Source organism: Paramisgurnus dabryanus, chromosome 23 (genome assembly GCF_030506205.2).
Source record: "Paramisgurnus dabryanus chromosome 23, PD_genome_1.1, whole genome shotgun sequence".
In the NCBI taxonomy this organism is placed as follows: Eukaryota; Metazoa; Chordata; class Actinopteri; order Cypriniformes; family Cobitidae; genus Paramisgurnus; species Paramisgurnus dabryanus.
The window spans coordinates 5,221,756-5,510,113 of NC_133359.1; the positions used below are offsets into that span (position 1 = coordinate 5,221,756).

The 288,358-nt window shown below is 36.7% G+C and overlaps 5 protein-coding genes and 1 long non-coding RNA gene across 18 annotated transcripts; 2 read left to right on the top strand and 4 right to left on the bottom strand.

The window, feature by feature from the left end:
• Positions 1 to 19,508: 19,508 nt before the first annotated feature.
• On the bottom strand, positions 19,509 to 36,841 carry LOC135780845 (uncharacterized). Of its 2 annotated transcripts, none has more exons than XR_012335802.1 (3): positions 36,646 to 36,841; positions 22,434 to 22,455; positions 19,509 to 19,677 (listed from the first exon to the last, which is right to left on the bottom strand). It is a non-coding gene; the product is annotated as an uncharacterized lncRNA (long non-coding RNA). The 2 variants fall into 2 exon arrangements; XR_012335801.1 differs by lacking the exon at positions 19,509 to 19,677 and adding an exon at positions 22,185 to 22,238.
• Positions 36,842 to 39,993: 3,152 nt separating this feature from the next.
• dusp8a (dual specificity phosphatase 8a) lies at positions 39,994 to 86,778 on the top strand. Of its 5 annotated transcripts, none has more exons than XM_065292222.1 (7): positions 39,994 to 40,279; positions 51,249 to 51,602; positions 58,200 to 58,338; positions 81,085 to 81,251; positions 81,448 to 81,607; positions 83,635 to 83,758; positions 84,006 to 86,778. In XM_065292222.1, the coding sequence occupies exons 2-7, from the start codon at positions 51,372 to 51,374 to the stop codon at positions 85,000 to 85,002; spliced, it is 1,818 nt and encodes a 605-aa protein (XP_065148294.1). In that variant the 5' UTR covers positions 39,994 to 40,279; positions 51,249 to 51,371; the 3' UTR covers positions 85,003 to 86,778. The 5 variants fall into 5 exon arrangements, with proteins under 5 accessions (XP_065148294.1, XP_065148297.1, XP_065148295.1 ...); XM_065292225.2 differs by having other exon boundaries at positions 51,249 to 51,596; XM_065292223.2 differs by lacking the exon at positions 39,994 to 40,279 and adding an exon at positions 44,849 to 45,041.
• A 7,753-nt stretch (positions 86,779 to 94,531) lies between these two features.
• Positions 94,532 to 145,463, top strand: mob2a (MOB kinase activator 2a). Of its 4 annotated transcripts, none has more exons than XM_065292221.2 (5): positions 94,532 to 94,775; positions 136,940 to 137,103; positions 139,248 to 139,341; positions 143,201 to 143,325; positions 144,010 to 145,463. In XM_065292221.2, exons 1-5 carry the CDS (start codon positions 94,759 to 94,761, stop codon positions 144,279 to 144,281), a joined length of 672 nt encoding a protein of 223 aa, XP_065148293.1. In that variant the 5' UTR covers positions 94,532 to 94,758; the 3' UTR covers positions 144,282 to 145,463. The 4 variants fall into 4 exon arrangements, with proteins under 4 accessions (XP_065148293.1, XP_065148289.1, XP_065148291.1 ...); XM_065292217.1 differs by lacking the exon at positions 94,532 to 94,775 and adding an exon at positions 112,189 to 112,373; XM_065292219.2 differs by lacking the exon at positions 94,532 to 94,775 and adding an exon at positions 115,049 to 115,473.
• A 2,291-nt stretch (positions 145,464 to 147,754) lies between these two features.
• On the bottom strand, positions 147,755 to 149,382 carry kcnj11 (potassium inwardly rectifying channel subfamily J member 11). Its single transcript, XM_065292216.2, has one exon. It carries the CDS (start codon positions 149,125 to 149,127, stop codon positions 147,985 to 147,987), a length of 1,143 nt encoding a protein of 380 aa, XP_065148288.1. The 5' UTR covers positions 149,128 to 149,382; the 3' UTR covers positions 147,755 to 147,984.
• A 5,519-nt stretch (positions 149,383 to 154,901) lies between these two features.
• Positions 154,902 to 228,654, bottom strand: abcc8 (ATP-binding cassette, sub-family C (CFTR/MRP), member 8). 4 transcript variants are annotated; one of them, XM_065292212.2, is made up of 40 exons: positions 228,202 to 228,654; positions 222,852 to 223,014; positions 221,958 to 222,099; positions 221,106 to 221,227; positions 219,021 to 219,187; positions 218,425 to 218,667; positions 216,740 to 216,928; positions 212,664 to 212,828; positions 210,541 to 210,696; positions 207,193 to 207,327; positions 206,477 to 206,639; positions 201,334 to 201,374; positions 201,057 to 201,202; positions 198,583 to 198,700; positions 197,484 to 197,600; positions 197,334 to 197,406; positions 194,459 to 194,564; positions 186,693 to 186,725; positions 182,133 to 182,165; positions 181,728 to 181,826; positions 180,568 to 180,652; positions 177,318 to 177,398; positions 176,544 to 176,681; positions 173,639 to 173,764; positions 172,325 to 172,418; positions 169,049 to 169,296; positions 166,118 to 166,284; positions 164,987 to 165,056; positions 164,707 to 164,864; positions 164,442 to 164,534; positions 164,239 to 164,341; positions 162,162 to 162,275; positions 161,768 to 161,888; positions 161,221 to 161,351; positions 160,498 to 160,576; positions 160,285 to 160,393; positions 158,977 to 159,080; positions 158,691 to 158,824; positions 155,313 to 155,375; positions 154,902 to 155,138 (listed from the first exon to the last, which is right to left on the bottom strand). In XM_065292212.2, the coding sequence occupies exons 1-40, from the start codon at positions 228,226 to 228,228 to the stop codon at positions 155,001 to 155,003; spliced, it is 4,794 nt and encodes a 1,597-aa protein (XP_065148284.1). In that variant the 5' UTR covers positions 228,229 to 228,654; the 3' UTR covers positions 154,902 to 155,000. The 4 variants fall into 4 exon arrangements, with proteins under 4 accessions (XP_065148284.1, XP_065148285.1, XP_065148283.1 ...); XM_065292213.2 differs by having other exon boundaries at positions 161,777 to 161,888; positions 172,325 to 172,421; XM_065292211.2 differs by having other exon boundaries at positions 154,903 to 155,138; positions 172,325 to 172,421.
• A 1,977-nt stretch (positions 228,655 to 230,631) lies between these two features.
• ush1c (Usher syndrome 1C) lies at positions 230,632 to 255,808 on the bottom strand. 2 transcript variants are annotated; one of them, XM_065292215.2, is made up of 28 exons: positions 255,684 to 255,808; positions 253,959 to 254,026; positions 250,802 to 250,945; positions 249,488 to 249,626; positions 247,741 to 247,849; positions 247,450 to 247,474; positions 247,295 to 247,352; positions 247,118 to 247,221; positions 246,377 to 246,461; positions 246,205 to 246,264; positions 246,053 to 246,109; positions 245,780 to 245,922; positions 244,610 to 244,675; positions 244,292 to 244,443; positions 243,769 to 243,818; positions 242,631 to 242,795; positions 242,313 to 242,429; positions 241,589 to 242,209; positions 240,042 to 240,095; positions 238,946 to 239,059; positions 236,589 to 236,651; positions 235,225 to 235,266; positions 235,083 to 235,136; positions 234,637 to 234,736; positions 234,381 to 234,490; positions 232,921 to 232,976; positions 232,448 to 232,601; positions 230,632 to 230,707 (listed from the first exon to the last, which is right to left on the bottom strand). In XM_065292215.2, exons 1-27 carry the CDS (start codon positions 255,717 to 255,719, stop codon positions 232,493 to 232,495), a joined length of 2,901 nt encoding a protein of 966 aa, XP_065148287.1. In that variant the 5' UTR covers positions 255,720 to 255,808; the 3' UTR covers positions 230,632 to 230,707; positions 232,448 to 232,492. The 2 variants fall into 2 exon arrangements, with proteins under 2 accessions (XP_065148287.1, XP_065148286.1); XM_065292214.2 differs by lacking the exons at positions 236,589 to 236,651; positions 238,946 to 239,059; positions 240,042 to 240,095; ... (2 more) ...; positions 242,631 to 242,795; positions 243,769 to 243,818 and adding an exon at positions 244,005 to 244,039.
• Between the last annotated feature and the right edge of the window lie 32,550 nt (positions 255,809 to 288,358).

A 288,358-nucleotide genomic window follows, 5' to 3' on the forward strand; every position in this document is an offset into this window, starting at 1 on the left:
ATATGAGAACATGAATGAAACAACAATCTTTTAAATATGTCTTTATTAAACATTATCATTTCATTAATGTTTTTTACTAAACAAACAGTAGAGATATCTTAAGGTTTGTATTTTATTCCTCGTCTAGTGGTTCATTCAATACAAATATAAGCCAAACATTCTGAATCATGTAAAAGAATTCGTGTTTTAAAATGCAAAGTTTCCATACTTTACTTACAGAGTGTCAGATAAATATATACATTGTTTTGCTTGGATTGATCAAAGAGATGCGTCACAGGCTTGCCTGCTCGGACAGAATCGCCTCGAGTTCGGTCATTTTCGGATGCGGAGCCGCGCGGAAAGTTACAAAAAATGCCGTGCACACCGCCACGCGAAATGGGGTCTCGCGCACCCAACGCGCGCGACCGCCCACTCCGCGTTGACAGCATTTTTGCCGCGCGCACCAACGCGCCCGTGCGGACGCGTCGAGTATAAACATAGCTTAAGAGCCGTCTGCTCTCGGTGTTGCATGTTTTGTTTTTAATGTTTGTATTGTTTTTATTGTCTCCCTTGTCCTGCCACTCTCTTATTGTTTCCGAACGTCAACAACTGATTGATATTCTCCAACTTATGCCCAAGTCGTGCAGGACTAATAAAACGCTCTCCGAACTTGATTGTGTTCGTTTCAACCTACCACCGGAATCCTCAGGAATCCCTGAGCGTCCGCGCTGGCAAGCATTTGGTGTCGTGAGTAGACGACGCAGAAGAAGACGCGGTAGACGAGCAGGTATTGCCATGAGGATAAAACTGGCGTTGGCAGCGGGTTGTTCCGCCCAAACTGTGCTGGCTAACTGCGCGACCGACGCGAAACGGGGTCTACGGGTGGTGCATCGATCAAGAGTATCCGCTGTGTGCATCTTGACTGGCTCAATGGTTTCATCTGTCTGCTCTTCACAACCAAATTCCCCTCGGATTCGGCGAAGGAAGGTCAACCAAAATTATTTACGATCGCTGAGTAGATCGTCTAAAGTTCAACGTGAATCTCTACAGCTCAAGATGGCATTAGTCAATGCTCGCTCCCTGGTAAACAAAACTTTTATCTGCAACGATTTTATCACGTCAAATGAATTAGAATTTTTCTTTGTGACTGAATCATGGGTGAAATCCGGGGACTTAAGTCCTTTTTAGGAACTTGTGCCTCCTAACTTTGAATTTTTTAATACTCCTCGCCCTGCAGGACGAGGAGGAGGTCTTGTGACTATTTTTAAAAATGACTGGCAATGTAAACAATTGAATACGACTAGTCCAACCAGTTTTGAGGTTCAGCTGATTCATTTGAATTCTTCAAACCCTGTACTGTTCATGCTAATATATCGACCACCTGGACCAAACAACAATTTTATTGAAGATTTTGCAGAATTTTTGGGAGAATTTCTGACTAAATATGATTGTATTTTGGTTTTGGGTGATTTTAATATTCATGTAGGTTGTGTAACTAATGCCTTAGCAAATGACTTCTCAAATCTTATATCTTCACTTAATTTTGTACAATGGGTAAATGGTCCTACTCACTATCTTGGACATACTTTAGATCTGATACTGACTTTTGGTTTCTCTGTTTCTGATGTTGTCATCAGTGACTTTTCCTTTTCCGATCATAAACCGGTGCTATTCTCTACTATTCTCCCTTCTATATCAGTTAGTAAACCACCTCAAGCATGTTGGTCTCGTATTCTGACTACACAATCCCATAATGCATTTTTTAATATGTATCTAGAAGAATATCAGCCCCTTATATCGGACTCTGTTTTATCCCATTTGAGTGTTGATGATCAAGTGCAAATGTTTAATAACAGATGTCATAATATTCTAGAAGTAATTGCACCTCAAAAGCTAGTTAATCGGAAAAGTAAACCACAACCATGGATAAATAATGATACTCGGGAACTTAGACAGAAATGTCGTCAGTGTGAATGAAAGTGTAAGAAAGATGGGCTACAGATATCATATGAAATGCTGAAGACCTTATTACATAACTTTCAGAAGGCGGCCAAGATTGCAAGGACGAAATATTTATCAGACATCATAGCTCAAAACTCCTATTGTTCTAGAATTTTATTTGCAACGATAGATTCCGTCTTAAATCCTATGACCCAGACTTTCCCAGAAGTTTCTTTCTCACTATGTGAAAACTTTCTTAAATATTTTTTAAATAAAGTGGAAAACTCACCAGTCCAACTATCTGCAACATTAAATTCTATTCCAGACCCGGTATTGTTCACTACTCATTGGAGCGAATTTGAACCAGTCTCGTTCCAGACGTGTAAAGAAATCACTCTAAAATTGAAATCCACTTTTTCCCCTTACGATGTCTTGCCTTCAGAATTCGTAAAACAAATCTTTGACACCATTGGATCGGATCTAGTAACGATAATTAATAACTGTCTTACGAAAGGGACAGTTCCAGACTGCCTTAAATTAGCGTCCGTCTCACCGATCCCAAAGAAACCCTCGCCGGATCCTTCAGTTTATTCTGATTTTCGACCAATTTCCAATCTGCCGTTTCTTTCAAAAATTTTAGAAAAAATTGTATACATGCAGCTACAAAACTATCTGAATACAAATGGTATCTCAGATATTTTTCAGTCTGGTTTTAAAACCTTACATAGCACAGAGACTGCACTTTTAAAAGTTTTTTATGATATTTTAATGTCTACGGACGCTGGAAACACCACGGTTTTAATAATGCTAGATCTGAGCTCAGCATTTGATTTTGTTGATGGTATCCTCCTGTCGCGCTTAGAGAAACACGTTGGTTTACGAGGCACCGTACTTGACTGGTTTCGATCCTTCTTATCCAACCGAAGTTTCTCAGTAAATATCGGAAAGTACTCCTCTACCGTAGCACAGGTGATATGTGGTGTTCCTCAGGGGTCAACTTTAGCGCCGCTGTTGTTTTCTATATATATGTTACCTATGGGCTCTATATTTAGAAGATTTGGAGTGTCTTATCACTGTTATGCTGACGACACGCAGCTTTATTTACCTTTTAAGCACAATGATAAGTCCGCCTTAAATCAATTGATTGACTGCCTTCAAGAACTTAAGGCATGGCTCAATAATAACTTTTTACAATTGAATGAGACCAAAACTCAATTAGTTCTTTTTGGCCCTATGGAGAAAAGTGATCTGAGCAATGTGGATTTGGGTTCTCTTACTTCATATCGTTCAGCGGCTACAAAGAATTTGGGTTTTATATTGGAAAATGACCTAAAACTGAATAAGCAAATCAATGCAGTTGTTAGCGCTAGTTTTTATCATCTACGAAAATTAGCGAAAGTTAAACCATTCTTAAACAGGAATAGTTTTGAGATAGTAATCCATGCATTTATTTCATCACGGCTGGACTATTGTAATGCGCTATATCAAGGGCTACCAGCTTCATCGATCCATCGGCTCCAACTGGTGCAAAACGCAGCGGCCCGTATGCTTACAGGCACTCGCAAACGGGATCACATCACGCCTGTAGTACATTTATTGCACTGGGTACCTATCCAGTTTCGTATTGATTTTAAAGTCTTGTTGTTTGTGTACAAAGCACTACACAATCTTGCCCCTCAATACCTCACTGATTTGATTATTGAACATAAACCAATCCGACTGCTCAGATCACAGAATAACCACATGTTACGAGTACCCAAATCCAGACTGAGATGCAGAGGTGACAGAGCCTTTGCGGTAGCTGGCCCCAGGCTATGGAACAGATTGCCTTTAGATATTAAAACAGCAACCACAGAGACAGAGTTTAGAAGCCTGTTAAAAACGTATTTATACTCTTGTGCATTTAATGTTTTGTAAATGTTGATTTTTGTTCTTGGAGATATGTTGTACAGCACTTTGGTCAACCAAGGTTGTTTTAAATGTGCTTTATAAATAAAGTAAACTTGAAACTAAAAAAACATTGCAAAACGTACTGGTACAGTTTGAGAAAACAACTGGATCTCCTTTTGTCAGGTTACATTCTGCAACAGCTGTGATGATAAACTTGTAGTTGAATCCAGGAGTTAGTCCAATGACGTTATAGGATGTGTTATTGGTTTCATCTTCCCCTGTTTTATCACCAATCCATTGAACTTTAAAGAAAGATCTGTATCCAAAAGGTTTATTCCATTCCAGAAACACAGATGATGTTGTGATTTCAGATACTGTGAGATCCTTGATCACATCTGGCTCTGTTTATCGGAAAAAAAGAAATGATAAATGTGAACCTAAAATCTAACATTTCTGAAATGTGTTAATTTTAATGGCAGACAACTACGTTTTTTGAAACTACAACAAAATGACATGAATCAGTATTTAGTTTAAAATGTATTCTATATCAGAAAAACGTCTCGGTTACATATGTAACTCTCGTTCCCTGAAGGAAGGGAAAGGAGACGTCACGTCGTGACCGACGAATTGGGAACCGCTTCGCGGGGACCTATCTACTTAGAGAAACCTTTAAAACGCCAATGAACTTGGCATGCAGATAATTGCATCTGCCGTCGCCGCCCCGCTGCACAGGTATTTAATGAGAGGCAAATGGAGTTATCAAATCAGCTATTTTTTTGCTGAGAAAGCTGGACAAAAGGAAAAGGTCCGGCCTCTATCAGGAGTGGAACAGCAAACTGTGGCGACAGGACGTGACGTCTCTGTTCCCTTCCTTCAGGGAACGAGGGTTACATATGTAACCGAGACGTTCCCTTTCGTGACCGACGAATTGGGAATCTCTACCAAAGCGCCACTGAAGCTGACCCTTCCAGTGCCTGCGTAAACCCTCTGACTCTCCTCTTTAGGGAGACAGAAATGCGGTTGGAGCAGAGGTCGGTCACTACTTGTTCCTTAACCCACGATAGTGAACTAGGCGAACTGGGAAGGGAACTCATCAGGCGGAACTAAGATCGCTGCAGAAAGAGTGCCCTCTAGGGGTCTACCACTAAGGTGATAGTTTAAAGACTCGAGGTCTATCACATAAACTCTCTTAGTAATACTAGAGAGGCGTGGAGTGAGCTCCACTAAGGGAAACGTAGTAGTCCAAAAACTTTCCATGGAAATACTCACAAAGGAACCCACTAGGGGGCGCAATGTGGGCGCTATCCTCACCTAGGTTCTTAAGGATACATCTAGTGAGAGCTCTGCAACATCGGCCACCAAGCAGTGGAGGAGACAAAAAACTGTTTTTTGTAACGTTTTTGCCTTAAAGGCCTTCCATAATGGTGCGGTTGTGCAGCACCAGAAATAAAGGCTCCAAGCCGACACATGAGCCGTTCCTAGATGTTCTCAGTGATCTGAAGAGAGAACTCGAGAGGATACCGGCTCAATACGAACACTGTAAAATCTAGTGAATGTATTAGGTGTCGCCCAGCCAGCAGCTCTACAAATGTCTGAGAGCGAGGAACCACGGGCCAAAGCCCAAGATGAAGCCACGCTTCTGGTTGAATGGGTTCTCAAACCAGAAGGGCAAGCAATGCCTGGTTTCTAATAAGCCAGGGTGATTGTGTCTACAATCCAATGAGATATCCTCTGCTTAGTGACAGCTTTCCCTTTCTGCTGACCACCGTAACAGACAAAGAGCTGTTCTGGGTTGCGAAAGCTTTGAGTCTGATCCACATACACACGTAATGCACATACAGGACATAACAAAGCCATGGCTGGGTCTGCCTCCTCCGAAGGCAGCGCTTGCAAGTTCACCACCTGATCTGTGAAAGGAGTGGTGGGAACTTTAGACACGTAGCCCGGCCGGGGTCTCAGTGTAACACTGGATTCACTGAAGCTAAGCAGGGCTGAGCCTGGTCAGTACTTGGATGGGAGACCACCTGGGAAAACCAGGTTGCTGCTGGTAGAGGTGTTAGTGAGACCAGCAGGGGGTGCTCACTCTGTGGTCTGTGTGGGTCCTTACACCCCAGTATAGTGATGGGGACACTATACTGTCAACAAGCACCGTCTTTCGGATGAGACGTTAAACCGGGGTCCTGACTCTCTGTGGTCATTAAAAATCCCAGGATGTCCTTCGAAAAAAGAGTAGGGGTGTGCCCCGGCATCCTGGCCAAACTTGCCCATTGGCCTACTAATCATCCCTTCATACTAATTGGCTATATCACTTGGTCTCCTCTCCACTAATAAGCTGGTGTGTGGTGGGCGTTCTGGTGCAATGTGGCTGCCGTCGCATCATCCAGGTGGATGCTGCACATTGGTGGTGGTTGAGGAGATTCCCCCATTCATATGTAAAGCGCTTTGAGTACTGAGAAAAGCGCTATATAAATGTAAGGAATTATTATAATTATTATTAACTCTTTCGCCGCCAGCGTTTTTTAAAAAAGTTGCCAGCCAGCGCCAGCGTTTTTCATGATTCAAGTTTAATGTCTTCCAGAAAATCTTCTTCTTTAAATATATAAACATACAATATATCAAATGAAAGAACAGACACTCTTCTTTCAAACAAAAAAAACTTTCATCCTACCTTCAGTAGTTCTTTTGTAATCAGCTTATGAATATGGGTAGGTTTCTGCAAAAACACTGCTGGAGACCCAGACACGCGAGACAGCGATCGTGTCCATCACGAGGACCCATATATTTGCCGCATCCAAAAGTGGAGCAAGGAAGATAAGACATCTTTAAAAAGACACTTAACGCCCATGAGCAGAGAACGGCTGTCTTTAAAAAGACACAAGTTAAACTGCAGCTCTTTTAGGGAAATCACTCTTTCAGATGTGCAAGTTGATGAAGCACACAGGGAGGAGAACGCACACACTCAACTAAGAGTGAAAGCGATCAAATAGATCAAAAGGTGAAAACACTTGCGAGCCCCGCTGTGGTGCCTTCGCCCAACCAACTGACATGCAGAGATCTATTTAGTTTAAGAGAAAAAGAGCAGCTTCTCGTGAGCAGTAGATCTGCCAGCTTTCGAAGCTAAAAAGCTGATTTGATAACTGCACCTGCCTCTCATTAAATACCTGTGCGGCGGGGCGGCGCCGGCAGATGCAATTATCTGCATGCCAAGTTCATTGGCATTTTAAACGTGACGTCGTAGTGACCGACTGAAAGGGAACATTAAAAAACGTACTGGTACAGTTTGAGATAACAACTGGATCTCCTTTTGTCAGGTTACATTCTGCAACAGCTGTGATGATAAACGTGTAGTTGACACCAGGAGTTAGTCCAATGACGTTATAGGATGTGTTATTGGTTTCATCTTCCCCTGTTGTATCACCAATCCATTGAACTTTAAAGAAAGATCTGTATCCAACAGGTTTATTCCATTCCAGTAACACAGATGATGTTGTGATTTCAGATACTGTGAGATCCATGATCACATCTGGCTCTGTTTATTGAAAAAATAGAAATTATATAACCTTTTTTTTAACATTTAAAAATTTTTAAACATTTGATGTATCTAAAAAAAACATTGCAAAACGTACTGGTACAGTTTGAGATAACAACTGGATCTCCTTTTGTCAGGTTACATTCTGCAACAGCTGTGATGATAAACGTGTAGTTGACTCCAGGAGTTAGTCCAATGACATTATAGGATGTGTTATTGGTTTCATCTTCCCCTGTTTTATCACCAATCCATTGAACTTTAAAGAAAGATCTGTATCCAAAAGGTTTATTCCATTCCAGTAACACAGATGATGTTGTGATTTCAGATACTGTGAGATCATTGATCACATCTGGCTCTGTATATCGTAAAAAGAGAAATTATAAATTTGAACCTCAAATCTAACATTTCTGAAATGTGTTGATTTTAATGGCAGACAACCATGCTTTATGAAACTACAACAAAATGACATGAATCAGTATTTAGTTTAAAATTTGATCTACATCAGAAAAACATTAGAAAACGTACTGGTACAGTTTGAGATAACAACTGGATCTCCTTTTGTCAGGTTACATTCTGCAACAGCTGTGATGATAAAAGTGTAGTTGACTCCTGGAGTTAGTCCAATGACGTTATAGGATGTGTTATTGGTTTCATCTTCCCCTGTTTTATCACCAATCCATTGAACTTTAAAGAAAGATCTGTATCCAAAAGGTTTATTCCATTCCAGTAACACAGACGATGTTGTGATTTCAGATACTGTGAGATCCTTGATCACATCTGGCTCTGTATATCGGAAAAAGAGAAATTATAAATGTGAACCTTAAATCTAAGATTTCTGAAATGTGTTAATTTTAATGGCAGACAACTACGCTTTATAAAACTACAACAAAAGGACATGAATCAGTATTTAGTTTAAAATTTGATCTACATCAGAAAAACATTAGAAAACGTACTGGTACAGTTTGAGATAACAACTGGATCTCCTTTTGTCAGGTTACATTCTGCAACAGCTGTGATGATAAACGTGTAGTTGACACCAGGAGTTAGTCCAGTGACGTTATAGGATGTGTTATTGGTTTCATCTTCCCCTGTTGTATCACCAATCCATTGAACTTTAAAGAAAGATCTGTATCCAAAAGGTTTATTCCATTCCAGTAACACAGACGATGTTGTGATTTCAGATACTGTGAGATCCTTGATCACATCTGGCTCTGTTTATTGAAAAAGAGAAATTATTAAAAAAAATTAACATTTAAACATTTTTACACTTTTGATGTATATAAAAAAAATTAGAAAACGTACTGGTACAGTTTGAGATAACAACTGGATCTCCTTTTGTCAGGTTACATTCTGCAACAGCTGTGATGATAAACGTGTAGTTGACACCAGGAGTTAGTCCAATGACGTTATAGGATGTGTTATTGGTTTCATCTTCCCCTGTTTTATCACCAATCCATTGAACTTTAAAGAAAGATCTGTATCCAAAAGGTTTATTCCATTCCAGTAATGCAGATGATGTTGTGATTTCAGATACTGTGAGATCCTTGATCACATCTGGCTCTGTTTATTGGAAAAAGAGAAATTATAAAAAAATTTACATTTAAACATTTTTAAACATTTGATGTGTATATATATATATATATATAAATAGAAAACGTACTGGTACAGTTTGAGATAACAACTGGATCTCCTTTTGTCAGGTTACATTCTGCAACAGCTGTGATGATAAAAGTGTAGTTGACTCCAGGAGTTAGTCCAATGACATTATAGGATGTGTTATTGGTTTCATCTTCCCCTGTTTTATCACCAATCCATTGAACTTTAAAGAAAGATCTGTATCCTAAAGGTTTAATCCATTCCAGTAACACAGATGATGTTGTGATTTCAGATACTGTGAGATCCTTGATCACATCTGGCTCTGTATATCGGAAAAAGAGAAATTATAAATGTGAACCTTAAATCTAAGATTTCTGAAATGTGTTAATTTTAATGGCAGACAACCATGCTTTATGAAACTACAACAAAAGGACATGAATCAGTATTAAGTTTAAAATTTAATCTATATCAGAAAAACATTAGAAAACGTACTGGTACAGTTTGAGATAACAACTGGATCTCCTTTTGTCAGGTTACATTCTGCAACAGCTGTGATGATAAACGTGTAGTTGACACCAGGAGTTAGTCCAATGACGTTATAGGATGTGTTATTGGTTTCATCTTCCACTGTTGTATCACCAATCCATTGAACTTTAAAGAAAGATCTGTATCCAAAAGGTTTATTCCATTCCAGGAACACAGATGATGATGTGATTTCAGATACTGTGAGATCCATGATCACATCTGGCTCTGTTTATTGAAAAAGAGAAATTATAAAACATTTTTTTAACATTTAAACATTTTTAAACATTTGATGTTTATAAAAAAAAAACATTACAAAACGTACTGGTACAGTTTGAGATAAAAACTGGATCTCCTTTAGTCAGGTTACATTCTGCAACAGCTGTGATGATAAACATGTAGTTGACACCAGGAGTTAGTCCAATGACGTAATAGGATGTGTTAGTGGTTTCATCTTCCCCTGTTTCATCACCAATCCATTGAACTTTAAAGAAAGATCTGTATCCAAAAGGTTTATTCCATTCCAGTAACACAGATGATGTTGTGATTTCAGATACTGTGAGATCCTTGATCACATCTGGCTCTGTATATCGGAAAAAGAGAAATTATAAATGTGAACCTTAAATCTAAGATTTCTGAAATGTGTTAATTTTAATGGCAGACAACTATGCTTTATAAAACTACAACAAAAGGACATGAATCAGTATTTAGTTTAAAATTTGATCTACATCAGAAAAACATTAGAAAACGTACTGGTACAGTTTGAGATAACAACTGGATCTCCTTTTGTCAGGTTACATTCTGCAACAGCTGTGATGATAAACGTGTAGTTGACACCAGGAGTTAGTCCAATGACGTTATAGGATGTGTTATTGGTTTCATCTTCCCCTGTTGTATCACCAATCCATTGAACTTTAAAGAAAGATCTGTATCCAAAAGGTTTATTCCATTCCAGTAACACAGACGATGTTGTGATTTCAGATACTGTGAGATCCTTGATCACATCTGGCTCTGTTTATTGAAAAAGAGAAATTATAAAAAAAATTAACATTTAAACATTTTTACACTTTTGATGTATATAAAAAAAATTAGAAAACGTACTGGTACAGTTTGAGATAACAACTGGTTCTCCTTTTGTCAGGTTACATTCTGCAACAGCTGTGATGATAAACGTGTAGTTGACTCCAGGAGTGAGTCCAATGACGTTATAGGATGTGTTATTGGTTTCATCTTCCCCTGTTTCATCACCAATCCATTGAACTTTAAAGAAAGATCTGTATCCAAAAGGTTTATTCCATTCCAGTAACACAGATGATGTTGTGATTTCAGATACTGTGAGATCCTTGATCACATCTGGCTCTGTATATCGGAAAAAGAGAAATTATAAATGTGAACCTTAAATCTAAGATTTCTGAAATGTGTTAATTTTAATGGCAGACAACTACGCTTTATAAAACTACAACAAAAGGACATGAATCAGTATTTAGTTTAAAATTTGATCTACATCAGAAAAACATTAGAAAACGTACTGGTACAGTTTGAGATAACAACTGGATCTCCTTTTGTCAGGTTACATTCTGCAACAGCTGTGATGATAAACGTGTAGTTGACACCAGGAGTTAGTCCAATGACGTTATAGGATGTGTTATTGGTTTCATCTTCCCCTGTTGTATCACTAATCCATTGAACTTTAAAGAAAGATCTGTATCCAAAAGGTTTATTCCATTCCAGTAACACAGACGATGTTGTGATTTCAGATACTGTGAGATCCTTGATCACATCTGGCTCTGTTTATTGAAAAAGAGAAATTATAAAAAAAATTAACATTTAAACATTTTTACACTTTTGATGTATATAAAAAAAATTAGAAAACGTACTGGTACAGTTTGAGATAACAACTGGTTCTCCTTTTGTCAGGTTACATTCTGCAACAGCTGTGATGATAAACGTGTAGTTGACTCCAGGAGTTAGTCCAATGACGTAATAGGATGTGTTATTGGTTTCATCTTCCCCTGTTTCATCACCAATCCATTGAACTTTAAAGAAAGATCTGTATCCAAAAGGTTTATTCCATTCCAGTAACACAGATGATGTTGTGATTTCAGATACTGTGAGATCCTTGATCACATCTGGCTCTGTATATCGGAAAAAGAGAAATTATAAATGTGAACCTTAAATCTAAGATTTCTGAAATGTGTTAATTTTAATGGCAGACAACTATGCTTTATAAAACTACAACAAAAGGACATGAATCAGTATTTAGTTTAAAATTTGATCTACATCAGAAAAACATTAGAAAACGTACTGGTACAGTTTGAGATAACAACTGGATCTCCTTTTGTCAGGTTACATTCTGCAACAGCTGTGATGATAAACGTGTAGTTGACACCAGGAGTTAGTCCAATGACGTTATAGGATGTGTTATTGGTTTCATCTTCCCCTGTTTTATCACCAATCCATTGAACTTTAAAGAAAGATCTGTATCCAAAAGGTTTATTCCATTCCAGTAACACAGACGATGTTGTGATTTCAGATACTGTGAGATCCTTGATCACATCTGGCTCTGTTTATTGAAAAAGAGAAATTATAAAAAAAATTAACATTTAAACATTTTTACACTTTTGATGTATATAAAAAAAATTAGAAAACGTACTGGTACAGTTTGAGATAACAACTGGTTCTCCTTTTGTCAGGTTACATTCTGCAACAGCTGTGATGATAAACGTGTAGTTGACTCCAGGAGTGAGTCCAATGACGTTATAGGATGTGTTATTGGTTTCATCTTCCCCTGTTGTATCACCATTCCATTGAACTTTAAAGAAAGATCTGTATCCAAAAGGTTTATTCCATTCCAGTAACGCAGATGATGATGTGATTTCAGATACTGTGAGATCCATGATCACATCTGGCTCTGTTTATTGAAAAAGTAAAATTATAAAACATTTTTTTCTTTTAACATTCTGTAATGTCCATACATCCGCGCCACCAGAGGCGCCCTGTGCTTCTCTGATAATTTCCTGTTTTGCCTTACTTAAGCTCCAAGCTGGCCTAGGCCTAGCGTGAAGTATTGCCAGCTCCCTGCATACCAAGCGTTTACTCTGAGTATTATTCTGATTGCCTGTATATGACCTTCTGCCTGTTTCTCTGTTTACTGCCTTTGGATTACCCCTTGTTATTGTTTGCCTGGATTGGACTGCCTATTGTTATTGACATGCCTGCCTGTCTCAGTTTACCCATTTGCCTAACGTCTTGGATTTGTTTGCTAGATTGGTTTGTTTTAATAAACATCCGCAAAATGGATCCCGCTGTTTCTGCGTCCTCCTTACAGAATACTTCGCCTACCATCGATACAATGGATGTCGCCAATCTACGGGCTGCTTACGAACATCAAAGCAGCCTCCTGCAGGGCTATCAAGAACAACTCACACGTCTCACCTGTTACATTCAAGCCTTGCCTTCCACGTCTGCCAAACGGGTGAGTGTATCCGAACCGGATAAGTTTGACAGTACTGCGTAACATCTGAGAGGTTTTCTTCATCAACTGGACATCTATTTCAAGGATCATGAGGGTGAGAATCTGTTTGATGATGAAAAGTGCTCTTAAGTTTTTTCGTTGCTATCTGGTAAAGCGGTCGAGTGGGCAGCCGCTGTTTGGGACACGGATCATCGTATCCGCACTCCTTATGCACATTTGGTTCAATAACTTAAGGAAGTGTTTGAAAATCCAGCTGGGGGAAGAAGTGGTTCATCACGAATCATCAGGATGTCTCAAAATCACTGACCAGTAGCAGAATACGCCATTGAGTTTCGCACACTTGCTGCACAGAGCGGACGGAACGATAAGTCACTGAAGGATGTGTTTCAGAACAGTCTCGATACTGAACCCCAAACGGAGCTCGCGTGTAAAGGTGAGGATCTCCCTTTTTCTGATTATATAACTCTGGCAGTCCATATTGATAACCAGATGAGAAACGTACCCGCTAAAGCGAGGACTTCTTCGAGCACTACGAGTTCAGTGAGTACAACCCGCAAAGTATTGCATTCCTCTGTTTATTCTTCAAATATCGTAGAACCTATGCAAATGGGATTTTTCCCACTCACCATGGAAGAACGTCAGCGCAGACGAAATCTGAATCTCTGTTTCTATTGTGGAAAACCAGGCCATCGCATTGATTCCTGTCCTGCTAAAGTACCACGCTACAATAACCTGGTAAAGCAGTTTTAAAACCTCCCTCCATGCCACGAAATGGGTTCACAAGCCGTCACAATTACCCACAATGATGAAACCCTGTCATTTACAGCATTGATTGACTCTGGCTCAGCATTAAATCTTATCAATAAAGCTGTTGTTGCTAAATATCTAATCCCTGTTGTCCCATGTCAACCACCTCTGCAAATCTCTGCTATAAATGATGTTCCCATTGGTAATGGTATCACTCATCGCACCATTCCTCTCACACTTCAAGTAGGATCGCTTCATCAAGAAACTGAATCTGTATGTGATTTCTTCTCCTCGTTATGATATCATACTTGGTCATCCCTGGCTCGTGGCCCATAATCCCAAGATTAACTGGAGGTCTGGAGAAATTTTACAGTGGTCGGCTTGTTGCATGGATGTTTGCATCAACCACCCCAAACACTGTCTTTCTACCAGTGTTGAGAGCCCCTCTGGTAAGAACATTAAAATTCCTGATCTGTACAATGAATATTCTGAAGTTTTCAGTAAATCCAAGGCTAGTGAGTTACCTCCCCACAGGGCATGGGATTGCGCGATCGAACTGCTCCCAAATGCTATGCCCCCTAAGAGTAAAGTCTATCCTTTGTCTCAGCCTAAAACCCGCGCTATGGAGGACTACATTTCTGAAGCCTTAAAAAATGAATTTATCCGGTCATCCACCTCTCCTGCTGCAGCCGGTTTCTTTTTCGTTGAAAAGAAAGACGGAGGCCTGAGACCCTGCATAGATTATAGAGGTTTGAACAATATTACTGTCAAGTTCCCTTATCCATTACCTCTTGTCCCTTCTGCCCTTGAACAGCTCAAGCTTGACTTACACAGCGCCTACAACCTCATCCGAATCCGTGAAGGCGACGAATGGAAAACTGCATTCCACACCACCAGGGGGCACTATGAATACCTTGTGATGCTGTATGGGCTATCTAACTCACCAGCAGTGTTCCAGTCCTTCATGAACGAAGTATTTAGAGATCTTTTGAACCAGTATGTAATTGCCTATATTGACGATATCCTCATTTACTCTAATAGTATGGAGGACCACATTTGCCATGTGAAAGAAGTTCTGTTGCGTCTCCTCAAGAACCAGTTGTACGTAAAAGCTGAGAAATGTGAGTTCCATGTTACCAAGACTAATTTTCTGATGTATAATATCAGTTCACAGGGAGTCGAAACGGACGACTCTAAGGTCAAGGCAGTCACAGCATGGCCCACACCACGCACAGTCAATGAACTACAGAGATTCCTAGGGTTCGCAAACTTCTACAGAAGGTTTATTCGTAACTACAGCATGGTAGCAGCACCCCTCATGTCACTTCTGAAAGGCAAACCGAAAAATTGTCATGGAACCCCCAAGCAGAAAAGGCATTCCAGAAACTGAAAATATGTTTTACCTCAGCCCCTATCCTGAAACACCCTGATCCAGAGAGACAGTTTATCGTGGAGGTCGACGCGTCAGACACGGGTATCGGAGCTGTTCTCTCCCAGCGCCAGGACCCGTCTAACAAAGTATACCCATGTGCCTACTTTTCCAGGAAACTTACATCTGCAGAACGTAACTACGACGTCAGAAACAAGGAACTATTATCTATTAAGGCAGCCTTAGAAGAATGGAGACACTGGCTTGAAGGAGCAAAACATAATTTTGTCATCCTGACTGACCATAAAAACCTGGAGTATGTCAAAGGGGCTAAACGACTCAACGCACGTCAGGTAAGATTGTCTCTATTCTTTACCAGATTTAACTTTTCTATTACCTACAGGCCCGGAAATAAGAATGGCAAGGCAGACGCTTTATCTCGCTACCACGACCCTACACCTTCCGAACATACCCATTGTACCACCATCTCACATCATAGCCGCCATCTCATGGGATATCATGCAGGAAATCCTGCAAGAGTATCAAAAGGATCCTATACCACCAGTAGGGCTGGGAAGGTTGTAATTATCACTGCGGTGGTGGAGTGCGACCGGCGGTCGGAAAGTGCGCCCCGCGGTGGTGTGCACCTCACAAATTATGAAAAATATAAAGTACAATCTCGCCCAGTGAGATGTCTTCAGGTTCGTGTTAACACACACACAATCAATCTATAACCACCGCGCCACCGCAGTGAATTTGTGCATTACCACCGCAGTGGTAAAAAACTGCCACCGTCACAGCCCTAACCACCAGAATGTCCCCCTAAAAAAACCTACGTTCCTCTGTCTCTCCATCCCCGCATCCTGCAATGGGTCCACAGTTCCCTCAGTTCCGGTCATCCAGGTATTACACGCACTACGGCGCTCATGAGAACCTCCTTTTGGTGGCCCACTTTGAATAACGATGTCATGAATTTTGTCAAGTCCTGTCATGTCTGTGCACATCTAAAACTCCCAAAGAACTACCATCTGGCCTGCTGAAACCTCTGCCCATTCCTCAATGCCCCTGGTCACACCTGAGCATGGACTTTGTTACTGATCTTCCCAATTCTCACAATTACACTGCTATTCTGGTTATCATTGATCGATTCTCGAAATCATGTCGTCTAGTTCCCCTCGGTGTCACGGTTAGTCCGTGTCATGTTTTGTTTTTTTTCTGATCGTCGTCACCTGGACATTCATTGATTAATCACCTGATTCATTCCACCTGTTTGTCATTTAGTCTGTGTGTATTTATACCTGTGTTTGTGCAATACTCACTGCCGGTTCATTGTCGCTGATTCCATGTCTGTACCTGTTCCATGTATTGAGTGTTCCTGTTTTTACTCACCTGCCCGTTGTTTTACCCCTCGTGTTTTTGTTTCTTGTTTGTTATTAAATGTTATTTATTTATCGTGAACTTGCACTTGTGTCCTTACTCCTGTTCCCACTCGTGACACTCAGAGGATTACCTAAGGCCATGGAAACTGCAGACGATATGTTTTACCATGTGTTCAGGAACTTTGGTATCCCGGAGGACATCGTATCAGACCGTGGAACCCAGTTCACCTCTTAGGTTTGGAAGGCCTTTTGTAACCAGCTTGATATCAATGTCAGTTTAACTTCTGGTTATCATCCCCAGTCTAATGGTCAAGTCGAACGCTTAAACCAAGATGGGAAGATTCAATTCAATTCAATTTTAATGACCACACAGCCAGGCTGGTGGAATTTGTTTTTCAGTACAGATCTTTCCTTTGGTACAGGTTCCAGCATTACGTTAAACAATAAACATGAAACATATAAAGTAACATACATAACGAAAAACACATTAATACATTCATATACAACACAGAGTATTTAAGATGTCGTACTTAATCCACTCCTCAGCGTACAGAGTTAAGAATGTTTATTGCTGTTGGGATGAAAAATCTAGTTATTCTGGATGCTGTGACCCTATAGCGCCTTCCTGAGGGCAATAGCTGAAAAGCATTGTGTGCAGAGTGAGTGTTATCTGAGATTATTTTATGGGCCCTGCGTAATGTCCGTTTGTGGTAGAGTGATTCAAGGGATGGTAGAGATGAGCCAATGACTTTAGATGCTCTGTTAATGATGCGCTGCAATTTCTTCCGGGAAAAAGTGTCAAGACTGCCAAACCAGACTGTAATGGATGTAGTGAGAATACTTTCAACGATGGCTGTGTAGAAGCGGAGCAGGAGATGTGACCTTACTTTGAATTTCTTGAGCTGTCGGAGATGAAAAAGTACCTCAGATCATATTGTACCCGTGAACAACATCGCTGGTCTGAGTTCCTGCCCTGGGCCGAGTACGCACAAAACTCACTGAGGCACTCATCCACCAACCTCACCCCCTTTCAGTGCATACTGGGCTATCAACCCCCCATGTTCCCCTGGTCTGGTGAACCTTCTGCTGTCCCCGCTGTGGATGACTGCATGAGAAGGAGTGGAGAAGTCTGGGAAAGCGCCCATATGAGACTCCAAAGAGCTATCCGGAACCAAGAACTCCACGCCAACCGTCATAGATGTCCTCACTCCCCGTATCAACCTGGCCAAAGGCTCTGGCTCTCCACGAGGAATCTCAAGCTCCAGCTCCCATCAAAGAAACTAAGTCCGAGGTACGTAGGGCCTTTCCGATTAGTCAGACAAATAAATGATGTTACTTACCAATTGGAACTCCCTGTTAATAAATAAATAAGAATTTCTCTTTCTTTCCATGTTTCCTTGCTTAAACCTTATCATTTGGAGTACGACTCCAACGCAGAGCCTCAAGAGCCACCTCCTCCTCTCGACGATGCCGGGGAGCCAGCATACGCCGTGAGAAAGGTGCTAGACTCGAGGCGACGCGGGGGTCCACTCCAGTACCTGGTTGATTGGGAGGGCTATGGCCCTGAGGAAAGGTCCTGGGTAGCCTCGGATGACATTCTGGACCCCAACCTCATCGAGGAGTTCCACAGAGCCAGACCCGACCGACCTGCACCATGTCCTCGAGGAAGGCCCCGTAAAGCGTCAGGAGGCGCTCCTAGGGGGGATTCTGTAACATCCATACCACCGCGCCACCAGAGGGAGCCCTTTCCAGAGTACTGACATGGCGCCGCCCTGTGCTTCTCTGATCATTTCCTGTTTTGCCTTACTTAAGCTCCAAGCTGGCCTAGGCCTAGCGCGAAGTATTGCCAGCTAACCCTGCATACCAAGCGTTTACTCTGAGTATTCTGATTGCCTGTATATGACCTTCTGCCTGTTTCTCTGTTTACTGCCTTTGGATTATCCCTTGTTATTGTTTGCCTGGATTGGACTGCCTATTGTTATTGACCTGCCTGCCTGTCTCAGTTTACCCATTTGCCTAACGTCTTGGATTTGTTTGCTAGATTGGTTTGTTTTAATAAACATCCGCAAAATGGATCCCGCTGTTTCTGCGTCCTTACACATTTAAGCATTTTTAAACATTTGATGTATATTAAAAAAACATTACAAAACCTACTTGTACAGTTTGAGATAACAACTGGTTCTCCTTTTGTCAGGTTACATTCTGCAACAGCTGTGATGATAAACGTGTAGTTGACTCCTGGAGTTAGTCCAATGACGTTATAGGATGTGTTATTGGTTTCATCTTCCCCTGTTTTATCACCAATCCATTGAACTTTAAAGAAAGATCTGTATCCAAAAGGTTTATTCCATTCCAGAAACACAGATGAGGTTGTGATTTCAGATACTGTGAGATCCTTGATCACATCTGGCTCTGTATATCGGTAAAAAAAAAAAAAAATTAGAAATGTGAACCTTAAATCTAACATTTCTGAAATGTGTTAATTTTAATGGCAGACAACTACGTTTTATGAAACTACAAGAAAAGGACATGAATCAGTATTTAGTTTAAAATTTGATTTATATCAGAAAAACATTAGTGAGATTCTTGATCACATCTGGCTCTGTATTTTGAAAAGAGAAATAATAGAATAATTAATTTTTCATAACATTGGTCATTGAGTCTGAGAATATTAATTAACTGTAACATAACTTATTACCCACTTGTTACTGAGAAAAATATGAAAAAACCTCAAAACTACACAAAAACATTCTGGGTTATTTTCATCCCAGTGTTGGGTCAAAAAAGGGATAAACCCAACTCAATGGGTTGCAATTTAACCTATGCTGGGTTGTTTCAACTAAAAAAACTTGGTTGTTTTAACCTATTTTGGGTCAAATATAAAAATTTCTTGGGATAATTAAAACCAATTTAAGTGGTGGACGACTATTTTTTATGAAGGTTATTAAACAAAAAGACATCAAATCAATAATTTGTTTACAGTCAGATCTATGTCATGTAACAAAAGTAGAAAACGTACTGGTACATTTTGAGATAACAACTGGATCTTCTTCTGTTGAGTTATCTCCTGCAACAGCTGTGATGATAAACTTATATTTGACACCAGGAGTTAGTTCAGTGATGTTATAGAATGTGTTTTGGGTTTCAACTTCGCCTGTTTTATCACCAATCCATTGAACTTTAAAGAAAGATCCGCTTCCAGAAGGTTCTTGCCATTGCAGAAACACAGATGATGTTGTGATTTCAGATACTGTATTGGAAAGAGAGAAGCGATGATTAATGGTTGGCTGTGAGATGGGATATAGGTGAGAAAATTATGTTTAAATAATGTATTAATGAATTGTTCAATTAATAGATCACTAAATTTAGGTTATCAGCAAGCTGTAGCTGCATGCAATTGACCTAGTTGTAAACCCCTGCCCTCGAAAGCAGATGAGCCAATGAGAGTTGAGTATAAGTTGCATACGGACCAGAAATAAAAGCTTTAGTGCAAGATGGACTTGGTATGTCATTCATTGCATTTTGATCTATCATCACTTGACTCTTAGAGTATGTGTTCTGGTCAATCTCTTTTGCGCGTGCAGATACTGACGTGCCTGGGGTACTTGACACTGATCCCAGTTATCCTGAGAGGATGGGCAATGGAATTCTTTTATTCCCTTTCCTAAACCCAAACAAGACAAGCAAAAATGTCCATCCCTTTATGACCACCATGTACCCATCCTCTGATGGCTACTTCCAGCAGGATAATGCACAATGTCACAAAGCTCGAATCATTTCAAATTGGTTTCTTGAACATGACAATGAGTTCACTGTACTAAAATGGCCCCCACAGTCCCCAGATCTCAACCCAATAGAGCATCTTTGGGATGTGGTGGAACGGGAGCTTCGTGCCCTGGATGTGCATCCCACAAATCTCCGCAAGATGCTATCCGGGCCAACATTTCTAAAGAATGCTTTCAGCACCTTGTTGAATCAATGCCATGTAGAATTAAGGCAGTTCTGAAGATGAAAGGGGGTCAAACACAGTATTAGTATGGTGTTCCTAATAATCCTTTAGGTGAGTGTATTTAAGCCCTACTTGAAAGCTCCCTAACCAGAGGTGGTTCTTCTGTGTCCAAACTGTATCAATATATCTTTGATAGGTCAATTCCATCAATAAATCTGAGATAGTGTATGCTCAGGATAAGATCAGTTACAATAGCATAAACTTTTTTCTATTATTGTCAAGCCTTTGCAAGCTATAATTTGATACATTTAAAATATTCCTATTTTAGCAATGCAAATTTCATACAAATTTCATATTAAATATTTTTAAAAATCTTTCTTTGTTTATTATTTTAAACAAAGAGTTAGTCAAGTGCATTGTACACATTTACATTTAATGGTAAGGTTGCACAACACTCAACACTGCACAACAACACTCACTTATAGAAGTTGATTTTTTTGGGGTCAGTTGAAGAAATTGTTGTTTTGTCACACGAGTGTCTCTTTTATCATAAACCCTTTAGACGCGTCTGCAGCAGGCCCTTATTTTGACAAAACACGTGATGCAAACAGGATCTCTCCTCACGCAGAACACATATTTTGAAATTATGAACCACACAAAAATTATGAACCTCGAAAAAAGAAGTCACTGGCCGCCACTGCTAACTAGTGGATGTGGTTTTAAGTAAGAAAATTTAAGTAAGTTCAACAATTACCTTAATACAACACAATTAAGGGAAAGTTATTTGTAAATCATTTACTCACCCTCGTGTTGTTCTTTACCTGTATGGGTTTTTGCTGAACACAAAAGATGATATTGTGATGATATGGTAAGCACTCCCATTAAATTGACAGTACCCTATTGAATTCCATAGTATTTGTTTTTCCCCAGTATGGATGTCAGTGGGTACATGTCAACTGTGTGGTTACCATCATTTATCAAAATATCTTCTATTGTGTTGAACAAAAATAAGAAACCCATACAGGTGATTTGGGCGAACTATCCCTTTGACAAACTGTGGCTCATCTATTGGATAAGGTATAATGTATAGGCAAGCAGGTTATGACAGAAATTGTTATCACAGAGAGTATTATCAGGTATCAAACTGAGGGGGGTTATTTCGCGATAACAACTGACTGCCTGTTCATTATCTAATTTATTACACAGCTATTTACCTCATAAGTAAGGTAAGGAGCAAAAAATATAGATTTTAAATCTTTAATTTGCCCATTTTTAACAAAATACAGAGCTTCCGTGAGAAAAACACGTTGACTTTTGATTTTGTAGACGTTCAAATGTCACAAACACAATATAATGCCGGATATGTTATTAATTACATTTTTAAATGCCTTCAACTTTCAAGGCCGATGTGTGGAAGCACTTTGGCTTTAAAAAAAGTTTTTGCATTTTACATTCAAATTTAAATTTTTTGTTAAAAAAGAAAAAGTATTGCAATGTTTCGCGGCATGCAACATATCGTTTAGCAGCGCATTGTATCATGGTCATTTATCGTGATGTGTATCGTTTCGTGAGGCCCTTGCCAAAACCCAGCCCTAATTTAAAAGACATATTTATATTTAATTTTGTGTAATATTAAACTGTACCTGTCATAATGATTTACAGCATCTGGGTTACTGTGTTATTAGTTTTGAGCGGTAGTTATCTGAAAAGAGCGAACCTTGGAATGTTGCGACTGGCCAATCAGAATCAAGCATTTTAGAGAGCCGTATAATAAGTTTTTATAATTGTTCTTAAATAACAACATTCACTTGTAGAAGTTGATGTTTGACGGTCATTTGAAGATGTGGCTGTTTCATTGGTTGCTGTGATAAAACAAAAAATACTCAATTCTCAGAATATGATTTGTTTTACTGTGAAATCTTTATATTATATTTTGTATTAAAATGCTAACATAATTGACTGTATTTAACAATTCTTAGTGATAGTTTTTTTTGTAATGATTGTAGTAGTTGTTTTATTATAGTTATAGAGATTGTGTTTGAAAAGATAGTACTCACCTGAGTTCTCTGCATTCAGTCCCTGTAAGAGAAATGATAGATGTTGTAATTAGTTAACGCATAGAAACACAAAGATAAGGAAATGCACATAAATGTAAAGCTATTTCACTCTTGAAACAAAAAAACTTTAAAAATGTTTTAAAAAGTTAACTTTTATGTGTGTTCAATGATTTGAACATTGTGAGTTCCAGAAACTTAACTGAAATAAGTTGAGAACTACGTCAAAATACGTTGAATGATCACTTTCAAATGACATAAGTTCAATAACAAAGTCTCATTTTAACAAACACTGGCAATAATTGTCTGTAACTCATTCGCTGCCAGCCATTTTTTGAAAAGTTGCCCGCCAACATTTTTTTGTGATTTTCACAAGTTTCACAAAATGCCTTCCAGGAAATTTTCTTCTAAAAAAAATAAAAACTTACAAATATATCAAATTAAAAAACAGACCCTCTGCTTTCAAACAAACAATAAACAAACAAACAAAACGGGAAAACAAGTTTCATCCTATCTTTACTTTTTTATCTGCTTATAAACTCTTAAATATGGGTATTTTTCTTCAAAAAATTTTTTTTTAGCAAAAAGCTGAAATAATTGCTGTTTTGCATTTGCGTTTTGGTGCAAATTGCTGCCACCTGTATTGACATTTTTACACTTGCTAAGTGTGTCCCATTGGGTGAATAATTGCACGCTTGGGATCTCCACACCCACTAGTACGTGGGCCAAATGATTGGGAAACAGTATGTATTGTAAATTATTGTTATTTTGTTACTCTGACTGACCAGCTATTCTGAAAAGTGTAGAAATGTTTTACGTGCTCTGGCTGTATTCAACATGGTCACCACCAGGGGGAGACATCGAATAAGTCGAGATGCTGTATTGAAACTGATACAACCAACCATTATCTATACCAGTGGTTCTCAAACTTTTTACACCAAGTTCCACCTCTGAAAATATTTGGCTCTCCGGTACCATCATAATGACAAACGTTATCGACTATAAGCTTTTGATTTTTGTTTTTAAATCCCTGAATACGTCAGCCCCATCTTACCTGTCTGAGCTTTTAGTAAGGCATAAACCGACTAGAAATCTAAGGTCTTCGGATCAATCGCTTTTAGCTGTCCAGAAACAAGGTGCAAACGAAAGGGTGATCGGGCGTTTGCAGTGGCAGCCCCAAAGAGGTGGAACAGTCTGGCTTCTCAACAATCAAAGTCGATTGAAGGCTCTTTTTTACGTCTTGCTTTTCAACCTGTAGTGTGTTGAGTTGTTTGTTTTGTGATATGTTTTATGTGTCTGTATGGTGACGTCTGTTTTTTTAGCTTTTTATTTATTTATTACATCTCTTTGTGCTGTTTTTCTTATACTGTACAGCACTTTGGTCAACGCTCTGTTGTTTTAGTAGTGCTTTATAAATGAATAAATGAAATGAAATGTTAAAATCCAAAAGTGTAGTAGGCCTTACTATTCAGAGTTATTTAGTTTTTTTCCTAATAAGAATATTTATCATTTTTATTCCTTATACGATTATTTATTTTTATCAATCAACTATTACAGAGTTTGAACATTAACAATGCACTGTGCTTACAAGTAAATAAAAACTTAAGATTAATGATTAGATTAAAATGTGCCCAAAAGTTAAATAAAAACTATATTGTACCTCAATGTTAAAAAGCTGCATTTAAATTTGTTTTAGATTAAACACACCCTACTTGTTAATTTGCAAAATTAAGAATATACTAATATTTTTTTTGTAAAACCTATAAACACAAGACCTTCAGGGTAGACTTTTACAGATTTTAAACAATCAAGTGTACAGACTAGGCCTACAGCAAAAGATCATGACCTTGTAGATCAGAATACATCACAGAACATGAATTACTTCTACTGTATGTTTGAATGTCTTTATGTTGGAGTAGTGGTAAATTTGCTAAATGCACTTTTATGATCAAACATAAGGGGGAAGTTTTTGCACCTGCAGCATAAACATTTTGAATACAAACACAGACTCTCCGCTCCAAAAAAAGCTAGGTGAAACATTAATATCAATGAGAGAAAAAGTCCACAACTTCCTCATAATGAACAGAGAAACATTCAAACTCTACAAGGAAAAGTTAAATCAAACATTTACTGTACTGTTAAATATAAAACCTGGTTACTCTGATTCTAATCAAACAGCCTCTCCTAAATATTCTCACAAAGCCCCCTTATGATGATGCCAAACATGCGCTTTATATCTCAGTATTTTTTGATATTGGAGTAGCCATTGTGACAGCAATGTGACAAGATGTTACAAGCACCATGTGTCATTCCCATGAATGCAACCTGCTTATAAAATATTGTAACTTTTAGTAGGCTTCTGATAAATATCGTATTTATTTCATGTTAGAGTACACAATTTAAGAAACTGATTGTGCAAAATACATGCACACATGAAGGAGAGATCCCTCTGTTGGTTTCCCTCTTCTGCTAAGATTAAAAATAAAACAATGCCATTTAATATTATTTTATTAATATATTATTACAATTAAACATTCATTTAAAGCCAAATATATTATAAAACATTTTGTCAGGCAAGGCTTGAGCACTTAAGTGTCAGAAAGAGCTGCACCCAAGGCCTAGATTTCCTGTCATGTCTCGCTCCAGGGACGTGACTATACTCTCTAACACTTTACAATGAAGTTTCCATATCCAACCTGCCCTGCGGTCAGCAAAGGTCACAGTTTACCAGTTTTATTTTTATTTTTAAGTCCAGTTGCTCATCCTTTAAGAAAATGACATTATTGAATGCTGCTTATTGTCAGCTTTAGCAGCATTATGCTTTTCAGGAAGTGTATGCATTTAACATGACTGAAAATGCAAATATTGGTTATCTAAATGATAAACTTCCTGTTCTGCGTAGGTTATACTATTGAAACATCTTTATCTGAAATGTAAATGTTTTATAGCATTAAACCGAAATATTTTTTTTATCGTATGTATATGGCTGCCAATACATTTGAATGTTTCAACATTAAAAAGGAACACTATAAAAACATAATTATAATGTATTACATTTCAGCTTTACAAATATAGAATCACTTTTAGGCCTTATGGATTATGTGGAGGGAGACCAGCTCAATATTTTTTCATGAACATTTCATGAACAATTTCAATTAAGTAAATTCCCCTAGATAAAAAGTCACAATGGTCCCGTACACACTGCATATTAGTTTGGTTGTCAGTTCACATTTTAATGCTTAATCCTGTTCTGCACACACACAATTCAGTAATTTACGGGACTGACAACTGCATTCTACAACCGAATTAACTCCCACAAAATGACAACTGCATTTACAGAAACTCTGTATAGTGTGTACATTACCGAACTGAACAACTAGTAGTTAATAAAGCATTTGAACATGCATCATGGACATGACAGGTCTCTCTTCTGAAAAAATAAATGCCTAGAAGGGGAAAAAGTCTTCTGTATGCGCGGTGCAGAAAATGACAGAGGCACGAGCGTTTGCTGACTAGTGTTGCCAGATCTTGCACGAGAAAAACAGCGAACAAGAAAAAGTCCAATAATAAACCGAAATAAATTCAAATGCTTTACCTCAAAGATCAAAATATTGGGACAGGCACCTTCACACTTTATTAACCAGGGCTCCAGACTGCCACCAAAATTTGAGATTGTGCCACTGAATTTTACATCCAGTCGCACATGTGCGACCAGTAAATTTTACCTTTTTTGTGATGTGACACTGAATTTGAAACAGCACATTGTACTTTCTGCATCTATCATCAAAGTATTTATTAGTTATACAGTGGAAATTTGTAGAAATGTGAATATTTGGTTAGCATGTTGATTTACGGTGTGTGCCCCTAAAATTTTCAGTTGGGAGCCACTGTGCTCCTAGTAAAAAAAGTTAGCCTGGAGCCCTGTTAACCAAAGATCAAAATCTTGATCGCTTCATGAGCCAAAAGCCCTAATGGTTATGCGGCAAAACAATATGTACGTACAAAAAAGACGAGGACCTGGCAACACTGCAAGACAACGCGCTATGAAACGGCCTCATAAAAGTGTACAATACAAAATGCCAAGACGGAGGTTTATTGCAAACGCTGTTAAATTATTTTGGTCAAAGCTGTGAGTGATAAGTGCGAGAAGGCAGAACGTTGCTATGGTTATTTCTGTGTCAATCATCACATTTTCGGGAGTGAGTCTTGTTCCGTACAAACATGTAGCGAACATTTAGGGGATTCACTCCCGCATATAAAATGCAGTTGTCACTTCCAAAAGTTTGTAGTGTGTACGAGGCCATTGTTACCTCGGAAAAATTTGCATTCTTAATAATTTTGTAATTGTTTTACAAAGGGTTAAAGTAATACTCAATACAAATATTAAAATCATCCCATGATTTACTCACCCTTAAACAATCTAAGATACACATGTCTATCATCTTTCAGGCGAACACATTTGGACTTATTTTAGTAAATGTTTTTGCTCTTCCGAGCTTTATAATGAGGAAACGAATCGTATTTGACTTTAAACTCCCAAAAAGTGCAACAATCCTTCACATAGGTAATCCACACGACTCCAAGGGGTTAATAAAGGTCCTCTGCGGTAATCAATTTGATTTAATAAGAAAAATCCATATTTTAAACTTTATAAACTATAATAACTACGTAATAATAACGTTCCCACGGCAACCAGTGCTCACTATCCTACAACTCTCTCGTGGATCGCATGAGTCCCAAATGGCCTTGTTACCGGAAGCTAGTTATTATAGTTTATAAAGTTTGAAATATGGATATTTTTATTGAGCGTGAGTAAATCATGGGTTAATTTTGATATTTGGCTGGAGTATCGCTTTAAGATAATCCAATTAAATGACACAAAAGACAATGGATTTTTATCAGTACTTCTGCCAACAATGACTAATTATTATTCAAGTGTCCACAAATGTAACAGGTGACCAAACATTAACCACAGGCTGCATTCTATTTAAACTAGGCCACTTTGAAGGTTAGGACAAAAATGCATCATCAGCAACTGAATAGCAACAATCGCAAAGAGATATTTCCTTAAAAAATGCTTAAAAAAAACAATTTTACCTTTTTGACAAAATCCGATACAAACGTCTTCTATCTTTATAACCTTAACCTCTATAACCTATACTCACAAAACTTGTTGACAAAAGCCTAACATGTGAACTTCCCTCCATCCTTCCCTTAATTGTTTAATACATGTTCACAGTAATTCTGGTTCATGAATCTGATTGGACGAGGCAGTTCAAAAGCCTAAGCCATCAGTGATCTAGGCAATGGAGGCTTGAATGCATCTTCTGAATCCATAACATAACAAAAGTACTGTAGCTCCACACACAAAACATATAATGTAAATCAGTATATTGCTCTATACCAGAGGTCTCCAACGTGGTGCCCCCGGGCACCAGGTAGCCCGCACAGAGTCTGTGAGGTGCCCGCCAAAGCACATTCTATTAATAGTCTCAATTGTAATATTTACGTAGGTTAACATTTTAAACAATACTAAAACATATCAACAAGTAAAATCAAATCAAAAGTAAAACAAAAAAAAAGTTTTGAGTAGCCCTCCAGATTGTTTTATCCATTGTGGTAGTCCTTGCTCACAAAAAGGTTGGAGACCCCCACTTCTGAACTTTTTCATTGCTACAGTACAGATTAGGTTGTCTTGAACAATAGCCATGTCTGCCATACAGGTACTGTACATTAAGATTAATGTATTCATTAAATATGGGTACTGCTAGTGTTCAAATATAGTACAAGATACATGGACTTGAGTGCACTGATGGAAACTGGTTGATCAGATATAATTGTATGCATAATATGTATACGTGTGCTGACATATGATAAGGTTTATTGGAAAAATGTTTAAAGCACGCACACAGACACAAATTTGCATGTTATCTGAAAGCTGTTAATGTTTTTGCACAGCAAGCATGCAAAGCAAGCATGCAAATAAGTCTTTCTTATAAAACAAAACTTACAGTAGTGGCCAAAATTCTTAATGGTTGTTCTGAGCACAACAAATATCAGATGTTGTACAGTTTGTACCCACTTTTAAGTTTCACACGCCTTTAAGATGTTAAATACTTTGGTGTGCCCAGAGAATGTATGTGAAGTTTTAGCTCAAATACTATATAGATAATTTATTATTTGTTAAAATTGTCACTTTGTACTGTAAGTGTGAGCAAAATGTGCCTTTTATTTTGGGTGTGTCCTTTTAAATGCTGATCGCCATTAATGGTGGTTTGTTTAAAATTGAAACTCAATTCTGCTGTCTATTATTTTCTGTCTTTATCTCTCTGCACTAAATGGCAATACCATACTACAGATTGGGGGGGGGGTGTTATTATATTATGATCCCCTTCTGACATCACAAAGGGGAGCCACATTTCAATTACCTATTTTTTCACATGCTTACAGAGAATGGTTTACCAAAACTAAGTTACTGGGTTGATCTTTTTCATGTTTTCTAGGTTGATATAACCACTTGTGACCCAATAATAGCACTTAAACATGAAAAAAATCAGATTTTTATTATATGTCCCCTTTAATATTTGGTATGTCCACATTTTGTAGCAATTACAGCAGCACACCTCTCTGGCGTAGTGTCAGTATATTTCCAGCAGTAATGTTATCCCAGGCCAAATGCTTTCCTTTGATTGTACAAGTGCATTTTTCAACACGCCCCAAATTTGACTGATGGGGTTGAGGTCTGGACTTTAAGGTGGCCAGTACGGAAATTGACCTAAATCTCATATTCAATGGCTTATAAAGCATAATAACGACTTTGTAGATACAGTTGTGGCCATGTTGAGTATTGGTCAGTCTTGTTATATCCAATATCAACTGGCATTAAAATAACTTTTTGACAACCATAAGAGATCTATAACATGAGGCAAATTCAATGCTGTTATTGTCCCAGAGTTTCTTCTTAAATTTGGAATGCTCAGTAATTAAATTCATGAACTTCTAGATTGACAATCTTACAACCGTTCTGAACTTAACCCCAATGACCAGCACTTGAAGCCTGAAAGCAAGACGACTTCCTGTGGCTGACTGAAAGGGGTGGCTGAAGTGTTTGACTTGTGAGAATAACAGGAAAAGGGCGATGTAGACTTCTTATATCTGGACTTTCCAGCATAATGCATATTACAACAATTCAACTGACCTGAGTCTCAGCCTAACCCTTGTGCATTGTTCAAATTCACTAGCCGTTCGTGTCGTTCGTGGATGAAAACATCCACTAAATTAAACGGCTGTATCAGATGAATATATATAAATATATTATTATTATTATTATTTTGCATAAATCTGTTAATCAACCTCAGTACTAGGGGTGGGAGATAAATCGCCTGCGGTTCTTATGTGTATCTCATCAGTAAAGCCAGTTTCGTGATTAGCGGTAAATCGCCATCACCTGCTTTCACATGGAGCAGCATTTACTACACAAGAGCCGTATTTCACAGAGAAGCTCTGCAAAATGGCATACATTATTGGAGGTGATTTGTCCATGATTATGAATGCAATTTTGCCTAGCTTCTTGATAAAATACGTCTCTGTGTAGTAAATGCGGCTCCATGTGAAAGCAGGTGATGGCGATTTACTACTAATCACGAAACTGGCTTTACTGATGAGATACGCATGAGAATCGCAGGCGTTTAATCACCCACACCTACTCAGTGTTCGATCCAAACTACCAAATGTTTACAAAAATTTCAGGATTTTAACTCTTTAATTACAAGTTCATAAGTGAGGTCACTGAAAAATACACAAAATTACTGATTTTCAATATAAAGAGTGATTGTAGACTAAACCAAAAAAATAAATAAAAATAAATATATGAAATAAACATGAAAATAAGACCCAAATGTCAAACTTATTGTCTTCTTCCATTACTAGCGTGCACTTTAGCAAAAGAAATTAATATAAACAATATATCGTAAGTATTAAGGGTCAAATAAACTTAATAAATACACAGCATCATTTTAAATAAAGCAAATTCATGCCAACACAAAACACTCTACAAAATAAAACAATTATCAAAGAAAAACAAAAATAAATTTAATAGTGTGGCCTTAGCCATCACAGGCATGTCAAACAATTGTAAAACCATTTTTGTGCAGCATCAGATTTAATTTTTTCTTCCTCATTTAATGTTTTTGCCACAATGACTTCCATTAGTCATGGCCAAGCCATGACATCATAATCATGCATTCTTGATTGTTGGTGCTTTTTCCTTTTGCAGAGAGGTAAAATGTATAATTTTTACTGTTGATCACCATGTGGCACCATTAACCCTTTACTAGGCCTGTGCAAAAACAGAGCTTAATTTCTGGCTTGTACAGAAATTTATCTTTATGCTGATATTAGGACAGGGGCCGTTTTTCAAACAGAAAGCTGCATCCTCCAGAGTTCGCATATGCAGGCTGCATACGTCATCAAGCCTGGTTTATTTAAGTTAATTGAGCATTACATTCGCAAGTCATAAGAATATTACAACAAATAAGATTAATTAAGTATAATAGTGAACTTTATTATTGATAATATTCTGTAATAAGACAGTCTTTATTACGTATGCAGTCTACAAATGCGACCTATAAATAATGCAGCCATTTCACAAACGCACAAGATGTTGTCACACCCCTGGTACTGAGGTTGATTAACAAATTTATTTATCTGATACATTTTAACAGGCATTTAATTTAGTAGATGTTTTCATCCACGAACAACACTAATAGGTAGAGTTTTAAAAAAAATTCAAAGCATTTGTCAATATAAGATTTGTCCCCAAAAATAATTCCAATTGCTGAAACACAGAGAAAGTTGTGTCCAAATTAAAACTCCCCTAGTGGATGAAAACATACCCAACAACACATAAGGGTTAAACTGAGGTGAATCATGTTTTGAGGTTCATAGCAGAACCAGGTAAAGAACATCTGAATGTGCACCTTTAGATTCTTGAAACTCCAAAATTTTAATTCAGAATGCCTGACAGACTTTACTAGACGTCATTGCAGGAACTGTTGAATTCAAAAATGATTGAACTTTGTTCCTTCAATAGAAACTGGTTTCATTGTTAATGATACACTGCCAATGGTCTGAATCATATTTCAGCAGTCATAATAAACAATTCATGCCTTACAATAAAAAATGCACAAAACTGAGTTTCCAGACAAAATGTGTAGCTTTAATGTACTGTTAAGTTGTCTGCCAAATATTGTGTAGACCCCCCCCCCCACTACACCTTTCTATCAGAACCAGCATTCACTTTTTTTATCAATTTCAGCTACAGTAGCTCATCTGTTGGATCAGACCACACGGGCCAGCCTTTGTTCCTAACGGGCATCAATAACGCTTGGCCGCCCGTGACCCTGTCGCCGGTTTACCGCTTTTCCTTCCTTAAACCAGTTTTGATAACCACTGCAGACTGGGAACACCCCACAAGAGCTGCAGTTTTGGAGATGCTCAAGCCATCACAATTGGCCCTTGTCAAAGTCACTCAGATACTTACGCTTGCACATTTTTCCTCCTTCTAACACATCAACTACACTTGTCCTCAAAGTTGATGTGTTGGAAGCAGGAAAAAATGGGTATATGTAAAGAATATTGAGTAATATTGAAAACCGGCAAGATAGAGTTTACGTGATTATTTGCGGGTAACTTTGTTGTCCAAAGCCATTATCTTTTTCAAATGGTTTTATTAAAAAAATTATTTAAATAATTTGGTACATTGTCATGTAAAAGTGTTTTTCATAGCTGAAATTTATGATTTCCTGTTGTCTGAATTAGTCAGTGTCAATACTGTTTGAGAGTAACAGAATTCACACTGACCAATTGGGAGGCACTGTGCCTCAATGGGTAGCACTGTTGCCTCACAGCAAGAAGGTCCCGGTTTGAGCACCGGCTAGATCAGGTGGCCTTTCTGTTTGCACGTTTTCTCTTTGTGTCAATGTGGGTTTTCTCCCACAGGCCAAAAACATGCAGGTTAAGCCTGGTACATACCGAAAAGATAATCTGACTGATTTTGGGCCAATTTTCCTGCTTACGACAATCCTATAAAGTCCTGATTGTCTTCGTGGGTGGATTGATTATCTTATCAGATTTTCCTGGGGTGCGCAGAGTGTTAAGTGTGTCAATGTACATGAAAGCACATCTGAGGTGCTCTTATCCAAAATCAGAAAACTCGAGGACAAACCATAGACTGCAAAAAAAAAGATGGACGACGCGACATCGCTTCCTTACATTGTAATGAATTGAATGAAAACGTTCGTTTGGGGCCAAGGTATGCGGAGAAGTAATCGCCCCTGAAGCCCAGAGGTGGAGCCGGGTATTAAATTTCCGCCCAAATGCTCGCGTGCCCAATTCAACCACGCCCCTTGAACATCTTATACGACTGGCTTGCTAAAACAAGGTAAGTTAAATAAAACTAATTTTGTTGATGTGTTGAATAACACAGAAATCGAAAAGTAATGGTTAGTTATACACTCACCTAAAGGATTATTAGGAACACCTGTTCAGTTTCTCATTAATGCAATTATCTAATCAACCAATCACATGGCATTGCTTCAATGCATTAAGGGGTGTGGTCCTGGTCAAGACAATCTCCTGAACTCCAAACTGAATGTCAGAATGGGAAAGAAAGGTGATTTAAGCAATTTTGAGCGTGGCATGAGTGTTGGTGCCAGACGGGCCGGTCTGAGTATTTCACAATTTGCTCAGTTACTGGGATTTTCACGCACAACCATTTCTAGGGTTTACAAAGAATGATGTGAAAAGGGGAAAACATTCAGTATGCGGAAGTCCTGTGTGGAAGGTCAGAGGAGAATGGGTTCAAGCTGATAGAGCAACTTTGACTGGAATAACCACTCGCTACAACCGAGGTGTGCAGCAAAGCATTGGTGAAGCCACAACACGCACAACCTTGAGGCGGATGGGCTACAACAGTAGAATACCCCACTGTTTACCACTTACCATCTTTAGGCCCCTTAGTGCCAATTGGGCATCATTTAAATGCCACAGCATACCTGGGCATTGTTTCCAAACGTTTACAAAACCGGATAGCAGATTTACACAATTCATACGCACAATGCTTCGGCATGTTTCCCTCGCTTTTAAGCTTTACAGACACCTGCTCCTAGTTATGGTTGCTAAACCATCATTGGCCTGAGGTGGTTTTCGGCATGGCTTAGCGAAGGGACAACTGGGACAACAGGGAATCATGATTTTCTGCTAAAACTTTTCACAAAAATATTATATTGTTATAATATCTTGTGATCCATGACAGTGAGTATCAAAAAATTAAATATATAACCATTTGAAAAAAGCAGAAAGAAATGATTTTGGACACAAGATGTACCTGCAATTATATAATCACCCGCATGCATTAGTTACTTGACCTGTCCTAAGTCCTTACTTCCAACTTCAATGTTATTGTATGTATTGGGAACACTGAGAGCGATGCAACTGGTTTATCTGTAGTTTGTAGCCAACATGTGATGGCATATACTGAACAGTACAGTACGTGACAGAAAGACATCATAACACATTTTGCATAAGCCAGATCAACCAAGGCTCAGTAGATAAATGCAGTGCCTCATAATATTGTATGCAAAGGGAGACAGTTTATTATAAACCAGTGGCGGCTCGTGACTGCTCATCCGATGGGCGCTGATACAAAATAAGTGTTTGGAGTTTCGTGTGTGGTTCCTTTTTCCAAAATATGTGTTCTGCGCATTGAGAGATCCTGTGTGCATCGCGTGTTTTGTCAACATAAGTGCCTGCTGCACACGCGTCAAAACCGTTTATGATTAAAGAGACGCTCACGTTAACAAAATACATGCAAAACACTCCCTTAACAGTAAACTCTGATTACGCATGAGATTATGTGAGTATCTGGCAAACGCCAGCTTCTTTTTTATTATAAACCCTTTAGACGCATCTGCAGCAGGCACTTATTTTGACAAGACACGTGATGCACACAAGATCTCTAAAAGCACAGAACACATATTCTGAAAAAAGGAACCGCACGGGCGCCCTCGAAAATAGAAGCTGCTGCTATAAACATAGACATTTTCTATGTTAATTGAACCTAACATTTGTATCCATATAGAAGAGTTTCGTTTTTGCCCTGTCCACTGAGTTTGTTTCAGTTCATTTAATTTGTATTTACAATCTTATTAAATTCAGTCATACAGGTAGTTTACAGAAAATCCCAAATCACCCCCTATACAAAAGCTGCATCCGAAAGCTAAGGCAGCTGCGAGACACACTTAATAGGCAGCATAATGAAATTTACTTTGAAATATAAACAGAGAGCACCTTTGTGTTAACTAATCCCATATCTGAAAACTACACTATGCAATTAAAAGGTGAAAAAGTGAAAATAAAACTTTCACACCAGCCGCTTTTTCTTAATACAGCCAATAAGTATGAGGGGGTGATTAGTAGGCCAACGGGCAAGTTTGGCCAGGATGCCGGGGCACACCCCTACTCTTTTTTATGAATGACATCCTGGGATTTTTTTATGATCACAGAGAGTTAGGACCTCGGTTTAACGTCTCATCCGAAAGACAATCACATTCCCCAAGCACACGCATGCATAGAATTGTGTGACAGGATGATGAAGGAATCCCAGGAGTCAGGAAGTAAAACTAACATTACCTTGATGCCTTCCTGCCTTGGAATGTTGCCTCAAAAGGCAGCAATTTAGAGCTTTCGGACGCAGCCTCATTAAGACCCTATGGGGTGGTTTCCTGGACAGGGATTAGACTAGTCCTAGACTAAAATGAGCCGTCTAAACTGAAAACAGTAGTGCATGTTTGTTAAAACTAGTTATATTTCTTCATTAAACAAAGGCCTAGTCCCGGTTTAAGCTAATCCCTGACCAGATTACAGTATTTGAAAAGTTTGGTCAAAAATCTTGTTTTTTGATTGTGCATTCCAATTAATATCAAACTGCAGATGGTTTGTTTTGATTTAAGCGTTTATAACAAAAAAATACAGCAAAGTAGCACAATAAAACATGATCATCTCGTTTTGAAACCAAAGTCTTTATTTGGACCCAAAAGCCTTGATTGCCATTGAATTAGAAAACAAACAAAAAAAACTGTTTCTGAGCATTTTTGCATTTCATACAGCTGGTGTCAAAGTAATTTAGAGAATTACATTTATACAAAATTATTTGCTGCCTTAAATTAATTACAATCAAACTGGTTCACATTGTTTTTACATTAATTTTACTCTGCATTTCCTGAATGAGCACTGTGCTGCCTCACACTGACTGCACTTTTTACTCAAGTCACTTTTACTCCTGATTTTTTTTTTACAGTTTAAACAGTTTTTATTAAAATCACATTTATTTTCTTTTAAATATTACTTTTTTCTGTATCTTTGTTTTTATTGTGATTTTATTGTGTATCTCTTATTTTTACACACACACACACACACACATGTATATATATGTTGTCTTCTCATTTTCCTGTAAAGCACTTTGAATGACATTTGTGTATAAAAATGTGTTTTAAACTTGCCTTGCCTTGCCTTCTCTAATTCAACTCATAAAAATAAGTTAAGCAATTTTATAGTTTACAGCAACTTAAATCGTAAGTTGAAATGCCCTGTAATTTTAAGGCTACAAAATATTTAGTAAAAGTTGGATCTACTTAGAAAATCACTTTAACTGGTAACATCTAAAATGTTAAGCTTTTTCCACCTAAAAAATTACATATTTAGTATTCTGAATTGAAGTATTTTTAAGTTAATCCAACTTTAACTTTTGAGTACATTAACTTCTTTAACATTTGACAAGTATTTAATTTAAGAGAGTGTATCTATTTAGTTTGTGTTTATTTAAAGAAATTTATATTAATATTAATTCAGTATTAAGTGTGGGTCCAAATGCTTTCAATTATAAAACCAATAGGCTAATTAAAACGCTTTCAGAGAGCGTTTTCAAACATGCAAAAGAAAATTTTGCCACTCCACCTCTTTAACCGGTGTTGTCTTGCCTTGGGAATAAACCAAGGTAGACAACATAAAAAGGATGCTGAAAGCAACAGGACGCTGTGGGTATCATCATCATCAAGTGCGCTTGTCAGTGCGCATCAGTTTGTGTAAAATAATTAAATGACTACATAATCAAATATATCAACTACCTGTATATAACCTGCATAAAAACTGTACTTACCTGAAGAATGACACAAAACAGAAGCGCCGTGCCTTTACATGCCGTTATATACGAAAGAAATCCCATTTTAGATGTCCAGATCAGCGATGTTCAAATCGTGTCCTCATAACGATAATTGTCACTTTGAACTCCTTAAACTTCACGGTTTCAGTGATGTGAGAGGTCCGAGTTGTTGTCCAGTGCTGTTACATGTAGCGCCGTTAATGTGAACATTGTTAAAAGTTCCGCCTTTGGTTCCATCAGCTGCGTTACCAAACTCATCGCTTTACGCATCGCGTCACGCATCACTAATGACCGCTATTTCGCCCCCCTTTATCTAAACAGGAAGTTAATGTCTGTCTATTTTAAATATGTCACTAGATAAGCTTCATCACACTTTGTTTTACATGTGGTCATCTCCATATAAATATCCCTATATGTTTTCCATGTGTATGACTTTGTGTAACTTTGAGTGAAGTGAATATTAGTTTGTCTGATAGATTAATAACCACAAATGCCTTGCATTACAAACTCTTAAAATTGACAAATATTTTAAACATCTCAATATAGCTGGTCGTGCATCACGTCAGTCTGCTCTACATGGATATGTCATGGACTGGAAACTTCCTCCTTATTGTCACTGTTCCTGAGAATTTACACTTAAAACTTCCGTCTTTGGTGTTGGTCAAGTGACCCGTTCTGATGAAGATTTACATAACTCCCACACAAAGTGCATAAAAGCACCAATGCCCCCAAAATATCCTGTTTTAAATATTTCAAGACTTTGAAAATAAAACATGAATATATTGAAGCTCACTGAGCACACAAAAGCATCTAAGGTTTTTACCATATGTCCCGTCAAGGAACCCTTGATTGATCATTTCATACTGATACACTGTTTTCCTTTTGAAATTACAGTATTAATGGCAGCTGTTTGCTGGCTACAGCAAGATGTTATTTACTGGCAACAGAACATTAAACATTACAAAGTCTTTATCTTAAAATAAAACTAATAGAACAGCCTCATGCAAAGCATTCTGGGAACCAAAATCTGAAGGAAAAACAAAACAGAAAAAAGGTTAATTTTAAACTGTTGCTAGTAAATAACATAAATTTAGATCTACAGTAAGTTACGGGCAAACAGCTGCACAACTACAGCAATTATTTTATTTTAATTGTGCAATAACACAACCATTTGTAATAAGATATGCACTCACATAGAGAGAAAGAGAGAGAGAGATGGTCCCAAGCTGTCACTGGGGCAGTAATCTTTAAAAAAGGTACAAATATGTACCTTTAGGTACAGATATGTATACATTTGGTACCAATATGTACCCATTAGGTCCTGACAGTGAAGTCATATTATTGTTACTGTATGCTACTGTAACATCACTATGATAATAACTTCACATTCTGTTTACTTGGTTTAGGACAAAAATAGTACAAATTACACTTGCACAATAATGCCCATGGGAGGGAAGACCATGGTTGTGCATAAATATTTAGAAATTTTGAATTTCTTGGAGATTCTGTTTCCTTTAATGATTACAGGATATCTCTTTATCTATGTAAAGAGCCTTAAAGTTCACTAAGGGATTTCATTATCCTGCTTGAATAAAAAGCCAGTTCATCTCCGGTCATTATGAGTGGGATTTAAAATATGTAAACAAAGGAAACCTAGACAAAAACTTACAGATCTTATCATTATATACTCAGAACTATACTTTATTATTTTTCTCTTTCTTGCTATAACAAGTGTTTTTGTTCCAGTGTGTCTCTCACTTTGCAATTGTTGTGTCATATATCAATGTCCTGAACAATCCATTAACCACAAGAATGGATTAAGTGGGGTAAAGCATAACTTTTAGGTGAATTTTGGAGAGAAAGTTATTGAACTTTGTATATGTAGACCAGGGGTAGGCAACGCCATTCCTATAGCTCTGGCAACTCGGCAAGGTTTTATCAGGGTTGGAGCTAAAATCTGCAGAACACAGGCCCTCCAGGACCAACGTTGCCTACCCCTGATATAGACAAATGGAAATTCCTCCAATTTTTTTTTTCTTTTTAGTTTCACTTATTTCTATATTATAATTTAAATCATCTGATTATTAGTCCATCTGTGGTAAAAATGGCTAGGCAGCATAATTTTGCAGAAACATTGCCCTTAGTGGTTAGGAATGCAGCAATGAACAACGTCTGTGTCATGTCATCTGAAGGCCACTAAACATTTGCCTTTCTTTAGATCATTAACTCATTAACTGTGAATATTAACTTAGTTTTCGGTGCCCAAATATCACCATCTGTGACCTTATGGGAATTAGCCTACAGTGCATTCACAAACGCAGTGCTTTGACCAACTAATATTTATCTACATATCTTACTATAGGCCATTTTAGCACATTTATCTAAAAATGGATGTGTTAAAAACAACACGATCGGAAATATTTCTGTGTCATTATAGGAACACATTTTGTGTTCCTATAAACCCAACTCGTGTTATCACTTTCATTCATTTGAACACAAAATGACACATGATGTGTTAAATAGAAAAAAAGTGTAAAAAATTTACACCCACCAAATTTCCACCCATTTTTTTCCAACTACACAGTCATATTGTATCATGCAACACTGTGCAACCATAGTTAACTAAAAGTGAATTAAACCCATATTTCACTCCAAGTACCTACATTTTACTGCAAGTTGTACACTGTAACTGTGTATGTGACAAAACTTGAATTAAAATGTGCAGTGCAGTGTAATAAAAATCATTACCACTAGATGGCAGACCTTCATTGTACAAAATTAACACTAGTAGTGCTCTTTCATTACCAATAGAGGGCGCTATAAGGTAGGAACTTAAATTGTACACACTATTGTACTTTATGTACATTGTAAACAAAATTTTAACTATACTAGTAATATTAGATCTAAAATACAAATTTAAAATTTAAATTATTTAAAAACTGTTAATCGTTTGTTTATTTATTTATTAATAATTAATTATTTACATAATTTTGGGAGACGGCTACAGTTACAGTGCATTCACAATACATACATTTTTATTAGCATGCATGTGTGTGGAAATCGAACCCACGATCTTTATGTGGCTAACGCAGTGCTCGACCAACTAAATCACATTAACACTATTATTCGTTAAACTATTCAGTAAACATATAAATGCTTTACCAGTGTCCAACGTGTGACCTACAAAGTGCTCGCTAACCCTAACAGGCAGCTCTCTTTTAAGCCTCCGTGTCCCTTTAATCTGCGGATCAGCGCGCTGACGTCAGCGAACCCCTTGGGCCGCGGGCTCCCATTGGCTGGCGGTGACGTCAACCGCATTTTTTTCCTCCTGAACCATGACCTCATCGTTAGTTCATTTATAGTGCCTAAGTGCACCTACTGTTTTCCCGACTGCTTAATATCTACTATTGCTTATCTATTTAATCGTCCGTGGCGTCTGTAGACGTCTTGGATGCGATACGCGCGGTTTAATTGATTTCAGATGATTTTATTCGCATATGTCAGTAGGACAGTCTCATTCACTCTCATTAGTGTACACTAGTGGTGACGTCTATTGGCGAACGGCTTCGCATCGGAGCACAGTGCCCTACATGGAGACGAGCTGAAATACTCGGGATCGGGGCAAAATGAGGTAAGTGCGGGGTACGAAAGGGGCGTATCGATATTTGAGACCTTAGATTTGGGAGCGTGCATGTTGGTTTATTTCATGATAAGGAAATAGCGATGATATTTTTAGGGATGGACGCGTTTCCGCGTGACCACCACTAGTCGCGCGCTTATGTGAGGGCAACAATGTGGCTCAATGACATTTATATAAGTAAACTGAGAGTAATGCGTGCGTTTCATTTTGTTGCATCGATTAAGAATCGGTTTTTGGTGATAATGTATTGCATGGTCATCATCATGTCATGCATTGGATTTCATGCCGATGAAAGGAGTAAGAAGCGCAATATTAAAACGTCCAAATTGTGTGTTGTTGTCAAAATGTTTACATTGCAGCATGCGCACGGTTGTAGCTTTGTTTGGCTGTTATCACAGGCGTCTGGATTATAATATAATGATCAATAATTACCATGTTATACATTGGTATCTGTACATGCTTATTTGTCTCTTTTTGTTTTATTAAATTATGGTATCTTAATATTGACATTAACATACATCAATGGGTGTGTATAAGCAGAAAAACAAAGGATAATGCTGTTTTAAATATCATGTAAACTTCAGTGTCCAGAGAGTGAACATTAAAGTGAGATGTCGGATTGGTTGTTCGTTGAGGGCTTAAATTTGGTTAAACGAGAGAGGAACACACTCCTTTACCATCTAGATATATATGTAGATAGATAGACAGATGGCTAGATGGATGAAAAAATTGGACAGACAGACAGATAGATGGAAAGATTAAAGGACATGCAGACAAACAGACAGATAAATAGATATGTAGATGGATAGATGGATGAAAGAATGGACAGACAGACACATAGATAGATAGTCAGACAGATAGATATGTCAATTAATAGACAAACAGATAGATGAACAGAAGAACGGGCAGACAGGTAGACCACTACATAGATAGATAGATAGACAGATGGATAGATAGATGGATAATGGAAGAACGGGCAGATAAATAGACAGACAGACAGATAGGTAGACCACTACATGGATAGATAGACAGACAGACAAACCAAAAGACGGAGGCGGATAGACAGAAAGATAGATAGATATGAAGATAGACAGATGGATGAAAGAATTGGCAGACAGACAGAAACATAGATAGACAGATAGATAGATAATGGAAGAACGGACAGATAAATAGACAGACAGACAGACAAACCGAAAGACAGAGGCGGATAGACAGAAAGATAGATAGATATGGAGATAAACAGATGGATGAAAGAATGGGCAGACAGACAGATACATAGATAGATAGACAGATAGATAGATATGTCGATTGATAGACAGACAGATAGATAGATGGATGGAAGAACGGGCAGATAGATAGACAGACAGACAGACAGACAGACAGATAGGTAGACCACTAGATAGATAGATAGATAGATAGATATATAGATAGATAGATAGATAGATAGACAGACAGACAGACAGACAGACAGATAGGTAGACCACTACATGGATGGATGGATGGATAGATAGATGGATGAAAGAATGGGCAGACAGACAGATATATACATAGATAGACAGACAGACAGATAGATAGATAGATAGATAGATAGATAGATAGATAGATATGTTGATTGATAGACAGATAGATAGATGGATGGAAGAACGGGCAGATAGATAGATAGATAGACAGACAGACAGATAGATAGGTGGATGAAAGAATGTGCAAGACAGACAAATTGATACATAGATAGACAGACAAGATATATGTTTATTGATAGATAGACAGACAGACAGACAGATAAATAGACATGTTGATTGATTGATAGACATACAGATAGATAGGTGGATTGATGGATGGACAGGCAGATAGATAGATAGATAGATAGATAGATAGATAGATAGATGGAGAAAGAATGGGCAGACAGATCGATATGTCAATTGATGATAGACAGACAGACAGATAGAAGATAGATAGATAGATAGATAGATAGATAGATAGATAGATAGACAGACAGACAGACAGACAGACAGACAGACAGACAGATAGATAGATATGTTGATTCATAAACTGACAGATAGATAGATGGATGGAAGAACAGGCAGGCAGACAGCTAGATAGACAGACAGGTAGACGGATAGATGGATAAATAGATTAACAGATAGACTGACAGAAAAATCAGACTGATGGATAAATAGACAGACAAACAGGCACAGAAACAGATCGATGGGCAGACAGATAGACCAACAGACTGACTGACAGATCAATAGACAGACAGACGGATGGATGGACAAACAGGCAGACAGATGGATGGGTAGACTGATAAGTAATTCTTTGTGCTTCTTGCTTGTGCGTTCCCAATATATCCAGATATTCCTTATATGCAGCAGTAGGGCTGGGCGATATGACTCAAAAAATTATCGAGAAAATGTTTTCCATATCAGTCGATATCGATAATTATCATGATAAATAACAAATCTTTACTCCTGTCAAATTTAAAGGCAGATTTTTGCTCCTGAATGAAAATTGTAAAAACCAGACAGTTAATAATGGTTTTAAACTACTTTTTATTCAGAACATGACAAATACAAAAACTAAAATCTTGTTTTAATGCATCTGTATTAAATGTAAATCTATTTGTTATGAAATCAACACTTTCTGACACAAAAGCAGCAGACTACTGTCCCTTTAAGAACCAAGACAGACTGCTTTAAGTTTCAATATACTGAGTAACAGCTGTTTATGTTCACTTAAACAAGAAAGAAAACTTAGTTCAGTGATCACGCGTGTGTTATACACATACGAGCTATACACACTGATAAATGGATGTCAAGGGTGTCACTTTGCTGTGGGAGCGCACATACCCAAACACTATATTCACTGCAGTGGTGGATCTGCTGCTTTTCCTCAGTTTCCTGAATTTGTGAATGTCCTGTAAATATACTTTTAAAGCTGGGCGGACGTGTGCGTGCGCAAGGCGGACCCTGAATGAAAGTAAAGTATACTGCACGCACCTGTGTCTGCTGTGTTTGACGAACCCTGTTTGCGCGTCCAACATTACACACAAGAAAATGTTTCCGCGCATTTGGATTCCGTGATTCCGTCCGCGTTATCCGCATCGCGAAAATCATAGGTCTCTACTAATAAATAAATAACTTGCCTCATCTTCCACTCCTTCAAGTCTGACTGTCACTGTGATTGTAAACCAAGAGCGCGTGCCGCATCCGGAAGTGCTCGCGCAACATTACGCACAGTGCTTAAACATTATCGATCACTTATCGAACTGTCCTTATCGTTTTATCGAAAAAGTTTATATCGGTAAAATTATTGTTATCGAATTATTGCCCAGCCCTATGCAGCAGTGGTAAACACAATACATCGTGGCTTACTGCATCATCACTATAAAGAAGATTTATGTGGCACCTCAGAAAGGTAGTATCATTACCCTGACCCTGTACAGAGCGTTAATCTCAGGCTGCCAGGGTTTAGGCCCCTGGAGAGCCGCCCATCACTTTAGTTACCAGGATTATGGTAAGCAGTTATTGTACAGGAATGAAGAACAGAGATTCCAAGCAGACAGTTATGTGGCTTTTCACCTGATAGTTAGGATTTAAATAAATACATTTTGACTTGCTTTGTATTACGCATGCACAATTGGTGCATTGATTGATAATGGGATATATTTTCATTATCTGGCATGAAGTTCTTGCAGGATCATGTAAAGAACAGATTGGCTCATGTCAAACAAACCTAGCTTATCACAACAGATGATATCATCGCGCCAATCATTAACAAATGTGTTCAGGGAACAATGGTCTGTATAAACACACGTATTGCACAAATGAGTGATGTCACCCATAGAGTTAATAAATAACCCGGAATAAACTATTATCCATTCAGTAATGTTTTTCACAGGTGCAGTGTGTTATTATAAAGCGATCATCACTGTCACTTGCTTTTAAACACAAGCATGCTTTTAAAGGTGTTCGTCGAGTTCTTTCTTTGTTTTGCTTTCATAGCCTCTTTGACAAAAACAACAAAAAAAATCCCTGGGCCTTTCAAGCAGATTTGTAGCGTCGCTTCTCACCATGCCACTTTCGGAAGCAGTATCAAATCCTTCGAAATCAATAGCACAGCTGTTCCTAATGTTTCCGTACTGTGTAAGGATGCGAGGAATAGCCTCTGCAACTTCTCTGCGTGCCCAGTCATCTTTTCTCCTTTTTAAAAAATCTGTTGCCATGGCAACTGTGCAATCTCACCCCGTCACCACATCAGCATTTTGCACCACTGTTTACGTCTGTGTTCTGGGGGAAGCAAGTCGAATATGCATTGGTGGCACGAGCTCACGACTTGCAACTATAAGTGTGCCACACCTTGTCACCCTGGTAACCTCAATGCATGTGCACTTTAGACAGGTGTCTGCATAATAAATAATAGCGCATGGTAGGGCTCAGTTAGCATTGGAGAGAGAGGATATGCACCTTCTTAATTCCCAATGCATGGTGACAAACTGCAACGCAACCCCCCCCCCCCCACACCGCATCTCACAGCCTGAGTTGTCAAGCAGAAGGAACGCCATTAGACACATGCAGCATCAGCCCTTGTTATGCTCTGACGTGCCTTCACTTCATTTCCGAGTTCTTCCCGCATCTCTTCCCGCAGGCCACGGGAGGCTGTTGTCGTCGTATCGATCAGCCGCGCATGAGAGGTTACGGTGGGGTTTCCTTTTCTTGAAGCTGTGCACCCTGTTCCACGGAGAGATCATGTAAGGGTGGTAAGGAGGTTTTGGTCTCTGGTGATGAATTACTGAGCAGCTGGAATACTGCATGTGTCCGTGTTTGGCTGAGATGCTGCCTTTGGTTACTTACGGTGACTGGAAACTCGGATCAAAACAAAGGCGTCCATATTGGGATGCTGACTGCGTGAGGCTGGTCCTCCGCACTATGCTGGGTTTGTTTATGTGGACGTGACTTGAAAATAAGTCTTTTGATTATTCGGCTGTACTGTTTAGACATGCACTGAAATGCATGGTGAAATACAGATTGCATGTGAATGTTTGTTTATGTTTGGCCTGAATGCTTATTTTGAATCATTTATGCGATCTGTTTTTCACTATATATACATATAGCCAGTATGTATATAGATAAATGTGTTTGCGTTTGCATCAGTCTCTCCCTGCAGATTTCTGCATGGCGCTGCAGATATCTTAACGTTGCAGCATCACCCTCCCTAATGCAGCAACAGAGAGAGAGAGAGAGAGAGAGAGTATGAGAAAGAATCAGAAATAGTCTAAAAGTTTGAAGCAGGAAAATCGAGGTTATTATTGTAATGAAAAATAATAAAAAGTTATTATTTTACTGAGTATGACAAAGAACAAATATTTCTCATAGCTAATAAAACAAATACAAACAAAATAACTTTCAATCAATGTTGGAGCACAATAAAATCTAAAAGGAATTTTTTTGTGTTCACTTTTAAATCATCTGGTCCTATGATCCTTTGTAAACTCATTTTTCAGCGGGTAGGGGAGAGTGGGGCACAAACTAACGCTTTTTGACTTTGTATCTATCATTCAAAAAATAATTAAGTTAGATTAATCATTATGTTTACACAATCAAATTTCTGTTAAAAATGAGCACTTAAAGTTTGTTTGTGTGTTTGTAAAGTTTTTGTTTGTTTGCTGCTGCTCTGTGCCCCCACCCTACGAATTTGTCATACGTCACTAAGAAAAGTGCGTACACTATGCTAATACTCTCTCCTGAATAGAGAGGAATATCATTTTTGTCCGTACTATCCCTTTAAGTAACAAGACCGTGAGAAAAATAATATGTGGTTGGATTTGGTGACTAATGCTACGTTTACACCAGCCACAGTAGAGGCTGGACGCTTGAACATTTCTGTTACAAATGAGCACTTAAAGTTTGTTTGTGTGACCTACTGTTATACGTACAGTTACACTGAAAGTAACAGGAGTGCAAACGTTACAACTTACCCCATAGGTGGGGTTCATTGTAACAAACAGAGGGTTTGTTGTAACACCTGCTAGAAAGTCTGGAGGTCTCACGGCGCAAATGAGGCGTTAAGGGCGGCGTGGTAGTCGTGATCCGCCTAATTCGAGTGTTGCCGCGGGAAATGCGCGAGTTGAACATTTTTAACTTTGGCAGAAAAACGCTCGCGTTAACCAATCAGGAGCTTGCTCAAACGTGGCTGGTGTCAACCCATGGTAAGGCTTAATTGTAAAACTGTGTGACAACTAACCCCGTTGTGTAAAAATGTTTTCAATCCCAGCTATCAGTTACTAGAAATTGTTGACATGTTTCAAAATGGTGTTATGTTTTAAAGGGATAGTTCGGCCAAAAATGATATTAAACCCATGATTTACTCACCCCGAAGCTGTCCGAGTTGCATATGTCCATCGTTTTTCAGACAAACACATTTTCGGATATTTTATAAAATGTTTGAGATCTTTCAGTTGATTAAATGTAATGTTACGGGGTCCACCCATAGTCCACGACCTTCAAGTCCAAAAAAAGTGCATCCATCATTCACAAATTAAATCCAAACGGCTCCAGGATGATAAACAAAGGTCTTCTGAGGGTAATCCGCGCGGCGTTGTTGTAGAAATATCCATATTTAAAACTTTATTAACGAAAATAAATACCTTCTGGTAGGGCCGCCATCTTAGTCGCGTCCGCATTCAGGATGAGAGCTTACACAGCCTACGGAGGCTACTCTGCTGCTGCTCTGTGCCCCCGCCCTCCGAATCTGTCATACGTCACTAAGAAAAGTGCGTACACTACGCTAATACTCTCTCCTGAATACAGAGGAATATTATTTTTGTCCGTACTATCCCTTTAAGTAACAAGACCGTGAGAAAAATAATATGTGGTTGGATTTGGTGACTAATGCTGCGTTTACACCAGCCGCGGTAGAGGCTTGACGCTTGAACATTTGAGTTCACTTTGTGCCTGAAATTCTAGTCATTCGAGAAATTCACACGGAAATTCGCTTCCGGTAATCACGTCACTACTACAGCAAGGTCCTGATTGGTTAACGCGGCGCGTAAATCCGCCGAAGTTCAGATTTTTCAACTCTCACGTTTCCCGCGGCAACGCACAATTCGCGCGTTCCGCGCCGCAGGATGCGTAATCGTGTCTTTGCATTGACTTAACATGTAAATCACCCACGCTTGCTGCCTCTACTGCGTTTGGTGTAAACACAACATTACACACCCAACTCAGAAATAAAAAAACCATAAGATGAAGAAATTTACTTTCATGCCTCTTTGTTCAATATAAAAATATTCAATCTGTATAAAAATGTAAAGTAGCCGTGTTACAATTAACCTCACCCCTATATGCATTTAGATGTCTATCTGTTCTGGCAATACAGACCAAAAACATTGATGACTCATAGTGCACTTTGTCATTGTGGCCAATAAAATTATTTCTGGAATGAGAAAGTCCCTCCCCCAGTGCCACCCACTTCTGACTAGCAAAAGCAGGCAGCAAATGATATTCAGGGATGCGATGCAAACCAAAGGGCTTTTTAATTAACTATCCCTGTGCAAATGTCTTGTTAAATAAGAAATACATCAACACAGGACATAAAACTACTCCCATAAAGTGATTTCATTGACCTTTAGTTCATTTTTATGGCGTTGTATTCTGTCTATCGACTGTCCAACCAGTTTGTATTTATTGATGCACTTTAAACTATTTATTATGAACTATTTGTCATGCAAAAAAAATAAACGATAATGAAACCGTTTTAAAGAAGAAATTGTTAATAAAATTAACAAAAACCTTTTTCGAAATGCTAACAACCCTGCTTACAGTCTGGTAGTTAGCAGACTGTTAGAAAACCATCTTATCCTGATCATCTGCTTGACCAGCAGTTACAGCTCAGTACCAAAATCCCGACTTGTTTTCGTCTGGCACAACATTTCCGCATAGCCGATTGCTAAAGCACAGCTATGCACAAAGCTGCAGTCGACAGGAAAGCGTTTTTAACCTTTCAAAGAAACCCATTATGTGAGAGTATAAGTTGCCGAGATTGTCGTATCTGTCAGTGCTATACAAGCATTTGTCATTCAGTGGCACGTCTATCCGGTCGGAGGAGAAAGCTTATCTCCTTCCACTTTCACTTTTGGTGTGGTTAACCTTCCATTAGTAAGACTGAGCAGAAGCCAGCCAGCCAAAGCCATGTATTTTTTATGACTGGTGTGGAGTAGAGTTGACTAGAGGAGTGTGGTTCACTCAAACTAAGTATAGCTCAAACTAAATTGCGTAATGTGTGTAATTTCTCAATGTTGAAATACTGTTCCTTATTCCAGTTTAATACGCAATGACAATTATTGAGGAAGACATTTGTAGGCCGAAAAGTGTAAACATTGTGGCAGATTCAATATATGTTTCTAGCAATAGTGCCTCTTTCAGTGGTGAGCTTAAAGGGACACTTCACTTTTTTTTTTAAATAGTCTCATTTTCAAGCTCCGCTAGAGTTAAACATTTGATTTTTACCGTTTTGAAATCCATTCAGCTGATCTCCGTGTCTGGCGATACCACTTTTAGCATAGCTTAGCATAGTCCATTGAATCTGATTAGACCATTAGCATCGCGCTAAAAAATAAGTAAAGAGTTTTGATATTTTTCCTATTTAAAACTTGACTCCGCTGTAGTTACTTCGTGTACTAAGACAGACAGAAAATTAAAAGTTGTGATTTTCTAGGCAGATATGGCTAAGAACTGTACTCTCATTCTGGCGTAATAATCAAGGACTTTGCTGCTGTAACATGGCTGATATTACGCACTGCCCGAAAATAGTCCCCTTGGTTACTTTCAATAGCAGGGAACTATTTTCAGGCGCTGTGTGCGTAATATCATTGCACCTGCTGCAGCCATTTTACAGCAGCAAAAGTGGAGTGGAATGTTCGTAAACCTGTTTGTGTGTAGTCAGTATTTTTGCATTATCTTTTTATTATAAAGTTGATGTCCAAAGATTTTTACACACAATTGTTCCTCACAATAATCACATTTATATGGTACATAATTTACCCATTTCCTCGCTACCATGTCCATATATCATAGTAATCCCATTGTACCTCTTGGTCCTTTTATGCACACATATACTACATTAATAATCGTTTTCTGAATTAGCTACTTAAAATAGCTTTAAATGATGTTTGCCGAATGCACAAAGTAAAAATGTGAAATATGTAGTAATGATGCCTGGAATTTTGATAAAAAAAACTTTATGGTTTTACCTTTAGCTGTCCTTCCTTGTTACTCTCTAATAAATGCTGGGTTATTTCCAACCCAACATTGGGTCAATAAAGGACGAATCCAGACATTGGGTTAAATAAAGACCCAAATTTTTTTTATATTTGACACAACAATGGGTTAAAATAACCCAGCATTTTGGTTTGAAACAAAACAGCATAAGTTAAATCAATAGTTCTCAAACTTTTTTGGCATGTGGCCCCATTTTATGAAATAAAACATTCCAAAACTTAAAATTTGAATTAAGCAAATCATTAAATGATACAATGTATCTGAGGTTTAATTACACATAATTTCTGATAAATGTATATATTTAATAAAATGTCATTAAACTGGGGTCCCCCCTGGCACCATCTCAGCCCCCCCTCTAGTTTGAAAACCACGGAGTTAAATTACAACCTAAAGGGTTGGGTTTGTCCTTTTGTGACCTAATGTTGGGTTGAAAATAACTTTGTAGCAAAACTTTAACATGTCTGCAGACAGATTTTTATATTATTATAAAGTTTATGAATATTTACATCGACCACAGTTGCAAAGCAATATTTTCTCATGCTCGAAGAAGCTTATTCTGTGGTCGTTTTCTCTGCGTGATGGAAATCAGTGACCTGGTGATTGAATCTGTTGAATGTCATCTGAACTAAAACAGTTCTTGACCTTTTAAGACTGAGCAATACATTAATTCACTCATACTGTCAATTTCTTTCTCATTGTCTACTTCACAGATCTGTCCTCTAACACAAAACAAAAGGCACATATACCGAACGTCTCCCAAGTTTAATATTTAGGCTAAATGTGCATCTTTAGCAGGATTAATAAAAAGACTTGTATATGAAATCAAGGCTATAAATTGCACATTTTCTCCAATCTGTTACATAATATTTATCGGTCACATCCTCTCTGGCTCTAATATAAACAGGATCAGTATGTATCACATGTTTTTCCGATTACCGATTTTGTATCATGTTTGCCCTTCACTTTTAGCATAAAACAAATCTTGGAATTAAACAACATTTTAATGTAAAAAAATATGGGCATACGTAGTCCACAATGACGTTGAGAGCTAATTGGTTACCTTTACATAAATTAACCATAGTAAAAATAAAATAACAGAGTTATTCCAGTCATTATTACTGCCGTAAACTATGGTTTATTTGTATTAGCCCATAGGGGTGGTATTTTAAATAAATGTGCCAGTTTTAAACCTCAGAGATGTTTCTCATCTATGATAGTAGTTAAGATTTGAACTTTTCTTTTACTTTTATGTGCTTTAGCACCCCCTGTGGCAGCACTGTATTGCATTGCTTTATGGATTGCAGTCATTGCATTGCACATTTCGAAATGCAGCAACACATGAAATTAAGATTGTTTGCTAGAAAAAATTGCATTTATTTGATTTACTTAGCGTTTGCTTCGTCAGGCAGTGGTTTTACATTTAAGCATTTAAAGGATGCTTTTATGCAAAGTTAAAGCTATGCATTTCATTATCAGTATGTGTGTCTTGACCTTTACATTGCTAACGCAGCGCTCTATTCTAATTGAGCTACAGGATTTTACATATGTTGAAATGCAACCAGGAGCTGTGTAATTTTTATTATTAACTAGTTTGTACAACACAAGCAAGAAGCACAAAAGTTCAACAAGATGTGCCTTATGTCATAAATGATCAATAATGTACCCTTTCCTTTGTTTTATTTCTGCAGACAGCATGTGCACCTTTATGTGTTTCTGAGAGTCACTTCAGTGATTTGATTATCACTGATTCACCACCTCTCTGGTCGTCGTTGTGAGCATCCCTCATCCAGAGAGGGCTTCTGGGTACTTCCATGGCTGGGGAGAAGAGTCGTCGCAGCGCCATGGATATCAAGCGCCTTGCGGGCCTGCTTCAGCGCGGGGCCGGACGCTTGCTGGTCATCGACAGTCGGACGTTCTCGGAGTACAACGCCTCTCACGTGCACGGTGCCGTCAACGTCTGCTGTTCCAAACTGGTCAAGAGGAGACTTCAGCAAGACAAGGTGTCGGTTACCGAGCTCCTGCAACCCAACGGAAAGGTCAAGGTATCAAATGTGTGATTCAGTTTGTGTGTGAGTAGTATATGTAGTCTAGGTTTAAATGAGAAATAAACATCAAGGGCATCAAAAAGAAGCGCTGATGTCAGTAATTGGACATTGGCAACCTTTGAAGAGTTCAGTTCTGAGATCTGTTAGTTTTGTGTGGATTTCACAACCATGTCACTTCACAGAATCGTAATGAATTAATATTTACTCGTGAACACGCATTAAAGAGTTCCCGTTTTGGCACCTGCTTGCAACAACTGCAGTCAAATTCATGGGCATGTATAGTATTTGACACTTCCTTATGTGAAATGATTTTGTAATTAGGTGTAGTAGTCAACAACCGGTTTGAAGATGAAGAGAATGTTTGAGCAAGTCAGCCTTTGGCTTGATCGTTGACATATTCTGGCTAACAGCTACCCTTGATCTTCCCAGCTCGTACACGTCTAAATTTGGCCAACCGCTGTAGGTTTATTGGTTATCAGAGGCTCTGAAATTTGAGACTTGAGCTTTCCATGAGTTCTACATCGAATATGACATCATTTTTTCCCGCCCGGCTGGCATGCCAAGTCTTTATATTTTTAGGCGCTCTGTGATACTGACCTAACTCTTAGGGGGAAATCCAAGCACCAACAGATGTCACATAAAACTCCATGTCATAGCTGATGAGGTCAGTGTCGAAAAACAATCTGCATGTATCGCGCACATTTTTTGTTTCTTCGAAATCTGCATTCACACCAATGAGGCACTGTATCGAGGCCCTGCAAAGTGACAGGTACATTTAAGGTTGTAGTTGTGTCTCTTTTGATTGCTGGTTTGTGGAACAAATTGTGTAAGTTCCTCATAATAAAGTTTCCGAATGAGTGCCTGACCCGTCACGCATAGAGTCTATTTTACGCAAATCTGGTTCCTTCTTTTTAGTTGCAGCTGTAAGTTGACACAACTAGTTGCAGGTGTTCCCCTACATGTTTTAGATAACTTTTGTCTTGCGGTTATCGCATAACTTTTAACCAGTAGCTTGTTTGTGGGGGTTGAATTACCTGTTCTTCTATATAGGTTTGTTTCAAATTTGTGTAACTGTTTTTGGTTACACTATTGTCAGAGTAAATAAACCCTTACGCTTGGTGCTTACAGTATCTTCTTCTAAAAGCTGCATGTTTGTCTAAGTAGTATTATGTTGCCCATAAGCATTTTAGCTCTGGGACTTTGTTTGCTATGTGATGCTATTTGAAGTGGAGGCCTTAAATGTGACCTGCCGGTCAAAACCAGTACCATCCGAACATAACAGAATGGCACTGTTTTCCTGGGCCGCTCTTTCATGACTTTCCCCATTTCTTTCCACAGCTGAGCCTAGAGGCTGTGTAGCTTTTATTATCTCCCTCAGTAAAGAGGATAACGCTTGTGATTAATGCAAGTCCTGGATAAAGCTGGAGCTATCTGGGTATAAAGGAGGGAGGGGGCGAATTCTGGAAACCCTTTGTTATTGGATAAGCATGACATCATAATCTTTAGTGTGGCCACTGGCAGAGCGCTGTCTGAGCACGTGCAAATCTTCTACACGAGCGGCACAGGATTCCAACAAAACCCCCAACTGCTTTGGACACCTGCCATTGCCAGAAGTTGTGGCATCAATGTGTAAGCTGTATGTAACAACAGCACCACAACCAAAGGCCACTAGTGTGGTCCATTGTGAGAAGGAATAAAGGAAGGAAGTGAAAGAGGGCATTAATTGATAGGCAGCATACATCCACACTGAGATAATGCCTGAGGTCCCCCACAGCTCTGTGTTGGGCCCATTTCAGATGACATCAGCGGAAGGCAACATATGCACCCGATTGCCTTGCCTGGGTTGTAAATGGGTCAGTGTTAAGTGCAGTAGATAGAGCGCTATGGTACAAGAGCAGGACTTCCTCTGCAGTGACGAACGACCTTGGCTTATTGTAATCTGTGCCTCTGAATGTTCTATTGAGCTGGGACAGACAGATGGCTCTGTGGTCGCCCCAGAGCGAAGACAGCCACATAAGCAGTTCCGAAGGGCAACAGTGATATAAGAAAAGAAGATAATTCTTGACTACATGGTTTTATCTTTACTCTTTGTAGAAAAAAATAAATACAATTTACAGAAAAGGTTGTCAAAAATCGAACCTCCCATTAATATTCATAGGTTGCTTCATCCACAACATCAATAATATAGAAAGTGAAATTATAGGGGAAAAAACACCAAGTAGAACTAAAAATACATTGCAAACCATCTGAAACCACATTAACAACACACCAAAAGCCACGGAAAGTACCTAACTATATGGATTTTTTTGTAAAAATTACTCATATAATACGTTGTGGTCTATGTAACGTTTATCTTTCTACTGAACATGGTGCATGGGCAAATACTTGTCAAGTTAAATTGTGACAAATGCACTGCATGACAATTGAATGACACTGGTCAAATGTTCCTTACGCAAAGATATATGTGACCACAGAGGCACACAGCAAGGTAATAAGAATAGAAATTCAATCTGTCATTTTTAAATCCTGCCAATGTCACGGCATTTAAAGCATCTAAATATATTACAGATCTCTTCGGTGACCTTGAGACCATACTGTGGCTCTTGGAAAATGTAGCCCTTTGACACGTTCGTATTTCTGGGTGACACCTAGCTATTACTGAACCTCTGTATAGCTTGGTTTAGTAATAAGTGGGTACCTAATTACAACCCAATCGCTTGTACTGATGGGATTCTTTGGGTGTCTGGGCTATATTCAGAATGCAGTATCCCACAATGCAGCGGGTTAGATTTCACATCAATATCCGCTGTGGCAAATAGACTGGAAGTAACATGAGCTGCACTGAATTTAAACCCTAAAAATGAACTAGTAAAACGTATTGCTCCAATAATTAACCCATTGTGGTATGAAATCACAAGTGTATTTGGCACTGGCCCTGTAGGTAACCATGTTTCACCAGACCTTCTGAGAAACCATAATCCTTAGGTGATGATGATGTCATCATCTGGATTTAACTCTTATCCAATTAAGGTGTAACACCTTGTTCTGAGGGGGAGGCTAAACCTAGTTTCACACTATCCCCTGTCAATCAATTTCCTCGCTTTAATACCTTATCTAATAGCTAAGCTTCACTTGCATAACCGCTCAAAGTAAATGAGAAGCAGGAAGTGCAAATGGGAGTTTTCAGGCGGTTTAAACGTTCACAGTTGATCGAGTTTGTGAGGCAGGCAGGGAATGCTCTGTAAACTTCCACCTTTGGTGACATCATCTTTTAGGCAACGTGCCAGTCTGGAACACACACACACACACTCTCGCTTTCTCACGCGTACAGTACACCTTCTCACTTTATTTACTTTTAGATACGCCCTGTTTCAAGATTCGCTGATTGTTTTTAACAGTTAGGCTGTGGACCGGGTGTAAATTTTAAAAAATATATTTTTTGTGCATTTGTTGTGATCTGTGTATTGTGTCATCTAAGCTCTGAAATTTGTTGATGATGTAACCATTGAGAATTAGTTTGGAAAGATTTTGCTTTCTATTTAAAGATACACATTTGTTTAGTCTATTTAAAGATTAGGATTTAAAGGGATATTTCACCCAAAAATAAAATTATGTCATTATGTACTCACCCTCAAGTTGTTACAAACCCGTATAAATGTCTTTGTTCTGCTGCAGACAAAGGAAGATGTTGGAATCATGCAGGAAACAGGAGCTCCAATGGATTGACTATAGAAGTGAATGGTGGTTACAAATATTCCTCAAAATATCTTCCTTTGTGTTCATCAGAACAAAGAAATGTATACAGGTTTCTAAGAACATGAGGGTGAGTAAATAATGACAAAATTTTGGGGTAAACTATCCCTTTAAATTACATGGGTTTATTTAGCTGGTTCTTATTATGCAACAAATTAACAAATTAATGTATAAAAATACTATTTATGTGATATACCAAGAAGTCTGTGAATGGTTAAAGGTTCTTTATGGAACCATACAGACTGACAAAGAACATTTTGGGAACCTTAAAGAGTATATAGGTGATATAATGCTATTCTGTAATAGCCAATGATACGATCAATTATGGAATTGGAACAAGGGGGAGCTGATCTGTTTAGTTTTTGTAAAATGGGTGGTCAAACTATGCAAAAAATGACTTTCATACTTATTTTTGTCTTGTTTTCAGTACAAATAAAAAAAATCTTAAATCAATATGCATTTTTTTGATAAGCAAAATTACCCCCAAAAATAGGATATAAATAAACAAAATACAATTTAAGTGAATTTGTGCTTAAAACAGGCAAAAAAATCTGCCAATGGGGTAAAAAAATTCTTACAATATTCTTAAGTTAAAGGGATAATTCACCCAAAAATGAAAATTATGTCATTAATGACTCACCTTCATGTCGTTCCAAACTCGTAAGACCTTCTTTTATCTCCGTAACACAGTTTAAGATGTTTTATATTTAGTCCGAGAGCTTGTTGACCCTACATTGAAAATCTAAGTATGGTATACTGTCCATGTCTAGAAAGGTAATAAAAACATCATCAAAGTAGTCCATGTGACATCAGTGGGTCAGTTAGAATGTGTTGAAGCATCGAAAATACATTTTGGTCCAAAAATTACGACTTTATTCAGCATTGACTTCTCTTCCACGTCTGTTGTGAAGCATTATCCTCAGACATGTTTGCAAGTTTTTTTTCAAACTTACAGCGTGCGTCTCCCTCAGGCTGTAAACGAAGCCCGGGCACACAAAAAACAAAAAAAACAGCTGGGGCGCACCAGATAACATGTCAGCCTCGTCACTGCAGTCACGTGACTTTAGTCTCGCGCATGCGCTTCATAACAGACACGGAAGAGAAGACAATGCTGGATAAAGTCTTAATTTGTATTATTTTTGGACCAAAATGTATTTTTGATGCTTCAACACATTCTAACTGACCCACTGATGTCACATGGACTACTTTGATGATGTTTTATTACCTTTCTGGACATGGAAACTGTACATAGACTTTCAATGAAGGGTCAACAAGCTCTCGGACTAAATATAAAACACCTTAAACTGTGTTCCGAAGATGAACGGAGGTCTTATGAGTTTGGAACAACATGAGGGTGAGTCATTAATGACATTATTTTCATTTTGGGGTGAACTATCCCTTTAAGCGTATAAGAAAAAAATTCAGGATTTTTTCTTACCCCATTGGCAATTTGTTTTTGCTTGTTTTAAGACAAATCCACTTAATTTTATGTTTTCTGTCTAAAAACTAGACTTATTTTTTTAGGTCATTTTGCTCATCAAGAAAATGCATCTTTATGTAAGAATTTTTAGATATTTGTACTGAAAATAAGACAAAAATACTAAGTAAGAAAGTCATTTTTTGCTAAGCTGATTATTCAACCAGAAACTTCTCAGTCATGTGACCTACACTCTTAAAAATAAGGGCGATACAAATGTTTTTCACAGAGATGCCATAGAAAAACAATTTTTGGTTCCTTATAGAAGCATTCAGTCTCTTTTATTGTAAGAAAAATGGTCTCTGGTGCAGAGAGCACAACTATTTCTATATACAGAACAATATACAATCAGAGCCTCGAATTTCAACCTATAGACCTACAGATCCCAACATGCAATTTCATCTTTCTCCATAACGCACACAATCCCATTTATATGTCTTTTCATTTTCTGCATTTCATTTTCCTCCTCTCATCCCTTTCTCTGTCTCTCCATCTCTCCCCATCGTTCTCTTCGGTCACTGCCCTCGTCCCCTCCCCTTTCTCTGTATTCTCCAGTAGTGCTTCAGCATCATAGTGAGTCATTCTGCAGCGGCTCCGGCTGATGGTCATGTGATTAAAAACTGCCTGACAACATTGAGACAGCCAGACTCACGTGCAGCCACACACAGCTTCACGCTTCTGCAGCATCGCTGGCACACACGTACACACAAAACAGCCGCATCACGTAATGCATGCGGTCCAGAACACATCTGACTGTCTATGTGCTTTATTTTTACATTTAGAGGAGTGCTAAGGATGCATCTAGAGCCGCATCTTTGTCTTTTGATGGATGTGAGCCCTCTGTTCGTCACTTATAACTAAAACATGACAATGCATTAATAAAAAGATGCTTTTGTGGCATTTAGCAATGCTGGTCAGCATCACTATGTATTCATCGCCATGCATTGTTGTCAGGGAACAAAATAATGATATTTTTGGTGATAATCACTGTGCCTGCTAAAACAAATGTTAGCTGGTTTCAACTTCGGTGAATATGAATATTAAATATAATGTACCGATTAGGAATGTAAGATATTGTGAAATAAGTGCAATGCCAGAAGGCTGTGCATACCACAATATGCAAATGTGAATATTGCAATAGCAAGTCCTCAAAATCATGCAGCCCTAGTACTGAAAGTACTGACAGTTCCCACTGTGGAATCTATTTAGTCGAGATTTTATAAACTCAAAGGCCTGCGTGGGACGTAAATATAGTCACATGGCCTTTCGAACTGCATCTTGTTTATCCAGCTGCTGCGTCTATTACATCATACTGGTGGGATGATTGACATTGTACTGATATGTACTTTATTTGTGCGCTACAGGTGGACCTGGGTCGCAGACAGGAGGTGGTGGTGTACGACCAGAGCACGAAGGACGCCGGTCAGCTTTCCAAAGACAGCTTCATCCATATTCTCCTGAGCAAGCTGGACTGCACCTTTCACAGGGTGTCTCTTCTTACAGGTACGGAGCGTTAATATATCCTGGCTATAAAACTCATCATCACAAATCATACTGGGACCCAGCAGAGGATGAAAATGTGACCGTTTTCGTTTACACCAGCAGGTGGCGTTTCTTATGTCACTGATTCTGATATCGCACAACGTCTTATCTCTCTCTTCTGTCTTGGTTGTTTCTTTCCTGTGCAAACAATTCCCGGCCTTCGTGATTAATGTTATTCTTTGACAGAAATCTTTGTCATGTCATCTCCATTTATGGGGAATGCATTAAGGAAGTAATGCTAACCGTTTACACGGTTGCACTGGTCCGACTGGAATCTCCTGCTGTCAATCAAATGATGTCATATTGGACAAAAGAGCTGCCCGAGGCATGTTCTGACATATAGCTCGCATGATGATTTTGTGGAAAACAGATGTTCATAGACAACTCGAAGACATTCGATCACAGCATTTTTCGCACATTCCATATGCTAATTGTTAGCGTATTAGCATCTTTCATAGCAAAGATAAGTACGTAAACCCTTACAGTAAGCAGTTTTCTCTGACAAGCGTATGTTTTAACCATTCGCTTCTTGCTAAGCTGCTTGATCCAGATATGTCACCGACTGAAAAGCAGTTTAAATTGGTTGCACCGTTCCTTTAAATCTTAAATTATGCTGCCGTCTTTGCTGAAGTGCCTCTCGCATCAAAGCTTCTTTTGACCTCTTTTGGCTTTTGCTAAGCCTCTGAAGGCTAAATTAGAAATTTGTCACACGACAGAAATTTGACACTGTTAGCTCAAACGGTACTTTCTCATTTTTCGGAAATTAGGCAAAGAAAGATTTCCTAGATATGCATTGAAGGAGCATCTAGCGGTGGTAGCGATTACCCTAGCGACACCTTAGCAATGTGTTAACAACCACTGATAACTCCGTAGCAACTTTTGTTGGCACATTGATCTGTTCTGATGCATCATGCAAGCAATGCAGGTTCGAGTCCAACCTGCATTGTTGTCCCTGATAGTTTGCCTGTAGTATACGTCTTCAAAAAAAATAGCCAAAAAGTACAAAAATAGAGTAAACCACAAATAAGGCATTGAATAGGACTGCACTATATTAAAAGAAAAATGCGATATATACAGACGGTTTCAACAGTAACAACATAAACAAGCGGCTTTCGTGGAAAACACGTAACTTCCGGTAAACTCCGCTAAGAATAAATAACAACAAAATCTGTTTAAACATAGTTTATTTATATAACAAGCAAAATAAACAACACCGTATCACGCATGGCGTCACCGCACGTGCATCCGATGAAACCGTCTATACGATAACATGCAAAATTGTAAGATTTGCTATAAGCAGTACGATAGGGGTTTATGATTGTAAAATCTATTTCAATTTTTTACATTTTTCTACAACTTTTACAGGGATCTCTTGACAGAAATGTAATATAATTACATAACTAATATGTTTAGTGGTGCATAAAGACCTTACAAAATGAACTGTATTGTTTTTATTACCTTAGAATGAGTCAATTTTTATCAACATAAAACGCGTTTTTATTTAGATACAACGGGCTTTTATCTACATACAACGCGTTATTTTATCGTCATACAACGCGGTTTTATTAATCGACATACAACACATTTTATCGACATACAACGCTTTTTTTATCTAAATACACAGGGGACCCCCTTTGATGGAAGTCGCATTTTTGTGCCGTCATGTTTCTACAGTAGCCAAACTGAATGGACAAACTGATCTAAAGAACGCGTTTTGTCACTGTTGTCTCAGACGATGAAGTGTTTGTCCTGTGGCGGCTACCGTAGCTTCACTATGCGTTTCGAAAAGGACTAATGAGCTGTGGAGTGATCCGTTGGTTGCAATTCACAATCTTACCATTAGATGCCGCTAAAAATCTACATGCTGGTCCTTTAAAAATATATTTAAAAACTGTAGAGAAAGCATCGTTCTGTGTGTCTCGCCAGGTTTTCTGCTGTTAGCACTGACATAAAAATTTGAATGTACATCACTTTTTGAAGTAATAAAATCATTTGGTTACGGTATGCACGTCACGGTATAACGATAAGTTTGGTTTATTTTGTTGCACTAAACTGTAAGAGTCCAGTTGAAGGAAATAATAAAATCTACCTATTAGCTTTTTTGGTGGTTTGCCTGGTTTCTGTCCTCTAAACATACTTTATTTTAACCCTGTTAAATATTCCAGGAATACTGCTGTTAGGTAGATAAAATATGAACTTTTATTTGGGATTCATGCCTGTTTTTATCATCTTCAGACTGACTAAATATGGTCAGGAAGAAAGTCGTCATGCCTTTATTAGGACCGTATTAAGAGACAAAATGCATGACAAATGGCTCTTGGCATCCTTTGATGTCAGAATAAGAGGACAGCTCTAGAGATGATGCAATGTTACTGGATGTATTCAGTCACTCACAGGCACTAACGCCTTTTTATCTGTGATAACCTTGTTTTAAGGGTGTAAACAAGATTATGCAACAATATTTCCATTAAAATAGGACTGCTTGTGTCCAATTGATGTCATAGTCACACGGTTGCCCTTTTCCACCAATCGTGTCTTTCTTATCTCTCGTTCTCTTTTGCTGTGCTGTGACCTCTGGTTGCTTTCTCATGAAGCACTTTGATTCTGTCTTGACTACTGACAACCGTGTTACAGCATATAGAGATGAACTCACATGTAATATATGTCTAGATTCTACTCTGTCTCCCACTTTGGTCAATTATTGTATTATCTTAACCTCATTATCCTTTGAGTCATCAATAACTGGGTTAGGACGGCTGAAAACACACATTCGTTTAAACCGTTTGTCGGACTACGCACCAACATCTAATTTTTACACATTTGTCTTTGCGCAAAGAAATAACAATCCCAGAATGCATTTTATCCGATAAAAATGACTTAAAGGTGCAGTGTGTAATTTTTAGAAGGATCTCTTGACAGAAATGCAAAATAATATACAAAACTATATTATCAGGGGTGTATAAAGTCCTTTTAATAATGAACCATTATGTTTTTATTACCTTAGAATGAGATGTTTTGATCTACATACACCAAGGGTCCCCTTACGTGGAAGTCGCCATTTTGTGCCGCCATGTTTCTACAGAATCCTTAATGGACAAACTTTTTTTACTAAGTTGTCCCCGTCGATGACATGTTTTTCCAGTGGCGGCTACCGTAGCTTCTCTATGCGTTTCAAAAGCAAGGTGTGAGCATTGGACTGAATTTAGCAGTCTCGCAGAAGCCGCAAAAATGTACCAACTGCACCTTTAAGGTAAATGTGTGTTTTATTGTTATTTTTAGATTTGATACTTATTAAGTAGAGAGATGTATCAATAAAAGCTTAAAGGTACACTACTGGTTTTAGGGGCATCTAGTGGTGAGATTTCGTATTGCAACCAACCTCAATTTCGAAATGCAATGAGAAGCTAAAGTAGCCGAGACAGAGGTGTTTGTTCGTTTTGGGCTACTATAGAAACATGACAGACTTTTCCCAAAAAGTGTACAATATTTTGGTGTTTTAAAGTCCAGGTTTATTGTACTAATAAACCCACCTCATTGTACGTCTGAACAAAACTGCTCGATGCTTTCACTGTCTCGACTGTTTGTATTTGGGTCAATGACGTGGCGTTAATTATTTTGTGTCTGTATGGTTCAATTAAATGTAAAAGGGTTCAAATCTCAAAATAAATTAGCAGATTACTTTAGTGCTGCCTCACGATTAGTCGCGACTAATTGTTTGCAGAATAAAAGTTTTTGTTTACATAATATATATGTGTGTGTGTACTGTGTATAATAATTATGTATATATAAATACAGACACATACATGTATAATTTTAAGAAAAACATATATTTATATAATAAATATTTATGTTTATTATTAATATAAATTATATATAAATATAAACATGTATATACACATCAAATGTTTCTTAATTATATACATGCATGTGTGTGTGTGTGTGTGTGTGTGTGTGTGTGTGTGTGTGTGTGTGTGTGTGTGTGTGTGTGTGTGTGTGTGTGTGTGTGTGTGTGTATTTATACATAATTATTATACAGAGTACACCCACATATATTATGTAAACAAAAACTTTTATTTTGCAAACGATTAGTTGTGACTAATCGTGAGGCAGCACTAGATTACTTGCATACATCTTTTTTTTTAAGGACCATGTCTAAAATTTTTATTTCATTTCACAAGTTTTATTTCATTTTTAAAGAACATTTGAGGGATAATTGCAAAAATGTCAATGTGGTGTAACCGGTCTGTGTCAATTGGTGTAACTAGTATTTTTTTAAATTAAAAAATAAATATATCAATAAAAAAGTGGAATAAAATATAATCACCTAGTTTAGTGTAATAAGATTTTTTTTACATACTTCTTTACATCATTTGTCAAAGATTATTTAGAAAACAGAGCATAAGTCAGGACAAATATTACAAAAACACATTACAATTTACATTTAGAAATAACATAAAAATATATTTCAAAATTATAATTTTTTTGATGATTACGTTTACATGCCATCAAGGTGGATAAAATATTTAATATTTCTCATTTTTCGGCGCAAACGCCGGTTACACCATTTGACAGTTTCAGGTCCATTCAGTGTTAACTTTCATAAAAATGGTGCAAATGTAATTTCTGATTGCATAAAATTAACATAAATACACTATGTGCATTGAAATAAACCTGATGCGTGCTTTTAAAACAAGTTTTTTAAAGAGATTTACCGTAAAAGATTTTTGAATTTTTCATCTTCCCAAACTATTTTTGTCACTGAGCCATTTATCACTCAAAAACAATGTGTTTGTGCGCAGGTGTGTAGCGTTTCTTTACAAGGTAATATCGCCATCTACTGGCTTGGCACCATAATACAGCAAATTTAATACTTATAAACTCTGATCGGTTTGACAGCGTTGTCATGTGTATGTGAAATAAAATTGCTGTTGTTGTGTTACTGGCTTTGACTTTCGATGTTCGATGCCTTGTGTGTGTTACTTGTAATTTAGTGGCCATGAAAGTGTTTTAAATGAGTTATTTAAAAAGTTCAAGTATGCCTGCTTAGAAGACATCTGCCTAGGTAGACAGTAAACCGCTGACTAGCTTTTGACTAAAAGTCTAAGTTTGTTAATATGCTATTACTTACTTATCACAAATGAAAACAGGCAAGGCAAAAATGTACGATATGATGTTATGAAACACGCAGTGATGATTGTAATTGATAAACTCGAAGAACAGGAAGTTTATTACCACTTCCTGTCCAAGGCAGTCATTTTTACCATGTACACTTTTACTAGTTGTACTAAGAAATTTACTTAGAAACCGATGTAATCTGGCTGGGGAAAGTTGTTGTGCAAGTCTAAATACAACTGAGCATCTTCCCTGTTGACTGACATTAAGTTTGTTCTTGTCGCCTTGCGAGCTGGCATGCCGCTTCATGCTCATGCACAGGAACTTGGACTGAAATGTTGCGCTGTTGTTGAATTTGATCTTGCTTCACAGGCATCTCGTCCATGCTCACTGGAATTGGACAGGCGCACATACAAAGCTTTAAACAGCCTGAAGCTTTCAAACCCTACCCACAGTGATGTGCCATTGTGTGTGTGTGTCTTACAGATGTGCAGTCACTGTTGTTAATCTCTGCCAAGCTGCTGTCATCGGCCTTGTTTTCCTTTAAATAGCAGAACATGAAGTACACTGGGCCACCTATATGTCAGTTTTAGCCAGTTTAGCACATCAGCTCTGCTCCAACACTGTCTGACTTAAGGCTGAAGTCATTTTATGTGCATACGCGAGGGTCTATGTACTGTACGCGCACTGCTGGAAACCCTCCGTACATTGTACGTGTATGTCGCACATGCATTTGTAACCCAGTAGATGCATTGCATTTTGTTGCACCAAAAGAGCTAAACCTAGATATACCTGCTCCTAAAAATATGTAAAAACAAAATGAACTGTGCTTGACTGCTTTTTTTCATTCTTGGTCAGAAAGCTGACCATCAATGTTGACTAAACCGTATGCAGTTTAGTCAAAGGTCTGGCCACATGATACCCGCTATATTTGTGTGTGTGCATTCTCACACATCACCCCAACACGCTCTCACAAACCCATTTCCGACCCATGTGGCAACTGTTTTAAAATGTCTGCAGCAAAACGTGGTCGTATTACACCCGAAAAGGATGATCTAATTTTCCTGCCCACCGTCTATAGTTAACGCAACAAAGGAGAGGCAGAAAATAGCGAATTATACTCGATTAAAAGATGAAAGTTTAAGCTTGGCAAGGACCAGAGCGAGTAAGCAGAGCTTTGTATTTAGCTGAATTCAGCTTTGTCTCGCTCCCCGGCTCCTATTATGCAACTGGGCGTTTCTAGATGAAGTGTTTGTGTGTGTCGGCCAAAATGAGGTAATGAACAGGTGGTGACGTATTCATTCTAAAACAATATCAATATATCCTTTCAGCGTAAGCCTGCCCCGACATGACGCTCAACCCCGTCGGCCAAAGCTCCAATTTTACCGCCGTTTCTACACCCAGTCGGGGTGACGGACAGGAGAGCATTCATGATTGAAACCAGCACAGGAAAAGTCTGACAGAGTTCTTTGGGAAAATGTTTCCTATTATATTCGCCTGACTTTGACTCATGTAAGCTTTGACTAAATGTCAAAGTCTTTTAAAGTTTGTCAAAAGCGTTTAGGAGAAAAGTGTACTTTTTGGCAGCTCAAGATTGGAAACTATCTGGTGATCGAGACGCAAAAAAAATGACAGCCAGTAAATAGCTTTTATAAAACGGTTAGTTCCAATCCTTGATTCTGATTGGTCAATAGGTGTGCTTTATTCACAATAAAACACGGCTATGACCGCTTCACCCAACGGTTCTGTTTATCACTGCACCCTTAGAAACAGCAACCACACATATCGGTTTGTTGTTTTTATTTGAGCTTTCATGCATATTATACATTGGAACACATTTTTGTTCATGGTCAGGGACTATTTTTTCTAGCGGAAGGAATGCTTTTTATTGATTTAAGTTCATGAAAGTTGCACTGATATTTTTTTTACTTTAATATTGTGTGGTAACACACAATTTTCGCTTCGCGTCGTGTTCGCTTCGTGTCGTGCCTAACAATGCCCTTCAGCCGTTACTTATTCACGATACAGCACAGCCTCTCGTACCTTATTGCTAACATAAATCTCATTCAGTGATGCACAGAATGTTCGGCAACCAAAACTATTCAGCTGACAATCTCAAAAAAGCATCCTCCTTGAACACCAAAATGCTTTCATGATACCAACATGTTTGCTGTTTGTATAAACCGCGCACACATCTCACGCTACGCTAGTTACTACACTGCAAAAAAAAAATTCAAGAAAAAAAATTATTTGTATTTTTGTCTTGTTTACAGTAAAAATATCTAAAAATTCTTAAATTAAGATGCTTTTTCTTGTTGAGCAAAACAACCCAAGAAAATTAGTCTAGTTTTTAGACCAAAAATATCAAATTTAAGTGATTTTGTGCATAAAACAAGCAAAAAAAAAAAAAAAAAAAATCTGCCATTGGGGTAAGCAAAAAAATATTTAAAATTAAAAATTTGCTTAACCCATTGACATTTTTTTTTGCTTGTTTTATGCATAAAATCACTTAAATGTGATATTTTTGGTCTAAAAACTAGACTTATTTTCTTGGGTCGTTTTGCTAATCAAGAAAAAGCATTTTAATTTAAGAATTTTTAGATATTTTTACTTAAAACAAGACAAAAATACTAAGAATTTTTTTCTTGAAAATAATTTTTTGCAGTGTATTTGATAAAAAAAATGTCATCAAAAACGTTATTGTGTGTCTGGTCTTTTTAGCCGAACATCGAAAATGCATTTATTTTGTTTAAAATAGGGCTGTCAAATGATTGATCGCGATTAATCACATACAAAAGAAAAGTTTGTGTTTTGCATAAAGTGTGTGTGTGTGTATTAGGGCTGTCAAAATGAACGCCTTATTAACGCATTGACGTAAATTCATTTTAACGACACTAATTTTATAAACGTGCAATTAACACAACGTGCAATTTCTGTTTGACCCTTGGCCTAGGCTGTTGTTGGATAAATTGAGACGCAGCCTTAAGCAGTAAATAGTCATCAAACATCTAAAATGATCTTTATTTGGAGGTTTTCTGAGAGGTGTAACATCCCAACCTAATACAAATGATGCTTTTCCATCCACTTGCCGTCCGAGGTTTGGTTTTAAAACATGCAGGAATGAGAAAATAAAGTGCAATGTTAAAATCGTTATTAAGAGAGGTAAAGTTCGGGACCCGATTGATGTTTAAAGAGTTATTAAGAGCGACAAGACCCAGTTTGCATAAAGCATCCATATTTTGTCCACGTACGGGTTGATTAGAGCATTAAAAACTTTAAAAGTGTTAAATTACGGTAAATCTAGAACAAATAAAATGTGTGATTAAGTTGCGATTAATCACGAGTTAACCTGTGACAATCATGCGATTAATCTAGATTAAATATTTTAATCGATTGAAAGCCCTAATATTATATATTTTTATTATTATATATTATATATATTTAAAAATTGAGATATAAATACAATTTGTCTTAAATGTACGTGTATGTATATTGTATATATACTTTTGTATGAGATTAATTGCGATTAATCGTTTGACAGCACTAGTGTACAATGACTTGTATAAGTCACGTGATTGTATAACAAAGAGGCCAAAGTGCTCGCTGACTGATATGTTCTGATATGTCACATTTAAAGAAAACATAACATGATCTCAAATCAGTTTAGAAAGTGATCATCTAGAAGTTAATCTTGACTTCCTGTGTCTAAACGACCCTTGTCCATTATTGTCCCAGGGCAGCATGAGGATCAATGTTTTTATTGGGAAAAAACTGTTGCCATTAGGATGAAGTAAGCTCTCGAGGGACGATCTCGGCGCTCTGTTATTTTCAACACACACACACACACAACTCCGTCTCTCGTTGTATGTCTTTCTGATTAGAGCATGTCTCTATTTTTAGTTAAGGCTCCTGTGGTCATCACATCTGGCGCCAGTCGCCTACTGCAACACACAGAGAGAAACAAACACGCTTCGCCGATTCGCAAAGGTCGAAATGTTGACCTCTCGGTCTCCACCCTAAAACCCTCGACATACACGCGCGCCGCTTTGCGGTATCGAGAAACGACTGGGATTTGTCCTACATAGGCCCGTTGCAAACTTGGCTATAGTTTCTCTATGCTCTCACAGACCTCAAATTATATGTGTTATGTCAATTCTGAGAAACAAGCTCAAGAAATGAAGAAATGTCAGCGGAGCGGCCAGTGCCAAATACTTTCAGCATGACATGGATTACTTCACTCGCTTCCCTGCTACCGTCTCATTTTTCCGGCCTCGTCTGCACACACCTACTTTTCTTCTATCTGTCTGCCTTCCATATATTCTTCTCTCTATTTCTCCATGTTCTCCTCTCTCCTTTTATCCACTTTTCTTTTTTTTGTTTTTGTTTCTTTCTCCTGCTGTCCAGTTTACAGATTCAGATACAGATTATATTTTTCCAATTATAATATCCACTTATTTTGCATGCATGAGCTCAAGTTCAAGGTCTGCTCCAGATGCAAGACTGGCCATGATCAACTATCTTTTAATGTATTAATATGTAATTTATATGTAATTTTTAATGACTTTTGATCATTAAGCAATCAATACATCGCCGCCACATGTAATGGGGTCTTGCGTACTCGGCGCACACAACCGTCCAGTCTGCGATTACATAATTTTTGCCACACGCACCAACGGCAGGTGCGGCAAGTAAACCAGGCTTTAGACTCACAGCCGAGTACAGCGCCTGAAACCTGGGTATACGTCACCTTTTGCACGAGGGATGCTGTACGGTGCGTGTGACACAATTTTCATACTCAGAAACTGCAAAAAATTATTTTTTTTAAAAAAAAAATTCTTAAATTAAAGGAACAGTATGTAAGAAATTTATATCAATTAATCATAAAATGTGCCTGATGTGTCACTAGACATTAAAAAATAATTTTCATTTCAAATACTTATATCACTGACAACAGTGGTCTGGCCAGGATATTGTCATTTAAAAAGTGGAGTTGCAGCCCTCAACTGATGTTTATGTTGTCATTTTGTGTATTGGCCACCACCTGTGTGATTGCAGTACCAGTTTTAGCCACAAGTTTTGTGATTGCAGTACCAGTTTTAGCCACAAGTTTTGTGATTGCAGTACCAGTTTTGGCCACAATCCTACATACTGTTCCTTTAAGTTGCTTTTTTTTTGATGAGCAAAACAACCCAAGAAAATAAGTCTAGTTTTTAGACCAACAATATAAAATTTGACATTTTATCATTGGCAAATTTTTATTTTCTTGGGTCGTTTTGCTCATCAGCACTCTGCAGTTCGGGCGGCCCGCCTAAGTTGGGAAACCCTACCACCTTAATTAGGGCGTCCAAAAAAAAAAGATTCGCTGCACAAAAGGCCTACAACATCTGCTTCAGTTTGTGTTTATTAACCCGTTCACTTCCGTTTCACTTCATGACTGTTAGCACACCACTGGACTTTTTTGTAATTGCAAGTATTTTTGTAATTGCTCGTTTTTTTTGTAATTGCTCGTATTTTTGTAATTGCACATATTTTTGTAATTGCTCGTTTTTTGTAATTGCGTGTATTTTGTAAATTCATGTATTTTTGTAATTGTGCGTATTTTTGTAATTGTGCATTTTTTTTTTATTGTGCGTATACCAGGGAGAGGTATTGCAATAGGTCGCCTATGTACTTTCCAAGTCTGCGCGTTCAACTGTCATGTATGCTTGTGTACGTGTAAAATAACAATGTATTCTTGGGCCTTGATGCCACTGGTGTGTATATACACTGCAACTTTCTTAGAAAATAAGTCTAGTTTTTAAACAAAAAATATCAAATTTATTTGAATTTGTGCATAAAACAAGGAAAAATGTCAATGGGGTAAATTTTAAACACTTAATTCAAGAAAAAATCAAGAAAAAATTGCTTACCCCATTGGCAGATTTATTTATTTATTTTTGCTTCTTTTAAGCACAAATTCACTCAAATTTGATATTTTTTTGTCTAAAAACTGAATGCACCATGATCAACTATCTTTTAATGTATTCATATGTAATTTATGTGTAATTTTTAATGACTTTTGATCATTAAGCAATCAAAACATCGCCGCCACATGCAATGGGGTCTTGCATACTCAACCGTCCAGTCTGCGATGACATCTTGATTTAAGAATTTTTTAATATTTGTACTAAAAACAAGACAAAAATACTAAGTAAGAAAGTAATTTTTCGCAATATAGGACAAGTTATATGTATATAAGAGCATGTGAAAAACATGCTGTGCAAAAATCAATATTTGGCGGTCTTGATTTTGTGGCAAGCCGCCACATATAAATGAATGTACAGTATGGGAAACACTGGGATTGTATATGTAAATAACCTTTTATTGTAATTGTGTCTAAGGGGGTTGCGCCATGTACGCCATGTTCTTTTCTGGCATTCTTGTGCTTGTAATGAAATTTATCAGCTTTACATCATGATAATAAAGCTGACATATGACAAATGCATGTTTTGCTTGCGGACGAAATCCAATCTTTACGCTACAATTACATTAATGAATTTAGCAGTGCATAATAAGGGATACATTTGTTCAGTATGTATGTTAACCTGGATTGAACCCACAACTTTTCTAACGCAATTCCCAGAGCCACGTGAATGATCTGAATGTTTCTAATAAATAAATAAATAGACTATGTGATGGATTGGTCTGGAGTTCAGGTGTGAAGTATAATATCTGTTCATTTCCAAGTTAAAACTAAAAATATTGATGACTAATACTTAAAATGTTTCATTGTTGCAGCACTTTGGAATCTTTATCATATTCATCTTCTTTAACGTCACCTTAGAGGCTTTGGGTTTTAGTTTTCCTTTGTTGCCGAAGTTTTGGTGGCTTTTCAAGAATGTTCTGAATTCCAGGAAGAGTTTGCAGAACACAGGACATGCACACTTTCACACAAACCAATGACGCAACTCTCCACTCATTTCCTGATAAAGGCCGGAGATCCTTCGGTTCCAACTTCAGCTAAATTTGGATTTACAGCAGAGCCTCAAGCTCCCGTGTGAAGAATGTTGGCTTTGTCGTAATCGAACTGTCTTGTTGGTAGCATTAGGTACTGTCTCCCATTTCTTTCCCTCTCCATGTTTGTCTCCGTCTTCCTACCCTCTCAAGCCACATCCTCGAAGTTGTGTAACCCTCTCTGGAGACATCTATCCCCGGTTTACATGTGGCCCGATGACATCATGGTTTTAGATCGGTGGGGGTCTAGATTGCTTTCTCTGATGTTGAGGGGGAAGGGTGGGGAACAGAGACCTTTGCTCATATTAATAGATCGACCTTGGTTTCTCAATCAACCCTGCTTTTTAACCAAAGAAAACCAGCATGGAAATAGCGGATACTGTTTGAAAGTACAAAAATTTTAGTGTGTGGTCAGTTCACCTGATGTGAAACCATATAAACATCAAAATGTAATACTCAGACAAAAAAATTGTCCTTCTCTGTCACTGGGGTAGTACCATTTAAAAAGGTCCTAATATGTATCATTTAGGTATGGATATGTATACATTTGGTACCTTTGAGGTACTAATATTAACTTTTTACATGCAAAGGGTACCACCCCGTGACAGCTAGGGATAATTTTTAGACTTTTTTTCTGAATGTGTAGCTAAATAGTTGATGTAAGAACTAAAGGAGCATTTTGAATATAATTCGTAGCTATACACTGCAAAAAATGATTTTCAAGAAAAAAAATCTTAGTATTTTAATAAAAGTATGTTTTCAATAAAAGTATCTAAAAATTCTTAAATTAAGAGATTCTTTTTCTTGATGAGCAAAACGACCCTAGAAAAAAAGTCTAAGAAAAAAACAAAAATATCAATTTTAAGTGATTTTGTGCATAAAACAAGCAAAAAAAATGTGCCAATGGGCTAAGCAAAAATCTTGGAAATTTTTCATAAGCACTACATTCAAGAAAAATTCAAGAAAAAATTTGCTTACCCCATTGGCAGATTTTTTGCTTGTTTTATGCACAAAATCACTTAAATTTGATCATTTGGATGGATCATTTTGCTCATCAAGAAAAAGCATCTTAATTTAAGAATTTTTAGATATTTTTACTGAAAACAAGACAAAAACAATAAGCAATTTTTTTCTTGAAAATAATTTTTTGCAGTGTAGAGGTATGAATTGTGTACTTACAGTAATCTCATAAATGATCTCATCCAATTGTATGTACAGAATCAGTCAACACTCTTCTTTTTTTATTTTTTGCGAAACATCTAGAAATTTAAATCTGCCTGTCCCCCAAAAGAGCATTCAAAGTAGTTTAAACCGAGTCCTTCAACTGTTGTTACATGGGTGATACATGGCAGACCTTGATTAATGGACTTGAACCTCTGACCTTAAGATTTCAACCCAGTACTGAGTGACTGCATCCTGTTGAACGCCCCACTTATAGACCTTGAATCTTTCCTGAAATCGAGTTGTTGCTATAACATGAAAACTGAATTGAGTTTTTAACCAATGCTTTTCTTATCAGCTCCGCTTCTTTTAGAGCTTTGGACAAATATATTGAACCATTAACTCTTTTCCCCGCCAGTGTTTCTTAAAAAAAGTTGCCAGTCAGTGCCAGCATTGTTTATGATTTTCACAAAAGTTTAATGTCTTCCATAAAATTTTATTTTTTAAATATATAAACATACAATGAAAGAACCAACTGTCTGCTTTAAAAAAAAAGTTTGTTCTCTTTTTATCACCTCTCAAATATGGGTAGGTTTCTTAAAAAATGTAAAATCTTGAGCAAAAAGCTGAGATAATTGCGTTTTTGTGAAAATCTTTTCATAGAGATCAGATTCAGAGCGATCCTCCAAACATAAACTGAGTTGAACTATTTGACTTAAAGCGTTGCTTCCGGATTTGAGCACCATCTTGTGGATAATAGCGGAAACATGGCTTGCCGGAAAAACGTGTTATTGGCAGGGAAGCGTTTTCTCTTAATTGACGAGTTAACAAGTTAACTCGTCAATGGCGGGGTAAAATATCCCCAGCCATGTTCATAAAAACGGATCTTTATAATTGACTTCGCAAGCGTCTCATGAAACTAAAGTGAAACAAGCAAATAGTGAAACTTTACACAGCCCAATTCCAATTTGTTAACTATATCCGATTTTTATAATGACCCGCTTGCATCATCTTTCAAAAGTGACTTGTATCCGATATCTGCATTTACACTAAACACTTGGCAAACAAGGAACAAAGGAAGTAAAACGTTGTGATATGCAATGGACACAGATTAAATAATTATACAATGTTTAAAAATAGAAGAAAATACGGCATTATTTTTGTAAGACATAAAAGTTAGAGCCGTCGTCCTCTTTTGCGCTGCTAATAAGAGTCGTGTGATCGTGGGTGGCGTCCACCTAATGTTTTTATCATGTATGACACAGGAATATCCTGATCTGTCTGCTTACATTGCAAACGCAAATGCATGTATGTGCTTCATTTCCGATTTATTTATCTATAAAATGACCACCATGTGCCCATCCTCTGATGGCTTCTTCCAGCAGGATAATGTGCCATGTCACAAAGCTCGAATCATTTCAAATTGGTTTCTTACAAAGGTGGGGGCAACAAAAGAAGATTTAACAACTTAGCTAGCAATAGCGACAAATACTTGTATTATATTGACGCATGCCATCTATATGTTCTGTAAGAGATATGAACGTACCAAATCCTCATGTGTTCATTAAGTTATATTGGTTGTAAAATGATATAGTAACAAGTGCATAACATGTATCATCTGCAGTGCGTCCTGTAGTGTTACATTTCCCTTTTTTCCATGACTTCACTCGTGGTTTTATATACATAAGAGGCTCAATCACGCAGGGATGCTCTTATGTGATGTGCATGTCAAACTACAGCTCATTTTCGTGCTGTGGTTTTAATGTTTTTTATCACAGACGTGGGGGGCGTTTAGACACACTGGGACTGATACGCGCTTGTGAGTGTTGAGCGATTGCTCTCGACTGGAGGCTACCTCACATCTCAGGCATGACAGCTGGACCCCGTAAGCATTACATCATGGACTGATGTATGCGCGGATCGCATGTCACTGATTCACCGACAACAAGAGCTATCAGCGTTGACCCCGTCCTAAGGGTCACGCACACAAATCTTCACACACAGAATATGCAAAACAAATGTAGGAAAGGGTTTTTCCATCTGGCTTCTGTAGCTTGAACAGTAAAGCGTGGAGCTTGCAACATAAAGATCATAGGTTTGATCCAAGAGTACGGTATGTATGAAATGTTAAAATGTATACTTGATATAAAGTAGAGCATTACATTTACACTTTTGTCCAATGCTACTTACAGTGCATGGAGATCGAACCTATGATGTTTATGTTGCTAACATGATGCTCTGTTAGTTGAGCAACAGGAACAGAGAGAGAGCATGGTGAAGGAAATGTCATGGATGTCATGGAAGTCACTGGATAAAAGCATTTGTTAAATGTGAATGAAACGATTGGAGTCACAGTCGAATTGCATGAATGACGTGGTTCCCCTGCTCACCTGTCAGACGATCCTGCGGTGTAGTGTGTCGAAGTCTGACTAGCTTCCTACTGAGCTTTTACAAGACCAACAAACCCACCCATAGAGATGTTTACTGATAACACACACACACATGCAGGGACATATTGGCCTACAAGTCCAGATTCATACTTGTTTGCTATTGTGCCCCCTTCTATGAAAACCAAGCTAAAGTAATTTACTTTTGCATTTGGTGAAAAATCCCCTTGATATCTTTAATATCGACTGAATAAGCGCATGGCAAAGATTTAATTAATTTCATTCTCCCGTTTTAAGTAGAATATGACACATTTTTAAAGTCTTATTTATATGATAATATGTCCGAAAAGCAGATAAACATTGAAATCGTTGTAGGCTTCAGGTGCTGCGTTTCATATTCAGATGTGGAATTCATTTCGCACCAGCATCCAAAAACTGAATTTGTTTTGACACGTAGCAGCTTTAAAATTTATTTTAAATAGGGAGCTTATCTTGTCAGACGTTGAGCTTCAAAACAGATAAGCTGTTCTTGGAATTTTGGAGATGACACAAAAAATGTCTGCACAGATATAAGAACCGGGCTTAAGTCGCAATATTTATGCCTTGCCCTGCATTGACCCGATTGTTGCTTGTGCGATTTAATATTATAGTCTGTTTTAACTTTCTAATGATAGAAAAGAGGTTCCTGAAACAAATAATTTATAGGAATCTTCATGAGTTTCGGTGCCTAAAGTTGAGTTAGTGAACACAGAGTCAAAGTCAATGTTCAGGTATTTTTGCACAGAATAATAAATCGTAGTGACAATAAAATAATTAATTTCTGTATTTTTCAGGTTTTAAATAAAAGCCGAAGTATTGCATATTAAAGGCTTAGTTTTAAATCTGTCATTTACACAATAATCACTAATAACAAATGTTTGTCATTTTTATGGTAATGACTACTTTGAACCATAACTCTTTCTCTGTCATCGTTTTTTTTTAAGTGCCAGCACCAGCATTTTTATACCTTCATTTGTTCTCTTTTAATCACCTCTCAATTATGAGTAGGTTTCTTCAAAAATACAAAGTTTTGAGCAAAAAGCTAAGATAATTGCATTTTTTGTGAAAGACTCCTGATAGAAATCCGATTCAGAGCGATGATCGAAATATACCCGGAGTTTGAACTGTTTGACGCGAGGTGTTGCTTCTATAAGTTGGGTAAGAGCGCCATCTGGTGGATAATAGCGGAAATATGGATTGCCTGAAAAACTCGTCATTGACAGGGAAGTGTTTTCTCTTATCTCATTCCCTGTTAGCCTTTCTTTTAAGTTGCCAGCCAGCATTTTTTTGTGATTTTCAAAATACAAATATATCAAATGAAAGAACAGACCCCCTTTCAAACAAACAAAAACATATAAAATGGGGAATAAAGTTTCATCCAATCATCATTTGTTCTCTTTTTATCACCTCTCAAATAGGGATAGGTTTCTTAAAAAATACCAAAATTTGAGCAAAAACCTGAAATAATTGCATTTTTGAAAAGGAATTTTGTTAGAGATCAGATTCAGAGCGATCTTAAATTTTTAAAATTGATTAAATTTTTGCACCAGTTTTTATAAATTGGTAACATCTAGTGGATAATAGCGGAATTACATATTACCATAAAAACCTGTCAGGAAAGCATCATTTTCAGGGAAATGTTTTCTCTTAAAGGTGCAGTGTGTACATTTTAGCAGCATCTAGTGGTGAGGTTGCGAATTGCAACCAACGGCTCAGTCCCCTGCTCACCCCTTGATTTTGAAACGCATAGAGAAGCTATGGTAGCCACCACCGGAAATACATCATCGTCGGAGACAACTTTGTAAAAAAGTTTGTCCATTAAGTGCTTCTGTAGAAACATGGCGTCACAAAATGGCGACTTCCACGTAAGGGGACCCTCTGTGTATGTAGATAAAAACGTCTTATTCTAAGGTAATAAAAACATAACGGTTCATTATAAAAAGGTCTTTATACACCCCTGATAATATAGTTTTGTATAATATTTTGCATTTCTATCAAGAGATCGTTCTAAATATTACACACTGCACCTTTAATTGACAAGATAACTTGTCAATGGTGGGGAAAGAGTTAATATTAGATTATGCGACTTTGAGCTGGGGTTCACAGGCGGGGTCGCATTTTTATGGAAAATTTTTATTTATTTGAATAGGAAAAAGATTTAAAAGTACTCCATATTAAAAAATACTAGAAAGTAATACAAAGTAAATTGTGCTTACATACACTGTAAAAAGTAAAAGTTGTGTCAACTTCAATTGGTAATGCATAAAAGTGTGAAGTTTTCTTTTGAACTTAAATTTTCTCACTTTAATTGAAATTTTTAAGTTTAAAATGTTGAAATATTTTAGGTGTTACCAATTAAAGCAAGTTTTTTTTTAGTAGAGCAGCTGCAATATACAACAATGCATATTGCATTTGCTTGATCTTTGCAGACAAACATTTATTGACATCTTTATATGGAAGTCTATGGCAAAAATTCTGTCATCATTTACTTACCCATAATTGTTTCAATCCTCTATACATTTATTTGTTCTGCTAAACACAAATGAAGAGAAAAAAAAACATATTTGGGGCACTATTCACTTCCATAATATTATTTTACCCACTATAGAAGTCAATGGTGCCCCAGATCTGCTTGGTTACAAACATTCTTCAAACTATCCTCCTTCATGTTTAGCAAAATGCAAGTTTGAGAATGACATTTGGCTTGATGAATTGTCAAGTCTGGTTCTTATATATCACGTATATACTGTCACAACATGAAGTATGTACTTGCAGTCTGGTTCTTGTCTAAAACAGCCGAGAGGGTGTTTTATTTTTTCATTTTTTAGAAAAAAACATCAAGTGGGCCCCTAAGGTGGCTGCATATTTGCTCGGTGAGTAAGGAATGTGGTTGCATGCCTTACCCGTGAGCCAGAATTCAGCTCAGAGACAGAAAAAGAGAGACCCGGGGAAGCAGAGAGAGAGAGAGAGAGACAGTAAGACAGGGCAGTCCATGCTCACGGCAAATGAGCTCATTCACTCTAAGGTCACAGCGAGAGAGAGAGAGAGAGAGAGAGAGAGAGAGAAGGCGGGGGAAGACTTGAACGGAGGCAGTACAACAATAGCAAGCTCCACTTTCAGTTGTTGCTACACAGAATGAGATCGAGAAAGGATCCGTGCTGCTCCTGAGGAAAGACCACACACTTCTTCTTCTGCGAGTCTTTTTTTCGGAGTGTGTTGGCGCACAGTGCTTACTTTCCGTTCAGGATCCTACCTATTAGGAAACGTATAGTTTTTGGATCACAAAGTGCATTTCGGAGTAGTGCGGATGCCCGTAGACGTGGTCATATCCCCTCTGGAGAACTGCTTCTGGCCGGGGATCCAGCCGACAGACATGAGGCTCAAAATCAGAGTCCGCAAGATGAGGAACGAACGCAAGCTTAGAGGTTCGTAGTGTTTGTTATCACCTGGACGGATAGGTGCTTTCCCGTTCTCAAAGCGTATGCCTATGTTTATAAATGTATACATTTATTGGATTAACTAGAGGATGCTTTTTATATTTAGTAATTGTTTTGTGTGTAAAACCTATGCAACCTTGTGCACATACTCTACACGCGGATACTAGTCACAGCACATTTACGTTGCACTGATGTCATCGAGTAAAAGTTAAACAGTTGGACTTTGTCGCGCTATTTACTTTTATTGCATTCACGTCGAAGCAGAAATGCAATAATTGTAACAACGCCAACAGCTAATGATTCAATGATACGGGGTCCTGGGGTTTAACACTTCTAATCTGTCAAGCAGTACACAAAGCGCCCGGAGTGATGAGGTAGCCACCAACCCCCTGCTGTTTTTTGTGTTCCTCATTGTGTGGCGTGCATGTGTGCAATGATGTCATTGAGCCCTTATTGAGATGCTAATAAGTGTGTTTGTGTGTGTGTGTGTGTGTGTGTGTGTGTGTGTGTGTGTGTGTGTGGGACAGATGGGGGCTGCTCCTCAATGCCGTCATGTCTTCTGCATCTGGAGACTGTGTGTGCAAGTGTGTGTTAATGTGCATTAGTTTCATTCATTGCTGCTGGATGTAGAGCCGTGAATGGAGGCTATAGAGCTCAGCTGAAAGGATGCAAAACTCGAGGGCTCCAAAAGATGGAGGTCAGGTGCAACGGGACAATGAACCGATATCAAAGGCCGGAGTTAATGAACTGTGTGCCTCTGCATTATAAATCACAAATTAGCATGGTGAGGAAACACATTGCATGATTGCATGAGAAATGCTTTCGTACAGGCGCTGTACTAAAACACTGAGGTCTGAAGATTGCAATTGGAGGTTATGTAAGCTTCGGAGACGGTGGAGAGAAAGTGAGTGGCACGTTGCCTTCGGGTCCGGCGTGAGACTGACCCTGGCACACTTCTCTAGCTGAAAACATTCGCACGCCCGGTGGTTTTGAGAAATGTCAGCGCTGCCCCGTTACGCAAGCGGAGAGTAAATAAAAGGAATATGTTTCCGAAACCAAATTAAATTAAATGTTACCATGTGTATGTGCTTTCTAGCACGGTCCGTTTTGGGGTTTTTACATTTAAAACACTTCCTTAACCGCTGTGCATCTTCTTCTTAACCTTGCAAGAACAATAAAAACTAGTTGTCAGTTTAGTAAGACAGAGACGGAAGCGAAATGTTTCCTTGTAACCCTAACTGTCACCACCACCGCCCAGTTAGAAATCATAGCTGATGACCTCACTCAAGTATTTCCTCTCTTGGCTTTTCAACAGTGTGGCGCTGTACTTGTTCCTGTTTGTCTTCGGTGGTCCAGAAACACGGTGCACAAAGCACCCCCACAGACCCATGATTTTTTTTTTTTTAAGCATAAAAGTGCGGATCTTTGATGAGCTTTGAGTTCAAGGAATAGGTTTGCTTCCCTGTTTTGGGATAGGGCAGTGACTGTCCTGACATGTTAACAATAACCCTATATTACAGTCAGGGGTGGGGGTAACATACATCCCCGATTTGATGTTTGTATCAACGCATTCGTTTGGTTAGGGTGGGGGCGCATCTGAACCAGCATGGGGGTTGTTGAACATTTGGTAGGCAGTCATTCATCTGATGCTGATTCGGAGGAGGCACCAGGGGACGGTTGGTTCTGCTTGAGTGACATGCAAATCCCCCCGTCTTCTGTGCGGAGAGATGATGTCATTGGCCATTAATAGCAGGAAACAGACAGGTTGTCGCTCAAGCCCTTAAAGGGCCAGGCACCCTGAAAAACAATAGCGGCTTAGATAGCGATTATTCGTTGATAAGAGGGACAGGTGTTCCTCTGTGTCTGTTAGTCTTGAGCAGGTGGCCTTTAATGTTCAGTCAATTGAATCGTGATTTGTCAGTCCTGTATGGACTCTTGTATGGATGATGTCATGCAATAACGCTCAGTGTGGTTTAGGTTTCTCTTTGTTATAATCTCACTCTTTATTTGCCATGACTCATTTTATTATTTAAACACTCAGGATTGTTGCACTTTTTCCTGTCATGGATCCCAGGTTGACTGCTGTGTGTGCCTGTTGACTACCTGGGTTACCAAATCTCATGGACCTCATCTGGTTTCATGAAGTTGGAAACTTAAAGGATTATTCAATTTTCTAAAAATAAAATCCAGATAATTTACTCACCACCATGTCATCCAAAATGTTGATGTCTTTTTTTGTTCAGTCGAGAAAATAATGTTTTTTCCAGGATTTTTCTCATTTTAATGGACCCCAACACTTAACAGTTTTAATGCAGTTTAAAAAAGCAGTTTTAAAGGACTCTAAACGATCCCAAAAAGGCATAAGGGTCTTATCTAGCAAAACGATTGTCATTTTTGGCAAGAAAAATAAAAAATATGCACTTTTAAACCACAACTTCTCGGGTTCTGTGACGCGCCAGCGCCACCTCACGCAAACGTCATCACGTCAAGAGGTGACGGATGACGTATCGAAACTACGCCCCAGGGTTTACAAGTGTGGAGAAAGAGGACCGTTTCGACGTTGTTGTATGTGGAATGATACTAATTCATGTCTTTGTGTCAGTTTATTGTTTAAAATGGTCCGCAAATGTGCGTTTCATATATGTAACACTTGACGGCATTACGCAATTACGTGAGGTCCGGAGATAGACGAGAAGTTGTGGTTTAAAAGTGATTATTTTTATTTTTATTGTCAAAAATGACAATCGTTTCGCTAGATAAGACCCTTATGTCTCGTTTGGGATTGTTTAGAGTCCTTTGAAACTGCAATTTTAAACTGCATTAAAACTGTTAAGTGTTGGGGTCCATTAAAATGTGGAGTGTTTTCCTCAAAAAACATAATTTCTTCTCGACTGAACAAAAAAAGACATCAACATTTTGGATGAACTGGTGGTGAGTAAATTATCTAGATTTTTTTTTTTTTTTTTTAAGAAAATTGACTGATCCTTTAATTTTTATGTCCTCTGTGACTTGCATATAGATGCACTTTAATGCATGTGTGCACGTATGAATGCATACAGTATATCTTGTATTTGTGTGGTCGTCGTCCAGGCACCCAACGCCCCAGAGTTATGAATCATGGGCTTGGTCTGCACCTGTGACCACCCTCATTCTCCAAGCCTGATGTAATTGTTCAGTTGAGGATATTAGATCATTCAGGAAAAGGAGCTCGAGTACACAAATACCAGAACTGGAGCCACCCTCCTTTTAAAGAGACAGGTTTTTTTAGGCCGACTGGCCTTTGCTCGCTTGCCTGCTCTCTTGTTTGTACATGCACTGACCTATATTGACTCAAAACATCTGAGTCATCACCTTCGTGGTTTGATTTGGTTATTGACAAGTGACAAGTCCTTTGTTAGTACATATACATGTTTTTCAAATATGCCTCGTGTAATTATTGTTAGATTATAGGTCTTTAGTGCTTTGTCTAGCAATCGCTTACAATCTGACTTCTGTTATGACAATGACATTTCTTCTAATACATAAATAAGAGATCATCTGTTCTTAACATGTTTCTTTTTCTTTATGTGTTTCTTCAGGTGGTTTTGCAGCATTCTCATCTTGTTTCCCAGGCTTGTGTGAAGGAAAGCCGGTGGCCACTCTGCCCATGAGCTTGTCTCAACCGTGCCTACCTGTGGCAAATGTGGGTCCCACACGAATTTTGCCCCATCTCTATTTGGGATCACAAAAAGATGTACTCAACAAGGTGAGGCTGACTAAGAACTTGGATACTAAGAGATTTGTCAGTCCAAAAAGTTGGTAGCACTTGATTACTATGTACTGCCCTGACCCTAACCCTCCTAGCCTATATTACGTACATGTAGTATTTTGTTGGTTTAGTAGACTGTAAATACTGCATGTCTTTTCATGGTAATTCATACCTTGGTTCTTTGCACTCTTAGGATCTAATGGCTCAGAACGGCATCACTTATGTGTTAAATGCAAGTAACACCTGCCCGAAGCCTGAGTTCATCTCTGAGAGCCATTTCATGCGCATTCCCGTCAATGACAACTACTGTGAAAAACTCCTGCCGTGGTTAGACAAAACCAACGAGTTTATTGGTAAGGACCTGGTTTTCTTAAAGGGATAGTTCACCCAAAAATGAAAATGATGTCTTAATTTACTCACCCTTAAGTTGTCTCAAACTTATAAGAGTTTCTTTGTTCTGCTGAACACAAATGAAGATATTTATTCCTACTTTGAAAATAATGGTGCCCCAGATCTGATTGGTTACAAATATCATAATTTCTTTCATAAATTCTGAGATGTGGCACCATTGACTTCCGTCATATTATTTTTTACTATTATACAAGTAAATGGTGCCCCAGATCTGATAAGTGACATATCACCACTTCTGTTGTTATGCTAAACAGAAATAAAGATATTTTGAAAAATTTTCAGATATGCGACACCATTGACTTCCATAGTATTCTTTTGTTCCTATAATGGAAGTAAATGGTGCCTCAGATCTGATTGGTTACAAATATCATCATTTCTGTTGTTCTGCTGAACACAAATGAAGATATTTAAAAAAATGTTCAATATGTGGCACCATTAACTTCCATAGTATTATTTTTTACTACTATGGAAGCAAAAGGTGCCCCAGATCTGATTGGTGACATATTATCCTTTCTGTTTTTCTGCTAAACACAAATGAAGGTATTTAAAAAAAAATGCTAAGATATGTGGCACCATTGACTTTTATAGTATCATTTTCTACTATGGAAGTAAATGGTTCCCCAGATCTGATTGGTTACAAAAATCATCATTTCTGTTGTTCTGTTGAACACAAATGCAGATATTTTGAAAAAATGTTCAGATATGTGGCACCATTGACTTCCATGGTATTATTTTTTCCTATAATGGAAGTAAATGGTGCCTCAGATCTAATTGGTTACAAATATTTGACCTTTATAGTATTTTTTTCCTAAAATGGAAGTAAATAGTGCCTCAGATCTGATTGGTTACAAATATCATCATGCCTGTTGTTCTGCTGAACACAAATAAAGATATTTTGAAAAAAAAAGTTCAGATATGTGGCACCATTGACTTCCATTATTTTACTTTTTACTACTATGGAAGTAAATGGTGCCCCAGATCTGATTGGTGACATATAATTCTGTTGTTCTGCTAAATACAAATAAAGATATTTAAAACAAATCAGATATGTGGCTCTACTGACTTCTATAGTTTTACGTTTTCCTACTATGAAATTAAATAGTTCCCCAGATTTGATTGGTTAAAAATATTATCATTTCTGTTGTTCTGTTGAACACAAATAAAGATATTTTGAAAGAAATTTGTAACCAATCAGATATGCAGCACCATTGTCTTCCATAGTATTATTTTTTTCCCACTATAAAAGTAAATGGTGCCCCAGATCTGATTAGTTACAAATATCATAATTTCTGTGGTTCTGCTGAACACAAATTAAGATATTTTAAAAAACAAAAGCTACGATATGCAGCATAATTTTTTACTATTGATATGAAATAGTGCCCCAGATCTTATTGGTGACATATCATCATTTTTGTTGTTCTGCTGAACACAAAGATATTTTGAAAGAAATTTGTAACCAATCAGAATTGCTGCACCATTATCTTTCGTAGTAATATTTTTTCCTACTATGGACGTAAATAGTGCCCCAGATCTAATTGGTGACAAATATCAATATTTCTTTTGTTCTGCTGAACACAAATGAAAATATTTTCTAACCAATCATATATGCTGCATTATTTTTTCCTACTATGGACGTAAATAGTGCCCCAGATCTGATACAAGTATCATAATTTCTATTAAGCAGGACAAATAAATGTATACAGGTTGGAATAACTTGAGGGTGATTAAAAGATGAACTATCCCTTTAACAGATTCGTATTCAGGTCAAGAAGACCTGACTGAATGTGACTTCAAGTGTTAGTTTGAAAAAAGAGTAGCCTGCCATGTGATGATATCAGGAAGAACAAATTTGATCCTCTAAGCACATGCACAGAAATGATATAGGCTTTTTTTTGGCTTTTGGCCGAGGAAGTATTTGATTGTCCTGTTCGTTTTGTGTTCACTTACACGTTTCCGTTGTCCCTTTCAGACAAAGCCAAGGTGTCCAACTGCAGAGTCATTGTCCATTGTTTGGCTGGCATCTCCAGGTCCGCCACCATCGCCATTGCTTATATCATGAAGACAATGGGCTTGTCATCAGATGACGCGTACAGGTAAACTCACTCAGACACCCCGCGGCTTAAATTGCACACTTTCAGAAAGCCGTTTTCTGCTTGTTGTAATTTTAGATCCGTTTCCTGCAATAAGTAAAACAGATCACATAGAAACTTGTAAACGATACCGGTTTTATTCATGGCTTGCATAAGCTCACACGATGCCTCTTTTGTTAAAGACGCCTTCCTTTCCATGTTTGTGCATTTGTCCTTAGGGTAATCTTTGTTACCCTTCTTGTATTTCTAGGTTTGTGAAGGACCGCCGACCTTCAATATCACCCAACTTCAACTTCCTAGGACAGCTTCTGGAGTTCGAGAAAGGTCTGAGGTTGCTCAAGGCCCTCTCCTCAGGTCAGGAGAAGTCGGAGCAGAATGAATCGTCGGACACTAGAGGAGAACCTTCAGGCGATCCCGAGAATGGTGAGAAGGACGGCACGGATGCCAAGATTCCCTCTCCGACCTCTCTCCAGCAGGGTTTCAATGGCTTGAATCTGTCTGCCGAACGTATCCTCGATACAAACCGTCTAAAACGCTCTTTCTCACTCGACATCAAATCCGTCTACGAGCCCAACCACTGTCCTCGCCTCGCACCCGCTCATACGGAAGACGTTCCCAAACTTTGCAAGCTGGATAGCCCGGAGGCCGGAGAAGCCAACGGTGTCTACCAATACTCGCCTGAATCCCCAAGCCCCTTTTCCGAGAGCAGCTCCCGACCTCGTTCGCGGAGAAAAAGCAAGCACAACGGTGGAAACGGTAGCGCCGGAAGTTCTCCCGTGCACCTGCACGCCCCGACTTTCGCACGCTCGCTCCCTGCACATAAGAGTCCTAGTCTTGATGACAATCTGAAGCCCTCCCTGCTCCTCAGCCTTCCCACCGTGGGCACCGGACCCATGTGGACCAAGCATAGAGACACCGTACAGGCCACCACACCCGTCACGCCAACAGGAGAAGCCCCTTGGTTTTACAGCTCAGAGGCCGGGGCGGTGCACTTTCCGGCGCTAGGGTGCAGCGGTCTCCCAGGTCCGTGCGAGGCGGTGCGCCTGCGCGAGAAGTCGGGGGAGCCGCGGGACTCGAGGGGCAGCTGGCACGAGGATGCGCCCACTTCCGACAAACAGTTCAAGCGTCGCAGCTGTCAGATGGAGTTTGAAGAGGGCATATCCGAGACGCGTTCGAGGGAAGAGCTGGGAAAGATAAGCAAACAGTCCAGCTTTTCGGGAAGCATGGAAATCATTGAAGTATCCTGACATCGCCTGCACAGCCCATTGAGACTTTTGGCATATTAGGTATAAAACGTTTTTGAGCCGGTGGAACCGGATGACTTTGCTTTTTTTGTCTTTCTACTGTACTGTTTTTAAGCCATAGCCAGATGACAAAGAGACGATGCCCCCCTCATTCCTCGCTGTTAAAAAGCTTTACCAGCCCCTTGGTGTATTAAGAATCGAGCATGGCCGATACGCTCACGCTTGTTTCTTTTTTATTATGCCGCCCCGGACTGCCAAGTTACACCAACAAGGAGTCAGCACAAACATGGTACACGCTTTAACCGGCTGAATGAAGGCCTCTTTGTGCGGTGCTTTTGTCCACCCTGCTCCTGCATCCCGGCATTCGTGGAATTCTGTAGGAGGAACAGGCATGTCACGAAGGAAAGGCATTGTGGGTGTTTTCACATAATGCTCTCTGTCACTCTCAGCCAGATTTCAGGATTTGTCGTTCCCCTCCTGTGGTGGTGGTGGTGATGCTCGAACTGTCGCGCAGCCCACGTTCCTCTCACCGAGCATGCTTCAAGGCTGCTGTTTTCCTTACGAATAGTATATATGAACTATATACAGTGATTTTCATTGGACCTGTAAAGTTTTTTTGTCATTTTCTTAGTTTTAATTTATTCTACTGGTTCATTCTGGTAATGAGAAATAATATAAAGAAGATTGTGGAGTTTTTATTTTTTTCTTCTTCTTCTTCTCTTTTTTCAGTGTTGATCTCTTATTTACACTCGCCAGACCGATGCGCAATTACAAGCAATATGTGTTTTGTTTTCGTTCCTAAAGGAGGGGGTGTGGTTATTACCGGAAATGATCTTGTTTAAATGCACTTTTTGTTGCTTTAAAATGGAAGTTTTCGGACGTTTGGTCCTTCGTTTAAAGGGTACCACAATGCTTTACAAAAAAACGTGCGTAACCGTTGATGTCATGCGGTGTGTGTGTGTGTGTGTCACAAACTAAAGCGTTTGGTATGGCTTTGTTTGTCTGCTGGTATGAATTATTAAGAAGAAGAAGACTTTAATAATCCAGCATGAATAATCTAAAAAATATATATATGTATGATACCCCGGCATTGTAAAATGAGTGGCCACTTATTTTAAGATTTTTGTATTAACAAGCACACGAGACAAAATGAAGGGAACGTGAGGGGTTTGTCTATGTCCCCCTGCATATTTATGAATTTATTTATTGTTTGTTTGATTGGGTCTGATGTGTGGATCGATGATGTGAATGACTGACAGATGGACCCTTGGAGAGCAAAGCCCTTAAACTTTTCCTACGAAACCTGGTTGATGAAGATAAACTTTATCTGCGCTAAGGTGACAATAGGTTCGGTTGCTTTCATCACACAGGAATCTTTCCTTTCTGTTATTCCCTTAATCCGAACGCTCCAAAGTGTAAATGCAAGACAGAATGGGTATGCGTGTGTGTAAATGTGAATGGGATTACCCTCTTGCTGGGAAAAAGTTCAGCAATTTATTTATGTCTATGTTTCAGCTTTTTCCATACGGCTAAAACTTTTGATCTTGTATCTGTGCTGCTGTATTTCCTTTATTTCCTTGTGCGAGACATTGTCTTTCTTTTATCTTTCCTGTATTATATTTTTATTGTTATCATTATTTAAAACATGTAATAAAATGATGCAGGTTGTCCTTTTTTGCTGAAATTGTTAAATAGTTGGCAACTTATTATTATTGTTATTATTATTATGTTGTGTGAATAGCATCCTATCAACAACACTAACTGATATAGGGATTTTTTTTTAAAGAGGAAATCTTGATACCTTAGGCTGCTTGACGCAAAATACCTCAGGTTCTTTTGAAAGGCTTGTTCCTCCCCATGTACCCATTTTGTGACGATGAAACGAAATACAAACATTACAAAATATGAAAAAGCTTCCAGCGATTTCTTTTCTTTTGACTTGTGTCCTATTTGGCCCGATTGTGCAAGATCAGCGATTCAAAGTAGTTTTGTGAATTAAAAACAATATGTTACCCAAGACAACAAAACTAGTCATAAGGGTCATTTTTATTAAGATCTATCATTAAGCTTTCCGTTTGTTAGGATAGGACAATATTTGGCTGAGATACAACTATTTGAAAATCTGGAATCTAAGGGTGCAAAAAATCCAAATATTGAGAAAACCGCTTTTAAATTTGTTCAAATGAAGTCCATACACTGCAAAAAATGATTTTCAAGAAAAAAATTGTTTAATATTTTTGTCTTGTTTTCAATAAAAATATCAAAAAATTCTTAAATTAAGATGCTTTTTCTTGATGAGCAATACGATCCAAGAAAATACGTCTAGTTTTTTGCAAATAAAACAAGCAAATTAGTTTTTAAGAAAAATGTTTGTTGTTTTTTTTGCTTGTTTTATGCACAAAATCACTTACATTTGATATTTTGGTCTAAAAACTGGACTTATTTTTTGGGTCGTGTTGCTCATCAAGAAAAATCTTAATTTAAGAATTGTTTATATTTTTACTGAAAACAAGACAAAAATACTAAGAATTTTTTTTCTTGAAAATCATTTTTTGCAGTGTATATTATTAATAATAAATATATTGATATAGTTACACAAAAAAATTACAAAATATCTTCATGGAAGATGATCTTGTTTATTTAATATCCTAATGATTTTTGGCATAAAAATGACCCATACAATATATTGTTGGCTATTGCTACAAATATACCCATGCAACTTATGACTTATTTTGTGCTCCAAGGTCAATTTTTTTAAAGCATATAGAGTTAACATTTTAATAGCATTAAGGTGGAGGAGTTTTGTGAATTCATACAATGGTTTTTAAAAAAGGTAATCAAAGGGGACATATCATGAAAATCCGACTTTTTCCATGTTTAAGTGCTATAATTGGGTCCCCAGTGCTTCTATCAACCTAGAAAATGTGAAAAAGATCAACCCAGTAACTTTGTTTTGGTTAACCATTCTCTGCAAGCATGCAAATAGCATGAAATTTGGCTCCCCTTGTGATGTCAGAAGGGGATAATACCGCCCCTTAATCTGCACTATCCAACCACGACACTGCCATTTAGTGCAGAGATCAGTTTATTTGCATTTTAAAGGACACACGCAAAAACGGCACATTTTTCTCACACCTACAAAGTGGCAATTTTAACATATTATAATAAATTATTTATATGATATTATGAGCTAAAACTTTACATACGTACTCTGGGGACACCAAAGATTTATTTGACATCTTAAAAAAGTCTTGTGAAATGTTCTCTTTAACGACAACTTTACCTACATATTAATAATGAGTCAAACAATTAAAGCATTTTAAAATGACAGTAACATAAGATTTTTCTTAAAGGAACAGTTCACCCAAATATGAAAATTATCTATATTTTAATCACCCTCATGCCGTAGATCAGTGTTTCCCAATCCTACCCATTACTCAACTATTTTAGTATAAAATTATTGTGTTCAACATTCAAAAAACAAAAAAATTGTTGATTTACCTACAATATCTGGCCCAAATCAGGATGAAATTAGCAAATTTTGGGGCCTTTGCTGTCATTAAAAGGTACAAAACTACACCTGGGGTGGTACCAGTTTTGTTTTGTACCTTTACAGGTATACAAACATAATACAATGTTGTACCATTTTGGCTACAGTACTGTACATTGTTAAAATGTCTTTGTCGAAATTACAGTATTATTGGCAGCTGTTTGCCTGTAACTTATTGTAGATTTAAATTTATGTTATTTACTGGCAACACTTTGTTTAATGTTAAATGAACATTTACCATTAAACATAGCAAGTCTTTGTCTTTACAGAATAAAACTAAAATAACAGCCTCATGCAAAGCATTCTGGAAACCAAAATCTGAATGAAAAACAAAACAGAAAAAGGCTGATGAGGATTTCTGGTTTCCAGAATGCTTTGCATGAGGCTGTTATTTTAGTTTTGTTCTGTAAAGACAAAGACTTGTTAATGTTCATTTAACTTTAAACAAACTGTTGCCAGTAAATAACACAAATTTAAAGGAACACTGCAACTTTTTGGCACTTTAGCCTATTCACCGTATCCCCCAGAGTTAGTTAAGTCCATATATAAATTTTTTCATCTCTGTGCGTGCCGGAACTCTGTCTGACGCACCCACCGTTAGCCTAGCTTAGCACAAAGACTGAAAGTAAATGGCTCCAGCTAGCATACTGGGAACTATATTTTTAGAAGGTGAAGCACTGCTCATTGGGCGGAGTGATTTGATCACATCACCTGAGAAGCCCAAGTAGCAGTGCTTCGCCTTCTGAGAATATAGTTCCCAGTATGTATGCGGTTTAAAGATGGTTGTCTCTCATATGACCTTGTTATTTGTACACGCTGTGACTATACAAACATATAAATAGGAAAACGTTGGCATTATTTTGTCACTTACTGGGAGCAGTATGCTAGCTGGAGCCATTTACTTCCAGTCTTTGTGCTAAGCTAGGCTAGCGGTAGGTGCGTCAGACAGAGTTACGGCACGCACGGAGATGTTAAAGGTATGTGTGGACTTAACTAACTCTGGGGGAAACGGTGAATAAGCTAAAGTCCCAAAAAGTTGGTGTGTTCCTTTAAATCTACAGTAAGTTACTGGCAAACAGCCGCATAACAGCAAATTTTTCCAGTGCACCTATTAAAGGTACACACAGTATTAACAGGTGACAAATTGGTCCTTAGGGTAAAATCTATGCCAAAAAGTATAACATTTCAATGTGTTGTATACCCATAAAGGTACAAAAATGAAGAAAGGCCTTCCGTATGGCCACGAACAAAAGATCCTGTGGGAAAAGGATGACAAATTCCCCTCTCCCCACTCAAGAATACCATTCTGTTCCCGCTTGGCTTGGGAATTTTTTTCCCTTTCCTACTTGTCTCTGCAGCGTCAATGAATGACAATGTGGGTAACTCCAGATCTATGTAATATATTAATAAAATCAGTTTCACTTTGTGTAACACTGCTGGTAGATAAGACGCAACAAGCGGGTGATGCATACCCACACACCCCATATGAGTTAAGGAGATGTTTGTTCGTTTTGTTAAGTGAGTCAGTGGACTATGTGTTCTGGACAGATAATGATACGAAGGCCAGCCGACGATGACCGCATGATGACATGCAGTCGACACTAAAGCCTCCTGTCTGTGTTCCTCCCTCAAATCAACATCAAAGGTCAACTAGACACCTTGCACATCATTGCTGTCGCTAGGAGATTTGATCCTTGTTGCTTTAAAATACAATGACACACATACAATACAATCTTGAGCACATATTAGGAGTAAATTTATATTTTGTCATTCGCATTATTATTAAATGAAAATGCAAACAATGAAACAAACACAATGCTTTTAAGATCCTAAAAATGTGTTTTTATGGTGTATGATTACTAATAGAAATTTTGTGGTATCCATAGTTTTACTACAGTAACCATGTTTTTTTTTTGGTTAATTTTCATAAGAGGATGTACATTCAATATAGATTTACAACCTGAGTAATATATTTTCTGAGTAATTTCCATAAATGCAACAGACAGAATCATATTGTACAGTTATTGAACGGCCCTTTAAAAACATCATATAAAACCCAGCTCAAATGTTGAAAATAATGAATTAGGTTAAGAATGTAATAAATGATATTTTACTTTTAAAGTGTCTTTAAATGAAATTGGAATTGGAGAAAATGTGTGTTATTGTAGGTAACAAGAGCGAAAAGACGAATGGATATGATTGTTTCCAGATGTAACCAAGCTGGGTGCCAGAGCTTTCTCAAATCCCAGAGTTTATATATGGCAACTGTTACATCATAACTTTAATTTTTAGCTCTGTTTGTTGGTAGGTTACTTTCCGTCTGATTTCTTGCCCTGTTGCCCATGTCCTCGAATGACTGTAAATCGAAAGCATCTGAATGTTTTTCCCTAACAGAAAAGCCACAACGACTCAGCGTAACAAAAATAAAAACTTTCGGTACCACAAAATTGTTTTGTGCCTGTATTTAAACATTTAACTTTAGCATAGAAGCTACTTTGTCTGTCTTCAGATTTAGTGTCAATAAAAAATGTTTTGACATAATATATATTTTTATTGCAGAACATGACCACTAAGGTGTCCAACTGGCATTGGGTCCCATGCATCTGTTCGCACAAATTTGTGCATGAAAGGTGCATACGGATGTTTTAATGATTTAGCAAAAAAATGTAAGAGGGTCAGTGACAAAAACGGTTTGCCAAGATGAGAGTTTTAAAAATCTTTAAAAAAAACTTGCTTAAAAAGCATGCATCAGGTTTATTTAAATGCACATAGTGTATTTATGTTGATTTTATGCAATAAAAAATTACAATGCACCATTTTTATGAAAGTTAAGACTGAATGGACCTGAAAATGTCAAATGGTGTAACCACCAATTGCTCCATAGAATATGAAATATTAAATATTTATCCACCTTGATGGCATGTAAGCGAAATCATAAAAAAATTAAATATAATTTTATTAGTTATTTCTAAATGTACATTTTAATGTGTTTTTGTAATAATCGTCCTGACATATGATGACAACAGCCCTGTTTTCTAAATAATCTTTGACAAATGATGTAAAAATTTATAAAAAAATCATAATACATTAAACTAGATTATTATATTTTATTCCACATTTTTTATGAATATATTTATTTTTCATTTAAAAAAATACTAGTTACACCAATTGACACAGACCGGTTACACCACATTGAAATTTTTGCAATTATCCCCCAAATATTCTTTCAAAATGAAATAAAAGCAGAAATTTTAGACTTAGTCCTCAAAAAAGAGAATGTATGCAAGAAATCTGCAAAAAAAATTTGAACCATACGGACACAAAATAATTAATTTAACGTCATTGACCCAACAGACCACACATACACAATAATCATGAAGAAGGAAAAATATATATAAAATATATAACACAGATATCTATTATAGGGTTCTTTTTTCGTACGTGAAAAAAGTACGAAAGTAAAAAGTTGTTTTTGTTGAACCATGAATTTGTTCATTAAAGCATCCATACGCACATTTCACATACAAATTTGTGCGTATACGCATGCTTAGTGAATTAGACCCAATGAGTGTAATTATTTTAATGCCTGTTTATCCTCATGTGTGTAGCATTTAGTAACTATTCCAGGTCAACCATGGGAGACATTAGACAAATGTTTACACCAAAGTCACCAGAGTTACCTAGCATTACCAAAGCTGCAAAAATAATGTAATTTAGACAATTTGGCAAAACACTTCCCTGTCTTCCATTGGTTGGACAAACAGATAGTTATCATGTAACTGGTTAAAGGCATCTCAGATGTATTTTTCAGCTGAACACAAATAAATGTATTTTAATATTTAAAATGCTGTTATGTTATCTTTCTGCATGAGGTCAACATGGCGAAGCTCCAAAAAGCACAAACATCCATCATTAAGATAATGCAAATGACTCCAGTGGGGTTTATACTGTAAATGTTTTATGAGGCAAAACTATACATTTGTTAGAGAAAACTATTCATATTTTGAGCTGATTTGGCAAACTATTTCGTATACATGGAAACACACATCTCAAATGGATGCTTCGTCACGAGACAGGCAAGAATGAATGAGATTATTGTAAATTTGTCATTAAGATGGCCAAATTAAGCTAGTGTATTATACAACACACCCTGTCTCTTTCTTGATGCATCATCTGCTTTTCTTTGATTTCTGTTATGTTAATGTAAGGACACATCCTTTGTACTTGTCAGGTGGGCCAGCTGTGTAGTTGAATCACAGGTAGGGATGACTCCTCAGGCGCCGACTTCATTGCTCAGAGGAAGACAGGAGACGGCTTGTCTGCAATCAAAAAAGTCTGTATTGATTTGTATAGAGGTTGCATAAAGTAAATGGCCAAAGGGAATCTACTGTCTGCTGCAAGCTGAGCCATGTGAAAAGACATGCAATTTAAAGTACAGTAAGCAGTTTCATTGTCAACATAGGCCAAAATATTTTAAAATACACATGCACTCTTAGAAATAAGAGTTTTTTGTTAGACTGTATGGTAGTGTTGTAGTCAAGACCACTTAAACCAAGTCAAGAGCAAGTCAAAACCATATACCAAAGTCTGTAGCATCCCTAGAACCCTTTCTAGCACCTACATTTTTATGGGGGTCCATCCCAAATGTAAAAAAATACTTGAGAATAAGTTGTGACTATATATATAAAATTATTCATATGGCTGCTGGTTGTATAATTTTCCACTAAATTCACTTTGCACCTCGTGCAGTTTTTACATGCAAACTCCTTTAAAGAGGCTACATGATTTTCACTTTATTCCTGTTTTCAGCTATCTTTTTCTTGAGTCTCATAAAATTATGGGTAAACGTTTGTTCCAATGTCTTTCTAATATCGTTGTTTCACAGTTGACTTGCTTCTTCACATAATAGAATATATGACGAATCCGATAAACACAGTAGCAATTGCTTATATACACATCTGCGACGGAAGGGAGCCTCTAGTGGTTGATGTTGTAACTGCACGAGCTCATGATTGTTATAGTAATGTAAATAATGTGTTTTTCAGGGAAAATTAATATTTTAAAACAAAATGTGTACAATTTAAAACAATAAAATATAATTAATTTCTCATATCATAAACTCGTATAGAAAATGAGCCAATAATGATATTTCCTATCCGCAGTGTTTCAATGTACATCTACAGTGACCTCTGCTGGTTGAAAATGAGATTTCCCTCTAAAAAAATAGCCACAATTTACCACAATTTAACATGTTTTAACTACAGTAACTTTAGTTTAACTATGTTTTTTGTAGTAAAACCGTGTTTTAAAAATGGTAAGCAATACGTCAATAAATAAACAAATATACACACACACCTTTCTACACCTTCGTTATAGTTTTTTTTTTTTAAGTTCCTATTGTTTGACATGCACGTATAATATAATATATACATAACTATATAATTTAGCGATAACAACTATAATAACATATAATAATATTATTTACACAAACTATAAAAACGATACTTTTACTACTAATATTAATAACAATAATAAATATATAAAGGTGTATTAAATTAATTTTAGATATCAATGTAGTAAATAAAATAGATTAAATCAAAGAAATAAAAATTAAATCAATATTTTATTACATGTGAAAACTAAGCAAGGTTTAAAGACACAATGTGTGTGTCCATGTAAAAATAAAACTGCTGTTTTGCAGGATATCTTGTTTTATTTCTGACTGCAGCAGATGTGAACAATGACAGGCACGGAAGCAAGGGTGGGGGTGTCGAGTCTGTGTCTGTGTTTTAAAACCTAGTCAGCTGCCTATCTAGACCGCATTCATGAATATTTCTGACGCGTTCCTTCCCTGACATCACGCCGGTTGATGTTCAGTCAGTCACGATCGCGCTCGCCGCGATTTGAGACACCGTCCGCGTTTACTTCCGGATTCCCAAAATCAAGCAGTAGCGGGGCTGAATCCTCACTGCACTGAGTGCATGAGTGCCGGTGCACAGTCCTGACATTAGCCAACTGAGGCGATATTATCAGCTGTCGTGGCTATTTTGGAAACATCATAGAAAGTCAATACAGAAGAGAAGATTTGTACCCAGAAATTTTGTACATTGATACACCGTGCAGATTTACATGCATACAGAGACAACAGAGTTTGAGACAGCCGGTGAAAGTCACAGCAGAGCTGGCGTGGGTCGGTCCTTAACATCAGCATGGATTGGTTGATGGGGTGAGTTTAATAGTTATTATTCATATATAAGCACTAGCCTATATATTCATTTGGATACATAGAAATAAAGAGTTAAAATGTTTGTGAATCAAACATAAACCTAACTCAAAGAGTGTAGTGGAAAGTGCGTTATTGTACAGTTTTACCTCATCATCAATGCACGCGTGAGTTTGCTGAGAACGCGCACTGATCTCATGTGACGCAGAGAGTGAAACAGCTTTGTGCATCTGTTACCTACAGAAGTTTGGATTTTGTTGCGTTTGTTCTTCCAAGTTGTCAATGCTGAACTTTGCTATTGACTTATTTGAACTAAGTTGGCCCAACTAAACCTGCAACATGACTGACAGACTGTTTGATGGTATTTTGCATAGTAAAAGATTAGTAAATAATGCCTTTACAGTGCTGGTTTCCCCTATATGGTATACTTTTGGGCTGGGGTAGGGTTTCTTAAAGGGGACATATCATGAAAATCTGACTTTTTCCATGTTTAAGCTATAATTGGGTCCTCAGTGCTTGTATAAACTTAGAAAATGTGAAAAAGATCTTAGTTTTGGTTAACCATTCTCTGCAAGCTTGTGCAAAAATAGGTCATTGAAATCTGGCCCCCCTTGTGATGTCAGAAGGGGATAATACCATCTCTTAATATGCACTACTATCTAATCACGGTACAGCCATTAAGTGCAGAGATCAGCTCATTTGCATAAAGGACACACCCAAAACGGCACATTTTTGCTCACACCTACAAAGTGGCAATTTTAACATCCTATAATAAATTATCTATATGGTATTTTAAGCTAGAACTTCACATATGTACTCTGGGGACACCAAAGATTTATTTTACATCTTTAAAAAGTCTTGTGAAACGTCCCCTTTGAGTTTCCCCAGAAGGTCCACCAGGTAGAGAAGCAATATTGAGCATTAAGTGTGGGCCAACATGATAATTTATACTGTATAGGACGGTGCTGATGTAGACTTCAATGTGGGCAGGTGGCATTTTGTGACATCCTGCTACATGTGTCATGATTTTTGGGTCAGGAACCTTAATATCAAAGATGTAAAAATGTAATCTTTGTACTGAAAAAGTGATTGGTCCTCCTCATTTGCATTGTATGGACCTATATACAGTATTTTTAAAGGGGCCATGGCACAAGACTTTTTTAAAATGTCAAATAAATCTTTGGTGTCCCCAGAGCACATATGTGAAGTTTTAGCTAAAAATACCATATAAATAATTTATTATAACATGTTAAAATTGCCACTTTGTAGGTGTGTGCAAAAATGTGCCGTTTTGGGTGTGTCCTTTAAAATGCAAATGAGCTGATGAAATTCAAACACTGATCACAATGATGGTGGTTTGTTGCAATTAAAACTCAATTGTGCTTTTCTCTGCACTAAATGGCAGTGCTGTGGTTGGATAGTGCAGATTAAGGGGCGGTATTATTATAATAAGATCTCCTTATGACATCATAAAGAGAGACAACTAATTTACTGGTTTGATCTTTTTCACATTTTCTAGGTTGATAGAAGCACTTGGGAGTTGGGACCCAATCATAGCACTTAAACATGGAAAAGTCAGATTTTCATGCCATGGCCCCTTTAAACATGGTTGCATTGTGTTTGTGAGAACTCGGAGGACATTTTTTGCACCTGGGATGGCATGAAAATGAGTAACTGATGTGAACGTTCAATTTTTGTTGAATACATCCAAAAAGCAATGCATTTAACAAAACACATATTTACAAAGCAGAAATGCAGGTTGCTTATAGATACATACAAGTTATTGTGTTTATATAGGAAGACTGCAAGGGTACAATACATATTGCATATGTGCACGCTATTGCTGTGATCGTAGATGCATCTTAGTTATGACTTTACATAAATGTGCTGAGCATACAGTAATATGATATTGCTTTCTGATGTCATTACCGTACCGAGGTACCTATAGTGCATGTTTGTAAAGGTTATAAGAGAGACATTTTTAGGCCACTATAGGGGAAATCATGTGTTTATTATTATACAGATTTTGGAATTATAGTTAGAAAACTTTACTGTAAAATTTACTGCACATTGTTTTATATACATTGTTTTATAAATAAGACAACATAAAATGTATGTTATTGAAGATGTATGTGACTCTTAACTTCAAAACGTCTTCACTATACTGCACTTTTAGACACTATATAAAGTTTTGATGGCTTTGTTTGTGCAATAAAATTAACCAAACAGACATGTTTTGGCTGATGTAAGCAGTTTAGTTTACTTTAGACCTATATGCGTTTAATAAGCACACGCAAGCCGAAATGTTATTTTAAGTGCGTCAATTTGCCGTCTGTCAGTGAGGGGTTACGTGTGGCTTCTGGTTATGGACCGATTTAGAAATAGGGGTTTATGCAAGTTTAACAGATCCACAAACACTATACATTCACATTCCCGACTCATTACGTGAGACCCTTGGACTGCTTTTGCTGTTTTGGACGCCACATTAGTCCCAGTGGGATGGTAGGTCAAATTGTTTTCTGTATTGCATAAGCATCATTTTGGCTTTATCCCTGCGATTCACCTTTATTATTAGCAGAAAACCGTTTAAATGTGATAAAGATAAGCTTTATAAAAACAATGGCATCTCGTAGACGCCAAGCCTGGTGCAGCGTGTTTTGACGTGCCTATGTAAACTAACCTTGCAGAGTTTTTAGCTGGAAATAGTGTGGGGTGGGACTTAATATTGGTTCATATTTTCCTCCACCCACATGATCTTGATGACATCAGCAGCAGACACAAAAGTCATTTTAGAAGACAACAATTGTTGAAGAAGAAGAAATACAAGATGCCATGAGGCTACTGGCATCAAACGGGGCACTTGACACACATAGGATTGAATATAGAGCATTTATTTGAGTGGAGATTTCCACTTTGTAGAAACAATACAGAAAGGCCGGAGGGAAGGAAACGCTCTCCGCTGGGTGGAGGGAACCATTGTTTTTTGGGGCAGTACTTTATGGGAACTGTATCAGATTGATGACGCTATTATATCAGGCCGCCGGTCAACTTTAGTCTCAGATTTAAGTTTGAATAAGTGACGCACAGACAGTTACGTACAATTGGTTTCCTGTAGATAATTTGTAGGTAGGTAGATATTTATTGGTAATCTTCCTGGTATGAAATGTTTTACTTTCTAAAAGGTCTTGCTCTGTCAGTACATGTTGTGTTTGACACAGCTGTGTTCTTGCTTGTTTGCTTGTGAATTCTGTGCAGAACAGTGCCAGGAGATTGAAGAGCACAAAATTAGGAAATATTAAGCTAAAGGTGCTGTGGAATGTAAAACTGTATTTTCCTTGGCATAGATGAATAATATGAGTTCTGTACATGGTAATGACATACTGTATAGTGACCCTTAAACATGATTGTTTCCTCCTTCTTATGTAAACTTTGTGCATGCAAAAACAAACCAGGCCCCAACATTAAATTACATATTGAATTAATTACAGTGTTGTTACAATGCTATAAACAAAGTTGTGACTGCTGAGTTAGCGCTATATCCTAGTGGTTAATGCTATATGCTAGCATTTAGACTGAAGTACTACTATTGACTTTACAGTTACGTTTTGCAGGTCCATACAAAAAAAACTTACCACTCAGAAACATGTATTAACTTTTTCTTCGCCATTAACTTTTTCAACGCTTCCCTGCCAATGACAAGTATTTCCGGCTTTCTGCAATACCGCTATTATCCACCAGGTGGCTTATAAAACACGGAAATATCGCCCTAGGGCAAACAGCTGTATGTCCGTGTCAGTTTTGAGGATCGCTTTGCATCTAATCGCTATCAAAAGTCCTTTACAAAAATTGAATTATCTCAGCTTTTTGCTAAAAAATTTTCGTTTTTGATGAAACCTACCCAGATTTGAGAGGTGACAAAAAGAGAACAAATGAAGGTAGGATGAAACAGGTTTTTTTTTTCGTTTGAAAGCAAAGCGTCTGTTTTTTCATTTGATATATTTGGTATGTTTATATATTTAAAGAAAAACTTTTTCTGGAAGGCATTAAACTTTTGTGAAAATCATGAAAAATGCTGGCACTGTGGCTGGTACCTTAAAAAAAAAAAAAAAAAAAACGCTGGTGGGGAAAGAGTTAACAATCTCCAAACAATTAATTATTCCTCAAATTTTCTATCTTCATCTGAGACTTAAATATAAAATCTGTTTAGACACACACAGAGCTACTAAAGGATCTGCTCTGTGGAACAGCCAATCAGAGCAGAGCTCAACATTATTATTCATGACCCTGCCAAATAAGGTAAACATAGCTAATTTCATTCTAAAGGCAAATCTTAGGGTTGTAAATGGACATGTAAAACATTTTCTGGATATTTTTGCACTTAATAAAGCCACTATATATCAAAAAACAACTTAACATATTATTTCAATGCATTCTTTGGCACCTTTAAATGAATGTTTTTGTGCCTTGGTAAGCATTTCTGAATTCGTATACAATAGCATATAAAAAATGTCAAAAGACCTCTTCAAATAAATAAACAAATCTAAAGCATATGACTCATAAATGCTTGTATCTATAATTATTTAAAAAAATAAATTCAGTCAAATCTCATTTATTTGCATAGCGCTTTTTTACAATGTTTCACTGATTCAAAGCAGTTTCACAAGAACGCGGAAAAATAGCATATATAATATTATTGCAAATGTTATTGTTAGGCATGGGCCGGTATAAGATTCTGGCGGTATGATAACCTTTAGCAAAAATACCACGGTTTCACGGTGTTACGGTTTTGCCATTGCAACACAAAAATGTGTTATTTTTTAAATGCCAGGTAAAAATAAAGCCTTTAAATTATAATATGCTTTCAAAAAATATATAATATTTTTGTAATGTATATTAAATGTAAACATCAAATCAATCACATGACTTAATGATTTAATGAATTTTGTATAAACACAGCTCATACCTTGGAGACGGTATCACAGAATATTTCAGTGGTTTTGAAACCTTGACTGTTTAAAACCTCGGTATACCTTGAAGCCGGTAATCGGCCCATGCCTAGTTATTGTAGGCCTACTAATAAATAGATTATAATGTAATGAAATGGTATATACTTTTCATTGACTATCAAACGTAGTTAATTATTATGATAAATATCAATGTTTAGGTTATTGTTTATTATTTAATGGTTTAAAGAACTTTGCTAACATGTTTCTGCATCTATTATGCATGTCTATTAATGTTTTTTTTTTTTAGATTTGAATAAGCGATATTCTTTTGATAGTTATTATTTTGATAGTTATTGTCAAACTGTGAAAAAAGTTTGCATGCTTCTAGCTATTTCAAAACAACTTATATTTTTTGATCAGTATGTAGTTTTACTTTGTGTTAGCAATGAAATGTTCATTTTTCTGTTTAACATCGAAATAACGTAATTGTAATGCTTTCGTTGGATTAAAGGAAATTGTTTTTTAGCTCGTAGTACAAAATTGACAGTCTAGTGATAACTCGTAACCTCTTTAATCTGTATTGATTCATGAAGAATCCGTATTTAGGTTTAATAGAGTCATTAGCCCTGGAAAGTGCCCATAAAACTTCCTTTCATTAAAGTGTTATGAGTCCAAGTTATGTTGGGTCAAATAGGCTTTTTAAAGCCTGCAAAGTCTATTAAAACCAAAAACAAACCCGTATGCCCTGTAGTTTTGACCTTTATGCATTGTCTGTATTGTGATTGGAGTGTCTGCTTTAAGCCAATGAACTTTGATTAGGTCATGTGATCTTTTTTTTACTTAATTTGATTTGGCCCTGAGGTACAGAATGGCTTTTTTTCTTTCTCATTCATGCTATTATTCTGTTGTCAAGGTGAAACAAACCCTCATCATGAAAACATCATCTTGTCCTTCAGCTTACGTGTCATGACAGGCTCTTCATAAACGCTTACCCCGGTAACCACCATCTTTTTAATATCACTAAAAAGGATTTAAAAGCCTTTGTAATGTTCACAAAAGCAAACGCTATCTCTTTGACAGACACAGTGACGTCTCCAAAGCTTTGTTGTATTTGGCTAGCAAGTTTCCACATTGGTCCTTTATGTTAATGCTATAATGCATGTATACCCTCTTCAGGCTGGACGCTGGGCGTCCTCGTTCATTGCATGCTTGTAAACATCACGGCCTGGGAAGTGAAACATACTCGGTTAAAGAACATGGAATATATTGTGCCTTATATGTCTTCTGCACTTTAGTGGATGACCAAGCAAGTTTTGTTCAACAGGAAGTTGTGCATAAAGAAAAAAATGACTTAAAGTGATTATTAATATTGTTAGTCAGGTACTATAGCAATACTACAGAAATGTCATGGTGTGGTACAATATGGGACTTTTCTGTCACCATACTCTTATCTATAAGTATCAAAAGAAATGAACAATAAATATTAAGTATTTATGTGATCGTATCTGTAATTTACTTTACAAAAATTACACGTTTTTTTTTTCTTTTTTGTAGTAAACATTCTTTCTCCCGTATTGTCATTGACAAACCATGTTTTTTGTTGCAAAATCATGGTTATTTTGGGTTAACCATGGTCTTACCATAGTAACCATGGTTGTGTGGTTTAAAACATGGTGAAAACCATAGTGAATTTTTGTAAGGGTTGGCCATATGGAAAATAACATTGTTATCTATATTCGATTCGGTACTGGGACACCATTGCAATGCATTTAGCCGTAGCACAGCAAGTCAAGGTCAAACCAGTTTACATTTCTGTCCCATTGGCATTGAGTCAAACCTTAACCCTATCTACAGCGCTGCAGTCAGCATGCTTACCCGGGCTATATAGAAGTTGCTGCATAGGTGCTGATGTCGATAATCTACCTGCAAAATAATGTCAGCAAAAAGCAAAATGAGTCTAAGATAAGCAGCAATACAAATCCAAAGTCTTACAAGGTCTTCACAACTAATGAATTACATATCTGTATTATTTAAAGATATTTATTTAGTGATTTGTCCATATTGTAGTTTATATTCATTATACATTTTAACTACAGCTTATGCAAAGATGAATTACTATGTTTTAAAAGCTTTGGTGAAGTTTGCGTGACCCATATCCTCCCATATCCGTTCCCACTTATTGTGAAAGTGAAACTATTTATTGGTACTGAACTGAAAGTAATTTGCAGATTTCAGAGCGTGATAGGAAACGCTGAGAACGTATCGTTTTTCACATCTCGCTGTGGTTAAAGTCACTGGCTTATAAAAATAACTTTTTATAGAAACTAGAAATAATGCATGTATGGTACCATTAGATATGAAGACATAGTATGTCAAATAAAGGGTTTGATATAGGTCTGTATATCTCTATAACTAATTTCTTAGGTATATTATTGTTATGAAGTCTGTCAAAATTGTGCAGATCATTAAAAAAAACCTATTTTACATTTTATTTGCATGAATAAAATGTGGTTTAGAAACAAACTATTGTAGGTCTATTAAATGTTTTGCATTATAACATCATTAATTTAAATTTGGTGCTTAATTGTTTATAGTGTAATTAAATTAATATGCTATATAATTTTTATTTATTATAATTAAAAATAATAATAAAAAAAATAACAAATACGATCATGTTGGACCACTTGAATGACTTTTTTCTGTCTTTGCATGTCAGTAATAACAATTTAATTTACCTTTTATATCAGAAACGATGAATGCAGTGTTTTTGGACCACAGATGTGGCTGCCGGATCCACAGAAAAGTTTTTGGATAGGTCAAAAGATGCATCAATGATGCGTTTTTTGTGAAGTGCTGACAGACACTTAAGTTGCAACTTGCCGCAAAATTGCCTTAGACAGTTAAAACTCTTCAGTCTTGCATGCATGTGGTGTTTTATTATCATTTATTAGTGTGCATCAAAAATTAACAATTTTGACACATCCAAAATCTTATCTCACAGTTTTTCTCTCTGCGTTTTTAATGCTTGAAGATTGCTTGTCAGAATTGTGTGAAACTGCTTGGCCTACACTTAAACATAAATGAAACCACCGGTGTTCATTGATGTCAAGGATGTTAATCCAGATGATTCACAGGATATTGTCACCAGACAAAACGGTTACACATACCCACAAAAAACCCACAGTTCTGACTTGAATCAAGCCATATGAAGTATGAAGTTTCAGTCATATGAAGTTTCATAATCATTCATGCATGGTAGGAATTAAATCTCAGACCATTTTATAGGTTTAGTATTTAAAGAGACACTACACTTTTTTCGAAAATAGGCTAATTTTCTAGCTCCATTTGATTTTTATCATTTTGGAATCCATTCAGCTGATCTCCGAGTCTAGCTCTAGCACTTTTAGCATAGCTTAGCATAATCCATTGAATCTGATTAGACCATTAGCATTGCGCTAAAAAATAACATAAAGAGTTTCGATATTTTTCTTATTTAAAACTTGACTCTTCTGGAGTTACTGTACATTGTGTACTGTGATTTTCTAGGCAGATATGACGAGGAACTATACTCTTATTCTGCTGTAATTATCTAGAACTTTGCTGCCATTACATGGCTGCAGCAGGTGCAATGATATTATGCAGCTCCCGAAAATAGTCCCCAGCTATTGAAAGTTACAAAGGGGATTATTTTACTACAGAACAGTCAAGTTTTAAATAGGAAAAATATCGAAACTCTTTGGTTATTTTTTAGTGTGATGCTAATGGTCTAATCAGATTCAATGGATTATGCTAAGCTATGCTAAAAGTGGTACCGCCAGACCCAGAGATCGGCTGAATGGATTCCAAAGCGGTAAAAATCAAATGTTTAACTCTAGGGGAGCTGGAAAATTTTCAAAAAGTGGAGTGTCCCTTTAATGTTATATTTTTGTCCGAGCTTTGACCTACTAGTCAGCACATCATATAAGTCACCTTCCAATGTTTCTTTATTGTCCTTTCTCTATACCTTTAAAAAATGTGGCACAACAGATTCATTTTGTAAGTGTTTGCTAAGGAAAGGATCACTTTTGTAATTGCTCATTTTGAGTTATAAACTTTTTGTCAACTAATCCCAGCATTTCTGGGGATTTAGTTTGCACCATTAAGCAACCAAACCACTCAGAACAATGCATAGAAACGTAACCAATCAGCATTTTTCTGGTGAATTTTGTATGGCCAGCCAAGCATCACTTCATATTGTTTTTTTGTCAGAAAATCTGGATGCTGTGTCCTAATTTCTACGCTAGATGGCACCACCGCGTCTCCACAGATCATAACCTCTCGCTGCACTATTGAAAAAGTAGTAATGAATGAATGAAACCTTTATTTTATTTGAATATAGTGAAATCAGGAGCACTGCTTCGCTTCGACTCAAAAACAAACATGTAACAATACAAAAATGAAAGTCAATCTAAAAAATAAAAAATATCAGTTTTGTTAAAGGATATTTATTCACTAACCCCCATACCTATTCCAGTATATTCGTATAATAATGTTAATCTGACTGGCAGTCTACTTATAATTTCATATCGTGTAATAGCACACAAACAAGTTTTTCATTCTTTGAAGCTTATTTTGAGGCGATTCATGTGGTTTCTGATTCTGTGTGTCAATGGGTCATCAGACTCTGTTGTGAAGTACACAGACACGAGTGGAATGTTGTAGAGAGGAGTGAGATGAACACAACTGCTGTCATTACTCCCTCTGATCTTTAACTAGTATCACTAATATCACATTCTTCAGTTATTTATAGGGTACTTTAGAGCTTATGGCCGCCCAATGGAAAATATGATGACCCCAAAGTATATGACGATATAGCATATCTTCCCCAAACATATGTAACATATCTCGTGTGTTATGCAGTTCAGTAAACAAAAGCTTTAGATTGCAAACAGTATAGGAATAAGAGAAGGATATGAAGACATTAAAATTAAATCCCATTTAAACTGTTTGAGTAAATGCTGATTAAAATGTATTAGGTAGGGTGTTTCATCTCAACCGCAACCTTTAAACTTATTTAAAGATTAAAATCATACACTATCAAGGTAAAAAATCGTCCCTACCTTTTCACCAACAGCTTTCACTATTTAGGTATAGATATTGGTACCCATGTGTACATTTGAGATAATAATATGCACTCTTTGGTATTAGTATGTATGTACCTCTGAGGAACTAATATAAATATGTACTTTTTGAAAGGGTACCACCCCAGTGACTATTTTACTTTTTCATTTAGCTGACTATTTTTTGACAATTATTTCTGACATTGAACGGACAAACTGATGTGGTTTTTGTTGCCATTTGCTTTTGGAGAAAAACAAAATCAAATGGACTTTTTGCCCCAATGGCCTTGGGCCCCATTTACCATACAAACATAAATTAGGCAAGTTACACAAGTACCTTAATTTTCGGCAACAAATAGTTTATGGTTGAAACAGGGTTTGGCTCATATTGTTATTCGGTAGCTTTGACTAGCTTAGCTTAAATCTTGTTAAGTTAATTAGGTTAGCAAGCCAACAAACAGAATAATATTGAATGCTTTATATGTAATAATAAGATCCATAATAGACAGAGATGACTGTTTAGGCATGTGTTGATTGATTAGATTGTGAAATAATCTAAACAAGGCCTTCCAAACAAACGCTCTGACATTTTTCAGCTAACACTTGCGTCACTCCGGCCACATGGCTTGTGTTAGGTCTGTGAATGTAATTTGAAGCAGAAGATCATAAAAGCACATTTCTTACCCGTTAGTTGGTTTAGTTTGTTTGGAAGTTATTTTTGATTGTTAACATTTTGACATACTATAATAAAAAGTAAAGTGTATTCTAAAATATATGTATTATAATCTATAAGTATCAACATTTTTAAGTAAAAAAATTTAAGTTATTATTCTTAGTTTATTTTAACTCATTTCATGAGATTTCTCATCAATTAAAACAAAACATTTAAAATGTGTTTCTGATTTTTGTGGTTCTTATGGTAATCTGTAATACCGCCATTATCCACTAGATGGCGATTTATAAAAAATAAAGCAAAAAATTATTAAATAATTTTACAGTCCATGAATGTTTTGACAAATCGTTCTGAATCTAAATTCTAACAAACTTTCTTCACAAAAACGCAACTTTTTGCAAAAAAAATTTTTTGGAAGAAAAATACCCATATTTAAGAGTTTATAAACAAAGAAAAAAATAAAGATAGGACAAACCTTTTTTTTCCTTTTTCATTTGTTTATTGTTTGTTTAAAAGCAGAGGGTCTGTTCTTTTATTTGATATATTTGTATGTTTATATATTTTTAGAAGAAAAGTTTCCTGGAAGGCATTTTGTTAAACTTTTTGTGAAAATCACCAAAATGCTAAAATTTTTAGTTAATTCAACTCAAATTCAAATATTAGGTTTTTACATCTTTTTTTGAGTCAACACTAATATTTTTAAGTTGAATAAACTCAAAATTTTAAGGCAACCAGATTACTTAATTTTTTTAAGTTGAACCAACAAGTCTTTTTTACAGTGTTCAAATATATACATTTATAACTTTTTTATGTGTTTATAAAATTTTATAAAGTTGAACATGCAACTGTGACCGCATTACATCAGTATTACTCTGTCTGTATTACACCTCATAGCTGGTAAAACTTTGACTTTATTAATATTTTATCAACCCATGATCCTGTGGAAGACAATTGGGCTTGGAGAATTGGTGGATGACCCCTTAAATGTATTTTATTTCAGAACAAATGTAAATCTTTTTATACTTTAAGTGCAGTTGAATTTTAAGTAAGGACTCTTACTGTTATTTTACTTCATCTCCCTTCAGCAGTGATCCTAAACCTCCATCTTGTTCTAGAACATGACATTTATCTCATACCCAAGTGATGGATGGTGCATGTGGGAGACTCGCTCCTGAGTTTTGCAACTCCTTGGCAGCTAAAGATGCCAAATCTGTCTCTGAAATAATTTTGAGCATAAGCTTTGCCAAAAACAGTGGGCTATTGCCCTGTAACCGAGACTCAGTCTCTGTAACAGCAGTTGTGGATTTCTGAACATTTTGTAAAGTTTGGAAGGAGAATAAATGATGTCACATAAATGAGGTCCAGTCACATTTACCACTTCACTGCAAATTGTATGTAAATGTGACCATGCCTTATATTTAAATGAATTTTAAGCCTGTATGTTCAGCATCTTGATACTGAATGTCTTGTCATATCACAGTCACAACCAGCAGTGTTCTTCATAAACAAAATTGGTGTGTATGACATTATTTTACACAGTGAAAAATATACATAAGCAGTCTGTCCGGGAAAGTATGACTGGTTTATCCTGCTGCACTGATGGTTCTCGCTGGAGATTGTGTAACTCTATACAGTCTCAATAATCAATATCTCAGGACATTACAAGCTAGCAATTATAATGATGGTCCTGCCAGCCAACCCAGCTCTTAAAAATAAAGGTGCATCAAAATGTTTTACACAGCGATCCCATAGAAGAAACATTTTGGTTCCCCAACTTTGACTGAAATAAACTTTATCCACAGAGAACAAAAGAAAACTTTGGAAAAACAGAAAGGCTCTTCAGATGTTAAAGGTTCATTATGGAAACATACAGACAAAAATGGCATTGCGTGTGATATGACATAACAGAGCATCAATACACCAACCCTGCATTGGGTCAAAAAGGGACAAGCCCAACTCGCTGGGTTGTAATTTAACCCATGCTGGGCTGTTTTAACCCATTGTTGGGTCAAATATAAACATTTTCTGGGTTAATTTCAACCCAGCTGCTGGGCTCGTCCCATTTTGACCCAACACCCAGCATTTTTAGAATGTAATGCTGGAGATCTTTTTAGTTCATAAACTTTCTGTCCTGGGGCTTAAACTAGTATACCTCAATCTTGGTTAAGGTTTTTTTTTTGGACAAAATAATAATAATGTCCCATAAGCAGACACTGGATTAGGGACCCAAGCCATTTAAACCATAACATTGAACAGTTGGGGTGAGTTCTTTCGACATGGGTGCATGCACACAAATTACCCCAGCAATGTGGCATTGAGTTTTCTACAGATGAAAACCATTTGCTTTTCATAAGAAAGTATAAAAACTAGGGCTATCAAAAGATGAATTGCGATCAATCGCATACAAAATGAAAACTTGTTTTTGCAAAATATATGTGTGTAATTATTTTGTATATATATATATATATATATATATATATATATATATATATATATATATGCATGCATGTATTTAAGAAATGTACTCCTTCACAGACTGTTGCATGTACAGCATTCACACTGGATCTATTCTTAGTCTTGCGCTTTTAGTTAAGTGGAACCAGACAGTGTTGCTGTATTGGGTGGGGTCTCATGGTGTGGAGTAACCTTACGTATATCATTAACCCTATTTTTAGCTATTCCCGAAATATGTCTTGGGAAACATCTGAGATTTATCTTAGAGGAGGATTAGTTATGCTAGTGCCGTTTCTAGCTAACTTAAAGGGATAGTTCACCCGAAAATGAAACTTCTATTCAATTCAATTCAATTTTATTTATATAGCGCTTTTCACAATTTGGTAATTGTATCAAAGCAGCTTTACATAATAGATGTAGTGAAAAGCACAGAAAATCGACAGATAGCATAACATAATACACGATAGCACAAGCAGCTAAATTTGCTGTGGCTATAAATCAACATTATAATCAAACGTATTACTAATGTAACGTATAGAAGTTAAGCCCAAAAAGGCTGCCTCCCCGGGTTGAAAAACCCCCTAGGAGAAAAAAACCCCGGATTTTTTCCGGGGAAGTAAAAAAAGTCCTAGGAGGAAAAAACCCTTGGGAGATATATATATATATATACACATTGAAACGGAAGGAGATTAAGCGGAGATTAAGCGGGTTCTGCCGGTGGTCTTTGGTCAGGCATCAGCTGGACATCACGTTGAAGAACAGCCAGTAGATCAGAGGTGTGCCGACTTTCACATTTACCGGAACTGGATCTGTTTGTCTTATTGTCCTCGTGATCGAGGACGAGACAGGGAGAGAGAAACAAAATCTTATTAGCGTAGGGGCCGTTCACATAAAAACCAAGTGTCACACAGTAATGTGGATTTTAGTCAGCTCGGTTCCGGGCAGGCTAACTATTGCTGGTTAAGTGTATTACATATAGTTGATGATTTTAGAAACAGAGCTCGTTTGACTAAGGCCAGAGGCCCCACTGCCTTCGTTAATACTAACGTACAGTGGCAAGCGGTTCTGTATGACATACTATTTTTAAGGCCAGGGGAAAAGGCCAAAAATTGCAAACCGACCATATTTGGCAATTAAGACTCAATCGACAACCAATGCAAAGTTTCAGCATATTACTAAAGAGTATTAATGACATTTACCATGTTTTGGAATGTTGACGAAAAAAAAAGGTTTTAATTTATTCATTAATTTATTTATTTATTAGGTTGTACAAGCTAGCTATTGGGAGATAAGTACTATTGCTAAAACAAACTATGCGAATGCCTTGTTAAAGAGAAAAGTTTTATTTAAAGTTAGTCTAGATTAAAGTCTAGATTTAAAGTTATCTACCGTCTCTGATTTTCGGACGTCGGTTGGTAAATCATTCCATAGCTTAGGGGCTAAGTAGGAAAAGGATCTGCCACCTTTAGACACTTTTGATATTTTAGGGATTATTAAGAGGCCAGAATTTTGTGACCGCAATGCACGTGATGGATTGTATTCTGATAATAATTCTCTAAGATATGAGGGTGCTAGGCCATTTAAGGCTTTGTAGGTGATTAGTAATATTTTAAATTGTATACGATATTTAACTGGTAGCCAGTGTAAAGATGCCAGAATTGGGCTTATGCGGTCATACTTCTTAGATCGAGTAAGAACTCTCGCAGAAGCGTTTTGAACTAGCTGAAGCTTGTTTACCTGATTTGCATGGCATCCTCCGAGTAACGAGTTACAATAGTCTATTCTAGAGGTCATAAAAGCGTGGATAAGCTTCTCTGCATCTGATGCAGACAACATATGGCGTATTTTTGAGATATTTCTAAGGTGGAAGAATGCTGTGCGGCAGACATTGGAGATATGGCTGTCGAAGGATAAATTTCTGTCGAACATCACACCTAAATTCTTAACCGTGGAGGTTGGCACCACAGTGCAGCCATCTATGGGCAACTTGTAGTCTGTCATATTATATTTGTAGCGATTCGGTTCAATAACAAGTATCTCTGTCTTATTGGAGTTTAGCATAAGAAAGTTCTGTCATCATGTTGTTACAAACCTGTAAAAAAATTTTTTCATAAGCCCCATTCAGGAAAAAAAATACTATGGAAGTGATGGGGCTCATGAATGAACATTGCTCAAAATATCTTCATGTTCATGAGAACAAAGAAATTTATGGGTCAGTGACAAAAACGGTTTGGCAAGATGAGAAATTCAAAAATATTTTTAAAAACTTGTTTTAAAAGCATGCATCGGGTTTATTTCAATGCACATAGTGTATTTATGTTGATTTTATGCTATACATTTTTTTATTTTTATTAGCCCTATTTACTTCCATAGTAGGAAAAAGAATACTATGGAAGTGAATGGGGCTCGTGAATAAACATTCCTCAAAATATCTTCCTTCGTGTTCATGAGAACAAAGAAATGTTTGGGTCAGTGACAAAAACGGTTTGGCAAGATGAGAAATTAAAAAATATTTTTAAAAACTTGTTTTAAAAGCATGCATCTGGTTTATTTCAATGCACATAGTGTATTTATGTTGATTTTATGCAATAAAAAAATTACATTTTTGGTTTGGCAAGATAAGAAATTCAAAAATATTTTTTAGGGATGCACCGATAGGATTTTTTTGGGCCGATACAGATTTAAACAGACAACTTCTGGCCGATACCGATATTAAACACTTGTATACACTACTATACAGCTGGTCGATAAGCTAGTTTATTTCTGCATCAAATTATTTTTACTGAACATGGATTGGATCTAATTAACATTCAACTGACCAACATAATAAGAGAGGCACAAATTAAGCTAAAACAAATATAATAAGACAGCATGACAACCTTAAAAGGTAGTTTTTGCTATTCAGCATTTATTTTATTAACAACATTAACTCATTTTTTACATATAATGGATTTATTTATGCAGTTAATTAATAAACAATCGGTATCGGCCTTTCTCGTGCTATTGCCGATATGCCGATGGTTTCAAATTCATCAAAAATCGGCCGATAAATATCGGTGGCCGATACATCGGTGCATCACTAATATTTTTAAAAACTTGTTTTAAAAGCATGCATCTGGTTTATTTCAATGCACATAGTGTATTTATGTTGATTTTATGCAATAAAAAAAAATGTATAAGCCCCATTCACTTCCATAGTAGGCAAAAGAATACTATGGAAGTGAATGGGGCTCATGAATGAACATTCCTCAAAATATCTCCTTTTGTGTTCATGAGAACAAATAAATGTATGGGTCAGTGACAAAAACGGTTGGGCAAGATGAGAAATTCAAAAATCTTTTTAAAAACTTGTTTTTAAAGCACGCATTAGGTTTATTTCAATGCACATAATGTATTTATGTTGATTTTAAAAAATTACATTTGCACCATTTTTATTAAAAGTAAGACTGAATGGACCTGAAAATGTCAAATGGTGAAAGAATGAGAAATATTAAATATTTTATCCACCTTGATGGCATGTAAGTGTAATTATAAAAAAATCATTTTAAAATATCATTATGTCACTGTTTCTAAATGTAAATTTTAATGCGTTTTTGTAATATTTGTCCTGACATATACTGAAAACAGCTCTGTTTTCTAAATAATCTTTGACAAATGATGTTAAAATGTACGTAAAAAAAATTACACTACACTAGATGGTTATATTTTGTTCCACATATTTTTATGAATATATTTTCATTTTAAAAAATAGTTACACCAAGTGACATTTTTGCAATTATCCCCCAAATTTTCTTTCAAAATGAAATAAAACCAGAAATTAGACTTGGTCCTCGAAAAAGAGAATGTATGCAAGTAATCTGCAAATTTATTTTGAGATTTTAACCCTTTTACATTTAATTAAACCATAGGGACACAAAATAATTTACATCATGTCACTGACCCTTATAGAGGTAGGTTTGTAACAACATGAGAGTAAGTAAATGATGAGAGACTTTTATTGTGCACAGTACACACACACAAAACTAAATAAACACGCACATTTGTCACAATATCTTTAAACCAGATTATATTAGTTAGAATAGATTATGCGTAAACCTTTAACGTTGACTGGAAAGCCACACTGTTTCTCACAACATTAAACATGCTCTGCTCGCCAGCAGAAACTTAAGGTTTCATTTAACGAGCACACAGTGAAGTGTTGTTCATCTCTCTCATCCCTCTGTGTGATTTTTAAGCCAGTCCTACCGAGACAAACGGACATGAGAGGCGGTCTCGTACTCAAACGTCTTCTCTTTGTGCTTCAGCAGCTTACTGTAAAAGCAAAGCCAGGGTCGTTTGCAGCCCAAATTTATACAGTTCTGGATTTCATCGTCAAACTTTTAGCATCCAACATGAGGTTCAAACGGAATGGTTCGTACACGTTAAATAGGTAAGCAATTTAAATATCGACTACGTGAAGATGTTGAAATAAGAACGCGTATGCATTGTACTCGACTGACTCAAGTTTTTGCGGGGAAACGCGTAAATGTTACATTTGGTTTATTAGTTCAAACGCGTGCGGTGTTACTTTGTTGCAACATTTGTAGCGTTCGGGTTCCGCTTCCATTGTTGTGTTTCATTCCGTTAGAGCCACATGTGTTTCCGTAAGGTCACGCAGGACGTTTGATTCACTAAACGTTTCCACTACATGACAAATGAATACAAAGGAGATAAAACAACAAATTGCTGATGGGTTAAATGTAAAACGCTGGCACGTGTGAACTAATTTGGGAGTTTTATTATAGTTTGTTAACAGCTTCAGTGGTTTACACGTTTACGTTAAATCCTAACGAAACGTGAAACGGTGAGGGTTGATGTTGTTTGGTAAAACATTAGCGTGTAATATCTGCTTTTAAAGGGGTGGGGTGTTTTTGTTCCCATTTACTTTGAGAAAACCGACAGAAACGTATAGCATCATCCGTTCCGACTGCCACCCAGCAACTGGTATTCATTTGTTTCAATGAGTCGAATATTTAGGCTTGAGTGACCAGTCCATTTATGGTCATATCATTAGTACACACACAAAGCTGTTTTTCTGTTTTAACATGCTAGACTTGATACACTTAGGTGTAGAAATCCTTATTGCTTAACTGAATATTGTCTTTAAAATTCTGAAATTTCATTCAAAATGTTAGCCGTCAACACTTTGAGATCATGCAACATTGTTTCCTATCTGGTCATTTTCCACAAAGTTTTTCCTCTCATGTTACCACCAAATGTGTTTCCTATATTGGCAAGGTCTGGGGAAAAGATTTGGGGTAAAACGGTTCAGCACTTTCATCACAAAGGAAAGGTTCTTATCGTTGAACAGGCGCTGTGGTCTCTGGAGGTTCTGCTCTGTAATCGCTCAATGCTGCCAGAGATTACGTCATCGAGTCTGGGAGACAATCACTGTGGTTGCTGCTTTGTTAATGCATAGAGAAGTAAGGTTTAAGGGTTGACATGGTGGGTGATGTTATTGTTTCCTCAGGTACGGGAATTGGTAATCTGGTATGCATATTTATTTACATGGGTACAAAGACAAAGGAGATACAGCTTAAATTTTACACAATCAAATCAGAACCAGGATAATAAATGTGACATTGATAGGAACAAGATGATGTTTTTTAGTGTTGGCCATCCTGTATGATCCCTTTGTTAACCAGATTGGTATTTAACTTTTAATTTTTTCAAAATGTTCATTTTTGGGTGAACTATCCCCTTAAGTTTGTATACAACCCATTTATTTTAAAATAAAATATGAAATTATAACTATTATACAGTACTTTGGTCACAAGTAGGATATATACCACACATTAAAGTGAAAAATTTGATTTTATCCATGTTTAAGTGCTATAATTGGTGCTTTTATCAACCTAGAAAATGTGAAAAAGATAAACCCAGTAACTTAGTTTGCAAGCATGTGGAAAAATAGGTAATTGAAATTTGGCTCCCCTTGTGATGTCAGAAGGGGATATTACCGCCCCTTAATCTGCACTATCCAAACACGACACTGCCATTTAGTGCAGATATCAGCTTATTTGCATTTTAAAGGACACACCCCAAAACGGCAGATTTTTATCTCACACCTACAAAGTGTCAGTTTTAACATGTTATAATAAATTGTCTATGATATTTTAAGCTAGAACTTTGAGGACACCAAAGCTTTATTTGACCTAAAAAATAATAATAAAATGTTTTCCTATGGGGTGGACAATATTGAAGGAAAATGCGATAACATGCTATACAATGTGTATGGGCTGCAATATGATTTAAAGGGATAGTCCACCCAAAAATGAAAATTCTGTCATCATTAACTCATCCTGATGTTGTTACAAACCTGTATACATTTCTTTGTTCTGCTGAACATATAGGAAGACAATAAAGTAGGAAACAGAAGCACCATTGACTTCCATAGTAGGAAAAAATACTACTATGAAAGTCAATGGTGCTCAACCTATTGTACAACCTGTTTATATTATAATAAAATGCATTTAATAGCTGATTTTATATTTCTGGAAAAAGCATCACTCTCTCCGTCCTACCAGTCTCTCTGCTAAATTCATCGACCTAAAACTTCGAGTATACATTACTTTTTAAAGTATCAAACTTATTAAGTTAATGCAAACCAATGCAATATTCACATTTGTAATATTTTTAATATAGGCTATCACACAGCCCTATAGGCGAAATCGCTCACATCAGCATCAACTTTATTATTTATTAGCAAAACAATCGATCATGTTCCCTTTAAAATTGCCAAAAATGTATTTTTCTAGTTATATTTGTTTTAAAAAGCATTTGCATCATAGATTTCTTATTTCACCAACATTATTCACTTATCTCCAAGTACCGACCCACTATAAGTGCGTTTCTGTTGACGTTTTGCATATGTTGTTGAACACCGACAGCACACTCATGGGAATAAATCCCCAAAGGAAACATTTGCTGTGGCTGTTTGGGCGCTTAAAGATTCCTGGCTCAGAATTTTCCTGCAGTGGTCCGTCATCAGTTTGCAGCAAGTCGATTTGCCAACCCAGCGTTCCCGCCTCGAAGTCAGAGCCAACGGGAGGGTGAGACAGGGAGGAGAGAGAGAGCGAGCGAGTGAGAGAAGATGGGAGGGGGATACAGACAGGAACACACAAGTGCTGAGCAACCGTATGCGCTGCGCTCGCCTGCTGCGGACGTTTGTGTTTGTTTGCTGACTGAAGTGTCCGGTGTTGTCGTCTGCCAAGGGGAAATCGCCACCTAACAAAAGCTTCACTGTGTGTAGTCCAGCAACCGAATACAGAGAGGAGAAACTAGAGAAAGTGTGCGGAGAACCAGCTTGCGTCTCCGCTGCAGATCTGCAAAGGTGCAGTGCCAGGAGTTCATACTTTGATGGATGCCGCTCACCTGTAGTACATCTTGTGTATATACTGAAGCAAACCTTAAAGAGGACAGGACGAATTGATCGCTGACTACACAAGCTGTATGGGGGTTCTGGTGTGTTGTGACTGTTTCTTCTACAGGTACTTCGTTTTATCCTATCTGCATTTATTTGCAACACTTTGTTTGTGGTATCCTCATCTGTATGTATGAAGTCTCCTGTTGTCTTAAGTTGTGGATGTTCTTGATGCTGCGCCAGGTTACGGAGAAAAGCTCAGCGTTGTGCTATCAGACACGTAAGGACATTTGGTACCCGGGACAAAAGGGTAGTTAGCTAAAGTTCAGAATCAATACTTCTCATCCTGTTTTAACATGTGGGGGCTGCAGACCAATGTTCATTGGGACAAAGTGTCCCATCTAGATTTTTTTTGCCTACGGAAGACTTTGCCCTTTTAAATGTTAGGTTCGACCTCTGGCTCAGTTTGGAAAAGTTAAGCAAGGGGGGCTATTTGAAAGTTTGTGAATGTGTATCCTTTGCTTGTGGAAGCGTTGAGAGATGCTTTTTCTTTACATGCAAGTGGAGTTTTATATAATGCGATATATATAACTAATCCAGTATTTTTTGAGGATGCTGGCAAATGTAAGAGTCCCAGCTGTATTTGGGTATGCTTTTTGCTGATCTTTTCTCCTTTGCTATCTCCTTTAGTACTTATCTTTGACTTTTGTGTCGATGTACAGTCTATGTTTAGAGGTTTACTAAAGTTATACTTGAGTAAATGTACTGTGTCGTAATTAAACACAAAAATAAATAAGCTAGTGAAAACATACTTACATGAATATAACATGAATATTTATTTGTACTTTAAAAAATGCAAAGTAAAAACCTATTTTTAGCTACAAATTTAGAGACTAGGGAGATTAGGGATGCATCGCAATTAATCTATAGCTGAATAAAATATTTTTTTTTACATCATATATATGATGTAAAAATTTTTTTTTGCATCATATATGTGTGAACTGTGTATAATAATTACGTATATATAAATATGCACACATGCATGTATAATTTTAAGAAAAAAAATATATTTATATATTAAGTATTTAGATATAATATGAATTATATAGGGGTGTAGCGATTAACCGTGCAAATGCGCGTTTTCTCAATGAATGAATTTGAATAAATTACGGAGAAATCCAGGCACATCCAAAACGCCAGGGGGCGCTCTTGTGCAGAACCTCCCTTTGTGCCACAGAAGAAGTAGCATTACGAACGCTATTCCAGGAAATGTCTACAGGAATATTTATATCACTGTTCTTCAAATTGTTTCAGGTATTTTCATGATAATAAAGAATATTTTAAATGATTTGGTTTAACGAGTGTTGCTTTTTTAAATGCACGTTATAAACGACTCCAACTCGATATGATTTTATATTGATAAGGACTTCCTACTGACCAAATTCCGTAGTATACGCACAAGCTGTGCATTAAACAAAGAATCGCAGCCTTGCGATTCAGAATCGATTTCAGACAGGCATTTTTAATGTGACACGGTTGAATCGTTACATCCCTAGAATTATATATAAAAATACAAATGTACATACACATGTAAACATTTCTTAAATATATATGTGCAATGTGCATGTGTGAGCATTTATCTATACAAAGTTAATATATACAGTACACACACACAAACATCCCTAAGTTTGATTAGCAAACTAAAAATTTTAAGCAAAGGTATATAATCATTATTAAACAGAGATAAATAAATACTGTAGTTAGGGCTGGGCGATATGACCCAAAAAATTATCGAGAAAATGTTTTCCATATCAGTCGATATCGATAATTATCATGATAAATAACAAATCTTTACTCCTGTCAAATTTAAAGGCAGATTTTTGCTCCTGAATGAAAATTGTAAAAACCAGACAGTTAATAATGGTTTTAAACTACTTTTTATTCAGAACATGACAAATACAAAAACTAAAATCTTGTTTTAATGCATCTGTATTAAATGTAAATCTATTTGTTATGAAATCAACACATTTCTGACACAAGCAGCAGACTACTGTCCCTTTAAGACCCAAGACAGACTGCTTTAAGTTTCAATATACTGAGAAACAGCTGTTTATGTTCACTTAAACAAGAAAGTAAACTTAGTTCAGTGATCACGTGTGTGTTATACATATACGAGCTATACACGCTGATAAATGGATGACAAGAGTGTCACGTTCCTGTGGGAGCGCACATACCCAAACACTATATTCACTGCAGTGGTGGATCTGCTGCTTTTCCTCAGTTTCCTGAATTTGTGAATGTCCTGTAAATATACTTTTAAAGCTGTGCGGACGTGTGCGTGTGCAAGGCGGACGCTGAATGAAAGTACAGTATACTGCACGCACCTGTGTCTGCTGTGTTTGACGAACCCTGTTTGCGCGTCCAACATTACACACAAGAAAATGTTTCCGCGCATTTGGATTCCGTGATTCCGTCCGCGTTATCCGCATCGCGAAAATCATAGGTCTCTACTAATAAATGAATAACTTGCCTCATCTTCCACTCCTTCAAGTCTGACTGTCACTGTGATTGTAAACCAAGAGCGCGTGCCGCGTCCGGAAGTGCTCGCGCAACATTACGCACAGTGCGTAAACATTATCGATCACTTATCGAACTGTCCTTATCGTTTTATCGAAAAAGTTTATATCGGTAAAATTATCGTTATCGAATTATCGCCCAGCCCTAACTGTAGTCATTAAAACGTTTGTTTATATCTAAAGGTTTGAATTTGTTTTAAAACAACGCTAGATATATGACACTACGGCGTCTTGTAAACCTGTCTTTCTCGACTATGGTTGTCATCAATTGCTTTTCTTTTTTAAAATTGATTTAATTCCCAAAAATGGCATTTTGTATATTTATAACAATAACGTGAATAGATTTACTCGGTTAGATGGTCCAAATAAACAGCAAACCAGAAACCCATTAACCTCTTGCAATGTCATTTGTCTGATAAGATATTGTAGGGTTGACTATGGTACGAGTTCACATGCTGTATCTAAACACAATGTTTTGATGTATAACACTTTGGTCAGATGGTGTTGCTTAGCCGTTTTAGTTTACATTGTCAGTTGCACGTTATCAGTCCTTGGGGATGTTGGTTTAAGACACACCTGCTTTACACAAATAAGTTTGTCGTTTGATGCTCAGATGATACCATATTTTCAGAATCATGCAATCTGGGCTGATACGATCTTCAACTATTCTTCAATCGCATCCATGCAATGTTCACGCTGTAATAATAAATAAAAATCTCGCTTAAATTGTTTAAGGGCGAAGTTCCAACTCCCAAAATCCTGAATCACATCCTGTTTGGGATCATGTAAACAGAGACGGATATGCTTGCTTTATTTTTGTCTGAATTAAAACATTTAATGGTTCTTTAAATGTGGCCATAACTTGGTGTAAGATTTATCATGGGAGTAGTTTGTTTTAGGACTGTAAATAATATGTTTAAAAATATTCTGGTGTTGGAGTGCACTGCTATCTGCTAAGCCATCAAACCGGGGCGTCTATTTAATCAGATGTGCTTTAATTGGTCTGTGGCAGGCCAGTGGTTCCTTACTGTCTGCATTCTTCCCTAGCTTTGGGACAATCTCCTGCGACTATCATGTCTTGGGGTAAAAGACCAAACTTTCAAAACCTAAAGCTCGTGATCTTAAGGTTTGGATGTGTATTAAAAAAGAAAGACATTGCATGCAAACATGTAAGACCACAGGCGTACTTAAAAGATTGCATTACATGAACAAGTTTAATTTGCTGTCTGATTTGATTACTTTTATCTGAAAGTTTGGTAACAATGAATCAGTTTCACAGACTGAAAGCCAATATTATCTGCAATTTAAACTTTTTGGTTTGTAATAATAATTCTTTGTTATCCAAATTTATTTCACATCATCAAGATAAGACTGATTGATGCTCAAGTGATTTGTGGTGCGCTTTTCCAAATGGACATTTGTTGTTTTCACAGTGGTGGTGTAATTGCCGTCATAAATCTCATTGTTTCCTCTTCTTATGTAATAAGGGCCCAGATTTAATTTTGCATTTACATTTTAAAGCAAACGTTTTGCATCTACAAAAATTATAGTTTATTGTTATTGTAGCACACAAACAAATGTGGTTGTACTGTGGTCAACTGTTACCCCTCCGAAACCCCATCTCCCTGTTGTCACGCCCCCTCTCATGTGAAAATTGCGTAACCATCCTCCCACTGCGATAGATCGAGCTGCGGTGATCTCTCTCTTTCTTTCTCTCTCTGGCTCAGCATCCCGCAGCTGCAGTGTGAGCATCTAATAGTGTTGGCTCAGCATCCCTGCCCAAGGTCACTCCATTCATATTGGCCTCAGCTGGAGTCAACTCCACACACACGTCTAGTCGTTAAACAGTTAAATAGATCGACACGCTCCAAAGGATAAATGTATGCTCGGGTGGTCTACTCTGCAATCTATTTAATATGTTTTTTGCTTGACAGATCCGCTATAATTTTTTGAATTATTTGTGATATCTTGTTTTGATCACAAGACCATGACTCCCACTGACTCTCACAATCTGATAATTGGAGTGATGGTTGTTTTGCAGTGTTAAGCCTGGCTATAAATAACCATCAAGTACCTGCCGGAGGAGAATTGCAAGGCGGAAAGCAGTATTGCTCATCGCAGCAGGTTCCTGTTTACATGTCATCCAAAGATTGCATTTGTGCATCTAATTGGAGATGCCCGGGTGTCTGACCCGGGCAGGTACGCTTTGGATGGATCCGTTTAGAAATTGCAAGCAGGGGCACATCATACATATAAAAATGTATCTAATGGTTTTGAATTTTTAGTACACCTTATTAAGCCTGGCACCATGTTGATGCACACCCAGACGTCAACACACAAACGTGACAGATTCGTGACATGTGAAGGTTATGGATTCTTGTCAACACAAGTGAGCTATTTTGTCATTTTATGGACTTTCCCCCATTTAATGCTGATTCAAGACCTGTCTAAACCCACAGCACTCTGTTGTTGTGGATTCAGTATCTACAGGGATGCCCTCCCTGTACGGCAACATAAGCTGCTTACATGATAACAGTTTCCTTGAGTGTCACATGTGAGCCAGACTGCTGTTTACATATCTGCAGCCAATAGAAACTTGAGCCTGTCACCTGTTTTTGTTTGTTTCTCTTAAATAATTGATTCTCTTTCTCTATATGTCGTATTGAGCAAGGCGACAATGTTTTTTATCTGTTTGCGTGTTTGTGCAAGGCTGGGCGGAGACATGTTTACGTAAACGACTCCTAATGCGATTGTGGAAAACCTGTTGGGAAAATTTGGGCAAGATTCAGGAAAAGTAGGAAATGTGCATTTAAAGTGCTTAGGGGTTGTGTAGAGTTCTGTGAGCTTTGCTTGCCAAAAAATGAATCAATTGGAAATAAGGATAAAGGACAATGGAGTGAGTACACATTGATAAACATACAATAGAATAATATTAATACGTTGTTGTTGTTATTAGTTTGGTTATGTTTTACTTAATTACTTTTTTCCAATTTTGATGAAGAAAAAACAACCTCTGCACAAAAAGAAAGCAAGCTTTACGGTTTTGTTTTAAGGACATTTTGATGTATTTTGTCATATTTAAGAAAAAAATAAGTTATTAATTATTTTCCCGCCATTGATAACAATGTGTTCCTGGTGAGTTTTATGTTAATCTGCAATACCGCAATTATCCAGTAGATGACGGACTTACCCAATTTATAAAAAACTGAAGCAAAAAATATTTATTAATTTTACACTCCATGTATGTTTTGATAATCATTCTGAATCTGACCTCTAACAAAATTCCTACACAAAAAGCAATTATTTCTGCTTCTTGCAAAATAATTCTTATTATTTATACTAGGGATGCTTAACGATTAATCGCGATTAATCGTTAGCAGAATAAAAGTTTTTGTTTACATCATATATGTGTGTGAACTGTGTATAATAACTTTGTATGAAGAAATGTACACACATGCATGTATATGTTTTAGAAATGTGTATATACATTTGTATATTTATGTATAATTTATATATATATATAAATATAAATACTTAATATATTAAAAAAAATATAAAAATTATACATGAATGTGTATATATATATACATGTTTATAATACACAGTTTACACACATATGTGATGTAAACAAAAACGTTTATTCTGCTAACGATTAATCGTGATTAATTATTTAGCATCCCTTATTTATACCCATATTTAAGAGTAAAAAATATAGATAGGATGAAACGTTCTGTTCTTTCATTTGATATATTTGTATGTTTATATATTTTTAGAACATTTTCCTGGAAGGCATTTTGCATTTTTGAAAATCACAAAAAATGCTGGCTGGCAACTTTTCAAAAAAAAAAGAAAAAAAAGCCGGCAGGGGATAAAGTTGGTTTGACTTCACATACATTTGATTTTAGGCCCAGTTTATACCTGGTATTAAGATGTGTTTTGGATCACAAGTGGACGAGATAGGCACATATGTTTGTTCACACCTGGTGTTTTAATCTGTTTATTTCATCTGCTTTCGACCGCTTTTGTCCTGATATATTTCTAAGGGATGTAGAAATGATGGGTTTAAGTTGACGCCGGGTGTGCCTCATAAGTCTTAAAAAGTGAAGCCTCTGGCTCTTTGATCGCCCCCTGGTGGCTGGTTATTATTTACACTTCCAATAAAAGTTTCCGAAAGATGGTTTTGGTCCTTTCAAATTGTTGTTATCACGCTGATATATGTTCAAGTGTTCATTTTTGTGATACATTTCATTTTAGCTAGTAATTTGATGCTATAGAAATGGGGCGTGTCGTTAAGATTGGCGTGGTTGAATTGGTAGCGCGAGCGTTTGGGCGGAAGTTTGATACTGCGACTCCGCCTCTGGCTCCACAGACGATTCCTTCTGCGCATGCCTTGGCTCCAAACTGACGTTTTTACGTAATATGGCGGCGACCATGGTCGGACATTTTTGGCTTAAATTCATTGCAATGGAGGGAGACGACGTCGCGTCGTCCATCTTTTTTTACGGTCAATGGTTGACACACACCTATGTTATGTCAGAGTACCACTGGTTGTTTTGTTGAACATTAAACAATATTAACAGCCCCTTAAGGTCATGGTGACATCTGTAGAAGACCCTGTTGGCCCTTTTCTGTTTCTGTCTACAAAAAATTTGCCCAGTCACCATCTCTTGTAGTTTGGAATGACATTCGGTCCCATATAGTAAAAAATTAGGGGTGTGCAAAAAAATTGATTCACATTGCCGATTCAGAATCGATTCATAGCATTACAAAAATCGATTCATACATTTTTTTGTAATGCCGTGTTACTATTGTCCTGAAATGAGTTTTTCTCAGTATTCCCATAGATGGCGCTGTGTCGTATTCACTCTGACGCCTGCACACTCTTGTCACAGTGTTTCCCACACATTGACTTAACTTGGGCGCGTTCCCAAGTATATCTGGCATCAAATTTTATCTTTTTTGTTTTTCTGTGATGATGACACTCTTTAATAATGACATTTTGTGTGCGACATGATGAGTTCGGTGTATGCTTTCACGTGCTCTCTGTTTCTCAATGAATTGGGATGCGACGCGAACAAGCTCGTGTCACATTGTATCCTTCATGTTTCTGAACTTGAGCAGAGTTTTAACATTAGAGGACTTCACGGAGCACCCGCGGACCGTATGGTTCCGGGTTTGTATTTGAAATGGTCAGTCGGGTCCGGGTCAGTCATAGTTCAATTGCTTCGGGTCCCAAGTCTGATTAATATTGTGTGTAAAACCCGAGTCGAATGGAGAATGGCCGTGAGCGCTTCCGCGCTAAAGCTCGCGTGCAGTTTAAGCGTGCCTGCGGTTTCTATGGTGATAACTGGCTCTTTTCTATTATTATTAATATATTTTCAAAAATCTATTGCACTGAACGAGCAAGGCTCACTCAAGATTTACAAAACGCAAAGCTGTAATGTAAAGTCTCCTGTCACTGGGACAGCAAGTAGACTTTTGAATCTGAAATAATGAGTCGATTTAGCTTCTTTTTTTATCGAGATAAATAGAAAGAGAGGGATTTTTCCTGCTTCTGCTCTATCTAATAGAAATAATAACCATTATAACACCACCAGTCACATTTATAATCTATAGACCTGCAATGTCTATCATTAATATACTATATTTAACACAGTTTCATAAAAGGGGTCATCTAATTGCTTCATAACAGTTTTTATTTTTGCATAAAGACATAAAGTAATATCAAACTACATTTAATTTGTTATGTTTATTTTCTTTAAAATTGCATATCTACTACAATCAGTCACATAGGAAAAAGTAAACTACATTTACATACTGTGAATCGTTTTTTTTTTTAATCGAGAATCGTTTTTGAATCGAAAAATCGATTTTGAATCGAATCTTGAGCCTAAAAATCGGAATCGAATCGAATCGTGAAATTTTCTGAATCGTGCACCCCTATAAAAATCATTTGACTTATTACATTGCAAGTCTTAATGCTGCACTATTTTTTTTTTAGAAATCTTTACATCACTTGCCGTACAACAAAAGTTTATTGTCCCAAGTCAAGATCCCAGCATATGTATGTTCCCCTCACAAACCTGTCATGTGGTTGATGTTTTGGAGCTTGATGAACTAACGTCGTCTTTTCTCCAGTAGGGGGCAGTGTTTGTTTGTATGAAAAATGTTGACTCTTATTTCTTTCACCTTTTATTTCTACTTTACCTTTTAACGCCTTTGGGTGGAGCTGGTGTTCAACTCTTCACCTTTCAAACAGTCTGTTTGAGTCCTATTTTCTTTCTGGAATTCCCATTTTGTCCATTTCTATTCGTTGCTGGATCTCGTGCCAAGCACATATTTGCATCCATCATGCACGTTGACGCTGTATAATTACCTTGCATAATCTCGGTCCACACCGATGATGATGCGTCTCATGTCTTTATTTCCAGGACAAAGACCTTGATTAGCTTTTCCTGCCTCAAACTCCATGGATGAAAGGCTCTGGCTTCATAATGCCAACACTCGACAGCTCTTCTACAAGATGAATGAAGCTAATCCTTTCTACACCTCTATTTTCTAGTCTAAATTGATGTTGCTGTGGATTAACAGCACTATCTCATCCTGATGTTTCTAATCCTACTTGAAATCTTAATAGCTGTGTTTCCTTAAATCACTGAAACTGATGGTATAGGTATTCATGGTGAGTAATGGTAAGATTAAACCTGTCACATTGCTATTGGTTGACTGATATCTAAGCAAAATGTATGATAGCCAGGTTAAAGTCTCTCCATGTGTGGATTATTTAATTGAAAAAAAATTCTGCTTAAAATTACTGAATTTATTAGAAATGTTATATTGTATGCAATTAGAAAATCAATGACCCTGAACCACAAAACCAGTCATAATTTGCAGTATATTTGTAGCAATTAGGTGTGTCACGATTCTCCAAAATCCTTGATTCAATTACATTTTCGATTCTAAGGTCACGATTCGATCCTCGTTTGAACTTTTTTTGAAAGCACAAAAACCGGACTAGACATGGGGGTGTGGCAGCATCGACGATTCCATTTTTTTATTCAAACTTCGAGGTTGTGACTTAGTTTCTATTAATTTTGATTTAAAATCGAAATTGTGACACCCTTAGTAGCAATAGCCAACAATACAGTGTCAAAATTATAACATATTTTAAGCCAAAAATCATAAGGATATTAAGTAAAGATCATGTAGATATTTTATAAACTGTAAATATATAAAATTTTTATTTATCATTTGTAATGTGTTGCTAAGGACTCTATTTGGACAACTTTAAAGAGCACCTATTGTCCAATTCACGATTTTACATTTCCTTTGGTGTGTAAGTGTGTATTAGTACATGTTAACAATATGCAAAAGGTACAAACCCCAAAGTAAACGATGACGCGAGTTATCGTTTCCAACGTAAATCACTTTTGTTTTTTTTAACCATAAACCATGCGAACACACATTATACCAAATACACAAAATAACGTTGTTTTAGCAATGAAATAGGTGCACATTAAAGGCGATTTTCTAAATATTTTAATTTTTTTACACCCTTAGTTGCCAGATTTTTAAATAGTTGTATCTGGGTCAAATATTGTACAATCATAACAAACCGTTTTCAATGGAAGGCTTATATATTAAAATGGCCCATATGACTGTTTTTTCCAAATTATAATCTATATAAATCTGTGTAATTCAGGGGAGTTTACCAAAGCTATCTTAATAATTGATCTGCAACTATTTTTTTATTTAGTTGAACAGTTTCTAAAATGCTTTTTCCTGTGAAGTGGCATTATTGATGATGGCTGTGCCACTGTACACATACTTATTTAATAGAAATTATATATACATTTGTATATAACTCTTCCCCACCAGCCTTTTTTTTTAAGTTTCCTGTCAGTTTAGCATTTTTATAATTTAGTTTAATGCCTTACAGAAAATTTTCTTCTTAAAATATAAACATACAATATATCAAATGAAAGAACAGACCCTCCAAAAAATGGGTCAAATATGGGTAGGTTTCTTCGAAAACACAAAATTTTGAGCAAAAAGCTGAGATAATTTATTTTTGTAAAAGACTTTTGATAGAGATCAGATTCAGAGCGATCCTCAAAACATACATGGACATACAGCTGTTTGCTTTAGGGCGATACTTCCGGGTTTGATAAGTCCTGGTGGATAATAGCGGTATTACGGATTGCCAGAAATTCTCGTCATTGGCAGGAAAGCGTTTTGTCTTAATTGTTGAGATAACTCGTCAATGGCGGGGAAAGAGTTATTTTTTCAGTTATGTTTTTACCATAGCTGTATATATGATCATCTCTGTTTTGATCATTGTTAAATAATGCAAAATAAGTCAGACCAGCATCAATGGCAAGTGGGTTTATTCACTCCAGAACAGATGGAGTCTTCAAGGTTATGTTTGCTGAGTTGTTTAGCCCGTATCCAGATCCAAACTTGAATCATCTTACCTCAGGAATGCAGCGTGTGTGGTGAAGCCTTTTGTGAACATGTTACAACACGCATGCTTCTGCAAAACACAACATCTGTCTGACTCTTTCTTTTTGTATCTCGTTTGCTTTTATCATATATTTCAACTTGGCAACTATAGCTTGGCTCATTTAAAGTGTAATAGATACATTACCCTTGCAACATTTTGTTAGCACAGTCGATTGCAAGTCGAGTCTTGTATGATACCACTTCATCTGACATAAAAATTTGAATTATAACAAGCACAACTTTGTAATTTCACAAACGTTTTCCATCCATGAATTTTCCTCCATCCCTGACGCTTTTGTTGCTCCCCCGCTGCGGGTTTTCTTAGCCGAGAGCAGAGCGTGTTGGTGCATGCAGTCTCTCCCCTGCAGGAATGCATAATAGGATGCAGAACCATGTTACTGATGGCCATCTTCCAAGATCTCTTCAGGACGGCAGGGGAGAAAAGTAGATATACAGTTGTTTTGCAACTTACTTGGAAGCTATTTTTACATGCTTTGGCATTAAAGAATGGACAAAATTCATGCCGTGCATCAAAACATCTCTCTGATATATTTTTGATCTCAAGTTATATTTTTATAGTTCTGGCAAGAATAGGCCTCATGTGAAGAATCCAACATTTAGGAGTGTTTTCAAAAAGGCGTATTTCATTTTTACCTCACTCAAGTGCTACTTAAAATTGTGAATGTGAGGATTTTAAAGCGATCAAAGTGAAAGTGTTATAAAAGTCCTCACATTAATGCATTTCTCGGGTTGTGTTTTGGTCTTGTACGTCTCTGGACGCCCTTGGGCTGAATTACTTGGTTTGTTGGATGCTTCAGCTCCCAGCCTAATGTCTGAAAAGATTTTTTACTGTTGGCTTTGACTGGTAGGAATGTTCGTTGACTTTCTTACCAAACAAGTCGAACGAGCCATGTGACCAATCGTGTGACTGAGCATTAAAAAAAGCATATTATTTTAGGGCACGAACTTGATATGGATTTAGCCAAAATGGACTTTTATTTTATTTTTTTATTTTTTTTGTGGCCTGCTATTATTGTATGAAACCGGTGGCAGTATAGGTTTACCTTTATGCAATGTTTATTACATTTATTGTGTTTATCAGTTTTAATTAACCCGTGACAATAAAACAAAATGTTTAAGAGTGAAAGTAAAAGCCTAAACAGGAAACACATCCTGTAAATTAATCACTTTATTGTGTTGTGACTGGCATGTTGTTTCAGTTGTCTCATGATTCAGGTGGTGAGTAAAAACGACAGAGGTTTGGTTTGGCCATGGGTTTCACGTATCAGTGTACGCAAGTCCACCCCCTCATGCCTTTTCGAAACATTTTGACGTCATATGTGAAGATTTCTGTTGTGATAGGCTATTTTTAACCTATAAGGAAGATAACTTTTTAAATCTGGTATTATCTAGTGTTTGTATATGACTGAAGTTTGTGTTTCAGAGTACGTCAGATCATGCTTAATGCAAAAACAGTATGGTGTTTGGATTGTATTGACTTCTTTGTTAAATATTTTCTATACCAATTAGATTTTTTGTAAAAAGTAAATTATATAATAAATATGTGTGTACCATACATTTATCCAGACTTTCTAGTGCAGGGAAGGGGACAAAATCTTACATCAAGTTTGACATCATTGTCACTTCAGTATCTATTGTGTTCTTCTGTATATGTTAGGAGAGATGGGAACACATTTCTGTACTTTAATAAACATGTCAAGTATGTTAAACTTTTCTTGAAATGCTTTAATAATCATTATTATTTGTGTGCATGAGGTTGTGGTTCTTTTGTTTCTGTACCACCAGTCAAAGTAATATTGTAAACACCTTCTCTCCACGCCTCTAACAGGAATTTGTGTGTAGTTTGGCTTCAGGCAAAGTTTAGTGTTGGACAGATTTTTTTTTGTTTTGCTTTGTGTTTTGACCTACAAAATATTATCAAGCTTCGAATAAAAAAATATGGCTGGAGCTAGATTTTTTTTTTAACGCTAACCATTGTGCATTGTCAGACTCACAATATAATCTAATTATACAAATTACAACAGTAATTATAAAGCAGTAACTTCAGTCGGATGCAGGTTACACCATATTAACCAAATAAGACAACACAGCGTCCGACCAAGTGAAACTGCAACAGGACACAGATCAGACGTTCAAACGGCATGTTAACCACAGCACGGCCCGCCTCCGCGCGCTAATGATTGGCTGTTCCGCGTTATGCCACACCTCCGTGCCGTTCTGATTGGCTGTCCTCTGCTAGGACGAGAACTTCAGAGAGAGAAGTTTATAATGACTCGCCATCAAGACTTGAAAAACATCTGCGCGAGGAACGCGGGGAGACTCTCAGCCCAGAGTTGAACTTTTTGTTTTTAGCACTTCGGATATGCACTCACAGAAACCTTCCAGAATCCAGAGTTGCAAAATGGTTCTTCAGGCTGTTGGTAAAGTTTTAAGGTAAAGATCGAGGCTTTAATGGTATTATAGATACAGTAGATTTAACAGGCATCATCTATAATAATATAATTTTATAAATGTGTGTATATATATATGATGATACTTAAACATAACAAACTGTGTATTTTAAATTACTTAACCTGGGTGATTAATAATAATAATAATAGCAATTGGTGCGCTCACTCGTGTATAATTCGGGTAATATTAGTGCATTTACAGTATATGTAGTTCACTATAATATTTAAAACGTATTTAAGGTATTCCTTTCTGCGCAAACATACATTTACTAGTATAGCCCGCTATATTCAAAAAAATTAAACTTTGCTGTGTTGCGTAGTGTTTGATTTAATGTCACTCTCTTTTGCCCTTATTACTGCGCATGCGTGAAGCACGCTTTTTGCTCTTGAGCAGTAACTGAAGGCTGCATCCTCCGGAGGGCGCATATGCAGGCTGCATACGTCATTTATTTTAGTTAACTGAGCATTACATTCGCAAGTTATAAGCATATTACAACACTTTACGATAAACTAAAGAATAATAGTCAACTTTATAATTGTTAATATTCTAAATATGCAGCCTACAAATGCGATGCAGCCTTCGAAATAAGTTGACGAGAGACATTCAAATTTTGTCTGTCATATATCTATGATCACAGTTTATACAAGTGCTGTTTGCGATGCGCAAATAATAAATTCACGTCCCACGTGTCGGATTGGTTTAAAATATTTGCGTCTCATCTATATTCATGAACAAACATAATGACTCATTCTCATTTACATTGTTACTGTGCTACTGATGTCATACCTGTGCTGATAACTAAGTAATAAGTAAACCGGATGTAAATTTGAAATGTAAAGCTGCTAAATTATATATCTGAGTCTGTCCTGCATCTGCTGAAATGAATCTGATTATGATACTTGAATACTTACTTTAGCTGCATTCATGTGCTAATAAGAATGAAAGTGGGATGAAGTTGTGAAGTTCACTTGATTGTGTGTGTGTGTGTGATTTTTAAAGGCCCATCTCTGTTGTAATGCTTATAAGCTTTTGTTGTATCATCCCTGTCTCTGTTTCTGTGTTTAACACAAAGCTGTCATCTCAATGGCTCTTCACACTTTCTCCATATCTGTGAGAACTAAGATGTCATAAGCTGGCCAGACACAGACAACAGTGTTTTAGCCTCATTGTACAGTGCTGCTTTAACAATTATTACATATAAGGAGGACCCATCGTTTGTTTTTTCCATCTTAATTATTTAAAAATATATGCGAATAATTGAATCTTTATGTTATTATTAAACATTATATTGTAATTTGATTTTGAGGGTTATGTTAATCAAAATCTGGACAAGAATTGACAAAATATCATTTTCTTTAAAGACTGGTTGCATCCAAAAATAGATATAAGCTTGATATAAGAAAGTTAAACATTGATTTTTGTGTGCATTTTTTCTAATTCAAATCATGAAAAAAATAGTTTTATTGTAGCTCAACTGGTAGAGGATTGCATTAGCACCACAAAAGGTCACGGGTTTCCCATTGCTTTCCCAACAAACACCGCTATCGACTGATACATATAATCTGAATATGGCAAATATTATGGTCATTTAACAGAATTCAAACCCTAAGTGACTCTATTTATCTGTTTGAACCAAAATTAAATTTTTTCCTAATTTGATGAACAATTTACAAGTGTAGAATTTTAGCACATTTAGTGGTGATACTGTGAATTGCAACCAATGGCTCAGTCCTCAGCTCATCTCTCCCATAGATATGTATAAAGTAGTGATGCACCGATGTCTCGGCCGCCGATATTTATCGGCCGATTTTTTATACATTTGAAACCATCGGCATATCGGCAACAGCACGAGAATGGCCGATACCGATTGTTTATTAATTAACCGCATAAAGGCAATAGGCTGCATGTCTGTTGCATAATCCAGCATTTTTAACAATAATTATCAAAATAATTAAATACTTCCCAAAACAAAATAAGTTGTATAAATTATAGTTTGTTAGACGTGCGATGAGGGAAAAAATAATAAATCACGTAGTTAATCACGCGAGATTACTCATTCGCGTGATCCATGCGGTCTAGAGTATTTCGGGAAAATGTCTGCAGTCTGGGCTTTCTTCAAAATCTCGGATAAAGACAAAAAAAATCACCATTTGCAACGAGTGTTCTGCAGAAATATCAAGAGGAGGTAGTATTGTATACAAGTGTTTAATATCGGTATCGGCATCGGTTTCGGCCAGTTGTTGTCTGTTTAAATCGGTATCGGTATCAGCCTCAAAAAAATCCTATTGGTGCATCCCTAGTATAAAGGCTAGATGTCTCGGCCACGTTGCTGGCCAATTGAGTGGAACGTCCGCATTTGGCGGCCATCTTACCACAGGGCGCTCGCTCACTCGCAGCATTGTTTAATGGAGCATGAACTTGCTCAATTTTCTACCAATTTTCAAACGGTTTGGTTTGTTACAAACGTCAGAGATGTACCTATGACACTGCATACTTAATGAATAATTTACATGAATCATGTTAAAGCATCCAGAATTATAGCCACGTTAATAACGTTTGTAAGAAACCAAACCGTTTGAAAAAAATTTGAGTAAGTTATGGTCATTTAAAAGTACCTGCACCAGTAAACACAATGCTACGAGTGAGCGAGCTGTCTGAGGTAAGATGGCCGCCAGGCAATGACATTAGAAACTCTGCCGTAACACATCTAGCCTTTATACATATCTATGATCTCTCCCTTTCAAAATACTACGGTAGCCACCAGAGGACAAAACACATAGTCGTTTATCCATTTAAGGCTAATGTAAAAACATGGCGGGCGTATAATGGCGACTTCTATGTAAGGGAAGCTCATTGTAATAAAATCAATACAGTTTATTATGTAAGACCTTTATACACCACTGATAATATAGTTATGTAAATTATATAACATTTCTGTCAAGAGATCCTTCTTAAAGTTACTCAATGTACCTTTAAGCTTTCCTAAAATCTAGGCAAGTTTGTTGACTGCGTTTTAGTGATTGTATTGGTATGCATACAGGGACTTTGAAACGTCCTGTCCTGTTCTGTTCGGCTTTGAATGATTTAAGGCTGTTTGGATCTTTTGGCTGCAGATGCTGAAGTAAGAGAAACGTGTATTACATAATGTCAAACCTTGTGTATACTTCATCTCTGAGATAATAAACAGTACTATGCGATCAATCTTTTACTTTTGCCAAAATTTTTGACTGGTTGACCATTACTAGCCAACTTATTTATTTGTTTGAGTTGGCTAGAGAATTACTTCTTTGTATCCTTCCTAAACTTTTGAAAAGTTGTAAACAAAGCATCTGAGATGTTTGCAACACGCATTGAGCATGTCTCTCTTCATGATTAATACCAGATTAAATTTGAATTCCAGCCGTTTATAGTCCATGATTATTGAAAAATTGAAAAGGAATGCCTGGGAATGGATGTGCAGGATCCGAAACCTTTAGGCAATGATCGTGCTTACATCAGTATCCCAAATTTAGTTGTTTTGTAAACGGAAAACGGTCTGTTCGTCCAAAAATCAGAATGCACATTGTTTTATTTCAGCCTTCCCCCTGTTTCGTAATTTTCCAGGAAGCACCGTTTTTCATAAATTATGTGGCACAGGGTGAATTCTCAAGCCATTTGCTGGTTTATTTTAAGAGAAAGAAAAACTTTCTAGCTGCCAGCGTGTTACTCACACACATACACACGCAGACCGCATGCCCACTTTCTGCAGTTTCCCGCAGATTTCTTTCCCATAAAAGGCATTGCAAACCAAGCCAAGGTTATGACCAAAGACCTGTATCATCCACCCCAAAAAAACAACACATCTGCAATTGTTCATGTGTTTGTGTTGTGCTGTGTTTATCTCAAACTTAACCCTTGTTTCTTTACATAGTTAAGGCTTGGCTCCACTTGGATACCTCTTTGAAAAATTGCACTATTTTTCCAAACTTCTGGGTGCTTAAGGCATCCCATTATTTTACGGGATGTAGTTTGTCTTTTATAAATCAGTGGAGGGATGGTTTTGCAGACAAACGTTTGTTTAAGTTCCCGCGTCTCTTTCAGCTGTGATGATCCATCAAAGGTTCTGCGAGATGTTCATCAATGCCTCTTTCAGTCTCTTGACCAGCTGGACCTGACAGCTGTCTGCTTGCTGGATTCACATTTTTGATCAGTTGTGAAGTTTCTTTGGTGTAGCACGTGCAGTCAAGACAGCTAATCTCAGATCAGTTTTGAATAATGCTAATGTGCTGTGTGTGGTTGCCAAAGTCTTCTGAGTTGTTTAAGGACATTACTGGGTGGTTGCTTATAGGTCCAGTTCTTAAAGGCCAAATCCCAACTCTTCATGAACTCTCTCTGGTCTCAAATATGGCTCCGGTCCCTTCCTTGAAAGTCTACGAGATACCTGCACAAAACAATGTGAAATTAGTTGCGCAAATAAAAAAAATGATACAAAGAATGATAACTATATAAGCGTCAACACCGAAGGACAATAACGTTATGAGAACTAATCATACCCTAGGTCGCATAGGCATACCACAAACAATGTGAAATGAGTTACGCAAAGAACAAAAAAATGATACAAAGTATGACAACTATGTAAGCGTTGACTCCGAAGGACAATAACGCTATGAGAACTAATCATACCCTAGGTCGCATAGGCAAAGCACAAACAATGTGAAAGGAGTAACACAAATAAATAAAAAATGATACAAAGAATGATAACTATGTAAGCGTTGACTCCGAAGGACAATAACGTTATGAGAGCAAACAATGTGAAATGAGTTGCGCAAAAAAAATGATACAAAGTATGATAACGGTATAAGCGTCAACTCTGAAGGGCAATAACATTTTTTTTTAAGAATAATCATACCCTAGGTTGCATAGGCATCATAGCGCACACAGTGTAAAATGAGTTACACAAATAAATAAAATTATACAAAGAATGATAACGATATAAGCCTTGACGCCGAAGGACAATAACGTTATGAGAACTAAACATACCCTAGGTTGTATAGGCATACCACAAACAATGTGAAATGAGTTATGCAAATAAAAAAATTGTTCAAAGTATGATAGCGATATAAGCATCGACTCTGAAGGGCAATAACATTTTTTACCCTAGGTTGCATAGGCATAGCACACACAGTGTAAAATGAGTTACACAAATAAGTAAAATGATGCAAGGAATGATAACGATATAAGCATCGATGCCGAAGGACAATAACTTTATATAAAAATAATCATACCCTAGGTCACATAGGCATAGCACAAACAATTTGGCATGAGTTACGCAAATAAAAAATATACTAAGAATGATAACGATATAAGCATCGACACCGAAGGACAATAATGTTATGAGAACTACTCATACCCTAGGTTGCATAGGCATACCACAAACAATGTGAAATCAGTTACGCAAATAAAATCAATTATACCAAGAATGATAACTATATAAGTGTCGACTTTGAAGGACAATAATGTTATATAAAAATAATTATACCCTGGGTTGCGTAGGCATAGCACAAACAGTGTGAAATGAGTTACGCAAATAAAAGAAATAATTCAAAGAATGAAAACTATATAAGTGTCGACACCAAAGGACAATAACGTTATGTTTGTTCGAAACGTTATAAATGTGCAAGCCTTTTATATTCGATTGGATTTGGTGGGCTGTCAAAGTTTTATAGTTTGTCAACTAGAAAAAAAACCCAGCTGAAATGAATCTTTCAATGAATCTTTGTTACTGTCATAATGTGAACTTCGCTATTTTTTTACATTAAGATCCGTTTATAAAACTTCATTTTTATGGTCCTTGGTGTGAACAGGCCTTTGGGGATTTAAACACACTATATAGACGGCACTTAACATTGTTTATATTGTATAAACATGTTTGCAGAGGAGTGTTTCTGTTTCAGTAATTGTTTTTATGGGGATAACCGTTTACTACTAAACATTAACTTCTCGTTTCTTGTCATTATCTCCTCCATATTTGGACTTCCCAGTTAACGCATGTTTGACCCCTGTAAAAATTAAGGGCCAGTTTTAAATTACCTCATACTGTAAATTCCCGCCATTGTCACCTCATCTTTTTTTCTGTTTTACACTCAACGTCGATCCTGTGACGTAAAGCAGAATGATTTACAAATAAAGATGAAGTTTACCACATCTCTGTAATGTTTGATCTGACCGGCTCCATGATCATTAACCCTCGGTAGACCGGTAGTTAAGACCTCAATATGGACAATAAGGTTTTTCCCGCTCAGTCCAGCGCCAAGCAAATCCATCCAATCCCACAAACTGTTACTTTGTGTTGGCTTCGTTTCTTTATGGGCTCATGTTCCTAAACGGGACTATTGTGTGTGAATAAGAGGAAGTTATAAAGGTGGTCAGATAATTGAGATGGTTTACCGTGCTGGAAGACTTGAACAGGAAATCAAGATGGATTGGTGAATGTGGTTCCACCGAAAACAACACTGTTAAGAAGCTTTGGAAATGAGAAGATTGATTTGTTAGACAAAAAAAAAGATTTGAATACGTAGTGAAGAAGCTTGTATATCTTTATAAGCTGCTGTTGATAGTTTAAAGCCCACCCCCCCTTACCCACAACCTCGTCCCACACAACTTCAGGAGCTATCACGGCTATGAGATTCTGGCATTTACATGTCAAAACTAGCACTGGAAGTACAGGTCTGTTTAACACCTCTGTTTTAAATGAACAAGAAATGTGAACAGGCTGATACGTCAGACCAGTTTAGGACCAGTTCTCGTGAAAAGTCTTTTATGAGTTATTGGGTGGATTTGCAAAGTCCTTGTTGAATAGATGAGATCGCATTAAATCTCATGGTAGATTTAGAGACAGACATTTAGATAAGTCATGTTGTCCAACATAGCCCAACTGGACCAACCAAGAGCCCATATTTTTGTCCAATGGCTGAGGGGAGTTTCTGAAAAAAATGTCCGCATAAAACAATATTTTTGGTCTAAAAACTAGACGTATTTTTTGGGGTTGTTTTGCTCATAAAGAAAAAGAATCTTAATTTAAGAATTTTTAGATATTTTTACTGAAAACAAGAAAAAATACTAATAATTCTTATTCTTGAAAATAATTTTTTGCAGTGCCATACGAAAAAATGACTTTTTTAGTTAGTATTTTCGTATTGTTTTAAGTCAAAAAATAAAAAAATTCTTAAATCAAAATATATTTTCTTGATGAGTAAAGAGACCTAAAAATAAATATTTTTTAAGACGAAAAATATCAAATTTAAATGAATTTGTGCATAAAACATGCAACGGGGTAAGCAAAAAACTTTTTTCTCTAACACTTGTCTTAATTCAAGAAAAATTTGCTTACCCCATTGGCAGATTTTTTTGCTCGTTTTTTGCACAAATTCATTTATTTTCTAAGTAATTTTGTTCATCAAGAAAATACATCTTGATTTAAGAATTTTTAGATATTTGTACTGAAAAAAAAGACAAAAAGAAGAAATTATTTTTTGTAGTGCATTGTTATACACTTCAAAAAAAAATTATAATAATAATTACTTTCTTAGTATTTTTGTCTTGTTTTCAGTACAAATATCTTGATGAGTAAAATAAAAAAAATCTTGAAATAAGTTAACTTTTTTCTTAAACACTTAATTCAAGAAAAAAATATGTTTTGCTTGTTTTAAGCACACATTCACTTAAATGTTATGTTTTTTTTGTCTAAAGACTAGACTTATTTTCTAAGGTCATTTGCTCATCAAGAAAATACATCTTTATTTAAGAATATTTAGATATATCTACTGAAAACAAGACAAAAATACTGAGTAAGAAAGTAGTTTTTTGCAGTGTATGTTAATTATGCGATTCTGAATCTGGTTCTGCTTAAAGATGCCAAAAATGCCCATGCTTTCCCCTTTAAGTGTCGTCTTTGTCCAAGTTGTCTACTCCATCCTAAACTATATATGTGGAAAGCGCTATATAACTAAAATATTGAATTAAATGCTTCTTTTCCTAATGTGTCCCGTCATCTCTGTTTCCCAGGAAATCCAAAACGAAGCCAAATGGAAAGAAAGCACCCACAGAAGAGAAGAAGCACTACCTGGAGCCAGAGTACACAAAAGTACGGGTCATGGACTTTGACCTTAAGGAGTTGGTCTCGCTCCCGACCAGAGAGATAGACCTGAATGAATGGCTTGCCAGCAATAGTAAGTCCTTAACCAAACATTAACGCCATTAAGAGTGTTTGTTTAGTATTTGTGGCACAGTAATGTTTGATCATACTTGTGTTGGGGATTTAAACCAACCCGTAACTTTAAATATTAAACGTCGACACGTGCTATAGTCATGAAGTACAGGTGTGCCTTTAGTTTTGAATGCAACAATTCTCTTTTATTAGGCTGAAATGACATAGAGTTACACTGAAGTACAAAGTCATTTCTAGGGAATGACAGTTTTAAGGGGACCAGCCTGATCCTAGATCAGTATACCATTTTCCAAAAAAGCACCTGGCAACTGAACAACACATCATGAACCACATAGCAATGGAAATACCCAAATAGCATCATGCAGGCGAGTTTTGCACAGACAAGCACAGTGCATATTTTCGTGAAATGATAATGTTGCATAGTGATTATTATAGAGTTCATCTGGTACAGTGTTTGATTCTTAGGAAATGCACACTAACTGATAAAATGTGTACCTGAATGTACTTTCAATATACTTATAAATGTACTAGGGCTGTCAAAAGATTAATCGCGAATAATTGCATACAAAATAAAAGTTTGTGTTTGCATAATATATTAGTTAGTTTATTTTGTGTTATTATTATGTATATATGTAAATACACACATACATGTGTAAATTTAAGAAAAAATTACATACACTGTACACACACACATATTATTCAAAAACAAACTTTTATTTTGTATGCGATTTATCGCGACTTATCTTTTGACAGCCCTAAAATGTACATCTAAATATAATATTCTGTAAACACTAATTCTGATTCTTGGGTCCAGTTTACACCTGATTTTAAGATACATTTTGGTCTTACCAAATCGGATCACAAGTGGACGAGAGAGACACATTCCCGTTCACCGCACTTTGGTCCCAGAAGATTTCCGTAAAATTGGCAGAGAGGCTTCTGAAATCACGGATAAATGGCAAACTTTAGACGCTGTGGAAAAATTTGGTCACATGTCTTTACGGGATCTTTACACTATCTGTGTGAATTCCGGAAAATCATTGGCAGTGTGAATATACCAAATATCAACGATCCCGGACAAATCCCAATTCCATGTATCTTCCGTAATCTCTGTGTGAAAAGGGCTCTGGTGTTTTACTCGGTTTCTTTTGTCCACTTTCTACCGCTTCTGTCCTGATTACTTTGAGTGGGAGAAATTATGATTTACATTTAAAATGAAAACTTTTAGAGTACCGTTGCTTATGTTGTTATTAAAAATGTTGCTCAAAGTTTTGTACATGTTTATGTTAGCGATTTCTCTGATATTTCAGAGCACTTAATAAAATAAGCTAGCGCAACTTTCATACACTTGCAAAGTGAAACAAAAATGAAAACAGCCGCTTCAGTTTTATCATTGACAACCTAAAGACCGCAACGAACATGGTGGGTTTGCGCTAGAAGTCAGGACTGATGTAAAAACGTTGTGCTTGGTACATTACATTAGATCAATAGGCAAAAAGTATGTGGTCTTTTGAAAGGGCAACGATTAATCGCGATTTAATCGTGACTAATCACATACAAAATTAAAGTGAGTTTTTGCATAATAAATGAGTGTGTGCTGTGTGTAATTATTATGTGTATATATAACACACACACACACACACACACACACACACACACACACACATTGATGTACGTATTTAAGAAACAAATACATATGCATATATATTTAATTATATTTTTATAAATTCTATATAAATAAAAAATGGATATATAAATAAAACATTTTTGAAATGTAGACGTGTGTGTTTACATAATAAATAAATAAATATACATAATAATTACACACAACACTCAAATGTTAGGCAAAAACTTTATGCAAAAACTTTCTTTTGTATACGATTAATCGCGATTAATCGTTGCCCATTACTAATTTCGACCACAAATGCAGTCCAGTCGAATGTGTTTTCGACTACCTCTGAATGTGTTTGAAAGTGGACGAGCTCAAAAGGTTTCACACCCATTTACACCTGTATTTAGCGTCGTCCACTTGTGATCCGATTGATCGAAACGCATCTTAATAACAAATGTAATCGGCCTTGAGTATCACGGAAACGCAACATTGCCAATGTCACCTAATGAGTTTCATTTCTCTGTCATCTACAGCAACAACCTTCTTCAATCTCATAAACCTGCAGTATAGCACAATCTCAGAGTTTTGCACTGGCGAAACATGTCAAGCCATGACGGCCTGCAACACGTAAGTTTCTCTTTCATTTTTTGACCGTCTAATTGTCTTTCTTCCTCTAGCCCTAAAAACTTGCTACAGGTTCCCACGTTTATAATATTTGTGCAGCTAAATTCCAGATCTAAGATTAGCATCCAAGTTCATAGGTCTGAATCGAGTCACCACAGGACTAGAATGAAACTGACACACATTTTGATGAAGCCATCCCTTGTTTGGCTTTCAAATGCAAAAGAATACAAGACAATAAAAGTTTTGTATGTTTTTTGGGGCGTAACCAATCGAATGCCTTTAAGAGCGTGTATTTAAATGCCTTCACAGTCTGTATGTGGTTTTGAGGAGGGACCTGGAACAAGCAATTGTGCATTATTTGTGACAGGACGGCAATGAAAACTATAGGACGTGCTATCTTTAGTTTTTTGCATTTGATGTTAACTTAACCCCCTTTATGTCTCATTTAAAAAAGTAAATAAACATCGTAGTTAAAATGTTTTTGTAGCTCGATTGGTAGATGGATTGCATTAGCAGCACAAAAGTCCAAAGTTCGATCCCCAGTGATCACATATACTGATGTCTGGTAATTTACTGTAAGTCGCTTTGGATAAAAATGCGTGAATTTAAATGTAATGTCCAAAACCATCGATATTTAATCCAGGACTTCTGATGTGTTTTTATCATATGTGAAACACAATTTGAAGATCCAATATTCAAGTAAATACCAAGGCAGTACATTCCCACAGGTAAACAATGTCGACTTTCAAAGTCTTCACCCGACCCGTTCACCCTGTTTGCCCGGAGCGGCGGTTGGGTGTGAACTTCTCCTTTACACGCTGACCCTGTTTAACCAGACCTGTGACTATTCAAGTCAAACGTTAAAGCACAAGAATTACCAGCGCACACAAAATGCAAACAATTACGCATTCAGTCACGAAATACCAAGAAGGGTAAGGATGGGTGTGCACATCAAAACACAACCCTACATTTCCGTCACTGCCGGTTTTGCGAGTGATCAAACGCTAGAAAAACGTGTTTTAGAGGAAGGGAGGGCCGGTGATGCACATTTAGCTTTAATGTTGAATGGTGGTGTTGTTTTTTTATTGTGTAGTTGACGCAACATTGCCTTGGAAATGTTTTATCGCAAGACAAAAGTGTCGGTGAAGTGCATGTTTGAGATTTAATATATGTCATGGAAGACAAAATTATGCTTATTTAAGTTGTAAATTGCATATGTTAGGGCTGGCTAATTTGATGATTCGATTCTTAATTTATATGGTTTGGATATCGATTTGTTATCAATATTTACATAAAATGCCATTTTTATCTTAAATTCTTATTTATGTGGTTTTGATTCGTTTCCCAAAAGCATCGTTAGTCAACTAGGGTCGCAAGTTTTATCGTCTCAGCTAGAGCCCGGCCGATATATCGGCAGGCCGATATTAGACATTTTCCAAACTATCGGTATCGGCATTCATAATGGCCGATAAATGAATATTTAAAAAAAAAAAAAAACGACGAAACAGCCTTCATTGGATTTCCTCACTGTTGGTGTTTTTGACAGAGCTCTCTGAACCAGTAGCTGCTGGTGGGGTCCAGATTTAGGCGTCTAGCCACTGCCTGAGTACAGTGATCAGCAATTTATATTTTGCTGTTGTTGTTATTTATCAGAACTTAACAGAATTTGTCTCCAGTCCTATTCAAAGTTATATTTATGAACCAAGTCTTTTAAAACTGGTAACTTTGATTTGGTTGTTGTTGCCTTTACGTTTCATATCTTTAGTTTGTATTTTTATACATTTTATTTATCAGAACTTTAATATATTATGATGTTCCTCTGTTCTGTTGTGACAATAAAAGAAACTAGTTTCTTTTTAAAATGCATTATCACATTATTTTAGTTAAAACACATAAATAACTACAAATAACTAATGTTAGGGAAATCTGTTAATGTTTTGATGCGCGTTTCTAGGGGAAAATATCGGCCGATATATTTAAAAAAAAATTGAATTAAAGCGCTTTATTTGAAATTGTGGTTTCGATTCAGGTTTTTTAACATTTTTTTTCTGAAGTGCAATTTTCAGTTCGTTTCTTATTTATGTGGTTTTGATTCAATTCAATGTTGATAAGTTATCTGTATTTAACTAAAATGCAATTTTTTATTTGATTTACTATCGACAAGTTATCAGTATTGAACTAAAATGCAATTTTTTGATTCTTATTTATATGGTTTTGATTCGATATTGATTTGTTTATCAATTTTTAACTAAAATGCTAATTGATTGTTATTAATATGGTTTCAATTCAATTTAGTATCGATAAGTTATCAATATTTAACTATAATGCATTTTTTTATTCTTATTTATGTGCTTTCGATTAAATTTAGAATCCAAACGTTATCAATATTTAACTAAAATGCGATTTTTTTTTTCTTTTCTTATTTATGTGGTTTCGATTCTGTTCAGTATGGAGAAGTTATCGGTATTTAACAACAACAACAACAAAAATCCAGATTTGATTCAGTGTTGATAAGTTACCATTATTTAACTAAAATGCTATTTTTTCAATTGTATTCTTATTAATATAGTTTCGATTAAATACAGTCCCGATAAGTTATCAATATTTAACTATAATGCATTTTTTTATTTGATTCTTTTTTATGTGGTTTCGATTCAATTGAATATTGATAAGTTATCAATATTTAACTAAAATGCAATTTTTTCCCATTTGAATCTTATTAACATGATTTTGATTCAGTTCAGTATTGATAAGTTATCAATATTTAAATAAAATGCATTTTTTTTCCAATTTGAATCTTATTAACATGATTTTGATTCAGTTCAGTTTTGATAAGTTATCAATATTTAAATAAAATGCATTTTTTCTATTAAATTCTTATTTATGTGGTTTCAATTTGGTTCAGTATGGAGGAAGTTATTGGTATTTAACTAAAATTTATTTTTGTCCGATTTGATTCAATATTGATAAGTTATCTAAATTTAACTAAAATGCAATTTTTCGATTTGATTTAGTATCGATGACTTATCAGTATTGAACTAAAATGCAATTTTCTGGTTTTTGCTTCTTATTTATGTGGTTTTATTTCATTATCAATAAGTTATCAATATTTGACTAAAATGCTTTTTTTATTCTTATTTATGTGGTTTCGATTTGATTCAGAATCGATAAATCATCAATAATTAACAAAAAAAAAATGCAGTTTTTCAATTCTTATATACAGAATGTGTTTTCGATCCTTATTCATTACTTGAACATTTATGTGTGTAAAATGAACACTTGTAGTCTGTCATATCTAATGTGTAGTTGTTGTAAGACCACTCCGGTCACAGATCTGACAATTTGCCCAAACAGGATTCTTTTGAATTCCCACTGGTTAGATTCATTGCGTATTTGTGATTGTGAAATTAACTGGCACTATTTAAACTCCCAATCTGTAACTTGACCCAATGTTTCATAGTTATTTGAGAACATTGGGAAACTTGCTGGCACTGATCCTGCCATGTGTCTGTCCGTTGTAAAACAAGTAGGGTACACAACCGTGTAATTTTTTTTGGACGTTATTTCAGTTGTACTTTTTTTAACGGTTGAACTCATTTCCCTATCCCGTTTCGTTGATTATCTACAAAGCGCCCACAGCTGAATGCATGCGTATTGGTTGACGGTCAGTGGGTCTCTGATGCAGGGGCAGTTATGCGGACAGTCTGCATTCCAAGAGATTTGTAATGTCTACAACCCCTTGAACCCACTTTACCTCCCCAAACTCTGATTCATGGCGAGTAAGCCCACTTAAAAAGCAATTGTAGTTACATTGACTTGTAGTAGACTCATCTAATTTGACCTGTTTGTCTTCTCTTTGCAGTACATACTACTGGTATGACGAAAGAGGGAAGAAATCAAAGTGCACAGCGCCTCAGTATGTGGACTTAGTTATGAGTTTTGTGCAGAAATTGGTGACGGACGAAGACATTTTCCCCACAAAATATGGTATGAATGCTGGACACTAAAGAGAACTACTGGATAATATGATTTAAGAGTTTGAAGGAAAATAATTTGGATTGTTGGCGCCCTCTAGTGTTCATAATGAGCATTGCGTGTTATGAATAAGCTTATAATTTTTACTTTAGCCGTCCTTTAACTATTTACAATAAAAATAATAAATGTAATAAATTAAATTAACATAATTATTTTGTTACTTATCTGTTATTTTATTTAAATAATAGTATGATATTTACGTTAAATAAATAATTTAAAACAGTACATATATATTTCAATCTATTAACGCAATGAATAATAAATAAAATTATATCACACAAATAATCTTTTTTTCAGTAATTTAATACACTTAATACATCCAAAATTTAATGCAATTATATATGTAAGTAATTACTAATTTAAATGAAAGATACATATTTTTATTTAATTGCAGGCAATAAAAGGTAAAAACATAAATTGTGAATACTGCCAAATGCATAAATGTAAATGTTAATATTTAAATAAATAAATAAATTGTTTAATCCAATTTAATTTAAAATTGTATGTAAATAAAAAAAAACTACATTTAAAAATAAATAAATAAAATATAATACTTTAAATAAACTGTTTAGTAAAATAAAATATATTTTTAAAATATTATTTCAAGAAATAATAAATGTTTTCGTTTCTTTGCAGGCAAAGAATTCCCCAACTCGTTCGAGTCTCTGATAAAGAAGATGTGCCGGTATCTGTTTCACGTGCTGGCACACATCTACTGGGCACACTTTAAAGAGACCGTAGCTCTGGAGCTACAGGGACATTTGAACACACTGTACGCACATTTCATCGTCTTTGTCAGGGAATTCAACCTGGTCGACCCTAAGGAGACCTGCATCATGGACGACCTCACAGAGGTGCTGTGCACCCCCCTGCCCTCCCATATGAACAATCACGTAACCGAAAGATGAACCGGTTGTCCCGGCGATCAGCTCCTCAAAGAGGAGGACGATGATAAACGGTGCGAGGCCTCCTGCCTAAGTTAAGGGCCTTTGTTGAGCTCCTCCATTGCTTTTTATTACCATCTTAAAAAGAATTGGTCAAAAGTAGGGGATGGAGATCTGCAGCTCTACCAGCACAGATTGGTGTGAATATTTCCTCCAGGATCAAACAATCTGTCTACCTTATTGTTTCTTTAGGAACAATTTGTATTTTTTATTTTTTATTTTTTGCTTTTTCATTATTTTTGCGCATGTGCTCTCGGAGGTATTTTTTTGTATGTATTTGTTTAAGGGAATGGTATTTTTCTTTGCTCATCTGTGCCTTGGACATATAACTAAGGTATGGTCTGTTATGCAATAATGTTTAGAAAAATATTGTAGACCTCTGGCTCCCCCTTGTGGAGGGAGTGAAGTCCGACTGACTGTTCATGTTCAGCCTTATTTCACATAGTGACTTATATTCTAAACACCATTTATAACCCATTTTCTTTTATTTTACCACCTCTAGCACCATTTCCAAACTTGTTTTTGCCAATTCAAGTTAAGATATCTGGCATTGTAATTGTGTTGTTTTAGAGTCACACAAAGCCAGCATCTATCTTAAGGGGTTTCAAAATGGACCACCTTAAGATGTACTCGTTATCTGGAGAAATATTGAACTTGTTTAGCGGGTTTCTTGACAAGGACATTTTTATAAAATCTGCATGTCTGCTCAACTAGATGCTGCAGATGGAGGATAATTGTTGCATGGCAGTTGACTTGCTGTGTTGCATTTATGAGACAGCAGCACATAATCCAGTGCAGCCACACCATGTTTTTATTTCATTTTTTAAGTTATGAGAGGTCATAAATGTGGCATCCCGGACATGTAGAACATGCACATTTTCCCTTTTTTAAGAAATAGATTGTAAGTATATAAAAATCACAATTATTGCCTTTAGCGAAAGAGGTTTGTCTTTCTCTTCTATATTTATTTTGACTTTTTTTAATCTATTGGCAGAGTCCTTCTGTTCTTGCTTTAAGTATTTTAATTATCTAAGTTAAAAGCCACCTAATATTTTAGGCTCTGCGAAGTATAATCGAATAAAAACAAGAAATGCCACTTTATGCCAATGTATGTCTTTGTCTCATTAATAAAACCACTTGTATTTATTTAGTATTTTTTGCACAATATAGATGAAATACACAGAGGTAAATGGCTCATTTAAAGCTTTCACCTAATCTACAAAGCAAAAATCTTTTAAAAATTTTTAATTCTTGCATATATGACTAGATAATCATAAAAAGAAAAACACCCTGCACTACCTCAGTATGACCACAAGATGGCTCCATTACAGCGCTTTTAAGCGCATGACTGATGATGAATGATTTATTTTCGAGGCTAAACCACTGGATTGAACGCTTTGGTAGGTTACCAAGCAATGTATGTATTCATATTCACAAGTTAAAAAACTGCACTACCTCAGTATGACCACAAGATGGCTCCATTACAGCGCTCTTGACTGATGACGAATGATTTATTTTCGAGGCCAAACCACTGAATTGAACGCTTTGGTATGTTGCCAAGCAACGTATTTATTAATTGTCATAATTTAAAAAACTGCACTACCTCAGTATGACCACAAGATGGCTCCATTACAGTGATTTTGAGCGCATGACCAATGACCTATGATTTTTTTTTTACCTAAACCAGTAGGTTGCCAAGCAACGTACTTATTAATATTTATAAGTTAAAAAACTGCACTACCTCAGTATGGCCACAAGATGGCTCCATTACAGCGCTTGAATGTTGACATATTATTTTTTCCGCGCCAAGCAACGTAGGCCTACTTATTAATATTCATAACTTTAGAATTGAAGCCCTGACAACGCGTATATAATTAATATTAATAAGGTCAGTCATAAATTTATTTGTAACATTTAAACATGACTGAATCGTTATCTTTCAAAAAAATTATAGATTTTGTCATTATGTTTGGGACTTTTAAGTTTTAAAGAAATTCTACTTAAAAAATAAAATAAAATTCGATAAACAGAAATACAATACAAATAATTTGGTTTATTTATATTATAGGGCAAGCGAAAAACAAGGCCATATAAACGTCATGCTCCAAACCATGTGCATATAGTTATACCCTGAGAGCATTAAGCAAACGTGCAAATTTTATATGGATATATACAAAAATATTTTGAATGTCCTCACATGAAAATGCATAGGCCTGATTGGGTTCTTACGTTTAATAAACCTACAAATACTTTGTGTAAATGCATTAATTCTTTGGTGCTTTGATAGTTTAATTTATTCAATTTATTAATTTATGTATTTATTTATTTTTGCACAATATACATTAAATACACAGTGAATAAATGGCACATTTAAAGCATACACCTAATCTACAAAAAAAAAAAAAATTCTTGCATATTTGACTAGATAATCTTGTAAAGAAAAAAACCCTGCATTACCTCAGTATGACCACAAGATGGCGCCATTACAAACCTTTTGGGCGCATGACTGTTGACGTATGATTTTTTTCCCGCCCAACCACTGCCCTGCAAAAAAAAATTTGTCTTGTTTTCAGTACAAATATCAAAAAAATATATAAAATTTAGATGCTTTTTCTTGATGAACAAAACACGCCAAGAATATAACTCTAGTTTTTAGACCAAAAATATCAAATTTAAGTGATTTTGTGCATAAAACAAGCACAAATATGCCAATGGGGTAAGCAAAAAAATCTTGAAAATTTTTCTTAAACACTAAATTCAAGAAAAATTCAAGAAAAAATTGCTTACCCCATTGGCAGATTTTTTTGCTTGTTTTATGCAGAAAATCACTTAAATTTGATGTTTTTGGTCTAAAAACTAGATTTATTTTCTTGGGTCGTTTTGCTCATCAAGAAAAAGCCTCTTCATTTAAGAATTTTTTGATATTTTTACTGAAAACAAGACAAAAAGACGCTTTGGTAAGTTGAAAAGCAACGTACATATTAATTGTCATAAGTTAAAAAAAACTGTACTACCTCAGTATGACCACAAGATGGCTCCATTACAGTGCTTTTAAGCGAATGACCAATGACGTATGATTTTTTTTCGAACCTGAACCAGTAGGTTGCCAATCAAAGTACTAATTCATATTCATAAGTTAAAAAACTGCACTACCTCAGTATGACTTTTGAGCGCATGAATGTTGACACATTTCTTTCCGCGACTGAACCACTGGACTAAACGCTTTGGTAGGTTGCCAAGCAACGTACTTATTAATATTCATAAGTTAAGAATTTAAACCCTGACAACACGTATATAATTCATATTAATGAGGTCAGCCAAAGAATGATTCGTAACATTAAAACATGACCGAATCGTTAGCTTTCAAAAAAAAGATTTTGTCATTATGTTTTGAAGGTTTTAAAGAAATTCTACTTAAAAAAAAACATAAACAAAAATACAATACAAATAATTTGGTTTATTTATATTATAGGGCAAGCGTAAAACAAGGCCATATAAACATCATGCTCCAAACCATGTGCATAGTAATACCCTGAGAGCCTTAAGCAAACGTGCAAATTTTATATGGATATATACAAAAATATTTTGAATGTCCTCACATGAAAATGCATAGGCCTGAATCGGGTTCTTACGTTTAATAAACCTACAAATACTTTGTGTAAATACATTAAATTTTTGGTGCTTTGATAGTTTGTCGTCTTCTGACGGCTGCGCCGAAGCTGTTGTACTCGCGCGGCATGAACCTCTCCATCCCTCCTTCCTCATCCAGCGTGCGCGCGCTGCAGCTCGGCGTGGGCACTTTAATCGTGTTTCCAAACTTTGAATAATCCACAGCATACGTCCCATCCTCTTCCGACACCGTAGGCACAAACCTGTGACCCCAAAAGATCTCCTCGGCCACGTAAGAGGTCCGCGCTTGGGTGGTGATACCGGTGGTCTCCACGACCCCTTCCAGTATGACGACCACCTCGATGTCTTCATGCTGCAGATTATCAGCGGATAGGTCATACATAGGGCTGTTTTTATCAATAACATGACTGATGATAAGAGGGGACACCAAAAAGATGCTGTTGGTGCCCAAAGGGTTGTCCATCTGGATGTCTATCTGATCCAGCGGCACCAGTTCACCTTCACTGGATACGGTCTTCCTCACCACCTGCACGTGGACGGCCGCGCTTATGATCATACTCTTCCTCAGGTCACCGAGGCGAAACATGAAGCACAGTTTGTTATTTCGGACCGCTATGACGGCGTGCTTGCTAAAGATCAGCGTTTCTGCGCGCCGTCGGGCTTGAGCCGTTTTCATAAAGATGCATCCCAGCATGACGGCATTGATCACCAAACCCACTATGTTTTGGATGATCAAAACGATGATGGCTGATACGCACTCCTCCGTGATCATCCGACCTCCGAAGCCGATGGTAACTTGAACTTCAATGGAGAAGAGAAAGGCCGAGGAGAACGAGTGGATGTCGGTGACGCACGGGACGAAGTCCTCACGTTTCGCGTCCATGTCCCCGTGCGCAAAGGCGATCAGCCACCAGATCATCCCGAACAGAAGCCAACTGCATAGGAAGGACATCGTGAATATCACTAAAGTGTGAAGCCATTTCAAATCCACAAGCGTGGTGAAAACGTCCAGCAGAAATCGTCCCTGTTCGCGTATGTTCGTGTGCGCAACGTTGCATGTTCCGTTCTTGTCGACGAAGCGCGTTTTCCGCTGTTTTGTTTTGAATTTGGGCTGTTGTACATCTTCCGCAAGCCTCGTCAACAAATAATCCTCGGGAATGAGTCCTTTTCTGGACAACATAGCTGCTCCATACTATAGTCAGTGCGCAGTGATGCGCAGTTGCTGTCAGATCCCGTGGGAAGCCGCTTTTAGTTCTCCGGCTGCCGTTGCCAGTCAATTGCAACCGGATAGTTTCTAGCTAAGCCTATCATCAGATGTGACTTTGGTTCAGCACCGGGCATGCGTGTCATCCACACTTTCAAGCTAGGAAACCCCGCTGCATTCATAATAAGAACATTTAGGGGGGTCGAGTTTAAAGAGACACTACTACAATGTACTTAATGTTAGTCCACAACATTGTTCTATAAACAACTATGCACAACATAGTGTTGTTATAGACTGTACTAAATTGCCCTGTAAAGTGATTAAAAACAGTGGTCATAAAATTGCAATTTAATTAATAAATCTTTATATTTTAATATTTACTAATGAAATAAAAAAACAAATAGTCGTTCTTTAAGTAATTTGTTGTTTTCTATATAAAATCATTCATATTGTAAAGATATACATAATACATTCTGTTAAAATATAATTTTGATATCTCTTTAATATTGACTGAGTAAGGTCATGTCAAATATTTAAATCAATGTAAAATAAAGTTTCTATGTTTCTAATCTCACAATTACATTAAATCCAGACTTCAGGGTCTCTTGCTCTCTCACACACACAGTGGCGGCTCCAGAGATTTTCTGATGCAGGTGCTATGGGGATGCTCAACACTTAAGAGAAGGTGCTTGGAATTTTGGGGATGTTTCATTATGGAGGTCGCATTGGACCACCCTTGGTATATATACTGCTCGTGCATTTTGGCAACAGAAGTGGTGTTATTCCCCATTGGTTCTAACGTGTTAGCAACTCAGAAAGTTTATTAAAACGGTTTCCCAGAATCAAAATGTCTGGTTGTGCGTTTGGTTGCACTAACATAGTATACTAATATACGTATATATGCTAACGTCTTCTATCCACTCCACTATAGTACACGGATCTGGTAGCTGTGTTGAAAATGTTGATAAAGTCAACTTTTTTTAAAATAACTTTCTCTGTCTGTGTTGCTTCAATGCTGATTCTCGCCATACTTCCGTTGCCAAAATGCGCGTGCATACGTTGACATGTCGTAATTGTGTACAAACAGTAAAAGAGTCTATATACACGCGTAACGTACACGCCCGCATTAACTGACCTATACTCATTTCGTGACTATGTAAAAGTATTCAACACAAGGGCTATAGATACAATATACATAAGCCTGCCAATGTAAACCTCTGAAAATAATATTTCACAAATCTGTCACAGTCAAGCCCTGAATACAACGGAGCAACAAACAACACAATCCAACAGAAACTGTGCACGCTTATGCTCAGATCACGAAATCGCACAGCCAGTTTCCAACACGTGCGTGAAGTTGGCCCCCCACCCAACGCAAAACGTCGGCAAAATATGCTCAATCGTTTGTGCTCCGTTTGTGCTGGTTTGTGCCGCAAAAATTTTCGTTTGTGCTGCTTTGGTTTTTTAGATATTAAAAGAACATTTATAGGTCATACTGAGGTCACGTAGCCCCCCAACATGCTCCAAATTTACCCAAAATAGTCTTAAACGTTTGTGCTTCGTTTGTGCTGGTTTGTGCAGGTAAAATTTTCGTTTGTGCTGCTTCGGTTTTTATAATATTTGACATTGAAATAAGGCGATGACGTCACTCAGCCCCCCCACATGCTTCAAGTTCACCCAAAGTATTCTTGTTTGATTGTGCTTCGTTTGTGCTGGTTTGTGCAGGTAAAAATTTCGTTTGTGCAGTTTTCGTTTTTTAGATATTAAAAGAACATTTATAGGTCATACAGAGGTCACTCAGCCCCCCACATTCTCAAAATTCACCCAAAATAGTCTTAAACGTTTGTGCTTCGTTTGTGCTGGTTTGTGCAGGTAAAATTTTCGTTTGTGCAGTTTTCGTTTTTTGATATTAAAAGAACATTTATAGGTCATACAGAGGTCACTCAGCCCCCCACATGCCCAAAATTAACCCGAAATAGTCTTAAACGTTTGTGCTTCGTTTGTGCTGGTTTGTGCAGGTAAAATTTTCGTTTGTGCTGCTTCGGTTTTTATCATATTTGACATTGAATTATGGTGATGACGTTACTCAGCCTCCCGCATGCTTCAAGTTCACCAAAAAACTATTCTTTTTCTATTGTGCTACGTTTGTGCTGGTTTGTGCAGGTAAAAATTTCGTTTGTGCTGCTTCGGTTTTTATAATATTTGACATTGAATTATGGTGATGACATCACTCAGCCTTCAAGTTCACCCAACAACTATTCTTTTTCGATTGTGCTACGTTTGTGCTGGTTTGTGCCGGTAAAAAATTTTTTGTGCTGCTTCGGTTTTTATAATATTTGACATTTGAATTATGGTATTGTTAATTTCAATAAAGTCTATAGTCAATAGAGTCTGATGTTATTTCTTTTTTTTTTTTTTTTTGCTTAACAATGTTCACACAAGTATAAAGATGGAGAAAGACTTAAACCTTTTCTGAAGGCTTAAAATACTATTTATCTGATTTCTGGTTATCGCCTAGGGGTGACCCCGAATAGTCGAAGATTCGATGATAGGAGAACCCTGATTCGACTACCAATCTCACAGTCGAATCGTCGCAGATGTGTTATGAAATGAGGATCCTTTAATTTTGGCCGTATATGGGTGCACACATTATCTGATTTCACATATAACAGCTTTCTCCCAATATATTAATATACAGCATATTATTATAATTCTGCAAATAATTTGTGAATTATCAGCTTTCAATAAATATTTTTAAAATGCGTTAATAAATCCAGCAACCCCTGTGACCGAGCTATACGTCCAAGGTTCCTATGTTAATAAACCATTGCCTCTTTGTTTCTACATTTAAAAGAAAAAGCTGGAAATTCTGGCTATACTTTCATTCTTTTAATAATTTCTTCATTTTATTTTATTTATAAATCACTCTGGGTTATCTGGTGTATCTATTTGGCTTGTGTTTTGTTTTCGTGCACTTGAGGCATTTTGCACATTTGTTCTGCAGTTTGTTACTTCTGACCTTATTTTATTAAAAATTGTATTTATTATAAACGTAAATTCTGATCTAATTTAAGTCTGTACATTTTGGATTGCTTTTCGTTGTATAGATTTTGCACTATTGCGTGCTGGCCATGCTTGCGCATGCAATTTAGCCGAACGTGCTAGGTTCTCTGCATCTCATGTTTAGAAGTTCATCAAACTAAACATTAAAAAACGGATGTTTTCGACGGGTATAAGTTTTTAAAATGTATTTAAAACATAGTGGTTATCTTGTCAAAAGTTAAACTACCAAATAGGCAAGCCATTTCTTTAAATTTCCGTGATGAAACGGAAAATATCTGCACCGAACCTATATTTATGCCTGACACGACTGTCTTTCTTGTGATTTAATATTATGGTGTTCACTTTCAAATGATAGAAAAGAGATTCCTGAAATAAATTATATCATCAGTTGTTTCTGTATCTAAAGTGAATGGAGATGATCAAAGTGAAAGCAAGCAGGTATTTCTGTGCTAATAACGCGTAGTGTCTATAACATAATTAATTTCAGTGTTTTTATGAATTGTATATAAAGCTTAGTTTTTATAATTTGCAGTAACAATCACAAATTATTTGTCATTTGTCGTTTTTTTTTTGGTCATGACTGCTTTGACGCGCTTAATCTCCAAATTAAATAAAAACACTGAATTAGCCGAGGTTTCCAAGGCAGGATCACCTTTGTTATATTTTTAGGTTTAGTTATCAAAATGTTTTGTGTGATGTTCTGTAGATCGTCGCTTTAAAATGTTATGAGGAATAATTAAACAAATGTTGCCTTACATTTTACCTTAAAAATATATAAATGCATTGTCAGTTTTGTCGCGTTTATCACTTGAAAGACAGTTTTTGGTCACTTTATCAGAAAGTTGTTTATGTGTGCTGCTTGTGAAAGAAAATAAAAGTTATCAATTTGTACCTGGTCTGACCCCCTCCCAACCATAATCATCACCATAATTCAATATCAAATATTATAAAAACCGAAGCAGCACAAACGAAAATTTTACCTGCACAAACCAGCACAAACGAAGCACAAACGTTTAAGACTATTTTGGGTAAATTTGGAGCATGTTGGGGGGCTACGTGACCTCAGTATGACTTATAAATGTTCTTTTAATATCTAAAAAACCAAAGCAGCACAAACGAAAATTTTTGCGGCACAAACCAGCAAAAACGGAGCACAAACGTTTAAGACTATTTTGGGTGAATTTTGAGAATGTGGGGGGCTGAGTGACCTCTGTATGACCAATAAATGTTCTTTTAATATCTAAAAAACGAAAACTGCACAAACGAAATTTTTACCGGCACAAACCAGCACAAACGTAGCACAATCGAAAAAGAATAGTTTTTTGGTGAACTTGAAGCATGCGGGAGGCTGAGTAACGTCATCACCATAATTCAATGTCAAATATGATAAAAACCGAAGCAGCACAAACGAAAATTTTACCTGCACAAACCAGCACAAACGAAGCACAAACGTTTAAGACTATTTCGGGTTAATTTTGGGCATGTGGGGGGCTGAGTGACCTCTGTATGACCTATAAATGTTCTTTTAATATCAAAAAACGAAAACTGCACAAACGAAAATTTTACCTGCACAAACCAGCACAAACGAAGCACAAACGTTTAAGACTATTTTGGGTGAATTTTGAGAATGTGGGGGGCTGAGTGACCTCTGTATGACCTATAAATGTTCTTTTAATATCTAAAAAACGAAAACTGCACAAACGAAATTTTTACCTGCACAAACCAGCACAAACGAAGCACAATCAAACAAGAATACTTTGGGTGAACTTGAAGCATGTGGGGGGGCTGAGTGACGTCATCGCCTTATTTCAATGTCAAATATTATAAAAACCGAAGCAGCACAAACGAAAATTTTACCTGCACAAACCAGCACAAACGAAGCACAAACGTTTAAGACTATTTTGGGTAAATTTGGAGCATGTTGGGGGGCTACGTGACCTCAGTATGACCTATAAATGTTCTTTTAATATCTAAAAAACCAAAGCAGCACAAACGAAAATTTTTGCGGCACAAACCAGCACAAACGGAGCACAAACGATTGAGCATATTTTGCCGACGTTTTGCGTTGGGTGGGGGGCCAACTTCACGCACGTGTTACAAACACTAATCTAATGATAAATCAGCAGTATTCCTATGGTTGGAGAATTATAGATGTAACTATGAAGAGCCAAGATTTCTGCTGCTTTAACCACCAAATTAATTCAATTTGTAATAGCCAACAGCTGGGGAAAATCAAGCACTTACCATAGACGTCTTCACAACTTTTGATTGATTGCGAAGGCATCAATGATGTTGTCGCAATTAAGGGTCTTTGCTAAATTTCCAAACTTGCTATCAAAAACAAACTGCCGTGCGTTAAGGTCAAAGGTTCACCAGGCGCTGCGCCCATTGGCCAAAGAAGATCACCTGTTTGGGCCTTGTTATTTTACACTAAAATTTATATTTTTAAATTATTATTTAATTCCTTTTTTAACAACATGAAAAAGACTATTCAAACATGACATTAAAATATAAACATATAAAATATTACAGACATTTCTTGGGGGTGCTGGGCGGGTGCTATGGATATTATAGGGGGAGCTACAGCACCACCTAGCTCCTCCCTGGCGCTGCCTCTGCACACACAACACACTGCATATAACAAATACATGACAATGCTGTTTATTTATGTTTTTTATTAATAAATGATTAACATTTTATGTACAAACGTGATGATAATAGCAGTAATAAATATTATTATATTAATTCATGATACAATTGCACTTTCAATAGAGGGTCCTTCTGGTTCATTTGTCTGCTCGCACGAACGAGGCGAACACGCTGTCCTCTCGACCGAGAAGAACCTCAGGTTTGTCATACTCCAGAATGACGCCCCTCTTCATCACAATCACCTGGTCTGCATTCAGGATAGTGTGAACACGATGCTGCCCAAGACAAACACAATGACGTGTTATATAGTTTGACGCACTGTCTGACCTAAAGTATCATAAACGCTTTGAGTCGTCTTTCTGCTATCCTGGAAAACATGTCATTAGGGTTTCAAGACGTGTGAAATTCAATATTAAATTGCTTTTCCACTTAAACATTTAATGACTTACAGCTATAGTGACCACAGTCCTATCGGCAAAGGCAGTCATCACAACCTTTTGAAGAATGCTCTCCTATAAGAAAAATACAACATATTATTGCATAGATAGATAGATGGATGGATGGATGGATGGATGGACGGACGGACAGAAGATAGATAGATGGACAGATAGATGGATAGACAGATTGACAGACTTAGATAGATACAGTAGATAAATACTTTGATGTTTAGCTAGCTAGATAGATAGATAGATAGATAGATAGATAGATAGATAGATAGATAGATAGATAGATAGATAGATAGATAGATAGATAGATAGATAGATAGGAGTAAATAGAAACAGATGGATGGATGGACGGATAGATAAACAGATGGATGGATAGATGGATGGACAGATAGATAGATAGACAGATGGACGGAAAGATGGATAGATAGACAGACGGATGGATGGATGGATAGATAGACAGATGGACGAATAGATAGATAGACAGACAGACCGATGGATAGATAGATAGATAGATAGACAGACAGACAGATGGACGAATAGATAGATAAGACAGACAGACAGATGGACGAATAGATAGATAAGACAGATGGATGGACAGGTAGATAGATAGACAGACAGATGGACGGATAGATAGATAGATAGATAGACAGACAGACAGACAGACAGACAGATGGACGAATAGATAGATAAGACAGATGGATGGACAGATAGATAGATAGACAGATGGACGGAAAGATAGATAGATAGACAGACGGATGGATGGATGGATAGATAGACAGATGGACGAATAGATAGATAGACAGACAGACCGATGGATAGATAGATAGATAGATAGATAGATAGATAGATAGATAGATAGATAGATAGACAGACAGACAGATGGACGAATAGATAGATAGACAGATGGACGGAAAGATAGATAGATAGACAGACGGATGGATGGATGGATAGATAGACAGATGGACGAATAGATAGATAGACAGACAGACCGATGGATAGATAGATAGATAGATAGATAGATAGATAGATAGATAGACAGACAGACAGACAGACAGACAGATGGACGAATAGATAGATAAGACAGATGGATGGACAGGTAGATAGATAGGAGTAAATAGAAACAGATGGATGGATGGACGGATAGATAAACAGATGGATGGATAGATGGATGGACAGATAGATAGATAGACAGATGGACGGAAAGATGGATAGATAGACAGACGGATGGATGGATGGATAGATAGACAGATGGACGAATAGATAGATAGACAGACAGACCGATGGATAGATAGATAGATAGATAGACAGACAGACAGATGGACGAATAGATAGATAAGACAGACAGACAGATGGACGAATAGATAGATAAGACAGATGGATGGACAGGTAGATAGATAGACAGACAGATGGACGGATAGATAGATAGATAGATAGACAGACAGACAGACAGACAGACAGATGGACGAATAGATAGATAAGACAGATGGATGGACAGATAGATAGATAGACAGATGGACGGAAAGATAGATAGATAGACAGACGGATGGATGGATGGATAGATAGACAGATGGACGAATAGATAGATAGACAGACAGACCGATGGATAGATAGATAGATAGATAGATAGATAGATAGATAGATAGATAGATAGATAGATAGATAGATAGATAGATAGATAGACAGACAGACAGATGGACGAATAGATAGATAGACAGATGGACGGAAAGATAGATAGATAGACAGACGGATGGATGGATGGATAGATAGACAGATGGACGAATAGATAGATAGACAGACAGACCGATGGATAGATAGATAGATAGATAGATAGATAGACAGACAGACAGACAGACAGACAGACAGACAGACAGATGGACGAATAGATAGATAAGACAGATGGATGGACAGGTAGATAGATAGACAGACAGATGGACGAATAGATAGATAGATAGATAGATAGATAGATAGATAGATAGATAGATAGATAGATAGATAGATAGATAGATAGATAGACAGATGGATGAATAGAAAGAAAGACAGATGGATAGATAGATAGATAGATAGATACAGTAAATAGAAACAGATGGATGGACAGATAGGTAGATAGACTAATGGACAAATAGATAGATGGATAGATAGATGGATAGATAGATAGATACAGTAAATAGAAACAGATGGGTGAACGGATGGATAGATAGGCAGATGGATGGATAGATGGATGGACAGATAGATAGACAGACAGACGGAAAGATAGATAGACGGACGGAAAGATAGACAGACAGACGGATAGATAGATAGACAGAAAGACAGATGAATGAATAGATAGACAAACAGATGGACAGATAGATAGATAGACAGATGGACAAATAGATAGATAGACAGAAGGATGGATAGATAGATGATACTTCGATAGATACAGTAGATATAAACTTAGATGGATGGATAGATGGATGGACAGATAGATAGATAGACAAATGGACAGATAGAGAGACAAATGGACAGATAGAGAGACAAATGGACAAATAGATAGATGGATAGATAGATGGATAGATAGATATATAGATACAGTAAATAGAAACAGATGGATGGACAGATAGATAGATAGACAAATGGACAAATAGATAGATGGATAGATAGATAGATACAGTCAATAGAAACAGATGGATGGACGGACGGACGGAGAGATAGGCAGATGGATGGATAGATGGATGGACAGATAGATAGACAGACGGACGGAAAGATAGATAGACGGACGGATGGAAAGATAGAGAGAAAGACGGATGGATAGATAGATAGTTAGATGGATGGATGGATGGATGGATGGATGGATGGAGGGATAGATAGATAGACAGATGGACAAATAGATAGATAGACAGACAGATGGATAGATAGATAGATGATACTTCGATATATACAGTAGATATAAACTTAGATGGATAGATAGACAGACAGACACACAGATTCTTAAATGCAGTAGATAGATACAGAGAATGGATGGATAGATGATTTCTTAGATAGATACAGTAGATGGATGGATAAAATGTATTGTACAAATATTTTGTTACTATTTTCTACTTTTCCATAAATGATGTATAAATGCAAATATTTGTCCCATAAAATTTCCCACTTGAGTTTTTCTGTCATTTTAAATCTATCAAAGTGACGCTGACTGTCCTTTGCTCTATTAAACTCAGCTGGGACATTAGATGGAGACACGCTTCATTTACTCAAGAGATTAGAAGCAGCGCAGGTGCAGTCATTGTGTCGGCCTCTTCACAGAGAAGAAGAGTGTGAGAATGGAGGTCTTTGCCCCTCAGGCCGTTTCTTTAATCTCTCATGCTCAATATCATACAGTACATCCAAGCAAACACGCATACACACCGTAGCCATGTCTATAGACGCAGTGGCCTCATCCATGATCAGAATACTGCTCTTCCGTACAAATGCACGCGCCAGACAGAAGAGCTGACGTTGCCCTTGGCTGAAATTCTCCCCACCTTCAGTTATTATTGCATCTGAAATACAGGAAGAGAAAAATCAATCATATCCGGAGTTCAGCATAACCTATTAAAGATTGAAGCCAATGATTGAATCCTAGTTTTACAAAAAGGTTTTGTATGGCTGGTGTGGTGTATTGGGGAAGTGATTATTTTCAGTTGTTTCTTACCAAGTCCTCCAGGTAAAGTTTTAACCACAGGTTTGAGTTGTGCAATTTCAAGCGCTTCCCACAGCATACTATCTGTAGCCTTCATCTCTGGGTCGAGATTAAAACTGAAGAGAAGGAAATTAAATATGAACAAATCCTGTTATAAATTCAGGGTGACCCAAAAATTCAGCAGTTCTGGAGAGCAAAACGGATATGTTATGATGCTCTGCTGTTACACTTTAAAAATGCTCGGTTATTTTCAACCCAGTGTTGGGTCAAACAAGGGACAAAGCCAACTCGCTGGGTTGTAATTTAACCCATGCTTGGTGGTTTCAACACAAAATTCCAGGTTGTTTTATTACATTGTTGGGTCAAATGTAAAACTTTTCTGGGTTTATGTAACCCATCATCTTTGTTCATCCCTTTTTGACCCCACGCTGGGTTGATAGTCACCCAGCATTTTTTTTATAGTGTACTATGGTACACCGAGAGAGACAACCAAAGATAATAATAATATATTTGAATTCATGGTTGTATTTTAATTATAAAGTAAATGTGGCATCTTTTGTAAATGCAAATTAAATTGCGTATTTTTAAATTGATCATTGTCATGAAGCACATAATTTTTTTTATTGTAAATGTAACAGACACCAGCTAGTGAGTGATGGTCTTTAGCCTCCTTTTGAGAAGAGCCATGGCCAGATCGATGGCCGGTTCGAGTCCCGCCCGGGGCGGGTGCAAGTAGGACTTTTTACTTGTCCGCACCGGAGCCACTGAATTCGGCGTGGATCCGGCCCAGAGTTCTCTGCTGTCTAGGAGTTTAACTCATTCCATTTTTTGAAAAGTTGCTCCCCTACATTTTTTGTGATTTTCACAAAAGTTTTATAAAATGTATAAACATACAAATATATCAAATGAAAGAACAGACCTTCTGCTTTCAAACAAACAATAAACAAACAAAGAAACGGGAAAAAACGTTTCCTCCTATCTATATTTGTTCTTTGCTTGTAAACTCTTAAATATGGGTTTTTTTCTTTAAAAATAATTTTTTTTAAGCAAAAAGCTGAAATAATTGCATTGTTAGGAAGGAATTTTGTTAGAGATCAGATTCAGAACGATTATCAAAACACACAGAGTTTAAAATTAGTAAATAACGTTTTGGCTTCAGTTTTTTCTTAAATTGGGTAAATTTGGTAGCCATCTAGTGGATAATAGCGTTATTGCAGATTAACATAAAAATTCTTTAGAAAGAATTTTCTATGCAAATATTTTCTCTTAATTGATGAGATAACAAATATGATGTTTAACTTTGACTCTAAAGAGATTTACCGGATGGTTCCGCTGAATAAAAAGGGATCTTGGAGAATAATAGAGAAGCGAGATCTCAGCGTCTGAAGAGGCAGTTTTGCTATATCGATGTCATCAATGATTATTCGCCCTGTAGGAGTAAAAAAGGCATATCACATATTATACATGCCTTAAAAATGGCATTCATGTAATGTTATAATTAGCTTGAGCTGAAAAAAAAGGTGAAAGTCTCACCCTCAAATGTGTCAACCATCCGGAAAAAGGCTAATGAGAAGGATGACTTTCCACTTCCTGTTCTACCACAGATTCCAACCTATAACAAATGAGGACAACCATGTGTTTGGCTGGCTGGTTTTAAAGCTTGCTTTTTATAAAATGTGACCCTGAACCACAAAACCACTCACAAAATGAGGATATTAGGTGAAGACCGTGTTTCATGAAGATTTTTTGTAAATTTCCTAGCATAAATTTGTCCAGCTTTAAAGGCGAATTTCTCAATATTTAGATTTTTTGCACCCTCAGATTCCAGCTTTTCAAAAAATTTTATCTATCCTAACAAACCATACATCAATGTAAAGCTTATTTATTATTAAAAATGGTTTTGTGGTCCAGGGTCAACATCACATGGCTAGTACGCTCCAATTAAGAAACCAAGACCTAAATGTGCCACAATATGTTGTGGGTGTTATATTTAAAGGGGACATATAATGAAAATCTGACTTTTTCCATGTTTAAGTGCTACAATTGGGTCCCCGGTGCTTCTATGAACCTAGAAAATGTGAAAAAGGTCAACCCATTAACTTAGTTTTGGTAAACCATTCTCTGCAAGCATGTAAAAAATAGGTAAATGAAATGTGGCTCCCCTGTGATGTCAGAAGGGGATAATACCACCCCTTAATTGAACCACGGCACTGTCATTTAGTGCAAAGATCAGCTCATTTGCATTTAAAAGGGTACCTTTTGTCCCGGGCTGATTTGTGCGTTGACGTGTTTGAGGACGGGCTTAAGGGTGCTGTCGTACCTCACGCTCAGATTCTGAATCTGAATTTCACCCCGCTGAGGCCAACCTTCTGGAACCTGAGACGCAGCTGAGATACACACACATGAGGCAAAGACATTTAACTAGTGGTCAACCGATATAGCAGCTGATATTTGGCATTTTTTTATGGTTTGTTTTGCAAGGCTGACATTTGAGAATTTCATAAAGCAGCTGTCTGATCAACATATAAAAAGGACCAGGTCTGGTGCAATATATTTCATCATTTATATCATCTTCACTATGCACTACATATTAAATTTGTTTGGGAATTGTCATTTTCTGTGTGTGTGAAAACAAGGCTTAATTCTGAGTTTCAAAGCGAAACATGGATGGATGCAAAGAGATGGAAGCTGAGAAAAACAGGAAGACAAATGCTGAGTGTATATGACTAGGTAACATGACAGTAAATGAAGCAGAAGAAGTCGATGCAGAGTAAATGTGGGTCATACATCACGTGATACTCACACAGCAGACCTTCATAGTTTTCAGGATCAGTCTTCAAAAGAGCTTTGATTCTCTTCACAGCTCCGAGCTGCACTTCCATGTCAGCCAGATTACGCACCATCCAGTTCAGGTAGTTAGAAACCTGATAATATATACATGACAAGGCAAATCCTGTTGAAAGTTACATGCCTTTATATCCTTTATATATGCAAATAACAATATAGGCCTATTAAAAGGATTTTTGTTCTCATGGGGGCTGACATATAAGATCACAAAGCCTGCCAAATTATACTTACAATATAAAGCCACTAAACATTAAAATTCTTGGGGAATACTGCAGTTGCAGATATAAAAAATATGCCTACATGTGCATATTTCATACATGGTACAGTAAAAATCACTCGTGTATCCTTACCATAAGGGCGTATGTGAGTCCCAGCCCCACCAGCCCAGTGGACAGATGACTGAACAGTGAATTGGTAATGGAGGCCACAGCTGCTATCAGGACTATACAGGTACCAATGTATTCCTGTATCGAGAAACCAACCAAAAGATCAATCTCGATTAATCGCATACAAAATAAAAGTTTGTGTTTGCAAAATATATGTGTGTACTGTGTGTGTATAAATAAACACATAAATTATTTATATATTATGTGTTTCTTAACTCTTTTCCCGCCCCTTGACGATGTATCTCTTCAATTAAAAAAAAAACATTTCCCTGCCAATGACGCTTTCCTGAAGAGTTTTTATGAAAATCTTTAATTCTGCTATTATCCACTAGATGATGGTCTTACCCAATTTATAAAAAACTAAAGCAAAAACAATATTTTAAACTATTTTAAAATAGGGCTGTCAAAAGATCAATCGCGATTAACCGCATACAAAATAAAAGTTTGTGTTTGCAAAATATATGTGTGTGTACTGTGTGTGTATAAATAAACATACATTATTTTTATGTACAATTTTTTTAATGTATATATAAGAAAAAAATTATATAAAAATTTTTTCCCTGCCAATGACGCTTTCCTGACGAGTTTTTATGAAAATCTTTAATTCTGCTATTATCCACTAGATGGCGGTCTTACCCAATTTATAAAAAACTAAAGCAAAAACAATATCTTAAACTATTTCAAAATAGGGCTATCAAGAGATCAATCGCGATTAATCGCATACAAAATAAAAGTTTGTGTTTGCAAAATATATGTGTGTGTACTGTGTGTGTATAAATAAACATACATTATTTTTATGTACAATTTTTTTAATGTATATATAAGAAAAAAATTATATAACATTTTTTTCCCTGCCAATGACGCTTTCCTGACGAGTTTTTAATGAAAATCTTTAATTCTGCTATTGTCCACTATGGCAGTCTCAACCAATTTATAAAAAACTAAAGCAAAAACAATATTTTTAACTATTTTAAAATAGGGCTGTCAAAAGATCAATCGCGATTAATCGCATACAAAATAAAAGTTTGTGTTTGCAAAATATATGTGTGTGTACTGTGTGTGTATAAATAAACACATACATTATTTTTATGTACAATTTTTTTAATGTATATATAAGAAGAAAATTATATAAAAAAAATTTCCCTGCCAATGAGCTTTCCTGACGAGTTTTTATGAAAATCTTTAATTCTGCTATTATCCACTAGATGACGGTCTTACCCAATTTATAAAAAACTAAAGCAAAAACAATATTTTAAACTATTTTAAAATAGGGCTATCAAAAGATCAATCGCGATTAATCGCATACAAAATAAAAGTTTGTGTTTGCAAAATATATGTGAGTGTACTGTGTGTGTATAAATAAACACATATATTATTTTTATGTACAATTTTATTAATTGTATATATAAGAAAAAAAGATATATAATTTTTTTCCCCTGCCAATGACGCTTTCCTGACGAGTTTTTAATGAAAATCTTTAATTCTGCTATTGTCCACTAGATGGCGGTCTTACCCAATTTATAAAAAACTGAAGCAAAAACATTTATTTGTAATATTTTAAGCTCTGTGTATCTGTTTTGATAATAGTTCTGAATCTGATCTCTAACAAAATTCCTTTACAAAAATGCTATTATTTTTGGGTTTTTTGCTCAAAATTTGGTATTTTTGAATAAACCTAACCATATTTAAGAGGTTATAAAAAGATTTTTTTTGCCCATTTTGTTCTTTCATTTTAATCAATATATATATATATATATATATATATCAATGCAACTTTTAATTAAAATCACTAAAAGTCTTCCTTCCTCTGGAAAAAATAAAAATAGTCCGTGACTGACAGAATGTTTCACATATATATACGTTGCTTAGGGTGCTGTGCAGTGATATACAGAATCGTTAGGTGCAGCTGTCATAGCTGTGATTAATCATAAATAAAACACAGCTATTGACCAATCAAAATCAAGTAGGTGAACTAACCATTTTATAAACGTTACATACATCACACTGACATGTGCGGACATTTATGGGATGAGAAACTCACCATTCGAACCTCTAGCCAGCGGTTAGCCGCTGTAAGGAAAAGAGACGCCACGTTATTGGCATCGGTGAACTGCAGGAGCCTCTGTCTGAATCTAGCCTCATACCTTCAACACAGAATACCACAATAACACATCAACAAGACGATTAACAGATGACACAAATCACTTCAGGTGTTATGAGTAAGGTTGTCATAATTTGTTCCACCTGAAAGCTCTGATGGTTGTCAAGCCCTCTACGGTCTCAGAGAAGTGTGAGAGCAGAGGAAGCTGTGTGCCGTCTTCAAGCTGCTGAAGATCTCTGAGAATGCAGATACACACTGGTTATTTATTTTTCCAATGTGTGGGTTTCAATGCACGTTTATGAATGATTTTGGTTATAAATGAACTTATAAAAGCATTCATTTAATCAACAGAGAAAGTGATTGGTTCGGTATGTGTTGTGTTGTGAGTGCTGTTTTCTGATTGGTTACTTGGATGCGACTCTGAAGTATTTTTGGATGAAGTAGCAAGCGATGGCTAGCGGTGCCAGGACGATGACGAAAACCGGCGTGACGTAGGAGATCACACCGAGTGCAGACACGCACAACAGCGTGGAGCGACTTAAACACTCCAGAGTCGCAGGAATATGCTGAGAAAGAGAGATTTATATTTTGCTTAGGACTTGCACTCGCAATTTTTTAAATAAATGCAATATAAAACAGTGACAGATTCTTGCATACATATTGATTAAATGTTTGAGTATTGTCATACCTGATCTATTGTATTGGTATCGGAGGAGAAGCGATTTAATATGCTTCCCAATGGAGTTGTTTCAAAGAGCCTAAAAAGAAAAAGCATAAACTCATAAAGCAACAAATTTTTATATTTAAATGTAGTAACCGTTCTTAAAGGGAAAGTTCACCCTAATTTTTTTTTAAACCGAGAGGGAACCTTTCGATCTCTCTGATGAAGCCAATACGGAAGTGACTTAAACTGCAATTCATTGACTGGCCACTAGAGGCTGGCTCCAAAAGGGAGTCAATTCCCATAGATTCTATATAGCTAATGTTGTCCTTCATGACAACTATGAGCGGGGTGAATTTTTTTGTAACTCATCCGTTTAAATTTTATTAAGCCTTAAAGTTTTCCATAATTAAGGGCGTGGCCAATTGAGTGACGGGTGAACTGCCACTGCTGTCACTAGAGTCGAGCTAGGGGGGGGGGGGGGGCGTGGTTTCAGCAACCAGCCACTTTAGCTTCACCCACGTCCCGCCTCTTTACCCATTTCGGTTTTCCGTGAGTGATGCGTGGTGACACGCGGCCAAGATGGCGACGGCAACTATTTAAAAAAAGCTCTTCATAAGCCTATGGGTGACATCACAGACAGTACGTCTATATTTTTTAGTCTATGTTTAAAACACATGATTTTTTTGTGGAACATTGAAGGAACTATTTGGCAAAATGTCAGTCTGATGTCAATGAAATCTGATGGTGACAAGAATGTTTAGGGGTCTCTTTCGCATACACCGCCAGAAAAAAATAGTCATAAAATGCACAGCACTGTTGCCATGATACCAAACCCAAAAATATCTCACATCATATATATATATTTTTCATATAAATAAACTTTACCATGCAAACACACATACATCTTGTAGCCTCACATCTACATACTCTCACTGTCACAAATATCTAATAATACGGGCACTTTACATTATACAGTATGTGACCCTGCCTGTGAAAACCCAGCTGAAGTCATTGTTGGTGTTTTCTTTGAAAATACACCCTTAATATCTTTAATATTGACTAAGTAAAATGAGACTTTAATATGAGACTTCAACCTAGATTTTACAGACAGGGTCAAAGATGTATCACAGATCCATGTAACGGTATTAAATGTACCTCATTGGGGCAAGTATAATATTACTGAGCAGGCTGTGATGTAGCTCTTTGGCCACGCGCAGACCCGTCCACTCCACTGCCACCGACGTTGCCAAACACAGCACGATGCCCAAGCAGCACAGCACACTGAACACCAGGAGGTACGACGAGTGACTGAAACCCACGTCCTGAGAAAAGACCACAAACACTTTAGCACTTTATACACTTTGTTGTATTCACAGTTGTCTGTTAACCTCGCATAATAAATGTATTTAGGATAAATGTGAGTCTGTTTAAATGATTGTCGTATTCATCAACAGCATATGTACAGCATATGGGAGTATAATAACCAATGGCAACACCGGTATCCAAAGATCATAGAGGTTGATATAATGCCTATAAATAATATAGTCAGAAAAATGGGACCAAAACTGTCACTGTGGCAGTATGCTTTAAAAAGGTCCTAATATGTACTATTTAGGTATAGATATGTATAAATTTTGGTACCGCTGAGATACAGTATTAATATGAACTCTATAGGTGCGAAAGTGTACTTTTTGAAAAAGTACTGCCCCGGTGACAATTAAAGACCACTTTTTTGACAGTTTATACAATTTAATGATGCTGCATATATTATTTATTTATATATTTATATAAAATCTTTATACAAAATTTATATAAAATTCAATAAAATATTTGAAAATTATTTGATAAATAATAACAAATCTATAAGCTGATTTTCAGTTATTACATAATAATGACAATAATGACAATTAACTCAAATATCTGCTTTATATCAGACTTAGCCGATACATTAACGCCACACAAGCTTTAAAACGATATAAAAATATAAATAACAGCTTTATATCAGACTTAGCCAATATATAAATGTCAAACAAACTTTAAAATTAATAAAGTAAAAACTACATAAATATCGTTTTGACTTTATTAATTTTAAAGTTTGTGTGAAGTTAATATATCAGCTAAGTCTGATGGTTAAACATAAATAAACAAACAGATAAATAAATAAATGGCTAAATATCAAATGTATATCAGACTTAGCCGATATTTTAAAGTCACCAAAACTTTAAATGAATAAAATTAAAACTATACATATATTAGATAAACTTTTAAAAGCAAATAAATGGCCAAATATAAGGTTTATATCAGACTCAGCCAATATATTTACATCACACAAACTTTAAATTAATAAAATAAAAACTATATACATACATTAGATAAACCATTAAAAAAGTAAATAAATGGCCAAATATCAGCTGTATATCAGACCTAGCCGATATATCAACATCACACAAACTTTAAATTAATAAAATAAAAACTATACATATATTAGATAAACTATTTAAAAAAGTAAATAAATGGCCAAATATAAGCTTATATCAGACTTAGCCAATATATTAACATCACACAAACTTTAAATTAATAAAATAAAAATTATATACATATAAATAAACCATTAAAAAAGTAAATAAATGGCCAAATATAAACTTTATTTCAGACTTAGTTAATACATCAACATCACACAAACTTTAAATAAATAAAATAAAAACGATATACATATATTAGATAAACTATTTTTTTTTAAATAAATAAGTGGCCAAATATAAGCTTTATATCAGACTTAGTCAAAACATCAACATTACACAAACTTTAAATAAATAAAATAAAAACTATATAAATATATTAGATAAACTATAAAAAAAAAGAAAAAAAAAAGCTTTATATCAGATGTATTAACGTCACACAATGTATTAACGTCACACAAACTTTAAATTAATAAAATCAAAACTATATACATATATTAGATAAACTATTAAAAAAAGTAAATAAATGGCCAAATATAAGCTTTATATCAGACTTAGCCGATGTATTAACGTCACAAAAACTTTAAATTAATTAAATAAAAAATAAATAAATATATTATTTAAAATATATAATAAATAAATGGCTAAATATCAGATAATTAATTGGCAGATGCATCATCGTCAAAAAAAAAACGGATGCTGCAAGATGGAAAATTTTGTTTCAATTAGGTACAAGCCAATTCTAAAGACTGAATAATAATCTACTTATACTTTCAGCCTTTGTCAATGATTCAGACTGAAGAAATAACACACAGAAAGAAAATCAATTCACCATTCAAGTTAAGACTAAAAGCTTATTCATTACTACGGCACTTTAGAAGGGTATATCAATAACGCAGAGCAATCTCAAAAGCACAAGTGCTAATTAAAGTGGAAAATCTAAATCAGGGGTTAATCCTACTTTGTATTCTGTGTGGCATCTGAGGGCTGTTTAAAATGTGAGCAGTGATGCTGGTGAATTAATTATTGATTATTAAATAATTTGAAAGATTTTTTGAAAAAGAAAAGTTGATAAGCTGTGCTGTAGTGTCTCCCTTTATTAAAAGTGGGGGAAAAACTGGACTTATCACACAGAACAGCCGTGTCCTTAAACTCCCATGGGAAGTAAGATCTGGAATATTGTAACACCTTTGTAATTAGCTTGTGTGTAAGTGCATGATTCCAGTCGAGGTTGATTAGATAAACTTTAAAGTGAATACTTCCATGTTCCCTACCCTGAGCCAATGGAGTCCAGTATTAGTGTTATCAGGCCTGTCACAACCATATGCCTCATGTGAGTCAGCGAGTCAGGGATGTCTATTAATAAAGCGAAAGTTTAAAGGTTCATGCTTTGCTCTTAACACCTTTGCTTGCCATGCACTTCTATGATAGTGAATGATAAAAGCTTATATGTATATACAACACTAGCATCAATGCACCTTCTCTCGAAAGACATTATTATTATTATTATTATTTTTAGTTGGATTGTTATTATTATTGTTTGGTTTTCTTTTCCTTTTAGCCACTGTTTAGGCCAAAAATGTTTTTACATTTTTAATGTAGTTTGTATATTACCATCATCTCTCACCTGCACAAAGGAGCAATTGCGCGTTGCAGCCTCGATCTTGGCTGTGATGACTTTAGACGTCCAGTGTGCGAGCCAATAGTCAATGGCCACCATGAGGGAGTGTTTGAGGAGCTGAGAGAGCAGAAGCAGGAGGAGCAGCAGGAGGCCTGCAGAGCTCAGATACGTCCCACAGGATCTCCAGGGTATAGTGGCTCTGTGCCTCATCACACGTGACAGGTTATCTTCATCATCGCTCTCCGGAGACTCTTCTGGAGATATGAAAAGAGAAAAGTGTGAGGGAAGAACAGTTCAGAGATGTTTTTATGATAGATGCTTTGTATTTGGTGAGATACCATGGATTGATTTTTGCTACAGTGTCATGTTATTTTTAGAAAAGACACCCACAACTCAGCCGAAAGCATAGTTTACAGCCAAATACAGTTTGTGTACAAATTGTGAGAAAGTAAGCGAATGTCGAAAAAGAAGATAAATGAACTATAACGGCTGATTGAAAGTGAATAGAAAAACAGGTGCGCATACTATTACAGGGAGCCATTCACAGTCACTGCTCTAAATGTAAAACATGACATCATGCAGGCACTTTAAAAACATGTGTAGGTGGATGCTGAGAAGAGAGAGGGATTAAATGAACATGATAAAAGCTCTGATGTGGCAACACAGATATGTAATAAATCAGTCAAGTGGGGTCAAGTGCTCTAAATCGGGGTCTAGTGGAATGAACCAGGTGAGTCCAGTCTAACGAATCAGGGTTCAGTGCAGTGAATCAGGGTCGAATGCAGCGAATCAGCATCCAGTGCAGCGAATCAAGACACCAACAACAGGTTCCAGTGCAGTTAATCAGAATCAAGTGCAGTGAGTCAAAGTCCAGTGCAGTGAATCAGCATCCAGTGCAGTAAAAAGATTCCAGTACAGTGATAAAGAGTCCAGCGCAGTGAGGCAAAGTTCAGTGCAGTGAATCTGAGTGTAGTGCAGAGAATCAGAATCAAGTGCAGTGAGTCAGAGTCCATTGCTTCAAAGTCTAGTGCGCCAGAGTCCAGTGCAGTGAACCAGAATCAAGTGCAGTGAATCGGAATCCAGTACAGAGAATCAGAATCAAGTGCAGTGAGTCAGAGTCCAGTGCTTCAGAGTCCAGTGCAGTGAACCAGATTAAAGTGCGGTGAAGCAGCATCCAGTGCCATGATTCAGGGTCCATTGCAGTTAATCATGGTCCAGTGTATTTAATCAGGAAATCAGCATCCAGAGCAGTGAATCATATCCCAGTGTAGCAAATCAGGGTCTAGATACTGTGAATCAGGGTTTAGTACAGTGAGTCAGAGTCCAGTGCAGTGAATCTGAATCCAGTGCAGTGCTTCAGAGTCCAGCGCGTGAATAAGAACCAAGTGCTGTGAGTCAGAGTTCAGTGCAGTGAATCAGATACCAGTGCAGTGAATCAGTGAATCGGAATCCAGTGCAGTGAATCTGCATCCAGTGCACTGGGTTAAAGCCCAGTGCTTCAGAGTCCAGTGCTTCAGAATCCAGGGCAGCGAATCAGGGTTTACTGCAGTGAGTCAGTGTCCAGTGCAGTGAATCAGCATCCAGTGCCATGGCTCAGGGTCCATTGCAGTAAATCATGGTCCAGTGTATTTAATCAGAAAATCAGCATCCAGAGAAGTGAATCCCACTGCAGTGAATCATATTCAACTGCAGTGAATCAGTGTCCAGTGCTGGAAATCAGGGTCCAATGCAGTAATTTAGGAGCCAATGCTGGATGTGCATGAACATATGGTATTCAATGCAGTTGCTTGTAAATGCTCTGCTCAGCACATTAGCTACCATGGCGGAAAGAATGTGTGTGCTAGAACTTGCATTTGTTCATTATTTATTCATTATTCAGTTCTTTCATCCCAGGTAGTAAATGTGCTCACAATCTCTCTTCTTATGATACAACAACAATCAGCAATGTTTTGCATAAACTGGAAAGCACATTATGACTCCCATTCAGGGGCACATTGCAACCATTGTATATAAGGAGGTCAAAAATGGCTAGGTTAGTTGGACAGGTACATTCCCATTCACCTCAAGGTCAGTTGATCGACTGGGAACCTTTTTTTTAGCCAATAACCTTATGTATAAATAGCATCTCATCATTCTAAAGCCACTGGAAAGTGACAATGTTGATTATTTAATAGCACAAGCAAAATTTAACATACTTGGATAAATTAATGGATGAATTACTACTGCAACTAAAACAATGCTTTCAGAAGATGTATTGGTAGCTACACATTGCACTCTATGTGGATATTACTATAGAATATTAATGTAAAAGTAACATGCAGGCTCATATGCAATGTGAAAATAAGTTAGGAAAGTTGTCTATTGAAGAAATGGAGAAAAGCATAGTCTATTATTCGATCAGTCAGGGTTGATTGCTTTGATTCAGTGCCAGGCTATCAAACTCATGCTGTGTGCCAGTAATGTGGCAGTCTGCCAGTTTTCTGTGATCTCTGATATAGAGAATACTCAGTTCCTGAAGATCATTTTGTCCTTCCAGAGAAAGGCAATGCAACTTCGTCTGATAAACCAAATCACTTTTAACCATGCCTTTAGGTTTGTGGCATTAGAATTCACTTATAATCTATTGCTAAATTTGCAGGATGTTCCTACTTGCAGATTAAAAATGTGCATTGTCAGTATTCTTTATTAACCTAACTCCCCTGCTCTCTAACCTGCCGCAGTTTGCTTGTCATAAAGCAGCGGTTCCCAGATTATTCGATTCTTCCATGTCCATGTGCTGCCCCCTATTAGGAGAGGAGAATTATCCGGATTTTACCTCCTAATAACCCAGCACAGCTGATCACAGTAATCAACACTCAGGGCTCACGCCGGCTCTAAACATTCCCATCTGTCAATGCATCCTGACAGGTGGTGAGAGTGGGCACCCAAACATCCTGGCGTGGATCACTCATACAAACAGCTTGGTTTGAAAGGCACAGCGGTACCTCTGGAAGCTCACATGTTTCCGGAAAGATCCCGTTACAGATAAGATCTGCATGCCAAAGCACTGCATATTATTTTACTGCTGCATTCAGCAGAGAATTTGCAACTCCCAAGCCACCAAGATCCATAATGAAAATTTATGAGAATCTTACCTCAGCAGCTTGAATGTTTAACAATGCAGCAACCATTTGCCTTTTGGCTTTACAATGATTTTTTATTGCAAGTAAATTACTTCTCTTTCCAAGTACTACATAAGCATGTCATAAATAAAACTCGATAAAAAAGTTGATCTATTCTTACCTTCCTCCTCCTCTTCAGTTTTAAGGGCCTCTCTGGAGTACATAGCTCGCCTTAAGTTTTTCCTTTCCAGCACCGTCATATTATCATCTACTGTCTCCTGGAAGAAAAAATTATGGAGAATTAGAAATGACTTTCAAGCCTATTTGAAACACCTTTGTTGAACTGGTTTTAGTTACTTCAGAGAAAAAAGTTCCTAAAATCTAAAGTGTGTTAAGTGTAAAGACCTTATTGATAGATCTGTCGGCCACTAGATGGCATTTCAGAGACCTGTTGAGAGACCTGTATTTTTAGAGACCATTTAAAATGCATTCTCTGCTTTGTGACCAAACACTCTCAACCAATTTCACATAAAAAAGTTGCCGTTTGCATTTACATTTTCAGCATTTAGATTCAGGAAGCAAATTAAGAGTTTGGTTCCAAAACGCAATAAACGCCATTTTTATAAAAAAAAATGTTACCACCAAAATTAGTATTGTATCAGGTCAGTATTAAAATTCTTAATTTTTTCGCAAAATCTGATATGCATTGTGTTATTCTGTCATCTTTTTCTTTTTTCCCCCCAAAATGCAATAAATACACTTAACCAATCACAGCGCATCATTTCACGCATTGTAAACAATAATGGCGGCGCTTTGAATACACATGGAATCCTAGTTTTCCTCATTTGTAGGCTACTTCGTGATCAACAAACAAACAAAAACAAAATAGTAATTTTGATGGCATTAATAAACCTGTGGTGGTTTTCGTTGATGGGGAAAAAACGTAAACTATCAAATTTGAATAATTTACCTGAGAGGCACTTTGGCGAAGGAAAATGCCGGCTGTTTCTTGTTCTCACACGACAGCATCAATCTTCTGTCATGCTAACACATTGACCCCAGGGAATCTTACGAAAACTTTCCATTATTTTCATAATTTTCATTATTTAGTCAACGAAAATCGAGCAGGACCAAAACATTTTACAGCTGATCGCTGTCAAAAAAGTTCAGCGACGACGTCCCAAGGATGACAGCAGCAATGACAATTTTCTTTGATTAATGCCATTTATGTTTATTTTTTTAATCAGTGCATACCACTAGTCAACTAAATGAATATAACATGGCAAAGATGAATGCACATTTATATATTGATTCAATAGATTTATAACACTTTGAAAAAAAACCTTGTATTTATTGCATGTTGCGGAAAAATAATCAGTTTTTATAATGAATCTTTAATAAACAAATGATTTATTGCGTTTTGGAACCAAACTCTTCAAATATTGCCCTTTAAAAAGTATAATCTTGAGCATCGGCCTTATTTTCTGCATGGTACCTTCTCAAACTCCCGATCTTGTCTGTGCATCAAGGTCTTCCACTGCTTAAAGAGCTCAGGCTGAGAGTTCTGGATGTCCTTCAAGGTTCCTTCAGTCTGTATGCTGCCATCCTTCATAGCAATGATCTACAAACAAGACAACAAACAAGTCATTTATTCTCCTGATCCTTGACACCAGAAAGAAAGAAAAACCTTTGAAAAATCCAGCTAATATGTAAGGCCGAGTTGTCCGCCCTGACAAATTAAAGTGGCTTTGTGTGACGAACAGTGATTTCCTAATAGGGCTGACCAACTATCTTTTTTGGGGGCTCAGTTGATTGGTCAGGTTGCAAAAGAGGGAAAATTAAATCACCCTTAATCAAAGCCAGCTAGTGAGAGAGACAACAGACTTTATTTATCTCACATAACAATAAAGTTAATCGTGACAAGAAGAATTGACTAGAGCAATGATTGCTAACGTTTTCATTGGGTCCCCCGCCATCCTGGCATTGTTAGCATGGTTTAAAAAAAATTAATGGAACAATTTATGCAAATTTATTTGAGATCAAAGCATATCGGATCACGTGCCCCCCGTATACTCTGCAGCCCCCTAAAGGGGCCCAGACCCCAGGTTGGGGACCAATAAAATGAGAGTGATGGAGCAGACTTTGCTATAAGTAAAATCATAAACACTGCTATATTCAGTTTAAAGGTTTTGATTTCATGGGGTCTTTACAAGCCCAAATTTCTTTTGGAGCCACAGCAGGTGGTTAATGAATGTGATTACTGAACCTGAAGGGCATTACTTTGGCTGATGTCTTTTTGGTTTGACCTGCAGTTTGATTACTGTCATTTTCATCTGACATCCAAATGGGAAATTAATTCGATTTCTTCCTGTAGACCAGATGGTCTGTTTTGATCTGTTTGGTGCCATAATGAATAAGTATTTGGAGGTGAACATGAATATCATTCAAAGTCAAAACATTAGCAGACTATTGGACTATAAATAAAATAGCATAATAGGTTTCCACAAAAATAATTTCTTCAAGTTCTCGGAGTTGTGGAGAGGCGATGAATAAATGTGAATTATTCATGAGTGTGGCCCGGGCTTTGTGAGATCTGACTTTTAAATATGGCTTCCACCTCTCAGAAGCACACATTTAATAATTTCTTAACTTTTGTTCGATATCTTTCACTTTTAGCTGAAATATTTAGAAGTAAGAGGTTCATGATTAAACATCATGTACCATTCATCTTTAATACAATGTAATTTGTGTAATTTATATGTAATTTTCCTGTTTTATATTATTTTTCCCCCTTTAATATATATTTAGTTTTTTACTGTAAAGCTGTTTTTCAAACATGCAGAATTGTAGAAAGCACTACAGAAATAAAAGTGAACTTCATTATGATCAATGGCACTTTTCTTTGGAAAACCCTAATGGCCTTTTTTACTTCATATAGGCCTACTAATAATTTGCATGAGCAACACGCCAAACTTGTTATTTAAAGCATATTTTAGTCTGAAACCATCATTGCAACCATCTGTCCTTCATCTTTTTAGGTAACTAGGTCATTTTTTAACTGCTTGAGTTGCGAACATCGCTGTGCCATTTTGTTCTGCATGATGATCAATAATACATCAAATAAACATTAATCACGAAATGATAGAAAACATAATTGCGTAGATTGCAGTGTTGGAGTGATGCTGTCTAGTCATAATAAAATATGTCAGAAGATGGTGATTTTCAAAAATGTTCACATCCCAGAATCAGCCTGCATGGTTATAAAAAAGTTTCTTGTGTGTTTGCTGTGTTACTTGATTTGCATAATTCGCTGCTAAAAATGCAGACGAAATAAGAATAGTTCACCCAAAATGAACATGCATTCCTAATTTATTCACCCTCATGCATCACAGATGTACATGACACATTTAATCAGCTATAAATACTTTGTTTAAATAATAGTATCCGTCATTTTACATGAAGTTTATTTAACTAAGTTCGGGAGGAGCATGGTCATGTAATCTAACCAATCAGCACAAAGAGGTGTCTATATATAGCCGTCCTTCACCTCTGTCCTGTGACAGTTTTTGCAGCATCCCTCCTCCTCCCCATCACCTCACTTTCAGCTAGTTCATCTATCCCAGTTAAAGAGGGGGAAGTACCCTCCCCTCGGACAGTACGCAAAATATGCTTTATCTCATTCCCTATTGATTACATGTTAATGCGAAAGTACGTATATTGTTCCCAAAATCTATCAAAATCTTTTCTAGAGGAAAATCTATTTTATTTTGACCTTTCTTGAATTTTTTTCAAGTGTAACCTTCATCTCAGTGGCATAAAACTCTTTTACTTTTCCAAAATAATCTATCTAAACATGCACAAAAAAAACCTGGGCTTGATTTGCTTGTTCTAAAGCTGTGTAAAAAAACGTACCGTTTAAAGTGTTTGGGGTCTGATAGACCCCAAACTTTTGTGGAGCAACTGCATAAGGAAATATAATTTTTTTATATGGAAAACTATATATATTTTTAAGATTTACTTCTCAACTATACATTTATGCTATGTTTTTGTGGAAATTTGGAAGTTTTTGACCTATTTACTGCACCATTACTTAACTAGGTCATAAATTGGCTCATGAAAAATTATTTTTTTAAAGAAAAAAATCACTTAATTAAATCTAAATTGTTTTCAGACATTGCTCTATGTGTTATAAAAATATATATATTTCCTTAAGCAATGTCTATCAGACCCTAAACACTAAAACGTTTTCTTTTTTAAACACTGATTAAGGGTTAAATAAAAAAATCTATAATTTCTAGACAGTAAAAAGATCAAATGAGCAATTGGAGACATTTTTTCCTGCTTAGATATGTTTAATATTTAATATTTAATATGACTTTAATATGTGCATGTGTTTGTACCCAGTCAGCATGAGGAAGATACTGGAGCTTGTGTGTTACAAGCACCACTGTTCTCTTCTCCTCTCTTAACAGTTTGAGGATGCCCTCCTGCATCAGATGATCACTCAGGTGAATATCCAGCGCTGAGAAAGGATCATCCTATAGTATAAAAGAAAATAAAACATGAGAAATAAATAAATAATTGGTTAGACTAATCTGTTGTGCTCACACCTACTGTACAACTCACTGCTCTGCATGCTAAAAATAATCTATATTTCTTCAAAAATAAATTTTTTTAGATGGGTGCATGCAAAATCCTTAGATTTAGAGGTAGGCATATAGCATACATTTTTCACACCACAGACTTACACTGTGAGAAAAAAATTGTCAAAATATGCACCCCAGCTGTCACTGGGGTGGTGGTACCCTTTCAAAAAGTACATATTTGCACCTAAAATGTAGTACCTCAATATTAGTACCTCAGAGGTATGTCGCAAAGGTACATATTGGTTCCAAATCTATACCTAATGGTACATAATAGGACCTTTGAAACGGTACTACCCTAATGACAGATGGGGTATATTTTGACCATTTTGTCTAAAAGTGTAGTACTGAGGAAAAGACCATAAACATTTGCCCAATATATAGGAGAACCTAGTTTATGTTTGTACTGTAATAAAGCATGTCACAAGCTCAGCCCATAGCAGTATGACTCATGAAGTGTTATGTATTCTGCATGGATATCACACAGTGACGGTGCACTGCGGAGTCTCGCTTCACAGCGTCTGGACGTACCAAAAACACCACGTTGGTGGTTTGATAAAGAGCCCGAGCAACACTGATCCTCTGCCTCTGGCCTCCAGAAAGAATTATACCCTGGAAAAAGAAATAAATCAGGGAAGAAGGTTACAGAAAAAGGTTGTAATAATAACATACCTTGTGGGAAAAAGAGAGAGAGAGGGAGATGATAACATCACAGAACCGTCTCATAGTCTAAACTTCGAGGAAAGTATTTTGACATCAAAGTCAGACTTTTCAACATGTTGTTCTTCATTTTGGATCATGTGGATTAAATGTTTGTGACATTATTAAATAAAAAAGTTTGGAAAAATCAGATTAGAGCTTGCCGGATTTTCTATCCCAGTGAACAGACTGTCGACAGCTTGAGGCTGAGACAGAGACACATAGAGTCTTAATAAAGATGACATGATGATCGATGGTGTTGAATCTGCTCAGACTTTAAATGAGGTGGAAAACTGATGCTTTTAAATGCAAGTGGTATCACCAGAAAAGCTTTTTCCATAGCAAGCATCTTTAAATGTGACTTTATATGTGAACTAAAAAGCAAGTAAACACACCTTGTTAAAGGTGGCCTAGACCAGTGGTTCTCAAACTTTTTCAGCGTGCGCCCCCCCTTGTGTACGGTGCATTCCTTCGCGGCCCCCCCAAAGAAAATTTATATCAGTTTTGTTCTAAAACATAACATTTTAATAAAACAAAACATATTAAAGTATACAAAGTAGTGCTGTTGGTTAGTAGCCTTATTTTTTTTTAGGTTAAATTACACCGAATTTATGAATAAAACTGGGGCCACCCTGGCACCATCTTGCGGCCCCCCTGGGGGCCCCGGCCCCCAGTTTGACAACCATTGGCCTAGACAATAAAACTGTGATTTTCAACCAGTGGGCCGCGGCCCAGCAGTGGTCCCCACAGCGGCATCTAGTGGCCGTGTAGGCAGCGGTAGACAACAATTTTTTTTTTCTAGAAAACTTTATAAAAGTTATATTTGCATCAGATTTTTCTTATTAATTTATATGATTTAAAAACGCTCATTCAAGATGCATGATCTAAAAGCCCATTTATGTCCGCGTTGTGCCACATTCAAGAGTCGAACACACTGGCGACAACTACAACAGCTTCGCTGTGTGACTCTGATGTGTAATACCCTGAGAGAAAGCAAAATCCTCACCCCAGGTCAGTTTTAAAGGCACTCAGGTTATTCCCTACTTTAGCGCCACTTTTTGACGTGCATTCCACATAACTTTTTGAGGCTCGGGGTTTCCCCAATTCGTGTCATTTTTTGACATGCAAGATACTTTTGGTTGTTTGGCTTATGCATCAAATAAAGACACATTTTAATTTACTGAATGTGTACAAGTATAAATAATTTTTAATACAGCCAACGAAAAAAATGAATAGAGCACTTCAGTTTTGCCTTTTATAATCATGTCTACTGTAACCTGTTATCATTTTAGTCCAGTGTCTGTTGACTTTTAACAGCGAACCTCAGGAGTGACATGAAAGGACATGAAAGTGAAATATTATTTCATCAGATATTCACTTTTGAATTGTTCCTAAAATAAATGTTAAAACATTTGCATTGTGTTGTTAAAAATGAATTAGATTTTTCAAAATTCATAAATTGGGTAAATAAATAGTTTTTATTTTGTTATTTTTCCTATTTCAATTTACAGTAAATAAATGCAAATACAGAATTTTTTTGGTAGTTGATTGAATTAATTTTTACTTAAAGGATTAGTCAATTTTCTTAAAAAATCCAAAATTTTGATGTCTTTCTTTGTTCAGTCGAGAAGAAATTATGTTTTTTGAGGAAAACATTCCAGGATTTTTCTTTTTTTAATGGACTTTAATGGACCCCAACACTTAACACTTAACTCAACACTTAACAGTTTTTTTCAACGGAGTTTCAAAGGACTCTAAATAATCCCAAACAAGGCATAAGGGTCTTATCTAGCGAAACGATTGTCATTTTTGACAAGAAAAAAAATTCACTTTTAAACCACAACTTCTTGTCTATCTCCGGTCCTGTGAAGCGCCAGCGCGACAATCTTTTCACTAGATAAGACCCTTATTCCTTGTTTGGGATCATTTAGTCTTTTAAAACTCTGTTTAAATTTGTTTTAAGTGTTGCGGTAGGTGTTAAGTGTTGGGGTCCATTAAAGTCCATTAAAATGAGAAAAGTCCTGGAATGTTTTCCTCAAAAACATAATTTCTTCTCGACTGAACATAGAAAGACATCAACATTTGGATGACATGGTGGTGAGTAAATTATCTGGATTTTTTTAAGAAAATGGACTTATCCTTTAAACACATACCTATAAATATTACATTTAGATAAAATGAAATAGTCTCTTAATTTTACCTGCGGCTGTATATTTTACCTTTAAAGATGTAATTTCTCAAAAGGTACTATCCTTAAATACAAATAAAGATAAAGTCTACGCCTAAAAGTCCACCTTACATCTTTCTCTTTAAATGTTTCTGCTCAAAATAGCATCTATGTGTTTTTGTTTTTTTTCCATTGGAAGCAATGACATTCCTTGTTTATCTACAGGGGTACCACCAGGTGTACCTTTAGTGATGCAAAAGACATGTCACAAATTTTTCTGTTATTCTGCATTGACACAATCATGTTTAAAAAAGTGGTCCTCTGTTTTAAACAGTCATTAGTGGGCCGTAAATTGCAAAAGGTTGAGAACCCCTGCAATAAAACATATTGACATCTTAACACATGTTCAAAACTCAATATTAGGGATGTTCATATTGACTCGTTAACCGTTAACTAAAGGTAAAAATTTATGACCGATCAATATTATCAGTTAAAAAATTGTTAACCCATTATCAACACGTGCCTACAGACATTTCGCCACTTTTTAATCCTTAAATTTTGAATGGCCTGTACATGTGTGCGCATGTTCGGACAGACCCTCATTGATCGCCTCTGTCCTAGACCATGGCCATAAACATCTCTCGTTTGCACAAACAGAGAAAGAAGACGCAAAAGCAAAGCTTTTTGAAATGTGTCCTGCTTTAGAAACGGCCAGGTAGATTAAAAATAGACAATCCGCCCTCTTTAAATATTAATCCTTTGGACTAATCGCATGCACTTTTGTAATGTAATGTTGGGTGACAATTTGATAATGTATGAATCCTGGTTCTGTTGTTGATCTGTTGCTGCTGTTAACCCGAACGTAAATCATTCCAGATGGCTGATAATGAAATGCATCACAATAGTCACACTGACCCGCTCGCCGATCACCGTCTGGTCCCCCTGGGGAAGGATGTCAATGTCCGGCTGAAGTGAGCAGGCTTCAATTACAGCTCTATACCTGAAACATCAGAGGAATAAAACAGCTTGCCGGATATTTAACACCATCAGCTTATCTAACTATATAACATTTTGAAATATTCATGTTGAAATGAGGTTAAAATGACACAAAATATGTGCAGAATGAAAAAAAACCTTGCGGCTGACACAAAATTTAATTGCTTTTATTATAACAACGCTGTCCGCACTAAAAAATATCCAATGCAATGCGAGTCCAGATGCAAGGCACGGTAGCAAATGCAGTCTGTTTAAATCAATTGATCAGCGTGAGGCCAAAAAATGGTCATGACAAACAATTTTACGAAATGCTTTTTTACAATAACGTTACAACAATGCCCTTTTTACGAAAAAATGCTTTTAGGATATACTGCTCCTTTTATGACCCCTTTAACAATCTCTGCGTACAGACAACGCTGAGACCCCAGAGAAGGTAAATACACAAAGGAGCAGACACGTGTACCCAGGGACACATCTGTCTAATGACTGTTACTGAAAACTACACAGTGGAAAATGACTGATATAGAGAGGAGAGAGAGAGAAAGGGCGAGAGAGAGTCTTTGTGTTGCCTAATGGAGACATGGGGTATAAAAGAGACAGCAAGTAAAGCAAACACTTGGCTAATCCACATCACTAGGGCAACAAGGCGCTGAACACAAGATAATGTGTACCGACAGCCCATTAGAGACAAATAGTAGGCCCCAGATGGCATATGGTGTCCCATCTATCTATCTATCCATCTATCTATCAAATTGTTTTAATTTACTTTTTTATGTTTTCTACATAAAATCCTCTTACATAATATAAAGATCATTTTGCAAAAATATAACTTTGATATCTTTAATATTGACTGAGTAAGCTCATGTCAAAGATTGAAATCAATGTGAAATGACTCTTTGATGCTCCAAATCTCATCATTAGATTATAAGTCTTTGATGTCAAGGACAGGGTCACATTTATGGATGCCCTTGTGTACACAACAGGAAATTTATCTATGCAAAGCTTAGACAAATTTCCTGTTAAAAAGTAATCTTCATCATTCTTTATTGTTTATATTGAGATAAGCGGAGGTCAGTTACCTTTGCTTTATTAATGGCATCTCGAAAGTGATGTTCTCGGCTAGCGTGGTGTTTAGCAGCCAGGGCTTCTGGGATGCGTATGCCACAGCACCTCTTTTCCTGTCAGAGGGGTTGCCACAACATCAGTGATCTCCTCACAACACCAATGTTGCTCTTAAATATAAAAGAAAGGCTTGTTCAAGCTTTTTTAACTGATCTAAACTACAAATTGTAAATTTAAGATTGAAAATATCGAATGTTGTCCCTTTTAGCATTACCACTCCCCTGACCATTTGAAGTAAAATTTATAAAATGGTCACAGAAAAGTTTATTGCAAGATTATGAATGTGCACTTTCCTTTTAGCATTCAAAGAGTTTATTAACAAAAAAGCTCATTAGGTTTCATGTATGTGCGTTTATACACACCTTATATCCCATTCTGCAGCGGCATCCGAAGGACTAAAAATAAAAAATAAACATAATTTAGAAAGATTTTCATATATCATCATAACATTTACATTTATGCATTTGGTAGATGCATTTATCCAAAGTGACATTTTTTTAATCAGCATGTCTGTTCCTTGTTTGAACCCAAGATCTTCTGTACTGATAATGCAATACTACTAAGCTTACAGTATAATGCTACGTACACACCAAAGGCGGGCATCGCTCTAGATTACTCACGGGATTTAACTTCGTGTCATGAGAATTTTTCTCTCGAGTTAAATATTTTCAACTTGGGCAAAGACGCGTTTGAGCCGAATAACTGTGGGTTTACACCAGACGCGAGTTCAACGATTTCCGCGAGTAGATTACATACAAAGTCAATGCAAAGACGCGATCAGAAACATCCTTGCATGGGCCGATGCGAATGCGCAATATGGGCGGCGCATTTGCCGCGAAAACACGAGCGAATATTCAACTCGAGCGAAAAATTCGCATGACACAAAGTTAAATCCCGCAGTATTCTAGAGCGAGTAAAACGATGTGTGTACGTAGCATAACGCGTGTTTTCGCGGCAAATGCACCGCTCATATCGTGTTATTCGCATCGCCCCGCGCAAGGCTGAGGACGTTTCTGATCGCATCTTTGCATTGACTTTGTATGTAATCTACTCACGCAAATCGTTGAACTCGCGTCTGGTGTGAACCCACAATAAGACAAATAAACTGACATTAACATGTATCCAAAGTGACCTGAAGTGCATTGATTGGTTTGTGTATTCCCTTGTTTTTGAACCCATGACCCAGCGTTGCCATCACTACACCTATACCAGCTGAGTGTAACCGTGTGAGAATTGACCGAAATTAATGATATTAGAGTAAACATACATATCATTGCCAAGCATTATCACAGCGACCTCTAGCACAGGACATTTGTCTCTTTGTCCTGCGGTGCTTTAAAACACAGTTGCTGATGCAATGTAAAAGGATGCTTGAAATAGTGCAGTGTAATCATGTACGAGTTGATCTGTAATGCGGTGTACCAGACATATGTCTAGGTTTAAATCCGAGTAAGTACATCCAGTAATGGTCTTGTGCATATAGGTTTGACATGTTATTTAGTCCTTAATTATGTGGAGAACAGGAAAGATTAGGTTAAAGAGGATTAATACCATAGAGAGTTGCATGCATTAAATATGTATGATAATACTTGCACGCTGCAGTACAGTAAGTACACTATGCACAATATACACTCACCTAAAGGATTATTAGGAACACCATACTAATACTGTGTTTGACCCCCTTTCGCCTTCAGAACTGCCTTAATTCTACGTGGCATTGATTCAACAAGGTGCTGAAAGCATTCTATAGAAATGTTGGCCTATATTGATAGGATAGCATCCTGTAGTTGATGGAGATTTGTGGGATGCACATCCAGGGCACGAAGCTCCCGTTCCACCACATCCCAAAAATGCTCTATTGGGTTGAGATCTGGTGACTGTGGGGGCCATTTTAGTACAGTGAACTCATTGTCATGTTCAAGAAACCAATTTTAAATGATTCGAGCTTTGTGACATGGTGCATTATCCTGCTGGAAGTAGTGCTCTTTAAGGGGTGGACATGGTCAGAAACAATGCTCAGGTAGGCCGTGGCATTTAAACGATACCCAATTGGCACTAAGGGGCCTAAAGTGTGCCAAGAAAACATCCCCCACACCATTACACCATTGCATTAATGAGAAATTGAACAGGTGTTCCTAATAATCCTTTAGGTGAGTGTACATGTACAATGTATAGTATGCATTACTTACACATAAAGACAACAGCGGTCAGAAAATATTCGAGTCTGCCTTCTTTTTCATTTTAGTAAAATAACATGGCTTTTACAAATTCGCTGTATTGTAAATAATACATGTGCGACTGTGTAATGAGTGATTGAAGCCAAAAGCTACAAGAGACCTCCATTCCTGGCTGCCAATTCGGTCCAATTGTCAGGAAGACGCACAAAAGCACTCACTCACTCACACCCCCATATTCACACATAGTAGCCTATTGTGAAAGCACATGCTGGTTTACTGATGACCAGAGAGATGATAGTACATTTTATCAGCGGCAAACAACTGTCATGTTCTGCAGTAATAGCCCTTCTGACAGTCCTCTATAGGATTTATGCATTAGGTTCCTACTGGGTTTGAGTGTTTATCAGACAAACATATCGAGTCCAACCATTACCCTAATGCCTATAGATAAGACAGAGTTACAGGCATTTACAATGTAAAAACAAATGACTGTTTACAAGAGCTTGCATGGCTGGCTAGCAAAATGGCTTTTAATATTTACAGTAGATTTTAAGATACACTTCTACAATTAGCAATTGCCAAACACAAAGGAGAGATATTTAATAAAACCTGTATTTAATCCCTTATTTATGTTGTTTATGATATTATCTATATGTAGATTTTAGTGTCTAAAACATATTTAAACTGGTTTGTTGGTAGAATACATCAATATTAACAAAGTCTGATAAAAAAATAATGCAAAGATGACATTGTTTGATATGTGTTTGTTATAATAACTTGACATAAAAAACAATACATCATAACTTGTCATAAATCTGTCATAAACATGACATAGCAGAATAATGATCAAACTTAAGAAACTACCAAGCTTTATGGGTTAACATTACATTAAACTGTCATTTAAATGTCATTAATTGTTAATACTATGTCAAATCAATTTTAAATACCTTAACAAAATGCCACAGAAATGTCAAAAGATTATACTTAATACATAAAAACACTGACAACTAACAGAACTTGTTTTCCTCACACAGAGGGTTCTGAAATTTTCTGACAGAAGAAAAAACGAACAAAACATTTACTTGATTTAATTAATTTATTTAATGTAATTGTTTGGGCCCTACGCTTCATTGCTTAACCAATTATTGTACTGTTTTCATTAAATTTTAGGCGAATCAGTCTCCAAATGCAATAAAATATAATTTTACCAATTTTAGTTATTATTATTATTATTATTATAAAATGATTGAAATTATTTGTTAAACATATGGTGGAAACTTAAAAAAACCTTATGAACTGAATAATATTAATGACGTTGTTATAAAACTATTTGACAGAGTACTAACACTTATATTTGTACCACTGTAGTTGAGGTCAAGAAAAATATTTATGACGCTGTTATAAAAATATATGACAGAGTATTAACACTTAATAACATTTTAATAACAAATTATATTTGTACCACTGTAGTTGAGGTCAAGAAAAATATTTATGATGCTGTTATAAAACTATTTGACAGAGTATTAACACTTAATGACATTTTAATGACAAATTATATTTGTACCACTTTAGTTGAGGTCAAGAAAAATATTTAAGATGCTGTTATAAAAATATATGACATAGTATTAACACTTAATGACATTTTAATAACAAATTATATTTGTACCACTTTAGTTGAGGTCAAGAAAATATTTATGACGCTGTTATAAAAATATATGACAGAGTATTAACACTTAATAACATTTTAATAACAAATTATATTTGTACCACTGTAGTTGAGGTCAAGAAAAATATTTAAGATGCTGTTATAAAAATATATGACATAGTATTAATACTTAATGACATTTTAATAACAAATTATATTTGTACCACTTTAGTTGAGGCCAAGAAAATATTTATGACGCTGTTATAAAAATATATGACAGAGTATTAACACTTAATAACATTTTAATGACAAATTATATTTGTACCACTTAAGTTGAGGTCAAGAAAAATATTTAAGATGCTGTTATAAAAATATATGACATAGTATTAATACTTAATGACATTTTAATAACAAATTATATTTGTACCACTTTAGTTGAGGCCAAGAAAATATTTATGACGCTGTTATAAAAATATATGACAGAGTATTAACACTTAATAACATTTTAATGACAAATTATATTTGTACCACTTAAGTTGAGGTCAAGAAAAATATTTAAGATGCTGTTATAAAACTATATGACAGAGTATTAACACTTAATAACATTTTAATGACAAATTATATTTGTACCACTTAAGTTGAGGTCAAGAAAAATATTTAAGATGCTGTTATAAAACTATATGACAGAGTATTAACACCTAATTACAAATTCAAATTGCATCAAAGTGGTCAGTTATGATGTAATGCCAAGTTGTCATAACAAAGAAATCTCAAACAATGTCATCTTTGCATTAAAAATGACATAACTGAATGAATGACACTTAATGACAGTTGTCATAAACGTCTATAAAATCTCCTTCATGTTCATAGATGAATAAGTTCAAAATGAATATTTTGGTGAAATATTCCTATAAAGCTCAGTCTAGTTGACAGACTAGTGATACTGTCGAGAAAATTTATGTCAACAAACCACATTGAAAATTATCAGAGCTGCACAGCAAGACAGAACACGCACGCACGCACACACAAACTATTATATTATATTCACAATAATTAACATGGTTTTCCTGTTTATCCCATCATAAAAACAAAGGACCTACCTTTCATTTCCCTCTGCATCGAGTGTGGGCAGCCTGCAAAACAATGAGCGGGAAAAAAAATCAGATATGATCTTATCTGTATAACTGAGTTGAGATATTGCTGCTATCAAATATCAAATTAATTTCCATAAGTTGCAATAATATTTCATTGTCTATGTGTTTTAGCATTTCTAAGAGATCTCTGACGATGATAAGCATCCCCATGATGCCACAATGGTAAAATTATTCTCTTTTATCCAAGTATCGACTTTGTCTCAGATATTTCTCTCAACTCTTTTTAGGAGAAATTAAAAAGGATATAAATTAGACAATTGTTGAAACAATAACACTTGTACAATAACAGTACAGAGCTTTAAAAGACGGATGTGAGCATAATTCAGATAATTTGGAGAATATATCGAAATTTTTGAATTCTATTAATTTTTTTTTTATTTAATGCTATCCAACCGATATAAAGTTTGAGAGACTGCTGAGATCTCTTAAGAAATGCTAGACACATCTTAGAAAAAGCAACTCTTCTTTTGCGCTTTATTTAATTTCATTACTGTCTAGGAAAAACATCTGAGATAATAACAAAATATAATTTGTGACTTTTATTTCATTTATGTCCTAAAGGACAAGGACAACGCACAAAACAAATCTCTGCATTGAAATAAGCTCTGAGGCTGAACTGAATATTATATACACCAGCACAGTCAACAGGAATATAAATAAGAGCTTTTCTGCTGCTTGAAGGCATGAGGATTTTCAATTGTTTTTCCCTGAAAGTATAAAAAAGCACAAAAAATACTGCAGCACATCTGAAGCCGTGCAATGATGCTTCACCCCTTTGGCTTTGTAGTTAAGCTAGGACTCAACCTGTCAATTTGAAGAAGATTACAGTGGACATCTCTGGTCTGTACTGCAACATCTTAATCACCTTCAACCACCATAAACCATCTCTTCTCAAACCGATGCTGTTAAAATGGCTTTTCCACCTAAGGGACAACCATGGATACCAGGTGACACGTACTGTACGGTTCTGGGAAAGTGATATTAGCACCATACCGAGAGATGTAATTAAACATGGAGTGCCATTAAAACTGACTGACACCAGTATCTTGCAAGCTAATAACAAAACAGCTTATTTGAAGTGCAAAAATGATTAATAAAACCTTATTGTAAAGTAATACCTAAACATTTAATTTAGTGACTGTTTACAAACATGAAATGGGGATAAATGCGAATATTGCTTACAACTAAACACAGACCTCTCTTTCTGTATAATGCATTGTTAATTTAGGACATGAAATGTTGCGATTAGAAGTCATCTTCTGGGCAGATAAATGATTCTTGTCTGATCCGTATGGCGCCCAGTGCAATCAAACTAAAACAATGCGGGAAACTGCAATCTGATATTGATTGTGACCAGGGCCGCCTTAACCTAATGTGAGGCCCCGGGGCTAAGAGGTTTTGTAGGCCCCCCTTCCCCTCGATTTATAGTCTAATTTTTTTTTTAAGTGTAATATCTAGGTAATCTACATCACAAAATGTATTAGTTTCTTTCGAGACATACAACTCTGAGTTTTCCCTCTTTGAGCCAGAAAACACCATAATATTGTTATTAACATATCACTGAGCCCGCTTGAGCATAAACACAAGACACTTTATTTAACAACCACACACAGCAACATGTGGTGATAATAAAACCAAAATGTGTGAAAGTATATATGTTTATAAGCTTTATATTTATATAGTTTTTGGAATATACAAATTTGCAGAAAATTGCCACTCATACTTAAATGCTCACCACAGTTTTAAAAATATAATAAGTAAAAGTTAGTTTTAAAGTAAAAATGCATTAATGATAACAAAAGATAAGTCTTTATAGACAGAATCTTGGTTTTTAATCAGTTATTTATTTTGTAGGCTATTGAAGATATAGTATGCATTGTATTTAGTATTTATGCATACATAAGCATGTAAAACGACCAAGTATGAATATGCACAAGACAGACAGGGAACATACCTGTATATAAGATCTTTAGATAATGAGATTATAATGGTGCTATCAGGGGATGATCATTTGAGATGGTCTTGTCGCTCTTTACTTTCTTAGACTTGCACCTTTACCGTTGCGTCTCTTTCTCGTCTTTCTAAACCAACAGATGTATGTACTGTGAGCTAACGTCGCGTCAAACATCGCTCCAGCTGCGCACGCGTCACTGATATAAACGCGAGTAAACTTAAACTATATAACAACTAACAGCATTATGTGCTGGAACTCCTTTCTTAATTTAGCGGCACAGTTTCTTGTGCACTTTTGGAGAGACTTCTGCATGCCAGAGACTCAGACAGCTGCACGAGCACAGAGAGAGCGAACGAGCGAGCGAGCGCGCGCACGAAAGAGAGAGACCTGCACCTCACTAGTGCTTATTATGAAATTTCAGAAAATACTCTTTCATTTGTTGGTGGATTAATTCCTGTTTCTCTGTCATACTCAGTCTAACGTGCAGGAATGTCAAGTTGACAACGCGCACTTAATTACATTACGCGGAATAAAAAATATGTTACGTCTGACATTTTATTTCACGTTAAGTTACAACGGACCAATCAGCAGCCATGTAACGTTCAATTAGAGTGATTGACAGAAAACCTGACAAGTTACAAAACAATATGACCTTTTCAGCTCATCATGAACGCAAACTTGGGAGGCCCTTGAACTTGGGAGGCCCCTGGGCTTCAGCCCAGGTAAGCCCGTGCATTAAGGCGGCCTTGATTGTGACTATCATTTACATTTTTGTTATCCCTTAAAAGCAAACATCAATTATAGTAACATTACAAGACATTTATAGGCAAATGATGTAGATTTATTACATAACGCTAACCTTCATTGTCGCATCTGTTTGTGTAGCTTTACATAGGAATTGAAGTTGAGATTAGAAGCCGTGAGCGAGTCATTTTGTCTGATAAATGATTGAGATAAAGCAGAAGCGCCCGAGTCAAACTCTCTCATCATCTGCCAGAAACACTGTATCCAACATGAACATTTTCACGTAAAAACCATTTCCTTTTCAAACAACATCCGGTTACAGTATCACAGTCAATTTTTGCACTGGTGATTTCGAAGACCCAAATTTGGCCTGATCTCAGAATAGACAGCAGTTCAAGGACATATTACTGTAAAAACGCTGTGTGGTCTTAACTTAGACATTACTACAGTAAATCATCTCTCCACAGCTATGGCATGGCAATGCTAGTCACATAACACATAAGCCATATTTATATTGTAAGTGTTTCTCCAACAATAGATGGGCATTTACATAAGCTTGTTAGTATGCAGTAGGCCTGGGGTCAGTATGTTATATAGCTCATGTAGCTACTTTATTCAGCTCCGAATTGTGGATAATAAAATCATGTCGTTTGAAAGGAAAATGTTTTATTCACACAGCCAATATACAGAAACCTCTTTGATTTTGGGTAACACTTTAGTTTGGGGAACTCATATTCATCACTATTAACTACAAATTCTGCCTCAATACAGTCATGATTATTAATACCTTGTAATGTAGTTGTTGTAATGTATTTTTGTTTTGGTTTTAGTACAAATATCTATAAAGATTCTTAAATTAAGATGCATTTTCTTGATGAGCAAAATTACCTAAGAAAATAAGTTTAGTTTTTAGAAAAAAATTACAATTTAAGTGTATTTTTTCCTAAAACAAGAAAAAAATTCTGCCAATGGGGTTAGCAAAAAATCTTGAACTTTTTTCTTAACTCATTCCCCGCCAGCCTTTTGTTTGTGATTTTCGCAAAAGTTTAACAAAATGCCTTCCGAGAAAATTTTCTTCTAAAAATATATAAACTTACAAATATATCAAATACAAGAAGACACACTCTGCTTTCAAACAAACAATAAACAAACAAAAACGAGAAAATGTTGAAAATGAAAAGATGAAAAATGTTTCTAAAAATTTTGTTAGAGAACGTTTATTTAAAATACACAGAGTTTAAAATTATTAAATTTTTTTTTTTGCTTCATTTGTTTATAAATTGGGTAAGTGTGTGGTATTACAGATTAACATAAAACCTCATCAGGAACACATTTTTGTTCATGCAAATGTTTTTTCTTAATTGACGAGATAACTCATCAATGGCGGGGAAAGAGTTAAACACTTAATTCATGAAAAAAAACAATATTTTTTTTTGCTTGTTTTAGGCACAAATTTGCTTAAATTGTATCTTTATTACCTAAAAACTAGACATATTTTCTTAGGTAATTTTGCTTATCAAGAAAATACACCTTGACTTAAGAATTTTCTATATTTGTTCTGAAAACAAGACTAAAATACTAAGTAAGAAAGTAATTTTTTTTCAATGTATGTGGTAGGTTTAAAGGGATAGTTTACCCAAAAATGAAAATTCTTTCATCATTTACTCACCCTCATGTTGTTACAAACCCGCAAAAATGTCTTTCTGATAAACACAAAGGAAGATATTAAGAGAAATGTTTGTAACCAAACTGTTCGTGGACCCCATTCACTTCCATGGTAGGAAAAAATAATACTATAGTAAATGGGGTCCACAAACTGTTTGGTTACAAACATTTCTCAAAATATCTTCCTTTGTGTTAATCAGAACAAAGAAATAAATACAGGTTTGTAACAACATGAGAGTGAGTAAATGATGACAGAATTGTCATTTTTGGGTGAACTATCCCTTTAAGGGATGTACAGTAGAATATGATCATGCATGAATATGTGCTTTATAGTACTAATAATGTGTACTATATCAGCTAATATGTGACCCTGGACCCACACAGCTCTCAACTGATGTATGGTTTGTTAGGACAATATTTGGCCGATGTTACTTATTTTATAAAAGTATTGAGAAAATCGCCTTTAAAGTTGACCAAATGATGTCCTTAGCAACACATTACTACTGACAAATACATTTTTGATATATTTACGGTAGGAAATTTACTAACTATCAGAACATGATCTTAATATCCTAATAGTTTTTGGCATAACATTTTTTTTTGACCCATACAATATATTGCTGGCTAATACTGCCTTTTGTACAGCACTTTTGTTTCTTGTTGGCAAAATGTATAGAAATAAAGTGATTGATTGATTGATAGCATAGACTCTAAAAAAAAAGGTGGACAACACCCGTTCGCTCTCATTCATTGGTTAAAAGTGAAGCCGCCGGTGTCCCGATATGGCGCTGACCTCTTGGGTCTTGAGTCTGCGCAGTAGCGATTTTGGGACCAGTCCTGCGCAGTAGTGAGCAGGAAGTAAAGCCGTGAAATCAAGGCCCCACCCTCGCAGAATTCGCATATCACAGCTGTCAATCATGAAGTGACACCACCGCTTTTATAGCATTCAATAACTAACTAAAAACAAACTTATTTTAAAAACAAATACTTGAATTTACATCAGCGTTATAAAAACTACACTAAAAAGAAATCAGCTTGGGAAAACGATATTTGAAGTGTAATGAAATTGTTTAGTTGGTCTCAAGTCCAATTGAATAACATGGGGGAGGCGGGGTTTATGACCTATACTAGGACCAGTCACTGGGGGGGATCGAGACGTTTTGGCTTCACTTTTCAGGGCTTGTGCGACACGCTTAACTAGTACAAATATACCCATGCTACTTATGACTTGTTTTGTGGTCCAGGGTCACATATGTTAGTAATATGCATGTTAATAGGCAATTTGTTTAAAGTGAGAATAGGTCCCCATCTGGCGTCAAATTCAAATTAGGCTATACCTTAATCTATGACATTTTAAGTGGAATCACATTGTCTGTCCTAATCTCACTGTTATCTATACCCTTTTGATTTGGATGCAGCTGGTTGGTTGTTGCCAATGGTAACTGGCAATTGAACAAAAGATCCTCTGCATTGTGCTTAACCAATCCTTGGTTCTTCAAAGAGACTGTCAGACATCAAATCATTATCTTAATTACAAACAGCCCATGTAACATCTCAAGCTAAGAACAGGTGACTCAGATAACACCACAGCTGATGAGAACATTCCAGCCTCATTTTCTACCCAGCAGGTCAGGTGAGACATCTAAGGTTGATAGGTCAAGGGTCTCTAATGGGTTGCCTTGCTCTAAAGTTAACAACATATTCTTCATAAATCCTTGTGCCCTACTGCTAAAATGTGAAGGGTGCATTGTGTCCTACTGGCATTTTCTTTTGAAATAAGACCTTTTTAAAGGTGACTAGACTGTTCCTCTTGCATAACACAGAGTAAAACCGGAGCATGTTTGCGATTGACAAGTTGTGACACCTCACCGCCGTGCACTGCTGAAAGAGGTTTTGTGGGAATGCATACGATTTTTACATTTCCTGAAAAAAATATAATTTTCTGGCCATAATGCGTGGGTATCGTAGGCGGTATTGCACGCCTTTATTATGTGGATGGTGAGCTTTCTGATCGGTTGTCATGTCCTGGGTGGTTTCTAGGACATTGCTTATGTCTTCTGGGTAGTTGCTAGGCACTCAAGTCAAAACCCACCACTCCCAAATCCTCATGATATTCAGCTTTCTACCATATATATAGCTTGTATCTTCAATGTCTGCAAGTCTATAGATTTTTCACCTATTTTATTATCTGCCAAGCATAAATCTTATTAATTAAAGTAATTATATCTGTATCACAAACAGTGCGGGTTACACACAGAAATTTAACACCTGAGAAAATCCTAATCCTAAATAAAAGCCATTGTAACTAGGGCTGTCACGATGATTAAATAATCATCTCATCGTAATTGTTTGACCTCATCACAATGATTTCAGATCACCGCAATGATTGCACATCTCTCTAAAAAACACAAAGGGGAGCTGCAGTGCCTGTATAAATGAGACAGTATCAGATTACTTTTAAATATGTGTTATGTGTATTAATATTTACTGCCAGGTAAACCTTGCAAAAAACTGAATTTAAATAATCACAACAATGTGTGACAATTATTTCATAAACAAAGAAAAAAATGTATGATAATTAAATGTCAAACCAAAAAAACAGACAATCGTCACAATCGTCTCCAATTATTAGACAATTAACCGTCAGCCAAATGACATAATCGCCCAAATTGTAACACATAATTGAAACTGCTGAGAAGTTATATCACAGTAACTACTGAGGAATATTAAATCTTTATATAATAGCAACTTCATATATATCAATCGCATTAGCACCTATAGAAACACTATCTATCGTACGCTACATATGGAAGGGATTACTCATAAAAAAAGTTGTTCCCCTCTAAGAGCACTTGAGAACAAATGAGATTTCGTCCTGTGAATACACCAATCACGTCAAAGAGTATGAATTGACCACTTGTGTCATCGATTTGTGCTTTTCAATTACCATTTTCCTGATTACAACCATGAACACCAAGGGAAGAGAAAACAAACCTTCGACAATTAACAATTATCTAATCAATACTGAATAACGGAATGCTAGCTAAATAATTAGGAGTAAGGTCTTCAATAGTGACAAACAATCAACTCGACTTGTGACCCAGTCTGTGAAAACTCAGACTATATTTTCTATATAAAAATCATCATACATAAAGTAAACCAAATGTACATTTTGTAAAATATAACTTTGATATTAGCTGAAAAATTTAAATCAATGAATGAAATCAAACTTTGATCCTCCTATAACCTAATAATAATTAGATTATGAGACTTTAACCTAAATTTGACACACAGGGTCACATACATGCATTTTTAAATGACCGGATTAAATATAACAGTAGACTCTTACTTGTTCCATATCACAGTGCCAGAGATCTTCTGCATTTCACCCAGTGCAGCCAGCAACAAAGATGATTTCCCACAACCCACCTGACCCACTATCATAGTTAACTGACCTGCAGAGAGAATACACACAAATAAACAACCAAATAACAGGCTTTGTGAATCATGGGGTTTTAATGCATCAAAAGAAATACAACTTAAAGGGATAGTTCAGCCAAAAATGATATTAAACCCATGATTTAATCACCCCCAAGCTGTTCGAGTTGCATATGTCCATCGTTTTTCAGACAAACACATTTTCGGATATTTTAGAAAATGTTTTAGATCTTTCAGTTGATTAAATGTAATGTTACGGGGTCCACCACCTTCAAGTCCAAAAAAGTGCGTCCATCCTTCACAAAAGAAATCCAAACGGCTCCAGGATGATAAACAAAGGTCTTCTGAGGGTAATCCGCGCGGTGTTGTTGTAGAAATATCCATATTTAAAACTTTATTAACGTAAATAAATACCTTCCGGTAGCGCCGCGATCTTAGACTCCTCTGTATTCAGGAGAGAGTATTAGCGTAGTGTACGCACTTTTCTTAGTGACGTATGACAAATTCGGAGGGCGGGGGCACAGAGCAGCAGCAGAGTAGCCCCCGTAGGCTGCGTAAGCTCTCATCCTGAATCCGGACGCGACTAAGATGGCGGCGCTACCGGAAGGTATTTATTTATGTAAATAAAGTTTTAAATATGGACATTTCTACAACAACACCGCGCAGATTACCGTCAGAAGACCTTTGTTTATCATCCTGGAGCTGTTTGGATTTATTTTGTGAAGGATGGACGCACTTTTTTTGAACTTGAAGGTCGTGGACTCTGTAACATTACATTTAATCAACTGAAAGATCTAAAACATTTTCTAAAATATCTGAAAATGTGTTTGTCTGAAAAACGATGGACATATGCAACTGGGATAGCTTGGGGGTGAGTAAATCATGGGTTTAATATCATTTTTGGCCAAACTATCCCTTTAAAGAGGAAATGATTCAAAATAAACATTTATTTACCCAAATAATAACAATATATGCTTTATTGCGCAGACCATATAATGTTACAGTGTAATCGTTTCAAATCAAGCAGTACAGTGTTACATTGTAAACTTAGTCTTTTTTAAAAGGACTGTAAAATAGATTCTCTCTCTCTCTCTCTCTTTGTTTGTTAAATGAAGCCTGTTTACGTGTTGTATGTCTAAACTGAACCGCTGTTTAAACTTGTGTTGCTCTAATTTAACAAGTACCGTAAATGTCTGCATAAACAAGTTACGACAATACTGTTGTCTCGCTCATACAAAGACATTTGACAAAAGCTGACGCAGTACAAGTGCGAGTCTAAGTGGTAAGTGGGGAGAGCTACTTAAAACCTCATAACACTTTTTACATTTATAATCAGGCTGCGTTTTCTGATAACGTCTTCTCTTTGTGTGCTATGCAGACTCATTTAAGACTCATGACGTTAGCAGATGCTGTCCATGGCAATGGTGCTGAGTTGGTTGATAGCAATCTTTCTAGATTTCATATTTAAAAAAAATTATGATTTTGTATTCATTGCGCCTTCTTTGCAAAAAAAAGCATTTGACTAGATTTTGGGCTGGGCTGCAGAGAATGCGTGCATGGTATTTTATTTTAGCGCAGATGTTTGGTGCCTGGAGATCGACTGTGGTTAACATTATAAAGCAATTCTGCACCACGGTTTGCCGTCATGCTTTCACACAGTGAAAGAGAGTAAAGGGTGACTTGACAGACAACTAGAAAACGAATTTATTCAGGGTCTTTACCTGTATTTCTGAAAATGGAAAAATTCACAGAGGTCCGAACAATGGTGACCACGTTGCGGGGGCCATTAAACACATCCGAAGTGAAAGGTGGTTACAAAATTACCATTGTGAAGCATCCTGCACAATTCGTCCTTTGGAAGGTGTTTCTGTTTGATCTTTCTTCCTCAAAACTCTCTGAATCTGGTTCCGGTAAGGCAATACCGATGCCATAGGCAGTTTACAGAGACAATTTTGTCTGTTTGATTATCTGTCCACGCAGGAAGCGCTGAAACCCACTTTCATGGGCGTTACATATTGAAAACGCTTACAACGATTGACCAATCACACGTGCTGCAATCGTGCATTTGTGTAAATCACACAACAATATTGTTGCAGACCCCAACAATAAACATATCAACTTTTGTGGTCAAACTATTGGCTCTTTAATAAAAGAGGACAGGAAATTACGGCGCGAAGAGCAGAGAATGGAAATAGGTGGTAAGAAAATTCGAAAAAATATGTATGAGGCAATGTGCATGATCTCCAACGCAGTGTTGTAGTCGAGTCCAACTCGACTCCAAGTCAAGACCAAGACCAGAGATGTCGAGTCCGAGTCAAGACCGAGTCCAAATCCAGATTTATCTGGACTTGGACTCGACACGTGATCTCTTGTTTTGATCTTAACTCGGACTCTACTTGGGATCGATTACAACACCCCAATGCTAAAAATGAGTCACAAAAAGCACAATCACGGGCAGTGGCGCATTACACAGAACTTGTGTGTCATTTTGTATTTGCACACAGCTGTCACAATCGCGCTTTGCCAAGTTACGCTGTGATAACGGCCTAGCACTAATGGAAGAGGTGAATCACCAATTATTTTCGGCCATTTGACCGAAAAACCAATAATGTCATTTTCCGCCAAAAATTTCCAGCGTGCGAAATTTCGCTGCATCACCAGTAATTAGAAAATGTCACAAGCCAAACTCGCACCACCCACATGAGAACTACGGCTCAATAAATCACAGCATCTGCGCTGACCGCTATGCCAGCTCCATCACCTGCTAACAATCTCATAGGACTCACCAAAAGGTATCTTTATATCCACATTGGAGAGTGTTGGGGCTCCATCAGTCCAGCTGAAATAGCCATTTGTTATCTAGGACAGAAAACAGGGTCTGTTAGTTTTCTTGTGTCCTTACTTGATGCACAGCATATAAACTGCATTAATCTCACTTTAATGCAGATATCTTCATCCTCCACCCCCAGCAGTTCATCATCCAGCTCGCTTTGAAGTCCTATTCTGTTCCAGTCCTCTCTGATGGGATGCTTGCGGTTTACCACTTTTAAAGGCTGTAGTAGAGGTGTAAAAAACAACTTTTCAACAATGATAATTTTTTTTCATTTTTGATGATGCTTAATCATAAAAATGTGCTAAATGATTACATTTGAATTTATTTGAAGTTGAATTTGTTAAATGTTTGAGACCATAACTCCTAAAGACCTTTGAAATAGCTAGAAAAGCCAACGCTATCTAAATGGCAATTCGTACGTATTTTACAAGATTCAAAATTTTACATTCAAACATTTTCATGTTTTGCTTTTGCCCCTTTGACGCTGGGGTTAGGGGCGTGGTTAGGAGTGGAGTTTTTGTTATTATATTTTTTATGATAATCGTATGTTTTTGTACGAATCACTTCATGCAAAACTTAAATTGAATCCGAGATATGAATGATGACTTGTTACTATTACTTGTCAAAAGACATTTTCTTTCTAGAGAGCCACTAATTGTAAGCATATTGGTCATGTGTTTATATGAATAGACAAATTTGTGAATCAAATCACTTTTTGATTCATTCTTTAATGGGAACATATTATGAAAATCTGACTTTTTTCATGTTTAAGTGCTATAATTGGGTCCCCAGTGCTTTTATCAACCTAGAAAATGTGACAAAACTCCCCTGTAACTTAGTTTTAGTAAACCATTCTTTGCAAGCATGTGAACAAATAAGTCATTAAAATTTGGCTCCCCTTATGATGTCAGCAGGGGATTATACCGCCCCTTAATCTGCACTATCCAACCACGGCACTGCCATTTAGTGCAGAGATCTCATTTGCATATTAAACGACACACCCAAAAACGACATATTTTTGCTCACACCTACAAAGTGGCAATTTTAACATGTTATATCAAATTATCTATAAGTGATATTTTGAGCTAAAACTTCACATACCTACTCTGGGGGCACCAAATATTTATTTGACATCTTAAAAAAAGTCTTGTGAAATGTCCCTTTTAAGTAAATAAGATTCAATAGCTTCACACTTTACTTACCAGGGCTTGGTATTTGTTGTGATTGGTTGAGTTGGGTAAAATTGTTAAAATTGTTGCTTTGTGCTCCTGTTCAACTCCAATTTCATCGCAGGCGAAAAACTCACTCAGTTTTTGCACACTGGCAACAAAAAATAATTTAATAAGTTGTTAGTACAACTATAGTTGTCATATATGCTTGCATGATATTAATTATTCTCATAAAAATTGCAACATTTCGTGATAACCATTTTTAACTTGTCTTTTTAATCTACACTTGTCAGTTTTGTTTGACCCAACACAATCTCATGGCAATCCGTTACTATTTTACAAGGTAGCTAATTGATATGAATTCATAAAAATTTTCAAAACAGTTTCTACACTTTTGTACGATATGCTTCACCCCAGCGAAGTTGGGTTTAGAGGTGTGGGGCTATATTACTGCTTTTACTTAAAATCGTAAGTTTTTTACAATACTCACCTTACAAATTTATACAAATTAGGCACTTCGAGAGTTCAGTGATATCAAGTTGGATGACTTGCCGGTCAATACTACTTTAAACAAATATTACAGTCCAACCATCATTACAGTCCAACATAAACTAAAGGAAAAAAGAACCATTATTTTTAGCTAGACCCAAGACTGATGCCTTCACAAATGATGTGTAGTGTGCGGAAATGGATTATGTTTTAATGTAATGTTGTATGTAATGACTCTAGAAACAGCAGATGCTATCATAAAAAAATGTTTATTACAAGCTTTGGACGGATGGCAAACATGGCCTGTTTTCTGTACAGCGCTGATCTATGACTTGTTTTTGAGCTGCACACTAGATACAGCCTCACTATCTAAAATTCATTACGCATCGGTGGATTGATGGGATTTAACCCGTGGCACACAAACACACATCACCGTTCTCAGAAAAAAGTCTAGCTGTGATGGGGAGGAGAAAAAACCCAGAGCGCGCGCCTGAGCTGAAATGATTTATCACACATTGACGTAGGCAACGTGCAAGACCATTACATTCTATCCCTGGGTGGTTAATTAAAAACTGTAAATCCTAAAACCTTTTCTTTGGTTGTATATCACTGTAATACACACAGTAATCCTTGTGACAACGATTATCGTAGGACACTACATAGACATTAAGCAGTAAATTTCACTAGGTGAGAACAGCAGGGGATATAATCTTTGTTTTAAAAAGAAAAAAATGGAGAATGGGGAAAATCAACAAAAATATACACACATATTGTCGCTGTCAGTATTTTTCTTTACATTTGCATGTGGGTTTTGCAATTTTTAAATAAATAAAAATGCATGCTTGCCTGTATATAGTATGCTTTACAGTATATGGTATGGTGCACTTACTGCCTCAGATGCTGTTGTTTCAATGATTGATATAACACACATGTCAATGATTGATATAACACACATGTCCCCCATTTGCCAGTCAATAACCTTGTAACTTCAAAATGTTTAATGACACATGCAAATGACAGAGCCTATATAAAGCTAAAAAAAAATATATATCAACACAATCGTATGCAAATTTTTACATCGTTTATGAGATGGCTAATTTGTTAAAATTTAGATAAGATCAAATTTGAATGTTTTTGAAAAATCAGCATTTTCTCCTGTGATATTTAGGGTTGGAGTGGGGTTTCAATAATGTTTTTCTAATTGTACATTTTTGAACGATTCACTTCATACAAATTCATACGAAGCAATAACAGCAATATTATATACAAGGTTCCCACACCTTTCCAAGTCCATGTCCTCAAATTCAAGGACTAAATGTGGGGACACATTATAAGTGAGATCAAGGTTACATCGTGTTACCTTTTAAGAGACATTGTTACAGTTCCCTTTTAAGGGTACTTGCACTGCGTCACTGCGGTGACACTTTGGAGACGCCTCCAGTTGTAAGTGTCTAAATGTGTATTTCAAATTCAACCAATGGTGAGGCTTAACGACAAAGACAGGGTGCCGATAGTATATCGCTATCTGAAATATTGCCAAAGACGGCGTTACAGGGATGCAGGAAGTATGGCAAGGGAGACGCAGCATCTCTTTCCCTTCTCAGGGAACAACAGTTACATACGTAACCAGAAACGTTTTCATGTGTCAAACAAAAAATTAGCCCTCCAGATTCACAAACTTTCAAGGATTTGAAGGACCCGTGGGAACCCTGTATATAAAATTTTGGCCAAAATCCCAGAATGCATTTGTAAATGTTAAATATGTTATAATTGTTTACAAAATTATTCTATCAGGTTACCGAATACACCAAGGGTTAATGATAAAAGTGACGCTCGTGCTTGCAGGATACAGACGCATGATGCACATGGTTCACATAACGCAACGAACACATATTTTGAATCTGCGCCAAATAACTATCAGCCACTGCTTAGGACGCTGCTTTTGTAGCTCACTAAGTTTTGATACAGAGCTAAAGTAGCAAAGTATCTTATCCTTAAGCAATGGCTTTATAACTGACCTGACCAGGGCTTTGACAGTGGAGCGCACAACACTTGACAGCAGGAATAGAGGTGTCACCAAGATATGAAAGAGTGAAAGGGAGGCAAAGGCCACAGCGGGAGACAGATCAGCATCATCAGACAGGTGCACATGAGCCACAAACGTCTAAAACAAAAATAGATGATATTTTCACTTTTTTATATACATTCATTTCATTTAGTTTTAGATTAACTGTCTGCTTATGTAATAGGTAAGCTTTAAAAAATAATACTATCTGAATTGTGGTTTATACTTACAGTGAGTACTGCAGCAATGGGAATGGCTGTGTTCATAAATACTGTGAAGAAATAAAACAAATTAATTTTAAAAATGTATATTTCCAGGTGATATTTCATATATCCATCATGTTGCTGAGCATCTAACTCAAATGTAATAGAAAATAAACACATTGTAGCACCATGGCTAAAACCACCACAGACATCAAGAGAGACATTAGCAAATATTCAAAATAGTGATTGGTTAAATACAGTATGTAAATATATGTAAATATTGGTTAACTAATCAATGTAAAGTTTCATCCTTGTTTATCAGTTGTTAACATTTGGACATAATGCAACAAACTGAAAAATATCTTCAAACACCTCCTAAAAATATCTTGCTATTTGTTTTGAACTTGGAGCATCTTAAAAATGAAATACACGTCTTGCAACATGCTCAGAATAAACAGCAAGACATCATCAAACAGCTAGGGCTGCATAACGATTAATCGCGACTAATCGTTTGCAGAATAAAAGTTTTGCTTACATCATATATGTTTGTGTACTGTGTATAATAATTACGTACATATAAATAAATACACATGCATAATAATTAAAATATATATATATTAAATATTTATATATAATATAAATTATATATAAATATAAAGATGTATATACACGTTTAGACATGTAAATATTTCTTAAATATATAGGGCCCTATCTTGCACCCAGCGCAATTGACTTTGTCAGTGACGCATGTATCATTCGTATTTTGCACCGGCGCACAGCGGGTTTTCCCCTCCACAATCGCACGTCGGCAAACTAGGGAATGAACTTGCGCTCCCTGGGCGGTTCAGCACAAAAAAGGAGGCGCAAACCATCCCTGATGCTATTTTGCAGTTTCAAAAAACAATTGCGCCACTGACCAAAAGAAAAAACTAGTCTAAAGTCAGTGGCGCGTTGCGCGTGGTTCATTATGCCATTTTAAGGGCGCATGCTTGACCATAATGTATAGCGTGCACAACGCGCACACACTTTGCTTTTCTAATCTACACAGATGCAACGGTTATTTTTGCAAATCATAAATTGTTACAATAAAAAATATTAACACACGAGATAAGGGAAATCATTGTGGTGAGCATTGTGGTGATAGTTTTTATTCATTGTGTGGCTGCGTTAAAAAATTCTCAAGCAAATAACGATTAAAATATTTTCATAAGTTTGTTGTGTGGCTGTATTACGTTTATTTTATGTAAATAATAATTCAAATGTTTTCATAAGAAACCTTAATGTATATGAACTTGATTTGTAAGTGTACTTTGTGGTTGGACTGCTTGCGTTTCTTGGGTCCGATTTCAAAGCCCCCAAACCGCCTTCAACACTTTCAGCGGTGAGGATGGACGCAGCGATGTCCTCTGCTGGCGTCAGGTAATGTGTGGAGGCAGATCCACCTGCCGTTACACGGCGTGCCCGATTTATGCTGGCAAGCTTGGGATTCCCCGTGACCGTCTCCTGACATCATTGTAGCGCTTGGCGCAACATCATGGGGATGCCAGCTGATAAGACAGTTGTGGCTATTTCCTCCCACACCTGTTTAACCAACGCTGATTTGGGCGGGTTTCTCTCATTCCCATACAAAACAACTTCTCTGCCTTTGACTGCTCTGACAAGAACGTCGGTCTCCTCGGCTGTGAACCGCTCCTGGCGTGCACCTGGTCATGGAACTTGCGCACTTGCGTTTAAAGGGAATGTTGGATGACGTTCTGATTGGTTTATTTGAAGTTACGCCCAAACCACACCTACGAATAATGAACCTACTTCAGACAAACCCCTTATTGATTTGCTCCTGGCGCAAGAGTTATTTCTCCCGCCGGGAAAGTAGCAACAGCGCCCAAGATCCGCCCACAAAGTCACTTGCGTTTTGCGCTTCACACTTGCGTTTCAGATCGTTAAAATAGGGTCCATAGTGTGTATTTATACATACAAAATTATAATACACAGTTTACACATACATGATGTAAACAAAAACTTTTATTCTGCAAATGATTAATCGCGATTAATTATTATGCAGCCCTACCAACAGCCAAAGATGTCTGTCTAACAAACGTATGCAAAGACCAGTGACCGGTTGCATAAACCTTTAAGACTAGAGGTGCGTTCCATTCGACCGTAAGTGGACTGCGAAGTGGACTTCACAGGGTATTCCGCCATCTTAAGTGAGATTCCAATCCGAAGGAAGCGAACATGTTCAGTTCGAAGGGCACTGCGCACGGCATAGGGAATCAGGGAACATCGCTACATCACTTCGCAGGAAGTGGAGAGCGATAATCACCCAACTGTCATTGCGCGCATCACGTGATCACCAGTCAGAACGGTCAGACCGCTATTCAATTATATGACAATCGTTTAAAAACACATATATACACGTAGTTAACCAAATAAAAAATTACTTTCATATTTGCATGACAGTTACAGCAGGGCTTCAATTCTGTTAATAGTCAAGTAATAGCAGCAATAATCAATTAAAGTGTATAATAAACATACGTTTTTCATTACGTAGTACTCAATGTTTTTTTTTTATTGTATAGTGTAGATATTTTAAATGTGATAGTAAATAAAAATTAAAATATGAATGTAGTTCTGAATATTTATGTTATATCAATCTGCGCGACCCCGTCGTTGACTTTCTTTGATGACGTTTGCAGGCCGTTCCAAATGAGCGGTTATTGTGCGTGAAGTCCACTTCAACTGATATACCGTGCTCAGGGAGTAGGGAGCAGTGAACACTCCGTAGGGACCCTGTCGAATGGAACGCACCTAAGTCTTTAAAGTTAGTCATGAATTTTTTTCTTCAAGACTGATCATAACTGTTTTAAGTATGATACATTGAAAGGTAGTTTGGTCTAATTTAAATCCAAATAATAAGACTGATTAGCCCTAACTAATTGCTAGTTAGTTAGACTCATTCTTAAGACGCAGTCTTAACGTCACGGCTATGTTTATGCAACCGGCCACAGAAAGGTAAATAAATTCCATGCAGAAGGTAAGAGATGTCATACACCGCCACTGTTATTTCTCCAGGGCTAAGTTAAGTCTGTAATTTTATTAAAACATGGACATGAACATCAAAAGTGATCTACAGCTAATTCATGATAAGGGACGTGAACCAAAGCTCATAAGACTTTACTGCCTAAAAAGTATAACTCATGCATCTGCTCTTACAGATTTGAAAGCAAATATTCTTCCAAATATGAGTTTGGAGAAACAAACTTCCCCAGAGGGAAAATGCATAATTATATTGCTGCACTACTTGATTCTTAAAATGAGGAGAACATTTTGGATGAGGCGTGAAATAAATTTTTGAGAAAACAAAGCATAAAACTAAGCAAGTGAAACAAAATGATAGATAAATGATATATTTCTTTAACATGATTCATGTAGTAAATATCTCAACTGCTATCAAAACAAAATTGATATGCTTAAATATAATAAATTTTATTTCAGACTTCAACTTTAAGCTTCAGTCTATAGAGACAACTAATCTCTATCTCCTAATGGTTTGTGCTAAGAACAGTCACAGTTGACAAAGGCTACATTTGAAGTTTTGCTGATTTCTGCGGGTTGCTGTATCTGCACAATTTCTTTGCCCGATGGCTGCTGACATTACTGAATGTGTAATAGCTTCAATCTTGTGATGCATAGAAAGTGCTGTGACTGTGTGGATCCTAGCGAGCGCATTAAGCAATTCCAGTTGAAAGCCAACCCTATCATTACATCGATCTGACTGAGATCGATGCATTTCTTTAGAATATAAAACAAATTTACACAGATTCCCATAGAGGAGGCCAGACAATACTTCACTGTATTCGTAACTCATAAAGGTACAAATTAGTACCCCATGTATTGTCTTAGGCCCCCACTGTTTTCAACATTGACATTAATTGGTGGTATTTCAGGCTAATTTATTTGACTGAAAAAGCATGTCTGAGCATAAAACACCTCATGCTGCTGTTGAACTCTATATATCAAAACAATCTACCTCACCTACAGTACCTGCTGACCTAGTTAAACGGATTGTGCCAATTTCCCATGATAGCCATATGATCTCGACTTTTATTGCCACCTAAAATGGGTTCACAAGTTTAACACCCAACTAAAACTTGACATGACATTTTAGCAAAAGCCTGGACAGGTCTCCTAAGGCATCAATATGATTGGTTACTTAAGTTAGCGTGCTGGAAGCATTGCCATCAATGCAGTAAGCAACAGAAGGCAATTTTGCTATTATATCTGCAATTTCCATTACTGATGGGTCTTGCTGTGGTGCTTTAGCATATACGGTTTTTATGATATTTGAAATGCCTTTGGTGTACTCATTTTGCGTCTTGTGGGGCTAGGCAATTCTGATCAAAATTCATATCTTGGTAATATTAGGAAGAATGGTGATATACAAACATATATCAGTGTTTACTCTTTCAATAATACAAATATCAAGGTTATATTTTTACAGAATGTTCTTTACATTATGTAGGATGATTTTATGTAGAAAACAGTAAATTACTAAAAATTTATTTTAATTGGGTTTTCACCATCTTACAATAACCCTGGAGAAATCAGGTCTAAATATCCTATAGCATCAGTATAATAATCCTCTATGCAATTGTGAACATGTGGCCAAAACTTTAAAGACTTTATAAATGTAAATGGATGTGTATTACAACTACAGCACTTTAAAAAAGATAAAAATTCACCTTTGCAGAAACATCAGTAGAAAAGGATCACTGATATAAACAAAACAGTACATAAATCTCATGGCTCATTGCACCACTGCGTACTGAATTAACCTCAATGAGTAAGCCAATACTCGCTAGTGTTAAGCAAACTAATGCAATAAGTGACCGGAGAGGAAACAAGTACGCTTGAAAGACTACGCAACCTTGATTTAATTAACAATGTAAACAACATGGTCAAAGAAGCAGAACAGCAGCATGTGAAGTAACAAAATAATGCATTATGATGATGAGTCTTGTACATTTGCATCTTCAACCAACCAAGAAGATCCCACATGGATAAGGAAGAGCATGAATGCTAAGACTAACCTATCACTACCCCAAAAAAAGATGGCTTTAGGTCCTTGTTGTCTGTATATGAAATCATAGTGAATGCTAAGATTTCTCACTTGATATTGATGTGTAGAAAGCGAAGGTCTGTAGGCTGGTCAACTCCTTTTTCCGGGTCTCCTCCACGCTTGAACAGAAGATGTTCTCCCAGGCGTACAGCTTCAGTAGTTTGATACCCCGCAGCAATTCATTGGTCTTCTTCAGGCGCTCGCTGGAATAATCCTGAGTTTTGTGAAAAAAATTACACATAAGCAACAACTCGAAAGGTATTTATAATCTGTTGGGTCTTATTTGACCACACATAACTCAGCCGTTGAATGGTTCATCGACAATGTCAGGCTTTACTATACAAATATCATCTGTGTTTAAGCAAAATCTATATTTGTACAGCTTATTGACCCCAGGCTATTTACTTCTTTTTGTCATTAAGTAAAGAATGTTAAAGGGATAGTTCACCCAAAAATTTAAACTATGTCATCATTAACTCACTCTCATGTTGTTACAAACCTGTATAAATTTCTTTGAACACAAAGGAAGATATTTTAAGGAATGTTTGTAGGTAAACCGATCAGAGGCCCCATTCACTTCAATAGCATTCTTTTACCTATGGAAGTCAATGGAGCTCATGATCGATTTGGTTTCAAACATTCCTCAAAATATCTTCTTTTGTGGTCATCAAAATAAAGGAATTTATATAGTTTTGTAACAACATGAAAGTGAATAAATGATGACAGAATTTTCATTTTTGGGTTAACTATCCCTTTAAATAACTTACCAATGTGCTTTTCTGTATTTCCGATAACTTGGTAGCCACAAAGTACTGAACAGGAGCCAGAAGGGTGATGACCGTCGCCCCAATCAAGGCACTTATTCCCAGGAGGTAGTAAAGGAGGATGATTCCAACTACGATCTAGAACCAAGAGGAAAAACGTTATTGTACTTTTATATTTTTCTGGTATATTTAGCATTGGGATAAAGTAAAGGTTACTTTGCAATTCCAGTTGATGCCATCAGGAGCACAGAAATGACGTACAATAATTAAAAACCAATAAGAACAAATTTTAGCATAAATTATTTGTAAACCTATTACGCTATTATGCAAATTGCCTAATTCAGTTCAATGGGACAGTTTGTTTCAGAGATTTTTGTCAAGCGACACAATAATCCATTCTTCTACTGTAATATTTAATGAATACCCCTGGTGGTTCGTGTGGGAATTGAAGAGGTTTGTGAGTTGAAAAAAATATATTAAAGGCTGGGTGCATGATTTTTGAAAAACACAGACATCATTGCCTGGGTTGGGTATGTGTGGGCCGGGTCAATCAAAAGAAGGTCCAGATTCTAATTGGGTAGGGGCAGGTTTGTTTAGGTGATTTCAAATGTTAACGTTGGCTTTCAGAGATCTGTCTTTAATTATAATTCAATCATAAAATGTTAATGAATAATTTCAAAATAAAAAATCTAAAAAAAAAACACATACTAACCAAAATATATAGGCAATTTTATTTGTTTAATCTGTACATGACCATATATAAAAAACTAATAATTCATTCAAAATGTACAGATACATTGTTTTGCACCTATAAAATAAATTTTATCAGATGAAGGTCCAATAACAGGTAATAATAACAATAATTATGTAAAATAATACTGATAAAAACTGGATGAAAAATAAATGAAATTTTGAAGTTAACTCTTTCACCGCCAGCGTTTTTTTTTAAAAAAAGTTGCCAGCCAGCGCCAGCATTTTTCATGATTTTCACCAAAGTTTAATGCCTTCCAGAAAATGTTCTTCTTTAAATATATAAACATACAATATACCAAATGAAAGAACAGACCCTCTGCTTTAAAAAAAAAAAAAAAAAACGTTTCATCCTACCTTCAGTGGTTCTTTTGTAATCAGCTTTTGAATATGGGTAGGTTTCTGCAAAAACACCACATTTTGAGCAAAAAGCAGAGATAATTCAATTTTTGTGACTGACTTTTCATAGAGATCCCATTCAGAGCGATCTTTAAAACAGACACGGACATGCAGCCGCTTGCCATAGGGCAATACTTCCAGGTTTAAAAAGTTGCGGAAGGGCGCCACCTGGTGGATAATAGCGGTATTGTGGAAAAACGGAAAATCTCGTCATTGGCGGGGAAGCGTGAAAGAGTTAAACATGCAAATGTGTTATTAAATTATTTAAATATTTACTAGAAACCTCAGGGGGTTCTTCAAGTAAATAATTTAGGTTTAGAACAAAAAAGTTTGAAAACCCCTGTAAATATTGGACAGAAGACACTGGTTATAATAAATAAACATAAATGTTGTTATCTGTGCATCGAAACAACCTATTGGGTAAGTTTTATTTATAACCCAGTGTTTGGTTCTGTGTAATATCCCCAACCATGATTTAAAACAACCCAACATTTTTGTAGAGTTCTCTTTGGATTTAATCTCCCTTGCAAAAGCGACCAAAGTGACTTTGAAGGATGTGTGCTATTGCTTTACTAGTAAAATAAGTGCCATGCACACCGTAGTTATAGTGACTTCAACTTCCTGGAGTCTTCCTGATTTAGCACTACTGAGCCATGCACCATCTGTCCTATTATTGTGAATTATAGAAAGAAAAAATCTAACTAATTCTTAACTAATTCTCAACATTATGCCAGCTTAAGTGGTTTTGTTCTTTGTTAAATGCAAATCTACCAAAAACTGTTAAAAGTGAGAAGGATGTCTTTTATTTTTAACAAAAGCCTGCTAGGCCTCTCATTATTTCAAGGGCAATTTGACGACTTAATTGGTGGGCTTGTTAAAAGCCGGCTTTTTATTTAAATTAAAACACTTCATTGTTCAAGTGCCTCATTAACAGAAAAAAACTGACTTCGATTAGACACTCAATTCAACGTGCATGGCGGGACAAGACCGAAACAGATTTACTTGACATTTCCTTACTGTTTAACCACCGTAGATCAATATTTGAAAGCAGTAGATGTGTGAGGAATACTAAATGGACCTGTTGTACTTTTGGGAAAGCATTGCATTAGCAGCGCAAAAGATCATAAATACCAATAAAAAAATTGATAGAAGCATCTGCTGAATGCATAAATGTAAATGTGCATGTATATACTGTATATTGGCCTCATTATCACCCATCTCATTATATACACTGCTTTCTATATGCATGCATGCACACCCACAAATACTTCAGGGATGGAGTAGCAGGAGCAGGTGGCAAAGAGGAGGGGGTTAACAATTGAGCTCTGTTTGTAGCATGTGTTCAGATACGCCTGGCTTTCCTTCAGCGAAAACAATTCCAATGTGTTTTAACCACTTTCAAGGTCCACAGATGGTTTGACACAAAACCCCTACAAATCCGATGACCTATCATGCCTGAAGCTCCAGGTCAATCATCTTCTCTACATGATGCCCCATTATGACGAGGAGTTTTCCCCCATTGACTTTTAAACCTAATAAATCCCTATGGACTCATGACATAAGCTGCCAGACACTTCACTGCTGCTAACCTCTGTTTGCTATTTATATTCAACATAATAATAGCTTTCACTGCGAGGCAAAGATGGAAAATGTGTTTGTTGACTCGAAGCCAACATGAAATCAAAACCCACCATGTTTACTTTGGTAATACCTTGTTTTATTGAAAACAATTGTCGCTGCACTTTCATAATCTTCTTAAGCAACTTTAGTTTTTAGATGACTTCCCAAAATCCACTTTGTGACATTTTTCATTATTTTTGTAAACATACTGTTCGAACTTGGCTTTAAGGCATCTTCATCTTTCAATGGAGATCCAACAAATATTTGATCATTTTAATTATGTTTTATTATGCTGAGGGTGTTTTTCTAGACACGTTAAGTTAAAAGACAAGTCCTTTTTGCGTCAAGAATAATCACCTAGTCTTTTATCTTTACAAAGACATGTTACCTCTTTTCTTGCTTGTGCTTTTACTATCACTGCGTACAAATACTACCTATCAACCTTGTTAAACCGCCCTCCTTTGACACTATCTGTAATGCTGTTCATGTGGAGGACAAAGTGGCACATGATGTATGTGTTCGAGCCCCGAGGCGAGTCACGTGCAAGGGCCTTTGGGAATAGGATCCTAGAGTAAAGCTTACCTGAACTGGCATCGCGAACAGGTTGGGGCACAGGAAGAAAAACCACATCAGTTGATTTGTGTCTATGGCGACAAGGTTGCAAATTTGACCCACTGTCATTCCTCCCATAGACATGTTGGAGGTGCAGAGGCGCATGATCTTATTGAAGATTTTGGTCTGGGAATAGAAATAAAAATGTTGTTTAAAATGGCAACTGAAAATCATTTATTGATATTTTATATTGCCTTACTCTGCAATGGTACTTATTTTCAATCCAGAGTTGGGGGAACAAGGGACGAATCCAACCAGTTGGGTTGTTTCAAACCAAAATTTTGGGTTTGTCACTTATTGACCCAACACTGGGTTGAAAATAACCAAGCTTTTTTAGTGTGTACACTTATAATAATAATACTAATTTATATAATAACAATTTATAAGTGGAGCCGTCGGCCACGTAAAGATGGGTGCATAAAGTAACCTGCAATTTTTTGTTTTAAACAGAGATGGCGATAGAGAGGAAAAAACGGATTGCAGCTTTAAAGGTGCAATGTGGGACTTTTAGGAGGATTGCTTGACAGAAATGCAGTCAAATATACATATCTATATTATAAGTGATGTATAAAGACCTTACATAATGAACTGTATTGTTTTTATTACCTAAGAATGAGCAGTTTTTATCTACATTAACCGCCTGTCTTCTTATATGGAAGTCACTGCCATGTTTCTACAGTAGCCCTAAGCATACAAACTGTATGTTTCATCGCTATGTTGTCTCAGACAATGACATATTTGTCCTGTGGCAGCTATCATAACTTCCCATTGCGTTTTGAAATTGAGGTTGTTTGTAATTCGCAATCTCACCACTAGATTCCGCCAAAACCCATATTACAGTATTAAGAATTTATTTACAATTTTTATGAAATCTGTTTATGCACTTATCCATTTATTCTAAAATTGACATTTCTGAACCTGTTAGAACAAAAAATTAAGTTCCCGAACCGGTTAATAATGTTTATATGTCAGCTGAGGGACATACAAATTAGTAGGCTGATCATTAGGACATTGAACTTAAATAATTAGTCTACATAATTTTCCTTAAGTCTCTATCTTGTCATCAAACATTAAAAAAGGCTACATTATGTAAACGGCATAACTGTAATTCTGACATGCCTACATTTGTTTCAGCATTATACATGAATTAAGACAAGGACAATGCTGCCCTACAAAGGCAAAAGGCAGTAACTTCGTTTTTGGTCGAAAATTAGTTATTGATATTTTTGGGACATTCAAGACCTCCTTTATCATGTGGATAAGTACCTTGAATCAATTTTGTTGTTTTTTCGAGAAAATAAAAATCAAGAAAATAACTGACAACTAAAGTCACTGAAAAGTCTAAACTTTAAAGTCATTTTTCTCAGTTCTACACTCTAGCGAGTTAAGGTCTTTTGCATTTGTAGGGCAGAATCTCGCCATGTCGTTTATTGGCAAACAACTTAAACAAATGTTTTTATTAGAAAAAGAATACTGTGGTATTTCGAGATCATTTTGTTTGTATGTGTCCTGTCAAGAACAGAAAGATTGTTAGCTTGCTTTTTGAAATGCGTCTCTCCGTGTATGCACTTTTGAGTGCACTTAAACATGAGCAAACACACAGATGGAGGACGGATTCCAAACGGCCCTTCAGAAGAAGATGCAGCCTAAACAGTAGCACCACGTAAAGTGAAAATTACGTTGTTTTTCAGTGCTTTATTCGTCAAATGTATTTTAATGGACTACAGTATAAGACACAGTAGCGCAACTCTCTCTCAAGTTTATACATCAAGAGTTTTGATCTTTTAAAGGCAAAGGGATAATCATGTTTGATTTGAACCGGACACATTCAACCGCACGTGCAGCTTGACAGAAATCTTGTCAAAGAACAAAAGAATACCAGTATTAACTGGTTAACATTATTTTAAATAAAAGATTCTGTTCCGGAACATATATTTTTTGAAAGTTTTTGGTTTCATTTCTGTTCCTTGCAAAACATCAAAAGTTTCAGGTTTTCATTTCGTGAACCGGTTCAAAGCCTTGATTCAAGTATAAACACAGTTGTTTAAGCTAATGTGCAGATTGCAAAAATCGCTGACAAATGTGATTTTCACCTGTATGGCTCCTCTCAGGTTGATTCCAGTCTCAATGGCAACATAGTAGGACGCTTGAAGGAACGTTCTCTGGAGGAGAAGGGCGAAGAACAGGAGCACGGCTAGGACGTATGCGTTGGCAAGAAACTCCTGAGAGGAGATGAAATAGATTCCTAGATGCTGCATCTGAAACACACCAAACCATTTGCAGCCGTAGGTTAGTATTTACTATAATTGTCAGTGAGGGAGGTGACAATGATGTTAATGCACTTTGGAAACAAGAATTAATGTCACTAAATTAAATAGCGCGTATTTTATTGCACTGCTATTTGAATGGAGCATCCCCCTGTTTTGCTAAAGGACACAAGTGTGATAAATGGGTCGTCCTTTGAATATTTAAACCAGTTTAAGTTACTGGACTGAGCTTTATGCATTACGCCACTAAGAATGATACTAGGTGTATGTGACTGACACCAGTTGTTAACGTAAAGTCAATCTGTATTAAGGTACATTTCAGTTAAGAAGCGGCAACGTCTACTGAATCGGCTACTTGCACGTACTCACGACTTGAAAAAATACATCTCGCTTTCGTATAATACGTATAAAGGTTTAAAGTTAATACATTTTTATAGCCTGGTTAGCCAGACCTACATCAAGATGTAAGGTCTGGCAACTCTTCACACAAACGGCTCAATGCAAGGGGCGGGATATAAGGTTGTCCCTCAAAATGCCTCTGCACGCAATAGGATAGCGCTATGACCAATCAGAGCAACGAAGAAGGTGACGTAGTTACCGTAACCAGTCGGCAAAACTCCAAACACATCTTTCTTGCTTAAAAAGAACTTCAGTAGGGTAATTTGCTCTTCTCTCAAAGAAAAACATAAGTCTAAGTCCTCCAGAGTCGCGGCCAAAGCCGCTTCAAAAGAAAGCTGTTCGCCAAGTAGGAACCGTTGCAGCTCTGTCGTCATCATGTTAAGCATGCCCCACAGACGCTACACACGATGTGATTGGCCTGACCAAATTTTGGTTTTTGGAGCTGTTAAGTGTATTGTGAGTGCCTAGACTAAACCCTGGCAGCAAATATATTTTGCGGCCGCTAGGGTGCGTCTAGATTTCTAGGCTAACATTTTTAGACACTTCAGCAAACATTTTCTAACATAGGTACACGTTAGCCTTAAAAGGAAAATATAGTGTACATTTTAAAGTTTTATTTCAGCAGAAACTGATCTGAGAAAGCACTAGCTGGTGAACAATAGCATTTAAGCATTTCTCCTCACTAGGTGATCTATTGCAGACATTTAACCACCAAACAAACATCACAACAACAAATTAGTCAATTAAACCAAGAAACGGGACTGTTAGCCAGAAAACAATGAGACGATTGCATTTCTAAGTTACATTTTCTTAATTAAGAAAAACTCAATAATTGAAATAACTTTTTACATGTTCACTATAGAAAAATGCAATGTATATAAATAAATGATGACATTCAGTCATTAATCTGAATACGTTTGCTAAATAAATAATAAACTAAGCATAATAAAAGATGTCAATCTTTCCTGCAAACACAATCTCCATATGGTGAAATGGATTACAGTGATCCAAAGAAGCCGACATACGACAGCCAGATGACACGCACGGTTCAACTTGTTAATATTTCACGACAACTGCAAGATGACGAAACGCTTTAGAACACAAGATGAATGTCACAAGCCACAGCCAGGACTGTAATGATGCTATGAAACGGATTGATGAACACGGTTTTCCTTCTTTCTCCTGTTGATGTATTGCCTATTAGAAAAGTAAGTTTAGCAGGGCATATCGATGCCACGCCACTATTTTAAATGGCAGATAGGCTTCAGTTGCATCTCAGCCATAAACAATGATTTGCTACTTGCAGGTGGTACAGTATAGGTGGAGAGAAACATTCTCGTCCTAGAAAGCGTATGATTGGACAGAAATCTACAGCAAGATCAACCTATCACTCTTTTTGGTCCATTTTCTCAAAGAGACTGTATATTAAAGGCTGCCAAAAGTGAATTATGTCAACATTTATGAGAACATTAGCATATAAATGGCCTCAAACAAATATGGATGGACTTAAAGCCTCAAATGTTTTATTAAAGGTGTCTTAAACAATGATTTCTAATTTCACCTTAGGAAAAAAAAAAGGATTGTTTGATCTTAATATAGTTTAATGGAACATATACAATATATAAATTAGAGGTCGACCGATTTATCGGCCGGCCAATTAATTAGCCGATTTTTGGCATATTTTAAAAAAATCGGCTTTGGCTTTCTGCAAAATTAGGCCGATTAATAGGCAGGCACATCTGCGGGCACCTAAGCGTTGTTGTAGAACTTGTGACGCTGCCTCTTGCTTCAAGCAGATCGCTCCCGTCCCGTGTGTGTGCAGCCATGACTTGTTCACAAACAGCTTTAGTAAATGATGGCAGGATCGCGCGAATTAAGCAGCCAGTACAACAGCGCGACGGGCTTACAGTATGTCTCGCGGTGCACTGTCCGTGCAAAGATTAGGCTCATTTCATGTGATTAATGAGTGATGATGAGTTTTGTTTGCGTGACAGAGAGAGCAGAGCCGCGCGCGCACGCTTTCTGTTTTTAAACTGTCTCCCTGCTTTTATTACTCAAAACAAAACATGGCGAAAGGTCGGAAGACCAAATCATATCCACCGAGGAAATGTTTTTCGTGTTGTTACAGTAACACTTTGTTTACAGTTTTGCGCTGCTCAGACTGGATTAGAACACAATGCGTCCGATTCGCGAACTGACTCCTTTGAACGGATTAGTTTGAATGAACGGTTGAAACAACAGATCTGTCCCAACACTTAACTCACAAGACGTCACTGTCAGCACAATCAGTCACTTATAGCGCCTCAGAAATGAGAATGTAAATGTGTTTAGAAAGATTTGCCCTAAATAACAGTCTCAACTAAATAACAGTCTCAACTAAAAAACATAGACATTTACTATGTTAACTTTATGATGAATAAATAATTTATCAGGTCTACCAAATAAGGATTTTATCCTACAAAGCAATAAAAACCATGGTAAAAAACTGATCAAAGATGATGACAGCAGAGTGTCAGGTAACATCTGTGTCTGATCAACCCAGTCTCACCCCATGTCGTCAATATTTGACGACACTTGACCATTCGTCATATGTTGACGCGAAGGGTATACCTTTCGCGTCATTTTTTGACGAACTGGGGACTTCAATACTATTACGTCCGTTGCATTCTCTTTCCTATTTTCTTACCATTTCCGCGTCGGTTTAGGGTTAGATTTACATAATGACATCCCTACCCAAACCTAACTCTAACCCCAACGCCAGGTGACAACTGTTTCATTTCGCGTACCTAACTCTAACCCCAACGCCAGGTGACAACTGTTTCATTTCGCGTACCTAACTCTAACCCCAACGCCAGGTGACAACTGTTTCATTTCGCGTACCTAACTCTAACCCCAACGCCAGGTGACAACTGTTTAATTTCGCGTAGACTGTTTAATTTTGCGTAATCTAACCCTAAACCGACGCGGAAATGGTAAGAAAATAGGAAAGAGAATGCAACGGACGTAATAGTATTGAAGTCCCCAGTTCGTCAAAAAATTACACGAAAGGTATACCCTTCACGTCAACATATGACGAATGGTCAAGTGTCGTCAAATATTGACGACATGGGGTGAGACTGTGTTAGTCTGATAAATGCATGGTGCAGAGGAGGTTGTAAAACTCTTCAGAAAGACTAGTCATAATTATTTTAAATACTTTGACTTAAATAGTGACATTTTTACATTTAAAATATCTGCTAATGATGAGAACATTTTGATTATTATGTACATATAGAAAATCGGCCAAACATATCGGCCATCGGCTGCCCTGATTTCTAAAAATCGGCATCGGCCAGAGAAAAGCCATATCGGTCGACCTCTAATATAAATGTACAACAAAATATATTTTGTACATTTACATTTCAATTCCAAACACCTGAAAGTAACAAATTCGGAATACTTTATGTGAAGCAGTGTTATAATGTATAGCTCTGCAAGGATCAATAATACAGAAGTGTTCTTACTGGTGCCTGTATAGTGTGGTTCTCTTTACTGATATGGTGCACGATGCCTGAAATACAAAGGGGGCCGGCAAAACCAAGCAGATCAGCCATGAAACGGAAAGCAATGCTGAGGATAAGAGGTTTTCCAAAGGCTTGCCGAAGCGCCGTCCAGATCCACTTGGGCCCTTGTGGATTAGAACCTTGGGGCCTCTGAAAAAGACAAGAGAATATGTTCACTTACAACCCTTGATGCTTATAAACCTTCATATTAAAGTTTTAGATTAACTCTTTCACCACCATTGACAAGTTATCTCATCAATTAAGAGAAAACGCTTCCCTGCCAGTGACAAGTTTTTACGGCAATCCATATTTCTGCTATTATCCACTAGGTGGCGTAACTTATAAAACACTAAAGCATTCACTGATCCAAAGTTGATGTATGTTTGGGTCATCATTCTGAATCTGATCTCTAACAAAAGACAATTTTGTTAAAAAATGCTATTCAAATTTGGTATTTTTGAAGAAACCTACCCATATTGAGAGGGGATAAAGAGAACATGATGATTTTTTAAAGCAGACGGTTTGTTCTTTCATTTTATATATTGTATGTTTATATATTTAAAGAAGAAAATTCTAGGCAGAGAACATTCAACTACAAAAAATGGCAAGAAAAGAGTTAACATTAGCATATACAGTATATACAATATGAGACGATATTATTGTTTTAGGTACAGTACCTGCTTACCATTAATTTTTTTCAGTAAAAAACACATTTTACTGTTGTTGTTTTTTTCACATTTTCCTTATCAGAAATGTTTCTATTTATTTACAATTAAGGAATGGAGACAATGTATTCACCTCTTTGTTCATGTTTTGGTATGGTGATATGTCTTTAAAGGAAACAAACAAAAATATATAATTGTAGTGCCAGTATGGAGTGTTAATTTGTTCATAAATGTACAAATATATATTTAGAAAAAATTCATCAGCCCTGACTTAGTTGTTTATGTAAACTAAGAGCTGTGGGTATAAAACACTTGAGGTCCTAAAAACACCCTTTCAATTCATTCCTATGGGATGTTTTATAAAGCTTGTCTGGGCAAGCATGAGTTACCTGTGGGGGTGGAGCTTAGCCAAAGGTCAGCCAGGATCTATTTTGAATTATAGATTTTATTTCTCTAATTTATACCTTCAGTATAATACTAAACATGACATGCAGCGCATAGTGTGACAGATCTCAGTTACACTGAAATATCAATCATCTGTAGCATTAATCACACCTTACGTCAAAAAGAACACGAGACGTGACTGATGTCACGCACGTGAGAACCATCATGTGACACAGTCTTCCACAATATCCATTTACCTGGAGTACACACATACACAAACATGACTGCACACACTCTTTATTTCCAAAAGCACATAGGGACGCTGAGTGCCTTCACCTGAGGTGGCTTGGGATGTGTTCAAAGCGGAAAAGGAACATTGTCTGTCCCTTGTGTTTTGGCGACACACATGCACACTCAAGAAATCATTTTGAGCAATACTTCACATCTTTCTTGCTGTGCCTGGTGACGCACTCTGACTCTTCGCATCATTATTATCAAAAAGCAAGCAAGTCATCGCAAAATCAAAAGGTTTTATGTTACTAATAAAACTAAAAAATGGGACTAAACAATTTCAAAAAGCTTTTCTTTCCTCGGTACCTTCTGGGCTTCAAAGGCCTCGCGGAGCTTCAGGTAGTTGGTGAGAGCTCTCATGGCGATCGGTAGCCTGCCAATGACCTTCAGATCAATGGGACGTCTGTGTGCTGAGGTGATGAAGGTGTTCATCCACCAGTATGTGCTTTTAGAGAGCAGGTTTACAAACGGCTGCAGAAAACGCACCCCCAGGTCCTGTAAGTCCTCTGGGGGCTTTACTTCAGTGGGAAGAGCAAAACACACATAGCGCTGCAGAAACACAGGACAAAACATTGCAAAGATTCAAAGCTGAATTAGATATAAAAAAAATGAAAATCTCCTGTCCGGTGTCACAGCACAAAAATTCTGAACTAGTTATAGGGAGTAACTGTTTTTGTTGTTACCCAACCATAGTTTGAAACAACACAACATAGGTTTATTTATAACTCAGCAGTTGGGTTTATCCATATTTGACCCAACCAACCCAACACTGTAAAGGGTGCAGCATTACCAACTAGGTTTTGGGTGAGCACCAGACCAAATTAACTTATAAACTTTCTTGTAACATCCAAAGCTACAGTATGTATCAGCCCCATATATATATCAATATTGTGATCCCTTACCCTTCTCAGGATGACATTGATCTCCACAGCCAAAAGTAGTCCATACAGCAGGGTCAATAAACCAGTGATCCCAAACCGCAGTTGTCTCAGGCCAATGCCATGCTCTGTGTACTTGGCGAACTTGATTGTTTTCGTGACGAATGCCAGAACCCAGTAAATGAGCAAAGCTGTGTAAAAACAACCCAAAATGTATTTAAATGTATACAAAAACACCTGCAAGGCCTGAAAGAGATCAAGCCTCAGCCAAGAAAAAGTAACGGAAAAGTAACTAAAAAGTAACTGAAGCTTTACTTTCCATGAAAAGAAATAAGTAACGCAATAAGTTACCTTAATATTGTAATGCACTACTTTTAAAAGTAACTTTCCACAACACTTCATATAATAATGTAATAATGTATAAAAGCAGTCCATACAGCAGTCCCTCCACATATTTATTATTTTTAATTTATTTATTTACTTGTCATGCTGTTGATTTCCTGCCTACCCTCTATAATGGGTACCATTAATTTCTCTGACAACAGTTTTTTGAACCTGTAAGGTGGAAATGTCCAGGTGAAACAAAATGAACTGCAACACAATGTTGTTTGTGTAATTACTCTTCTTATTGTTGTTGTGACAGACTAAATAATCACCGCTGCACAGTTGCCAAATATTTTAATCTAAAGATTATTTTCATTTCTGGCAACATGGCATTTCTGCACTGTGAGACATGGGTCATGAACACGATCATGATCAGTGGCAGCTGGTGATTTCTCTTCTGAGGGACGTGAATCCCAAATATGTGTTCGGAATATGTGTCATGTGTGTTGCTCCTCATGTCAAAATATGTGCATCACATGTCGTTTTAAAAATACGTGCCACCTGCACACGCATCGAAGGGGTTTTACACTAAACTCTGATTACACATGAGATTAAGCGAGTATCTGGCAAACTGAGCATCTCTTTTATCATAAACCCCTTTGAAGCATTTGCAGCAGACACGTATTTTCACATGACGCATGATGCACATAAGTTTACAGGGCTCCAGACTAACTTTTTTCACTAGGAGCACAGTGGCCCCCAACTGAAAATTTTAGGGGCGCAACGAGAAAATTTAGGGGCACACACCGTAAATCAACATGCTAACCAAATATTCACCTTTCTACTAAGTAATACACTGTATTACTAATAAATACTTTGATGATAGATGCAGAAAGTACAATGTGCTGTTTTAAATTCAGTGTCACATCACAAAAAAAGGTAAAATTTACTGGTCACACATGTGCAACTAGATGTAAAATTCAGTGGCACACTCTCAAATTTTGGTGGCAAAATGCGACCATTTGGTAGCAGTCTGGAGCCCTGGTTTACATGACGTGCCAAACACATATTTTGAAATGACGAGCCACACACATGACGGGTTAAATAAATGTTGTGACGAGCTTCGCATGGTGCGCCCTCGAAAAAGAAGTCACGGGCCGCCACTGATCATGATTATCTGTAGCATCGTATTAGCTCACTGTCATCCATTGTCATTAAACACATTTCTTCTTCCTCTTTATCTTTTGGCCATTTGCTCTTTTACTAAAGAAACTCTTAAGCCTCCCTAATCCTAACACCTTTTCACCTTAAAAGCTCTTTTAAGGCTTAAGATGCTTTGTGAATATCTTTTATCTTTAATAGGATCTTCTCTTTAACTCTATGGGAAACACCTACATTTCTAAAAATGTACTTAGAAGTCTATCACTAGGATCAACTCTTTGCACTTACAATGTTCAATAATACAGACCCAGGACTATAGGGATAAATAGTTTACATCAATAAATTGACAACATTTAAATGTTTTTTAATGGAATTTGTCAATGCAGGAACAAACAAATCTATTCTGAAATAAACTATCTGTATCACACCTGTCATTCATAAAAAGTCAACTACTTCTTGTTAAAATTGCTATTAATGTCATATCACAGGTTTTTATACTTATGTCGTTCGTTAAACTGGGATTAAAAGACACAACTTTTCATGCCACATCTAAATAACAGAAAACTCAATTGAGAAGACATTCACTAACTCACAAGCAGACCGCAATATAAAACGAACACTTACTCAACAGTAGTTTAGGAAAGTTGGAGGTCTCTATGTTGTGGTAGTAGACTATCGATGTGATGGCAGCCATGAAGGCCAAACAAGATGGCATATAGAGATGCAGGTGAACTGACTGGTTAAACCTGAGAAAGAGAGAACATAAGATTGCATTACTAAAAAAATATTTTAAACTGAAAGTCTTGAGACGTTTTGCCATCAAAGATACAGACTGAAATCGAACAATTGACATCTTTGATATTTATTCAAATATCTTTTGAAGATGCATGCAAAATGATGTATGCATGTTGCATTGGTGTGTTTGGAGCAGCTTAGAGATGAACTTAAGGAGGCATGGGAAAAAATTACACACAACACGTGTTAAATTTATAAAGACATAACCCAGGACATTAACTACAATGTATTACCACAAAAGAGAATAAACAAATATTAACATATAAAATTGATGATATTGTAGCCAATTTATGCCTTATCACAGGTGAGCTTTCATTTTCTATTCCTTTTTTTGTATATTTGATTCCTTAATATGCTGTGTTTCGCCTTTTTGCCAAATTATTTTGTCTAGTAGATGAACCTTTTGTCCATTTTGTACCATACACCTCATTGTGATGATTTAATCTAACCTAAGCGGGAATTAAACACAAATATTGTACAAATTATCACTGTTGGCCACTACTGTAAGTGAACAGATCTGATGTCTCAGTCTCATAGTTTTTGTCAATATGAAGCATGACACACGTAAACAGCAGCTCTCATTGGCCGGTTTAATGCAACATCCAGTTATGCAACATTTAGTTGAGTCAAAATTAATGTGTTTTTCAATAGACTGAGGAAAAACAGACAGACAAATCTCACCCATCAGAAACAATGCCCTCAGCTATCTCACAGACGATGACGAAGAGCAGGATGAAGGTGAGGATCCAGCGGAGATTGTGTCCGGGGAAGTGTAGCCAGGTACTGTGATGGATGTGAACCTTGGAGCTCTGACTCCCCCAGCCTACAGTACAACGATTGATAATTTGTACATAGCTTGAAGGAACTGCACACATTTCTCCCTGTATACACTATCCTTGAGAAATAAATTTATTATCCAGACATCATCATTCCTGGTAGAGAAGCCACATGCAAAGATTTGTAGCTCACTTTTTGGGCATATACAGAACACAAGGCTGGAGGTCAGAGTTGTTATTCAGGGCCAGATTTTTTCCTCAATATCCTGAACATATTAGAGATGCTAAAACAGTTTTTTTTTTCTGGAGTACCACACATAAAATAACCTTACTCCCTCACAACCTTTTCAGGTATGTCAAAAAGAGGTTCATGTAACTCGACTCTCTGAAAGGTCGACAGCTTTTGCTCCCGTTCGATTCGTTTCACAACAAAGGTCACATTTGTCTATATTAAAACATCTCAGAGCGGGTTGAGGAACCATATCTTAATCTCTCTATGTGGTTGGCCAAACCACATTTCTGGCTCAATCACAACTTGAGTGAAAATCAATTCGTAATGAATGAGTCGAAAATTCACATTGGAGATTTGAGTATGAATAATTTCTGATAGCCTCTCTGGTCCTTTCAAAATGAATGCTGCTACATGCTTACAAAAGGATGAATACACAAACCTGCTTTAAATATGTTGCCTTTTGCACACACTAACTAGTAAAGTCTACTTGTGACTTCAGTCCTCCCATTAATTCAGTACTGAGGCACAACTAGCATGCAGAAGTGCTCACCTGACTTTGACACTCACCGATGAAGAGTATAGGAAAGGTGATGAAGAGCAGAAAGACGTGCGGCACCACCGTGAGGGCGTCCAGGAAGCAGCCGTTGTTGAGGACGCCGGCATCCACGTTGTACGCGGCCGTGTTGTTTTCGTTGCCGCAGAACGCCAAGGACATGCTGGTGTCCGGTCTCTGAGGAAATCCGGCAGAAGAAATACCAGAAGACAGGGGAAAAGTAGAAAAAGAGACTCTCAGAGCATAATCTGTCCCCAGAGCATTAAAAGATGTACAATCACACAGAAGCCGTTACATCCTTGCTGTAGGTGGAGGATAGAAGCAAAAGTGAGTCACAGCACATGTAGGGTACGATAACAGCTCCGGTTCTGCATGGGATCAGGACATCCGAAAAGCTTCTCGCCGACAGCGGGACGCCTGCATGGGATTCCACGGTTCACAGGCATGCTTTTAATAACCACCGCAGCTTAATGCCACAATAAAACAAAAAGCATTTCCATTCGTGCGCAAACATGCACACGCTCGGGATGTGCGATCTGCCTCTGCTGCCGTTTCTGCTCAGAATTGACCTTGTAAGAGGTTTGCTGTATGGCGGAGTGTGTGGATGAGAGGCAGAGAGTGTGATGGGGCGAGAGAGAAGAAGAGAGAGAGATGGTGATAGAAGATGAGGGTGGGGGTTGAGCATGAGAAGCCGACACACACGTCACATAGATCCAGTACATGACTAGCATGAAACATCACACACAATGATGAGAGCCAGACTGATGCACGGTAATCAGAGATTGATTCAGTTGGATTTTAAGAAAATTCAGGACCCGATGGGAAGCTGCGAGGAGGTGGAAAGGAAAATGGCTACGTATGTAACAAGGACATGAAAAGATAGTGTGGGACTGTTTGTCAGTGACAGATGCTGATGCAGATAACTTAATACCAGGGTGGATGATGAGCAAAATAATACAGATATACAGTATACAAAATGCTGCTAAGTAATAAATTAAATTAGGGCAGCAACAACTAATCGATAAAATCGATAATTAAGAAATTCATTGTTATATTAGTAAAAATCTGTAGTAGTGTGAGGCTTTTGCAATTTTAAAAGAACACTTCTACACGCAACATCGTAATTTAGTGCCTTATTTAGCTATAATAAAGTGAAAATTCGAATTAAGTAAATATTTAGGTTTTTATCCAATTAGTCGATTAATCGAAAAAAAAAATCACTTAATTAATCGATTATTTAATCGCTCTAAATTAAAAATAAGTCTCAAAATTCCTAGTATAAAATAAAACTTATTTTACACAATTACTTCATTATTTTACACCGCTGCCCTCAAAATGTAACCAGGACATGCAAAGATAGTGTGGGACTGTTTGTCAGTGACAGATGCTGATACAGATAACTTAATACTACGGTGGTCGTTGAGCAAAATTAATCGATTAATCGAAAAGAAAATCACTTAATTAATCGATTATTTAATCGCTCTAAATTCAAAATGAGTCTCAAAATTCCTAGTATAAAATAAACACTTATTTTACACAATTACTTCATTATTTTACACCGCTGCCCTCAAAATGTAACCAGGACATGCAAAGAAAGTGTGGAACTGTTTGTCAGTGACAGATGCTGATACAGATAACTTAATACTACGGTGGTCGTTGAGCAAAATTAATCGATTAATCGAAAAGAAAATCACTTAATTAATCGATTATTTAATCGCTCTAAATTCAAAATGAGTCTCAAAATTCCTAGTATAAAATAAACACTTATTTTACACAATTACTTCATTATTTTACACCGCTGCCCTCAAAATGTAACCAGGACATGCAAAGAAAGTGTGGAACTGTTTGTCAGTGACAGATGCTGATGCAGATAACTTATTACCAGGGTGGTCGATGAGGAAAATAATAGAGATATACAGCATACAAAATGCTGCTTAGTAATAAATAAAATTAGGGCTGCATCAACTAATCTGTAAAATCGATAATTAAGAAATTTGTTGTGATTCATTGTTATATTAGTAAAAATCTGTAGTAGTGTGTAGATTTTGCGCTTTTAAAAGCACACTTCTACATGCCACATCGTAATTTAGTGCCTTATTTAGCTATAATAAAGTGAAAATTCGAATTGAGTAAATATTTAGGTTTCTATCCAATTAGTCGATTAATCGAAGAAAAAAATCACTTAATTAATCGATTATTTAATCGCTCTAAATTAAAAATAAGTCTCAAAATTCCTAGTATAAAAAAAAACTTATTTTACACAATTACTTCATTATTTTACACCGCTGCCCTCAAAATGTAACCAGGACATGCAAAGATAGTGTGGGACTGTTTGTCAGTGACAGATGCTGATACAGATAACTTAATACTACGGTGGTCGTTGAGCAAAATTAATCGATTAATCGAAAGAAAATCACTTAATTAATCGATTATTTAATCGCTCTAAATTCAAAATGAGTCTCAAAATTCCTAGTATAAAATAAACACTTATTTTACACAATTACTTCATTATTTTACACCGCTGCCCTCAAAATGTAACCAGGACATGCAAAGATAGTGTGGGACTGTTTGTCAGTGACAGATGCTGATGCAGATAACTTATTACCAGGGTGGTCAATGAGCAAAATAATAGAGATATACAGTATACAAAATGCTGCTAAGTAATAAATCAAATTAGGGCTGCAACAACTAATCTGTAAAATCGATAATTGATTAAGTAGTTGTCATTCATTGTTATATGAGTAAAAATCTGTAGTAGTATGAGGCTTTTGCGCTTTTAAAAGCACACTTTATCGTAATTTAGTGCCTTATTTAGCTATAAGAAGTGAAACTTCGAATTGAGTAAATACTTAGGTTTTTATCCAATTAGTCGATTAATCGAAAAGAAAATAACTTAATTAATCGATTATTTAATTGCTCTAAATTCAAATTGAGTCTCAAAATTCCTATTATAAAATAAACACTTATTTTACACAATTACTTCATTATTTTACACCGCTGCCCTCAAAAGTCTTTGACATGAAATTGTATGATCTATTATTGAAATACTGACAGGACTATGTGTAGGTTTAGGGACTGAGACGGTATTAGAGATTTAACCAAACTTATGAGTATATGATTGATAATGCAAATTTATGATAAATTAAATTAAATTGTATTAAATTTCAAAGTGGTCACGTTGTTTAATATCGAATAAGGGATGCGAAGTACATCTAGGAGAGGATTATCATGAGAGGAAACATGGGGGTGGGCTCTTTTAACAACCACCTAGCAAGCACCCACAACACACCGACAAATGAATAATACTCTGCAACTAGGGCTGTCAGAATGATTGCGATTGTTTGACCTCATCACAATGATTTCAGATCACCGCAATGATTGCACATCTCTTTAAAAAACACGAGGGAGCTGCAGCGCCTGTATGAATGAGACCATATCAGATGGTGCTCCTTAACTGACAGTGTAATGCAATACATTGCAAAGCCATTCAATACAGTGGCAAAAACAGCATTTATAGAAATGCTGCAAAACTTTGATAAGCAGTATGAACTGCCAGGTATAAACATACATTTGTAAAACAGCAATTCCTAATTTAGGAAGTGAAAGTAATATTTTTAAGGATCTGTAAGGAATTGATTTTTTTGCAGCCACAATTGACGTGGTGCAGTACTAATATGACCATAGTAGGATTGGCTACTATTTAAGGTCTGTTCTGGTATAGTCAGTTTTTTATAGCATTTTTATTTTCAGTTATTTTATTTTTATATTTCTTATGAAGAATTTTCAGTATTTGAAAGATATATTCTTTAAATAATTAATTTTAAATATGTTATGTGTGTTAATATTTACTGCCAGGTAAACCATGCAAAATATTTAATTTAAATAATTACAAAAATTGGTGAAAATTATTTCATGAACAAAAAAAATGTAAATTAAATGTCAAAGCAATAAAACAAACAATTAATTATCACAATCATCAAAGCCCTAAAACAGGCAATTAATCGTCATCACAATTTATTAGTCAATTAACAAATTTCATAATCGTGACAGCCCTATCTGCAACAAAACCTTAAAAAAATGATAGCAAAAACCAGCTAACCACCTAAAGCCTAGCATTGTGACAGCAGATTTTGAACAGTATGAGTTTGATTCTTTAGAAAATCAAATGTATAAATGTGACAAAGATACATTATATCATAGATTAAAAGGGAAATAAAGTATAATGTGAGATTAGATCTTAATCAAAGCTTGACTAATTATCATATCTGTAGTAATAACACTAGACGTTTGATCCAGACTAACATTAGACCTAGACACCACCCTACCCTTCTTCCTGTCCTGATATAACATAACACCCCAAATACTGTGAGAACATGAAGATAATGGTTAGACGTTGATCTTCAATTTGAAGTGTTGCAGCTAGGTGTGTACTGTGCTACATAGATAGTTTAGGTAAGATGTACTGTATCTGTTACCAGTGGTTGTTATTACATAATGGCAAATGCTTTCTTCTACCATCCAGAGGAGAGAAAGACACAAGCATGTTTAAGTACAAAACGTATTTTGCATCCACATGGGATGCCAGTATAACAAAAACACTGAGACAATAATTTATATGCCAAAAATGAAAAATAAATAATTAAGAACCTAAATTTTTAATAAGATTTTCAGGACTAATAAATGTATTCATGAGGTCACATTCTTATGAGTAAAAACTCATCTAATGAAACAATTATATATTCATGACAAATGTAAATGATTTATTCATGCATATATTCATGTTGGTTTATTACACCAGCAATATTTTAATACACCCAGGTTTAAAGATTCAGCTTTGCACCTCTCTCTCTCTCTCTCTCTCTTTCTCTCTCTCTCGAACTCACGCACGTACGCACGGGTGTAAAAAATGAGAAATGATTTCTGTAGTGATAGTAGTATATTGATTTCATGATCTTTTGGCTTCATCTCATCGAAACTGTGGAACCATTCCATTGACACAACTGCGCATGCGCAAAACATCCTGTCAGACAGTTGCTAAATTCTCTCGCTTCATAACGACCAACAAATGCGTTTAAATACTAAAGCTACGTCTATGATATACAACGACATCGATTTAATAACCTGGTCGTTAAAAAGCAAGATTACCACAGTCTTTCTCGGACGTGACTGTCTAACAGAAATTGGTTTTTCCTAACAACTTCGTAACATGAAATTAAAAATATAGATGAAAAAAGAACAGAAACAGTATGAGTAACTTATACATAATCAAACACAACTAAATGCAATAGTTCCATTTAATTTTGTTTATGATCACCATACATAACTCAATACATAATGACTGTTGATAGAAAGAAAATTGCATACCGGTCTGTATCGTGTGATCATCATCATTCCAGTTCTTCCCAAATCCTCATGTATGAGGTTTAATCCAGTCCAGGGACGTCTTTGTCAAAAATGAGTCCTCAGCTTACATCGAAAATATGTAAAATAATAAAAGATAACTGATATTTGTCCGCGCGTGTGCCATATGGTTCGAGTCTTTCCTCAGAGGAACTAACCGAGGTGCTGAAAGAAGCCGTTACGGAGATCCATCCGTCCGTGTAAAATTCCCAAACATCGATCTGAAAGTTGGTATCGGAATCCAGTTGATCCAATTGTCATGTAGATAACGCGCGTGGAGAGCAACCGAGCGATCGATCACTGATCAAACTAAGCAATGTGCCTATCAGTCAGTCACATATAGCCAACACAATAGATGAACCGATCCGCCTCTGCCATTGATGCCATTCTGCAAATTGGATTTGATGGCATACAAATATATCAACCATATAATAAGACCGTCACTCGCAATTCAATCGTTATGGTTAAATGACCCAAATTCGACAGGTGTGGAATTGTGACTAGTGAAAATTGGCCAATCAGCACGGAGTTTAAGGATGTCGTCATCACAACAGAATACTACTGCCTCCTTATGGCTCAAAACCATAGGCGCTAAAAACAAAGAAATCCATATACCAAAACACGCAAGATATGCGTTTAGACCAACAAAAGCACATTTAATGGCACCAAAATAATAATAGAAAGCGGTGTGCATATAGATTAAATAAGGGAACTGAAATGTATAGTAAATCAACATTTTAAAAGGTGCTATATTTGAAATTATATAACCTGAAAGAATTACTGCATTGGTCAAAAAAGTGACAAAATAACAAAGTTACTAACTGCTGCCACCAGCAGGCCATTACTGGTACTGCAGCAAAATTGCCATTTGTAATCATACATGTTAACATTCACACAAAAGTTTATTCCTGGGGAATTAATAAAATATCAAGAATTCAGGCTGTACAGTAAGGTTCAATAAATGTGCTATGAGCTTTATAGTAACATACAACAAAAAGATTGATTAAAGCCAAAATCAATGCAAGAGTCATGCAAATGAAAGACTGCACCAGATTATGAGCACAGCATGTAAAAGCCATTTTTGATGTCTCTTAAAAATGGAGCATTGATTATTGTACTAACATCAACTGATAATCATTTCTATTAAACATTTCTATTAAAAGCCAATATCTTGGCAGTAAATGTGCATCCATGGAGGACATGGTTTTTAGGTATTGCCTTGGAAAATATTATGTTTTATTGTGATTTAGTCTTATTGATGCAGCTTCAGGGCTGAAGCCTTAAAGCAGATGATTTACAAATGAAAGTCACCAGCAGATTGCTTTTTCATTGGGCACAATGAAGACTGTACATACTTTAATATTTTTGTTAAAGGTGACAGAATGATTGAACGGGGTATTTATTCTTGTTCTGTGATGTGACATGTAGACAAAAATGTTTTTGTTTGGGTCTGTTATGCCTTAGAAGCTTCCTAAAAACCTCTCTCAGATAGCTCTATTAGGGTGGGGGATTTTAAACAAGTTGTTTTGCATCTATTTGGCTCCCCCTACTGGCTTAACTTGCAATCTCATTACTGATTGACTGACTTTTAAATTTTAAAGTGGAGGGGCAGTTAGATGCCTGTGATGTCATAAGCATCAGTTTTTCAGATTGGGCTGTTTTCTGGCTGACATTTCTAAAAGAGGAATTTCTATGAGACTGAGATGTTTAGCATGTATAGCACTTTTTGTATGTTTGTGAATGCGGGTAGACTTCCATTATTCAACAAAGACAAGGTAAAAATGGGTTTTCATTCTCTGTCCCCTTTAATAAACTGTCATTGTGTGACATGCGTTTCTTCTTTAATCATTAAGAAGAAGAAGAATACCAGATATATGGTCATGTAAGAATAACACACAATGGAATATTGTTGCATGTTACATTACTTTCATAAACTGTTTGTGTTGAATGTATTTTTGATAGGAGAAGCAACACTGTGTCATGCACATTTAACCTTTCCGAGTGTGCAGTGAACATGGGATGAATGCATGCACACTCATCCATGTTTACTGCACACATGGATAGGTTAAATGAATAGGTGATATTTTTAAGCATTGGTTCCCATATTACAGGCTAAATGGACCAAATTCAACATGTTAAAATTGAATACTAAGGGTGTCATCATTACTGAAGAATATTACCCACTTCTTATGGCTTAAAACGAAGTTCATTATATATTATATTATATTATATTATATTATATACAATCATTATACCAGAGCAAACAGAAACAAGTCAATTTATTATTAAATTATATTTAATCCATGTGCTTTTAATGATACTGATTTTTAATACAAATGTGTATCTGCACAGTAAGTGAACAATGTGCTTTGCAAATCACAAAAATGTTTAAGGGCTGTCTCTTGATTCTCCATGAGATCTATGAACTGGTCTGCAGTACTGTTACAGGACAGGTCCTCAAAAGAATGTCCTGTAAAAACAGAAAATTAAAAAAATATAATTAACATGAAAGAACAGTTTGCAACTGCATTGGTTCATTACATTGCTCAAATCCTACAGGTTATTACTGGTAAAGCCTGTGAAGTACAAAGTGCCTTTAAACAACATTGATTGCACATCTTTATGCATCAATGATGGATTATAGTCATAGTGCATCTGTACTGTGCAGTCAGGCTACGCACAACCTTTTCATAACCTACGCACGATTATAAATTGCACTTTAGTTTTCTGTGTTGACCTGTGCTTTAAAACAGTGTTTCTTATTTGTAAAAAGAAATTAAACAATTGTGTGTGCACTACTGGGAATGTAAATATGTATTTTAAATAAATAAATAGACTTTTTAAAATAAATACACAAGAACAGTTAACTCTTTCCCCACCAGCGTTTAAAAAAAAAGTTGCCAGCCAGTGGCAGCATTTTTAATGACATCACAAAAGTTTAATGTCCTCCAGAAAATCTTCTTCTTTAAATATATAAACATACAATATATCAAATGAAAGAACAGACCCTCTGCTAAAAACAAACAAACAAAAACGTTTAATCCTATCTTCATTTGTTCTCTTTTTATCACCTCTCAAATATGGGTAGGTTTCTTTAAAATTACAAAATTTTGCAAAAAGCTGAGATAGCCTTATTGTGTTTTTGTGAAAGATTTCTGATAGAAATCCGATTCAGAGCGATGATCAAAACATACACTGAGTTTGAACTGTCTGATTTTGGGGTTGCTTCCGGTTTGTATAAATTGGGTAAGAGCGACATCCGACTGATAATACTGGAAATACTGATTACTGGAAAAACCTGTCATTGGATGGGACGTGTTTTGTCATAATTGACGAGTTAACTCGTCAATGGCGGGGAAAGAGTTAACAGCATTTATACTGATCTCAAAACCCAGTCCTAGTATCCATGATGGTTTAGTGCAGGTCTAGCTAGTGAATCAGTATAGGCATGTTAAATTAACTAGCAAAACAGCTGGTGCAGATTGTAAACTACCAAGGCCTTCATTAAAAAGGCTAATAAGGACACCAACATCCCATTTTGGTGACTAGAATGCAAAACATACAGCACTGTATGTTGGTGACCAGCTGCTCTTTTCAGCAGGGACAAAAATGCTTTTAAAAATACCACCTTTCAAGCGGTGGTTTCAGAGCCGTTTTGGAACCAGGATCAAGCAACCGACCTTAGTGGTTTTTTGTGTGTTGAAAAGCACATCCCAGTTCCAGATTGGGCACCAGCTCTGGCACTAGCTTTGGTGAAAAAAGGCCCAGGGCCACATTGGCCCAGTCTATAATCTGTCCTTGGTATGCATACATTTAAACAGTTTTAAACTCAGAATAAATCTGCTACTGGTTAACCAGACACAGATTTATAAGTAGTAAAAATTCATACAGTGCTACTAAGAATATACGACGGAGCTTTATGGCAAATACCTGAGTATGGTGCTATGAACAGGTCAGAACAAAGAAGCAAAAATCAAAGTCATGAACATGTAACTGTCTCTTTGAGCAACATCAATCAGAACTACTGTAAAACCTTATAAACACATAAAAGCACTTTATAATAAATATAATAATAATGCTTCCAAGTATTAATATATCCATACAACAGTATTAAATATAATTTTTGTATTTGCAAACTAGATTTAAGAAAGCAAATGTTAATTAAGGCATGATAAAGAGATTGTCACATGTACATGATGCAAATGCTCACCCCAGAGGGGTAGGGGTGGTTTGGGGTACTGTTACCACCGTCCGATCAGGGCGGGGGATTAGGCGGTCGCATCTGGAGCATGTAGCCCTGTCTGTACACAGGGGCACTGAAAACCTTATTCTTTGCAGTGGGTCTGACTGATGCTGCTTTAAAGCTGAAGACATACAGCAGATGATGGGTACATGACTGAGAGCCATTTACATGATAGATTGAATTTAACACATTATATATAACTGCACTGCCTGGCCCAAAAAGTCAAAATTTGGATGCTTTAAATAAGCAAATACTTGTGATAGCCAATGATTGGATCATTATAGTGTGTCATAATCATAAAAATGTGCGTGTGACATAATCGTAAGACTATTGTGTGCAACTTTTTATCCAGGCAATGCATTTATTAGTAATATGACAGAATGTGCTGATTGGCTGTGATTTTCTCTGGGATTATATATTATGAGGAACAGTATACATACACTTCATCTTCATATTCCTTAGGTGGGGACACTGCGATCACCAAGTCAATCCAGTCCTGCTCATTCATAAAAATAAAAAATATATATATATCAAGATGACAAGTTTAATTCATTAAATCAAAGGCACTCTCAACTCAGTTTTAAGTATTATTTTACTTAAAACTACACTTATAACTAAGATCACACAAGACCTCACTGACATCAACCTGGCTGGACAAATATAAGACACAACACTATATTTTGCTTTAAAGGGACACTCTTTCTCACACTTTTTTTGAAAATATGCTCATTCTCCAGCTCCCCTAAAGTTAAACATTTGATTTTTACAGTTTTGGAATCCATTCAGCTGATCTCCGGGTCTGGCGGTACCACTTTTAGCATAGCTTAGCATAATCCATTGAATCTGATTAGAACATTAGCATCAATCTTAAAAATGACCAAAGAGTTTCAATATTTTTCCTATTTAAAACTGGACTCTTCTGCAGTTACCCTGTGTACTAAGACCGACGGAAAATCTAAAGTTGCGATTTTCTAGGCCGATATGGCTAGGAACTAAACTGTTATTCTGGCGTAATAATCAAGGACTTTGCTGCTGTAAAATAGCTGCAGCAGGCGCAATGATATTACGCAGCGCCTGAAAAAGTCCCCTTGGTAACTTTCAATAGGAGGGAATGATTTTTGGGCATTGCGTAATATCATTGCGCCTACTGCACCTCTTTTACAGCAGCAAAGTCCTTGATTATTACGCCAGAATAAGAGTTTAGTTCCTAGCCATATCGGCCTAGAAAATCGCAACTTTAGATTTTTTGTTGGTCTTAGTACACAATGCAACTACAGAAGAGTCAAGTTTTAAATAGGAAAAATATTGAAACTCTTTGGTCATTTTTAAGATTGATGCTTATGGTCTAATCAGATTCAATGGATTATGCTTAGCTATGCTAAAAATGGTACCGCCAGACCCAGAGATTGGCTGAATGAATACCAAAACTGTAAAAATCAAATGTTTAACTCTAGGGGAGCTAGAAAATGAACCTATTTTTTTTTTAAGTGGAGTGTCCCTTTAATGGTTCATTATACAGCTTATAGCAAAACGTATGCATTTTGTACATGACTGGAAATCAGTATATTGTAGTTCAGTACTTCAGTACATACGGTTTTGCTTTTTGATGGTAATTATTAATAAACAAATTGCACCATGATGTGGAATTGAACAGAATATAATAATAAGATATGAGCTATGTCGTTGCTCAGTGGACCAAGCAGAAAGAACTGACCCCCAAGTTTAAATGATATTCTTGTCTCTAAATATGGCTTGGGTCCTTCCTTCAATGTAAGTCTGTATTTTTTCTATACAGGCGAAAAGTAAGTCCATTTTAAATAAAAGTATGAGGAATAGTAATAACAATAACATTTAATGGCTTAATCAAATTCAAACATATTGCTTGTAATAATGGATGTACCCCTCCACTGTTCCAGGCTTGAGCCATTGCGGTCTGTCCTTCAGCCAAAGTCCCATCTATCAGGATCTTTCCGTTCACGGCCATGATCTCATCACCTTCCACAACTCCACCTGAGAGAATACACACAAACAAACAGAAGTTGGTAACTTAAAACTCAACAATCTGGAAATGCTTAAAAGTACAAAATGTTTATCATGTGTAAATGTATAGAGATGATCTACACAGTCACAATTAAAAAAAAATTAGTAAGGCTCACCGTGTTTATCTGCTGCACCTCCTTCGTAGATAGAAGACACCACAATCTTTCCCAGTGGTGAGTCAATTCCTCCCTCTATAGCCAGATCAAGCTTTCCTTCCTACACATATACAGAATCAAGATATCAAAGTGTTACTTTTTTACTAGGGCTGTCAAAAGATTAATCCCGATTCATCGCATAGAAAATTAAAGTTTGTTTTTGCATAATCTATATGTAAGCACCGTGTAATTATAAATAAACACACATGCATATAAATATATATATATAAATATTTTATATATAAAATTACACACAATACACACACAAATATATTATGCACAAACAAACCTTTATTTTGTACGCGATTAATCGCGATTAATCTTTTGACAGCACTATTTTTTACAGATGTTCAGTCAAATATCTCAAAGATTGCTCACATGTATAATTTTTTATTTTCCTACTTTACCTTCTTGATTCTCAGAAGTCGCACATCTCTCCCAGCTATCTGCTCGGCCGTGAACTGTGAACACACAAACCCGCAGCTAGAAGTGAGGAAAAGTCCACAGAGACCAAATACAGATAACTGTATATGTTAAGGATGACTGTACCATAGAATATGGATCGAAATCATCCACATATTTCTGAAATCCCTGCAAAACAAATAGGGTGAACAAAAGCCCAATGTTTGTATTTTGTCAGAAAATGAGGCACTTTACCGAACTAGTATAGTTCAATATTAAAGGGTATGTTATCATAAAATCTAAATAAACTATTAAAAGTAAAGTGTTCCTTAGGCACTAGCATCACAGAAATTGAAAAAAAAAAATTGGTACATACTCTACATAGTGTGAAATAAACATTTGTTTGGTTGGATCATTGATAGCTTTAGTTGGATTTCTGGGCAAAGATTAATCGGGTTAATCGCATACAAAATAAAAGTGATTTTTTACATATTATATATAAGTGTGTGATGTGTGTAATTATTATGTATATATAAATACACACACATTCATGTATGTATTTAAAAAATATTTACATGTGTATATATATTTATTTACATTTTTATATATTCTATATTCTATATACATTTAAAACATGTATATATAAATAAATACAAATCTGGAATGTATATTTGTATGTGAGTGTGTTTAAATATACATAATAATTAGACACGGCACAAACAAATATATTATGCGAAAAATAAACTTTTATTTTGTATGCGATTAATCACGATTCAAGTGAACCTAAGCATGTGGTTACAGCCTAAGTGCCACATTCGAAACCACTAAGACTTTTTTACAAGCAAATAATCAATCCAGTTTTAACACCTGAACCAATAAGTCCTATGGAGATTTATCCTCATTAAATACTAAAACAGACACGGGTGCTACCTAGTGGATGTGCATTAGATATAATAATAATATACAGTCATCAGTTTGATTATGTTATATGTGCACATCACCACTCAAAAGCTGCTTTCAAATCAACGAAGATGAAGGTGTGATTGCATGAATACGACGGGGCGTGACCGAGCACACACGTAGCTGACTTGATGCTTAATGTCAGAATGACTCTAAATGTAAATATATTCAGTTTTACCTGAAAAAATTTAATATTACAATCAAAGTAAAGATGTAATCACAATCTGAAGAGATCTGATTATGTAAAACATCATCATTCGAGAGCCGTCTCGGTACAGGAAATAAGAAAACACACGTGAGTAAAATGCACTCTCATGTAAGACTAATATTATCCAGCTTTATTATTTGATTTTTGCATATTTTTTAAAGTAGCGTTGAGCTCTGGGACACAATAAACTCACTCATGTTTTTCTAATAATAAGGTCCTTAAATTATTATCAAAGTTGGAAATCAGCTCAGAAGGATGCATTTTATACTTCACAGACAGAAAATACACATTTCGACTTTACTCAAGGACTGGGGGAGTAACACAATGCACTGATGACAATTACTTGTTTCTTGCCGGATTTAAAAGACGTGTTGTACGTGACCATCCGTTTGAGCATCTCTGGGGGCTGAAACACACATAATTATGATTGACTCTTAAAAACACACAAAGACACACACACACAAACACACACACACACACACACACACACACACACGAAGTGCTTTATGCATGCTATCTCATTATATGCCATATACGGTTGGTGTCAACATATTAAATAGGTCTATTAACTGTCTATGAATTCAGTCGCCTGTAAGATTTACGAATAGACTGAATGCCTGACTGCTCTTAATAACACTGAAATATTGTCCATTATGGCTCTCTACTGATAGTGAGGGATCATTTGAGAGAGAAAAACATCTGGCTCTTTAGAAAAGAATAAGGAAATAAGAAAGAACATTATTAGAGATTTAGATCTTAAGAAATGATCTATTATATAAATTGCTTATGTAATGACATGTTTAACTGTCTATACATGTGCATTTATACTGTCTGTCAGGAAAATTATACCAATAAATGTTTACTTAAAAATAAAAATGCTACAAAAGGTTCTCCTATATACATTCTTAAAAATAAAGAAGCTTCACAGTGCCATAGGTTTATGCCATTGGTTTCATAAAAGGTTCTTCTTTGATAAATAATGGTTAAAGAAATGGTTCTTTAAAGAACCTTTGACTGAAAGTTTCTTTGTGGAACCAAAATAGCATCTCTGTAAACCTTTAAAGGACCTTTATCTCTAAGAGTATATTGTAGGGGTGAGCGGGGAACAAACCTACGCGGGGTTAATTGTAACACGGCGGCTTTACATATTTATACAGGGCTTAGCAATCTGTGCTTTTGTCTTTTTCTCTTACTGTCAGAAGATCTCCTGTGAATTTGTGAAAAGTTTTGATGTGCTTTGGTTAAGATATTGATCAAAGAGTGTTTTGGAGGCATAAAAGTACATTTCGTCATCTTAAGTTTTTTTTTCGATTTCTAAGTTGGGAGCAAGTCACCAAATCCAACCTTATTTTATTTTAATCACTGTCTTGTTAACTAAAACACAACACCATTTTGAAACATGTCAACAACTTCTAGTACCTGATAGCTGGGATTGAAAATTCAAAATTTTTACACAGCGGGGTTAGTTGTCACACAGTGTTACAACTAAGCCTCTAGTATACAATGATAATAAAATAAAAACAATGTAAATACTATTCTTTAAAATGATAACTGTAATATAATATCAGGGGAAATACAGCGGGGAAATTAAATGCATACAAAGAAATCAGAACATTTAAGTATACAAGTTGAGTCATAATAAATAAAGTAAAGTTTCTTTGTATGAATTCAAAATTTGGCTTGATGGCTACATCTGGTGGAAATTTTGTGTCAATAGCCTCTTAGAAATCCCGGTGACTTCTCTTCCGAGGGGGGCAAATTCAAGTATGTGTTTGTTGCATCATGTGAACCACATGCATCATGCATCTTGTCAAAATACATTTGCTGCACACGCATCGAAAGGGTTTATGATTAAAGAGACACTCAGATTCACAAAATTCTCACAAGAAACTAACTTAACACTAAACTCTGACTAATACACCGGAGATTAAGCGGGTATCTAGCAAACGTGAGCGTCTCTTTCATCATAAACCCCTCCGAAGCGTCTGCAGCAGGGACTTATTTTGACATCACACATGATGCATAAGTTAATACATGATGCACAAAACAAACGTCTTTGAAATGACAAGCCACACACATTGGGCTAAATACATGTTGAGCTTCGCATAGTGCGCGGCCACTGCTTAAGTTTTTTTTTTTTTTAAATGCCCAAGTATGCTTGGCTTAGCAAAAACCATTAACCATAATAAATAAACTCTAAGGAGACACTTCAAGGCGGTAAGGTTCTTGTCCTCTCTTGCCCTTCTTGTTACCCTCCTTAAATAACCACAAATTGGCAACCGCCCATTAATTAGGGAGGCACAAGGACAGACAAAGCGATTGGCTTCCACTGTGATCTGATAAAGCAGGTCTGGTTGTCTTACTGAGAAAGCCACCGGCAAGTCTACATTGTCAGGTTGATCAATCAAAGGCATTGTAATGCTAGAAGTCTCACTATGCACGCAAAGTACAATTTGTCATCTTCTGCTGTTCTATCTACCTTCCTCTCTTCTTCACTCCTCTATTCTTCATCATTGCAATCAGAGATGATAAACCTACGTCTTTCTGGTCTCTCTTGAGTCTCAAAAACTCAAATTATAATCAAGGAGTCAAACAGCAATTGGCACAACAATCAAATCAATGAGCTTTGTAAGTCGTCGAAATTCATGACATCATGCATGCATTATCATCACACAAACACAAGAGCACGCCCTGTCTTACCATGGTCTCTGAGTGAAGTGCGGGTCTGTGTGAGGTCTGAGTTGGTAGCATGACGGGTTTGGACATGACAGGGATGATCTGTCTCCGCTGGTTTGGAGGACTGGGGGCTATTTGCTACGCAGAGGTTAGCAGTAAGGGACACACACTTGAGATCAGAATTGGCCACACTTTTCTTATTTCAGTTTTCAAACCATACAACATGGTAGATTCTAGGATCCTTTCATATAATGGATATACTGGATTTTTTTGACAAACAACTTTGTTTGCTGTATCTTGCAAATGCTCCCTCAGACTCAAATGTTAACTTTCGTAAAGTTGATTGTAAAACTTTTTACAGTCTGTCATCCAAAATGTCTGCTTTTGTCTTTTAAGAAATAACGAATAGGAACATAGTATATTAGATTTTGTCAGTGGCGGCTCGTGACTGCTCATCCGGGGGGCGCAAATTTAAAATATGTGTCACGTGTGTTGCTTGTGTTTTCAAAATATGTGTTTGTTGCGTCATGTGAACCATGTGCATCACGTGTCTTGTCAAAATAAGTGCCTGCTGCACACGCGTCAAAACCGTTTATGATAAAAGAGACGCTCACGTTCACAAAATACACGCAAGACACTCCCTGAACAGTAAACTCTAATTACACATGAGATTATGCGAGTATCTGGCAAACGCGAGCGTCTCTTTTATCATAAACCCTTTAGAGGTGTCTGCAGCAGGCACTTATTTTGACAAAACATGCAATGCACATAGGATCACTCGACGCGCAGAACACATATTTTGAAATTACAAATCACACATGATGGGCTACATACATGTTGTGACGAACTTCGCATCGTGCGCCCTCAAAAAAAAGAAGTCACCGGCCGCCACTGGATTTCGGCCCTAACCAAATAAATCCAATGTATAAAGGAAAAATTCAATATTTATGATACGGTGCAAAAATCCCCCAAATAACTATGGCAACAAATAAGATAAAGAGATGCTGGTTGCATAAAGCTAGCATTATTGCACACATTATATGAGCGGGACAAGTCTGATTTGTGTTAAACCTGGAGCAGAAAGCTCAATGCTGCATGTCTCATAAAACTAAGGACTCACCAGTGGATTATTAGAAGTTGATATTCTGCTTGCATGAGATGTGTTTCTCATAACCTGAGCCACAAGATAAGGTTTTTAATAATCTAACAACAACAGCAGATATCAGTTTTGTTTCAAAACGCAAAACGCAAATTGCCACACTTTGCAAACAAGATGCTCAACTTTGTTGTGTTAATCTGAAGTTAACATACAATAACCTATACAACACACTCAAAGCTCACTTACAGCATTCACATGTATGTACAGCAGTGTTGGGGAATAATTTATTATAGTTAATCTTTATATTATAGTTAAAGGTGCAGTGTGTAAATTTTAGCGGCATCTAGTGGTGAGGTGCTGGTGAATTGCAATACTGTAAAAAAATTCCGTAGAAATTGCAGCTGGGTTGCCGGTAATTTACCGTAGATTTACATTTATGTTATTTACTGGCAACATTTTGTTCAAAGTTAAATGAACATTAAACATTTACAAGTCTTTGTCTTTACAGAGTAAAACTAAAAAAACAGCATCAAGCAAAACATTCTGGAAAACAAAATCTGAAACAAAAACAGAAAAAGGTTGATGATGATTTCTGGTTCCCAGAATGCTTTGCATGAGGCTGTTGTTGTGTAGTTTTATTGCCAGTAAATAAGATAAATGTAAATCTACGGTAAATTACCGGCAACCCAGCTGCAATTTCTACGGAATTTTTTTACAGTGCACTGCTCACCCCTCGTTTTTTAATCACATAGAGAAGCCACCACCGGGAAAACATGTCAGCGTAGACAACTTAGTAAAAAAGATTGTCCATTAAGGGTTTCTGTAGAAACATGGCAACACAAAATGGCGACTTCCATGTAAGGGGACCCTCGATATATGTAGATAAAAATGTCTCATTCTAAGGTAATAAACACATAACGGTTCATTATGAAAGGTCTTTATACACCACTGATAATATAGTTTTGTATATTATTTTGCATTTCTGTCAAGAGATCCTTCTAAAAATTACACACTGCACCTTTAATCTTAATATTTTTTGAAAATCATGAAAAATTCAGGCAACCTTTTTAAAAAATGCTGACGGGGAAAGAGTTAACCTAATCCAAAAGCTTCTAAAAGTAGACAAAATTAACTTTTTGACAATATATGGCTTATAACAGTAATTTCCTGCTGTTTGTTAACCAATCGCTGCTGTTTTTCATGGAAAGTGGAATGGGCGGATTCGAATTATGAGAAAGAGCACCAGAAATAAGTGAATGGAGTAAAGACTTGTAAAAGACTGTATGTACTATAGTATATTTTTCAAGTCTAAAGTGTTAGAATTCGCTAGTATTTTGATATTTTTAAATCAAAATAGGAACATTTATTTCAGTTTTTTTGTTTTCTAAAAAAATTATACCTTGCACTTGATGCTAGCACATTTTGTTAACGTCAAAAACAAAATTTTTTTTTTAAGTGCACCTTCAGTAAAAGACCCCAAATATGAAATGGGACTAACCTCCCCAACACTGACATACACATTCATAATAGTTCTCTCTCACACTAACAAACAAGCTAACTGTGCAAACCTTAGGGCTGGGTGGTTGCGAGAGATTACTGTGGCTTATGTACTGGAACCCCCCTCTTGGCCGGTAACCACTTTCATTAAACCTGCTGCCTTGTTCGGATAAGCTTGGGGAACGGGGATAGTTGGATGGCCTTGTGTGGTACTTGTCCTCCATGTGCAAGGGGGGTGGAGGTGGTGGTGGAGGAGGAGGTGGGGGTGGTGGTGGAGGTGGTGGGGGAGGAGGAGGTGGCTGAGATGAGGACGGAGCCCTGGATGAAAACTGTGGGGAAGAGGGGGGCGGCCGTGCACGACCTGTAAATGAAGGAGGTACCCTAGAGGCCGGTGGGGAGGGTGGACGTTGGGGAGCGGGTCTGGTGGGTTGCACTGGGTGAGGTGCTCTTGGAGATGGAGGACGGTGGTTAGATGTGTTGTAAAGTCGGGGTGAGGGTGGAGGGAGTGGTAAGGGAGGTGGAGCCTGGTTGGATGTGGGTGGAGTTGGGGCTAGTCTTTTAAGAGGCTGCCTCAGACTCTGGTCCACTTCATCTAAGTTGATGTCATCAAGGTCCGTGGTGGCCAGCGTGAGACCTCCAGGGAATCTCCGCCTGGTGGGACCAGTTGATGCAGGGGAACGTGTTGGAGACATCTGGAGATACATCTTAATTTCTTAGAACCTTGAACCAACCAACTCAAATATAGACTAGTCGAGACGCAAAGATTGACACACTTTGGAACATTGTGGTGTTTACCTCTGGAGATTCATTTTCAACTGAAGAGATTTGCTCTAGTCTGGTTTGACAGAGCCTCTCCACCCAATGCTGCACCTTCTCTGACTCTTCTAGATCTTCCCTCTCAGTTTCTGATACCTAGTTGAGTCAGTAAATCCAAACTCAACTACAACAATCATTACAAAGGGTACAACAGCATAATTATGGCCTAAACTTCATTTAGTCACCATACACATGGGTATACTAGTGATGGTGCCAAACAGACTAGGTATTGCTCACAATAACCCAGAGCACAAAGATCAAGAAACCCTACTGTAGGCATTTTGGTAAACATAGTACCTCTTGCAGAAGTCTGCTGATTTTCATCTGCTTTTCTCTTTCAAGTATCTCTTCCTTTTCTTTTGCAAGCTTCAGTTCAAACTCCATCTCTTTTTTGTTCTTTTTCTCAGCTGGAAGAGTGTCAGTCTTGGAGGTCTTTTTCTTCTTCTTTGTCTCCTTTCCTTTCTAAATACCCAAAGTGATGTTTAAGAAGACCTAATGGACTTTTTAACACCAGTCCTGCTAGGCCATTGTACTGCAGTGTTTAATCCAAACTAGGGATGCACCGATACGATACTGGTATCGGGTATCGACCTCGATACCACCTTTTCTAAAGTACTCGTACTCGTTAAAAGTCCCCCGATACCTGGAATCGATACCACGGTCTGAGAAATGTCTATGTTTGAGCGGCGTGTAAGGGGTTAATGCCTCGTGTTGTCCAAAGAGGCAGAGTTTACAACAAACTGGAAAACTAGTCCTTTGTTTTTTTGTTAAATTATATGACTAAAGCTGTTACCTGTAAATTTAAATCATGTTTTTTATTAAGTACTCGGTATCGGTATCGGCAAGTACTGAAATGCAAGTACTCATTCTCGTATTCCAAAAAAGTGGTATCGGTGCATCCCTAATCCAAACCATTCCTGTCATTTTCAAGTAATATTAAAGACCTTTATTGAGTTTCCCTACTGAAAAATCCTGGTAGCTGGTTTTAGCTGGTTTAAGGTGGCAGTAGCTGGTCTACGCTGGTCCTCCCAGCCTGGCAAAGCTGGTCAAGCTGGTGGATCAGCTGGTCTTCCAGCCTGACCAGCTAAGTCCAGCTAGACCAGCTTAAAAAGTGACCAAAACACAGCTAGACCAGCTTGCTACACCAACAATACCAGCTAAAACCAAGCTGGGAGACCAGCTAAAACAAGCTCACCAGCTTATTTTTCTGGATTTTTCAGTAGGGTTGTCAGGGTTGTTTAAGTTTGGAGTAGACTCTGCAATACAATGGTCTTTTAGGAACAAGGTGTTATTGTCGCAACCACTCCAAACAAGTAGCAATCCCACTACCATGCAGACTAAACCTTAGATATCCTTTCTGATCTCAAAATGAACAACGTATCCGACAGTTCAATCACACCAAAACAGCACAACATGCTTTTAGCACACAATGTACCTTTTTGATCGTAGGCAACTTCCCTTCATAACGGTAGAACCAACCGAATGCTACAAGAGCAAGAGCGACACTGTGAATCTCATGCATATGACCATTATATGGGGGCTTAACCATGAAAGCTACCAAGATATGATCCAACCAAACAAAATGATACAGAGGAAAGTCTACATAAAGTTGAAGTGTTTAGAAGTTTGTTAAAAGAAGTGCCTAGTTTGGTATATGAAGCCTTCACTCACTTCTTCTTCCTCGTCTTCATTTGAATCTTCATCGGCTGGTACCAGGAAGAGTCAGACAAGACATACCAGAAAAACAAGTGATGGAAATAGAAAAAGCACACAAAGAGAGATGATGCATTCCCAAAATAAATGCACATCTATTCATGCAAGGACAGAAGTAATGCATTACAAGTACCTTTTAAGACAAGGTAACATGTTTGTTTGATCTTTGGAGAGTAGTGTTGCTCTGTTGAGGTTTTTCAAACAACATGCCCTAAAGAGGTTTAATGGGTGCGTTGTGAACTTACTTGAGGTTTTAGGTTTTGGTGAGGGTGCACGGTGTGTCAGTGGTTGGGGAGATGGCGACGGCGACGGCGCCGGAGAAGGAGTTTTGGATTTTTCCTTGGAGCCCCAGTCTTCTTCCCATTCCTTACGATGTTTCCTCTCCGCTGCTTCAATTCTGCATACACATAACAGATAAAATGGACAATCATTTAGTTGGAGCCTTCCAGTATTGTTTCTGTTGGACTTTTATTGTATCTACCCTGAGCACGCTCTATTTTTAAAGTTTATTCACAGATTATGTGTATTTTGGTGAAGATCATGGTGAGTTGGGTAAGCTTTACCTCTCAATTTCTTTCCGGTGGCGTTCCTCTTCCTCTGCAGTCTTCTGTGATATTTCCATCTTCCTTCTGCAATATATAACACATATAAAACAAGAAAATATATATGTATTCATTAGGGATGCACCGAATCCAGATTTTTTGGGTTCGGCCGAACACCGAATGCACTGTTTAAGATTCGTCCGAATCCGAAACCGAATCCCGAATCCTACTCGCATCCTTATTCCATTAAAACAGTAAAACACATTAAAGGTGCTCTAAGCGAATTGAAGCGTTTTAGACCATAAAACATTTTTTGTTACATACCGGAAACATCTCCTCACTATCTGCTTGCTGCCTGTCCGCTGATCAAACTGTAAAAAAACGCGATCTCTGTAGACAGCCCAGGCTTCACAAACGGCAATATCAACAAATGGCCAAACCTAGCCAGCACAAAACAAAACAAAGTATTCCAGCCAATAAACGACAAGAAGGATTTGGGGGTGGGGGTTGGGCGCGTTCATGAAAGCACGGAAGGGAGGGGGAGGGGGAGGAGTTAGCTACGCTCTGTCTGTTTGAAAACAGTTCAAACATCAACAGGAAGTGACGTCGCACATTATTCGCTTAGAGCGCCTTTAATGAAGTAAACAACGTCCACAGCAGTGTATGTTTTCATTTTATTTCATTTTAACTGTAAAAAAAAAGGAAAGGCAACATTATGCCAGGATGACAAGTGGGAAAAACTATTATTACAATTACCATAAGCCTATGCATAATGAAAGCAATGCGGTGTGATGCGCTAGTTTTTTCCAGGTGCGTTCACGAAATGTGAACCGCCCCTAAAAAAATGCTTATCTCCACGTCAGCACCCGATGTGTGTAATCAACGGCCACGTGACGTCGACTAGCGTAGCGCAAGCCTAGGGTTTGGTTTGGTGGAAAAAAAATTTTGGCCGAAAAAAATATTTGGCCGAACCCGAACCCCGTCAAAAAGCCCAGTATTCGGCAGAATCCGAATCCTGGATTCGGTGCATCCCTAGTATTCATGCATGTTTAAAACACAGTGTGTCTTTTCGAAAGGTTTTATTTGGTAAGGCAAGCTTTTGTTTTTGCATCACTGTTACGTTTTGTCTGCTTTTGGAATTGTTTTGGTAGCATTATTATGTGTAATGTGTTAAGATGTGTTTTTACGAACAATCGTTCTTTCTCCTGCTGTTCTTTGATGATCTTGTTGGTCTCTAATGCAACTTTCTTCTGATGCATTAGCTCCTGTCTGTCAAGCTGACGCCGAGCTTCAGCCGCCAAGCGCTCCTCATCCGTCATAAACAGTTCACTCCCCTGAGACACAAACATAAACACAATCAGATACATGCAAGCTGTTAAGGCTGGGGCAATAGCTTTCTTTTACACTTTCTAGTCCCCTGAGAACCTTAAAAGCCTTTCGGCGGGATGTTTTTAATGTACTTACAGCTCCGGTGAGAACAGTGATGGTCAGACTACGGCTGCTCTTCAACACCCGGACTGCCTGTAAACACACGCATTATATGACACGATAACAAATTAAAATATGTGGAGAGGAAATTTATTAACAGTTTTGCATTTTCAAAAGATGCTGCTCACCTCTTGATGGCTCAAGTTCATAAAATCGACCCCATTGACCTCAACAATCTGGTCCCCAATCTGAAAGCAACACACACGCGTGTTTGTGTATTACAACAAACAATTTTAAAAGTGAAGTTATGATGTCACAGTTCAAGGTTTAGTCTGGTCTTTTTGTTTTGGTTTTGGTTACCTGTAAGCCCACTTCTGATGAGAGTGACCCAGCCTTCACATTGCTCACATATATTCCTGGTTTCTGTGTTGGTCCACTCGATATGCTACGACAAGGAATAAAATTGATGGACAGATTAATCACTTAAGGTGCAAATCGTATTATAAAGTTATACTGAAAATTACTAAGATTTTTTTCTTGAAAATCATTTTTTGCAAAAAAAATCTGCCAGTGGGGTAAGCAAAAAAATCTTGAACATTTTTCTTAAACACTAAATTCAAGAAAAGTTCAAGAAAAATTAGCTTACCCCATTGGCAAATTTTTTTGCTTGTTTTATGCACAAAATCACTTAAATTTGTTATTTTTGGTCTAAAAACTAGACTTATTTTCTTGGGTTGTTTTGCTCATCAAGATAAAAAATCTTAATTTAAAAAAATTTAGATATTTTTACTGAAAACAAGACAAAAATACTAAACAAAATGTTTCTTGAAAATATTTTTTTTTGCAGTGTAATGTACACTCTTTGGTACTGATATGTACCTCTGAGGTACTAATATGAACTCTTTTGGTACAATGATGCACTTTAGGCACAAAAGGTAAGTATTTTGACCATTATTTTCTGACATTATAGTCGCCAGATCATGTTGTGTAGTAAAACCACGGTAAATTTTCCGGTGGTAACGTCCAAGTCATACAGATTGTTGTGATTTAGAACTGATCTGTGAACTTTAGTATAAATAAAATAAGTAAACTTGTCCTCACCTGATTCCCATGCCTTTAGTTCCCACTAAACTCAAAAACACTTTCTTTTCCTTAATCTCTGTCCCTCCTATTGAAGTCAAACCAGCCACACTGGTCTTCCTCTCCTGAGAGAGCAAAGGGCAAGTATAAATGTCAGTGTAAAATAAAATGCCAAACGTACAGGAGACTTCATCTTACCCCTGATTCAGACACAAACTGATCCACAAACTGCCACTTCAGAGGTTCTTCAGAGGAGCTACATTTATAACAGATATCAATATAATGTCAACAAATGTGCTTCCATACCTGTATGTCTGAGAATAACAGCATTGTGACATCAATAACATAATTACCTTTTGACAGGAATCATGCCCACATCTGTGAAGAGACAATCACAATGGGAATAATCAATATAGACGCTCGATCGATAAAGAAAATTAATAAGTAATACAATTAGGTGCGACAAATCCCACGGAGGATATTTTCTACAAATGACTGAACTGTTAAATCAATCACAGGTCAACTGTGATTAAATCCCCCCGGAGAATTAAAGCTTATTAAGAGCTTTTGCTCTGTGTAATACCAGCAGCTCTACAGATGATATTTTACAACAAAGGAAATCTGTGAATGTCACAGGAACTTACGGCGGACTTTCAGAGAGACGGTCTTCTTGGTTTTGATGAGGTTGATGACCTCCTCGTGAATGCAAGAGGAGATGGAGTACCCATTGATGCGTACGATCTCATCGCCAACCTGAGCAAGACACAGACCAACACTTTAACAACTTGAATGTAATATTAATAACATTAAAACCTATTTTGCGAGATGGTGGAAAACACCATCGTTTTTAAACATTTTACTATGTTCTTACCTCAACAGAAATTAATACATCCCTATCTTTTTTCAATGCGTGCACTTTTAATCTTTGTACAGCGCCTCGTGAATGTGTAACCATTTAGCATAGCTGCATTCATTCCTTAGGATCCAAACAGGGATGAATTTAGAAGCCACCAAACAATTCCATCTTTTCCGTATTTAAATACTATTACATGAGTAGTTACACGAGTAAGTATGGTAGCACAAAATAAAACTTTTGTTTGGAGCCATAGGAATGAATGGGGCTAGGCTAAATGCTAATACATTCGAGAAACACTGTACAAAGATTAAAAGTGCACGCATTGACAAAAGATAGGAATGTATTAATTCATCTAAGTTGAGGTAAGAACATAGTAAAATATTGAAAAACTGTGGTGTGTTCCTTTAAATTTACATTAAGAGGCTTTTTCTTGATGAGCAAAACGACCCAAGAAAATAAGTCTAGTTTTCAGACCAATAATATCAAATTTAAGTGATTTTGTGCATAAAACAAGCAAAAAAATCTGCCAATGGGGTAAGCAAAAAAATCTTGAACATTTTTCTTAAACACTAAATTCAAGAAAAATTCAAGAAAAATTTGCTTACCCCATTGGCAGATTTTTTGCTTCTTTTATGCACAAAATCACATAAATTAGATTTTTTTGGTCTAAAAACTAGACTTATTTTCTTGGTTCATTTTGCTCATCAAGAAAAGGCATGTTAATTTAAGAATTTTTAGATATTTTACTGAAAACAAGACAAAAATACTAAGAAAATATTTTCTTGAAAATCTTTTTTTTTTTTTTGCAGTGTACATTTATCTTTTGCAGTAATGCAAAGGCCTACTTACTGACCTATAGTTTAAACACTTAGTATAATCATGTATATCTGTAGTCTCCAACATGGTGCCCACGGGCTCCAGGTTGCCCACACAGAGTTTGTGAACACATTATATTAATAGCCTTAATTTTAATATTTATTTATTACAGATTTTTATATTAGCTTGGCTTCTTTTATGTATGTTAAAATTTTAAACAATGCCATCCATTGTGGTAGCCCTTGCTCACAAAAAGGTTGGAGACCCCTGATGTGTAGCATAAATATAGTATAAAGTATGTAGTGTAAAGTTTAATGATGATGCTCGTGTGGTTTAAAATTTAAATGAGCTTGAAAAAAACTGTTATATTTGTTTTTAGGATAATATTTATTTTAAAGAATACAAAAATACAAACAGAGGAAGGCTGGCATCACAAAATAAAAAAACTGTCTGAGGAAGAATTTATTAGGTCTACTACTCCCCCCTAGTGGTGAGAAGATGCAGTGACATTACAATTATACATCTACCACAGCCTTATGTAAATTACGCATTAAACAGATTGGACGCTTTAGATTTGTTAGCATATTTTGGTTAGATAAAATGTAATTAGCAATACTAATAAAGCAAGTTAAATAAAGCTTCTATCATAACACGTTAAGGTTGCAACTTAACATGTATGTTGTCAGCTATATAAAAATGCATCAAGTTTATTCTTTTACCTGCAGCCCAGCATTTCCTGCCTGTCCATCTTTGACTATCTGTGAGATAAAGAGACCACAGCCAAACTCCAGTCCACCTCGAACACACAAACCCAGACCCTCAGGGTTAGTGCGATCCAGACGCACTTCCTTCAACTTCCTGCTTATAGCAGAAGACATTCAAAAATAAACAACATATGTAACATTTACTATGATTTTATGTTAAATGGGACATTTCACAAGACGTTTTTAAGATGTCATATGTCAGAGTACATATGTGAAGTTTTAGCTCAAACTGTCATATAGATCATTTATTATAACATGTTAAAATTGTCAATTTGTAGGTGTGTGGAAAAATGTGTCATTTTTGGGTGTGTCCTTTAAAATGCAAATGAGCTGAACTCAGCACTAAATGGCAGTGCCGTGTTTGGATAGTGCAGATTAAGGGGTGGTATTATCCCCTTCTGACATCACAAGGGGAGCCAAATTTCAATTACCTATTTTGTCACATGCTTGTGGAGAATGGTTTACCAAAACTAAGTTACTGGGTTGATCTTATTCACATTTTCTAGGTTGATATAAGCACTGGGGACCCAATTATAGCACTTTTCATGGTATGTCCCCTTTAAAACTAAGTAAAATCTTCAACTATAAGGGGGGGTTTCCAGAACAGGGCTTATCCTAGTCCCAGACAAAAATGCATGTTTGAGTTGGCTCGATTTAAAAACATCGTGCACTGACATATCTTAACATACATCAGTGCCATTGTTTTGTCTCAAAATGGACATCAGTAACGTTTTTTGTAAGGTGTGTTTGTAAAAACGACTTAAATTTCCTAAAATAACTAAGGCATAGTCCTGAATTAATCTAAACCCTGTCAAAACTGCCCCTAAAGGTTTAAATAGTTTAAAAGCTTTATGTCTGAAAGTATACAAGCATTATAAATAGACAGGTGAGTACAGATAAAGCTTTCGTTTATTTAGAAAGCACGTAGTTTTGCAAACATTTTAGTTTTGAATGACAATCATCTATTCATCCTCTGAGAAGAGGGACAGCGAGAGGAAACAGAATCTTGTTTTTCACGACCGCATTAGCGCTGTACATCAGATTCGGTTGAATAAACCTCCTCTTTCTCTTTGCTCATAACAGCGTTCCTTCACCACGTCTGACCGAGCATGAGAGACAGCAATTACTCTGTTTGGAGACGAGAGGGGTGGCTGTCACTCTACCTCCGTTCTCTCTTTCTCTCTATCTTTATTCCATCCTTTGTTATTCAAGCACGGATTGATTTCTAGACTTCTCAGAAGCACCAAACCACATCATGATAATTCTCACCTGGATCTCTTGGGCGTGAACTGGTCGTACTGGACCTGGTGTTTAAGAGGAATCAGGGGTCTGATGGCATCAAATAGGGGAAGGCGTTTCGGCTCATTAATGACCAATTTCAGGTCACCGACCAGGACAGGCAGGTCCATTGATCTAAATAGATTGCAGAGCAATTATAATAGGACCTGATTGAGAGCATGAATACAGGAGGTCAGAATCATTTTCTGGTGTATTGTAAATGGATAAAATTAATTGGACAAACAGTGCGTAAATATACATTTAGACTTTTAAATTGTTTTAAAATAGACTTTTACTTGTTTCAGTGTATCTCTGTTATTTATTTCTTAAACCAGATATTAATTCAAATAAAGACAAATTAAGAAACATTTTATTCTTACACAAAAGTGTTTATACATTTTATTTACATCTGTAAATAGTTTGCTTATAATTGTTTGTCCATATTAAATTGGAAAAGTAGAAAGGTTATCATTGACCTTTCAGTGATTTTGAGTAAACTTAGTAGTTATTAGGGTGACACTTTTTGGTAATATTAATAATTGAAATTTATTTTTATTGCCAATAATGAATTTGATGGTCAATATGACAATAATGTGCTTTATCTGGTGACTTAAACCTGTGTGACATGGTTATCAATTTATTTAACATTTAAGCATCAGATTAAAATTACGCTCTTTGATCTGTAACTTTATGTATTGATAGTGTTTTTGTTTTAATGTCTGAATTAATTAATTTGCTGCCTGTTGTGGAAAATGCTTTTTTATGCCGATATGAAGTCACAGAGGCAGCTTATGAATTTAGAGACAGCTGCTTTATGAATCATTGATATTTTACTCCTGACTCAGATATCAGAGACAATGGAAAGTAAAAGAATGGCTGCCCTTGAATGAAGGAGGAGAGTGGAAATTATATGATCCAAGTCACTCGGTTACTTTTCCATTGGATCAAGCCTCTTATTCCTGTTCAGTGGAGCAGTGACCGACCTGTCCAGCGGAGCAATGACGTTGACTTCCACTCGAGGTTACAAAAAAGACCTAAAGGATTGTTTGCTTTGTGTATTGATCAGCTATTATTATTGCACACCAGACATTAAAAACTGTTGTCTTGTTGAATGGGCCACGGAGTTGACATTTGATCAACAAAATTCCAGGACTACTGGTGGAAAATGACTTTATTACTAAATTATTTTACACTAGTCAACGTTTGAAGTGGATCAAAACCTTTTCTAAACATTTTCTTAAAACCAATACCCAATATCTGCTCTTGGCTTAGGACAACTTGAATGTTTTTGATCCACTTCAAGTGTATTTATCATTATCTAAAACTTTACCACACACCCCAGTGTGGAGCTGTTCACATTTTTGCTTGCTTACTTTAAAATCCCTTTTAAGATAAAATGATTTTGTAACCCATTGTAAAACAAGAGCTATATTTTCTTTAGATGTATGCGTTTGCTAGGGTGTTCTGGGTGAGTGTACTACATTACCATATTTTTGGTATAATATACTACCCAATCTTTTGGTATTGAGAATAGGCATGGGCTGGTAACCGGTTTCAAGGTATGCAGAGGTTTTAATTAGTCAAAGTTTCAAAATCACTAAAATTTTCTGTGATATCTTGAGGTATGAGCTGTGTTCACACAAAATGTATTAAATCATTAAGTCATGTAATTGATTTGATGTTTACATTTAAAATATATCACAAAATATTTTTATTTAAAGGCTTTATTTTTTTACATGGCATACATGATGTATGTTGCCTAAAAATAAAATCGCGATTAATCTATTGCAGAATTAAGGTTTTTGTTTACATCATATATTTGTGTGTATAATAATTATGTATATATTAATATGCACACATGCATGTATAATTTTAAGAAAAATATATATTTATATTAGGGATGCTAAACAATTAATCGCGATTAATCGTTAGCAGAATAAAAGTTTTTGTTTACATCATATATGTGTGTGAACTGTGTATAATAAATTTGTATAAATAAATGTACACACATGCATGTATATGTTTTAGAAATGTTTACATGTGTATATACATTTGTATATTTATATATCATTTATATTATATATAAATATACATACTTAATATATACTTTTTTTTTCTTAAAATTATACATGAATGTGTTCATATTTATATATATACATATTTATTATACACAGTTTACACACATATGTGATGTAAACAAAAACTTTTATTCTGCTAACGATTAATCGCGATTAATTGTTTAGCATCCCTAATTTATATATTAAGTATTTATATTTATATATAATATAAATTATACATATACAAATGTATATACACATGTTAACATTTCTTTAAAATATTTATACAAAGTTATTATACACAGTACACACACTAAAGAAAAACCTTTATTCTGCAATAGATTATTCGCGATTAATCATTATGCAACCCTAATTGTGTCCATTTGAAAAGATGTTTTTTGTAGAGGCAGACATTTAAAAATAACACATTTTAGTATCACAAATGGCAATTGGTTTTAGTATTTTTGCTTAACGTTATCAAACTGCCAAAATATCATACCAGCCCATACCTAATTAAGGGTAGAGTATTCAAATACTGTGGAAAATTAAAGCTGCAATCCTTCACTTTTTTGTTAAAAATAAACAAATGTCTATTTGTGTTTAGTTAGTCATTGAGCAAGTATGGTACATAAACAATCTGTGTTTACCTTATTTTACCACAATTTACAATGCTAAGTTTATAATAATAATCGCATTTTACGGGAAATGTCAGTTGTTTCTTAATAAATAGAAACAAAATAAAAGTTACCTGTAATTTTACTTTTTAAACAGAGATAGTGATATAAAGCTAAAAGTTACACACTGCAGCTTTAAACGACTTTCAAATTGAAGACATAACTTTTTTGTATACACTTGACCCAATCCTTAACAATATTTATGTAAACAAGAACACCTGTTAAACTTTTCACTTCTCCCCAGCCTTCAATACATTTCTTTCTTGTAAAATGCAGCCCTGCTTATTGTTCAAGACAAAAAGCTGAATGGTTCCCCTGCTTTAAATTCGATAAGCACTTTGTTATGTACAGCAAAATAATGATGTTTGTAAAGTACTTGACTTTCTTTAACAGGGAAGTATTCGAAAGAAAACTCACTGATGGTACATGCGGAGAACATCATAGAGATAGTCCTTCTCTGCTTCATTGTCAATCAATAACTCCACCTGTATAAACACACAGATTTCAATCAGTTCATCATTAATAATCACAAACTTAATCTTAATCACATCTTTACCTGGTGACGGCTGATCTGCTGCAGAAAAGTTTTAAGGAAGCGTTTTGGCCAGTCAATGATATAACACATCTCTCTCATTGAGAAAGAGACCAAGACCAAGAAGTAAGAAGAAGGTTTGAGACAGAGCGAGACAGAGAGAGACTGAGGAGGCGGAGCATCGATTGTGTTTGTAAGGAAAAAGTTTTGTGTTGTTGTGTTTGGTTAAATACGTCATGTCAGGTGGATCTATTCTTTACCAGTACCATGAGCATCATTTGTTCAGTTCTGATCCATTGGACCTGTTAATGTACTTGGCTCAAATAATGCACTTAAGTATCACCTTACAAAAGTGTGTTGACACTCTTACCATTTCCAAAGTTTACATAGAGTTTGCATAAGGTTTACAAAAATTAAAAACCAAGCTTTTTAATAAAATTTATATTTATATATATTAGTATATGGTTTTTAATGACAGCATTGCAAGACTTAATCCAAATTAAACTTGTGTTCGGTGGAAAGTTAATTTATTGCCGTCAACCTTGGTTAAATGTCAAGTACAAAATAAAGGCTACGTGTAATAAAACGATGCCTGCGTGTATATGGTGCCATAAATATTTTTGACAAGACCAAATGGCATTCCACCTTTGGACAACATTAAACTGTTAACTGATAAAGGTGACGCCTAAAAATGAAATCATCAGTTCATCTCTAGCCAAATCAATTCAAGTCTAATAAAAGGCTCACAATATAACATTTAAATATTTATACTAGGAGGAAACAAAATACAAAGGTTTTCATTTTATTAGGTGCACAGCTTTCGAACCCCCATCTACAGGCAATTACATCCCAACAATAAATGCAGCAATCCATTACGCGTGAGCTCACAGATCTGTGGCTTCATGTAACACTGTGATAAACTGTCTATTGTGTGTCTCTGAACAGATGGTACAACTCTAATATTACACAAACTTCACCTGAGAAGCTTTAAAACAATAAATACATAATACTGTATACTTTCACAAATAAAACCTAACGTACAACAAAGTGTTAATTCACGTCTGAGGCGAAAAAATAAAATAAAACTTGCTGTACAACAGTGTCCACTCCTCTACACCTGTCACCTGTTCAGCCAATCAGGAAAGCGAACGTCGGGTGACGTCATTCTGAAGCCTACCTTTTACCTGAAATTATGCCATAACTGGCACCTTCACCGTGGTAAAAAATAGGAATACATTCATCTATCAGTTTAAACTAATTTATAACTTACATATTTAGCGTGTATGTGTATTTAGTCCTCGAGTCGATGTAAGCATATCTATCTAAAGTCGAAAATATTCATTATGACACCAGGTTTATCGCATTTTCAGTCCAAAACCAACATTGTCAACAAAACAACGGTAGTTTCTGTGTAGAGCTAATGCTGCCATATCGAAAACTGAACGTGTTTTACGTGTTAATAATTTAAATAACGTGTGAAAGCATAAAGGATGAGTATTCTTCCGCCACTTCTGAGGCGATTATCTTACAGTAGCCTAAGCTATAATAAATATACCACAAAACAAAGCAATAACGCGCAATGTAAAAAAAAAAACTAAAAAATGTATTACCTTGTGTCGAAATTCCCTCGCTACTTTTCGCTCCATGATGAGTGAGAAGCAGTTTTTGTCAACGGTCACGGTTCTTGTGCTCGGGGACGCGCTTGACTTGTGCGCGCGCCGCGGTCAGAGGTCGATACCTGCTGTTAATGTTATCACGCTGTTCGGTTTATTACACAAGCGTTTATTGATGAAATGTCAGCTGAGCAAAGTGCTCCGTACAATAAAACGTCAAATATATTTTTTATCTCGCAAACGTTTTCAGTTTGTGTTTAAAAAAAAGATTATTGTCCCTTACGAAAATTAACAAAAAAAAATTTTTTGGTTTTGCTAATCAATACACCAAAAACATGGTTACTGCACTTTTACCAAAAAAAAACAAAACATGGTTAATTGTCGTAAGGGTTAAGCCATGCCTTAAAAAATAGCATCTTATTGATAACACAATCTCATAGCTTACATTTCAATAAAAACATTTAAAAAAAACTTGTTTGTTAATTAAGTTTAAAATGATTAAACAAATATTTTACTTCACGGTTGTCAAAGTTAGTAAAAAGTCGATGAATAATTTGATAAATCATCTAATACTGCAAAAAATCATGTTCAATCAAATTAAAGCATATCAATAATTTTATATATACGTATTTTTACACCAAATAATGCTTTAAAGGGGACATATCATGAAAATCTGAACTTTCAAAATCAAATCAAAAATCTAAATCTGACTTTTTCCATGTTTAAGTGCTATAATTGGGTCCCCAGTGCTTCTATTAACCTAGAAAATGAAAAAAGAACAACCCAGTAACTTAGTTTTGATAAACTATTCTCTGCAAGCATGTGAAAAAATAGGTTATTGAAATTTTGCTCCCCTTGTGATGTCAGAAGGGGATAATACCACTTCTTAATCTACACTATCCAAACACACCGGACACACATCTATCTATCTATCTATCTATCTATCTATCTATCTATCTATCTATCTATCTATCTATCTATCTATCTATCTATCTATCTATCTATCTATCTATCTATCTCATTACTGTGATGTATGCACTACTTGTATTTTCTGGTAATGTAGATTTAAAATATGCATAAACAGTTTTGGGGTAGACAAAACAGGACCTCACTGTTTACAGTTCCTATCAATTCCTACTGCAGCGATGTTAACATTTCACAGTTTGTTTTGTACTGTGTGTAATTCGCAGTATTTTGCTCAGATTCTGTGTGTGTTCTCCATCCCTGCTGTACAGGGGGGCTTAGTAATTATCATTATTTATCACCATGACAAAACATTAGACCTAAAGACCACACACGTTCACAGGATAATGTGTATGTGCTTGAAAGTGTCCTTCGCGTTGGTTCGGGCATATTCTCGCGCATGTGTGTGTGGAGTGCTCATTTTCAGGGGAAGCAGCCAGGTTGGCCCCTGCTGGTTCAGCTGTTGGCAGTGTGGTGCTCTTGGGGGGTTCGAGGCCCGTCTCTGACCCAAGGGCTTACGGGGAGAGATTACAGCCTGAAATACTATCTCATCTACCCACCATCAAAACACACAGAGGCACACAACTTTAGAAAGACAGAACTCAGTACGGATTCGGAGACAGGATCTTACACAAATTTACTAAAAAAGATTTCAACTATGTCATTTTATCCTAACATGAACAATACAGTTTTAAAAAGATGATAAAAGTTACACTGACCACTTATTTGTACAAGGTCTTGCTCTGTTGATATGAAGGATGTTTATTTTAAAACATGCTGTATAAATGATGTTATATAATGTTGATCACTAATTTTACATACATTTCTATGCATGCAAAAGGGAGATATTTTTACTTACATAATACTACTAAATTAATACTTTATAAATACAATATAACTCATGCATATCTAGGGTGCATATTGGAGAATCATGAGTTATTATCATTATCCCTAATTTAAATCACTTTCCTTAGTGTCATGAAACAAATAAAAAATGTCAATGTGCTAAACATTTCTAATAAAGTTGCAAGCTGTCAAATGTTCAGTAACCACTAGGTGGCAGTATGGGAAAGCAGGTAAATTATACTCTCATGCTGTGCTACCACTGGGCCTAGAAAGGGCAAGACAGATTTGCCTAAGCCTCGTTTATCGATTAAAGTAATAGTTCTCCCAGTAATGTAAATTCTCATATCATTTTCTCATACTGACACTTTCCAAACCAGTATGCATTTATTTTTTCAACCGAAGTCACGAAAAGGTGCATAAAAGAAAAATATTATTTTGGGGATAAACTATTACTTAAAATCAGTGTTGATATTTTGTTGCATTTTCAAGTTGCATAAAAAAGTATTAGGCTTTATGTTAATATTTTAACTCGCCACAACTCACTTTTGGTGTGCTGGGGCGTCACACTTCAGGCCCACAGGAAGAAGCACATTTTGAAGCTGTTGAAAGGGAGCAGGCAAATGTGTTAGTCTAGCACTTAGACTAAATGCTTTTGCACCTAAAACAATGTGTGGGGTTTAAGGTGTGTCTTTTCCAACCTAACAATAGTCAGAATGCATCCACAACTATTAGTTTAAAACTAGATTTTTCAATTTTCAGACATGAATGGTGCTTAAAAGTCATCCACTGATAACAATCACTTTAAACTAATCTGGGTACTGCATGTCAACTTGACCGGTACTACTTATACGTTAAATGTATCACTTCATTAAACATAATACCTAAAAGCTTCCAAAGTATTTCAAATCAATATTTAAGCAGGATAATATTGTTATATTTTGATGGATAACATATAACCTAACTTAAAATGTAATACAGTTGCTAGGGAGGTTCTGGATGGTTGCTATGGTGTTGCTTAGTGGTTTCTTCCTGACTCCAAGTCTCCATCATGATCTGATTTGTAGATATTGCACAGGTTTCTCCTTAAAGTTTCTGTTAGGTATAAACCATAAGCCAAAATGCTTAGGAAAGCAATAACATGCATCACATGCTTCATATTTTTCCCCATGTCATAGTAGCCTTAAAGGTCATTATGAGTTATACTAAAATAGCTCTTATATATATTTTCATGCGGGTAGTGATCATTAGCAGGGCAATTCATCATTCGTTCATTCCTTGAGTTGCTGGAAGTCTTCTGGTTGTTAGGAACCTGTGTCCTGAAGAGACGTGCGGTACAGTGTACTGTGACACACCAACAGTAAGTCATGGTGGCCTGGATATCATGTTCCTATACAAGGCAATTCAAAACCGGTTCATCTATGCGTCTTGCTGTGTGACAAATTACGAGCTCTGTTGATCAACTGCAAAATATATTCATGCAAAAGAGGAAGGGAATACAGTTATGTTTTGTGACAAACTAGTTTTGTAGATACATAATCCTTAGTCCAAGTTGTGCTATACTTAAGAGATATTTTTATTTTGTGTTATATAATTTTAAGATAACTGTTGCATAAAAATGGTCCCAATCTATCACTGGGGCCCCCACTTTATAAAAAGTCCTAACATATACCATTTAGGTACAGATAGGTACCAATTTGTACTCATTTACACTCTTTGGTACCAATATTTAGAGTTACTAATTTGATCTCTTTAGGTGCAATTGTGTACTGTACTTTACTGGAGTGGTACAAAAGGTTTTTGTCAATTTCTTCTGAAGCCAAAAGTAAGGTTTTAACCATTGATATGCCATGATATTTATGTAAATATTAAAAAGAGAGAACACAGAATAGAGTTTTATTCTAAAGCTGCATTCAGACTAGCAGTGACTGGATGTAGCAGAGCGACGCAATTTCACGCCCCATTCATACACCCAGCGACCAGCAGTAGCAGAGTGACGCAATCTCATTCATTTCAATGGAAACCTGTCGACTTCTGGCGACACAAGCAAAAGTGACCATTGGCGACCATATGGTCGTGTCCAGCGACGCGAGAAAGTTAAGAAAAGTTTAACTTTATGCAAATATTGAGCGAATTTCGGGAGCGACTACCAATGAGAACGAAGCATAAGAATTCACGTCATCTGTCTCTTCGTCAGTTACTGGAGTGGATGGTACTCATTTGTTTATGACAACCAGATTTAAAAACACCTCATTGAAAAAGACGAGCGACACACAGCGATAACATCGCTGTACATTCATGCGATCTCATTGATTTCAATGGAAGCTGGCCGGCATCTGGTGATACGAGCGACAGTGACCATTGACGGCTGGATGGGTGTGTCCAGTCGCGAGACAAAATTGAGAAATGTTTAACTTTATGCAACCGACATTCGGGAGAGACTACCAATGAGAACGAAGCAGGGGAGTTCACGTCCTCCGTCTCTTGTCAGTTACTGAAGTGGATGTTACTCATTTGTTTATGACAACTAGATATAGAAACGCCTCTTTTGAAAGAGACGAGCAACACACAGCGACAAAGTTGCTAATAATGTGAATGTACCTTATGGCGAATTCTGGCGACACGGGCGACAGTGACCATTGGCAACTAAATGTGGCGTTTCCAGTCGCGCAACAAAGTTGAGAAAAGTTTAACTTTATGCAAATTATGAGCGACTTTCGGGAGCGACTACCAATGAGAATGAAGCAGTGTAGTTCACGTCATCCGTCTCTCGTCAGTTACTGCAGTGGACGTTATTCATTTGTTTATGACAACCAGATTTAGAAACGCCTCTTTTGAAAGAGACGAGCAACACACAGCGACAAAGTCGCTTATAATGTGAATGTACCTTATGGCGAATTCTGGCGACAGTGACCATTGGCAACTAAATGGGGCGTGTCCAGTCGCGCAAAACAAAGTTGAGAAAAGTTTAACTTTATGCAAATTATGAGTGACTTTTGGGAGCCACTACCAATGAGAACGAAGCAGTGAAGTTCACGTCATCCGTCTCTTGTCAGTTACTGGAGTGGATGGTACTCATTTGTTTATGACAACCAGATTTAGAAACGCCTCTTTTGATAGAGACGAGCGACACACAGGGTCGCTTATAATGTGAATGTACCTTAAGTATGCATGCTATACTACACTAGCGATATTTTTAGTATCTTCAGTATATCTGCAGTAGCAAGTTATACTTGTAATAAGTGACCCTGGACCACAAAACTAGTAATAAGTTGCATGGGTATATTTGTAGCAATAGCCAACAATACATTGTATGGGTCAAAATTATCGTCAAAAATCATTAGGATATTAAGTAAAGATCATGTGCCATGATAATATTTTGTAAATTTTCTATCATAAATATATTTTTTAAAAGTATTTATCATTAGTAATATGTGTTGCTAAGGACATCATTTGGACAACTTTAAAGGAGATTTTTTGCAACCTCAGATTCCACATTTTCAAATAGTTGTATCTCAGCCAATGATTGTCCCATCCACCATACATCAGTGGCTTATTTTTTCAACTATCAGATGATGTATAAAATTGACCCTTATGGTTTGTGGTCCAGGGTCACATATCTTACAGTGGCTACTGGCAATAACCCAGTTTAATAAAAACTATTTAAAAAAAATATATGTTAATGTCAAAGCTATACATTAAACCTATCATAATGATATAAAATACAATAGACCTAAAACAGTTACAGGAACATTGTTAATAATGATGGCAACAAAATTACTATCTAAAAAATATGACAAGCAGTTTTTATAACAATAATATTATCTATACCAAGTATAGTAGCTCTAGGTCAATTTCTTTCCTGGAATACATGACTTTCATTTATCCCGCTCATAATCAAAAGACTGCTTCACATTGAGTCAAATATATTGTATTGCAGTTTTGTTCCTGGAGATGCATTTTTACAATAAAAAAATAAAAGTAAATGTTTTTGTGCCCAAAATTGAAATTTGCTCACATATTGGTCAACAGTTTTGCAACTTGGAATTGAGCTTTAAGGCAATTATTATTACATTACGAGAAAAAACCCATACGAAAGAAAATCACACACAAGATCGATTTTACCTAAACAATTTTACAGCTCCATAAACTTAATGTACTTCAACAATTTTCTCATTTGGTTCTGTTTTCATTTCTCATAAACAGTTTTATGAGAAACAACTGGCACTAAATTGATACTTAAAGGAACAGTATGTAGGATTGTGGCCAAATCTGGTACTGCAATCACAAAACTTGTGGCTAAAACTGGTACTGCAATCACACAACTGGTGGCCAATACACAACATGACAACATAAACATCAGTTGAGGGCTGCAACTCCACTTTTTAAATGACAATATCTTGACCCGACCACTGTTGTCAGTGATATAAGTATTTGAAATGAAAATTATATATTAATGTATAGTGACATATCAGGGCCATTTTATGATTAATTTGATATAAATGTCTTACATACTGTTCCTTTAAATGAAATACTGAGACTGAAAGCATAAAATTGTTACTCTTTGGGAAGTGCAATGGCTCTGATATTCAAACCTAAAACGATCAAATAACTCAAACCCATTATCATCAAACCCCATACTTAAAAAATATTTCATTCTGCACCACTACATCGATCTCCCATGATCGTCTGCCAAAGTTAGGTGCAGTTTTAGAGATCAATGTCTGTTGATAAGGACGTGGGCTCTGCACGCATCACATCGCCCCTTTACTGGCCTCCCAGTGGCCCTGCCCGCACCCAATAGGCTTGCACTAATGGGCAGGCGGCCGGGCTGATGTTAGAGGCTTGAGCCCTGCAGCTGTCAGCTGGCACACTCCGACCTCACAGAGAAATGACAGCTTTTGTCAATGCCAAATGCCTGCTGGGGGATGAGAGTGCCTTTAATCACAAAAAAGCTAAGATGGGGGAGGATATCAATATAATGCGGTTATATGACAAACTCCGGCATGGTTTGGAAGGGCTCTGTTGAGCTTGTGTGAATTTGGCACATGCTTTAATCCCACTTACTGTACAGTGCACGAATATACATTTTATCAGTAAATGTGTTTCCTGGGAATCAAACCCATGACCTTTGCACTGCTCTGCCAACTGAGCATCAGGAACAATAGATAAAGTAAATAATAACCGTATGCTATCAATCATTTTGCTATCAATTGTTTAGTTCATGCTTATTATACAACCAAATAGAAAGTATGGCTGTCTTTAACCTTGGTTAAATTCCAGTATGCATACTTCAACCTCCAACATATTGCACTGGCAATGATAAAGTTGTGAAAGGCATGCACAACCTATTATACTTTTACAATGTGATATATTTACATAACAGACATATGAGGAGTTCAGATGCAAAACACATCTAAGCATTTTTTATCAGGCTCTTATGTTAAGGTTCACTTTGATGATTAAATATGGACATAAAATAAATCTTGTTACTGCATAAGACAAGAGTTGCAAACCATCTTGGATTGTGCAAGGGTTTGTGGGACATTTTATATCCCAAAAAGCATGTAAAGATGCATACTATGGCATGCAGGTATAATCAATGTATGATGATTTTAGATGCACTAATCCAAATATGCAGTACAACACTATATATGATTCACCCAAGGACATTATTATGAGGAATCAGATTGCACAAAGCTGTTAAAAAATATAGTGCCAATTATAGCATCATCTAGAATCCCTTTTGATTCATGTTTAACTTTAAAAATAACCATAAATTCACACCCGATCCATCTTTTAGCTTCTTTGTCTGTCAACAAATCAAGACTTTTCACAATTGGTCTAAATGGAGAAATCACACCTGCAAGTATCAGGCCACATCACAGAGCCCCGAGCGTCTCTCCGTGTCGTGTTAATAGTCTTAACCTGAGTTCATGTTTCAGAGTGGGGGTCGCGGCAGTGGGGGTTTGGGGTGTCTCCGTGCTTCTTCCAAGAGCTTGGATGCTGAACAGGGCAATTACTGCAGCTAAAAATATGGCAGCATTTGTTTTAGTTAATGGCAAAGTTGCACCCAAGGCCAAACTCCTATGGCAAAAAGCAGATAGGGTTTCCCTGCTGACCATGCTGGATGCCTGGCATATCGCTCGAGGGAGATGGGATGGAGAGGTGGGGGAGGTGGACGTGTACCGAGCTCAGAAGTGTGGATTTGAGTTACCTGCGCTATGAGATGATTTTCCACACACGCACTCACACTGGTTTGCATGTATTTTAATGACATTAGACGTTTATTAGACTTTTATACTGTATATTTTATCCCCTAATGCACCCCTAATCCTAACCCTCATTGCAAACTTTTGGTTATTTTAGTCAGGGTTCCCACACCTTAGTTAACTTCAAATGCAAGGACCTTTAAAAGACTTTCCAGGTCCAATACCATCAAATTCAAGGACTAAATGTGGGGACACATTTCAAGTGAGAGCAAGGTTATATTGTGTTACCTTTTAAGATACATTGTTACAGTTCCTTTTCGAGGGAACTCGCGCAGCATCACTCCGGTGACAGTTTAGGGACGCCTCAATGGTTAAGTGCATCTGAATGTGTATATCAAATTCGACCAATGGTGAGGCTTAACCACAAAGACAGGGTGAAGCAGGAGCCAGGAAGTATATCACTATCTGAAATATTGCCAAAGACGGCGTGACAGGGATGCAGGAAGTATGGCAAGGGAGACGCAGCGTCTCGTTCCCTTCTCAGGGAACAACAGTTACATACGTAACCCAAGACGTTTTCATGTGTCAAACACAACTATGCAAAAAAGCTTTTTGGTATGATTCAACATTCGCATACAGAAGATATAAACCTTTAAAGCGAACAGTTTAGCACATGTGCTTATAAATCTAGAATGTTTATGATATTATGACTACACAGGGAATAATATGGATATGGTTCAGAAAACATCTTGCGTAAACACATTTAATGACCTGTATCCATGTATGTATATTTTCAAAAACGTCCCAGGGCCTTAACCCCCCCCCAGATTCACAAACTTTCAAGGATTTCAAGGACCCGTGAGAACCCTGTTCAGTCAATCCAGTGTACTGTGGGAGGGACACTGCATTATTTGACAGAAAAATACAGTCAACACAGCAGGTACAAGTTGTTTTTAGGCAGTTTGTTTAGCCTTTTTCAGGTATTTTAAGGGGTTAAAAACATCATTCTGTATGATCGATGTATAAGCTTGTTTCCTCATCGGGACCAGAAAATGTCTCCACAAAGTCAAAAATGTATTTGTATTAGTATTTTTTTGTAGACATTCAGTCAGATATTGCTTTTTTCAAGATGCATGGTTTGTTTACATGACAAAAATGTGTAAAAAATTTTTTTTACTTTTTTATGTACAGTTGACAACAATGTCACAATAAGCCCTGTTAACACGAATCCACAAAAATGACTTAAAATGCTGTATCGTGCATGCCAGACCAGTAGTTGGTGATGTCACGCTACGTCTCAAAACAATCCGCATGCGCATGACATCACCATTTTTACAAATTTGCGTTTTTCACAAATTTCGTGCCCATTTTCAAAAGTTTTCATTTTTTTAGGTCTCAAAACGCTGTTGTTGTCTAAATTAATTTTTTTGTTAAAGAGCACCTATTTCATTGCTTAAAATGTTATTTTGTGTATTTGGTATAATACAATGTGTTTGCGTGGTTTATGGTAAAAAAACACATTATTTTCCACACACCGTGCATTTTTGTAGCTCCAGATTTCACTCTCTTCCTCAAACGCACGTATTTGAAAAGCTCTGTGTCCCTGATTGGCCAGCTAATCTGTATGTTGTGATTGGCCTGAATGCCTCTGACGTCAGCCGGAAATGTGACGCTCCTTACCATGTTTAAAAAAATTTGGTTGCTAACTTACAGTCTGTGAGTCCGAAGCAGAGGAATTATGATAATGTCGGTCTTCTCTACATCAACAATCGCAGGAAGTAAACTGTTACCTACAATCTGTGTTTGTTGTTGTCCAAAGAAAAGAGATTTACGTTGGAGACAATAACTTGCGTCATTGTTTACTTTGGGGTTTGTACCTTTTGCATATCGTTAATACTAATACACACTTACACACCAAAGGAAATTTTAAAACGTTTACGGATAATAGGTGCTCTTTAAAACCGTGTAATCGGTCCTTAAAAATGCCATACACATAAGTTCATGTTTTAGATTCATAAGAAATGACATTTGAATAAAAAAGTGTCTAATAACATTCATGCATCATGTTTGGAAAGCTTTGCAAGCCCCTAGATTTTGGTCATCATTGTCTCTTTAATCTTAATGTGGATAAAAGTGTTTAAAAAATCAACAGGTGCCTGTTTTAGATACGTTTTTGATATTTAATACATCTGTGTTATATGTTATGGCATATTCAGTATTAGAGTGTTGAGGAAACTGTTGGTCGAGGATTTTGTTAGGTGTTGACAGATGGAGTGTGTCCACACCTTTGGCTTTGAATGGACTATACACACACACGCGGCAATACAGCTCCATTACTCTAAACACATTTTCTTACCACACATTTTCTGCCACTTATTTACTGATATCTGCCCGCATTACATCAGCACACGCCATGATCCGGTTTCTCAGAAGTTGCGATTTTCATTGCCACATCTGTTTAATTAAAGCCCTGAACATCTCGTGCCAAAGTCTGGAGATTTAGAGCTCTGCCACAATTTACAGTGGCCCTCTTGAATGGGAGTTCTTATCTAGCAGTTGTTTTATTATTTATTCTTCTGGCATTAGGCTAACAGTTGCTGTTGGACCTTCTGCTCCCCCTGGACCCGTGTCGACACCCGCAGCTGTCATTTCTGTAGTCCCCACGGCTACCCCGACCCTTTCGCTGGCACGCTTCATCCCCCACCACACACGCCTCCTCCAACGAAGGGACTCTTTGTAGGGCCCCTATCTGAAGAGCCCTGAGCCTGCTGCTACATCAGGTCAAATATTTGTGGATACAAACTGTATGCAAGATGCCTGACAGATATTCAATTAAAAACAAAATCGTATGTTTTTGTACAATTAACAAAGTACAAATTTCTACTGTATGTAAAAATTTGCAATCTCGTAAAGTAGTTAGGAGTTCACTTGAGGCCATTTCCCAAAAGCATCGTTGGGTTACAATGTCATTGTTACCATTGAACGATAATTGTAACGACAGAACTTGCGACCACAGTTGCTGTTGGGAAACGCACCCATGTTTAGTTTCCAAAAAACAATTGTGTGGGAAGATGAAGCTATTGTTATTGTAAAATGTAATGTGTTTATCTGGACAAGGCCTATAAAATATTACCCAGAATTTCTTGCATGACATACTGTAGGTACAGCTGCCCATGCAGTCATTACACTTTATCAACACAGATTTTCATAACAACGTTTGGCTTCCAGATGAAATAATCACAAAGACCCGCAGCACCACTCTCTGAAGAACATTTTGAGGATTAAAGGCTAAATTTGCTGTGGACTTGAGTCTAGTACATCTGCAGGTATGGAGCTCTTATTTCTGCAGCTGCTGCCTGGACTGAATTCCCCAGTGGAAATCATTTGCTAAAAATGTTTGGTTTACTGTGCTTCTGTGTCTCAGTATGATCTCTTTGCAGACTAAAGGCAATGTCTTTGACCAGAAGACATTATGGGCAGCAGCAGTTTTGTAAAGTATAGCACAGTAAAGTACAGTATAGCACAGCAAGGATATTGTTCAGCACAGCATAGTACAGTATAGCACAGCAGAGATATTGTTCATCACAGCATAGTACAGTATAGCACAGCAAAAATATTGTTCAGCACAGCATAGTACCGTATAGCACAGCAGATATATTGTTCAGCACAGCATAGTATAGTATAGTACAGCACAGCATACTGTAGTACAGCACAGCATAGCATAGTACAGTATAGCACATTAGAGATATTGTTTAGCACAGCATAGTACAGTATAGCACAGCAGAGATATTGTTCAGCACAGCATACTGTAGTACAGCACAGCATAGCATAGTACAGTATAGCACATTAGAGATATTGTTTAGCACAGCATAGAACAGTATAGCACAGCAGAGATATTGTTCAGCACAGCACAGCATACTGTAGTACAGCACAGCATAGCATAGTACAGTATAGCACATTAGAGATATTTTTTAGCACAGCACAGCATAGTACCGTATAGCACAGCAGAGATATTTTTCAGCACAGCATACTGTAGTACAGCACAGCATGGCATAGTACAGTATAGCACATTAGAGATATTGTTTAGCACAGAACAGCATAGTACAGTACAGCACAGCACAGCAGAGATATTGTTCAGCACAGTATAGTACAGCAAAGCATAGTACAGCATAGCACAGCAGAGATATTGTTCAGCACATTATAGTATAGCAAAGCATAGTACAGCAAAGCACAGAAGAGAAATTCTTCAGCACAGCATAGTACAGCAGAGATATTGTTCAGCACAGCATAGTACAGCATAGCAAAGCAGAGATATTGTTCAGCACAGCATAGTACAGCATAGCACAGCAGAGATATTGTTCAGCACAGCATAGTACAGTATAGCACAGCAGAGATATTGTTTAGCACAGCACAGTACAGCACAGCACAGCACAGCATAGTACAGTATAGCACAGCAGATATATTGTTCAGCACAGCAGAGTACACCATAGAATAGTACAGTACAGTATAGCACAACAGAGATATTGTTCAGCACAGCATAGTACACTACACTACAAAACAGCATTATACAGTATAGCACAGCAGAGATATTGTTCAGCACAGCATAGTACACCACAAAACAGCATTGTACAGTATAGCACAGCAGAGATATTGTTCAGCACAGTATAGTACAGCACAGCATAGTACAGCATAGCACAGCAGAGATATTGTTCAGCACAGCATAGTACAGTATACCACAGCAGAGATATTGTTCAGCACAGCATAGTACACTACAAAACAGCATTGTACAGTATAGCACAGGAGAGATATTGTTCAGCACAGTATAGTACAGCAAAGCATAGTACAACATAGCACAGCAGAGATATTGTTCAGCACAGTATAGTACAGCAAAGCATAGTACAACATAGCACAGCAGAGATATTGTTTAGCACAGTATAGTACAGCACAGCATAGTACAGCATAGCACAGCAGAGATATTGTTCAGCACAGTATAGTACAGCACAGCATAGCACAGCAGAGATATTGTTCAGCACAGCATAGTACAGCATAGCACAGCAGAGATATTGTTCAGCACAGTATAGTACAGCACAGCATAGTACAGCATAGCACAGCAGAGATATTGTTCAGCACAGCATAGTACAGTATACCACAGCAGAGATATTGTTCAGCACAGCAGAGTACAATATAGCACAGCAAAGATATTTTTCAGCACAGCATAGTACACTACAAAACAGCATTGTACAGTATAGCACAGCAGAGATATTGTTCAGCACAGCATAGTACACCACAAAACAGCATTGTACAGTGTAGCACAGCACAGCATAGTACAGTTTAGTACAGCACAACAGAGCACAGCTTAGTACATGAAAACTGAGTAGCACATTTAGCAAAACATATTTGATGGCAGTCTGTAAAAGAGAAAAAACAGAGATTTGATAAAATATCTCTTGAAACCACAATAATGGACATCACATAAACATGACTGAGCAGTCTGCATGTGTGGGCTTTAACAGAGGTCTCCACGTGTCAGCCAGGGCACTGCCACTCACCATCAAAATAAAACATCCAGTAAAATCTACCATTACCCTCAACCCGGCCCTATCTTCAACCAGATGGTTTTCCAATTATCGAGGTAATGCAGGGTTAACACACATATACACATGTATACACATGTGTACTTGTTCAACCCTAGCGTGATGATATACAGAGGTTTTATTTTATTTTAAATATAAGGGCATTGGTATAAGGTTTCAGACCATTTGGGATGAAGTTACATGGAATCAGCTACACCAGTTGTTTTCTAGCAATGAACATGTACAAGAAAATAAACATGATGGGACTATTTGTACAGGAGATTGAAATAGATAAGGTGATTTCTGGCTTCAAAACAATTGCCACTGTAAACACACCAATGGTGGCCTTGAACATATAGCTTAAACCAAATGTACATCTTACTCATCAGGCCACATGGGATTTCATGGTCAAACTTGGGGTGAAAACACAGACCACAAAACACATGGAGTGGATCTGTTAACTTTTCCTCTCTGACAAACTGACCTTTGAACTTTTACAATAGGTACCAGGAACACAATCCAAATGACCATACAGAAACAATGTCATGCTTCCCCAGGATTCTTGCTGAATGAGTTGTTGGCTGGTGAATACTTTTTTGGGAATTTTTGGAGTTTGACAGAACATGGTCACTCTTGAAAATGAGATGTTGCATCTCAAGGGGCTATCCATAAATAAATAAATTACAAAAAATTACAATATACTTTGAAGCAGCGCTTGTGTCCTAAAAGTTGAAATTGAGCATTTGGACAAGGTGGAATCATAGCAAAACTTTGGCATTCACCTGCTGCAGCTGTTCGCAAAGACCCGGGGAACGTTTATCATGCTAACTCGTGGCTCTGCATCAGTAGAGAGACAATGATGAAGAAAGGACCCACACGATTGACATGGTTTACCGATTTCATGAGCGAATGGGCCAACATATGCGCACAAAAGTCCTTAAGAGCACGAGAAATCCCTCCACTATGGTGCGACGTGTCAAGTTACCTAGGCAATTTTCAAGGGGGTTTAACGTCTTCCTGTGGAAATCAATATATTCTCTGTGCTAAAATATTGCAAGTATTGAATAGCAGTACTTCAAAGATTTCATTCAAACACAAAAGAGCTTATTTAGTGATTGATACGTTGCATATTAATGTAAACACACAGATGAAGTGCAGTAAAACTATGGCGGTATGTCGATAACGTTGAATCTAATTGGTCATTGTATGGCGTTTTGCTAAAAAAACTTGCGAGATGTATGATATTTCATAATGTAAGCAAAGGCAACAGTGATTACAAGGTGTTTGGTTTCATTTATCTTATTTTGGGGCTATGGACAGACGTCTATTAAATTTCACTGACAGCACAAACTTTGCCTTTTGGGTGGCTATTAGACGTCTTTATCAAATGCAAAGTTGCTTACTAGGCTAGGATGCATGAATAAATGTATAATTGAATAACTTAGTATTTTTTGTCATTAATAAGTTTAACAAATATTAATTGAATGTTTTAAAATATGTTGAAAATTATGTACACTGACTGTATTAAAGGAGTAGTCCACTTTATAGATGGGGCTCATTGACTTACCATAGTATTTATTTTCCTACTATAAAAAGTCAATGGACCCCATCTTTAAAGTGGACTACTCCTTTAAGATGAGGACTCCAGGGGCCAGTTGCACCAGCTGGGTGTAAACCCAGTCATAAGACTAGTCTGGACGTAAAAAGCGCGTTACGTCTGACGTAGAATTTACACCTGTAGCACCATATAGGCGTAGCGCACACCTGAGACTAAATCTTACGTCTTGTCAAGGGTAAAGGCTTTCGTTTAGTTAATATATGTAAATTTTATTAATATGATAAGCCCCTTGAGATGTAGCATCTCGTTTTCGAGGGGGTCCTAATGTGCAGGTTGTGTTTGATGGGTCTGCATGTGACGCACACATGCACTAGCAAACGTGTGAGAGAGGAAAATCTCTCGATTGTCATCTATTAGTATGGTAAATTTAAGTTTATAAGCATTGTAACACGAATGGCGTCTTAATATTCAATTAAATTAAATTTTATTTTATTTATATAGCGCTTTTCACAATTGGTAATTGTTTCAAAGCAGCTTTAAATTCATAGAAGTGGTGAAAAACACAGAAAAATCGACAGACAACATAAGTAGCAAAATACAGCGGCTATGAATAAACTTTACAAGTGAGCGTATTAACAATGTAACGTATAGAAAAGGGTGCTAAGTTAAGCCAATGTCGGCTGACTCCCCGGGGTTGAAAAAACCCCTAGGATAAAAACCTAGGAGGAAATAAAGTCTTAGGTGGATAAAAACCCTTGGGAGATATATATATACACATTGCTCGGTTCCAGACAGGCTAGCTATTGCGGCATTAGTATATTATTATATACTAATATCATATTATATCAATGCATTTAAATGCATACGCGGGAACACGCATCGTCTACACTGAGCATAGCTGCGCCTGGTCGTAGTTTCAGACGGTGCAACAGGCGTAAATATTTTTCTCAATGCCGAACGTAGCTAACCCCAACGTAGGGCTTACACCCAACTTTTTTACATCCAGCTTGTGCAACCAGCCCCAGATGTATAAGTTAGATAATTACAGAAAAACTGTAATGGTTTGGGGGAGATAGACTGAAGCTGCGTACCAATTGTCTACTTATACTATGATATGGAAAAATACCTACTTTTGAGTGCGAAACAACACAATATGCACACACAGGGGACATACTAACACAAAACGGAAGTGATGACTGTTGCCTGGACGATCCTGTGATCCTTAAGAAATTCAAACATCACAATACAACTCGGCTTTGGTGACATTTCATGAAAATCTGACTTTTTCCATGTTTAAGTGCTATAATAGGGTCCAAAGTGCTTCTATCAACATAGAAAATGTGAAAAAGATCAACACAGTAACTTAGTTTTGGTAAATCATTCTCTGCAAGCATGTGAAAAATAAGTCATTGAAATTTGGCTCCCCTTGTGATGTCAGAATGGGAAAATACCGCCCCTTAATCTGCACTAACCAAACCAACCACATCACTGCCATTTAAGCTAAAAGTCACACATGTACTGTGGGGACACCAAAGACATTTCGCAATTCTTAAAAAAAGTATTGTGGAATGTCCTGTGGCACATACTAATTCTAATTTCAAATACTATTTAGGGTGGATAGTATGCAGATTGGGACGCAGGGTGAGTTTATGATTTTCATTTATGACTTTTGAACTCAGATGGTGCAGGGGATTCACAAAGGTATCACATTATGTATTTTGCAGACACTTTTATCCAAAGCGAAGTTACAGTGCATTCAAGGTTTTATTAGTACTTGTGATCCCTGGAAATCAAATCCATGACCTTTGCACTGCTATCACAATGCTTTATCACTTGGGCTACGGGAACACATTCGAAAAGTTACAAATGATTTTCAACAAACAAAATTCTTCAGGCTGTAAAGATGTTACAAAGTCATTTCCTGTTAATAGCACCCCTCATTTACTCATACCACACAACCGTCATCCATTGCAATTATAACCATTCCTTTATATAACAGACCAATTAGCCTGTCGAAAACTCTATTCATCTCCCTAATGGTCAGTCTGTGACTCATGGACAGTTTGTAAGTCCACGTCAAAGGAAGGTACTAGGGATGCGTGAGGACATTTGGTTGTGTAGGGTTAATATGACCCATGGGGGAGCTTGAACCCCCCGGTTCCACTCCACACACACTGTACCAGCTTAATCCTCCCAAAGCAAACGGATTAAGTATAATTTGCACCGCAGCTGTCCGTCCCTGCAAGAATCAAGAAATTGTGCTGCACATGTTCAGCTGCAAGAACAAATGTCACGGAGCAAATGAAAAAACAAGATGCCTCCACATAAAAAGCCAAAATCAGAAAATCCCCCACAGAAGTACGGCCCCAGCGCGCGTTGCGCTCATCTGAACATGTGTAAGTTGGTGTCATGGTTTTAAATTTGGGGGTGTTGCTTGCGGATGCAGGCGTGCTTTCGGGGCTTCGCGTGCATTGTCCGAGATGATGCATTAACTGTGAAGGATTATTGTGGAGCGCAAAAGGTCACAGGGTTACGTCGTCCGGCGAGTGGGTCTGCGATTTCGCGCATAGACGCTTTGGTGATCTCCCATGAGATGTATGATAAAACAGCTTTCATAATTATGCCCTTAGTCAGAGACTGCTCATTACTTTGGGTGCCAAACATTTAATGCACGCGGCTGGCACACACAAGGCCTGGTCGTGCTGCATCACAGGATATATTATCCTGAAAATAAATAGTTAAATATATTTATTCATATTTTTAATAACAGCACTGTCACTATTTACATATTCAAATTATAATAATAATTTGTGGTTTATATTTATTTATTTATTTATGTTTGTATTAGCTCAATTTAAACAGTTTGTTGCTTTACAGATATGTTGACACATATTACAACAACATAAAAATGTTTGTCACTCTTAACAAGTTGATATAAATTCACTGTCACCACTAAATGCATATGGGGTTAAGCGAGAAGCTATCCTGAAATTATATGGCAGAAAGTGGCCAAATCTTGGTGTCTTGACTGGCAAAGTAACTGTATTTGAAAAGCTCTGTCTTTGGCATAGATTGGGCATGTAAACATGAGCCAATAATGCATGAATTAAACATTACACATTTCAAGAACTTGACTTATTTAAGATTTGAATGGTTAGTTTATACTGTAGCATAGCCTAGACAGCAGCTAACTAATACCCGACTCACACCAGACAGTGGAAGATTACATTGCCTGTCTATGGTATTTACCAACGAATGCCAGGAATGGCTTTGGTCCCAGCGGGTATTATTGAGATCTGAGACGGTCATGCCAGCCCTAATATAAACGGGTCTCACTGTGCCATCCGCATTCACATGTCTGAGGAGATGATGACCAATTCTTCTCTTGCATACTTGATTTGGCACATAATATGTCCTGTGGATTTGCATAAATCAATCGTATAGTTTTAAACAGGATTAAAAGTTATAAACAAACGTGATTGTTTAATAAATGATATTCTGGTCGTTAGGGCCCTCCTACAATATGAGTCCTATTGTTTTTTTGTTTGTTTGTTTTTTGGCTGCTTTTGCACCTACTAGGCAGTACAGTGCCACACTTTCATCAACCAAATCAATTGTGATTTGTTGTATCAATCCAAAACTCTTACTATGAGCAAAACAAATAATGGACAGCTATTTAAATGAGCCCTATTTCATGTAATAAAGTCTATTCATTTTAAAGTGAATAAAATAGACTGTTACCTGTAAAAGATGATATAAAGCTTTGCTGGATAGATTTAAACATTTTAAACCGTATGAAAGTCTCAAATAATCTAGATTTTGACCATTAGCATTGTGTTTTTTTTATCCAATACAGCCAGTTTGGGCCCTGGGTAAGGAGGAGTACTGCATGACGCCCCCTTGTGGTCGCTTACTTAACCACATCTATGGAGGTCACTGTGCAGTCTACCTCTGTAAATACTTTTGTAACCAGATTCACACAAAAATATATATTTTTAAATTATTTAAATGTTCAATACTATTACTTCCCCATCAAGTCTTTTAGTTATCATTTAATTATGCTTATGTCTGTTTATGATACATAAATGTTCATTTTGGCATACACTGTAAATGCAATGCTTTACATTTACGCATTTGGAGTTGAACCCACGACCTTTTTTACCGCTAACACAAAGCTCTATACAACTGGGATACTTTATTAAAATCCCAAAAAGATAAAAAACAAACATGATGATGAATTAGAAAAAATCAAACTGGGTAAGCTGTAAGCTTATAGATTCGTTCTGTTCCCAAGATACTTGGTAAATGTTTATGTGATTTCATATTACAAAAAATATGATGGATAATATAATATAGAAATAATATAGTTACAGACGGATGAGAAATGGTCAGAGAGAGAGAGAGAGAGAGAGAGAGAGAGAGAGAGAGAGAGAGAGAGAGAGAGAGAGATAAAGATCGAGAGAGGTCACTTACTCAACAGTGATTGGCTAGTGTCTTATTGACGCTAGGGACAAGAATAAAGTCATTAAGCTGTCAATCAAACAAGTAGGTCTTGTGGTAGTGCTGCATATGATCACATGCAGTGAGTTGGCACATATTGTAATATTGTACATACAGAGAGCTAAAACCATTACATGAAAAACTGACAAAAAATCCTGGCACACTATCTGGTATACTGGTACACATCAAAATTAATTAAAAAAATTAAGCTTTTTGATTTTTAATACAAAAGTTATGTGATGTGCACTAGAGGTCGACCGATATGGGGCTTTTTGTCGATATTACGAAAGCTGTATGGCCGATATGAAGCTGATATAACACAAATGTTATCACAGTAAATAAGAGACAAACAGAAAATTAGTGAAGCTAAAAAAAACATTACTTATGCATAACATTTATAAATATACCCTTTTAACTCTTTCCCCGCCATTGAAGAGTTATCTTGTTAATTAAGAGAAAACATTTGCATTAAAAAAACGTGTTCCTTATGAGGTTTTATGTTAATCTGTAATACAGCGATTATTACTAGATGGCGCACTTACCCAATTTATAAAAAACTGAAGCAAAAACGTTATTTTCTCATTTTAAACTCTGTGTATGTTTTTATAATGATTCTGAATCTAATCTCTAACAAAATTCCTTCACAAAAATGTAATTATTTAGGTTTTTGCTAAAAAAAAATATTTGTACAGAAAAATACTCATATTTAAAATTTTATACGCAGAGAAAAAATACAGATAGGTTTAAACGTTTTTTCCCCATTTTGTTTGCTTGTTTATTTATTGTTAGTTTGAAAGGTCTGTTCTTTCATTTGTATGTTTATATATTTTTAGAAGAAAATATTCATGGAAGGCGTTTTGTGAACTTTTGTAAAAATCACAAAAAATGCTGGCGGGCAACTTTAAAAAAAAAATGGCTGGCGGGAAATGAGTTAAAGTACTTAAAACAAATTTACAAGACATAATTATTGTGGATCTGACATCTTATGGTACTGTTGGTACACTGAATAAGTTAAACTAGTGTGGTGTTGTGTGTGACACAACATAACGTCATGTAAAAAGTGAATAATAATTGGGCTTTACATTGAGTGACACCGAGTGTCTTTTTATTACAAATATCAAATTTTTGTAACAGAGAAATTTACTGGCCGATTGAAAAAAAATGTATCGGCCTCTGCAATATATTGTCCTATCACTAATAGGCACAGTTCAATATTTGGACACATCTACTTCTTAATAATATAAGTACAAAATTACTCAAAACTTATAATAAAACAAATGGGTATATGGGGACTTAATGATCAAAAAACATCCATCAAAACTATCATATGCGAAAGACTAGCCTTTTGCCTTTGAAAATATTTAAGTCTGAGCATCAAAGTTCTGACATGACCTTACTTAGTCAATATTAACAGATTGTTCACTCTCAGAAATAAAGGTACAAAATCTGTCACTGGGACAGTACCCTTTCAAAAAGCACACCTTTGTACCCCAAAAGTTCATATTAGTACCTCAAAGATATGTTTTGGTACCTCAAAGGAACATACTTGTACGTAAAGTTAGGAAATTTTTACTGCCCGAGTGACAGCATTTGTACCTTTGTTTTTGAAAGTGTTCTTTACATTATGTAGAAAACTGTAAATGGTTTTAAAACATGACTTAGCTGTGTCTATGATTGTAGGGTCAGTGTGAGAAACCTACTCAAATTTACCATCTCTAATCCTTTCTGAGACAAGAGACAGAAAGTTGGTGGCTGCTGCTTTTCTTTCAGCTTAAAGAGTTTGCTCTGAGTGTCCCTCAAAGACACATCTACATTTCCTCCCAGCTCCACCACACATGAACGAAACCAAAACAACTCAGCGCTCCCATTCATATTCTATTCATAAAGAATAACAAACCAATTAAGATTGATGATCAACTATAAATATCAAACAATTGCTGGCTCCAGATGCATGGGATTATCCACTTTAAACTCATTAGATTCACATCCTTTGCCTAATCTCTCAATTCCCTTCTCTGTGCCTTTGTAATTCCAGTCCTGGATCACTTTTCCATATTAGACAGCTTGTTTGCCAACAGGATTTATTAATGCTTTTGTTTCGGGGCCCCGAAACAAAAGGGACCCACCATGAGATAAAAAGCAAAGCGTGATTCATTCGATTAAATGCTCCGGAGTCTCGTATCGAGGGACGCTAACAGTGAGAGAATAGGTGGAACGGGGATCTTGTGAAGGAGGTGTCGGACTTTGAAGTCCGAACATTGTGTGATCGAAACTCCAACTGTTTGGAAAAGCAGAAAATCCTTGTTCAGAGCGTATGAAACTTGAGAGCTGGTGCCGGGCTTAGTGTCTTAGTATGTTTTTTATAGAGGTTTGATAGTGATTAGACTTCATACACCTAATACTGGTGTTTCTAGGGAAAGAAGATTTGTAGGGAACAATGGCGTGATGGTCTAATGACGTGAAAAGCATGAGCTCCATTTGTCCTGCAGTGCATGAAAGAACAAAAGCTGTCAAAATCCACACTTATACATTTAGAGCAGGGTTGCTATACTTTAATGGTCTTAAAGGGGCAGGACACCCAAAAATTAAAATGAATCATTTGAGAAATAAGCTGTCATTTACGTATGTCCATGTTACACAAAAACCCATATGACTTTATTTCTTTTGTGAAACTCAAAAGAAGATGTAACACAGGATGTTAGCGACTAACAATGCCAGTCACTCACTTATTCATTGTAAGAAAAAAAAGTTCACATTAGTTAACTTCAAATTCAAAGACCTTTCAAAGACTTTCCAGGTCCAATACCCTCAAATTCAAGGACTAAATGTGGGGACACATTTCAAGTGAAAGCAAGGTTACATCGTGTTACCTTTAAAGACACATTGTTAAAGTTCCCTTTCGAGGGAACTGGCGCTGCATCACTGCAGTGACACTTTGGGGCACCTCCAGGGGTAAGTGCGTCTGAATGTGTATATCAAATTCAACCCATGGTGAAGTTTAACGACAAAGACAGGGTGACGCGGGAGCCAGAAGGTATATCGCTATCTGAAATATTGCCAATGACGGCGTATTAGGGACGCAGGAAGTATGACAAGGGAGACGCAGCGTCTCATTCCCTTCTCAGGGAACAACAGTTACATACGTAACCAGAGACATTTTCCTTTGTCAAACCCAACTATGCCAAAAAACCTTTTAGTGTGAATCAACATTCGCATACAGAAGATATAAGCATTTAAAGCGAACAGTTTAGCATGTGTGCTTAAAAGGCTAGAAATTTTATGATATTATCCTACACTACACAGGGAATGATATGGATTTTTTCCAGAAAACTTGCATAAAATAGATTTCAATGACCTGTATCTATGTATGTATATTTTCAAAAACTTCCCAGGGCCTTGAAATTTTTTTCCTGGATTCGCAAACTTTCAAGGACCCGAAGGAACCCTGAAAGTTAACTTTCTGGACCCTATTTTAATTATCTAAGCGCATGGTCTTAAGTGCATGGCGCAGGTGCACTTAGGGCATGTCCGAATCCTCTTTTGCTAGTTTAACGACGAAAAAATGGTTGTTGCGCCAGGTGCATAGTCCAAACAGGTTGTACCTATTATTCAAGTCAGATATTAAATATGTTCTCAGTTTGTCACACCACAAAAAATTGTTATTAACCACCTAACCAAACTTGGATGCTGGAAAAAATGGCTAGTAAATAAAATCAGTTGCAACTGTACCATTGCAGATTCACTATTTACATGGAAGAGTTTGCAAGAGCAAAGAGTGAAAACTTCTCCAGAGAGCAAACGGATCTGCATTTGTCATTACTTTAAATAGGTAATGGTAATAAATGCAATGACTATCCATTATTACACAAGCATTTTTATATGTAGGTGCATCGTGTACCCGTTTATAGGTCAGTCCTTCCAGAAAAATGCTGGGATTGTTGATCTTGCGGCACGTTTTCTTAAAAAATTAGAATTTTAACTTGCAAAAACTGCGGAAACTTGCAAAAACTGTTTTCAGTTTTTGCAGCTTTTCATTGATGTTCATGTTGCGTAATTACGTAACTTCCTAACATTCTCATGACAACAGGGACATGGCTGCGCATGTGTGAAGTAAATGCAACATTTTCAACTTTCTGGTAAGATGTGACTTTATGAAATCATGCAATCCCCGCATATTTTGCGAGCAGAAATCTGCAATTTATATGTATTTAAAAAATGCGACCCCCGCATAAATATGGGGACTTTGGCTGATAATGCATTGAATCATGCAATCGCATAATTGCGTTTCTCTGGAGGGACTGATAGGTGCATATTAAAAAAATACTGCAGCATTGCCTTTAGACCAGTGTTGGCGGTAATGCAATATAGATAATGTGTATTACGTTATAATATTAATTTTCTGAAGTAACGAGTAAAGTACGCATTACTTTATAAATGTACACATTAATATTTGAGTTACTTTTTAAAAAAAAAAAAAGTAATGCGAGCTACTTTTCAGTTTAACTAATTGGATTAAAAACAAAATGCACTGAATTACACTGAATGTAGTCACGTAGATTTACGCTCTCTATGCATGTGTGCCTGAGCGGCAACAGTTTGAGTCAGAAACGGAGATGGTTTGCCAGAGACTGACATTTTTGCGATGGAAATGTGCAAATTCTAAATGCAGAACTTCTCGGTCATAAAAACAACAGGGACATGGCTGTAAATGCAACATTTTTCAACTTTCTGGTAAGATATATGTGACTTTATGAAATCATGCAATCCCCGCATATTTTGCGAGCAGAAATCTGCAATTTATATGTATTTAAAAAATGCGACCCCCGCATAAATATGGGGACTTTGGCTGATAATGCATTGAATCATGCAATCGCATAATTGCGTTTCTCTGGAGGGACTGATAGGTGCATATTAAAAAAATACTGCAGCATTGCCTTTAGACCAGTGTTGGCGGTAATGCAATATAGATAATGTGTATGACGTTATAATATTAATTTTCTGAAGTAACGAGTAAAGTAACGCATTACTTTATAAATGTACACATTAATATTTGAGTTACTTTTTTAAAAAAGTAACGCGAGATACTTTTCAGTTTAACTAATTGGATTAAAAACAAAATGTACTGAATTACACTGAATGTAGTCACGTAGATTTACGCTCTCTATGCATGCGTGCCTGAGCGGCAACAGTTTGAGTCAGAAACGGAGATGGTTGGCCAGAGACTGACATTTTTGCGATGGAAATGTGCAAATTCTAAATGCAGAACTTCTCGGTCATAAAAACACCTGAAGAGAGATCAAGCATCAGCCAAGTAAGAAAAAGTAACTTAAAAGTAACCTAAGTATTACTTTCCATTAAAAGTAACACAATTACTTACTTTTTTGGGGAGTAACTTAATATTGTAATGCATTACTTTAAAAAGTAACTTTCCCCAACACTGTCAATGACGCAATAATTTTCAGTTGCCTCAAAATAGCAACGCGCCATCAATGTGCCTGAACACACCTCGTTTTCAGACCAGCACACCCATGGGCGAACAGATGGGCACAAGTGCATTTGCTATTTAAACAACGTGGTGCTGGAAGTGAAAATGATAACTGGGTTGGGCTGAAACTAGCAAGAAACACTTGCGTTGCACCTGGCGTCGCATTGCTCCGGGTGTAAGATAGGGCCCTTTTTGTTTCACCAAAGAAAGAAATTAATGTGAAATTGAACAAAATGACATTGATAAGACTATGACAAAACTTAGTTTAATTAAATGTGCATTGTTTAACTTTTAGAAGGATCTGTTGAAATGCAATATAATATATATAACTTTATTATCATTAGTGTATAAAGACCATACAAATTGAACTGTATTGTTTTTATTACCAAAGAATGAGTCGTTTTTTATCTACATACACTGCGGGTCCCCTTTTGCAGGCGCCATGTTTTTACTTTAGACCCTAAATGGACAAACTGTTTAATAGAGTGCGTTTTTTCAGTACGTTGTCTGACTGTGGATTCACACCAGCCGCGGAAGAGGCGGCAAAAACGCGTGAACCGCGTCCAGTTTGCCGCTTGAACATTTTGAGTTTACTCGCTTAATCCGCGCGTGAACGCCGCGCGTGAAATTTTAGTCATTCGAGAAATTCACGCGGAAATCCGCGTCATGGGAGGGGCTTCTGCGACTCCGCGGAGACTACACCACTCCGCTCGCTTCCTGTAATCACGTCACTACTACAGCAAGCTCCTGATTGGTTAACGCGGCGCGGAATTCCGCCAAAGTTTAGATTTTTGAACTTGCGCGTTTCCCGCGGCAACGCTCAATTCGCGCGGAACGCCCCGCGCCTTCCGCGCGTTCCGCGACATCCGCGCCGCGGCTACCGCGTGTACCGCGCCGCAGGATGCCAAATCGCGTGTTTGCATTGACTTAACATGTAAATCATCCGCGCTTGCCGCCTCTTCCGCGGCTGGTGTGAATCCACAGTGAGCCGTTGGTTGCAATTCACAGTCTCACCACTAGATGTCACTACAAATCGACACAATGGACCTTTAACTGTTAAAATATGCGTGAAAAATAGGTGCTAATCTGTAATTGTCACGTTCTCATTAGAAACACTTAAAAATGTTAAATGTCTTAATGAGCTACAAACTCAAACACATATCCCCCCGCACACACATGCTAAAGACTAACAAAGGGTAACAGTGTTAAAACTTGATGATAATAAGTTAGTGTGACTTAAGCAGATCAGTAGAAGAAAGGTTATTGATACCACTTAACAAGCCAGTTAGAACAGAAGTCCTACAGTGTGTTGTGTACAGCTGGTTTGTTTAAACCCAAGACTATTTTGTGATACTCTACTTTGCCTTGGCTAACTTAAACCAAAATAATGGTCCCTAGCTGTCACTGGGGCAATACCCTTTTAAAGGGGTCATATTTTAGGGCTAAAAAGCACATTACTGTGTGTATTTGGTGTAATACAATGTGTCCGTGTGGTTTATGGTTAAAAAAAATCATTATTTTCCACATACCATACATTTTTTTAGCACCTCTAAGTCCCGCCCATCTGAAACAGGTCGTTTGATACAAAGCTCATCGTTGTGAGAAAGCGCGGTGTCAACGGGTGTGAACTGATTGGCCAGCTATCCAGTGCGTTGTGATTGGCCGAATACCTCAGTAACGTAATCGGAAATATGACGCTCCTTGCCAAGTTTTGGAAGATGAGCTCCCAAACCAATAGTGAAAGCCACGAGATACTATCGTATTTACTACTACCTTATCAACACGAGCCTGAATCTGACCCAGAAAACACGGATGGCTAAGCTAATCGATCAACTTTACCAGCGCGATGTGAGCAGAACGTAACAGATGGTAAGGTAAGGATACTAAAACATAAACCATGTTTGCATTTGTGAACGTAGAAACAACAAACAAGCACTAATCTGCACTTCTCAAATCTCTCGTTTGGATCATCATTAGAAAATGCATAAAAACACAGGCGCGTCACTGCTTAAAACTCGTCTTTGAATCGTCAGTGAGGAAATTTATTAAATATGAAAACATCGGTTACTTACAGGATGTCAGTGTAGTTGCAAAGTTACAATTGCTCCACTTTATAGACGAAGCCTTTGTGTACATCCAGCGGTAGTACTCCGCGATGTTTAGAAAGTAATCCTCCTTAAAATGTGCAGCACACAATTGAACATTTGGGCTGTACTGTTCTGAAACTGTGTTGTAAATAAAACCTAACCACTGGTTTCTTAATGTTTACTCTGTTGGAATGCCAACCAAAGTAGTTTTGCAACGAAACACAGCGTCTGCTCGACATGGCGGAAACAACAATACTACAGCGTGATTGAAAGTTACACCCTCTATCTTTGCGTATATATGAGGGCGGTGTTATGAAAATGTTCAAACCAGTATGACGTCTAACTGCATGGGCGTGTTAAACGAGCCGTTTTAGGTGGGCGTGGATGAGGCTTCACATTTAAAAAGAATATCTCTTTGGATTTGAAACTTTAATTTTTGCAACTTTACAGATCTTTTATGTGCACAGACATCATTTAACACTCTAAAAACAAAGGAAAACATGCAAACTGACAATTTGACCCCTTTAAAAAGTGCACCTTTGCACATAAAGAGTTCATATTGGGTGGTATATATTGGTAGTAAAAGTATTAGCACCTATTGGTACCAAATGTACACATACATTATCTATATCTACAGTAAATATACATACAGGTATAAGGACCTTTTGTACTGCCCCAGGGACCATTTTTGACCATTTTTTCTTACAGTGTTGGTTTTGATTAATATTACCAGTATCTAGGGATAGAAAATGGGTTAATTTAAGGTTAGCAACCACCAGAACACCCTAGCAACACTTTAGTTACCACTCATAGATTTACATACATTTATGCATTTGGAAGATGCTTTCATCCAAAGCGACTTAAAGTGCATTCAAGCTATACATTTTATCAGTATGCATGTTCACTGGGGATCGAACCTACAACCTCGCTAACACAATGTAATATTGACTAAGCTACAGGAACACCGAACTCATAATCAATGGACTGGCATATACTGTGAAAGTTTCGAGGCCAACACCAAAACCAAGGCTCGTACAGCCAGTTCAATGCCCAATGCCCCCTTAAACAGCCAGCATTGGTAAACTGTGAGATTGTCTGAAATGGGGGGTCTGTTGATGCCAGTACAATCCTGTCTGTTAATTAACGTGGTCTCTTGAACCCTCTCACTGCTTACAAGCGGTATGCAAACATCTCCACGGTCGGATCTGATTTCAAAGTCAAGTCCAGAGTACCAGCTGTAGACCATGGGACAATTTCATCAGCTTTTTGAAACAAAAGCTGGCCAGGCCTGTTTGAGCAGCAATGGGTAAGAGGGCAAGCGAGAGAGAAAAAAAACAACAGCGAGGTCTGAGACATTGCAGATGTTGAGTTGAATCCGCTAGTGGTTGTTGACAGGTTTTTGAGAAGAGACAGCTTGAGAAGTTTTTTGTGTAGCGACTAAAATATGCACACGCATGTGCCCGTTCGCGTGTATTTGCATGCATGCGTGACTTCAACCTTTGCACGATTTGCAACATGTTCTCTTAAATCAACGTTTCTTCATTTTCACGTCATATTAACACCTTCATACCTCGAGAGCCAATCGGAGGTAACATTCCTTTCCAATCCTTTAATCCCATTTCCTGATCAAAACAGCAGTGTTGATAGTTTCACTAAGACCAAATACAACTGCAATTACCCCTGCCTTTACACTATGGTAACTGATAGGTGACAATTTTAGAAATTTAGAAAACAAGTTCAACGAGGACATCATGGAAATAGGTATTATCTTAAAGACTAATCCACTTTCATTAAAAATATTCTGATAATTTACTCACCCACATGTCATCCAAGATGTTTATGTCTGTCTTTGTTCAGTCGAGAAGAAAGTACATTTTTTGAGGATTTTTCTCCATGTAGTGGACTTTAGTGGACCTCAACAGTTTACAGTTTCAATGCAGTTTTAAAGGCCTCTAAATTATCCCAACCGAGGCATAAGGGTCTTATCTAAACAATCGTCATTTTCAACAACAAAATGCACTGTGATGTGCCAGCGTGACCTTACATATTACGTAATCACTTCGAAAGGTCACGCATGACGTATGCAAAACTATCGCAACAGTGTTTACAAGTGTGGAGAAAAAGGACCGTTCCAACGTTGTTGTATGTGAAATGATATTAATTAATGTCTTTATGTCAGTTTATTGTTTAAAATAGTCTGCAAACATATGTGAGAACACACATACATGCTTTAAAGATAAGAAGAACTATTTAAAGTCCCCCTCTAGTCAATCATTTTATCCCTTAAAACTCATCTTTATGCACCAAAACAGCATATGTAAAATTTTTTCCTGTTATAATAATTTCTTCATGCCTTAAATTAGCATGAATGTACTTTAACTCTGCACCTTTGCCTCATTTAGTATGCCCGGATCTATGAATATGCAAAGTAGTCTCCGCCTCTACTCGATCACATCAGCTTGGACCATAGATATATTTGTAAATAGATGCTGCAACCGGCAGTTCCAGACATGTAGCTAATGGTTTCGCAAAGCATTCATGAATATAACATTTTCAGCCAACTATTTTTGGCGCTGATGTTAACAGGTTTAGAGCATTCACACTGCACGTGTGAGCATCATGTGCTTGCATCCAGGAGGCATCCATACATACTGCATCTATGGCTCAAACTACTGATCTACTCGCTCATCTGTGATAATGTGATTGGTTACATTTTTGTGACGTAGAAAACGGAGGCTATTTCTAACCGCCATTTTGAGACTGTCTTTGGAAAACTTAAATACTAAATAAAAACATATTTAGGAAAATACTCAGCAACAGCATTGAATGATAAAATATGCACATGGTTTTATAATAAATAAATAAAGTGCATATATTTCATTGCTAAACAACAACGTTATTTTGTGTATTTGGTATAATACAATGTGTTCGCATTATTTTCCACATACCGTACATTTTTGTAGCTCCAGATTTTACTCTCTTCATGAAACACATAGATTTGAAAAGCGCTGTGTCCCTGATTGGCCAGCTAATCTGTACCTTGTGATTGGCCTGAATACCTCTGACGTCAGTTGGAAATGCGACACTCCTTACTATGCTTGAAAGATTCGCTCACAATGCATTGCTAACAGGAGTTAAAGGGGCCATGGCATGAAAATCTGACTTTTTCCATGTTTAAGTGCTATGATTGGGTCCCCAGTGCTTCTATCAACCTAGAAAATGTGAAAAAGATGAACCCAGTAACTTAGTTTTGGTAAACTATTCTCTACAAGCACATGAAAAAATAGGGTGTTGAAATTTTTCTCTCCTTATGATGTCATAAGGAGCTCTTATTATAATAATCACACCCCTTAATCTGCACTATCCAACCACAGCACTGCCATTTAGTGCAGAGAAAAGCACAATTGAGTTTTAATTGCAACAAACCACCATCATTGTGATTTGAATTTCATCAGCTCATTTGCATTTTAAAGTACACACCCAAAACGGCATATTTTTGCACAAACCTACAAAGTGGCAATTTTAACATGCTATAATCAATTATTTATATGGTATTTTGAGCTAAAACTTCACATATGTGCTCTGGGGACACCAAAGATTTATTTGACATCTTAAAAAAGTCTTGTGCCATGGCCCCTTTAAAGGAACAGTATGTAGGATTGTGGCCAAACTGATATTGCAATTACAAAACTTGTGGCTAAAACTAGTACTGCAATCACACAACTGATGGCCAGTACACAACATGCCAACATAAACATCAGTTGAGGGGTGCAACTCCACTTTTTAAATGACAATATCAATACAATAAATAATACAATAATTATTTCTAGTGACATTTCAGGGCCATTTTATAATTAATTTATATAAATTTCTTACATACTGTTCCTTTAACTTACAGGCTGAGTCCAAAGCGAAAGGAATTATGATAATGTTGGTCTTGTCTACCAATCCCAGGAAGTAAACTGTTGCTTACAATCTGTGTGTTTCTTGTAGTCCAAGAAAAGAGATTTACGTTGGAGATGATAACTCGCGTCATTGTTTACTTTGGGGTTTGTACATTTTGCATATCGTTAACATGTACTAATACACACTTATACACCAAAGGAAATGTAAAATCGTGAATCGGACAATAGGTGCTCTTTAAAACACCACATAGACATATAAACAACAATAAATGTATACATATCTTTGCCTAAATGGTACATATTAGGACCTTTTTAATTAGTACTACCCCAATGACAGCTAGGGACCATTTTTGCACAGTGGTTTTATTATACTTAAAATGTACGTGAGACACAGCACGTCTTCAAATCTATGTATCAGTGGCGAAGTTTAAACTCTGACTATAACTATTGGAAGTAAAATTCACAGAATTTCTGGCAGTAATACACAACTATGACATCGGACTACACGCTCTTACATGACCAAGGATCAGCTTACAAGCTTCAGTGCCTATATTGGGAACAGACAGACACGTAGGTTATTTTCATGTCCGCTACGACTTCACACACCTTTATGCGACAGGATAGTTAATCCTCAAGCGTTTGACGCTGGCGGGACAGAATGTTGGTATGGCTGACTCAGACTCTAAACCCAGAGTCACCAGCATCATCACGACAGAAAGACAACATTGAAATATTTCCATTTAGTCTGTTTTGTTCCATACCCGGTCGATATGGTTATTTTGTGTCTTTAGTGGGAATTAAAACTTCAAAAACGACCTGGACATGAGTTTGGTAATGGCTGCATTCTGTAAGCCACTAAATCCTGTTTCTCTCTCATCTAGTAGTCACGGCTCTTCTCATACTTCAGGGATAGAGTCATAACTAATGAAAGTGTCGATTACCTCACTCGATTTTGCATGGTGCGGGAGGCAGCTCGTTCCAGAGAGACATTTTTTCCTGTTTAGTCCTCACAAAATATTGAGCCCACCATCAAATGGACCATTTAAAGTTGTGCCTCAGCCCACCATTACAGCACAGTGTTATATATACACACACTGCAGGTCTCTGCAATGATAAGAGATCAATTTTGAACTAGAATGATGTGTGAATGACGTGCGAATGCGCTATTAGTTATAGCATCACTAATTTTATCACTCATACTTGGTTATGGAAATGAACAAATCGTTGCTGGAAACTTTGCCGCAAACTCAGACATGAACGATACTTCAAATTGTTTGGTCTAAAGAAAAGTCTGCTTTTACCTGATGTGTTTGCGATCTAACTTGGTGGGCAAAATCTATATTAGTCAACATTTGAAGTGGATCAAAAATGTTCATCAAAGTTGTCCTAAGACAAGAACTGGTATTGGTTTTAAGACAACTTTTAGGAAAGGCTTTGATCCGCTTCAATTGTTGACAAATATAGATACCCCAAACTGTCTGTGAAAACCCAGCTTAAGTACTTTTTTTGGGATTTACTATTTGCTACATACAATTATGCTACATAA

Coding starts and splice junctions, on each gene's coding strand:
- dusp8a (XM_065292222.1), top strand. CDS start 51,372: ATGGCTGGGGAGAAGAGTCGTCGCAGCGCCATGGATATCAAGCGCCTT. Junction 51,603..58,199: donor AACCCAACGGAAAGGTCAAG/GTATCAAATGTG, acceptor TGTGCGCTACAG/GTGGACCTGGGTCGCAGACA. Junction 81,252..81,447: donor AAAAAGATGTACTCAACAAG/GTGAGGCTGACT, acceptor TTGCACTCTTAG/GATCTAATGGCTCAGAACGG.
- ush1c (XM_065292215.2), bottom strand. CDS start 255,719: ATGGAGCGAAAAGTAGCGAGGGAATTTCGACACAAG. Junction 242,210..242,312: donor TTGAAAATGAATCTCCAGAG/GTAAACACCACA, acceptor ATGTATCTCCAG/ATGTCTCCAACACGTTCCCC. Junction 234,737..235,082: donor GACTTCTGAGAATCAAGAAG/GTAAAGTAGGAA, acceptor GTATATGTGTAG/GAAGGAAAGCTTGATCTGGC.
- abcc8 (XM_065292211.2), bottom strand. CDS start 228,228: ATGATGATGATCACACGATACAGACCG. Junction 173,765..176,543: donor ATCTTCCTCATGCTGACTGG/GTACAAACACAT, acceptor TCTTGTTTGTAG/ATCATTGCTATGAAGGATGG. Junction 162,276..164,238: donor GCTGGCTAGAGGTTCGAATG/GTGAGTTTCTCA, acceptor TTCTCGATACAG/GAATACATTGGTACCTGTAT.
- kcnj11 (XM_065292216.2), bottom strand. CDS start 149,127: ATGTTGTCCAGAAAAGGACTCATTCCCGAGGATTATTTGTTGACGAGG.
- mob2a (XM_065292217.1), top strand. CDS start 112,204: ATGAGAGGCGGTCTCGTACTCAAACGTCTTCTCTTTGTGCTTCAGCAG. Junction 139,342..143,200: donor GCCATGACGGCCTGCAACAC/GTAAGTTTCTCT, acceptor TTCTCTTTGCAG/TACATACTACTGGTATGACG. Junction 143,326..144,009: donor CATTTTCCCCACAAAATATG/GTATGAATGCTG, acceptor GTTTCTTTGCAG/GCAAAGAATTCCCCAACTCG.